At 37.3% G+C, this 288,358-nt stretch overlaps 5 protein-coding genes, 1 long non-coding RNA gene and 1 other non-coding gene across 12 annotated transcripts; 4 read left to right on the forward strand and 3 right to left on the reverse strand.

Moving 5' to 3' along the window:
* The first annotated feature begins 40,770 nt into the window (after positions 1-40,770).
* cntn4 (contactin 4) lies at positions 40,771-187,295 on the forward strand. Of its 4 annotated transcripts, none has more exons than XM_027147177.2 (23): positions 40,776-41,065; positions 64,643-64,776; positions 77,540-77,672; positions 82,395-82,570; positions 97,946-98,041; positions 119,056-119,259; positions 120,504-120,606; positions 120,882-121,066; positions 124,613-124,752; positions 130,338-130,467; positions 131,236-131,386; positions 155,802-155,929; positions 166,011-166,186; positions 169,959-170,076; positions 170,571-170,729; positions 172,293-172,442; positions 173,703-173,773; positions 175,019-175,244; positions 175,891-176,006; positions 181,072-181,258; positions 181,442-181,554; positions 181,827-181,995; positions 185,622-187,295. In XM_027147177.2, the coding sequence occupies exons 2-23, from the start codon at positions 64,722-64,724 to the stop codon at positions 185,711-185,713; spliced, it is 3,078 nt and encodes a 1,025-aa protein (XP_027002978.1). In that variant the 5' UTR covers positions 40,776-41,065; positions 64,643-64,721; the 3' UTR covers positions 185,714-187,295. The 4 variants fall into 4 exon arrangements, with proteins under 4 accessions (XP_047669794.1, XP_027002978.1, XP_027002977.1 ...); XM_027147176.2 differs by having other exon boundaries at positions 40,777-41,065; positions 175,019-175,253; XM_047813838.1 differs by lacking the exon at positions 64,643-64,776 and having other exon boundaries at positions 40,771-41,065; positions 175,019-175,253.
* On the reverse strand, positions 150,370-150,451 carry trnal-cag. Its single transcript has one exon. It is a non-coding gene; the product is annotated as a tRNA-Leu (tRNA).
* A 9,046-nt stretch (positions 187,296-196,341) lies between the features above and the next one.
* rhebl1 (Ras homolog, mTORC1 binding like 1) lies at positions 196,342-203,351 on the forward strand. Its single transcript, XM_027147235.2, has 8 exons — positions 196,342-196,787; positions 197,214-197,285; positions 199,236-199,303; positions 200,538-200,620; positions 200,741-200,797; positions 200,885-200,932; positions 201,040-201,121; positions 201,222-203,351. The coding sequence occupies exons 1-8, from the start codon at positions 196,736-196,738 to the stop codon at positions 201,312-201,314; spliced, it is 555 nt and encodes a 184-aa protein (XP_027003036.1). The 5' UTR covers positions 196,342-196,735; the 3' UTR covers positions 201,315-203,351.
* Positions 203,352-211,980: 8,629 nt separating this feature from the next.
* LOC113642948 (serine/threonine-protein kinase 4-like) lies at positions 211,981-232,159 on the forward strand. 3 transcript variants are annotated; one of them, XM_047813650.1, is made up of 12 exons: positions 211,982-212,345; positions 217,872-217,952; positions 218,731-218,859; positions 219,156-219,270; positions 219,470-219,634; positions 219,833-220,000; positions 220,386-220,523; positions 223,267-223,395; positions 223,669-223,861; positions 227,510-227,646; positions 227,766-227,815; positions 230,373-230,535. In XM_047813650.1, exons 1-12 carry the CDS (start codon positions 212,299-212,301, stop codon positions 230,383-230,385), a joined length of 1,365 nt encoding a protein of 454 aa, XP_047669606.1. In that variant the 5' UTR covers positions 211,982-212,298; the 3' UTR covers positions 230,386-230,535. The 3 variants fall into 3 exon arrangements, with proteins under 3 accessions (XP_027002588.1, XP_047669606.1, XP_027002587.1); XM_027146786.2 differs by lacking the exon at positions 227,766-227,815 and having other exon boundaries at positions 211,985-212,345; positions 230,373-232,159; XM_027146787.2 differs by lacking the exons at positions 227,510-227,646; positions 227,766-227,815; positions 230,373-230,535 and adding an exon at positions 225,497-225,848 and having other exon boundaries at positions 211,981-212,345.
* Positions 232,160-244,764: 12,605 nt separating this feature from the next.
* si:dkey-43k4.5 (potassium voltage-gated channel subfamily S member 2) lies at positions 244,765-249,411 on the reverse strand. The gene is made up of 3 exons (XM_027146411.2): positions 249,165-249,411; positions 245,985-246,961; positions 244,765-245,569 (listed from the first exon to the last, which is right to left on the reverse strand). Exons 1-3 carry the CDS (start codon positions 249,172-249,174, stop codon positions 245,042-245,044), a joined length of 1,515 nt encoding a protein of 504 aa, XP_027002212.2. The 5' UTR covers positions 249,175-249,411; the 3' UTR covers positions 244,765-245,041.
* Positions 249,412-253,369: 3,958 nt separating this feature from the next.
* LOC113642708 (odorant receptor 131-2-like) lies at positions 253,370-254,311 on the reverse strand. Its single transcript, XM_027146322.2, has one exon. The coding sequence runs from the start codon at positions 254,309-254,311 to the stop codon at positions 253,382-253,384; it is 930 nt and encodes a 309-aa protein (XP_027002123.2). The 3' UTR covers positions 253,370-253,381.
* Positions 254,312-255,698: 1,387 nt separating this feature from the next.
* On the forward strand, positions 255,699-263,834 carry LOC125141150. Its single transcript, XR_007140504.1, has 2 exons — positions 255,699-255,843; positions 263,025-263,834. It is a non-coding gene; the product is annotated as an uncharacterized LOC125141150 (long non-coding RNA).
* The last annotated feature ends 24,524 nt before the right edge of the window (positions 263,835-288,358 follow it).

Here is a 288,358-nt window from a genome sequence, read left to right on the forward strand (position 1 = left end):
TGAGGCATTCCAGAATTGTACCAGCTCCGGTTATCTTCTGTGCCATGAAGATTTTGGACCTACACTGAAATAAGGCAGACTCTGTGAGAATCCTGATGCATCTAGAGATCTACCAGATCCAGTTAGACTCTGCAATACTAAAGAGGAGATGCCAACTCCATGTGGTCTTTTGCATCAATACAACAATTGTCAGACTGTATATTTATAATCACACCCTCCAGTGTCACCCATATGAGGATGGGTTCCACTTTGGGTCTGGTTCCTCTCAAGGTTTCTTTCTTTGCTATTCAAGGGAGTTTTTCCCTTGCCACTGCTGCCTGAGTCACAGACTTGCTCATTGGGCATAAATACAAACACATTTAAATATATCTAATATAATTATTAAATTTTGTATTCTATAAATCTTTATATTATTCTTCATATTAACCTTTTGTTCTAGGTTTATGTTCTGTAAAGCTGCTTTGAGACAATATCAATTGTAAAATGCGCTATACATATAAATTGAAATTTGAATTGAAAGTGGAGGTATGACGGGTGTGAGATAGCAGCAGTGATGCTGATGGCTCTGCTAGTGAGGCGGGGTGGAAAATGTCCATGAAAGAGGGCAGAGAGACACAGATGATATTGCTGGCTGCAGAGTCTTTTGACAGGAAGCAGTATCTACTGTACCAGTTGGCATACTTTGGTCCTGCAGTTGGCCTCATTGTTGTTGGTATTAAGGCCCACTACACTCGTGTCATTTGCAAACTTGACAATGTGGTTGGTACTGTAACTGGGTACACAATCATGGGTCAATAGGGTGAAGAGAAGTGGGCTGAGCACAAACACTTGTGGCGCCCTTGTGCTTAGCGTGGCAAACTTAGAGGTATTTCCCGCCAACCGTACGTTCTGTGGTCTCTCTGATAAAAAGTCCAGTACCCAGTTACAGAGAAGGGAGTTAAGTCCCAGGTTTCTCAGTTTATTAATTAGCTGCTGGGGATAATTGTGTTAAATGCTGGACTAAATTCCAAGAACAGCATTCACAGATAGGAGTCTTTGGCATCCAAGTGTGTAAGAGCTGAATAGAGAGTGGATGAGATGGCATCCCCAGTGGACCTGTTGGTTCTGTATGCAAACTGGAACGGGTCATGTGTGGGAGGAAGATTGGATTTTATGTGCTGCATGACCTGTCACTCTAAGCACTTCATAATGATGGGGGTCAGTATGACGGACCAATAGTCCTTGTGGCTGGATGGGTGCAGCTTCTTTGTTCAGCTAATCAAAGATCAGGGGAAGCGTCAACCTGGGCTGAGCAGATGGCAGCATATTTGTGACAAGCTTGTTGTTGTAGTAAGTTGAGGCTAAGTGTGCAGCGTAAAGGGGGAAGCATAATACACCCCTGCAGCAGCAGTATAGCAACACGCATGTTGTATATCCACTAAACTATAGTGATAACATGTAGGGTAAGCATAAGATAGAATTGTTGAAGTTAAAGTGCAGTGTGTGGCATACCATTGTAGCGATTTTGGCTCGCGAAGCAAGGTAATTATTTATAAGCGACTATAACGTGTTTTAGTGACTTCCAAATATTTTAACCTAAGTTGAAATTAACGGTACTGGAATTAAGGTTACGCTTATTTGGTCTGTTCGTCCGGCGAACAGGCCGTGTAACCTTTATTAATTCTATGAAGGCGGTATCTTCCCGGCCAAGAAAGATTCGCTTTCCTTTTCCTGTATACCGTAATTTAAATTAAATTAACTTAATAGAGCATGTAGTTCAGATATTGCAGGTACCTTAATTTGTGAGCGATACTCAGAGACAAATCACCTGTGGCTCAAAATTATGACATTTAATGAATGAGACAAACACAACATAAAACTAACTACACAAACAAACAAAAGAAATAGGGAAAATGAAATTTGAAAATAAAATAAAACAAAAGTAACTAAAATTTGGGAGAGGAAGGAAGAGACTGAAAAGAAGAAACTAGAGAAAGGAAGGACAGGAATGGCAAGCTTAGACTCAAAAATTAATCACACCCTAACTGGGAAATCGTCACAGATTTGGATACTAAACATGAAGGGTAATGACGGTATGAAGGCAGCGGTACATTACATACATATATCATTAATCAAAGGGTAACTGAGGTTAATACGATATTGTGTTCTTATAAAGGCAAAGAAACAAAAATGAAACATAAAACAAGATGCACTTTCATTAGGGAAGTAAAAAGAAAACGATAGCTTCGTATACATTCTGACATCAGACCTTAAAGGGGCATACGGCATTAGAACAGGTATACATTAACATGCCATGATCAGTAAGATATGATGATAGGGTATAACGGATTTTAAAATACAATGTTGTTTTCTGACACATGAATAAAATACACCCTTGTCAGGAAATTAAGGAGCAAATAATTTTAAGTCAGGCAAGCCTTAAAAGAAGAAACACATTACAAAAAGGGTTATAAGAATGAGAACCTTAGAGTACCTTATCTTCGGGTTTTATTAGTAAAAGGAATGTCTCATTGTGTTTTGTGTGTGTGTGTGTGTGTGTGTGTGTGTGTGTGTGTGTGTGTGTGTGTGTGTGTGTGTGTGTGTGTGTGTGTTCTGTTTGCGGGCCCCTAATAAGCCGCATGGGGTTATCTGGTCTTTGTGGACGCTCCAGACATTCTGGAGCCAGGTGTGGGTGTGTGACGCTGTGGAGTGTAGCCCTCAATAAAATCGTAAAACGGAGTGGTCATCGGTTAATTGAGGAGTAGATGTTGAAATTTAGGGTGCCTGGGACATGAAATCTAAAATGACGTGTACCAGACGCTACACCATATTGTGGAAATATGCTGTAGGGTGTATTAGTTTTGACTGTTAATTAGTCTTATAGCCTGAGGGAACGCTATCCCTCAGTCAGCTAGTGCGGGATCGGATGCTGCGGAGAAATCTTCCAGAGGGAAGCAGAGAGCAGTCTGTGGGATAGATGGCAGTTCGCACAACCCTTTTCAGAGCGTTACTTTTGCCAGCAGTGCTGTTTCCAAACCAGGCAGTGGTGTTGATGTGCCTTCTTCAGCAATGCTTCAGTGTGTAGGTCCAGGTGAGGCACAGGTGTCTTGTCGATGGTGATGGGTTTGTGTTCTCTGCTCTGTCTCATGAAATCCACCACGTGCCACCATGTAAGCATGTTGTATATGCACTAAATTATAGTGAGAACAGGTAGGGGAACGGTGCGCCCTGTAGAAACTCTGGTTGCTCATAAAGCTTGATATTCGACATACCAGGGAAAGAAAACGAAGTTTCAGTATGAAAGCTTGTACATCCGGGCTATTCAACAATCAGGGGTAGCGTCACACTGGGCTGAGCAAATGGTGGCATGTTTGCAACAAGCATGTTGCTGTAGTCAGTTAAAGCTAAAACTGTGAATCATAAAGGGGGAAGCATAATGCACCCCCTGCAGCAGCAATACAACGAGCATGTAGTATATACGCTAAATCTATGACTTTTGCGCATCTAAAATGTCCTTGATTCCTGGATGAACTCAACATTCGTATGCCATCGTCCCAGACTTTTCAATGTGGGAGTCGTTGTAACCAAGGCTGCTGTTGTAGCTGCTCCGATACGAAGGAGTGAGACGTGTAGCTCTGATGAGAAGCCACAGGATTGGCTTGAGGTCATAGGAGGCATCAAAATTATTATTGTGCATATTGCCTGTGTGCAATATTTCTTTCTCTTTGCTGCTGTAATAGAGAAATTTCCCAATTGTGGGATGAATAAAGGTATACCTTATCTTATAACGTAGCATAACATAACATTACATAACCTAGCATAGCATAACAAAGCATAGTGAAGCATAGCATAACAGAATGTACAACACGCCAGCCCTAAGGTCACTTCCGACTGAAAAAAAAATCATTATACATGAACATGCACACCATATTGATTAACCATAAATTTAAAGCGTATTCAAACTTTACTTTCAGCTCGAGTATACTAATAATAATCACAAGCACTTAGTTCCGTAGTTCTGTATCAGGAACACGAAAGGAGATGGCTTGCGATTTAAACTCTAAATAGTCGCCAAGTTTAAATCTCAGCAGCAGCGATGCGCTAGAAAGCGGCTCAATGAATGGGAATTTAAAGGGTCGGATAATATGGATGTCGTAACTGGATTGGTGTGCGTCATGAACAGCTGATGCATGCTTGACGACATGGCCTGCCTGAAATAACGCGATGCTTGATTAGTGGCCTTGAAACACTTGGGGACGACTGTTTGACTCAGCGAGATATTAAAGATGTCAGTTATTATATACTTGAGTTCTTTAACTTGTATCATTAACATAATTTACCCTGCTTCTGTGGCATACTTAAGGAGGTAATTAGCATACTTTAAAAGTCATGCTGTTATATATACTGTACATTATATGGTCTAGGGTTTTTTAGCAAAAACAATATACAGTATGGACAAAACAGGTTTAAAAAAATATAGTGTAACTGCATGTTTTAGCTGACAATAACTAGCATACTCTATCATGTAAGTAGTCAAAAAATTATATAACAAGGCAAGATAGCTTGGTCAATTGCATTAGCTTATCTCTGACATTTGATTAGATTACAAATGAATATAAGATGTAGTCCAACATTTGTTGTGGGGACTAGGCTCTATTTTACAAATTGTTTTGGGTTTAAAGGTTATTGGGATGTGTCCTTTTATGTCTCTTCCTTAAGGCGGTTAAACTTGTTTGTTATGAAAGTTGATGCAAATAAGCACCAAAGGTGTATTTTATGTGTAATAAAGTTGTATGGCTTACATTTAACTGCATCTGTTTGACATAATAACTGTATTATTCTGTTACAGTGTGGACTAAAGCATGTGTCTGTGAAATAGTGAGCTTATTTTGGTTTTCAAAGGAAAAATGGGTGGGAAATAGTGAAGTACGGTAGCTTATCTTACAGCTAAAAGAGACTGTGGATCTTGTTTGGGCTCCAAGGGCAAGTTGCATATTTAAGAGCTTTGATAGATGAGTTTTTGTATACCAGTATGCAGATTATGGGGATCATCCATTAAGCCTAAGCATCACTAACTTCGTCATTATCCAAAACTCATTGTTCACTTTAGGCCATTCATCCGTTTGTGAACATTAAGATTTGAACGTAAGAATTTATGATAACATATATATATATATATACGTATATATATATATATATATATATACGTATATATATATATACGTATATATATATATGTATATATATATATATACGTATATATATATATACATATATATATATATACATTTTCTACTGCTTTTTCTAGAGCCTGTGAATATCTCAGTCGTCATTGGGCATCAAGGCAGGATACACCCTGGACTGAGTGCCAACCCATCGCAGGGCACACACACTCTCATTCACTCACACACTACGGACAATTTTCCAGAGATGCGAATCAACCTACCATGCATGTCTTTGGACCGGGGGAGGAAACCGCAGTAACCGGAGGAAACCCCTGAGGCACGGGGAGAACATGCAAACTCCACACAGGAATCGAACCCCCAACCCTGGAGGTGTGAGGCGAACGTGCTAACCACTAAGCCACCATGCCCCCGTGCAGCATATTGGGGAGCGTCATCCTATTAATGATGCCAACTCTAGAAGACAGAAGACCGGACAGAGCAGTGCATTAGCAGCTACCTGGACCATAAAGTCTTACCTCCCTTACGTACATAAGGCTACAGCAGGGGGCAGAGCGTTTACTTACAGAGCCCAAATTCATGTATTTTGAAGCAAAATCCAATAGTAAGGCACAAAATTTAGTGTGTACAGTAAATGATGATTGCCAATCGCCTTCTTAGTTTTGTAAGTCACTCACAGACACAGCAGAGTCAATATACATTGTTTTTATCCATGCAGCCATGGGATTACAATAAATGAGTAGGAATTTTGTATTAGAATATTATTTATAATCCTGAAACATCAAAGGTAAGAGCAAATTTAGTGTTATGGCTGTATGATTGTTTTGTTATTTTTTTTGCTTCTAGTTCTGATATGTGTGCTGAGTGCTGATCTTTATACTATTGGAATCTGTAAAATCTTATATAAGTTTCTTCCCATTTTTATGGTATGTGTAGATACATTCAGGATTTATTTTTGTTGTATCAGGATTTAATATGATTTAGATTTTTTAGCCCCGCCCTGCCCCCGGCACAAGGTGCCATCATAGTCAAGAATAGCTTCTATAGTCAAGAATTGTTAGTTACTTTGGATATCTGTGTCAGAGCCATTCTGTCCCAGAGTCCCGCTATCCACACAAGGCCAATGGTTGCTAGTTTTGTAAGCTAACATTATACAATTGGCCCACATTGTAGACCATGTGTTGTGCTCTGATTCTGAAGAACAATCACAGGGATGTCAGGGATAAGGTCAGAGACAGACATATATCCGATCAGAGGACCAGATTCATGTTAACACTAGATAAAAGTTATTTTTAAAGGTGGCAGGTTTGCTTTTACATATAGTAAACAAGAATATCAGGCATGTTGACTTACACATCCTGCAGGAGAAAAGACCCTGATACTGTAATGTATAATCTGGTAGGCCTTTGATTTTAAGCTATTTTTGGTTTATCCAGAAGCTCACATTTTTAGCCCCTACTAATATGTGAAGTGGTTCAAAATATTTCTCTTTGGGTAAGCCTTCAACAAATAGCAATTAGTTATTAACTTGATGAAAAATATTTTTCCTGTACATCCTCTATATGTAGAGCAGGACACAACACTTACATTATTTCACCTTTTTTCATCATGTTTACAATGTGAAGTGTAAAGTATAAAGTGACTAAACCCATTTTTGAGTTAAAAAACAACAGGTATCAAACTGCTGAAGAAAATGCCAAACAGATTCCAAAATAAATGAATCTTTAACTCCAGTATCTCTTTAGATTTTTACTGTCAACAAGAACAACACATTCACCAAACATTGTCACAAACAGGAAATTGGAGTTAATAATTTTCAAATTTTCTCACTTGGCACATACACTATTCATGGATCCGTCAAAGGAAATGGATAGCCAAACCAGCTTACTTAATTTGCATATTGACCCTAGGGCATTGTTCTGTGTTTTTTAATCACATGTTGTACTTTGTATTAATTAATTATCCTCTGGCCTTTCTTTCAACAGCAATTACAAGGTCATTCACTCATCCCCAGTAACCTTTTTTTCCTGATCAGGGTTGCACTGAATCTGGACACAATCCCAGTAACACTAAGCGCATGGTAGGAGAATTCACCCAGGATGCAAAGGCAGTTTATGGATCATGCACATACTCACACATTAACACACTGATTCTCATTCTCATCTAGAATTTATTAGATTTGAGATTTACCCATTGCAAAGTAGAATCAAAATCATTCCAGTCTTTAATATATACTTCAAAAGTGAAGAAAATTATCTGGATTATTTATTTTAAATGTACTGCAATTTTAATATGAATATCCCTGTCACATGACTGCTATAAGCTTACTCTATTTAAACAACCATCATATTGCTGAAAATTACGCTTGGTTATTCCAACTTACAAAATCTTTTAACAGCGATTCAGTGCGTACTGTAGCTGCCTCACAGGCAGTTGCATGGTCAAGATGGCGAGAATTTTTAATTTTGCTATCAATCAAGTAAAACTTTAAAAGGTTCCACAAGATTTTTCTAAAGCAGTCTTTATTCTGTCCTTTGTAGTTGTCCTTCAAGCTTATACAGAGTCAACGTCTTCTATGTAAGGAAATGATTTGCCCATTAAATAAACAGCATAAAGTGATTTTCTGCTTAAGAACCCTTAGGTCTTCATTGTTCTTTACACTGAAATCAACAGGGCACTGTGAGTCAAGCTGCTGTCCTGCCAGTTGGTAGAGTGGATACTTAACTTGATAAGGCATAGGGATATTCAAGTGAAATAAATCATTTGGGGCTTGGTAAGAATGGCAATATCCCTTTGAAATTCTTTCTAATATAGCTGGTCAAATGATTTAAAGACTTTGTTTTAATAATGTTAAAAACTTTACACATGTGGACAAAATTGTTGGTACCGTTCGGTCAATGAAAGAAAAACTCACAATGGTGACAGAAAAAACTTTAATCAGACAAAAGTAATAAATAAAAAATCTATGAATGATAACCAATGAAAGTCAGACATTGCTTTTCAACCATGCTTCAACGGAATTATTTAAAAAAATAAACTCATGGAACAGGCCTAGACAAAAAATGATGGTAGCCCTAGAAAATAATGACTGAAAATAATGTGACCAAAGTGACATGTTAATTCAAGGTGTGTCCACTAATTAGCATCACAGGTGTCTGCAATCTTGTATTCAGTCAGTGGGCCTATATACTGTATAGGGCTCCAGGTAGTCACTGTGTTGTCTGGTGACCTGGTGTGTACCACACTCAACATGGACCAGAGGAAGCGAAGGAAAGATTTGTCTCAGGAGATTAGAAAGATAAGCATGATAAAGGTAAAGACCATCTCCAAGCAGCTAGATGTTCCTGTGACTACAGTTTTGAACACATATTCAGAAATTTAGGATCCATGGGACTGTAGCCAACCTCCCTGGACGTGGCTTTGATGACAAATCAAAGAGACGGATAATAGGAATGGTAACAAAAGAGCCCAGAAACACTTCTAAAGAGATCCAAGGTGAACTTCATGCTCAAGGAACATCAGTATCAAATCACACCATCCGTCGTTGTTTGAGCCAAAATGGACTACATGGGAGACGACCAAGAAAGACACCATAGTTGAAAACAAATCATAAAAAATCTAGACTAGAATATGCCAAACTACATGTTGACAAGCCACAAAGCTTCTGGGAGAATGCTCTATGGACGGATGAGACAAAAATGGTACTTTCTGCCAAGGCACATCAGCTCCAAGCTCACAGACAGAAAAATGAAGCATATCAAGGAAAGAACACTGTCCCTACTGTGAAACATGGAGGAGGCTCTGTTATGTTCTTGAATCTGTGCAGGGTACAATGAAATCTGAAGACTATCAAGGGATTCTAGAGAGAAATGTGATGGCCAGTGTCAGAAAGCTTGGTCTGTCATGGGTCATGGGTCTTGCAACAGGACAATGACCCAAAACACACAGCTAAAAACACCCAAGAATGGATAAAAGGAAAACATTGGACTATTCTAAAGTGGCCTTCTATGAGCCCTGAACTCAATCCTATTAAGCATCTTTGGAAGGAGCTGAAACATGCCGTCTGGAAAAGACACCCTTCAAACCGGGAACAACTGGAACAGTTTGCTCATGAGGAGTGGGCCAAAATACCTGCTGAGAGGTCCAGAAGTCTCACTGACCGTTACAGGAATCATCTGATTGCAGTAATTGCCTCAAAAGGCTGAGCAAAAAAATATTAAGTTAGGGTTACCATCATTTTTGTCTAGGCCTGTTCCATGAGTTTATTATTTTAAATAATTCCATTGAAGCATGGTTGAAAAGCAATGTGTGACTTTCATTGGTTAACATTCATAGAATTTTTATTTATTATTACTTTTATCAGATTAAAGTTTTTTCTGTGACCATTGTGAGTTTTTCTTTCATTAACAATTTTGTCTACGTGTGTATATAACAGACAGCAAAATGGCTGCTTAATCCCAGTTAATCTATTGGTCATAAAGATCTATTAAATATTAATTTTACCTTTTTTCCTCTTTGTCTTTCGAAAGAAATCCACTGGATTGTGTAACCCCTTATCAGTTTGAAATGACTACTTAAAATGGATGTCTGGATGGATGAGCATTCCAGCCACTATTTACAATTTACCTTTGATTAGGGCCCTTACCACAGCATCCAATACAGTATGTTAGCGGTAAGACCAACCAGTACAGGTGTTCTGACAAACATTTTTATGGAAGAGGTAGAAATATCTCCATGAAATGCATTTGAACTATTGTATCCTAATTAAGAGCTAATGTGACAGATTGAAATAGGAATTTAAATTCATAAAATAAATCTGTGTAATTTGTTTGTAGTTTTAGTTAATTTGTTTAAAGTTTTAGTTTATTAGTTTGGTTCCGTAAGATTGATTACTTTTTCCTGCCTGTTCACTAGAGGGAGAACTCGTGGGTTTCTTCAATTCCCATAAAATTGACAGTGAGAAAACCCCGTGTTCCCAATCTCCAGCACCATGGCCAGCACCGCAGCAAGTGAGAATGGTGCGGAGCAGCCGAAACTCCCGCCGAAAATCACTGACCAATCAGGAGCGCCACTGGAGCATTCACCCTCCAGGAGGAAAGCACAGCAGGAAGCAAGTCTTAGCGGCTGGAGAGGAGAAAAGGGGGCGTGCCAAACGAGACTAATGCTTGTCATTTTTCTGCTATCTTGTTACAGAGACATCCAGCTGACTCAGGACTCCTGGCTGCCGACTGAGCCTGCACGATACTCCTGGAGAGAACTGCTCCGCCGCTATCCTGCTGTCCTCCTCCTGTTGTCTAGACAGAGAGCCTGGACCTTTGCCCAGAGGCCCCCTACAGGAAGGATCTATTTTTCTTTCACTGCCTTCCTAATTTTCGTTCTGCTTTCAGTGATAGAAAAATTAAACTCACTCTTCTGTTAAAACCCTGATCCAGTCTCTCTGCCTCTTCTTCCGTGTCCCGTCTCTCTAAGAGCCCTACAATATATACAATAGAGTTTAACATTGGCGTGTTGTATTTAATGTTTAATTTGGTAATTTAGTGTTGATTGGCTGATTTGTGGAAAAAAGGTGAATATATTGAGATGTGAAAAGTGGATTACAGAATTGGTGTATTTACAGATGCAAGTTATTTAAAGAGTATATAAATGTTATTTTGAATTGTCTGTATCAGGCAGTTCTAAAAATCTCATTCATTCATTCATTCATTCATTCATTCATTCATTAATGTCAATTATAAATAACCAAATATTATATATAAATAACTAAAATGACCTATAATTAAGAATTTTGTAAAAATGTGTGAAATGAAGAAACAAGACAATTGGTGCTGTTTTGCAAAGTTATTGTAAATTTTGATACATACATTTTCCCATAAAGTTTTCCCAAAAACCCCTTTTTCCGGTCATACCTTTTCATCTCCCTCTTTTCAGAGGTTTAACAATAAGTTATCTCAATATTAATATTAAGAGTCAATATATGATATGGGCATACTGTATAACTCATGTTTTGTGCAGTCAAAAAATGCATATAGATTTGGAACATGCCAGGCAGAGCTTGTGTTCTTTGAGTTTGTACACAGCTACTCATTCTGGTGTTCTGTTTGTGGTGATCCATGCTTCTGCAGAAGAGAACCAATAATGAATCTACAGAATGTCCTACAACTGCTTCCAATATATGTGGGAGGTATTTACATTTGCAGAATTTGGCAGAGGTCTATCACTAATATTTTTTCCACTTGTATATTCTAGCTACACTAAATGTCATAATAGAATGTTTATGTCTTTCACTTTGCTGTCGCTCTGGCTTATTCACTTGCCTGTCCATACTGTATACTTATATTAATCTCAATGAAAATGAAATAGACTTCACTAAATCTGTCTAGTTGTAAGTAAAAATGCACTTACCTGCCTACCATTACATGGCCTAAACTCCCTTCCCAAAAGACCTGGTAAAATACAGAGGAGATGGTAACAGAGTAAGCAGCAGATATTGGGTTTCTGGCATCACCAAGAGCTGGTTGAGGGAGCTTTGGTGGGGAATCTGGGTTTTTACCTGAGTGGCATGGAGACACAAGATTGAAAGGGTTCCCACTGCTCAAGAAGGGCAGACAGAGGCCATCTAGCAACTTCCATGGTGGTGGGCACACTGGGCATGGTGTAATCATGCCTTTTTGGCTCATGGCGGTGTGGGTGGGTCTGGCTCAGCTGGCATGGACTTATCTAGTATTGGTGCCTCATCAGTGTGGCTATCCTGTTGCCACCTCTTCCCATGATGTCTATGTCAGGGTGAGGGTGCTGAGATCAAATATAGTGAAGTTAGTGCACTTTATTACAGGTATCTTAAGTGAATATGAAAATTTATCTGTGAGGTTGGTGCGCTTGGCAAGGTGGAGGGCTTCTGGATGGAGGAGCAGTAACGAGACAGGACCCAGGAGGCTTGCTGGGTACAGCGAGTTAAGGGAGCTTCATCTTCTTCTGACTGCTCAGACTGCTCTACTACAGAGAGGGAGAAGTGCACATTAGTTCAATAATATTTATTCTGAAAATACTTTTATGGGCAGTAAAATTATTTCTGTCAAGACCACTTTGTCAAATGATAATTTATTAGATTATATAGATACAGTTAGTGTTGGCGGTATGGTTTTGTTCTGGGCAAGAATCCACGCACCCATCTGTGTGCATGCATTTACAGAGCGGGGAGAGCAGCAACTAGAAAATAGAATAGACCCCCCTGTATAACAGAACCATTAATCATGCATGGTATTAGATATGCTTGCTTACGTATTTTTGGAAAATAATAAATGGATAAATAAAATGGATAAATAAATAATTAAAGGGAGAGAGAGAAAAATATGTGGAGATTTATGACGTAAACTGGTACAACGAACACGGGTTCCGGCATGGTAGAGTTGGGGTTGGAGGAGGGAGTTGCTATAAAGTTGTGGCAGCAGCGAAGTGCTAGAAGCGGCTCAGTGAATTGGAAGTTAAATGGTCGGGTAATATGGATGTCGTAACTGGATTGGTGCGCGTTGTGGACAGCTGATTAACAGCTGATGCATGCTTGACAATGTGGCCTGCCAGATCTAACGTGATGCTTGATTTATATTAATGGTGATCCTGTTCTATTTTTGCTTTGTTAGTATTTAATGCTCAGCACAAAGTACATTAAATCTTGCCATTAACCTTCTTAATTAAATTTTTAAAAGTTTTATTTAATAATATAATTACTTGTAAATTGAATATATTACATTAAATCAATATTAAAAAAAATGTCTTTTCTCATTTCCAATTTATATGTGAAATATGGTATCATTTAAACACTTTGTTTTATTTTTCTGCTCTTGACTCGCATACATAGGTGTATGGAGATTTAAAATAAAGTCTTTTTTGTAAAACTACTTTTGCCTTATCTGGGCCTCTCACATTTCAACCTCTGTTGCACTGTCACCATTACTCGCCCCCATCATGTGAAGTGAATGCTCCAGAAATCAATACACTTGAGAGCTTGTTAGAGCTCCTTCATCTTTGGCAGTTGATTTGAATGGATGAATAATTCATCCTTTAGAAAGCAGCCTGGGAGGAGATGGTGAAAGAAGTACTTCACCTTATCGCACTTCATCTCAGAGACTGTGCTATAATACAATTCTGAACATTTAGCACTTAATGGTGTGGCTGTGAAGGAACATGATCTCAGCTCATTAGGGTCTTCTTTAACCATCACACACAATACAGTGTCTCCTCAGTCCAATGTAAGGACACGAGTAGGGGACATGAAGCATGTATATGGAGAAAGAAGACTATTATTTAAAGCATGATGTGGCTGTAGTAGCTGTACTACAGTAGGGGACATGAAGCATGTATATGGAGAAAGAAGACTATTATTTAAAGCATGATGTGGCTGTACTGTAGTAGCTGGAGCAGGACTCATTGGTTGTAAACAAGAATCTGATTGCTATTACCAAAATAAACACTTTATTAGTCATATGGGCTCTAACAAATTGTTTGAAGGAATGTAAATTGCATGTAGCCCATTTTTTTCTTTTTAAATACAAACAGTACATCCACTATTGATGTAAGATATTAAAATCTGCATAAAAAAACTTCCTAATTTGACACTTGTCTGCGTTATCTTCATTCTCCCTCTTCTGTGAAGAATGAAGATAAAAAAGAGTGAAATATGTGCTCTTACCCTTCAGATTGGTTCCCATTTGTGACATGAAATGGTTGACAGGATACATCAATTCTTGAGTAGATAATTAAACACAGAAGAAATATGCAAGATTGGCTTGATAATCAGCTCAACAGAAAATAGTTTCTCTGCCAGGCCCTCTGTACATAATGCAACAATGGACTTATGAAAGCAAACTTTGATATTCAAATCATGAAAATCACTCTCTGTCTACTACCTTGATTTTGACTTGATGGGAAACAGTAGGGCCAGTTCTTGGGCTGTGTAGGCCATAGGCTATGTAGGCAGCTTCCATGTGCTGCAACTGTCACGACGCGGGGCAGGAAGCGGACCCAAATGCAGGATAGTAAAACAAAACAGGGTTTAATAATGGGGAACACGGGACAGGACAAAGACAACTGTGGATTCCGCGCTGCCATCGGCAACGCGGCTCACATTTATACACAAGACAATCAGATACAATTAGGAGCAGGCGTGGAAACAGGGCAGGGCAGACAAGGACAGGGCAAACACGTGACGAGGAACAATAACAAACATGCATGTGGCCAAAGTCCGGGCTGAATCATAACAGTACCCCCCCTCTGAGGCGCGGCTCCCGAAGCGCCTAATCCTGACAAAGTCCGGGAGAGGGGGGAGCAAGGCACATGGCGAGGCAGGTGGGGGGAGCAAGACACACGGTGAGGCAGGTGGGGGGAGCAAGGTACACAGCGAGGCAGGTGGGGGGAGCAAGGCACACGGCGGCGCAGCCAGAGAGGGCCGAGCGACGTCCACAGCCGAGCTGGAGGGCCGAACGAGCTGGAGGGCCGAGCGACGTCCACAGCCGAGCTGGAGGGCCGAGCGACGTCCACAGCCGAGCTGGAGGGCTGAGCGACGTCCACAGCCGAACAGAAGGGCCGAGCGCTACCCCGACGCACTGCGGCCAGACCCCACTCTCGGGAACCAGGACAAGGGGAGGGAGGGCAGGGGAAAAAAAATATATATATATATCCTCCACAGAACAGAAAATCCAACCGGAAGCGGACCCAAACACAGGATAGTAAAACAAAACAGGGTTTAATAAAGGGGAACACGAGACAGGACAAAGACAACAGTGGATTCCGCACTGCCATCGGCAACGCGGCTCACATTTATACACAAGACAATCAGATACAATTAGGAGCAGGCGTGGAAACAGGGCAGGGCCGACAAGGACAGGGCAAACACGTGACGAGGAACAATAACAAACATGCACGTGGCCAAAATCCGGGCTGAATCATAACAGCAACCAAGGGACACCACTATTTTACCAAATTGTTTTATTGTATCACTGCTGAACTCTCACATACTGGAGCGTATACCCTATCACGCTGTTTCAGAAAGGCATTAAATTACTCAGCAGACTCAGGTATGGACATTTGTTGTCATATATATATATACTGTATATCGTACCTCCATAGAAACTGATATCTTGTTAACAACACTGATAACAACACTGATAACAACAACAACAACAACAACAACAACAACAATAAGAAGAAGAAGAAGAAGAAGAAGAATTAATTAATTGATTAATTGATTAATTAGATAATTAATTATTAAAGATGTCTAAAGGAGCCTTTTTTTTTTTTGTTTTGAACCCTTAAAGATTGGTGAGAGCCTAGTGCAATGTGGAGTGCGATACATGTGACTAAGATGGTCTAAAAATTCAGCAGTAAGTAGAATCTCTTTCTTATCCCAAGAGAATCTTTTGGATTTTTTATAGACAATTAAAACAGATGGCAGTTGGGTTATCGTAACAAAACTTCACACAATGTTTAATACTGAATGTTTGACAAAACAATTTTGTGTACCATGTTAAAGATCTAGAAGAGAAAAACATAATTTATTATAAAAGTTTAAAATTGCTTCTGAATCACAACAGAACAGTGGCAGGTGTAAAGACACATACTGATCATTATAGAAGCAGATTTGAAGCCTTGGATGGCAAAAAATGATAGGCCCTTAACTTTTGTCAACATAAACAAGTGAACAGTGATTATTATGCCCCATTTAAAATTTTTGATTAAAAATTTAATCTTTGATGATCCCTTGAAAAGTTTTCCTTGATGAACAATTAGAAAGGTTCACTGGTTTGTGCTACATATACATTGCGACTTTTTAATTAGCCTGGTACAAACAATATTTTTGTTTAAACACCATCACAATAGAGTATTTGATTCTAAATAAGTAAATGACTTGAAAATTATTACTGTCATCTGTAAGCAACATACTGTTATATTAATACAAGACTTTTTGTGTGGGTAGTAAAAAGAAATTTCTTATGGTATAAGAAAGAGATGGCACTTTCTGCTGAATTTATAGACCATACCAGTCACATTACCATGAAAGCTTCTGGCCTTGTTAACTTGTCCTTTGCTAGACCATACGTGCCGTGGGGATTTGGCTTTCGAGTCAGCGCATGGAACAGCCTGACATGATGAGATGTGCTACAGTGAGCAGGGAATTGAAGATCACTGTGGACGGGTAGATGTGAATGGGGGTATAGTGCTCATTTCTCAGTTAGCACTCATTCTTTTCTCCTTGCACCCCTTCCGCAAAATCTTTTTATAATCTTCTCCAGTTGGAAAAGTCACCACAGTATTCAATGGAGTGACATAGAATTTTTCAGTATAGATTCTGCTGTCTTTGTTCCTCCTTCCCAGAGTGTTCATGTGTTCATGTTTCTTCACAAAATAAAAAACTTGCATATCACTATTTGAAGACTAATGTGCCTTGGAGACCTGTGAGTAGGGTTGCAAAGGGGTGAAAAGGTTCTGGTAATTTCTGGTAAATTTCCGGAAACTTTCCCCAGGAACTTAATCTGGGGAATTTTGGAAATATTCCAAATTGGAAACTTTATGGGAATTTATGGAAATTTACGGGAACTTTCATTGAGTAACACAAAAGCATAATAAACATTATTATGCTTGTAATAAACATATTTACCTTTGATTGCTGTAATCTATTCTAATTAGTAAGGTAGTTATTAAGTTTAGGTATTAGGTACAATGTACAATGTAGAATAAGGTAATGCAGAATAAGGCATTAATATGTGCTTAATAAGTAATAATAAATAGCCAATATTCTACTAATATTCATGCTAATAAGCAACTAGTTAAATGACCCTAAAATAAAGTGTTACTGCGCATGTTATGGAAGAATGCAAGTACACGCAGGGGGTTTGGCCTCAATGGCCCTCCAGTAAGCAGTGTGCTGTGTGCAAGTGACCGATTAATGCAGGGTACAAAGTTAACTTAAATTGCATTAAATCTTGTTGTTTTAAACAAAATTATGCTGAAATTTAAGCACATTTAAGTTCCTTGTTATAGGCAACTCTGCATTTTCTTAAATTCCCAGTTTATTTCCATATACTCCCGTTAATTCCCATATATTCCGATTAATTCCCATGGAAAGTTTTCAGCCTTGAAAATTCCCGGAATTTTGCAACCCTACCTGTGAGTGATAAAAAGAAATAAGTTTTCATACATTGAGCATTGGTAAGAGATGTAAACAGTGTGATGATAAGGGTTGTCACATGTTTGTAAGAGATGAGATAGTCGGCCAACATTTTCCTATTGAGATTTGTCTATTCTGGAAGAAAATAGGAAATGATCATCCGAGATGACAGATAACTAAAGTGCTCATTAAGATTTAACACGTTCTCAAGTGAGGATGATGCGAACATCCAAGGACAAGTTTGCAGAGCATTATGAGGACTCTCAGGAAGAGGATGTTAAGGAAACGTTGATGGTGGAAGCTTATTTCTGTGCAATCCTACAGTAGATACTTGATACCATCCATAACTCTGATTATAATACAGAATTTGAGTACAGAAGACACAGCAGGCTTTTCTACAAATGCTAGACTTTGCAACAATTAAGCATAATAATCTGCCCAAAATTCTGGTAACGCTAGATGTTATAGTCATTTAATTTACAATGCTAGAAAATCATGGCCATGATTTTAATTAAGCATTACAAAACACTTAATTAATTCTTATATATTGCAATAATAATAGTAGTTAATACTAAAATTACATAGCACAAGAAGTTATAATGCTTTATGCAATTTTATGTTACATGCTCTAAAGAGGTCTGAAAATATATTCTTTCTGTTCTAAATATGCTTGGCTTTGATTATAATATTATAACCAAAATTATAAACAAATTCTGCATATTTCAAAACTATGGGTGCTGAATAGGTATACTAAAGACAAGTTGGAGTTAACATTAATAAAATATTCATAATAAATTGGGCTTCTGCCAACAGAATTCTTTTGAAAACGTTTAGAAGATATGAGGCACAGGGGACTGTGTCACCTTATAAAACAAGTAACTTGTTAATGACTTTTTCAGGAACTAATTTTCTGCATTGAGGCACAGCACATAAAAGGAGGTTATTTTGTCCATCCAGGGATAGATAGAGATTTAACTGCTTTCAAAGTTTATTGTTTTCCTGTGTGAATTTTACAAATTGTACACAGGATGCACATTTCTCTGATACAATCACTGCAGATTTATACTGCCCCTTGACCTAGTGCTACTCTAAAAATATTTTGATTCAGGAAACAGAAACTTATACCTTTGTTAAAATGACAATGTGAATAATCGTCTAACACAATTAGTCTTAACAACGGAACTTGACAGTGAGTTGTCATGTAATATTATTAATGCTGAGGATCAATACTAAGCTTATAATTGTAGCCTATGCTGGGGATCACTTTGTGATATGACTATTTTTGTCCAACTACATATACATATAGTAGAGTGCAGAGACAGGCACAGGAAAAGAGGCAAAAAGTGGTCTGGAAAATTTAGTGTTCTTTTATTAAAAGAAAGGAAAAGGTGCAGTGGTGAAGAGTTTAGGGCGTTCATCTCAGCCTGGTCATGTGGCAGTGCTAGATGTTGGCAGTGGGAGTGTGGAGCAGCTTTATCAGTCTACCCAGGAGCAGCAGGAAGCTGGTCCGTGGCATCACACCATCATTTCTATGGGACTCAGAGGGAATGTAAAAGACCGCCATTAGTATCCCAACATTAATTAAAACTCACCTCTCCAGTGCTGAGCCTTCTCTAGCTTGCTTACTCCTGTAGTGTGAATAGTCTATAGCCACTTCTGACTGGCTCCTCCGGTTTTGGTGTGCATGTCCCGCCTTGTTGCCGTTTTCAACGGGGCTGCCCATGGTGCTGAAATGCCACCATTTCTTCAGCACTACCGGAAAAAAGGGGGTGCAGAGCGCTTCCGCATTGCTCTTGTGTGGCAGTGTTCGCGCCGCGTTTACAGCCCCCCTCTTAGCTCAGATCCCCCGCCTAGCAGCCGGTGGGCCCAGAGGGTGTAGGCCGTATGCGTTCCTGTGCTGAGTCCCAACTTGGTGCTTGACTTCAAACGAGAAGGCATGAAGGAACCGCTGAGTTACCTATTGCAGTGGTGCCCTTCTCCTGGGCCATCCACTGGAGAAGCGTGTAGTCTTTGACTAGGGTGAACTGGCACCCCACAAGGTAGTACCTTAGTTCCTCGATGGCCCACTTAATTGCCAGTGCCTCTCGTTCTACTGTGGCATAGTTCTTGTCCTACAACAGAACACAGTTCCCTAATAAGCTTGTTGTGTTTGTTGCCATCAGCCATCTTCACCCAGATACACCAGCACACTACAGGGTAGAATATCACAGTGTGGTAGAACACCTGCAGCATGGTTCTGCAGAAATGAAAAGACCAAAATCTCTTGAGGAAGCACAAGTGACACTGACCTTTCTTATACACTGCATCATTGTTTTGGTCTATTCCAGCTTATTGTCTCTGTGGACAACCAGATATTTATAGTAGTTGACAATTTCCACGCCAATTGTAGCGTTGAGTTACAGGTGATTTTGTCATCACCACTCCAGAAAAGCTGTCTATTATACTTTTGTACTCGGCCTTATGATCTCTCCCAATACAGCCTATGATGGCAATGTCATCAGAAAACCTTTTTGTAGATGGCAGGAGTGTGAGCAGTGTCTGAAGTCTGATGTTTAGAGTATTAATAAAAGGAAAGTCAAGACTGTCCCCTGAGGGGCCCCCATCCTGCTTACTATGATATCTTAGAAGGTGTTTTGCAGCTTCACTTATTGTGGCCTACATGTGAGGTAGTTAATAATCCAGGTCACCCACATACATGTCCAGTAGCTTATCACTGAGCAGTACAGGTCATACCGTATGGTGTTGAAGGTACTAGAGAAATCCAAAAACATGTGGGTGGGTGTATGCAGGAATATGATAGCATCCACAACTGCAGGGGGTTCAGAAATAGTTCAGCTATTGTTTGTAGGTGCTTCAGGACCAACCTCTCCTTTCTGGCTTCTCTGATGTAAGATCAGAGGCACTGGCCTGTAGTCAATGTGCTTTCTTGGTGGTTTATTTTTGGGCACAGCAACCAGGCATGATGTTTTTCACAGGGTAGGTACAGTTATTATGCTGAGGCTCATGTTGTATATGTGCTGAAAAACTGCACACAGCTTAGTAACACATACTCTGAGTACCTTTTGGCTAAGGCCCTCAGGGCTGCAGCCTTTCCAGGGTGAAGGCAACTGACCTCTTTAAGCATATCCTCTGTGGTGATGTTTATTTATGATCCACTGGGTCTGGGAGATAGCCCTGTTGAAGTAGATTGGAAGGACTGCACTGGAAAGACAGAAGTCATTAAAGAGATGATGTACTGGGGAGGGAGGTTCAGAGGAGGGTTCTGAGGTATATGGTGGTTTAATACAGGGAGTTGAATGATAATGTTGTTGTAGTGAGATAGCATGGAATAACACAGGAAATGAGCGTTGAGCACAGTAACAAAAATCAGTAAATACAGACGAGGCAAGCCAGCAGCTGATTTCACTAAATAGGTTTACAGTGACTTTCAACCTTGTGGTCATTGCAGGTACCTGCCCAATGACAGCTCAACAGTAGACTACCACGAAAACAGCAATTTTGGCTTTCCTTCCACAAAACCTAGGGCTGGTAGCATCTGCTGTGGCACTAGGAGTATGGTTGTGTCTTTCAGACTTCTTAAACCAATAAACATTAAAAAAAAAAATAAGAAGAAGAAGAAGAAGAAGAAGAAGAAGAAGAAGAAGAAGAATATTCACAGGACCCATGGATGAGAAAAGCAAATTTAGAGCTTATTCGCAAAATAGCAATCAACCTTATATGAATTCATCAAGACGTCCCAGAATTAATGTATCTAGCTCTGAAAGTTCCCTGCATTTATACTATGTGCCTGCAGAAGTCCCTCCGGTGCTCCTCATATATTAAAGCTTTTTGCCTAAAGAATTTCCCATGTTATTTCGGTTTCATAGTTTTCAAATTTCCCAATTATTTTCTGTATTACATTTTTTTAGTTTCTTTTATTTTTAGTTTTTGGCTTGTTAAATTCCCTTATTTTCATCCACTGTCAAACAAATCGGGGTGTCTTCACGGATAAAACCAGACCCATACTCAGGGAGAGCTAAAAGGCACAAATTTATTGACAAAAAATAAACACAAAACAGAAAACACTGGGGAAAGAACTTGGGGAAGTAAAGGAAACCAACTTAAATCAAAGACTACAAAGCCAAACAAAGTACAAAGACATCACAATTACAAGGATTCCACCATATACAGTACGGACCCAGCAGGATAGCATCTAACCTGGAACCAGCAGGATAGCATCTAACCTGGATCCAGGACCCATCCAGACTGGATACTGTCAGGGTCACACTTGGATATTTTCCTGTTGGCATTCCAGGAGTTGAGTCTTGTGTCATGTGTTTTTGTTTTCAATTTGTGTTCACGTGTCTGCCCTAGTCTTAATTCCTTCCTCTACACACCTGTTCTTGTGTGTATTATTGTCTTTCCTATTTATCCTTGTTGTTGTGTTGTCTCTATGGTCACTGTTTTGTGTTTCAGTTTCTTTTTCTTCAGCAAGTTGTTTCCCCAGTGTTTTTTTCTGTTTGGTGTTTCTACATGTTATTCAATCATGTTTTTTAGCTATCCCTACCTTTGGGCCTAGTTTTTATCTGTGAAGATAAACAGGGATCTACTCAGCATTCTCTCACTAACTAACAAACAGTACAGGCAGTCTCTTGATTTGCATGACTTTTATCATGTGTATATGTTTTCTTCTTTTTTCCCCCCGATCACTTTTCTCTTTATTTCATAATGTAATTATCTTTTTTCATAATGTTTCTGTGTATTCATACTAATTGCATTCACTAAGGCTTACTCAATGTGCTATTGTTCACTATTTTAAAGTTATATTGTATAAATCTGATTATGATTATAATTATAATTATATTGCATGCTGCCAGCAATGACCATAGCCCATGCTTCTATTCAGACTGAAATGGACTACACCCCTTTCACTTCTTCTGGCTTGCCTAACAACCCTATTGTTCAGAGCTCAAGTGATGACTGCTCATCTAAATCTGTCTACAGTCCTATGCCAAGTCTCACTGATTACAGACCTCCCGATCATGTCACATCTACTCACTTTAACCATTAGCATCAGATTCAATCTAGTCAGCCCAAACTGGTGCCTAGCTACCTATTACTTTATTAAAATGTTTTTAATAACCAAATCCTGTGTTGAGTGTGTTTTGTTCAATTTTCATTCCCACGGCACCAAGTATCAATACAATGACAGGCCCTTCGGCAATGAGGAAAAGGAACATCCAGCCAGATCCATGGGAAAGACTATATTCCTCAGAAAACTATAATGGCAAACTCTTGTGGAACCCAGATGAACATCTGAAGGTGACTGATAAATGGAAGGACAATCTTGCCTACTCCACAACTGGCATCCCATTATAACAGGTGGTGCCAATATACCAGACCATCAGCCTTGAACACCAAGTGTAGATATCACCACTGGAGTTTTTACCTGTTCACCTGTTTTTACCAGAATAAATATTCTAAACTACACTTGATACATTTAATACAATAAACTTGATAGGCCTGGATCAGCAATGAGCTCTGTATCTGAAAGTGGTATACATCATAGAACATACATACAGTATTTACAAATTTACATTTTGGGGTATGGCTGGATGGTGGCGGAGATAAAGGAAATAACAAAAATACAATCAAATTGTCTTCAGTAATGCTGTTTTTTATTGGCATTCACCTACTACAAAAAATATCTAACTATGCTAGTCTTGCATATTAGTCATAAGTAGGGGATGGCACACACTTCTTAATTAAGGTGCTTAGACAGGTAATCTTCCTACACGACAGCAACGACAGCACAAAAAAAGGTTTCAGAAGTAGAACTGTCACAAAAAAACAAAGAGGTGATCAACTGTATAAAAAGCAAAAATGATCCAAACAACTCTCGAACAACAGCGCTAGTATGACAATCTCTAATGATCAACCTGCAGTGACATTTTTATCACACAATTGAACAATATTAATATATGCCATGGCACAAATCAACCTTAAGTTCAACTACCAATTTGTACTTGAACCCAACCTTGTACTTCCTTCAAAAAGCCCTGGGAATATAAGTGCACAACATGACAATGACTGGTACTGTATTTTTGCTTTGGGCAGACAACTCTTGAGCCAGTTAATCCCAAACTATTCCACTGATTCAAAACATTTGAACAGTGTTACAAAAAGACAGCACAATGGTGTTGACTAAGCCCAAGAGAATGCCATGAGCAAATTTAATGACACCTGTCCATGTTTGGCCTACCCAGACCCCAAAAGTTTATTCTACACAGAGGCTGGATTCTTGAATCATTGCATTAGTGCAGGTTGATACCAGTGCTGCAACCACAACAAAAGAGTTGTTTGCCTATGCCAGAAGATTAATGCTGCCACCAGAATGCATTATTTGGACTGTGAAAAGGAGCTACATTGCACCTTATGGGTCATTCATAGATTCAATATCAGGCCACCTAAAAAACACTGAGACAAGTGGTATGATTTACAGGCCTGGGACTTAGAGGAACTACACCACCACCCAAAAACTAAGAGATAGAAAGTCAGACTAACCGAATCATGCAATAATAAGTCATGGCATGATATCAGGATTGACACCCAACATAAAAACTTTTGAGCTACCCTGAATCTGATCAAGATTCAGAGTGATCCCACCACTTTCATTATGAGACATGCTGTGGACAAAATCCTGTCATCCTGTCCCCCTGCATAACTAGAGTGAAATCCCTTCCTAAGATCATGTTGCTGGCACCAAATTCTGCCATGGTACTGAAGGCACAGTCTGGAATGTTAATAACAAGCCACAAAGAGACAAAGGGTGTGTATCCCAGCAAAGCCTATTGGGCACACTACCCTGTTGAAGTACCTCTGTCTGCCCGAGAGGGTTGCCGATGGAACCAGGATGTCCAATCTTGTCCAGGAAGGGCCATTGTGAATGCAGAAGCCACACCTCATTGTATTTTGAACGCCAAGGTCAACCAATTAAACTTGTGGAATCAGGTGTAACTTCTGTTTGATTGGAATAAAACCTACACTGTTTTCTTAGTGTCAATAATACTCTTTATGTAATGTAGCTCCACTTTGAAGAAAAAAATGAAAAATAACTATATGTAATAACTATATATAATGACCACATATTTTAAATAAGTAGGATATTAGAATTAATTGCTAGCATTTCAAGTAGCCTCCTGAACTACATAAAATCACTGTGATGCTAGATGACCATATCTTTCCACCCCAATTAAAAATAACAACCATTTTCCAAAATTGTTATTTAATACCAAAGCAAAATTAATTAAGAAAAAAAAATTGGAAAATGCACCTCATCAATATGTAGTAGCAATGACTTCATATATAAATTATTTCAATGGCAATTTTCAGAATCTCAGGCAAAACAAAATTCAGAATATTCATTTTATATTCACATAATTCACTGTTATTATATAATATTGTTATATCTGATCAGCACTTAAGGAGACATTGGTTTGCTTCAAGTTCATTTTAAAACCATCAACTTGCATATTAGATCACTTACCTACATATTTCTTTTAAACTGATAATGCCATACCCACATATTTGTTTTAAACTGATAATGCCAGAAGAAACCAAACCCCTTCTAAAATAATAAATTTTCCCTTAGCACTGGCCCATAATAGAAACTGACACGCTGTCTTGGTCCTGTCACATCAACACACTGGTGAAGGCCCAGCAGCGTCTGTATGCTTAAGTGACTTCAAACTACCCCCTCAGGTGCTAAAGACTTTCTACACCTGCACCATTGAGAGCGTGCTGACGTGTAGCATCACTTCCTGGTTCGGGAACAGCACCATGCAGGACAGACGAGCCCTCCAGAGGGTGAAGAGGTCAGCTGAACGTACCATCCACACCAAGCTCCCTGACTTGCAGGACATCTACTGCAAGCGGTGCGGGACCAGGGCCAGGAATATTGTAAAGGACCTCAGCCATCCCAACAATGGACGTTTTTCTTTGTTGCGTTCAGGGAAACACTTCCGCGCCTTGAAAGCAAACACAAAGAGAATGAGGAGAAGCTTCTTCCCACTGCAGAGGTGGGAAGTAACGGAGTAAAAATACTTCATTACTGTACTTAAGTAAATTTTTCAGTACTTTACTGCCCTATTTATTTTTCAGACAACTTTTTACTTTTATTCATTAAATTTTTACACAAATATCTGTACTTTTACTTCTTAGATTTTCAAAACGGACTCGTTACTTTTAGTATTATTTCTACTCATTGAGCGCCATTTCCAGCCTATCATCCTATCACTGTGCGGCTTTTTCACCATGTGACTGGTGTACTGTTTTTTTTTTTACTGGCTATCAGACATAGACTAAGGATAGAGGAGCTAACAATGAGCAGCATGCCTACAAAAGGAATGTTAATTCAGAGGGAGTCACCGATGTTAAAATAACTAACAACGAGGACATTCCTGAACACCCATGGCCATATATGAGGGAGATGTTTGAAATAATCGGCATCAAAAAGGATTCCTGGCGAATACGTTGTGAATTGTGTCAACCAGGGGCGGTTCTAGACCTTTTTTAGGGTGGCTTCAGCCCCCTGTCTGTAATCTCAGCCACCCTAAAACTATAAGTATAATTTTTACTTTAAGAAATAAACAATAAATATCACGTTAAAATGCAGGACATGTCATCGATGGGCAAGAAAATTATTTATCAGTTTGATCCAAGAGCGATTTTTTTTAACTTTGCTTTTATTCCATACTTTTACACGCGTGTGTAGTCTTTCAAAAGTGCATCATCAGCTGTCTGCTTTATTTGAACAGAAAAGCACAGGTATGCGCAGTCAGAGCTGGAGGCGTTTATCTATAATGTTAATCGGCGGAAAGATGCAAAGACGGCAACCAAAAGCAGTGAAATTTCATTATTCCTATTACAAGAGTTGTCATATATAATATAGAACTCTTCTTGTTTTAAATTCTCACTGAGGGCTAAACCCCCCTAAAGATGAAATCCTAGAACCGCCCCTGGTGTCAACCCAAAAACACGAAGTGCTTAATTTAATTAACATTCATTTTGTCATTTGTAAAACATCACAATAATTTTGAGTTGTTTTCAAGGACAGAGCTGGAATCTCCCAGCTCTGTCTTTGAGTTGTTTTCAAGGACAGAGCTGGAATCTCCCTACAGTTTGGGATATGGCCTTGGTATACCAAGTGTATTACCAAGGCCATCTCCCTACAGTTTGCCTGCCTTTCGTAACAATCTTGTGGCTGATGAACACAAATATCCATCAGCACACTCCAACATTATATATTCATATACATATACATACACACAGCTTTACCAGTTACCAGCATGACACTAAACAGGTAGTAGTAACGGCGACTTTTTACTTAAGTACATGTCAGAGCCCATACTTCTTTACTTTAACTTGAGTAAAAGAGTGTAGTCACAACTTCTACTTTTACTGGAGTCTTTTTAAAAATGAGTATCTGTACTTCTACTTGAGTAAAGGATGTGTGTACTTTTGCCACCTCTGTCCCACTGTCCACTCAGAGTTTAAACCAGGAAACACCCAGGATATAGTACTGGACCTCTCCCTACATCTTTACTGTTTTTCTGCATATGCTACAGCCTTATGCTCATACCTAGAAATAACATTCATTAACTAAATCACAGCACAAATACAGCACTGGTTAAAATGGTAAATTACCTACTATTGGCCTCTGATCAGGGTTGTGTGTCCGTGGTGTTGCTTAACCTTAGTGCAGCTTTTGCTGCATATTGTAGACAGTGGATGACAAGTGAATTCTGACAAGATTGAAGTGTTTGTACTACGGCATGTGGTCATAGTACAAACACTTCAATCTCAGCCAGGACTTTGGCCATGTGCATCTGCTTATGTTTTGTGTCATGTGTCTACCCCGCCCTTGTTTCTTGTTGCCCACCTCTGCACACCTGTTCCTTATATGTTGATTGTCACTTGTATTTAACTGTGCCGCATTACCTATGGCAGCGCGGAATCCTCAGCTGTTGTCCTTTTATGTCATCTGTGGTCCAGTCTGCATCCTAGTCTGTGTCCATGTTTCGTTTTTTTTTTAGTTATTAAATCCTGTTCATTTTATGTTATCCTGCATTTGGGTCTGTTTTACCCCCACGTCCTTGACATATAGAGACCCTGGATAGACTTTCTATTTCATCATGAATAGCAACAAAATACTTTAGTAAGATCTTTGACTCCTATCTTTGATTTGTTGCATTTGTAGATATCACAAAGGTTTCCTAAAAAAAATTCTACAATGTCACTATTGTAACGAACAGAAGACAATGAACGAATAGATGAAATTAAACCAGTGTTTATTGATAGTTCAGGTCTGAGGTAAAGCTGCAAAGCTTGGAGACGTGGTGAAGGACGCTTCGCCCGTGCTCTGATAAACACATGCACTGAGATCTGAAGGAAGTGTCGTGAGAACCTGGCGTATCCGTGACAGTAACCCAGACCCTCTCGCTCTCCCGATACCATTGTTGGACTGACTCTACCTCTGATGGTTCTTTGGTCCACAGGAATACCGGGGGTTGGAAGCCTAGAACACATCGAAAAGGAGTAAGACCGGTGGTTTGTTGGCGTAACGAGTTCTGTGCATACTCAGCCCATGGGAGGAATTGACTCCAGGAGTTCTGATGCTGGTGACAGAATGTCCGCAGAAATCGGCTCACCTCCTGGATCTTACGCTCCGTTTGTCCGTTAGTTTGTGGGTGATAGTCTGAAGAAAGACTGACAGAGATTTTTAGAAGCCTGAAGAAAGCTTTCCAGACTCTGGAAATGAACTGGGGGCCCCAATCCGAGACAATGTCCTCTAGGAGCCCGAAATGGTGTAATACTTGCTGGAATAGCACCTCGGCGCTCTCCATAGCTGTAGGGAGACCTTTCATCGGGATGAGCTTTAACATTTTTGAAAATGACTGTATTACCTTGGGAGACGGGCAGATCGGTGGCAAAATCTACTCCTAAATGCGACCATGGATGACGAGGAACGGGGAGAGGGAGGAGCTTGCCACATGGAAGCTGTCTGGGTGTCTTCACCATTGCACAATCCCGGCAGCCCTGGACAAAACGGTTCACATCCTGCCTCATATTGGGCCACCAGTTGCGCTGCTGCAGCACGGTGACAGTCTGGTTCACACCGGGATGTCCCGTGCCTGGAGACGAGTGACTCTTTTCAATCAATGTGGTCCTGAGTGAATGAGGGACGAACTTACGTCCAGGCGGACACTTTGGAGGAGGTGATGGAGTGTCTGGGATCTCATCCTCCTCGCTCCATTCAATTGGGCATGCGAAGATTTTATCCGCTAGGATGGGCTCGGGAGACAGCTTTTCTTCTTCTGGTGAGAATCTCCGTGATAGTGCGTCTGCTTGTCCATTCTTTGAACCTGGTCGATAGGAAATGGAGAAGTTAAACCATGTAAAGAATAGAGCCCACCTGGGATGTCTAGAGTTCATTCGTTTGGCCTCCTTCAAGTACTGGAGATTCTTATGATCTGTGATCACGATGAACGGATGTCTGGCTCCCTCGAGCCAGTGTCTCTACTCTTCCAGTGCCATTTTTATGGCTAACAGTTCACGGTCACCGATATCATAGTTCTTCTCAGCTGAACTGAACTTGTATGAATAAAAGGTGCATGGATGATGAGCGGGGGATTCGCCTGTCCTTTGCGCCAGAACTGCGCCCACGCCGGTGGAGGATGCATCCACCTCTACCCGGAAAGGTTTCGTGGGGTCTGGCTGAACCAGTACTGGCGCTTCGCAAAATGCCCTTTTTAGTCTCTCGAATGCGATTTGCATGTCTGGAGTCCAGATAAGTTTCTTAGGGTTTCCACGAAGCGTGGTGGTGAGTGGAGTAACGATGAGACTGAAGTCCCGAATGAAGCGTCGGTAGAAAATCGCGAATCCCAGGAATCTTTGGAGCTCCTTTATAGAGCTGGGTGGTGGCCAGGTTGTGATCGCTACCACCTTTTTATCGTCCATGCTGATGCCACGTTCTGATAGATCATACCCCAGAAACTGGATTATTTTCTGGTGAAATTCACATTTCTCGGCCTTCAGATAGAGAGAGTGATTGAGAAGATGTCGCAATACTTCACACACATGGTTATAATGGTCTTTGGTGTTTCTCGAATAGATGAGGATGTTGTCAATGTAAACCATGACGTACTTGTTGAGAATGTCTCAGAAGATAGAATGCATGAAATCCTGGAAGAAGGCCATACGGCATGACCAAATATTCGTAGTTTCCGGTATGGGTCACGAAGGCAGTTTTCCATTCATCCCCTTGATGGATACGGATGAGGTTGTATGCACTACGAAGGTCAAGTTTAGAAAATATGGTTGCGCCACGGAGTTTTTCTAAGGCTGCGGGCACTAGAGGAAGTGGATAACGGAACTTCTTGGATATGTTGTTGAGTCTAATGTAATCAACACATGGGCGCAGGCCCCCATCCTTTTTGGAGACGAAGAAAAATGGAGATGCGACAGGAGAGGTGGAAGGCCGAATGTAGCCCTGAGCGAGAGCTTCCTGAATGTATTTTTCCATCGCCTCTTGTTCTGGGATAGTGAGCGAGTAGATCATTCCATTCGGCAGTGGTGCATCCGGGAGGAGTTCAATGGCGCAATCCCAGGGACGATGAGGTGGAAGCGTTGATGCTCTCTTTGGACAGAAAACGTCACGAAAGTGATCATAATCCTTAGGCACAGAAACGGAGACGTTATCTGTGGGGCTCTCAATGGAGGTGCTGAAGACAGGAAGACTTGGCGACTCTGGTTTCGATTTGGGGATTCCTGAGAAGCACTGTGGGAAACACCCATCGCCCCATCGTCTGATCTCACCATTTTCCCAGGAGAGTTCGAGACAGTGTTGTATTAGCCAGGGTCGACCCAGGATCACTTCTGCAGTAGAATGTTCTAGGATAAGGAACTTTATTCGTTCATGATGAACAACACCCACCGTTAGTGTCACCTCGCTAGTACTCTGTGTCACTGGAGCTCGGTTAAGTGGTTTGCCGGTCACTGCATGTACCTGTAATCTGTGCGGGAGACGCTCGCGTGTCAGCTTCAGTTGGTTAGCGAGTGACGCTGATATGAAGTTTCCTGCCGAACCTGAGTCGATCATAGCGGTGACAGAAATGGAGACATGAGGAAGAGAAATCTGCTCTGGGGTGGTGAGAGGTGAAGAAACTGATGGTTCGGTCTGAACCGTACTCACCAGGGCTCGAGTTGGACGGACTGGGCATTTACAGATGAGATGATCTTTGCTCGCACAGTAGAGGCATAATCCAGGATTGAGGCGACGCTGTCGCTCTGGAAACAAAATCCGCGATGAGCCCAGCTGCATCGGTTCGGGTCCGGGCTGAGGCGTTTCTGCCGACACTCCCGGAGGTGAAGACGAGATGGAGCATGAAGACATGCGTTGCTCGGTGCGGATGGCTCGCTGGATGAAGTTTTCGAGACCCATGGAGTTGTCGAATGCTGCGAGTTGTAAACGGAGATCTGGTTTCAAACCATTACGATATGTGGTGAGTAATGCCCTTTCATCCCAGCCACTAGCTGCCGCTAGAGTGCGGAAACGGAGAGAGTAGTCGGCCGCTGATGATTTTCCCTGCTGGATATGGTATAGTTTTGTTTGGATGCTGATGACACCCCATTCTCATGCATTCACTCAGGTGAAGTGGCTGGCTGTTTTATGTTACAGAAAGCCTTCATGTCTTTGTCACCTTCTGGTTCTCTCTCTTTTTAGTTAGGCTCTCATAGCTAGTCTGCAATTTGCATACAATAAATGTTGTTCTTAACCAATACATAATCACAAGCACACTGTGATGACAGAGCCTGCATGATTGCTTTATACCACCTTTTTTCCACTTCTTGCACTGCCTGATTGCACTAAACCCCTCCAGCCTCCTGGGTTCTGCCTCGTCACTCTGCTTCACCACTGAACACTGGAGCAGTTCTTCTTCTTCTTCTTCTTCTTCTTCTTCTTCTTCTTCTGTTTTTGGCTTTTCCCTTCAGGGTTCACCTCAGCGAATCATCTCTCTCCACCTATCCCTATTTTCTGCATCCTCAACACTTGCACCCACTAGCTTCATAATCCTCATTAATTACATCCATATACCCCCTCTTTGGCTGAGAACAAAAGAAGGATGACTGGTTGAAGCTCTGCTGTGGCCAGTGGACCCAGGACAAGCTCTCCCTGCCAACCAAGAGATGCCTCTTAATGCACCTGGCCTATGGTTACCTGCTTGAGGGTCATCTGGGGCAATTAACATCTTTGAAAAGATGATGCATCAGTTTTTGTGGCTTGGTATGGACGCAGAGGTGCAAGATTTATGTCAGCACACTATCACCAAAAAAGCTCCATTTCCACTCATTCAATCAGCATCCCCTTCAGGAGAATCAGCATGGATCATGTGAGGTGGTCCCACTTCAGAAAGCCACCTCAATGCTTCCAGCAACAGGCCTATAACCCTTCATCACAAGAGTGTAGGTCTGGTCAACTAAGGCCTGCAACAGCTGGGTAAACAAGCAGAAATACATTTATATCATATCAATCTGTTGAGTGGAGTGAGCTGGTGCCTGCTTTGTCTGTATTTGCTGCTACCTCCAAAGATTCTATGGAGTGTGCCTTGGATTGGAGAGGGGCTGATCTCACTCTATCATAGCACAGGACCTGGTGAAGTTGGTGAACCATTCTGACAACATCCCCTGCTCATCTCCTGGGCTGACTCACCTGGTCATCCCCTGCAGGAGTTGTGGTGTGGCAGAGGCCCTGCACTATCCCTTCAGCTCATTATCAGTCCATAGATAAGGAAGTAGTCTTAATGGTACAGGAAGACTTCAAGAGAGCAAGGGTTATTCCCACACTGAAGAAACCTGCTCTGGATCCATTAGACATCAGCAACTACAGACAGGTATGATTTCTCAGTTTCTTTCAGAAATTCATGAACACATATTTAACAAACAGCTGTCTGTTTATCACTCACAAAACAACCTCCAAGATCCCACCAAGTCTGGCTTCAAAGCAGCAAATTCCACAGAGACTGCTCTTTTGGCTGTCTCTGAAAAAATGCATGCTGCTGAATCAGTCAAGTTGTCATCTGTCCTTAACCTTCTCAACTTTTCGGCAGCATTTGATACAGTCAACCATAAGAATTTGTGGATCATCATTGGAATGGTTTGCTTCCTACCTGGAAGGTCACTTATATCAGGTAACATGGAGGGGAGCAACAACAGCTCCAACTGTTTCAACTGGTGTCCCACAGGGCTCAATACTTGGTCTTTTTCTTTTTTCCCTATACACTCACTCTCTTGGTGACATTATATCCTCACATGGGTTCTGTCTCTAAACAATGATTTGCTCTCCCCTTTGGCCATGGCTTGCAACCTTTGGGTAACCATTTACATGTACATTTTACATTTTCAGCATTTGGCAGACACTGTTATTCAGAGCGATGTACATAAGTGCTTAAATCTCCATCATTGGATGAATTGATACTGGTTCACTAGGTTAAATACTTAAAATACCAGGAGTTTAAAACATTGTTCAAAGTTACAATTAAAAAGTTTACATTTTTTTTTGTTTATGAATGCAAAAGCCAGGGAAAGAAGTGGTAGTTGAAGTGTTTCCTGACATCGGTGTTTGTCTGCCATTTGAAATTAGCCAGTTATTCAGCTGCCCTAGGGGAAGTTTATTCCACCACCTTGGTGCCAGAACATAAAAGAGTCTTGTAGTATTTTTGCCTCTTACCCTGAGAGATAGTGGAACCAGTCAAGCAGTGCTGGTAGATCGGGGGGTGCAGGGTGCAGTGCGAGGAGTAATGAGGGCTTTAAGGTAAGATGGAGCTGGGTCATTTTTGGCTGTGTAGGCCAGCATCAGTGTTTGGATCGCAGCAAAGGGGTGGTATGCGAGAACTTAGGCAGGTTGAAATGAGACATGAGAGGAAAAGGACAGTTGATTGTCCATGGTTACCCCAAGGTTGCGAGCTGTGGCTGAAGGGGAGATCAGATCATTGTGCAGGGATATAGCAATATCATGACCTGGGGATGAATCACCTGGGATGAACAGTAGTTCAGTTTTGCTAGGATTGAGCTTTAACTGATGAGCAGTCATCCATGATGATATTTCTGCCAGAAATGCTGAGATCCAATCAGAAGCTGTGCTATCTGGGGGTAGGAAAGAGAAGATAAGTTGTGTATCATCAGCATAGCAGTGGTAAGAGAACCTATGTGAGGAAATAACTTCACCAAGAGAGTGAGGATACAGGGAGAAAAGAAGAGGACTATGTACTGAGCCATGTGGGACAACAGTGGATTGTCTGCATGGAGCAGATGTCACTCCCCTCCATGTTACCTGATATGAGCATCCTTCAAGGTAGGGATGAACCATTTTCAAGCTGATCCACAAATCCCAAGACGCCGGAGTGTGGACAAGAGAGTCTTGTGGTTGACCATATCAAACGCTGCTGAATGGTCAAGGAGGATAAGGACGGATGGCAGTTTGGCTGATCTAGCATCATGTAGTTTCTCAGAGATATCCAAAAGGGCACTCTCTGTGGAATGAGCTGCTTTAAAGCCAGACTGGTTGGGATCTTAGCGGTTGTTCTGTGAAAGATAGACAGACAGTTGATTATAGACAATGTGTTCAAGAATTTTTGAAAGAAACAAGAGAAGTGAAACCGGTCTGTTGTTACTGATGTCTGATGGATCCAGAGCTGGTTACTTTAGGATGGTAATAACCCTTGCTCTCTTGAAAGTAGTTGGAACCTGACCAGATGCTATGGATCTATTGATGATAGTGGTAATGAAGGGCAGAAGGTCTTGCAAGATGGTCTGGAGCATAGTGGATGGGAGTGGATCCAATGGGCAGGTGGATGGATTGCAGGACTGGATGAGTTGTAAAATCTCTTCTGCTGCTACAGTTGCGAAATGTGACAACTGTGCGATATAAAGTGCAGTTGGGGCAGAAGTGAAGGTCCTGCAGATTTCCTCAATCTTCTCATGGTCTTTGCGATGCTGCTAATAAGTTTTGTTGAAGCACATGGTAGCTGGTCCTCTGTGTTCATTTTTTGTCTAGAAATGAGGGCTAAATCACAAGGGAAAGCTCATGATATCTGTTGGTGTCTCATGGCAAGAAGTGGGCTTTTGTGGATATCTTTATTGGATTTAGCAGTGCCAGAATATCTCCTACAATGGCAAAGCATGTAGGCGGTTTAAGATGAAACTAGCATGCACTTCTCAGAGGCTGACTCCATGGGATCAAAGGGGCTTCGAACAGCCTCTCCAGGACCACAGAGAAGGCCAAGGAAGGAAGGCGTGGTCTGCCAAATTTGCTCCACCACGTGGGAGTTGAGACATCACTCCCCTGGCCTCAGCACCTGCTTCGACAGGAAGTCTGCCTTCTGATTTACATGCTTTAAGATGAAAGTCGCTCTCAGCGAAGGAAACCTGGGGTCTCATTTATAAAGCGTGCGTACGCACAAAACGGGGCTGGAAACGTGTGTATGCCAGTTTTTGCGCAAAGGTTGTGATCTATAAAAAACAAACTTGACGGGAAAATGTGCGCACCTTTAAGCAAACTTTGAGATGTGCATACGCACATTCTGGAGACAAAGGGAATTGGCGACACAGATGGTGAGGTCGTGGACTGAAGTTAGATTGTAGAAAATTCATGTGAGAAGAACGATTATAAGAATTAATGACATTAAATTTTCACTCCATTTCATACGTTATATCCACATTATCATGAGGATTAAATCCAACAGTGTTATTTGTGCCAATTGTTCTAGTAAAATCCAAACGTAATTCAAAATGTATTAAAAATAAAATAATAATAAAAATAATCAGCGCTACTCCGTCCAGGGTGCATCCTGCCTTGATGCCCGAGTAGTTCGGATAAGCAGTAGAAGATGAATGAATGAATGAATAAATAACCAGCGCTGCCTTACAGTTACATTGTCCACAATGGGAGCGCAGGAGGAGATGGCGCGTCTACATGTCATACAGAATAGCATGAAATACCCTTTTATTAGAGAACTGCAGAACACAGTGTAAAAACTAAATATTTTCCTTAATGTACATATATCATAAAATGTCAAAGTCTGCAAATACAGTCATGAAGCACAATCGCTACTCATCATCGGTCCTAAGTATTACGGTGTTCATTACAAAACCGTCATGAAGAAGTGTGTTCACTATAACATTTTCGTCTTAAATTTTCGCCAATTTTCGCAGTACGTGATGGCTGGCTTCTTGGTGAGTTTAACAATATTAAAAAGTAGAAAATGTAACAATTTTGTTTTTAATATAATTATAAAAATGTTGCTTTTAATATGACAATAACCTGCAGGCGACAGTGGCTACCCCTGGGACGCTGGCTCCTCACCCCTTTTTTAAACACGCAGAGCGCTGAGGAAACTCATTATAACGAGGTCCACTCTCATGCCCGCGCAGTCATTTGCATTGTGTAACGTGTCTGTCTGTGTTTCCCCTTGTTTCTGTCTGCCGTCTCTCCCTGATGTTAATTGTTTGCTCCGCCCACTCATTCCTTACCATGGACACTAATTGCATTCCATCTCTCCCCCAGGTGTTTTGTCTTTGTCTCTGATTGTCTCTGCTTTGTGATTGGTCCCTGTTTACTATATATACACTGTTTGTTCATTTCCCTGTTGTGAGTCGTTGTTGGTGTTTGGTTTGTGTTGTTCTCTGTTCCTGTTCAGTGTCCTGATCTGTTTTGTCTGCCTATCTGTTTGTCTCTTGTTTTGGTTCAGTAAAAGTTCTATCTGCATTTGGATCCTCTCTTGCCTTTTGTCTCACCATGTCACATCGTGACACATTGACTATTTATGGTTAAAAATGGGTGTGTACAGGGCGGGATTTGAGGCTGGTTCACGTACGCACATCGGCGGGTGATCTGTGATTTATAAAGGGAACATTGCTTACAGGTGTGCGTACGCACGGTTTTATAAATCGGAATTTTTTTTGGCGTACGCCATTTTTGGATTTTGGGCGTACGTAAACTTTTAGTAGGGATCCTACGCACAGTTTTATAAATGAGACCCCTGGTCTCTGCCCAGAGCAGAATCTGCTGTGCCAAGCTGAACAGGGGCCCTGATGATTGATATAGGAGCTCACTCCAGTGCTGTCTGTCCACACTAAGACGTGGCAGCCCCTGAGGTGTAGGAGTGTTTAAATGCGATAAATGTATGTGCCACAAGAGATAAGGTCCCTCCCATAGACCCTCGATCCAAGGCGTCCAAGGAAAGAGTCCTTCAACTGTGACATGCCCCTAGAGTGGGACCCAAGGCCAGGAACTAGGGGCCTTTCCACATAAGAAGCCCTTATAAACCTGGGATGACTGTGAGTATGAAAGCCCACACTCCTGAGACAGAACTAGAATGGCCTCATGTGAAGCAGACCCAACAGGATAACGTGGAGGATGGGAGGCGGGGCAGGAATAGGGGAAGTCTTCCTCAAAAGGATGCTCCAAGGAACCCCAGTCCTCTGGCTTTAGGATTCCTTCTTAGCCCACATTGCTGAGATGATGAACCTAAGGACCCATCTAGCCTGACAGGTTTGGGCCTGCACATGCTGAACGGCCTCCCTAGTCTTAGACAGAAAAGCACAGTCTGCAACACTTGCTCCTTTAACTGCTCTGAGTGAGCTAGGAGGGGGTTGCCGCGGTAAGGGATAAACTCCCTGAATGCCGTCGACTGCTTCACCTGCTGGTGCCTGTTGACAACAGTACTCACTACGTCATCAAATAATCCCTGAGGTGAAATCGGGGAGAAAGGACTTATCCTTGTCTTTAATCTCTGTTAAATTGGGCCACAGGTGCCTCTACTTCTCCCTGCCTTGTGCTTGAAATGTGTATATATATATAAATTTTTCCCCTGCACTAGACAGACAGGACAGACAATCGACAGACATACACAGAGAGCTTCCTGAAGACAAAGAAGCTGGAGTAATGTGACATAGATGCCCTAATATGGATTTGCTGGGGTGTAATCACTTGATCCTTCCCTTGCCGTGTGTGCACACAAAGCTCCAGACACAGCTTCAGCCCTGACACAGCGTTGAGTTCCCTCAAAGAGGATCTAGAAGTTAAATAGTATTGCTAACAAGGCACAATGAGGCACAGGTGAGCATGATTAGTGCAGGTGAACTTGTTTTTTCAATCCTGGTATCTGAATTTTGTTATGCTTTTTAAAGAAAAATAGCTACAGTCATGTTAAAAAAAATTAGGACACCCCATTAAAGCCTGTTTTTTTTAATAGTTAAACATATTGGCATTTGATCTTCATTTTAACATTATTGAAAGATTCAAGATAGAAAAAGATTTCTTGTGAGGAAAATGTGAGGACTCCCCCTCATTCATTTGTAGATAAACTGGATAAAATTACCCACAGGTAGATCACATTTAGGTGCAAATTATTAGAACATTGTTACAGAACATTTTGAAGGAGGTTGCCTTATTTAAACCATAGATATGTTTTGTTTCCTCTTAATTGTTGAGGTGAGAGGTATCACCATGGTGAGATCCAAAGAGCTCTCTGAGGCCTTCAGAAAGAAAATTTTTGATGCTTATGAGTCTGGTAGAGAACATAAAATTACCTCAAAAGAATTTGTAATAAGTCATTCCACTGTCTGGAAAATCATTTATCATTGATTTGGACAGAGGAGTCTAAAATTTAATCATTTGGACACCATAACAGAGGGCATGTTTGGCATAAACCAAATACAGCATTTCAGCAAAAGAACCTCATACCAACTGTGAAACATAGAGGTGGAAGTGTTATGGTTTAGGAATGCTTTGTTGCAGCAGGACCTGGCCAGCTCATCATCATAGAATTCACAATGAATTCTACATCAGAATTCATTTCAATTCAGTTTATTTGTATAACACTTTTAACAATTCCCATTGTCCAAAAGCAGCTTTACAGAAGTATGGAAACAGAAGAGAGAGAAAAAAGAAATAAATATAATAATAATTTTCCACTTTCACTGGACATTGAACCATGAAAATAACCTAAAACATACCAGTAGATCCACAAAGGACTGGCTAAGAAGTAAACAACTATGAATTCTGGAATGGCCAAATCAAAGCCAAAATCTAAATCCCGCTGAGACCACGTGTGGTGATTTGAATCGGATTGTGCATGCAAGAAACTCCTCAAATATCACACAGCTGAAAAAAGTCTGCATTGATGAATGGGGAAAAATCTTTCCATTTGATGTCAGAAGCTGCTAGGTGACTAGAAACGTCTCATTTTGTGTGAAAACCAAAGTGTTTTTTTTTTTCTGGGGGGGGGGGGATTTCATTGCAATGATATCACTTTTATCTACAGGTAAAAATTAAAACAAGATCAGAATTTGGCGTTGACATTTTTTAATAAAGAACTGAATATTTAATGCGGTGTCCACATTTTTTAAAATATGTTGTGATTATTGTCACCTCAAGTTATTTGTTTGCTTATATAACTATGTGAGAAGCACACAATTGTTATTTAGGCCATGCTCAATAAAAATATAGAATTGAAGAAGCATGTACATTCTTTTCCCATAATAAGAAATTTTATATTTTTAATACTCCAAGTTGCATGTTCATATATTCCTGCATATATTGTAAAGAAGGAGAACTTATAGCATTAATGAATCAACACAGCACATTCGACCAGAATATCAATACTATACATGCAGGATTACACACCTGCCTAGCAAATAAAATTTATAGAGTTGATTTGTTTATGTCAAGCATGAGACAACTGCATACTTAATCAAGTTCAACTAGGCTCAAACATTTCATGGTTCAAAGGCATTGATATGCTTAGCTAAAAGACAGATGGCCTAAGGGTAAATGTCTTTGCCCAAGTCATTAGCAGCTGCAATGTGAGAATGAGCAGATGTAAGTCTATCTAGTTTTGCTTCCAATCTCCAGTATCAGTGCTAGTGTGCCAGTTTAGCTTGACTAAGCCATTTAGCTTATAATTAGACCTAATCACTAACCTTATAACTTCCTAAATCTTTGTGAATATGTGTTTCAAGGAAAAAGACTTAATTGAATTCATTCTGAAAGTATGGGCTTTCAGTGAAAGACATGCCCATAGTTGCTGCTTGCCCATATTTTTCCCTTTCTTGCTGCCTTCGTTTCTGGATAATCCCATCAGGAATTTAATTTACTCCCCTTTCAATTATCAGCTTTCCCATTGACTGTTTTAAAAGGAGAAGATTTCCTTAAATCCCACTCGCTATAATTAGGGCTTATGTGTGGATAACAGAGAACTGAACTGGATCAAAGGTTGAATTCATTTCAAGAAGGGAGTCAAAAGAGCTGTGCATTCCCTAGATTGGACCATGTCACAAAGAGCTGACATAATTATGTAAATAACACCAGCAAAAGCAAGCTCACTACCAGACTAGAAGTGATCTAGTTTCTGTTGCAACATTTGTGCAGCATTCCCCCCTTTTAAATTAGAATTGTTAGCTTCTGCCACCTAGTGGATTAACTCTGACTTAATGTTGTGAGGTTACATATTTACAAACTGTTTGCAAAATTTCTAAACCTGAAAATCATGCATGCAATTCATTATATGTAACGCACCTACACTAGACAAACCATTAGTGCTTTAGTGATATATATGTAACACATTTATTTAATTTTGTTTTGGGTATTCTTAACTAGATAATTTGCATATATCTCATTTTAAGGGAGCTGCAAGGTGGGATACTGGACTTCACTTATGCACTCAGGAATCTATTTTCCAGAATGTATTTATTTATTTATTTATTTATTTGTTTATTTATTCTTTGTTTCTATGCATGTTATTATACATGTATATATGTATGTTTGTATGATATGTATGTATGTATGTAGGTATGTATGTATTTCTTTATTCAGCTTTTTATTTAAACATTTGCAAAGCAGGCCTTATCATACTGAGGTGAACATAAGCCTAACTTACACCTAAAGCTGACCTATAATAAAAAAGCAAACCTTTTAAATAAAAAATTAATTAATTAATTAATTAATATGCCAGTTTTTGCGTTTAGTCATAACAAAATTATTATATATTATGATAATTAATATATTATTATATATTCATATTCCAATCCTGTAGGGGCATTTAGTCCGCACTACGATATAAAACATGTCCTCACACAAAATAGAAGCTATAGACTTCCCACAATATATGTTCTCATTAAGGTGAGACTGAATATTTTATGAAGTACATCTTAGGGTTTTCAGAAGGCTCGAGTTACTGTGGCACAAAAGTGAACATGGCTTGGTCTAGATCCTGCTTTGATGGAATGAAAATTGCCTAACTATGCTGCCCACCATGGGGTTAACTGCTATTTAAAAGCACCTATGCTAACTGTGCCGATGGATGCCAACATCGGCCACTTGGACTTGGCGTCGCCTGAAGCTCACTCCATCACTCCTCCCGAGCCCTTGAGCGCAGAGAGTGGGCGGGGCCAGGCGCGCGCCGCTCCGACGCGCCAAACTGCGCTGCGCTGAGCAGATGTGATACACGCGACACGTCCTGCTTAGCGGTAGCGATATTACGCGGTACTATGCAGACAAATTATACCCAGCAGCGCGAATACGAGCTGCGTTAAAAGCGACCTCTTTCGTGCCATATATTCCAACGAACAGGACGAGTCCCGTTCAGCTTGGATTGCGAGAAGCTTCGCTTGGAGGAGACGAGAACAGGAGAGCTCATGTACCACAGTAAGTGCACTTGGTAGTTGTGGATTTCTCAGTAGTTTAAGAGGAGAGCTTTAAAGACGCTCGGGGTTAGTCTCTAACGGAGGGGTGCATGAGGAATACAGCCCTGTTTCACACCGATGAGCTTCTCGTTTTTTAGTGTCTTACTTCCTTTTCACTGGGTTATTTATTCACTCAAATCAGACAGGATCCTATGCGTTTATAACGTTTATAATAATAATAATAATAATAATAATAATAATAATAATAATAATAATAATAATAACAATAATAATAACAATAATAATAATAACAACAACAACAACAATAACACCAATAACAACAACAACACCACCACCAACAATAATAATAATAATAATAGTAATAGTAATATAAAATTTAAAAACTAGGTCAGTTTTACACATCTTTGCAAATTATACTCTTTAGGAATAAACATAGTGTATAGTAAATTCTGTACCTATTCCTATTATCAGAGTTTCTTAAGTAGAAAATAATAGAAAATAATCTATTGTACTGAATAATAATAATAATAATAATAATAATAATAATAATAATTGCATAGTAAACTCTCTTCATTATATGAATATAGTAATGAATAATCATGTAGTAGTACAAATGGGTTCACATTTTTAACACTCTGTACGCATTTCAAAATGTAACCCAGTTCACAACCTAGCAAAAAAAGGCCGCAATATAACTTTGCCTTCAATATAAAATGCCCAAGGCCTGTGTCATTCCACTGTTGTTAAAACATCTCGACTGGACAGGAAAGCCACTAATTTAACACCATGACTCATATTCCACTCTCACTTTCTTTAAGAGTAAATTCAGGATTTTCTCAGAATAGAACTGTCTTCTTTCTATTCTCATAGTGCAGAGTAGTTTAGACATAACACACTCCAAAAAAATAAAATTTGAAAGTTAGTATTAGTAAGTTAGTATTAGTAGCCATTGTATTACAAGCTATAGTCAAGAAAATAGTGAATACTACAGTGAGTACTGTGTTCAAATGCCAAAGGAGAATATTAGGAGAATGTTGTCTGCTTAGGCAGAAGTCATTAGTGCATATAGACATGAAAACTGATCCTAGTGTATGTGAATGAAAATCCCACTATGCCTTCTGTCTTTAGGTGTATGTATTGTTTATTTATTTATTTATTTATTTATTTATTTATTTATTTATTTATTGCATGCTTATTTTTTCACCTTTGGCTGCCTGGGTTGGCTTTAAATGTACTTTTTTTAATGTCATTCACTATCAGTCCAGAACCATTATCAGCGTTGAATTTGTTTTTATTTTGGAGTGTGTTTGTGTTCACTCCTGTGCTAAAGTTTTCTTGAAGAGAAGAGAATTGTGTTTAATGACCTACTGGATAGTCAGTAATTACACAGTCACAGAGGGAATGAGAGGATAGAGTTTTGCTGGCGAGCATGCTGCAACCTAGCTGCCTGTCAGAATTGATGTAGTGCAAAAGTGACATTAAAAAGATTCAAGAATAGTTACATTTAGAGACATGTCACAAAAATTCCATTGCATGGTTGCTTGCTGGAGTGTCATTGGTGGCATTTCTATTTTACATGTATATATCTCTAGGCATTTTAAATGTATTTTTTTTTCTCTATTATGAGTTCTTAAAAATTGTTACACAACTAGACATAGATTTCTGTATGTTAAGTTATGCCAGAAGAAAACTATTTTAGGTAATCAGGATGGCCAGTTAAATGTCTTAATGTCTTATCTCCTTGAAACAGACACACACATATACCGGTCTCACATAAGGCAAAAGAATATTAGAAGTCTCAGTTGTGGTCAGCCAGATAACACACCAGTCTTCCCTGGATAAAGTTCCAACAATCTTTAGGAAATGTGCATTTCACAAATAATTCACAAAACATTTCACAAATAATTTTTCCAGACAAATAAAAATTTGAGCTATTTTCAACATTTTGCAAACTCCAATGTGCATTTCCAGACTTCAGTAGAGCTCATGTTTGATGACTATGTATTTCTGCACTCCTCCATTTCATTGTGGCTTGCACTGTGCAGCCTTCCTCCTTCAGGGAAATGCTGAGCTTCTCAGGATCTTATTGCTACTTGCACAACTCTTGTGTGTGCAAAGTGTAAATCTCCTGGACAGCTTAAGTGTCGAGAAACATGGTACTTAGTCTGTGTACAAGTACATTTACATATAGAATAGACCCGACTGGGTGCTTATCAGAAATGTTATTTCTCCCAGCTTTCTCTGAAGTCTATTAGGCTGTACAGTACTGCAGACCAATGCCACACAAAGACAAATGCTCAGAGTCACACCCCTTATCTTGCTGCACTCTCATATTGAAAAAGAAAAGTAAACATAAGTCTTATTTTCCTTAGCATTAATAAGTACAGGGCATATGTGACCTTATAGCACTCTAGTCAGTGTTCGCGCCTGTCCACTGTGATCTGTTTTTCCTATTCTGTTGTGTATTCTCTTGTGGGCTGCTTATCAAGAGACAGTTGTGTTGGTTATGCCATATCATATGGGCTTGACATTAATCTCGTACTTAACCATGGTTATAGTAGATGTTATGCTGAAGAGTTTCCAAGTCTGGTCAACTGGTCAAAAGGCTGCAGTTACCAAGCACTGTAATTTAACTGTAATTTAATTAGGTAACAAGCATAATAAAACAATAAACTGGTAAATTATTATCAGTGCAATGTTTATTGGCAACACTTGATAAATTGTGCATTTAATACAGAATACCATCACACAACTGATGTTAAAAAAAGCCTCGTATCAAATGAGATGTTAATATCTTGTCTAGTAGCTGAGGTGACAGATTTGATTGAGTTTATATAATGCAAGAATATATTTAAGTTATGAAATCTAACTTGTAAACTTGGTCATTTACAAAACAAATTAACAATTAACAAGTGAATGAACAATAGTGACCTAGGCTAGGAGAAATGGTTACACCACACAATCATATTTAGCTTTAATGATTCATAACTTTATAAACAAGTCAATTCAAACACTTTTTTTTCAGAAATTACACTTGTTACTTTTAAATTTCCCCACATAGACATCATTGTTATACTAGCTGTTATAACCATTTCTATTACATCCTGTTTAATCCCTTGATTAAAAAGAAGCTTAGCAGTTAAGCTTTTGAGCGCATGACTAGTAGGTAGTGAGTTCAAATGCCAGATGTGTCAGATACCCATTGCTTTTAAGCAGGACGTGTAATCCTTAATTTATTAGCTATATCTTTGCATTACATTTGGCCTCATTTGGAAGTCGTGTTCTCTAAAAAGGAATTGATAAATAAGTAAAAATAAGAAACATGGATGAGAGTAAAGAGGTGTGTGATACACAGTTGACATGCAGAACAAGACACTGGTATTTGGTAAAACAATTTGTGTGAAAACTCATTTGCAGTATTCAAGTATTTATTATGTAAGAAAAGGATAGGAGTGAATAGAAGCTAAGTAAGCAGATATGAGGGGTACTTTTTTTTCTTAATAGTGTTTAGGCCACTTATAAAATGTTATATTGAAAGGGCTTATTCTAAATATTCTATTCAATGTGGTTTGTCAAAGCAGTATATTTTGTCTGAATAAATTATAATGTCTAATTTTATAACCAAAAATATTATTTTATTTGCACCTTCACCCAAGGAAGCCATTATAAACAGAATGACAAATGTTAATAAATGGAATGGGTACTATTATGTAATAAGAATATACCTCAAAATACAAACTTTTGAGTAAGAATCCTTTCCCCAACCTTATCTTGAGCATTTATATCTTTTTCTAAAGGCTGAGTCATGCAGTTTTGAGTTTGTAATTGTGAAGCCATGAGGTTTTATTTGAGAATCGATAATAATGTCTATAATAACTAAACCTGATGTCATATCTGATACCAGGAAAAGACTTGTGGCCAGTGGGATATCAAATGTGTATTTATGGGCAGTAGCTGTGGTGACAGTTAAGGACAGGATTGCTTTTGAGGTACAAAGGTGCTCTCAACATTTGGAAAAAAATAGCAAATTTGTTGGTTTTTGTAGTGCACAGGGCTGTTTAGCTCTGCTAATTTATACCTTGTGCTAATCTTAACTTTGTGCTTTTGATGCTTGTTAATTTGTGCAAATCTTTGCATCATTATAACATTACAATAATGTAGGCTCCTCAGAACATTTTATGTATTTTATGAACATTGTTTAAAAGTATAAATAATATTATAGCATATATGATGCTACAATAAATATTCCACAAACAAAAGACATTAGTTCCTACACGACAACTTGTTTTTGAATTTGTGATTGAATAAGGATTAAACTTTATCATTTCAATGGACCAGACAAAAGGGGTAGTAAGAATAACAACTAAGTAAGGCATTTGATAAGTTTTATGTTGATGGGACTTAATATCCACTTCTGTAACTAAAAAGCAAACAAACAAAGAGTGAAGTGTGAAGAGTTCGGCCCGATACTGAATTACAGCAGTAGCTTACCATTTAACCTTCTGTGCTAGTGACCAGAAAGTTAATTTACTACTGGTTAACTACTTAGTTTCTGTAAAACCTATGAGTAATTTGTTTTGGATAAAGATATCTGACAGATGAATTAATGAAAATATTAAATATTAAATCATCAGTAAACCCGCATTAGTGTTAACATAGATAAAAAGGAAGTGTTGGAGTGACCACCAATCTGTGCAGGAATATAAAAAAAAATCTGTTTTAAAATTATTCCATGTAAATTTATTCCATCATTCAAGACGGTATATGTTAAACAAAAAAGGCAAAAATTTTTCTATCAAATTTCTGGGAAATCTCTATTTCTCTGTGCTTTGTCATTTTCAATTATGTACTTTCATTAAGTGAACTGAGCATAAACACATGAAAGATGAGTATTTAATACCTTCTTAAAGGTCATGAGGATTACTTAATGAATTTCATGCCCTACATCTGTAAAAGTCCATGAAAAGCAAGCTTTTTGTGAAATACTGTTAATTAGAGCAGTATTTGGCCTTTATTGTCTGTTACAGGACATAGGGACCAAAATCTCTGCATGCTGGAGTAAACAGATAAACTTTATTTGATGTTAAGGTTCCTTTTCCATGAATGTAATTCTTTTTTCTTTACAGGTCAGCATCATTTTATGAGAAGTGGCATTTTATTGTTTAACTCCCTTATTGACTAACTTCATTTAAGAGAACATGCTTGCCTCTTTTAACTGCTCCTTCTTAACTATTGTCTGTCATCCTCATGAATTGCTTATGCAATCCTGGTGCAACATGCTTCCACCTTTGGGGATGTATCTAATTGTGGGCTTAATAACAGCAGCACAGCTTGACAATCCACTTGTGGATCTTTCAGAGCCGAGGGACTGTTTTATTGTTAACCATAAAATGCGCTCCCTGATATTTTCCCCCAATTGAAAGGAACATTTAGGTAAAGATGTGTATAGATTAACCTACCTAGTCATTTCAGGTGCATTACTGATATCTGAAAAGATGTTGGCAGTTTACCTTAACAGTAGGGCTCATTTGTGTACATGTATACTTTTATAATAATGCAAGAAAATCGATTTTAATAAATTCAGATTTTTTTAGCTAATGCCATTTTGTAGACTACTTTATATAAAATGTTATGATAAACATAATAAATATGATGCCAACCTAGGTAACATTTTCTGTTTTCATTTTATATACTGAAATGAAACTGACTTTGTAAGCTTTTGTACTGCTTGATGATCTTGATGTTTAGTAGTTTGAATGTTTGGGTGGGTTTTATATGGAACATCTACTTATGGTAAATTTCAAAGTAAATCAGTTTATATTTCTTTTATTAAAATTGCACTCAGTCCTAAGCTGTACTTAAAGTACTCAATGACTAAAGTCTTTGTGCTGTGCTACTGATCAAAAGGTTAGGCATTCTAGCTCCAACACTGCCAAGCTGTCACTGTTGGGCCACAGGGCAAAACCCTTAACCCTGTCTGCTTCGACTTGTCTGACCTAACAGACAGGGGTATGTACAGAAAGTAATTAAGAACTGTAATGTAGGGAAAAATCAAAGCTGCTGCTTCTTTACATCTTTATTTAGAACATTAGAAACTGGGTGTGCAAGTGTTAAAATTAGATTGTCATCTTTCTCTGTTTTTCCTTGTCAAGTGCACTAAAGAGCCCTTCATTGCCTGTTGCCAAAAGCTGAAGAGCTCCAGTGAAAACCGAAGCCTCTTGAGTGAGCCAATATAAAATTTTCAAGAGGTTCAAAAGTCCCCTACACCCTTATCATTACACAGATGATGATTTGGTCCACATTACTCTCAAATAACTATCTTTGATTGCCCAAGGCATTGCTCAAAATAAGAATTTCCCAAAGACTCGGCTGTGGGCAGGGTTTGGTCATATTCACTCACTGAATTTTAAAATTTTAAAAATGGTAAAAATTGTCATTTTACTGTACAGAGAGCGGTTAAATTTCACTATGAAAAAGTGCTCTAGGAGTTTAACATCATGAGCATGTCCTAGCCGTGTGTTTCCTCCAGAAGGTCTTAAGACCAAGTGACAAAAAAGTGTTCTTATGTGTTCCCCATATCATAACACTATACAAATTTGAGCACCTATTAGATTAAATGATTTTGATATTTTTCATTTGCCTAGTTCAGTCAGAAAACAGAGTGCCAAAATGGAAGGACTGTTCCAGGACTGGTGAAAACAGTATTATTACTGTTGAAAATTAAATGCCTTAATTATTTTTGCTTGGAGTCAGTAATTGTTATGACATTTAACATAGCAATGGGCCTGAAGTACTTAATAATAGACAACTGTTTGAATGGACATAAGTCACAGTCTTGTTGAAAAATACCAAATTGCTGATTCTATGTATAGCGTATGACCTTTTGGAGGTGCTGTACAAGCCACGTTGTAGATGTAACAGTGTTAGACACAGCCTTAGCATTATCCAATGATATATATTTACTTTATTAAATTACAGTCAGAGAGCTGAACCTTGTTTGATAGACTGTAACAAAAATTATTTGCTTAATGGAGGTCTTCTATATTCCTTGGTTAAATCAAACAGAATGGGTTTCAAAGGTCTTACAGCAAAGCTAACAATGGAGTAGTAGAAATTTCTGTGCTGCATTAACATAGGCAAAAAGGCAGTCACTCTTGAACAAGTCAGGAACTCTTATTGAAGCTCTCTCATAAGAAGAAAGAGTGCTTTTAAGTGAGCCACAATGACATTTTGTGGAGAATTCTGCAGGGATTCTTAAAGGAATGACTCATCCAAAATGGAATATTGTTAAAGAAAGGAAGCAATTACTTGAACTGCAATAATGACTGGTACATTTCATTTAGTATAGCAACACTAGCTTTCTATGGATTCTCTATATTTTAATCTACATTTATGAAACACAGATTTAAATATTATGCAAAAAAATCACAAATTATTAATGACTATACCATATGTTACATATTTTACACTACCATATTATAATATTATATCATGTAATGTGAAATGTGAATGTGCTCTACTGGGTATCTTCGGAGACCTTCTCAGTCCCTTTATGACTACAAGTTTCCTGTGAGTGTGTTCTGCACTCTTGCAATGGTTAGCCTAAATGATGATACTTATCAGATGTGCAGTCCAGTCTGAATTAGGGAGTATGATATGACTAGACCCCATCTGTCATTTAAACACACACACACACACACACACACACACACACACACACACACACACACACACACACACACACACACACGAACACACACGTTCTCTGAATTTGGTACCTCTACTTGTAATCAAATTTGGTTCCTCTGAAGCCAATGGCTCTTAAAATGGGGTGTTGAGTTTGAATTATCAAATCTATTGTTAATTATTGACACAGTTATATAAAGAGCCGACATCAAAGGATCAAAAAGTGATGTTGCTATGAACACTTGGCTAAATTAAATTTAAATTTTATTATCCCTTCTGCTTAAAACTCAAAGAGCCAGAAACGTGTTTGTATGGTCAAATGAATTCTTCCTCTCCATGTGAAATCTTCATCTCTTCCTTGGCAACTTGTGGTCAATCAAACAGACTATGAATTAACACACATAAAAAATGAACAGCTGGTCAATAATTATGATGGAAACATGAATAAAAGACAACATCCCAAATGCTGCAAGCCTTCCACAATGCAGTGTGGATAAAACTCAAGTGGATGCTATTACAGTAGTTATTACCACAAAAACCCATAGAACATCAAGAACAAACTTAAGGAAAGTAATCATCAATGCAAAGTAAAAAAAAAAAGAGATTTTTAGCAGTAACCACAATGTCCCTTATGGTAATTCAGGCATACACTGCACAGGACCTGTCGGCCATCTTTGTATGACTGTTGGGGTTTTTGTTAATAAACTATCAGGTGTCTTCACATATACAGTCATCCTTTCTATACTATATGTCATTCATTTAAACCTGCTTAAATATACCACCACTGTGGCAGTATCCAAGCCAATTGCAATCTCTATAGCCATTCACACATACCTAATTTATCTGGTGCAGGAGAACACATATGTTACTTTTGCTTTTATTATTTGTTATTTCCTGTATCATTAATTATGTTTACCTTCTGCTCTATGTTTATGTTCTGTAAAGCTGCTTTGAGACAATGTCTATTGTAAAAAGCGCTATACAAATAAACTTGAATTGAATTGAATTGAATATGTCCGGACACTGTTTACCACAGTACCTGTCGAACTGGCCTGCAAACACTTCAGCCTTAACTCGAGCAATCAAATCTGCAACTTGGTAAGGAAACTTATTTGTTTCCTTACCAACAAACCCCAGTTTGACCTGACTGAACACACACACACACACACACACACACACACACACACACACACACACACACACACACACACACACAAACACATTTCTACAACTCTATTTCTGTTCCTGTATTAATTTTACAGATGACACCATCTCAGGCTAATCTCAGACTTTAAATGCAAAAAAACAACGATGTTATCAAAATTTCTGAAAAGCCCTCTGCCCTCCTCAAATAATGTGGAGATGGAAATAGTGGAGGATTAAAATGTATGTAGTCTTTGTCACAGAAACACAAACCAATGCAAGACTCATAAAGGTCTGGATATAATGTGTCCAGTAATGTGCCCAGTATATTGTCATAGTGAAACTACTCAGAGCAAATCTACCCCAGCCCTTGCTATTTGCTACCCTGAGAATCAACATTCACCCACACAACTTGACTGAGGAACAGCACGTGAGGAACTTACATGCTTAAAGGTCTGCTACCTAGACTGTGTGCAGAGCAGTGAAAGAGGCAAAGTGGCATTATGGGAAATTAGAGTCACACAGTTCCAGCACGGTGGTTCTAGGAGCCTGTAGCAGGGGCTAAGAACTATAATGATCTACAAAACACATCCTCCAGAATGGTGAATGCAGACTAAATACAGCTAAAATCTCTATGCTCACTCTGAATCTGCAGCTAACAGCACTAACGGTGTTAGCAGTGCAAATATCACAAAAGTCAGCATGACATGCAGATAGTTCCGAAGCGGAAAACACAATCATCATCTGCATGACGTGAGGAAGGCATTCAGGAGAGTGAATACCAGGAAAGCAGCAGAACCAGACAGCATCCCAGGACAGGTCCTGAGATTTTACATTTCTCTCTAACAGTCTACAGTCACCACATGCTTTAGACTGTCCTCCATACTGTAGTTCCTGTCCCAAAGGCACTGTCCCCATGTAGCCCTGACCTCTGTAGTGATGAAGCCATTTCACACCTTCATTACACAGCCCCTAGTCTCCTGGACAGCAGGAATGGAAATTATGAATGCTGTTTTTAGACTACAGTTTAGCATTCAAAACCATAATTATCTCCATACTTGCCTTTAAGTCGGAGGTCCTGGGATCTCCAAATTCCTGACGAACAGACTACAAAAAGCAAAGGTGGGCAAACATATCTCATTCTCCCATTGGCCCAAAGGTGTTCTGAGCCCCAATAGTACACACTGTACACATATGACTGCATGGATGCTTCCAAGTCCACCAACATCAGCAAGTTTGCTGACGACACAAAAGACACACAGTCTTTTCCTGAACATTGGCAAGACAAAGGAGTCGGTTGATAGTTTCAGCATAAAGCAGGAGAGAACCTACCAACCACAGTTTCCGGTATCTAGGTGTTTACATCACAGGGGATCATGCAAAACTTTCTACTCTTGCACTATTGAGAGCATCCTTAGGAGAAGAATCACAGCCTGGATTGGGAACAGCACCAGACAGGACAAACGAGCTCTCCAGAGGGTGGTGTCATCAGCTGAGCATACCATCTGCACTTTGCTCCCTGACCTGGAGTCTATCTAGAGCAAGCGGTGCTGGACCAAGACTAAAAAGATAGTGAAAGAGCTCAGCCACCCCAGCAATGAATACTTTTCTATGATGCTTTCAGGGAAGCACTTCCACACCTTCTAGGTGAACACTGAGAGAATGATGAAGAGCTGTTCAACTGGGAGAACACCTAGAGTCTGGACCCTCTCTGGACTCTTAAGGACTCATTCATTCATTCATTATATATATAGGGGGCATGGTGGCTTAGTGGTTAGCATGTTCGCCTCACACTTCGATTCCCGCCTCCGCCTTGTGTGTGTGGAGTTTGCATGTTCTCCCCGTGCCTCGGGGGTTTCCTCCGGGTACTCCGGTTTCCAAAGACATGCGTGGTAGGTTGATTGGCATCTCTGGAAAATTGTCTGGAGTGTGTGAGTGAATGAGAGTGTGTGTGTGTGCCCTGCGATGGGTTGGCACTCTGTCCAGGGTGTATCCTGCCTTGATGCCCGATGACGCCTGAGATAGGCACAGGCTCCCCGTGACCCGAGAAGTTCGGATAAGCGGTAGAAAATGAATGAATGAATGAATATATATGTGTGTGTGTGTGTGTGTGTGTGTGTGTGTGTGTGTGTATGTATATATGTGTGTGTGTGTGTCATTATGTTCATATTCACACACAGTACTGTACAATATTCTGTTACTACATATATTTTTGACATATTTATTTCTTTTTAATTTTTAGCTAACTTGTGCCTTATTTTTATCCCTTTATTTTATTTTATACTTATGCATAATTTCAACATTTCGCTACATGTTGCTACTGCTTGTGATTGTGTATGTGACAAAAAAAAAATATTTGAATTTAAAAGGACAAGAAATATTTCCCCACCCCAACACCCACAATTTATAACAGTGGCCCCTACCCTCAACAAACCCCTGAAAACAAGTATTTCTCATCCCATGGTGACAAAACATCCTAGTCCTATTCTCAGTGTTTACATGACATTTTATATTAACTTTCCAAGATGGGCATTTGCAGTGCCCCATCCTCTGTGTAACAAGTCCAAACATGATCAGGTATTCAATTGATAGAACCGAAGAATAATCCAGTAGTCAGAAGGATGGCCCATGTTTCTAGACACATACAAGGCTAACAAGAAAACTCAGAAATAGAGAACTGACAAAACTTTGCAATATGATATTTTGAGCAGGAAGTAAAGCAGCCATGATATAACTCCAGAGAGCACAAGTTTAGCTTCATCTCATCACAACAGATTTTGAACATACTGTAAATGAGTACTATGTTGGAATTTATGAGCTACTAAAAATGAACCTAGTGACATAGCCTTAAATTATAGCTTAAATCTTACACCTACACTCTAGTAGATCCCATGAATTTTGTGAATAAAAAGCTGCAGAGTAAGATTATTTGCATTTACACATATAAATGTAGTTTGTTTTCTTTGAGTTTTGCTAGAAGAATTTCTTCATGTGAAATGTCAGATTACATGATCACTGGTCATGCACAGCTTACAGAAACACAGTTTTATAAACAATAAACAATTGGCTATTTTTCTAACAACCAGCTTAGTGAGCTCATTCCTCAGGTTATTCAAAATGAGGTACAGTAGTATACATCACATATTTGAAACTTTCATCAACAGTGCAGTTGTTCAGAATATTCAAATGCAGTTTGAAGCCATTGGATTTTTTTTGGCTTGTTACTTAAATGCTGTTACATTTGTTGCCCAAGCAGTAAAACAGAGAAAAGAGCACATAAGTGTAAGATATACAAATGGCCAAATGTTTGTAGATAACAGGCCATTGCACCTAAATGTGGATCTTCCACCCACTTTGTATGCTTCCCAATAACATGGCAGTTATTATTAATAGTAACAAGGGGTCTACATTTTGAAGGAGGTGTTAATAAACAATTTATTGTTAAACAACAATTTATTGTAATGCAACAATGCATAATTTTTTTATTTTGCTTATTAAGGTTGGGTTAAAAAAATAAACTGACATAAATATATAAAACATTAAGGATTCTCTTTTGAGGAGGGGTAGTGTCCTGAGTTGTTTTTACACTCTGAAGCATTTCACAATATCACACATATATTAAATACTATAGTCCCTTACAAAAGGATCAGCTAATGGGCCAAAACATCCAAGCTCATTGGACAAGCATGGTCGATGAAATTAGCTTGCATGGCTGCTTCTGGAACAGGCTCACTAATCTTTACTGATGATATAACTCCTGATGGTAAGAAAGAATGAATTTACAAGTCTACAGAAATATTCTGTCTGCCAATTCATATTAAATTTGCCAATCTTATTAATTCAAAACACTCAAAAAAACTACCAAAACAACAGTCTTCACCGAGGAAATGTGTGAACTTTAGACTGGCCAGTTCTTAAATGATGCCAGGTCCTGTAGACGACAGCATTGTGAAACTCTCTAAAACAATAACTAAGTAATAACTAAAAAAACTCTAATGGTACCTAAGAAAACAAACAAACAAAACAAAAACAAACAAACAAAAATAAGCTATAGTACAAGCCTATAAAAACATCACTTAAACGAAGAGGTCAACCCTTTAGTGATTAGTTCACTGGCTTGATGCAGTCATTGCAAGCAAGAGATACAGTATACAACAGATTTTTTTTTTTTGTTATTTATTTTAATTCAGGGTTGGGGTTCGATTCCCGCCTCTGCCTTGTGTGTGTGGAGTTTGCATGTTCCCCCCATGCTTCCGGGGTTTCCTCCAGGTACTCCGGTTTCCTCCCCCGGTCCAAAGAAATGCATGGTAGGTTGATTGGCATCTCTGGAAAATTGTCCGTAGTGTGTGATTGAGTGAGTGAATGAGAGCGTGTGTGTGCCCTGTGATGGGTTGGCACTCCATCCAGGGTGTATCCTGCCTTGATGCCCGATGACGCCTGAGCTAGGCACAGGCTCCCTGTGACACTAGAAGTTTGGATAAGCGGTAGAAAATGAATGAATGAATGAATGAATGAATGAATGAATGAATGAAAGAAAACTTGGGTGGTATACCATTGAAAGTGCCATAACATATATCTTCAGTTTGACCAGACTGGACTTCAGGGACTGTACATCCTACCATAACTGTACACATTGGATATTCAGTATATCCAAATGTCTGAAACCGCATTGATAATTTGGAATATTTCTTTATAAAAATAGGAAATGACTTGACGTGAGAATAAAAGCGGACCCAAACGCAGGATAGCAAAACAAACAGGGTTTAATAACAAAGACACTAAACATGACACCGACTAAAGACAGGACAATACAACAGTAGATTCAGTAGGCACACTTAAATACAAAAGACAATCAGATACAATTAGGAACAGGTGTGGAAACAGGGAGGAAAATAAACAAACAAATGCACGTGGCCAAAGTCCGGGCTGAGTCATGAGGGAGTACCCCCCCTCTGAGGCGCGGCTCCCGAAGCGCCTAATCCTGACAAAGTCCGAGAGAGGGGGGCGAGGCACATGGCGAGGTAGATGGGGGGGAGCAAGGACCACGGCGAAGGCAGGTGAAGGGAGCAAGGACCACGGTGAAGACAGGTGGGGGGAGCAAGGCACACGGCGGCGCAGCCAGAGAGGGTCGAGCAACATCCACAGCCAAAAGGGGGGCCGAGCGACGTCCACAGCTGAGCTGGAGGGCCGAGCGACGTCCACAGCCAAGCTGGAGGGCCGAGCGTCATCCACAGCCGGACAGGGGGGCCGAGCGACGTCCACAGCCGAACAGGGGGGCCGAGCGACGTGCACAGCCGAACAGGGCAGCCGAGCGACGTCCACAGCCGAACAGGGGGGCAGAGCGCTACTCCCGACGCACCACGGCCAGTCCACCTCTCGGGAACCAGGAACGGGGAGGGGGGGTGGGGAAAAAAATCCCCCACAGGAAAATACATGGGGCAAAACACTGGCCTGCAACACCCCTCGCAGACAGGAAGTGGGGCGGCGTCCCCCACGGAAGCCGGATGTGAAGCGACACCCCCCACCGGACAGGTGTGGGGCTATGTCACAGGACACCGGAAAAACAAAACAAAACTCGGGCTGGTGACACGGCCCGCAAACAGGAAATGAGGCGGCGCCCCCCGTGGAGAAAACGGAAGCCGAGCGGTGTCCCTCACCGGAAAAATGCGGACCGATGTCACCAAAACCGTGAAGTCCAGGATAAAAAAAATCCGACAAGAAAAAAAAAAATGCTCCCAATCAGCCGGTCGAAGTTGCAGCTATCCTGCTGGGTCCTGGTGCGGCAGAATCTTCTGTCATGGCGCGAGAATAAAAGCAGACCCAAACGCAGGATAGCAAAACAAACGGGGTTTAATAACAAAAACACTAAACATGACACGGACTAAAGACAGGACAATACAACAGTAGATTCCGCGCTGCCATCGGCAATGCGGCACACTTAAATACAAAAGACAATCAGATACAATTAGGAACAGGTGTGGAAACAGGGGGGAACAGACAAGGGCAGGGCAGACATGTGACGAGGAACATAAACAAATGCACATGGCCAAAGTCCGGGCTGAGTCATGACAAAAAGATTATAAATTATGAATCATTGAAAAAAGAAGGAAATATTCAAACTCAGAGATATTTCTAATTCATTGTATATGGTCCCGTTCACTTCCATAAAAAAAGTTTGTATTAAAGGTCATAGATCATAAGGTTTGCATAAAGTTATATATATAGGAAAGAAGTCTTTTGTGTCTATCTTACATTTCTTGTATCTGGTTTTGGACTCTAATTAATTTGACAGTGCAGGCTTATGAAAAAGTTCCTATTTAGTATGTTTTTCTAATTTACCCAGCAGTTTTCATTGCAAATTATACTATAAACAAATAGTAGGATCTTTTAAATAATTACATGAAAGTTTCCTAGTATTTGGTATGTACCCTTGCTTTAATTGTGCAAGGCTTGCAATCAATCCATCAGAGTGTCATAGCTTCAACAGAAGAAAGAAGAAAATCTGAGTCTGTATACAAAGCAGTTAACATAGTCAATATTACAAATTAGATTAGATTTTAAATAAGGATCTAGAAAAAGTGCAGAATTTTGAATATTACATATTATAAGAATAATAATTAAAAAATATAATTAATAATAATAAATAAATAAAAAATAAATATTTAATATAATTATAATCATATATATAATTATAATTATAATATAATTAATAAATAAAAAATGTTTATTTCCTAGAAAATCCCAGATATTCTCAGACTTTTGGACCTTACTGTATGTACTGAGAATCACACATTTCTTTGCAGAGACACTTTACTCAATAGATTTGCTGATTCCACCAGAAAATAAAAAAAAAAAATGCTGGCTTGTTAAATTATTGCAATGTTATTTATGTATTTCCTGTAATTGGTTTGTTTTGCAGTGCTGGTAGCTTCTTATGCGGTGGTTTCATTGCAGTTGATTAATAAATGTTGCTCTAAGATGTCATGAGAAATGAGTAATTAAAAGTGCTGGTGTGCTGTTTTCTTTCCATGGAAGCTCTTGCTTGACCATACTTGCATCAATGTGTTTTTTTTTGTTTGTTTGTTTGTTTTTTTACAGTTTTTTTTATTACTTACATATGTTTTAATGAGTACAGAGTAAGTGCACCTAAAATCAGACTAAGCTACAGTAATGCTTAGTTTGGCATTTGGTATTTCTCCCACAAGTGGTCTAGTTGAAAAGGAGATCCAATCGATTCCCTGCAGCCTTGTTTAACCTCATATTGATGTTAGTGCCTCACAGAAGGTTCAAGGCCTTGTTACATGACCTTATTATGTAAAGCTGAGCAACTCGTCATCTTTGTGACCATGCTGTGCTGTGGAGCCCTGAGGGCATATTTTTTGTGAACTTGGCATGTGTTGCTAGTGGACATGTCTGTATCTTCAGAAATGCTGTGGATTTCAATCAGAAAAACTTTAAATGAATAGACAGATAAATATATTTTTTAAGATTCATTCATTCATTCATTCATTCATTTTAATACAATTTAAATATATATATATAGAATCATTGTATCACCTGTATGTGGATAGATAGGCGGTGTCTTTGTTTTTTCATCCAAGTTCTCCACTGTGAAATGGATTTGTTTTGAAATAGCAATAACAGAAAAACTAATAGTAATAACAGTCAACTGAGCTCATGTGTGAATAGCTGAGAAGTCAATATCTGACACCAAATCTATATTCACTCACTGTTTAAAAAAAGTACCGTATTTTCCGCACTATAAAGCGCACCGAATTATAAGGCACAGTCTCAATTACAGGGTCTATTTCTGTACTTAACCCATACATAAGGCGCACCATATTTTAAGGCGCATGCTAAAACATACGGTCTACAAAAAAGGTAACAGAAGCAAAACAGTGGGTTTAGTTGAACTTTATTCTACTATTGATGTTGAATTCTTTCGCAGCTGTCTAGTCCCATTTACAACCGCGTAACTGATAGCCTGTAGTTTGAATTGTGCCTCGTAAGCATGTCTCTTCACTGGTGCCATTTTTGGGGGATACCTACCGGAGGCGTGGCGGAGGTAAGCGTACGTAATGTACGTATTACGTCCCTGTGTTAGTGGGAAATGGTCCGACAGTCAATCAAGCGGAGCGATTACCAAAGTCGCACAACAACATTTTTACAGATTTTTGGAAGTCAGTGCACACATAAGGCGTACCGAATTATTAGGCGCACGGCCGATTTTTGAGAAAACTTAAGGCTCTTAGGTGCGCCTTACAGTGCGGAAAATACGGTAAAGAGCTTACCGATCTTTTACTCGCTGAACTTTTACTGATCCATTAAATTTAACTGTCTGATTTGATTTGTTAAATGAGTCTAATCTACTAGCAAACCCAAGACACTGAATTAAAAAAATCAGTAACCAATACACTTTAGATTTGTGCTACATTTGTTATTAATTTTTAAAGATATAATTTATAATATAAGTAGGGGTCAGAGCACAAAGTCAGCCATGACACAGCTGGAGAAGAAAGGGTTAAGGGACTTGCTCTAAATTGCTCTAAATTTCCCCTAGGTGTGAGTGAGTGTGTATATGCATGGACTGGCAACTCATCAGGGTGTATTCCAATGACACAACCAGTGTTCCCAAAATAAACTCCTGATTTGCCTTGAACCTCTCTAGAACAAAAGCAATTACTAAAAGGAACAAATGAAAATGAAAATTAAATTTAAATTAAATTTAAATTTATTTTGGACCACATTAACAAATTATCTATAAACCTGATTTTGCTTTTATGCTACTGTGTCTAAATTTGTGTTCAAAATAAGTCTATGGGATATTTTTTAAAATATATTATTACAAATGTCAGCAAACCTACCAAAAATGTATAGTAGATCAGAGCACATAAACAATGCTGTCTCTACCTAAAACATATATGGAGTACCTGCTAAGCCACTATACATGGACTAGAGTTGGCCTATTACTGCAAGTCTTCAATAAGATATCAAATATATTCATAATGAGTACTGTAAATGTGTTTGGATATTCTGTTTCATTGTCCCTATGTCTCAGATACGGTACATACTACCTACTACTAGACGTGCAAATAATGTGTCCCCTCGCCTATAGTGCACCATTAATGTGATATTCTACTTTGACTCAGTGTAGTATTTTGGAACCTGTCCTATTTTTCATTACAAAAAAAGGTAAAAGGTAAAGTTATGTTTTTCTGTTATTGCTATTATTACACATAGCACAGCAATCTCTTTTTGTTCTTTGACATTAACTGCTTCAACATACAAGATAATAAGGGTGAGTCAGTAGTTTCCAAACATATAGAGTAGGGTCTGATGGTTCATCAGGGCAGAGAAAGATGGTTCCATATACTGTAGATGCACCCATACAGTAATACAAGCATGTCAGATGGGATGAGATAAATAGCCGGAAGCCTCTATTGCTGAGGACCTGCCACATCATTCTGGAAAGTGATTAGTGCCAGAAATGGGGCTGCTAGGATTTGCCTCTGAGTCTGTTTCATCCTTCATCTGGTGACTTGAGAGTATGATATGTATAGAGTCTTTACAAGATGTTTTTTAAACTGTTTACATTTCTATATTATTATATAAAAATTGCAAATTGTTTTATCTGTGTATGGTTATAGAACAGTAAGGTAAAATGATGTTTTAAATGTAAATTCCAAGAGGTTGGGAAATAAATATATAAAGGAGCTGAATAGCCATTCATAAGTTGGAGAAAGTATGTTAGGAAAGAAAAAAAACAAGTGAATCTTTACAAATCACTGGACTAGAGTTTGTTATCCCTGTCATTCTTTCAAATATTTGTTTTAAAATAGATTAATTAATTAATTAATTAATTTTTAATACTACAGATATACCAATATAGATAGACATTGGTCGTTTATTGGTCATATTGTGATGTATTGGTCACAAAGTAATTTTAATAAGTAAATTATTTATTAATTTATTATCTAGAATATAGTATAGTTACTATTGAACTGTACTATTGAACTAGTAATAACTTCTTTTCTAATACTATTTATATTTTATTCTCTCTAAAAATAAACTCTATTGTCATAGCATCATATGTGCCATGACAAATACATAGCAAAAAATATTCTTAATAAATCTCTTTGCAGACAGATATTGATTGTATCAGTACACAATATGGCAGACTTTCAGACACCACAGGCCATGTAAAAGCAGCTTGGTTGTATCTCTGATGAAAGACAATATCTGACAAATAAAGGTAAAAGAACAAGAACCTTGGTCCTCTGGGAGAGGAGATTAAGTTGTGGGAAGGGGCAGTAATGATTGAAATAGAGATACGGTATTAAATGTGATCTGCTCTGACAAATCCTTGGCTTTTATGAGAAACTAGTTTTCACGGGTTATAATCCACTGTCCCATCTGGAGTAACCGCTCACCTTAAAAAGGGTTTCTTGAGGATTTATAGTTCTTTCAAAAAAAATCACAAAAATCACAGAAGTCATATGAGAAGGTATAAATATTTTATGCTATGCTAGGGTTAGAAGTTATAAATTTTATTATTTTTTTATGCTTTTTAAATAAAATTCATTAACATTTATTTCTTGAAATATCTGTTAGTGTTGTGTCAGATTAATCTTATAAAATAGTAAATAATTGCCCATTCTTGCTAATTGCTGTTTAGGAACTGCTAAAATACTGCAACAAAGCACATAATTTGGGGCATTGAATTTATCTTTTGTGACAGCAAGGATGGGAATGAATTTCATATACTGACCTGAAGAACCAGTACCTGTGCAGCATTGCTGGTGTCCTGTTTAAAGATCCATATTTAGGTCTAGATATAGAGATGGTGGCTGCCCGAATGAAGGACTTCTAGTTATTGGGACTCACTTTGTATTGGTGTACCTGTTGATCTGTTGGGTGTACTTTGACCCCGGCCTTAAATCTTACTTTTTTTTAGTTAACAACACCACAATTTAAAGACATTTATACAGAACATTCTGCACACGATTGCCTGCTTGCTCTTCAGTTATACTGCTGCAGCCACTGAAGTCAACATACCAATTTTAAAAACAACAAAATAAAATAAACTCCCTCTTAGATCACACATGGAAAGATAACACAGTGTCAGATTACAGGTTACATAACCTGTAGCTTGAGTTGCCATGACCAGTAGAGCACTATATCAACTTATGGGAAACATTTTATTCTGGATACCTATGTTGCTTCTGCTTTGTTGTTTGCAACTGCAGCATTGCCTCACATTAGAGGTCTTCTCGGGTCTAAAGAAATGTACCCGACCCAAACTGACCCGAATCACTTTTTACCCAAACCCGACGCGCATAATTATTTACTTTTTTTTTTTTAAGAAAGACCCGACCCGAGACAAACCCGAAAAAATTAGACCCGAGACCGACCCGACCCATTGGCAATTTTTTTTAACCCGACTGGACCCGAATGTTGCATAACTCTACACTAAAAATCCAGGGCTGAAAGTTTTGTTTTGGATATTCTAAATATGCTGAGTAAGTTATACACGAAAATGAGATAATAGTAATTCATAAAACTTTTTAAACATTTTAAAACCCATAGAGGACAGCAGAGGAAAGATGCATCTTAATTAGAAATACTGCTTATCTGTGAGAGAAAATATTTTATGAACAATATAACATTAATGTGATATCAGCAATTAGCTGTAATTATTAGTACTACTAACACAATATTGTTTAATTACTTAACTCCTATTTTATTATTTGGAAGCTTCCCAGTTTTATTTTTGTGTCTTGTGTTTATGTTGTATTCTTAAATATTAAATTTGACAGGATGGAAAAAAATGTGTTCTGCTTTTCCAGTATGCATTATATGTGCCCCAAGCTGTCAGGGACATGGGGATAAAACAGACCCAAATGCAGGATAGCTAAAATAAACAGGATTTATTAACTAAAACACAGGAACACAGACTCAAGACAAGACGACAACGACAGACAACAGAGGATTTTGCACTGCTTAAGGCAATGTGGCTCGACTAAATACTAATAACAATTAGACACGTGAGGAACAGGTGTGCAGAGGGAGGGAGGAAGGACGGGGCAGACATGACACAAAACATAAACAAAAGCATGTGGCCAAAGTCCGGGCTGAGTCCTGACACAAGCAAGTGCTTGTGTTTAAAGTCAGTGGTTTAGATGCTACTGAAAAAAAACCATCTCAGAAATCTCTACCAAAGGAAATTTACCAGCCTTGGAGATGTGAGCTACATGCAAGTAAATATTAATAATCTGAGCAAGCTGACTTAAGCACCTGCATAAACTGAGTCTGAATACAGGTAACCAACACTGCATAAAAATTGATATGAGATTTAAATTAAACTTAAGTTGTCTACTCTGAAGGACAGAACAATATGTATATATATATATGAATGAGATGCTGTGACCTTACAGCACCTGACATTGATTTCCTTACCCTTCCATTCAGTGCTGTACGTTTTCTATGTAAAAGGCCCATGGTTCTTGCAGAATTTCTTTCTCTGACACACAATGTCAGACACTGCATCCTGGCACTGAATTTGTGGTGATGCTCCTGGGACCTTCTTTGTGGTGAAAAACAGTTTGCTTCCTCTCCTTTTTACACACATACTACAAATATCTTCAGACTATCTTCCAGCCCTCCTGAGCACCCAAGAGATGTGGAAGTGCTAAAACGAAGGGCTTTGATTAATGAAACTGTGCTATGAATTTGTATTTCAGCTGTTTAACCCTTATGTGCTCTTCACTTGGCAATAGATTGTAGCGATTTTCGCTCGCGAAGCAAGGTAAATATTTATAAGTAATTGTAACATGTTATAGTGACTCCAAAATATTTTAACCTAAGTTGAAATAAACGGTAATGGAAGTAACGTTACACTTATTTGGTCTGTTCATCCGGCGACCAGGCCGTGTAACCTTTATTAATTCTATGAAGGCGGTATCTTCCCGGCCAAGAAAGATTCACTTCCCTTTTACTTTATACCGTAATTTAAATTAAATTAACTTAATAGAGCATGTAGTTCAGACCAGATGTTGCAGGTACCTTAAGTTTGTGAGTGATACTCAGAGACAATCACTTGTGGCACAAAAATATGGCATTTAATGAATGAGACAAACACAACATAAAACTAACTACACAAACAAACAAAAGAAATAGGGAAAACGAAGATGAAAATAAAATAACACAAAAGAAATTAAAATTGGGGAAAGGGAGGAAGAGACTGGAAAGAAGAAATTAGAGAAAGGAAGGAAAGGAATGGCAAGCTTAAACTTCAAAATTAATCACACCCTAACTTGGAAATCGTCACCGGAAACTCCATTTGTTTCAGGTATCTGTGGGCATGGTTTAGCTATAAAACTTTTAGATGACTTTGAAGTTTTATCCAAGGTGTATTAAGACGGTATGGTGCCTTTCGTGCTCAAATAAAATACACCATTGTTTGAAAAAGGAGTAACCGATAATTTTGTGGTCATTTGGATACTAAACATGAAGGGTAATGACGGTATAAAGGCAGCGGTACATTACATACACAGATCAGTAATCAAAGTATAACTGATGTTACTACAGTGTTGTGTTCTGACACATGAATAAAATACACCCTTGCCAGGAAAGTAAGGAGTAAATAATTTTAAGTCAGGCAAGCCTTAAAGAAGAAACACATTACAACCGGGTTACAAGAATAAGAATCTTAGAGTATCAGTATAATTGGGGAGGAGATACATACGAGTATGGCTTCATGCTGTGGTATGTGGGGCATCTTATTCACTCGTTTTATTAGTAAAAGGAATGTCCCATTGTGTTGTGTGTGTGTGTGTGTGTGTGTGTGTGTGTGTGTGTGTGTGTGTGTGTTTTCTGGTTGAGGGCCCCTATGAGTTCAATCAGAGAAACGGCATGGGGTTATCTGGTCCTTGTGTAGGCTCCAGGCATTCTGGAGCCAGTTGTGTGTGTGTGACACTGTAGAATGTAGCCCTCAATAAAATCATAAAACTGGGTTGCTCATCGGTTGATTGAAGAGTAGATGCCGAAGTTTAGGGTGCCTCGGACATGAAATCTAAATGACCTGTACCAGACGCAACAAGATGTACTATTAACCCAGACCTTTCATTTTAGTAATACAGCAACATTTTTGAAAACAAACATTCATACACCCTCTGTGCATAATTGGGGAACATACTGATGGCAGGTGTATTTGTACAGGTGAGAGTATATTTGCATAGCAACAGTCCTTTGTTTAAGAAAATAGGTTTGACTACTATGCTTCTGGAATTTAACCTGGATAAATGGTGCGTATTCCATGTTTCTTCTTACATTCAATGTACTTCTTTAATGAGACAGACTAATAATCCACATGTACACATTTGTAAATAAACCTACATTGCAAAAAGGTGACATCTTAACAAGTTAAAATGATTTTAATGTAATACTAATACTAATACTAAATATGAGATTTCAAAAAAAAAAAAAAAAACATTATTTTTGCAGTAATATGTGAAAAATCTTGGATAGTTAATGTCAGGGAGTAAGGTATATTCAGTGAAGCTTTGCATTCAGCTTTAATTATATAAAACCCAGTGAAATTGCATGACTGTATTTGAAAATATGGTGCTGTTTTATTCAATAAATGGGGCATGATGTGTGATTAACAATATGCAATTTTCTCTCTAAAGCTCCTCAAATATCCATTATTTAGAACATGTTAATATCTTCATTTCCTTTTTGTTTTGGCCAGTGTGAAGCACGAAGGATCAGCCGGAATTCCATAAGTACGTGATCGGGTGTAAGTCATCTTTGACCTACGAAACCTGAAGATGAAGTTGCTATGGAAACTACTGGTACTGCAGTCATTCATGGGGTATCTCGCAGGTAATAGTATCTTATTATAAGTATTTTTTTATGTATTCCAGATACTCTTTGTGAAGTCACTTTATTAATATGTATTTAGGACAGGTTTGCAGTACAAAGAGACAAAGCTGAGACCGAAACTAACACATCCAAACTTACTGTAGGACTAGGCGGATTAATATTTTTTTTCTAGACTAATATTATATATGAGTGATTTTGGAAACTACAAGTAAAGATATTCTGAATAAATAATAGGTAAGTAACAGGTATCTGAATTGTTAAGGCTGACTTTTCCCCTTAACTACATGTTTAAAAGAACTCAAATGCATCTGATGCACACTGAGAAAACACACACACACACAAGCACACATACACACACATTTAATGAGTGTTTTTTTTTTCTGTTTTTGTTAAGCTAAAGATGTTTTAAAATAGATAATGTGTTAGTCCATAGGTCCTTTATACTGAGTGATCACAGCATGTTGGCAGTCAGTAGTAGGTTCCCAGTTTCTTTAGTCATGTACTTCCTCTAAACATCATGGGACTGACAGGAAAGGTCACTACCTGGTGAAACAGCAGAGGTATAAGTCTGGCCGTTGAATTGAGTGGGCATGGGGAGATGCTGCTTAGAATGCATAAAGGTGACTGTAGTGATTTTTGTACCCTCAGATGTCTTCTTTAGTTACCTTGCAACACCATGACAGAGCTCACTATATACACACATGTGCACACAAGCACACATATATGTCTTTATGTCTAGCCTGCTTGCAAGCCATTACCTCGGTGCCAGACACACACATTCACCCAACTCACTCACTTCCACAGAATGCACTCTGCATGCTAATTCCTTTGCTGCTTCTTCTTTTGTTGTTACCCATGTTGCTAACAGGGTGATTGCATTTTGCCTTGATATTGAGCAGTTTTTTAAAGGTTATTTTTGGTTTGTTTGTTTGTTTGTTTGTTTAGGCTTTTTTTCAGGGTGAGCCATCTTTACCGATAAAATCTCAGCATTTCACAAAGAGAAGGTATTATATTTTAAAATAGAAGCAACAATGGTTATCAAATGTTTTATTTATTTTTTCCTGAATTTATATAAAATCTAACAAACTTTCTCTTGCACATAATCTTTTCTTTCCAAAAAAAATTCCAAGAGCACATCTCAAGGCTTTTTAAAGCTTCATCACACTCAAAGCACAAGTTGCTAACTACATACATAATCAATTCCACAATTCAGCCACATATCTTTCATCCTCAGGGTTGTTATCATTCTTAAATCTTCCAGATACAGAGACAGTACTTGATTATACATTTATGGGCTTTTCCATTTGTTGGCATTGAGAATGTCAAATGGCCCACCAGAGGACACCATTTCTGATTAATTTGCAGATTCAAATACATAATATCTTTCAGGCCACATATTTGAGCACAACGATCCTTTATTCTCCATTTCTCACTCCCTTTTTGGTCTTTGTTCAATGGTCCATGATGAAGAAAGGACAGACTCTTAAGACAGATCATTTACTGACCATGTTATTTTTGGTTTGTAACAGCCCAATGGGAATTTTGTGAATAGCCATTTCGATTTTGTGATAACCTCTGTCTTTCTTAAAGAAAAAAGAAGCCAAAGTGGGTTTTTATCTTATCACATTCCATAGCATATGTTTTACCCTGTTTGTTTCAAAGAACAATCAGTGGTAGACAAGTAAATTGAAATTGTCTTTTGTGTGTTCTATTTTGTATGTGTAGTATGTATACATCTGCTTGAATGTCTCTATAATAAATGTGTATTGGGGAAATAATTCTTATTTTGCCTGTATAAAGCTGAAGACAGCATGTATTTGGAATTAGTATGATTGAGCAAAATCAGCGTTCATGCTGGTGAGTTGATTTCTGGAACATCTGTGACCATCATTCAATTATTTGTAAGTTCAAAGAGACTGAAGCTCACTGATTCATACAGGGGGAAGAGATGGAGTAGTAGAAGATAAATCTTGTGTCTATCAGGTCTAAACTAATTTGAGGAGGTATGGCTTTGTCAGGCAGTGCCTGAAATAGGCTTGCCATGTGGTGAGAGTCTGGCGTTTTCACAAGCTAGTGATTGATTTAGTTATTAAAGGCATAAAAGGTTGTGTTGGTGGCTGTACCAGGATTAGAGACTGAGTGAGGTCTAGGGGAAGACAGACAGAATGAAACAAAAAAATAAAGAGTAGACTGCAAGCAAAAGCAAAGGGTGTCACCATGGCATTACAATTCTATGCAAATCAATTCCTGCATTTGGTCTCATGCAAATTCTTGTCACTCCTGAAACAAATTGAACTCATCAAATAAACACTAGTGCCAGATTTCTATGATAAGACAAAACACTTTCAGAAACCATTTTACTTGTTTTGTTCCAATTTCTATTAGGCACTGTCAAAAGTGCCCTAAGCCCTTCTTGTTTTTAGACATTTTCAAGGATTGCATTGCTACATAGCCATGGTGGGATGTTTAAAAATTCAGGTTTTAGCCCCTGTCTATCCGTTTTGTTGCCTGATTTATTTAAAAAGATTTGTTGGTGTTACTCAGGGCCTCTGGCTGTAAAACGTCTCTTTCATACTGATCACAGGACTGCTTTCTCTGGTCTCTCTATCTCTCTCGCGGGAAGGCCGATAGAATTTGCCTTGGGCACTTATTGCTTTCCAACTATGTGGGAGAACACTGAGTGGAAAATCCTGACAGGAGTGTTTTTTTTTTTTTGCACCATTCCCTACCCGACTAAAATCATAATCCCTTCCAATCCTTTTTTGAGGGACTGACATAAATAGATTGTCTCATTTCAAACACAGCTGTGCACTCAAACTATATTTAAACATTTATCAAACACTATAATATCAAATGCCACAGTTTTGGGGGGCTGATAGTGAAACTCTGAATAAAGCTGGAGGTTTTGCTGGAGAGGGAACATGCAAGTAATATGCAATGTCAATATTCTCTTACATGAATCACTAACAGATTTAGGCTGGGCCACCTGTTATTTGTGCAGAACCTGTTTTCTTGACCATTTTAAGGTATTCCTTTCTGAGTTTTTTTTTTCACCAAGTAAATATAGATCATTTTTTCTCCAAGTATACAGTATATATTTGCTCTATATAGTACCTTTAGCAGATGCTGCAGAGCATCCTCTTTTTCCTCATAACCTTGAGCCCTTTTTTAGTAGTTATTATTACTCCATTTACGATAAGGGTTACAGAGAGCATCAAACAATTCAATACTTCTAATGTTTTTTTATGTTTTTTGTTTCTTTGAATCAAATGGTGTATTATTTCAGAAAAGAAAAATATTTTAAATTTAACATTGGTCTTACCCTTATGGGTGATCAATTGGCATATTGATTTGTACCCACAATACTATACCAGGAGCCCAAATCTGCCAAACTTGATTTATTCCTGGCATGTTTAGAGCATAAATTCAGTTCCTATTTTAACTTTAGGATAGACCAGAAAACTTGGTCCTATCTTTTTGGTAGGCTATCTTTTTGGAAGACTTTGGAGTGCCATTGCTTTGATTTTACATTAGGGAATAGGAATCGTTCATGCTATTTCTCTGTAGACAATATTGCACAAAGCATATTTTTTTTAGGTCTTACATCTTATATCATACTTAGAGAGTATAGGAATCTAGAATTTCTATTTTCTCCAACCTAGGTACATTTCATCTGCTGAGTTAGTTCTGAAAGCTTTGTATGTGCAAATGTGCTTATATGTCGAGTGAAAGAAGGATAGCAGCAGGAACTAAGGAAGGCAGGGTGGGAGAGGTGCACTCACATAGTGTAAATAAAGGTTATTCAGTCCCTGTAAATACATCACATCATCATTGGCTGGTTCAGTTTGCTAAGTGTGATGGGATTCACAATGGTGAAAAGAGTTCCCAGGCACACAACATGCACTATATTCAAATAACTGATTTATTTTCTGTCATGTACAATATAACTGAAAGCAAAAAAATCAATTGTATAATTACATTAAAATGATTTGGTTAATACCCACCTGGTGATAAATGAACAACTAGAAAAACTAATTTGCTCAGTTCCAAAAGAAAACAAGCCATGCAATAATGTTGTAGTAATTGTGACTAATATCATTTAGGTAAATTTGATAAAGATAATAAAGATACCTTATAAACTTAATACACCTTGTAAACCAAGATAAATGTATATGTACACACACAGACACAGATATAAGAATTCAACAAGCGGCAAATTGTGATTTACAAAATTGCAGCTCTTGTGAGGTGTTCCCAATCGGCAGTGGTCAGTATCCTTCAAAAATAGTTCTAGGAAGGAACAATGGTGAACTGGTGACAGGGTCATGGGTGGCCAAGGCTCATTGATGCACATGGGGAGCCAAGGTAGTACTCTGGCTTGTGTACATGATCTTTAGCAAGCTTTATGGGCAGCAGTGTTCTTTTTAGAGAATAGTGACTTTCTCCTTGCAAGTCTGCCCTGCACACCAAGATTGTTCAGTGTTTACCTGATTTTGAATTAATGAACATTAACATTAGCCAAATTAAAATAGGTCTTTAGTTGCTTAGATGTTACCATGAGTTCCTTTTGGACCCAACTATTACTGTACATGTCTTGCTTTTGGAGTTTTTGTTGGGTGACCACTTCTGAAGAGGGTAGCAATAATCTTAATTTTCCTCCATTTGTACAGAATGTGTCTGACTATAGATTTATGGAGTCTAAAATCTTTAGAAATGTTTTTGTAACCTTTCATCCCAGTGAGCAACAATAACTCTTTTTCTGAAGTCCTCATTACATATTATTACATATTATAAATAATAACCCTGGAAGTTCATATACTTTTGTCACTCACAGATATATAATATTGGAACATTTTCCTGATTGATTATTCGAATCATATTATTATTATTATTATTATTATTATTATTATTATTATTATTATTATTATTATTATCCAGATATTATTATCCAGAAAAACATTTATTTACATCTTCTATTGAAAACTAAATAGCTTAGCATGAAGTGTAGTTACTGTTACATAAATAGAATTATTTCAAGCTGATTTTTGCAGTTAGCAGTTAGCAGTTGGTTTAATTTTCTTTTTCATGTACTAAATTTGGCATTTTTAGAAAATAAATGTTTAGTGCCAATATTAAAATGCCTCTGACCTGGTGGCTAGGAATTAAGATGATTTTATAACAAGAACATGCAGGTCTTCGTTACAGTATGTACAAGCAACATTACAGCATACTATGTTCATACTATGTACTATGTACATGTTTTTTATTGCAATAATCTGATATACCTCAGCCTTTTTTCCATTGTAAATGAGCAGAAACCTATAACCAATTCATATCTGATTCATTCCAAAAACAAGAATTATTTATTTATAATGTAATGATTTATATTATTTTGTTTATTTTCATATAAGCAGCCTAAAATAAGAGAACAACTTAGAAAAAAAACATGATTTTGTTATTTACCATACAAAATGTTAATTTCATTATTATGAGTAATGTGCAAAGTCTAATGTGCTAGGTTTCTCGGTTTATTTTTATAATTATATGTTAATGGTCATATGGTGAAAGATATAATGGCTTGCATGTTCTTGAGCTGACTTGCCAATTTGTCTTCCTGTTTAAAAAATATAATAAATAATTCAGTAAAGAGAACTTGACTAGATTATAAATAATGCTGTTCTGTGGTTGTCTATATTCTTCTAAATAACTATAGTAAATGCATATAATGTATTTTTAAAAAATATATACAACAATATTCTGCTCTAACACAGCCCATCAAGCAAACTTTTTAAGACTCCAAACTACCAATTTTTTTTTTTTTTTACTATCAGATTTACTAGTTTTTTCCATGACACGTTCCTGTTTAATAATATTAATACTACTACTACTACTACTACTAATAATAATAATAATAATAATAAGAAGAAGAAGAAGAAGAAGAAGAAGAAGAAGAAGAAGAAGAAGAAGAAGAAGAAATAAAAAATGGAATACATGGTAGAACATCATTCTTGACCTGGTCCTCTTTCCAGTACTGTGTTATTGACTCCATTAAGGCCTTCATTAGCACAGATATCTTGTTGATGGCAGTATTAGTGTAAGCCAGGCTTCTTGTTGATGAAAGGCAAGAGTGTATCTGAGTAACAGAAAGCATTATCTAAGTCTATGTGGACCCACCTGCAGTGTCTTGAGGGATGCAATTACTCTTCTTGTAGGTTGCATGAGCACAAACCTGTCCCTAGATGCTGGCTCTGGTGAGCCCCCTGCTAACCAATGATGTCAGCATTCTCTTCTTTCCACAACCTCTATACCTCCACCCTCTGTACCCTCCACCCCACAATGTTTTCCTTATTTTAACCAAGTGCAGCACAAGCTTCATTTTATTGCTTTGTTTGTGCTTGCTCAACACATAGTCCTTCGTCCTGGAACACGTGAATATCAGTAAATGTTTTATTCATGCAATCAGGACAAATCAGTCTTTGGTGCTTTAACCTGTTTTCTCTCTCCATGGTTGCTTTTGTAGGATGCCCTAGCTTAAATAAACAAGGCTTGGTTTACAGCAGGTACAATTCATAATCTATTGCAATGCACAACCTTTAAAAATATCCATGCATGTATTATTGCAGGCTATTATTATTATCATATTATTAATTTTGAGCCCAGGACATTAAGCTGATTAAGACATGAATGCTTGAGAGATGCAGAAAACAGGCAGTGTTCTGTTGCAGCAGCAAATATACACATAGTCCCAAAGGGTGTGCTGCACCTGCTCTAGAATAATTGTACTGGCTGTGTCATTTAACTTCCCTCCAAAGATCTCAGCTTTAATTAAAACTTCAGTGGGCTGTCTATCTCTCTGCAGCCCTAAATAACACGCCAAATTTGTGCTGTGGAAGTTTCCATAGAGCACCCTTGACTCTACAGAATAGCTGGTGTGTATGCAATTAGTGCTTAGAGGTTGCTAAGCAGCATGACATGATGCAAACCTTGTCAAATATTTCGAGATACTTGTGTGTATATATGTGTGTGTGTGTATGTATGAGCATGTATGTGTACCATAATATGGCTGTTTGTAAGGAGATAGAACTTTAGATCTTTATATATTTATACAATAAATCTATATTTATTTTTGACAATTTATTTGATCACTATATATATATATATATATATATATATATATATATATATATATATATATATATATATATATATATATAGTAGGAGAGTAAATTCTTCTTCTTCATCTTCTTCTTCTTCTTCTTCTTCTTCTTTTTCTTCTCCTCCTTAGTAGTAGTATTAGTAGTGTTGAAAAATCGCAGCATCAACATTCCAGTCTCAGGGGCATTTTGGTTGTTTTTACATATGGAGAATTATTAATATAATAATAATAATAATAATAATAATAATAATAATAATAATAATAATAATAATAATAATAATAATAGTAGTAGTAGTAGTAGTAGTAGTAGTGGTAGTAGTAATAGTAGTAGTAGTAGGGAACAACAGAGCTGTGTGGGCTGTTTTGGTACTTCATAAATAATATATTTATATTTTTGTAAAAGTTTTGCAAAGTTGCAAACACATATTAGAGAAAAAAAAGTCTTATGAGAATGCACAGTTTGTACTAATTATTTAGAAGTTTTTATCTTATATTGAGGGATGACAACAATAACTATGCTTAAGTCACATTTCACAAATATGTCCTCCGCATTATTTGGGTTTATCTGTGTTCCAAAATGCACGTATATAGCTTTAAATTATATTATATTATATTATATTATATATATATATATATATATATATATATATATATATATATATATATATATATATATAACACTGTACAGACTGCAGTGCCTCATTTCTGCATTGCTCATAATGTTATCAGTAAGAGAGCCTTTTTCGGTTTATTTCAGATATCTGTTGTTCTAGAAGGTATAGAGATTCTGTACATTGGACAGGCTGTCATATCACTAGGGGAATTAGTCCAAGTAGCACAGGCTGGGCTGACACGTGTCTGTAGAGAACCAAACAAGGCAAATTACACCATCCAGTGCTTTCTGAAGTTACCATGCAGTTCAGCTAGCCAGGCTTCCCAACACTTTCTTTTGTGCTCACCATTACAAACAACCTCACTGGCAAAAATATCTTACTTGCTCCTTTGCCAGCAGTAACTGCCAAAAGGATGGCTCTAAAAGAGCACAGATACCAAAAATGCACAGACTATTCAGTTCACACATCTCGCATGCTTAAGGGTTGCAATGTGACTCATGTAATTTATTTGCATATTGTTTACTAGAATTGTGACTACACATCAGAGGATGATAAATAATTTATCAGTCTTATCCATGTCATGAGAAAGTATGATCGTAGTATACTAGGGTTGCATTTCAGTTTTGCATGCGATACAACATGTAATAAATTTTACAGCTTTAAATGCAAGTATACAGTATACAGCTCTGATATTTTGGTTAAATTTTCTAGCAGTATCTAGATATTACATCTCCAAATCAATATCATAATTTGGCCTAAATAGCCGCTTCTTTGTGCCACTTGTTCTTAACAACAGAAAACTTGCATTCATTAATTTTTCTTAAGGAATTGGTTTATTTTCATCAGAGCTGTGGAAGCAAGGCAGAAATAAACTATATTTTTAAAGTTTTGTGAACACCTGAACATCACACCAATAGCTACAGTAGGTGTTCCCCAAACATCTGGCACAAATATGGAAGTAAACAGTTATCTAGCATGTGTTTGTTTTCTGTAGCATTACAACCTCTCTGGAACCAAGAAGCTTAGTCCAAACCTGTTCCAGCATGACAATGCTTCTGTGCACAAAGCAAGGTTCATAAAAATATGGTTTGCCAAGATTGGTTTTAATGAACTGGATGTGCCTACACAGAGCCTTAACCTCAACCCTACTAATCACCTCTGGGATGGATTGGAATGCAGACGGTGTACCAGGATTTCTTGCCTGACAACAGTACCTGACCCCACTAATGCTTTTGTGGCTGAATGAGCAAATCCCCACAGCCATACTTCCAAATTTAGTAAAATGCCTTCTCATAATAGTGGACGCTTATAAACGGGGACCAACTACACATTAATGCGCATGGCTTTACAATGGCATGCATATATGTGTGTGATGTTCTGGTTGGTACAGATAGTTTTGGCCATATGGTATACATCTTGATTGATACCAGCCACACACACATTTGTACACAAAGATCATTCACACACCTTCATGTAGACATGGGAAATTTAGTGTAGCAAGTACACCTACCAGCATGTTTTTGGGAGGTGTAAAGAAATCTGAGAGCCCAGAGTAAAGGTTTCTAATTGACATAATTGGCATACAACAGTAAAAGAGATGTTTTCTCTCATTAAAAAAGTGTATACCCTGCTTGGCTCCCTGTAAAAAGAAATCCAAGAAAAATATGCAGAAACGGTTTACATAAATCTACAAGAATTTTAATACAATATATGGCCAAAGGTTTGCAGGCACCTGCTGATCATTACACCTGTCAGGACTCAGCCCGGACTTTGGCCACATGCATGTGTTTACATTCCTCGTCATGTGTCTGCCCCACCTTTGTCTGCCCCTCCCTGTCTCCACACCTGTTTCCTATTGTGATCACCCTGTCTATTTAACTGTGCTATTCTATATGGACTATTCTAGTCTGTGTCGTGTTTTGTGTTTCCTTTGTTATTAAACCCGTTTGTTTTGCTATCCTGCGTTTGGGTCCGCTTTTATCCTGCGATCAACAAAACCCCTACATGGTCCTAATGCTGTTGCAATATTTGAATACAGTTGACATTGGCAGTGTGCATCATGCAAAATTCATGAAAGTATGAGGAAGACTGAAATTTATAATAACATAAAAGGGTGGCTAAATCTGGAATGGGACCTTTAAAAAAACATGGATGTGGTGGTTACATTTGGCCATATAGTATATGGTTAGGGTGAGTTTATGTGTTAGAGAAGGGTGTAAATAATCACACACTTTTCCCAATTTTTTTATTTCTGAAGTCTGCATTAAAGACTGTAAATCAGTGTAGCTGATAGTCTAGGGGCAAGTGTTTCTGAGAGAGAAAAAAAATCATCCAAAAAGAGTAGAGTACATAAATCATGAAGCAGGCGATTTATAAACTGTACATATATAATTTGGTAAAGGCTTGGTTAAATCAAATATCTTTTGGATTATTTATAATAGTTGCATCATGGGATATCAAAAAGGTGCCATGTTATGTTTTTTTTCTTCTGAAAATAATGGTAGGAAGTAAGTGTTAAAAATATGACTGCTGTTCATATAAGCTGTAAGTAGTTTTAGCCATTTAAGCATGATTTGTATAGGAGGTTTGATGAGTAATGCCATGGACTTCAGACCAAGATGAATAAATTTAACCATCCACACACTCATGATCCAGTTTTATGCTGCAATCACAGAGTCAGCCATTATTTCCTCCATGATTCAGTTCTAATACTTCATAAGCAGGACACCAGAGAGGGTTTGCCAACACTTTTAAAATAGGAAATCCCTGAGCTCACCTAATACAGACATGTCAGTGAATTATGCTAATAAGGCAATGTCAAGATTGCAAAATTTGAAAAACTAGTTATAATGACATTAGACTCAGATTAGATGAACAACTTATGTTATTTTACAAATATCCTTTTTTACATTTATTGCTGTTTTTATTCTATTTTCATTTTAATGAATAAATGTTATTAAACATAAATGAGATTCGATAAAATTAAGCAATGTAAAAGAAGTAAAACATAAAAGCACAAACCCACAGAAAAAAAAACACAGAAAAAGCATGGTGATTTTGAACTTTGTATGTGTTTGTGGTAAGATTAAGAAATCTGATTAGATGATATCAATGCTTGTCCTCTAATTTGGCTACACAATGTGTAATGTGTTGTACATAGTAAGTTTCTGTTCAGCACTAATAAGTTGTCAGATGAGTTAACTTGGGATTTCTGTCGCTGCAAACGAGTCTGGATATTCTCCTCCAGCCTCTATCATGTAAGAACTGTGATCACTGGATGTTTGAAAATCCCAGCAGTGTTTTTGGGGCCAACAACCATGCCAAACTCCACAGGGACTTACTCCCCATTCTGATGTTTAATTTGAACATACACTTTTTATTGTTGGAATATTTTTTAATGAAATCTTTATAATCTAAAATCTTAGTCTTTCTAATAAAAAAATCTAAAATCAACACTCCACAGAAGAAATGATTTAATTTACAGAACAAAGCACAAATTTAAAAGCATAAAAAATGTGACTCACACACAAAGGGTGAAACAGCAATAATGATTTTCCAGGCTTTTTATTTATTTATTTATTTATTTTTATTTTGAGAAGTTCCTACTATTTATTTATTGTGCGGTGTTGCACTGAGAGCCCCTGCTGCTAAAAAGCTTTAACGCTTTTCTGCATGGAACTCAAATGAGCAGTGCTAGTTCAGGGGGCTGGACTGGAAATGCAGGGACTCCTGCTGTTTGAGTGTAAGCCAGCTGACCTTTGAAGCATTTTACACTACTTAAGCCAGCCTTAAGGGTCTGTGTGCACATGGTTTGCATGCTGTATATGCACCAGTTGAATCCAGCTCTTTCTGACAATACTGTAAATGTTTTTATGTGGAAAAAGTCACCACTCATATAACCACTCATATTGCGTCCTATAACTAATGCTCTACAATTAATTTTACTTTTTATTTTTTTACTCAAAAAAGCTTTCCCCAGTTAAAAGTGTTGTAAAAGAATAGTAAATCATATGAACTAATTAACCATACATGTTGGTGAAATGTTCTTTTAGTTGTAATATTTTCTTGTAATCATGGGCTTATACATGTAGGTGTTTCCCCAGCAGAACAACACCTCAACTGCCATAGAAACCCATCTTGTCAGTCCTAGGAGATTGCATTAAACTGAGAAACATCTGTGCTTGAATACAAAATATGATATAACTGAGAAACACTTACATAACAAATGGAATTGACTTACAGTGAGACGTTTTAAAGGCTGGTGAATTAATAAGGTGCATGTAAAACTTATTCCAACAAAAGTGTGTGGACGGATACAAGTGCAGCCTTTTAATAAAAAAAAAATAGAGAGGGACACAACAAACAAAGACAAATACATACATAGAGCAAGAACAAGATCTATGCACAACAGACTAAATATGCTCATTATTTAAAACAACAACAACAAAAACAATAGTAGTAATAATAATAATAATAATAATAATAATAATAACAATAACAATAATAATTGTTATTGTTATTCTTCTTCTTCTTATTATTATTATTATTGTTGTTGTTGTTGTTGTTGTTGTTGTTGTTGTTGTTGTTGTTGTTGTGTTCCTAGAATATCAAAAGCTATGGATGGGTCACAACACATATCTTGTAAATAATTTAGTATTTTTAAGTAGAGGAATCTCATCACTGTGATATTTTAGACAAAAAAACACAACTCTTTTTGCTCACACATTTGCTGTAACACTATCACTAGTACAATGCTGGCTAGTGTTGTGCAAATTGACAATAAAATAAAGCTTTCCAAAAACTGTTGCCTAGGCAGTGGTGTCAAAAAACGTCAATTGATATGTTTTATCTCCTTGTGCATTTTCCTATTTAATGGTCTCCTAAGGTTGGTCAGGTCTAAGTCCATTACAGATCACTTGTTTTGCAAGCTTGCTGGCAGTATGCATATCAAATTTGCTTATTGTTTTTTGTCTCTTTTCTATTTCTCTGACAGTGGACAATGTACTGCAGGCTCCCATTATCACCAAGCAGCCTGGCAGCATCGTATTCCCAGTGGACTCTTTGGAGAAAAGCCAAGAAGTTGTGTTTAGTTGTGAAGCTCAAGGACAGCCACCACCGTTTTACAGGTGATTCTTTTAGTTGTTCTCCTTGTAATAATATACAGTATAACTATTAATTTCCAACCCAGTCAAAAAAGATTCAGGGAAGAAATGTTCACTAAAATAATACATGTAACTTATTTTGCCATGTTATTTTTTTTTTAAATGAATGCCTTCTGTGTCATTTCCAATTAATAGAGTCTAGCTTTTCAAAAAAAAAAAAAACTTTTTATTTAGAGAGAGAGAAAGAGAGAAATATAATGATCAGATTCTAAAATAACACACAATAAAATGGACAATTAATAAACAAAACTTTTGATTGAGCAGAATTTTTCAAGAATTTGCAACCACAAAGTATTTAATTTTACAAAAGCCAGGTATGTTCTTCGACTCCATGTGTCTTGTACGGATCAATCCAATTTTCTTCACTGCAGCAGCTGAGATTTCTGTGTACAGACAGGTCTGTTTTACTCCCTAAGGATTGAGGTAGCCTAATGGCCGATCTAATAAGCCACTTCCCGTTTCCTGTCATCTTGGCCAAATCGCCTGGCCTCAAGGTGAACGTCTTCCTCCTGGCAGCTTCCAAGTACATCACTTTCAAAAGTCATTAAATTGCAAGCCTTTGTGCTATGCCTGCTGCACTCATTATTATGCTGTTAGCCATTTTAGCCTTAGAAGCTAACCTACCATCCCTCCTGTAAAGTCATTTAATTCCTCAGTCAATTTAATTTCATAGAGCCCTGGAGATAAGTGAAACCTGTGTTTCTTAGCTTTCAACAAAGACAGCTGGCTCACGTGTGTATTGTCAGCTTTAGGTTTACATACAGATGGTAAACAAAGGAATTTTAAGATGAAACATTTACTGTCTCCAGATCCAGATGTTTTCATAATGCTACATAATGCCTGTGTAAATGTGATCACATGAGTAAATGAAGTAGATCAGCTGCAATGTGTTTTACCGATACAGTACCTTTATTTATACAGTTATGCATATTGCCTTCAAATACAGTATCTATAATACATGCATTATTTTCATTTTACAACATTGCCTCATGTGCATGTTCTCCCTTGTATCAGTCTAATAGAGCTGTTGACACTACAGATATACCAACCATTATGCATTGCATTGTGGAGTTTTCTGCTACGAGTTATCCCTAAAGAATGCACACACACTATAAAAACAGTTTTCCTGGGTAAGACTAGAGTGATTGACAAATGTATTGTGTTTAAACCCTTAAATATTAACTGTCACTCTCATCTTACAGTAGAACTCTCTCGTCTCTCATTTTTTTCAGTTAGAGAGATACACTGACACGTTTGCTTTCTGTCAAAATTCACTAATATAAAAATCTAAAAATGTACATTTCATATAAATTAAGTATATATTTAATCAATTATCTCTTTTAATTAAGGGTGACAATAGTAAAAAAAATCAGTCAAAAAAGATCAGATGAAATATTCTATATTATAGTTAGCTTAAATGAAGTGTAAAATCTAACACAGTACAAATCATTTTAATGGTAATTATAATTAGATTAGATAATTTGTTGCTGGATTTTTTTATTATTAACTTATGTTTGTCAAATGACATTAAAAGTTTCTTGTGACTATAGCCCTCAGTTATTATTATTGCTTGACTGCGATTTTTTACAACTTTAAAAGGATTTTTAACTTTGTAAAGTTGTAGAAGATACACGCAGTATTTCATGAAAGTGTTATACATGGCAACTAAATTACAACTTAATTAAAAAAATTTTAATTTATAATTAAAAAAATGTTTTTGAACTGACAGTATAGCAGCTAGTCTTACTAGTCGATCTCCTTATACTAAACTGATGAAACTGAAACTGATCTCAATGTTCTTGTTAATTATTATTATTATTATTATTATTATTATTATTATTATTATTATTATTATTATTATTATTATTATTACTACTACTACTAATGATAATAATAATAGTTTCGGGGAAACATGCTGAATGGAAAAGTTCTCAAATTGCAGTCAAGGATGTCTGTCTTTGTTTTCTTTCTCTCCATCTCTCTGTCTCTCTATTGCTCTCAGTGTTCAATAACATAGTAATGGCACCAGTAATGAAGTGTCTGACAACGCATCTATAATGCAGTATCGTTAAAGGCAAATTTCTTTCAGTGAAATTTCTGGTGTGAAAACATGATTTTGTATTATACAAGCTGAAGAAAGAAAATTGTGCTATACACTGGACATCCTGTCATCGAGCATCGTGTTCAGCACCAGGTGGTCAGATCTGTCTTAACACAGACTTGGGTTAAATTCACAAGTACACATTGTGTATTTGGACAAAAATATGTGCCACTTGCTCATCTGCAGCCCACAGATAGTCTGAGGCAGCAATGTTTTTTTTTTTTTTTTAAATATAATTATAGGACAACAGTCATTAAAGCAGCTTTAAAAACATCTTCAAGTTTTTATATCTCTGACCACACTGCATTTCGGCATTTATCCCTGCATTAACCCCCCAACTTGACTAGTAGAAACAAAGTTATAGGAGCTGAGAAAGTTTGCATTGTCTATTACCTCTAGCAGAATTTAGTTTCAACCATAATCTAACACATTTGCTTCACTGTTCAGAGTCCTCACAAGACCTCACAGCCTGATTAGTTGTCTTACATTAGAATTGGAATTAAACTCCCCAGGAGGCAACTCCGTCAGGAGCAGAGCTCCATTAGTAGTTAGAATTGATTGTAATAATAGAAGTAATTCTCCATTTTGATGTCGTTAGTCTTAATATTGAGCCTGCTTTACACCCTTTGGTGGATCGCTACATTTCAATAATTAACTTTGCATTCTAGCTAAGTATAATAAAGTAAATAATAATATAGTATGGATACATTCTTTTTTGTTTTTGCTATACTGATGACATGTAGTTACAAGATTAAAAGACGAATATAAGAAGATTCACATAATTTCAGCATCTATTTCCTCAGATGAGATAAAAAATAGCACCTTTGTTGGCAAACCACCCAATATTTAGGTGACCAAAAGTATAGTCAGACAGTCCAACCATCCTTCCGTTTACACAGGGTCAACGGGAAGCTGGAGCCTTTCCCAAGGGACATACCATTCTCAGCTCATCACAGTGCACATTCATGCACAAACCCATTCACTTACAGTACCCAGAAGAAACCCAAAAGCACAGAGAAAACCCCTACCTGTAGTACAAGGCAAACGTGCTATCCATTAAGGCACTGTACCCCATAACGTTACTTTCAATAAATGGATCTCCTTATGCCAAGACATAACATGTAGCTCTTTATAATTGACCCGTTGTCCTCCTGGATACTTGGCCCCTGATTAATGCTGATTAATGGCCTATTTGTTCACTTTTGGTGGAACCTGAAATAAGAATTTAATATGCAATTTATTCAGAATCCAGAAATTACCAGAAAATAGAGGAAACTGTCACTTACTTATGTTTGGCTCCTATACCATGACAAAATAATACCAATTATCCATTCCTTCCAGTCTATAGCATTTACATTTACATTTCCGGCATTTGGCAGAAGCTCTTATCCCGAGCAACGTACAAATGTGCTTTTAAGTCTCTATCACCGGAATACATTGACACTGGTTCACTAGGTAACAGACTTAGTAACCTTTTAACTTAGTAAAGTTAAAATAGCATTTGTTGTAGCAAAATCTGCTGCAGGATCTTTTCAGTCACAGATTAAACCTGTCACACTCTTTCAACAAGCTTTTACTGATCTCATTGTCATTTAAGAAAAGAGAAATATATTTTATGTTCTTTATCTGCAAAGGTACTTTTTTAAGAAAAACACATTTTCAACAGACAATTTTCTATATGTGCAAATAGCCTGACTCTTGCTTTATTTAGGACAATGTCATGTGTCTATGTACAATAAACAAAGAAAACCAAACAATGATGTTTTGAAAAATTACACGACCAAAATAATTATATAGAAATTAGCCATGACAAAACATAACAAGGAAAATCCATAAATTTGTGCCTTATATATTAATAATTACCATTGTAGAGCATTTTAAGAAAATCTAAATATGTTTGGTCATAACATAATTAAGACCATACATTTCCTTGCCTCTATTTCAGTTAACGTTTTTTGGATTCTGTCAAGTGAAAGAGAGTTTATATAATATTTTGAAATAGATGCTTTGCACATGAATGATGACTTAGATCCTGAGCAAGAACAGCATGGAATTTAGAGATATTGATTTTTGCGTTTCATTTGCTTTAATAAGGGAAGAGAAGGATCGGCTGCCATCATGACTAAATTACATCCTTCAGTGATCAGGCAAATTTGTGCAATGATCACCTAGCCCTCTATAGAGCTCAGGCCTGCCAAATGCTCACTGCACCTATTAGTTTTAATTGCTCCTCCACTGTGATTAAGTCCTTTTTTGATGTGGTTTGACTGGGTTTCGAGCAAGATGGATGAGTAAAAGTTTATTGTAGTCATGTCGAATTCTGCCTCAGTTGTTGGATGTAAGAAATCAGATATTATATTCACACATTAAATATTTTAGTCTATAGTCATTACTGTATAAATTATAGTGAAATCCTAGATATGATAATGTCGTGATAAATGAATGCATTAAAAAAATGCTAATGTGGATCCAAATAAATGTCACGTAAGCATGTGCTTAATTTTCCACTGTAAGCAGTATTAGCGCAAAACCTTCATCAGTGTGTACATATGACCCAATACTGTTATTTGGTCTTTGTCATTTAGGTGGAAGCTCAATGGAACCAGCATTGATCCAACATTTGATTCACGCTACACCCTCTTTGGTGGAAACCTCCGCATCACCCAGTTGAACAAAGACCAGGACTCTGGGACCTACCAATGCTTTGCCTCCAATTCATTTGGGACCATCGTAAGCCGCAAGGCCAGCCTTACCTTTGCATGTAGGTCGCATGCTTTATCCTTCCTTTATCTTTCAGATGTGGCACATCAAAGATTCTTGTGTTGAAGTGAATACAGTAATACATGTGTCCTCTGATTACAGCATTAAATGTTCAGTTGGAAATGCTCCCTGTCTATATCAAAGATGGGAATCTTCATTTTCCCACCAGTTAAATCTGTCAGACTATTAAACTTTAATGTATGTGTAGTGAATGAGGTAGGATGCAATTGTAAAAAGAAAAATCAAAATTTTTATTTATGTAAATTATAATCATAATTATTCCAGTAAGGGGTTAGAAAACAGGCAGGCAAAACTAAATAAGGAGAGCATACTCAATACATGAGAAAACAGGCATGGTCCATACCCATGGAGTAAAATTAGACAGAGAAAATGGGTGAGAAAACTTAGGCTCCTTAATGCATCATAACATAGATGAGACTTTGTAATAAAACAAAGTCTTTGGAAGTCAAAAATAAACTAACAAATCAAACTAGGTGGACAGATTTCTGACACAGTCAAGAAATCATCACGAAACAATGACAGCATAGTTTTTATGTTGTCACTGCCATCTATCGTTGTTATTGACATAAATTTGTCACTCACAAGTATTCAAGAGTTTCTGCTCTTGAATACATACATACATACATACATACATACATACATACATACATACATACATACATACATGCATGCATACATACATACATACATACATACATACATACATACATACATGCATACATACATACATCTAATAATACTTAATAGTGTGCTTTGGTCGTGGTAAATTTATTCTAAATAAAATTCTCCCAACCTTCCATTCTATAGTATGATTCCAATGGAGTGATGCACTTTCTGTTCCAAATTGGCCCTGCAGTCTTGCTTGACAGTGCTGACAGCACTGACAGTGAATGACTGGTAGCCCCCTCAGATTTCACTGTGCATTTCTGCATCCGCAGCCTACACATTCAGATTCAGTTCTAGAATTACTGGCAGCCTTCATGAAAATGGGAAGAAATGAATATATTTAATGAATTCCACAAGCAGTGATATTTTCACCTGAAACTAATGGGGATTCTTTAAAAATTTGGCACAATATTTTAACCAAAAATATTTCCTTAAGTTTTTTTATTTATCTGGTAAAAATTGGGTTTAAAAATTTAAAAAAAAAAGATAATATTTGTGAAGTATCCTTTAGAAAGATAACACCACTGTGAATTTTCTGGTAATGTCTAATAGTATATACAGATTTTGTGTTCAAACAACTAATTCTATTTTGACTGGATTGTATTGTGGGTGAATACTACGGAGGAAAAATCCATCTACTGCAAAGTCAAAATTCTGGCAATCTTCCTAAGAGCCTCTTAATCACTAAGAGCAAAACAACCCCAAAGCATCACTCATCCAAAGCCATATTTTACAGTGTGTATCAGATGTTTGTCCTTGTATGCAGCTAGGCTTGGTGATGGTGTGCATGGCTCTCTCAACATGCCAAGAATTTTTCTATTTACTCTGGTTGTGCTTAATGCTATTTTTAACTGCTTTTGTGCATTTTATATATATTCCCTTATTTATGTTGAAAGCCCATTGTTTGCTCCAGTGGTGATGGATATAAAAGGGATCTAATGTCACACAAAGAAAACTGGCAGACAAATCCATCAATTACCCAGACTCTTGACCTTACATGGGCACAGATTGTTGTCATGAGCATCTTGGCCTGCCTACCATCCATCTTCTTTATTACTCATACTTTAACTTAATTAACTCCAATATGTGATGGATCAAGAGAATAATTTAAAGGGCAGCTGATGTTATGAGACAGGATATTTTATAATTCGGTCACTTAATGCAGAAGAATTTAGGGGGAGTTGGGTGGTGGGTGTGGGAGTACAGAGAATCATGACGCATGGTGCAAATTAATTTCTTAACTAATGCGTTTGTTCACTGCCTGACTAAGAGCTCTTTATCCCTTTTGTAGGAAAAAATAAACATAGATGTATTATGCTGGCTGGTTTTTTGCAAATGTATTCACTGTTTATCTCAACAATTTTTTCCACTGCACAAGCATACAATTAGCCTTTTATTTATTAATTTTCTACACTAAATGGTTTAGTCTATATCATCAAGGACAATTTTTGAAATATGCCTTTAATATACATCTTTCATTGCATTTGTCCATGTGGGCTGCAGAGGTACCAGAAGAAAAGGTTATAATTAAAGAGACATTTCCTCTTCTTAACACTAACTGAATTTGTCAGATTTTTCTTTATTATTTTTCTTCTTTTTTTTACCTTTCTTTCAGTAGAGTAAGTTTGGTAGTAGAGATATTGGAAAACTTGCATTGAATTGTAATTGTCAATGTGTGCAGTGTTTCTGACATGGTAATTGAGTTCTGGGATTCAGTAAGGTGTTTTAATTAAACTGTTAATGATAGAGAACAGTGCACAGTACCTTTATCGTGTTACTTAAGTGTCATTACCTTCAGAAGACCTTGATTTGAATTATTATATTTCCCATGGCTCAGCTATCAGGTTCTGCTTTGCTGCATATTAACAAGTCCATGGTTATTAAACATTCTAATAGATACTAGATTTTATATATTAAAGATAATATGGGATATAATACATTTTTAATTTTAATAATGGTATTCAGCTCTGCTTGAGTTGTTTGTCTTCAACCTTTAAAGATTCTTTTATATACACATATCTATTCATGGAGGCAAATCTGTGGAAAATATGAAAGCCATAATTAACTCATTATTTGCTTCAATTATCATGACTGGATAATTAGTGCTTTATTATCTTAATCAGTTTAATCACCTTTAAGATTGCAGACACAGTGCAGTAAAATTCTGCACACAAGATGGATATTTAAGAGCTACATAATACACCTGATTGACAATATAACCTGTTTTAATCAAACTCAGTATGTTAATATGAATACAGCAATAACACATTTATGAGAGAGAGAGAGAGAGAGAGAGAGAGAGAGAGAGAGAGAGAGAGAGAGAGAGAACAAACAAATACCTTTTACTGTCATCTGTCTGTTTTTCAGAATACAAATTCATTTTTATTTGTAGAAAAATGAAATTAAAGCAATTACTGTAGGTTGAGACAAAGATAAAATGAATTTTAGAGACTGTAATCTTTCAGAGATTTCCTGCAGAGCAACAGAAAAAAATGTTATAGACACAAAATGTTTCTACATTCATATATTTATTTCTTGTGATTATTTTCAGGGTCATTATGTTTGCCTTTCTTTTCAATCAGAAATTTGCCAAATAATGAATGTGCCTGATTGGTAAGCTTCACCTGTTTATTTATTTTCAGTACCATACAGTCCTCTGCACTATTGTTAATCTGCAATGGTGTGTAATACGGTAATAGCATTTGTTTCAATGACTAAAGCAGCTAAGATAACACTACGAGTGTATACACCAGAATAACTAGCAGAAATATAGTTAAGCATTTTCTTGGTATGTAATCAATTGAATAATTTGATTGCAGTTTTTTCAGTTTGCTCATCCTATTTCATTGTGTCATATATGCAGTACACATTCCTAAAATGACATCTTGACACATTTTTCTCCTGGCTTTCTATTTCAAGATATGAATATGCTAAATATGATTAATGTACAGTGCATCCGGAAAGAATTCACAGTGCTTCACTTTTTCCACATTTTGTTATGTTACAGCCTTATACCAAAAACATACAAACAATACCCAATAATGACATGAAAGACGTTTGTTTGAAATCTTGTTTGTTTGAAAGAAGTTTGTTTGGAAGCAATTTTTTTTTACCTAAAAATAAAAAAATGTAAAAAATGACATGTACATAAGTATTCACAGCCTTTGCCATGACACTCAGAATTGAGCTCAGATGTATCCTGTTTCCACTGTGCATCCTTGAGGTGTTTCTACAACTTGACCAATCAAGTTGTAGAAACACCTCAAGGATGCTCATGCCCAATCAACTGAATTTACTAGAGGTGGACTCCAAAGTCCACCTCTAGTAAATTCAGTTTATTGGGCATGATTTGGAAAGGCATCTGTCTATATAAGTTCCCAGAGTCAACAGTGCATGTACAGTAAGACAAAGCCATTAAGTCCAAAGAATTGTTTGTAGACCTTCGAGACAGAATTCTGTCGAGGTACAGAAAAATGTCTGCAGCATTGAAGGTCCAAATTAGCATAGTGGCCTCAATCATCTGCAAATGCAAAGCATGACTAAACAATGTACATCTGTTATCACTTAGGATGTATGAACTTTTTTGTCAACTATTTTGACAATAATGGCTGTATGTTAACTAATTTTCAGAGGGCAGTAAATCTATATTACTATACAAGCAGCACATTGACTACTCTAAAATATATCCAAATATCATATCTATAGTATTGTCTCTTGAGCAGATATACTAAAATGGTTGCTGAAATGTGAGGATTGTAATCAGTAGGAAGTATAAACTGGTCAATATGAAATAGTATATACAGTAAAATGGTAGTATAGCTTTCACTTGTTTATAACATTTAAATAATGTCTTTAATGCCATTTTATTTTTTATATCTTGACATTTTCTTTTGTGAGGTATTGACATGCAATTCCACTTAAAGAGATGCTAGTCAAGTGACACAGTCAAAGGTTTCAGTCCTGGATGAATTAAGAGAGGAAGGAAAAGCGTCTCTACAATCTTTTTTCAAAAGCATGAATCATCAAGTGTTTGCATACATATATTTAGATTTAGTTTTTCTGAGGAAAAATCATTGCAAGGGACTGCAAGGTTATTCGTGCTAGGTTATTTTCTTTGTACAGAGCAGGTTGTGACTTTCTTTAAACAAAGACAGACAGTCATCTTAAGATGTATGAATAAAGATGCACTAATTTTCTTGTTGTTCCTGGTGAAATCTCCAGGTGAAAACCTGGTGAATTATATTGATCGCCATGGCTAGATATTAAAACTGCACTTCTAGATTAGAATTTCATTTCATTCAATAATAGTCTAAGCTTTTCCTGCATGAAAAAAAAAAATCAAAATTAGGCCTATTTTGGCTGTGTTTATATTAAAGAATATAAAACATTATAGACACTGTAGAAACGTTCGAGGTCTGCCTTGTGGCAGAAGGTTATTTAAGTTAATGATTACTATTGTATGTTTTGCTACATGTATAGCAGCAGTTGGTGTTTCTGGGACATTTTGAACACTGTTTCAGAGCAGCTTAGGAAACATCTTCTTTACATTGTGAATATAATTGAGATTTTAATAGAGTATGAAAGATGAAATAGCATGGTCTGGTTAAAGTTCTTTACAAGGATATAGAAAACATTATTAATTGTGCAAAAAGCTGTGGGAAAAAAGGTGGTACATGATTTATTTCTTTTGTATTATAACAACTAATATGTAGCACATACATGCCAAGTTGAAAAAGCCCAAGTACAGGTACAAATCACTGATGGAAATTTATTCCTTTCTTTTTAGTTGTTTATTGACACAGTATTTTTTCTCCTCCCCAACCCCTCAATGTAGACTCTTTTTGTCTTCCCTTTTACTTCCTCTCCCTCAGTCTCTTTTGAAAAGCCTCAGCTGCATCCTAGCCTTAGGTGCCCTATTGAGGGTGGCTCTCAGGGCAACTTATACAACAATGGTGCCTTTGCTCTTTTTTGGAATGACAAGAAGCAACTTTGATGTACTTAGCCAAAAAAATAAAGTAAAGGATCCTCTCATGTAGATTGTGATGGTGAGTGTCTCAAGATGGCTTCATGTGTCCATCTTTTCGAAACGTAAATCATAAACATACTTTTTATCTGTTTCCAAAATATCTCCCCAAAAAAGATATTTCCCCCTTTTGTGTAGTAAATTAATTCAGTACCTTAGATGTTGAATGCGTTTGTCCACTTTGTTCTCATGGGCTCTCCATTTTCTGACTTCTGTCAGGCTTTTATCTAACATCCTGTCCTCAACCACACATGAAAGTGCCACTCCAGGCCTTTGTTGCTGCTCTATCATCAGTCAGATTGGAACCAATAGACTTGCAATTGCGAGTATATGAGTTCTACACTCGCACAAACACATGAGTTATGTTTCTGGTTGATAGAGAAAAGAGCAAATACAAAGCTTTTTCATGTTTTTTAGTTTAGGGAGTAGCAGCTGTATTCAGAGTTGAGTTTAAAAAAAGGCAGGATTTAATATTGCACATTGGTATTTAGACCTTAGATGACTAGAGACATAAGCCCTATTTAGAAGCCAGAAACTAATTTTGAGAATGAAGTGAAGTTACATAGAATTACACAACCTTGGACTATACGATTGGAAATGTATGAATGAGACAGATATAGTTTTGGTACTTTTATTTAGTGAATGACCTATTTGTAAATATTGTCAAAATTAGAAAAAACTTCATATTAAGTGTGATTTTGTCTACTTTTACACTTGTGTGGTGTTCACGAAGACAAACCATTATTTTATTGAAGTTAGGTGAAATAAATGAATATTGTTGCAGTGATATTTTAAAATACCAATGCACCAGCATCTTCAAAATTCTAATAGTAAATAGTATCAGTAAGTATAATAAGATACACATCAGTAATATATTTAAATTGATTATATTGATACAGTGCCTTGCAAAAGTATTCATACCCACTGAAATTTTTTCACATTGTGACACGTTACAACCACAAAGAAAAATGTATTTTATTTGGATTTTATGAAATAGACTGAAAGAAAGTGGCACATAATTGTGAAGTTGAATGATTTTTTTTTTTTTTTTACAAATAAATATCTGAAAAGTGTGGTGTGCATTTGAATTCAGCCCCCTTTACTCTAATACCCCTAACTAAAATCCAGTGAAACCAACTGCCTTCAGAAGTCACCTAATAAGTAAACAGAGTGCACCTTTGTGTAATTTAATCCAGACAGGTCAGGGATAAAGTTGTGGAGAACTTTAAAGCAGGGTTAGGTTATAAATTAATATCCCAAGTCTTGAACATCTCACGGAGCACTGTACAATCCATCATCCAGAAATGGAAAGAGTATGGCACAACCGCAAGCCTACCAAGACATGGCCAACCACCTAAACTGACAGGCCGTGCAAGGAGAGCATTAATCAGAGAAGCAGCCAAGATGCCCATGGTAACTCTGGAGGAGCTGCAGAGATCCACAGCTCAGGTGGGAGAATCTGTACACAGGAAGACTATTAGTCGTGCACTCCACAAATCTGGTATTTATGGAAGAGTGTCAAGAAGAAGGCGATTGTTGAAAGTAAGCCATAAGAAATCTCGTTTGCAGTTTGCGCAAGCCATGTGGGGACACAGCAGCATGTGGAAGAAGGTGCTCTGGTCAGATGACACCAAAATTATAAATTTTTGGCCAAAATTCTAAACGTTATGTGTGGCGGAAACCCAACACTGCACATGACCCTGAACATGGTGTTGTAGTATATGGCAGTGTAATGTTGTGGGGATGCTTTTCTTCAGCAAGGACAGGGAAGCTGGTCAGAGTTGATGGGAAGATTAACACTGGGACAAATACAGGGCAATCTTAGATCAAAACCTGTTAGAGTCTGCAAAAGACTTGAGACTGGGGCGGAGGTTCACCTTCCAGCAAGACAATGACTCTAAACATACAGCCAGACCTACAATGGAGTTGTTTTAGATCAAAGCATATTCTTGCGTTAGAATGGCCCAATAAAAGTCCAGACCTAAATCCAATTGAGAATCTGTGGCGAGACTTGAAAATCGCTGTTCACAGACGCTCGCCATCCAATCTGACTGAGCTTGAGCTATTTTGCAAAGTAGAATGGGCAAAAAAATTCACTCTCTAGATGTGCAAAGCTGGTAGAGACATACCCCAAAAGACTTGCAGCTGTAATTGCAGCGAAAGGTGGTTCTACAAAGTATTGAATCAGTGGGGCTGAATACAAATGCATGCCACACTTTTCAGATATTTATTTGTAAAAATAATTTGCACACCATTTATCATGTTCCTTCAACTTCACAATTAAGTGCCACTTTGTGTTGGTCTATCACATAAAATCCTAATAAAATTCATTTTTGTTTGTGGTTGTATTGTGTCAAAATGTGGAAAAAGTTCAATGGGTATAAGTACTTTTGCAAGGCACTGTATATTAGTTTTTTTCTATTAAGTTTGATTTAAAGCAGTAGGACATTTTATGGATCTAGCATAGCAAAATATTTCCATAAGAAATTTTGCCTGAATGAAAGTCAGATTATTCAATTTATTACACCTAACCAAGCATCTAGATATTTGGGACTTGATTTTTGAGTGTACAACATTGCTGAAAAGAATCTGCTATTTAATTAAAAGTCCAATCCCACAGATTCTTATTATAATGACTATTGTAGACATGTTGTGTAGTAAATCATGTATATTAGCTTTATTTTATGAATATTCAAGGTATGAACACCAGTGGCCATTCTAGACATTTACATTTACATTTACAGCATTTGGAAGACGCCCTTATCCAGAGCGACATACATAAGTGCTTAAATCTCTAACATTGAATACATTAATGCTGGTTCACTAGGTTACATACTTAAGATACCATGAGTTTAAAACATTTGTTCAAAGTTACAATGAAAAAGTGTCAAAGTTTTTTTTTTTTTTTAATGCAAAAGATAAGGAAAGAAGTGCTAGTTGAAGTGTTTCCTTTTTTAGGGTGGCTCCAGCCCCCTGTCTGTGATCTCATGAACCCCAAAACTATAAGTAGAATTTTTACTTTCAAAAATAAAAAATAAAAATTATGTTAAAATGCAGGACATGTCATCGATTGGAAAGATTTATCAGTTTGATCCAAGAGTGAATTTTTTTACTTTGCTTTTACGCGCATGCGTTGTAGTCTTTCAAATGTGCGTCAACAGCTGTCTGCATTATTTGAACGGAGAAGCACAGAGTCAGTCAGAGCTGGAGGCTTTTATCTATAACGTTAAACGGCGGAAAGCGGCAAAGACGGTTATAGAAGGTATTTTATAAAAGTTACTGTAACTGCAAAGAATTTTCACAAATCCAGGGAATTTGGCACTCATAAGGTTGTACAATGTTATGCTATTTGTGTTCAAGTCGTTTGCAAGGTTCTGTTTTGTGTCTGTTACTCCCTCAAAAGTATGCTTTTCAAAATGAAAACATATTTCTATAAGCCCACCATAGTCTTTATTATTTAATTTGAGTCATTTCTTTTAAAAATGAATGTATTGTGAGGATGTATATTTACTATATTTTACAAGTAAAAGTTTGTTGGAGGTACAGTTATAAAAAGTTGTACTACTACTGCATGTTTCTGCTATAGTAGTGAACTTAATGTACAGAGATTTGTGTGTGGCTATAGTATATATGCAGTACTGTGTTGACATTAAAAAATACAGTTATACCAATACAGTACCAGTGAAATTTCACTATTCTTATTACCGCACAAACAAAATATTAATGCAAACAATCAATTCAATACTAAATAAAAATAACATTTATTAATTTGGTCTTTGTCTTGTGAATATTTTTTTATTAATGACTCCATTCATTGGACACAATGTTAGTAGAGAATGCACACATACATAAACTGATTTGATTCAAGACTGGCATCATTACATCATGCATACAATTTTGGTGTCCACTTTTGCCATTTTAAATTATACCATAACTTTTGGCTTACTATGTAGTCATATAATATATAATATAAAACTCTTCTTGTTTTAAATTCTCACTGAGGGCTAAGCCCCCCTAAAGATGAAATCATTGAACCACCCCTGATGAACAATTCCTCATACTTATTTTTAATAACTTTTGAAAGCATATTTTAGACATATGTAATAATAAAAATGTATAATATAAAAGAGCTGTTACTAGTTTTAACCATTAAAAAAGTCAATAGGTGCAAAGAACATGCTTGCCATTTCAGTATATCTTCACTTCTGTATTTTCCACCTCAAACTGCACTCAGCATAGTGTCACTTCATGGTCTGCTTATTATCCACTGATTGGACACAATTTTGCCCATTTACTGCACAGTTGATGTGTGAAAGAATTAAAATAGTGGCTAAGAACATTCGCATTCTAGAAAGTCTTTCATGGAATGTCAAGCATATGCAGGCATTGAGACTGAGAAGCTCACTACATGTCAAGGGGTTAAAGAAGTGTAACAGTATGTAATTAAGTTCAGTGGAGTTCAGTCAATCTAGATAATTTACAGGGTGTTTTAGAGAACAGTGGTTAAAGTTTTACATAGAGAGCACTTATTGCAGTGTTAGATGGCATTAATGCACACTCTGATTAATGATGAAAAAATGGCTTTTTTTAAGAAGCAAGCAGTGTCTGAAATTGTTGTTAAATTAGGGTTGCTCCAGGGTTAAATAGGGTTTTACATTTTATGAAATAATTAAGACAAAGCTACTTAGTAGACTTCCTGTGGCCAATATAACATACATTAGCTGACCTTTATAAATAACTCTTTATAAATCAGTGATTTTTGTAATTTTGCATTTAAATCTAGCCCTGAAGCAGAACCTTCCAACAGCAGAATAGAGGCTGTGGCAAATTAAAGAAAATGGTTGATCTGTTATAATGAGAGCTTTTTCTGGATTGGTTTAGATATGCTTTTCTCTTAGAGGTTAGAATCCCTGAAAGTAATGCAAAATAACTTTGAATAACTTTGACAGTAGGGGGGCACGGTGGCTTAGTGGTTAGCACGTTTGCCTCACAGCTCCAGGGTTGGGGTTCGATTCCCACCTCCGCCTTATGTGTGTGGAGTTTGCATGTTCTCCCCATGCCTCGGGGGTTTCCTCCAAGTACTACGGTTTCCTCCCCGGTCCAAAGACATGCATGGTAGGTTGATTGGCATCTCTGGAAAATTGTCTGTAGTGTGTGATTGCATGAGTGAATGAGGGTGTATGTGTGCCCTGCGATGGGTTGCCACTCCGTCCAGGGTATATCCTGTCTTGATGCACGATGACGCCTGACATAGGCACAGGTTCCCAGTGACCAGAGAAGTTCAGATAAGTGGTAGAAAATTAATGAATGAACGTTGACAGTGTACACCCATATCTGCTCAGTCATTTATATATATATATATATCAGTCTCATAAAGCAGCAGTGTAATGCATAAAATCATATTGGCAGTTAATGTTAAGCTCAGACAACAGAAAATGTGACCTCTGTTATTGTAATTTTTTTGTGATAGACAGGGCAGTTCCTGAAACACTTGATCTTGAAGGGATTTTAACACACAACAACCTCTAGAATTTATAAAGAACAGTAAGATAAAATACAAAAAAAAATACAAAGAACGTTGCTTTTTGCCCTATCCACGTCTGGTCCACCTATGTGTTCCAAATCAAGTTGTAGTGTTGCAATATTGTATATTTCTTGGGTGCGTTAAGTGTTATATATAAAATTGTTTGATAAGGTTGTTAATACAGTTAAGGCTATAATAGCAAGTCTGGCATCATAAATCATGATGCTAGAATTCTTCTTATAGGGGCAGAATTTATTTTCACTGTTTCTTTGAGATTTGTTAATAAATTCCAATAAATGCTCTTGCATCAAACACTATCTGCTGGTGTATTAAAATGGAATACCAAGACTTGCATTAAAATAATATATCCAGATTGCTTTAAACTAATGTATAGAGTATTAAAATATATAACAAGGTCAGGTTAAATTAACTATAGCAGGTATAAGTGTTAGATCTCTAGAGGTATGTTAAACTTAAATTACTATTGTAATGGAGGAGTGGATGGCTGTTGTTTTTAAGCTTTCAGAGCTTTCAAACTTATTTCTTGTGACATACAATATATTTTCTTTAGCATAATTCTACTAGACCCACAAAACACCAACAACTCCTTTTAAAGGTGTTCATTTATCAGCATTTATTTGAAACCTATATTCTCAGTGCACCAACACAAAAAGCTTTTTCTTGTAGATAAGTGCATGAGCATGAGGATAACTGAGCAATACACTCACTTTCATAGTGAGTACAACTGTTGTTGTAGAAGCAGTACAATGCATAAATGTAGAAGCAGTACAATGCATAAAAACTTGCAGATACAGGTCAATTTTAATAGTCACATCAAACAGAACGGAGAAAAATGCGAATTCATTGACATTGACCATGGCATGGTTGTTCATGCCAAAAAGGATGGTTTAAATATTCAGAAATTTGCTGATCTCCTGATTTTCAAGCACATTTTCTAGAGTTTATACACAGAATACTGCAACAAAAGAAAAACAAAGAACATTTCTAATGTCAGAAAAACGTTGTTCAAGCCGACAGTTACTGTAGCTTTAAACCTTTGTGAGCAAAAAAAATAAATTGTGTCAAAATGAGAAGCACATCAAAAGTTGAGACAGATGGACTAAAAGAGCAGAAGTTTACATCAGGTTCCAGTGCTATCAGCCAAAAACAGGAATTTGAGACCACATTGGGCATAATCTCACGCAAACTTAATCACCATCTACCCACATTTGTTGGCCAAGTAACCTTAGTCCTGGGTTTATGACCATGAGTGTATTGCTCTGTTTATAGCCAGCTTTTTTTCCACAAAATGTTGTAATTTTTTTTATGCTGTACAGGATGAGTGCAATTTACATTAAAGAAAAAGAAAAATGTATTTGGTGGGCTGAATTAAAACCTTTACATGGCTGGTTCTGGTCCTTTGGTTACATTTCACACCTCTGTACTAAGTTATTGTATTTTCTTCTTCTTAAATTAATATTTCTTCTAAAATAAAAAATCACATTCAAGTACTTTACATAACTTAAGTGAGCCCTGGGTTTGGTATATATATGAGCTGATTCCCTTTTTTCTTTGAAGATGAGAGAGTGAAATAAACAAGTCAATTTCTGTCTAAATCAAAATAAGTTCTCTGTTGCATTTGTTTCACCCAGAGCAGTATGATGTGACTAAGTGGTTTTACCTCAAACCTCATTTACATGTCTCATCATGCTCTCATCTACTTTATTTCATAATTGCAGTGTATCGCACATCTAATAACTGCTCACTGCTTCTGAAAGAACAGTGAGAGGTTCTGAAATTAAACACCCCAGCTGAGACATCAGAGGGCATCCATCCTTACAGTCTCTCTACCTCTCTGAGTTAGCGTCATCAAAGTTTTGAAGGACAAATATAACATGATAAAAATAACATCACCACCTAGTTTTCTTTTTCTATGAGTAGCTGAAAAAAGAAATGATTTCCAAAGGTATAGGTAATTTCAGTTTCTAAAGTCTTTTTGAAATGGCTTTGTAATGGTTGACAGCAAACCTGCGATGAATAAAGCACATAGGGGAGCTGATAAATAGGGGAGCCATTAAACCCATTGATGTGTGACTTATGCTTGGCAAAATACCGCTGTCATGGAGGTACAGTGGATTCCAAGCATGTGCCTGCTTGGGGCTGTTATTGATTTCACCTTCATTTAATCAGTCTGTTGAATGCCATAAAACTATATGGTAGATGACAAAGAGTTTCATTTTTATGTTTGAGAGTTAGGAATGTCATAGATCATGCAAAAGCTTGAGGCTCTTTTGCAACTTTCGCACTTAAAAAAATAAATAAATAAATAAAAATTATATATATATATATATATATATATATATATATATATATATATATATATATATATATATATATANATGTGTGTGTGTGTGTGTGTTTTTATCTGTGTGTTTGGGTATTGTTCTGTTGCAAGACCCATGACCTGTGACTGAGACCAAGCTTTCTGACACTGGCCAGCACATTTCCCTCTAGAATCCCTTGATAGTCTTCAGATTTCATTGTACCCTGCACAGATTCAAGACACCCTGTGCCGGATGCCGCAAAGCAGCCCCAGAACATAACAGAGCCTCCTCCATGTTTCACAGTAGGGATAGTGTTCTTTTCTTGATATGCTTCATTCTTCCATCTGTGAACATAGAGCTGATGTGCCTTGGCAAAAAGTTCCATTTTTGTTTCATCTGTCCATAGGACATTCTCCCAGAAGCTTTGTGGCTTGTCAACATGTAGTTTGGCATATTCCAGTCTAAGTTTTTTTTATGATTTGTTTTCAACAATGGTGTCCACTTTGGCTCAAACCAACAACGGGTGGTGCGATCTGACACTGATGTTTCTTGAACATGAAGTTCACCTTGGATCTCTTTAGAAGTCTTTCTGGGCTCTTTTGTTACCATTCGGATTGTCTGTCTCTTTGATTTGTCATCAATTTTCCTCCTTCGGCCACGTCCAGGGAGGTTGGCTACAGTCCCATGGATCTTAAATTTTTGACTTATATGTGCAACTGTAGTCACAGAAACATCTAGCTGCTTGGAGATGGTCTTTTAGCCTTTACCTTTATCATGCTTGTCTATAATTTTCTTTCTAATCTCCGGAGACAGCTCTTTCCTTCGCTTCCTCTGGTCCATGTTGAGTGTGGTACACACCATGTGACCAGACAACACAGTGACTACCTGGAGCCCTGTATACAGGCCCACTGACTGATTACGTTTGTAGACACCTGTGATGCTAATTAGTGGACACACCTTGAATTAACATGTCCCTTTGGTCACATTATCTAGGCCTGTTGCATGAGTTTATTTTTTTTTAAATAATTCCATTAAAGCATGGTTGAAAAGCAATGTCTGACTTTCATTGGTTAACATTCATAGAATTTTCATTTATTAAGTTTTTTGTCTGACCATTATGAGTTTTTCTTTCATCGACCGAAGGGTACCAACAATTTTGTCCACGTGTATATACCATTAGCATCACACTAACATACTGTATTGTAGAATTGACTTGTAATTAATTTTGTGAGTTGCTCATTTTCACATTTACATTTCACTGTATTCAATGTTAGCATTTTTCCTCAGTGCAGACATTATACTTTATTTTTTTTTAAATACTCACCTTACCTTTAAGCCATACTGATGCATTAAATAGTGTGATAAGACACAATAGACACTGATGGACCAAAGCTAATCTTTAACCATTCGTATCCATTTTAGCTTGGCTAGAGGCTATGCCAGCAGGATTTCTTAATAAATCCACACCATGGGTGGTGATATATCCCTCAGTCAGGGGAAAGGCTGTTTACTCTGTATTTGTGCACACTGCACCAAGGCCCATACTCTCAGAAACAACACAACTATTTATATACCAAACTGGTCTCCAGTGAGTTCTATTTTCTGTTATTATTCTCAGACCACCTTACACCTCCCAGTGAAAAGTAGGTTATTAATTTAATATCAAATATATTTTGAAGCAGCATTTTTGCATCAGTCACAGCTTATTGTCTATTCCAGCTTACTTACAAGGTTAATCTTTTCATATGCCATATGATCTTCTGTTTTGGCCTCTGTATCTGAAATGAATGAATTATTCATGAATTCTTTTTCTTTCAGATCTGGAAAACTTCAGAACTCATCGAAGAAGTGCAGTGTCTGTGAGGGAGGGACAAGGGGTGGTGCTTCTGTGTGGCCCACCTCCTCACTCAGGAGGTCGGTACATTCATTTATAACAAGTGTGTCCAATAATGTTTTCAATACACCCCTATCAGCTTACTGTGTAAGAGCTCTGTCACCTATTTGGCAACTTGCAGCACAAATAGATGATCAAATGATTTGAAGTTGATTGTAAGCTTTAATTTATTTTTCAATTTTCACACTGAATTTACTTTTAAACTATGCTAGTGTACAAAGCAACATTAGCCTGATATACTTTATATCATGATACAAACAGCTAGCTTGTGAAATAGCAAGCAGTTGTTAGCTTAGAATGAAGGTCAGATTTATTAGCTGAAGCTGATGTTAAGATGTTTTTAGTTGACAATTTGGGCAAAAAAACAACAACAGCTTATTGATTACATTTGAATAAGTGTAACTGAGCTTACATTATTTCACAAAAAAATATCTCAAATTACATCACTAATTTGGGGCAAGTCGTGGCCTAATGGTTAGAGAGTCTGACTCGTAATCCTAAGGTTGTGGGTTCGGGTATCGGGCCGGCCATGACTGAGGTGCCCTTGAGCAAGGCACCGAACCCCCCAACTGCTCCCCGGGAGCCGCAGCATAAATTTCTGTCCACTGCTCCGGGTGTGTGTGTTCACTGCTGTGTGTGTGCACTTTGGATGGGTCAAATGCAGAGAACGAATTCTGAGTATGGGTCACCATACTTAGCCGTATGTCACGTCACTTTAAACTCAGTAGTTTTATAAAGTTTTGAAACAAAAAATGAAAGCAAAAATAGGGATTAGGCATTTGACATGTTGATTTCTCTGATCACTCATATGTCGTTTCACATCTGTGTGGCCTTAAATATAGATACAACAACAATTTCATATAAACATTTAACTAAGATAAGATAAATTATTATAGATATTTTCATTCTGTTTTCTTCCAGTTTTCTCAATTGCATATGCAAAATTTAAAGAAACGGTCTTTGTTCTCAAATGTCTTAATACATTTCTCTATTGAGGGCAAAATAAGAAGAACACGAGTTGTGTACACTGTAAGGAAAATTATATAGGCATGAATAGACTGCTGCCCCCGCGACCCGGCCCCGGATAAGCGGTAGAAAATGGATGGATGGATGGATGGAAATAATATATCACATATGATGTATCAATCTGTTAGCCAAACAATAATGAAAAAAGCATTCTTACATGTATAAATCATAGCAAATGACATGGTGTTATCTTGAAGTCTCCGAATTGCGTTTAGCATTCGTACATTTACATTTATGGTATTTGGCAGATGCCCTTATCCAGAGCGACTCGCAAGAGTGCTTTGAAGGCACTATCAATAACCCATCCTCATTCGTGTGTCAGGGAGTAAGAGTACCATCACTCTAAAACCCTGTTGTGAAAGTTAGTACAGCATTCTTACTACTCTTCTTTATTACTTAATTTAACAATTTTTTATAATATATGAGTTGATAAAACATGAATTTAATTTTGACCAGTAGTCAAAATTAAGCTCTTTGATGTTAAGCTTATAATGTGAGTTTTTTGCAGTAAATATGAGAGCATTATGCATCATTATACACTTGGGTGAATTTCTTCGAGTTTGCTCTATATCCACAAAAAAAAAATAGACATTAATATATTTTTCTAAAGCATCTCAGACATTCTCATACCATTTGTTGTTATCCATTTGTATTCTATGTATTGGTTTTAATTTTTTCTTTTCATTTTTCTTTGGTGTTCTGCTACAAGTGTAGAGACAAGCTCTTTAGTGTTTGTTCCCCTGCGGTCAGTGTTCATTCATGCGCTTTATGTTTTACTATTCTTGAAATATGTCCTGAGAGTTTGTTATGAAATTTGCTCTCAGATGTGGAGCACTGTGTAGAGTGCAAAAAGTGCTTCATGATGTTATAATGAGAGGGAACTTCAGTAAAATGTGTATTTGAGTTTTGCAGCAATGGCTTTGTCAACAAAAGACAATTGAGCTTTGGTTATTGTAAAAAAGGCATTCCGGTGTGCAGTAAAGCAATACAATTTGTTCAAAACGTGCTGTTGTATTTTTTAATTTTTGTTTTCATATTTTGTATTTTCAGAAATGCTGTTTTGTGTTTATGTATGCTGTTAGTGCAATCAACTCCCTGGACTATTTATGTATGATCATATTCTTCCAGTCCTTCTCTAACAGACACCTGAATTTTTCATACTCAGTAGTGTATTCTGCCATTTTATCCTTAGCAAAAATATCCCTTCTATAACTCTGCCTTCATAGCTCCACTTTCCTTCACCTTCCAAGACTTCACATACACAGTCATATCAAATTAATAGCCTGCAGTTAATTAATCCAGCAATATGGCAGAATGCATATTAGGAGCTTATTGATGTTGGCAGTGATACACATGAAAAAGCACTTATGCTGCAGAAAAGACATTCTTTTTAGTTGTGGCTGTTTGGTTCTGCTTAGTTTATGCCTTTGTAATGTTTGCTGGTCTACCTTAAAAAAAGTTTAACTATATCTAATACATTAACAATAATTTATCTACAATAAAATATGAAAAGCATTTAAACTGTTTTTTTTTCTCTCATGCCAATGTTACCGTTGTGTTTGCATAAGTAATGATAAGGGGTTCCATTACAATTAATTGTTAACTATTCCTGTGATGGACAGGGTCATTGCTAAAAGTTCCATCACTGACAATTGTTAGTCTACCTGTCACATGTCTCCTTTCAATGATATTAAAGAAAACCAAGTTGCTAATACAAATATTGTTTTTGTTTTGTTTTGATTTACTTTTTAAGTTATTGGCTAACAAGTTGTTTTTTTTCACTCTAGGGGAACACACACTCTTCTCATGCTGCATGCACATTGTTTCTGGATAGAAAAACTACAAAACACAATATTAATACTATAACATGCAGTCTAGACCAAAAGCTAAGCATTAATTATCATCATCAAGCCTTACTGAAGCATTCATTTCCTGTAAATAAGTTCAAATGCAAAGGTTATATTGCTAAACAAATTGTGAAAATCATAAAAATTAGGATAAGCCATTTTTTAATTATAATATGATACCTATTAGCTTAAATTGCACTAGGTGTAAAATGTAATGTGAATGGCTGCATAATTTTTTTTTCTTACCAGTCTAAGCCATCATTTATTCATTAATAAAATTATTCACTTGTTTGTTTGTTTTTTGTTAGATTGTAGGATAAAAGCAATAGTTAGATTGACCGAATTGTTCAATTGAATGAACAGTTGAGTGATAGAACAGATCAATGAATAAATAACAAAAAAAAAAAAAAAAGCAGGGTAAACGAAAAAAAAAAAATAGAAGAAAAAGCTTTTGGTTAATTTTTACTAACCATAGATACATAGAAATAGATTAGCTCCATGGACACCACATCTGGGTGTTGTTACACAACCTTACACGATAGTCATTGAATCTACAGCCAGGGCTTGAAAGAAATGAGCCTGAGCCTTTCCTGCAAATTTGTTTTTTCCCCCATGACCACATATGCTATATATGAACAACCAATAGTGTGATGTGCATGGTTTTTAGTTTAAAGGATTTGGGAAAAATAGCAAGTGGTGGAGATATTCAAATTTTCTTCAGTGATTTGAAGTTCAAGCTATGTGTAGAATCATGAATAAGTGAAATCTTTTTAAAATGAATGACACAAAAGGCTTGCTATAACAGCTCACAAATGTGTTGTGATATAACAGCTCACAACTTGATAGAGCTCTCGACTGTATTTTTCTCCTTTGATTACATTGTCACACCTCCTTCAGAACACTGACATTTTTTTCTTTCTTTCTTTTTTTTTAATAAAAATTGCTATAAAAATATCCATATATGGTAACTTCATTGTCAATGAGTGTGTTTAATAATATTGATTTAATTGAGAGTGTAATATACAAGGAAGTTCCATTAATTAAAAAATGTGAATTAAACAGTCAATAATATAATGTCCAAAGCACATAATAAGGATTTGTTAAAGTATTAAATCAAAGTTGTATTTTGTTAATACATAGAATATTTTAGTAATACATAGTATATTATATAAAGATTTAGTATTATAACTAAGTTAAGCATTTTTATTTATTTGTTTATGTTCACTTTTATTTTACTTTAACCAGTCAAATTGTGGTCAATGAGCAACAATCAGATTTAGGATCTTGAGCTGGCTTTAAAAAAAGACTTAATTGGGTCACACTATTTTGAGAGTGGTTTTGCCATGGGTCTTCATCTCTGAGAACTAGAGAATGAGAAGGTTAAAATGATTTGTGTATTGTAAAAAAAAAAAAACCCATTAAATCCAAGGATAATAAATTGTTTATAGTTCTATTTTTTAGGAAAAGAATAAGTAAGAAGCAAATAAAGTGTCCGCTTCAATGATAATAGCTTGTTTTTTCTTGCAATTTTCACTTGTAAATTTGAGGTGCTTGTCAATATGTGCCTGGAACTTTCCATGTATTACATTTGCTGAGATACAGGTATCCCATTTGTCCTCTTATAGTTTGTTGTCATCTTTCCATGTTCACATTTCCATGAGGTTCTCTTATATGATGAAAATTAATTTGGAGGCAGAGAGGTTTTTTCTTCTGCAAGAATAAATATAATGTGTAGAGCATGTAAAAGTGCCTGCAAAGGCAGGGATCAAAGCCTTCTTGATTACCTGGATGTGCTTTTATTTGCACAATGAGAAGTTTTCAGATGCTTATTAACCACATGCAAAAAAAGGAAAAAACAGACATAACAAATGCATTTACAAAGAAAATTATCTATTGACCCATTATGTGTTTGCTTGTAATATGATCAGTCATAGTGCATTTGTGTAGTGAACAATGAACTACACTATGTGGCAAAAATTATGTGGTTACCTGACTCACACCCATATGTGGTTCTTCTTCTGCAACAAATTTGAGAGCAAACTTGTGTTGAATGGTTCTGTATGTTGCATTTGGATTTCCCGTTGCTGAGAGTAAGGAATCGAAACATGTACCAGCTTGACAATGTCCCTGTGCACAGAGAGATGTTCATGAAGGCATGGGTTGCAGTGGTTGAAGTGGAAGAATGTCCTGCAAGGAGCTCTGACCTCAACCCGACTGAACACCTTTGGGATAAATTGAACACCGACTGCACGCCAGACCTACTCACCTGAAATCAATTCCTGACCTCACTAATGGTCTTGTGGCTGAATGAGCAAATCCCTACAGTCACACTCCAAAATACAGTGGATAGCCTTCCTAGAAGATAAGAACGAAAAGGGGCATGATATGTGTAATGGGATGTTCAAAAAGCACATATGGGTGTGATATTCAGGTGTCCACAAATGTTTGGACATCTGTATGTAAATTCCATTGATAAAAACACAAAGTGAAAATTGATCTTTTTTTCAGGTTATTAAATATGTATGAAACATACACATGTATATGACTTTATACAGTTCTTTATATATTAATCAGGAAGCAACTTAGTTAATGCACAAACAGATATCAAAACACTCACTCACTCACTCACTCATTTTCTACCGCTTATCCGAGATATCAAAACAAAAGATGCTAATATAACATGTGAAAGAATACATTACAGTTTATAAAGCATAAAATGCTTAGTAAACATACTGTATTTGATTACACTAGTGTTTGTTAATTAAAGGCAATTTTGCTGTATCTAAACCATCTAAATCAGGTGGTGCTAGCAGAAGCTGTGACTTTTTGACATTTATGTGTTTCTAATATTTGAATGCAAATTTCCTAATTGTAAATTATATGCCTGTAAAACCAATTTGTTAAAAGAATAATGTAACTCATATCCAGCATCTGGATTTGAATTGAGTACATTATTTGGCATATAATTAAACAATATTAAGGATATAATCAAGTGTTCTCCATTTCTGGATTACTCTGGGAATTTTAATTTGCCCCAATCTATAACTCAGGAATACTCTGACACTCACAAAAGCAACCGATTATGAACTGAATACAATATTAGATACAGGATCTATGTGCTGTTTCAACTTATTGGCTCTTTCTAGTTTTTAGGATTTTTGGAAGAAAGTGAATTTTTTCTGCACTGACACTGAGAATTGGCTTAGTTAGACATTGTTTTAAAAAATAAATAAAGTAAAAACATTTTACTGTTTAAAAGTGTTGATCTTTAACTGCACTACAAAATTTAATTCAAATAGACACTCTAGTTCTCTTTGTATTTTGCCCAACTATGCTTTTTTTCGTCTTCAATTACCATCCCTGTTGTGGCCATCTAATGTGGCCACCTAATGTATTCAAACCCCATTTCCTTTCAAGTAAGGAGCTTTTAGGTATAGCAAAGGCTTTCTTTTTTTGAAAATAAAGATAACAGAAGAGTTAGTCTATTCATGGGCAGCAGACCTGAGGGCCAAGTGGCAGCATATGGCTATGTAGTCTTTTAGGAGAATACAAAAGGAAGGAATTTGGCCTTGAGCAAAGTTGTGTAAAATGTCTCATTTTATTCTCAGTCCTATTCTATTATTGAAATTGCACTTACTGTAGTAATCTGGAAATTAAACCTCAGACCTGTATGGGGTGCTATAAAATAATAAGAAAGAATGCTGGATTTTGAAAGAATATTTCATCTCAACACACTGACGTTGCTTATACTGAACGAATATCATTGCTCTTTTCTGATCGGAGACCAGATTCATTCCTATATGCTATTATAGCAATTTCAAGGTTTCTTTAAACCTTGACATTAGACAAATCATTGTCTTGTGCTGTCTGTTTGCACTGTCTCTTGCATTAGGTTGCACACTCTGCATTTTATGTGGCTAGGACTTAGCTCTGTGGTGTTTTATGTAACTTTATGTTGTTTTATGTAGCACTGTGGTCACTGTGTACTGTGTCAGCTATATAGTTATAACAATATAAATATATTTACATTAAGTTGCCAATGTCTGATCACAACTTCATGAAAACTTATTTACATCTTAATTACAACTTACATCTCATATCTTTATTTTCTTCTTAATGTTTCACACAACTATTGAAATGATTACACTTTTATTTGAATATTTTTAAATAATTTTTTGGAATGGACATTTCAGAACATATATATACAGTATCTCATAAAAGTGAGTACACCCTTCACATTTTTGTAAATATTTTATAAAACCTTTACATGTGACAACACTGAAGAAATGACACTTTACTACAATGTAAAGTAGTGTGTGTACAGCTTGTATAACAGTGTATATGTGCTGTCCTCTCAAAATAACTCAACACATAGCCATTAATGTCTAAACTGCTGGCCACAAAGTGAACATGTCAAAATTGGGCCCAATTAGCCATTTTCTCTCCCCTGTGTCATGTGACTCGTTAGTGTTACAAGGTCTCAGATGTTTATCAGAAGCAGGTGTGTTAAATTTGGTGTTATCGCTCTCACTCTCTCATACTGTCACTGGAAGTTCAACATGGCACCTAATTTTAACGAACTCTCTGAGGATCTGAAAAAGTGAAATGTTGCTCTACATTAAGATGGTGTAGGCTATAAGAAGATTGCCAAGACCCTGAAACTCAGCTGCCGAACAGTGGCCAAGACCATACAGCGGTTTAACAGGACAGGTTCCACTCAGAACAGGCCTAGCATTGGCCGACCAGCCGACCAGAAAAGTTGAGTGCACGTGGTCAGTGTCATATCCAGAGGTTGTGTTTGGGAAATAAACATATGAATGCAGCCACCATTGCTGCAAAGGTTGAAGGGGTGGGGGAACAGCCTGTCAGTGCTCAGACCATACACTGCACACTGCATCAAATTGGTCTGCATGGCTGTCGTCCCAGAGTGAAGCCTCTTTTAAAGAGAACCTGCAAACAGTTTGCTAAAGGCAAGCAGACTACGGACATGCATTAGTGGAATCATGTCCTGTGGTATGATGAGACAAAGATAAACGTTTTTGATTCAGATGGTGTCAAGCACGTGCGGCAGCAACCAGGTGAGAAGTACAAAGACAAGTGTGTCTTGCCTACAGTCAAGCATGGTGGTGGGAGTGTCATGGTCTGGGGCTTCATGAGTGCTACCGGCACTGGGGAGCTACAGTTCATTAAGGGAACCATGAATGCCAACATGTACTGTAACATACTGAAGCAGAGCTTGATCCCCTTCCATTTTTCGGAGACTGGGCAGTATTCCAACATAATAACAACCCCAAACACACCTCTAAGATGACCACTGCCTTGCTAAAGAAGCTGAGGGTAAAGGTGATGGACTGACAAAGCATGTCTCCAGACCTAAACCCTGTTGAGCATCTGTGGGTCATTCTCAAATGAAGGGTGGAGGAGCAGAAGGTCTCTAACATCCACCAGCTCTGTGATGTCATCATGGAGGAGTGGAAGAGGACTCCAGGGGCTAAGGTTGAGCTGGAAAATAATGGTGACCACACAAAATATTGACACTTTGGGCCCAATTTGCACATTTTCAATTATAGGTGTACTAACTTTTGTGGAGAGTGGTTTAGACATTAATGGCTGTGTGTTGAGTTGTTTTGAGGGGACAGCAAATTTACACTGTTATACAAGCTGTAATTAAGTGCATACTATCATTTTTAAGTTACAGAATGGACATTATAAACACTATGCATTACATAAACCATGAATGACAAAAAATTATTTGCTTTTAGAAGCCAGGAAACATAACAAGATGTAAATAATAATGAGACCGGCTTTTACGTCCACAAAGACTTTACAGTTAGGCTTAATATCAGAAACTGTTTCTTGCTCATTATATATGCTTACTACATGGGGTACAAAGGAATAATATAGCACATTGAACAAGTTAGTTGAACATTATTAAGATTCAGTCATAGGACAATTAAATCCAGTTATAATATTATGGAAATTGTTCATTTTTAAGACACATAGTTCACAACTGATAGCACATTAATGGAAATACTAAATGACACATTAATTCAAACCATTTTTAAAGTTATCAAAAGGCTTAGTAAACATGTGTTTTAATTGCAGATGAACTGTCATCCATCTTGTTGTTTTTATTCTTTTCATCATGCAGCAAGCTCATATGATCCCGAGTGGCATAATTAAAAATGCATATTGCTGTCACAACAAGCTTTACATGTATTATTAACATGAGACAATCAGGCAGCTGTGTCAATATTAAAGCTCAGTCAAAACCCTAAAATAGATAACATGAAATTAGAACAAGCTGCAAGTGGGTGTGGCTGATCGCTAAGATTTATTAGTGATATATGATATGGCACAGTGCAAAACAAATCCATCTTTACACTGTTTTAATCTTTTTGATTAATGGATGAATATACAGTGGATATAAAATTTTGACACCCCCTTTGGAAAAATAAAAAATTAACCAATATAAATCATGTCAGATTGTTTTCCACCTTTAATGTGATATATCACCCAACAGATTTTTTTAGTCTGTGAACATTTTAATACAATTTATCAAGTACAGTACCAACATTTAATAAACAGTTCAACAGTTAGGTGTGAATTTTTTTTACATTAAACATTTAATGCAATTTTATTTCCTAGTCTTTCCAAATTATTTGTTTATAAGTTTGCTATTTAATATCAATATTTAATAACAGAATTACCCAATTCAGTGGAAACTGACAGCTTGTATTCTATATGGTAATTGCATGCTTTGAGTTCACATAGTTTGGATGTGCCAAAATGTTTCCAAAAGGAATGTTCACAAAATGCTTGTATCCTCCTGTCATTTGTATTTAGCTTATTTTTGGAATTCACAAAAATGCAGCTAATATGATTCTTCTTACAATTACATTTGTCATAGAAATAACAATTAATTATTTAAGATCCAGGTTAATGGCTAGTTCAGATTACATACTGTGAGTAGTCAGCAGACCTTATCACCTACAGCCTTAGCTTTGTCAGGTATGAGACAGTTTTATTTTTCAAGTTTTTTCTCTTTGAATTTTCACAACTTTCCCATACTCACATCCACTCACACACTGCCTATGAATTTGCACAAATCATTTAAGATCCACTTTACTTTTCATTCCTTTTTGACTTTCCTGCAGCCATTTATGCAACCCCAGCAGTCTAGCCTATAATGTGAATCATATTTTGTCAGCGTCTGGCAGCCCCCTCTAGAGTGTCCTCAAAGCAAAGACTTCTACTTCTGGACAAATCATATTTCTGGACAAACCTTGAAGATCCTATATGGGTCCCAGTGTATGGAACTGTTTATGTCGCATTTTGGAATCAGGGATAAATAACATAAAAGAAATAAAGGAACTGCTGTATTTGTCGTAAGAATTGTAGTCAAATTAAAATGTCTGAACCTTTATGCTGAAAATTTAGTTTGTGGTTTATGGTTTCAGTTGGATATATCAATTGCAGTAAAACAAAACCAAGGTTTTCTATTTTTTAATAAGGAAAAAGCTCATTAGTTCTCATATATTCGGAACTCTTTGCTATAGATTGTGAAATTGTAAAAAAAAAAAAAAAAAAAAAGTAAAAACGCACACATGTTCTTACAGTAGTAAGAGTTTAAGCCACCATGAAGCTCCAGAATGACTTCAGTCAGGTTTCCAATTTAGATGTTTCAAAGGCATTTACCAACAGTCAGCAAAAGCAGTTGTGAATCAATCTACATTATTATCCATGTGGAAATACCTAAGCTGGTAAGGATAAGGAGTAGTTTATTTCTAAATAAATTCTTAAAGATATTTTAGTGCTATTTTATTTTTACTTTATTTTTCTTATTTTGTTATAATATAACAGTACATATAATATAACACCATAATATATATATGGTGGTGGTGGTGGTGGTGATGGTGGTGGTGGTGGTGGTGGTGGTGGTGGTGGTGATGGTGTGGATGGTGTGGATGGTATTGGTGATCGATTCAAATTTTGCTTGATAGTGCTAAATGGAAAGTTCCATACACATTCTACAAATATCTCCAGGGATAGAACTGGAGGGCATTCTTCCAAAATCTATTCCCTTAATTGGTGTTATGGTGATGGTTGTTTAGAGATGGTGGTTTTTAATGGTATGTCTCCACTTACACTTCAATAAGTCATATGCTTCTCATTTCAGTGAATTGCTCTGATGCTGCAGTGTGATGCACGATGATTGTGACACATAGAGTGATATAAGAGAAATACATTTGCCCTTTTTTCTAGAGATCATGATCAGGGAAAAAATATTGACCATACTCTCTGAGTGGAAGAAAAGGCATAGACTGTTGCCTGTCAATCAAACTGATGACAAATCTGGTGATATTTTTAGTTTCATTATTACAATTGTTGACAAACTAGTCATGTTTATGTGAAATTTAATACAAAAAAATGTAATTATTATTATTAACATAGGATGTACATAGAGAAAGAGTGGAATAGTGTCTCCACTGAGATTGGAGTTATACTGATACAGTTAAATTCAGTTTAACTGTTTTATCAGTTTACAATAAGCAACTTGACAAATGTGATTAGATGATCGACAGTGAAAAAGGGTAAAGTGATCAAAGTAGTTCTGTAATGTTTGTGAGCATGTGTCACATATGGAGTGATCACACTGGGCAAAATTTAACAACATTTTCTCTTAATGCTATTATAATCTTGTTTGTTCCCATAAAAAGACCATATACTTTAACGTGAAATATGTGTACAAATAACACCAAACATTGTAGCCCATGCAAGGTTCTTGCAGCCCAGTTAGAAACTAACACAGACTTGTATATTAGACCAGCCTACACCCCACACCAGACTACAGCTCATAAAATAAAGGAGTGTGGCTGATCAATTTGAGGCAATGCTACTGTCATACTTCATACTTAATTTACTACTAGAATTCACACTTGCTCCATGCTGAGTTTCTCTTATAACACATTTTTAGTCCTATATTTTACCTATAGTAAAATGTGTTAATGAGTATTTTTCTTGGCTAATTATTTATTTTCTAATATAGTCCTAATAATTTATATTATACTCACATGTGATTTGTGACATTTTCCAAGTTAAAATTTTAGAATAAGCCTGAGAATAAGAAAAAATCCATAGCCCTTACAAGTTCTTAGTATTGCTGAATATTTTGCAGTGCTCCAGCATTGTCTGAAACTGAGTAGGAAAAAAGTAGCAAAGAGTTTATACAAAATACAAAATTGCATACATACCCCATCTTCTGGAAAATTGTCCTGCAATTGATGTTATAATGTAGTTCTCATAAAGACATACCAGGTCGATCACAAAGTTATCCTTTTTAACACAGATTTAATTACTAATCAATTACAATTCCATTCTGGCTGATTGAGGCATAACCATTTCCGGCACTCCATATCTAACTGGCTCTGCTCATTTGCTCTCTAGAGTAAAACAACATGATGCAATGTGGATAGGGAATATAAAGTAACATTCCTAGTAACCATAGTATGATTGGCCAAAGCTGTTATAGTGACAAGAGCTCTGTATCCCAGTAATGACTCTGTTGAATTTATTTTGATTTGTAAACTATCTGCTATTTTCTTACACTATGTTTTAACACTGGTTTTACCTAAGGCTTTTGGTAATCTCTTCTTTTAACGTTTAGACTTAAGTACACTTTTCACGAACATCTTTCTGCAGCTTTATATACCGAGTGCCATTTTCACCAAGAGTAATGATGCTAAAAGTAGCTTCTAACTAGCCAATTCAGGAGAAATGTCACACTGACCAAATAAGCATAAGCTATCCAAAATTACTGTTGTTGATGATTTAATAACATAATTGTGAAATTTGAAACATTTATGAGCCTTTATGAAAGTATTATTTTGATTGTGTTGGTTATTAAGTTATAGAGTGATTTTATTTTACTTACTAGAAGTAATAATGCTGTACTATAGCTGATCTAGGTTATGACACACCACTACTGAGTCACACAAGTAAATGCAAATACACAGGACAGAACAACTCAGCTTCTAATTATGGTCCACAGTAAAGTCTTCATTAGTGATACAAAGATCAAGGTTTACACAGCTTTGGTATTCAGGGAAATGAGAATTGCAGTTATTTAGTGTGGATGAGCTTAAGATTATATCTGTGAATGGTAGACAGTAAATCCCTTTACACAGTATCATTCATCTATCTTCTGTACCATGTATCCTGAGTCACAGGGAACCTAGAGCCTGGATCTCAGGGCATTAGGGGCACAACAAGAGGGACACCCTGAACACACAGACACTCACACACAATGGACAATTCAAATACCAATTAGAATGCAAGGCACGCCTTTGGACTGGGAGGAGGAAACCAGTGTACCAAGAACAAATCCATGAGGCACAGGGGGACATACAAACTTCACACACAGGATGGAGGCAATGATCAAACCATGCAAGCATGTGAACCACTAAGCCACCACAGTATTTTATAGCAATATAAGCAATAAGCTTCATGAACAAATGACCATTCTCGCATAAATTAATTTCAAATTACACAGACTTACAATGGTTACATAGATTAGTTGTGTCATAGCCATATACAGTAGCTTATTTTGAAAAAATAAAAAGATCCAGATAACTATATGATGCTTTCAATTAGATCAGATCCTGTCCTTACTGAAATAGGATGGGCTATTGATAATAATTGTTAGCCTATTAGTTAATGACTGTTATTGGGTAGCCACTAAATTTAGCAGTGAATCAATTGTGCAGAGTCACATTTCAAAACATATGGCAGAATAAATGATGCACTACTGTGATCTACGATGATCTACTGTGCAATAGCATTTTAGGATCTATATATGGATCTTTTAGAATACTATAATATAGACTAAGGGATTAAGGAAATAAGTTTTGGAGACCATAAATATTTGCCAGTACATGATGATGACTAGCTATTTTTGCAGAATTGGTCCGAATTTTTAGAAAGGCCAACCTTGAGAAACAAGACATTCCTGTCCACATATAGGTCTTAATGATCCTCAGATTCCTGGCAACCAGTTCCTTCCAGAGAGAATTAACTGAAAGGTCAGTGACATCCCAGCTATCTGTAAGCTCAATCATACCAGCTGTCTTATATAATTAAACTGCTATCCTATTGCATCAGGTGTCATTACATGGTGGTGGAATAGGCCAGTATCAAAGTGCAATTTTTATTGAACCACTGCATCATTGCTATGGGTGTCTCAAGTGCTGACTCAGTAGATGCTGCAATTACTGTGTAGCACACTGTTGAGCTTCTGGCTGAATGGCAGACAGCATGGTTTGGCTGCATCATATAGAAAACTGGAAAGTTTTACAATACAGTTCAACAGCATTGTAAGGCCATGTGATAAACTGCACAGCAGAATGGTCTCCTTCTCCCTTAACCTTGGACCTACAAGTTAAAGTCTCTGACTCGTATCAAAAGGCACATATCTTTACCCACCAAACAGCTCTATTTAAATGCTGTAAGACTAAAGACGATGTGCTGACTGTATATAATCAAAGACCAATATAGAGGGTTTTTTTAATCAAGGTTTTTTATATAGTTTGTGTATTTTTTTTATTTATACGTCAAAAAATACACAAACTATATAAAAAACCTTGAATTGTCACAGACTGGAATTTTGTGTTCTTCAAATTTTACTCCAAACATTAAAATAATTAGAGAAAAATAAAATAACGTTCCCTTTTTTTTGTTTGTTTGTTTGTTTTGTCTTAAGAGCCATTGCCAAGGCCATTTTGATATCAGTGGGTGAGTATAAAATTGCAGGCTTTTCCATAGCTGCTACACTTTGTGAGTTGCCTCTTTGCCTCGAATTTCAAGACACATTTTTTAAAAGTATTATGCAATGCAGTTCATGGCACTAAAATTATTAACTCAGTACCTTTATTTGAGAGGTTACTTGGATTAAACTATCCAAAGCAGATGGTGAAGAATACATAGTGCAGTGTTTATTGATATAATCCATGTTGTGAGCAAAACCGTAGTCATAAAATAGGCACAGGATCGGAAAACCAGAATAGCAATCAGCATGGCAAAGAATCAAAAATAGAATAAAAAAATAAGCAAAAACCAAAGAAACATAATTGAGTGTAACATGCACTGGCAGGTATGTGCTGCCGAGGGTGGGGATCACCCGCAGATTAGAACAGTCCCAAATGTAAGATTCCAGTGCGTTCGTTCATTGTTTAATTAAACAACATTATCCTAACAAACATAACAAGCATGGCAAACATTACAGGCATAACAACGAACCGCACATAATGATAATAGCATTAACTCAATTATAACAACATTCATATCGATGTGACAAATATAAGAACAGAGACAATGACTCACCAAGAACAAAATAACTAACCAGACATATATAACACAACTAATCAAGACTAACAAAGATCAGGTGACATGGCAGGAACACAGGTAAGGGCGTAGCACACAATAAAAGAGGTGAATGAGAGAACACCTGCAAGCACCCCCTCTGGTGTTTTGGGTAGAAGTGTACAGAGCTCCTGATACAGAGTCATACACAGTCAGAAATCACATCAATATAACAAACAGCTTGGAAAGAGGATAACTGACAATACTTCACAACGATGCGAATTTGCATCCGCTATTTATAGATAGCTCATTCAAGTATAATAAATTTTTAAGATAAGTCTGAGTTTCAAAAAGAAAATGATATGCAGCTGTGTGTACACACAGACTATTTTTGTATGTACAGCATTTCCTGGCTTTTGTCTGTATCAAGCCATTTTTACTCGTGCAAGGTTTAAAAAAAAAAGCTCAAATAAACTGAATTTTCAAGTGACACCATCTGACCTGAATAAAAGGCCGTACATTCAACAAAAATATATTTCTTTACATGCATGTTCTGTGTGTTTTGTCCACAGTTTTTTCACTGCTCAGACTTGGTAATGGCAAATTCTTAGAAATTACACTTAAACGAAACTATAGATAATGTGTTCAAATCATACACAATTATATGTAATCAACTGTTAAAAGTAAAAATTAACTGTATTTAACTGATAAAATAAAGTTAGTATGATTTATTTTCCACATAAAAGCTAACTTTTATTATTTAGAAGATCATCTTGTTAGAAGATAATGTTTGCTATCAAATCAACACTATTTTGCCTAAAAACAATTATTGAGCCTCTGTATGTTTGCTAGTTATGCGTGGCTAATCTTTTGCAGTTTGCTAATTATTTCATTAGAAAAAAATAATATTAAGTAAATAATCAATATTTACCATTAGCTATAATTTGACTTGCTGCCTAGCCATGTTCGCTACCTAAATTGATGCTCGTCTTACCTGGCATTAGCAGCATTAACAAGAAAATCTGTTAAATTACATAAATAGTTAGTTAGGTAATGTGAGCAAATTAACAATTTTTTATTTTTATTTTTTTTTAATTGAGACACCTCTTTTTATACAAACTTTTGTTTATTCCAGAATATTTAAAACATTATATTTTAAAACATTTAGCAAAAGCCAGAAAAAATGCTAGATCCATCTTCAAACAAACATGGATAGCTTTAGTGCTAACTACATTGTGTAGCATGAGAAGGTCATTACTTAACTTGATGCTAAACAGCAACGATTGAATGATAAACTGAGACTAAGTTAATGTAAAGTATATAGTCATTGACTGAATGAGAAAAGAAAATACCTTTAGAGATTTGTAACAAGTATATGCCAAATATATGCCAAAATTATACTTATAGTAAAAATTGTAGCTAAATATTTTTTCAATGCCTTTTATGCTGATCACATACGATTGCTTTGAATGATGACAAGGGTTGCCAGTTCTGCCCAAAACAGACTATCTGAGGCAACATTTTGTGCAGCTTTACTAAGATAAATACTCTTCATGTGCATTCTCTTGAAGAGTATTCTCTTCATGAGAATTTTCTCACATCTCATTTTCATGTGCAACTGAAAAAAGACAAATGTCAAAGGGAAGCTGCAAACATAAACTTCACACAAAGTCACCCACTGGTGCTGAAAGAATCAGGCTCACATACTTCAACGAGCATCCATTTGTTTAACTGTCCTTGGTTTATTCATTTAATTCATTTTGTATGAATCTTTCCAATTATTGCACAGACACAGATCTGGTTCACGTAGTTCATTTTGTATTTCAAAAACATCCAGAAGACATGGGGCTGTAGTTTTGGAGCATATTTCTTTTAGTGAAATTCCTAATTAGTCATAAATAAATAAAGTAAATGAAAAAGAAGCCCATTGAAAAAATATATTTATAGAGAAATGAGCAGAGCTCACTGAAAATGCTGAGGCATTGTACAGAGACCTCACATATTTTATATACAAGTTGAAATATACTGTACAGTTGTATTTAATATGATGTGTCTAAAATTCCCAAGTCACAAAAAAAAAATTGTGGTTTGGCAGTACAAGCATTCTTTCTGTGAGAATTCTAAAAAACCTGGAAACATGGTAATTAGCCAGTCTTTTAATATTCATGATGCAATGGGAATTAGTGTTCATGCTACAAATGTAATGTGGCCACATCAGTCCCAAGCACCTTTGTAAATGGTCTGAGTGATTGTATCACAAGTCACATTTGATCCCATTTTGCTGTCTACTTCAGATCGAATCACCCAAGACAGATTTTATTGCCAAGTCAGAGCATGGCCTTACATTCTGTGAATCAGCAGATCATCATCTCCTTTCTTGCTGACAAGTTTTTTTTTGTTTTTTTTTATTGATAGTTTTTTATTGATTCCCAAGGGCCAGTTATACTACTACCCTAGATATACTAACTAACTGAGCTCAGTGATAATTTCTCAAGGTTTCTCCTAGCACTGCTGTAGTGATGACATACTTCACGCCTCTTTAATTCTGTCTGACTTCCCATGTATGTCAGAGGAAACTGGATCACTACATCCACAAATGTTGGTGGACTGACCATCATACCCTTATGTGCCTTTATATATTAACATCCTTTATATATTAAGCCCCTTTCTTCTTGGGTTTTTTTTGTTTGTTTGTTTGTTTTATTTTTGTTATTTGTTTTTATTTAATTGTGTTTTTACTTTAGAAAAAACATTTTCTACATATTCTACATTCGCATACAAGCTCTCACATTTTTTAGACATGAAAAGTTATAAAAAAAAAAAAACATGCTCTCCGGAGCATTGCAAATTCTGCTGCTCATCCGTTTCATAATCTCTGAAATTTCTTTCCTGTGACTTTCATACAGATTTAATTCTCTGGCTTCCTGTTGTGACAGAAATTAAAAGTTCCCATCCAGTCACGGCATACTTGCTTACTAACTCATTCAGGGAACCTGGCATTCCCCTCTCTGTGATATGAACATTAATTGTCCCGAAATCAGGGTCCACCTTTGGCATATTGTCCCTCAAATGCCACTAGTAATGTGAATGAACGCTCCCACCCTTTTAGGTACTCTCTTAAGGCAGAATGTACTGGTGCATCCATGCCGCCACAGTCTAAGTCTAAAGCAGCTACCCTAAAGGGGTCAGATTACTCAACACACCACTGCATCCGAACACTTACCTGGACTAGTCAATCCCTTCCCTACGCCCGCCATCACATATCCATCACTGTACACCTGCACTTGATAATGCTGTTGTGGGACACTTTCAGTGTTTTACGTGGTGCCATTTTTTAACTGGTCTTCCTGCTACACTTCTCTTCACAGTCAACATACAATTGTGTGCACTGGTTCCTTCCATCCAATCCTCTTTTGCAGTCTTGTCGAGTTATTGTGTATTGTCCTGTGTATTAAGTGCCATATGCTGTGCTGTACTGTGAATTTAAGTAAACAGCATTCTATTTCAATGTGTACTACTTTTATATGGAGAGATGACAATAATATCTGAATGAACAGACTTTCAGTGTTGAGATAAAGAGGCAAAATCTTGGGTAATTAGTATCTTTGGTCAATTTTCTCTACATTTTTAAAATTTAAAAGTGTCCATTATGTTACTGCCTTTGTAGAAAAATGTATGAGTATGTTTTCCTCCCAGCCCCCTAAAAACATTCCAGTAGGTGGATTGATTACACTGGGAGCCTGTTTGCATGCACACACCTTATTTTGATTTTGTACAACAGATTCATTGGACAGAAATTTTTCATACCTTATTTCACTCAAATCTGAGATCATTAATATGCAAATTATAATGTGTGCGTGCCATTGCCTGTCATTTTGTGAGCATGATTAGCTACTCTAAGTTAAATTACCTAGCAACTCTTTATTTCACAAGCCACATTATTTGTAAATATGCCTGTTGACATGATGAAAAGAGCACCTTAAGATCTTTTGATGTTGTTGCCAATTCTCATAGGCATTCCTTTGACTAAACTATTGACAGCTAGCTTTAAAATCAATGTTATTTTTTCCATCCATCACAAAGCCAAAGAAAGCCTAAACAAAGAGCCCTTATGCTGAGAGAAAGGTCACTGCACTCTTAATATAGAATACCAATGCATAAAGTCAAAGGCTTATTCTTCTTATGATGCTGTTGTGGAGCTAGTGTATTTTCTTTCAGTTTCACAATCAGATTCAAACACCTAAAGCTGAATATGTTTCAAAGATAACATTATTTATTTTCAGAGGTATTTCATTCGATTATACACATGTTGCAGGCATGGATGTGGTGAAATGTGTGCTGTGTACATGAATTTGAATTATATATACACACCTAATAAAACAAAAAACAAAATTGAGCTTATTATTATTATTATTATTATTATTATTATTATTATTATTAGTTGTAGTAGTAGTAGTAGTAGTAGTAGTAGTAGTAGTAGTAGAAGTAGTAATAAACCGGGAAATATATCTATATAATTATAGTGCTCTGTTCTAAAGACTTGGAAACATAACAGTTGTTACATAGCATGGGCAGATACAGCAGCTGGTATTTTTAAGCTATGGTGGTATTTTATATAAAATAATGTTACCTCAAATTCAGCTAGTTTTAATATTTAATGATAAGCATATGCTGCAAATGGATAAAGGGAAGCAAATAATTTATTTCGAAACAATGTAAAGTATATATACAACAAACATAGACGATAAAGGCATTAGTCTTAAAAATCTAATTCCACCAATTTCCAAGAAGAAAAAAGGGTCTCAGACTATTAGCATGCCCAGCCTTTGTAGTCTTCCCTGAAATACAAACAAATCAGTGTTCATGGGCAGGGCATGACACAGGACGGTAGGTAAGCAGTCTGCAATATTAAGAGAGGGGGAGAGTCCTGTTTGTCCTGTGATTTAAGTTTCTATAACATCTGGCATTCCTCAGATTTAAATTGCTGTTGAATTCAGATTTTTTTTATTGCTTTTTTTTAATGAGACTATTTTTTCTTCCACATTAAAAAAAGGCTGCAGTCTAAAGTAATCCAGATGAAACTGCATACTATAACATACTGCACACCACTGTGAGATAGAGTATGGAATATACTGTACAGCAAAGCAAACGTACTTTGCATGTAACTATTTAAATGATTAATAAATGAAACAATTTATAGCCACTTCTGAACACTTGTTTTCTTTTTTGGAGCTTTAGCCTAAACATTATGTATATACAGTATTTGTATTATAATTTTATTTGGTTGTATTATTGCTGTAAAATTATTAAGTTTCATGTAATGTTCCATGTCTAATATATGTATTATTTAAAAACACTGACTTCAATCAGATTGAATGTTCTATATTGTTAAGATGCCATTCTGCACTGGTTATCTTTCACATTTAGAAAAGAAAAAAAAAGGGAGGGTTAAAAAAACAGACTGCTTAGGTAGTCTTACTATCCCCTTGACTGGAGGCCAAAGAATCGCAGGACACTGGTTATCCTTTTGCATCATTAATTTTCACCCTCCAAGCCCCACAACCCTCCTCGGCCTGATTAATTTTCACCCTAGCATGTAGCCCAAATGCTAATTAAGCAACTCTGGGGAGGCACAAGATTCATGAGCAGCGCTGACTCCTGCCATTTCAATTCAGCAGAGACCAGAAATGTCACGACATCCTCTAGTTATGTTCATGCAAAGTTTCCAGGCTGTAAAACGACCTCTTTCTTTTTTATGATTCATGTCAAGTGACATTTTTGTACTTCTTTTTTTTCCTGAACAGCCCTGACGTTCAGCTGGATTTTTAATGAGTACCCATCATTCGTAAAGCAGGATTCACGACGGTTCGTGTCTCAGGAAACAGGAAACCTGTACATTGCCAAGGTGGAGCCGTCTGATGTGGGAAACTACACATGTGTCGTCACCAATACTGTCACAAAAACGCATGTTCATGGCCCACCCACTCCTCTTATACTGCGTACTGATGGTAAGTCCGAAATAAATTGTCATGTCAGATCAACTTCTTTCACTACCTTGATATAATATTTTACAGATCAATTGTAGTGTATATGAAACAGGACAGTTCAAATGTAATAGGTTGAGGTCAAATACAGTTTATAGTCTTGTTTACTGGTAAACTCCTAATCATCTCAAATAAATTAAACAAAAGAAAGTTTTCATGTATATTCAGTGAACACAGATGATTTCCAAATGTTAATTAGCAGCTCCCTTACAGATTTTAGAAGGCTTACCTGCCCATGTATAGTTGCCTGTTTTTTTGACATTATCAAATGGTTTTCAAATAGAAAGGTCATTTGAGCCACAGCCATTTATTTTCGGTCTATCTGAACCAAGATGTACAATTGACATTAGCTGTATTCACCAGGATAAAAAATTCAGAAATTATTCTGGTGTAATGTCATTAACTCACAGTAAACATAATCACATCAACTGTACTGAAGAGCTTTGAGTGAGGTCTTTGTCTTCCTTTAGTTCCTTGTTTATGTTGATGTTTACTACAGGATATGAAATAATCATATGTTTCACATTTGATAGAGTAAGTAAAAGTAAGGATTTTTATCTCAAAATGAATATTGCAAATGTATTTATTTATTAGTAATTGACATTTACTTTATATATATATATATATATATATATATATATATATATATATATATATATATAAAATAAATATATATATATATATATATATATATATATATATATATATATATATATATATATATATATATATATATATATATATATTTAAATACTTCAAAATCCAGAATTATCATATAGTGATAATGATATCTGTGCTCTACTTCTATTCAAATGCTGAAACTGTAATTTACAAATTAAACATCACATTTATTTCAGTTAACATGGTAAAAAAAATCATTAGATCGCCACTGTTGACCAGTGTGTCTGCACTGACAGCAGCAAGCTAAGTTGCACATTTGCAATAAGGAGCCCAGCAGCTATCAAAGATAACACAAGCCTTATACAATCACTACATATGAATTCTGTTCTCATAAAATAATTAAATAAAGTGACCTTTCCAAAATGCTAAAGTAATATGGATGACAAGAATCAAAAGTACAACCAGAAATCTTGTGGGGTTTTTTTAATCAACATGTCACACAGAATTTTCAAGCAATAAAAACATCACACCCACATTTCAATGTTCATATGAAATTATATTTTATTCAGGGAATGCTTTTTTTGCAGGTATTATGGGAGAATATGAACCAAAGATTGAAGTACAATTTCCAGAACTGGTCCAGGTGGCTCAAGGTGCAACTGTGAAACTTGAGTGCTTTGCTTTGGGAAAGTAAGTGCCCTGAATGTTTACGTTTAATTGAAAATAAAAGCATGATAAAATAAAAAAGTATGCATCCTATTGACACATATATCACAAATAGAATCCATTAACATTATATAGATAATGTAAAGCTTTTAATTCAATACATTATGCTCAAACAATAATAATATAAAAATACAATGCATTTAATTAATTTAATCAGATCACTATAATTACATTTGCTTGAGAACTTTATCCACCTGATGTCCCATTTTATATTAATTTTATCTCATTCTCAATCAAAGTCCTGTCCCTTCTATAATATGGAAGCGAGCAGACGGCATCCCATTCTCCCGTAAAGTGGACATGAGGAAGGCCAGTGGCATCCTGGAGATTCCATACTTTGAACAGGATGATGCCGGCACGTATGAGTGTGTTGCTGAGAACTCCAAAGGGAGGAACTCGGTGCAGGGCAAGCTTTCGTTCTATGGTGAGTTCTAACAAGTCGCATGAATATATTGACCATGACAAGCCATATTCATGACAAATTTATTCTGAGGTAAAAGTACAATGTAATGATGGTGTATGCTCCACTAGCTAGATTATAAGGGGATGGATTTTTAACAGTGCATGAAAATGATTAAAGCTCCCCAGCCATGAAGCCACTAATATTTTTATCCAGATTAAAAAGGATGAAGAGACGACCTTGTACTTCATCTTATCTGTGTGTGTGTGTATGTGTGTGTATGTGTGTGTTTGTGTACCAGATGGCAGAGTGACTGACAGGTTAAATGTGCTTTACTTAAAGCATACAGTCACATGTGCCATTCAGGAACTCATTCAGCGTGTCACCATCTGGATAAAGCACAGCACCTGTTATTATTCATTCTGATGATCTGCTTTAGTAATGGACATTGTGTAGTATCAAAGTTAAACTGTATGTATATCCTACACAAACTGTTAGGATTTTGTTAGTCATTTAAATTGAAAAAAAAAAAAACAATATCGAAACATGTTAAGTACTGTATCTATTTAGATATACTCTTTATAAATCATGGCTGTGATGATTTAGTATGGTTGTAAATGAATACAGCAGTGTGAGGATTATCAGTAATTCATGCACTCTTGTTAGTCATTATGTACATTTGTTTTCCAAGACCATTTTAAATAATAAGAGTTTGAAACATTAAAAACAAGATTTAGATCAGAGATGACTAGACCCACATACTTCTATCCAAGCATAAGTGGCCAGCAGGCATATGCAGAGAAGCATATTTAATATAGACTTTCAAATGAAGGGCTCATGACCTTTTCCCTCCTCAACCACACTGGCAAGGCCAAATTGCTCACATGAGACAGCTCCCTATTAAATAACTACCTGTAGGCAACAGAGCGCTGGGATTTATCCTTCCCTTATGGGAGTGCTCCCTATTGCTAGTATCTACATTAGCTTGTGTCTGCATTACTTCTGATGACCAATGGCCCATTTACAGGAATAGCCTTCACAGAGCTGAATGTTTTATTGTCTTTTTCATCTCATTGTTTATATACCCAATTACATGGTAAGCAAGGGGACTTTCTAAAAAGTAATATTAGGTCAAATTAAAGAGGACATAGTAGTGTGCATAGTTAGAAACATAGGAGATTTGAGTATATACTGTATATACAATAAAGTGTAAAAGCACCCTATTTAAGGGTTGTGTGCTTACTGTTCGTTATAGTGTATAGCTCTTTATATATAGTTTATAATTTATTTATGAGTAATCTCATTATTTTCGAAGGCATCAGCATTTCTTTCTTGCCATATATATATATATATATATATATATATATATATATATATATATATATATATATATATATATATATATATATATACGTATATATATATATATACGTATATATATATATATATATATACGTATATATACTTATATATATATATATATACGTATATATATATATACATATATATATATATATACGTATATATATATATATTTATATGTATATATATTTATATGTATATATGGCAAGAAAGAAATGCTGATGCCTTCGAAAATAATATATATATATACAGTACTGTGTGTGGTAATGAAACTCACCAGCACCAGCCTCAGTCTGGTTTGAGGTGGCTTAATAATTTACTGTAGTTCTCCTTGATTTTCCATCAATGCCTGCTGCTGTTTCATTTCCCTCTCTCTTCTTGCCTTGGTCTATAAGTCAGCCACAGTTATACAGTTGGGTATAACTCATTTCTGTGCCTTAAATAATTTGCTATTATTTACAAGCCACTCTGAAGATTGAAGCCTGTATATAAAGGACAATATAGCATGCCCTAAGCTGTGCGAATCCTATTTCGGTAGGATTAGCCTACAAATTGGTGCTTCTGTCTTTCTTCCTCTCTGTCCATTTCTGTCTCTTTTTTTCTCTTCTTTTCCCTTTCTTTTTTCTCAGTCAGGTGATAAAAATCTGTAATCTTATTTTGAAGTCCCATGGAATTAGGCCTGTAAGACATTCGTCAGCAGAGCCAGGGAATGTGCCGATCGATAAGCCTATCTCATGTTTATCGCTTCCACCGGCAGTTGAGGGAGACACTCTCACCCTCCCTTTGAGCTGCCCTCCTATCTGCTTGCGTTGGCTTGATTAGCAGCCCAGTGCAGATGGTTTTTGCACCATTTTCTACCTAGTTCAAAATAAGGGAGTGACAACATGATACTAATTTAAAGTACATCAGGAGAGCTATTAATTGTCAGTTTTAGTATATCTATGATACTCTTTGTAAGTTATGTTGAGTGATGGTACTAAAATATTTATAAAGACTGCATTGTTTACTGTTATGAGTGATATAAAAATAAATCCTTTTTTTAATCAAGGATTTCATTTTTTTTTTACAGTTTCTTTTACCTATACTCTCTTTGTATTTGTGCAGTGTTCTGTGTGGGTTACTCAGGATGTTGATTTACACCATAGAGGCTAAAAGTCAATACTCTTTCAGCAGGTAAAAGATAGACTGTAGGTACAAGAAGAGGAGAAAAAAACAGCCTCATAAAGGTTATATAAGTTGGAATGGATAAAAGAAAATTACAGAGAAGGCACACTTGCTAGGCATGTTTAAAAAAAAGAAAGCAATTATAGTTTAGGAGAAAACATGATGTTAGATATGCTAAAAAAATTGTACTATGGACGTTTATTTGTTATGTACAAAGTAATGTGATAAAGTGCAAAAGCTAATTTATAGAGTTGCAAAGATGATGGTGTTCTGGAGCATTCATCATTTATCTATCTATCTATCTATCTATCTATCTATCTATCTATCTATCTATCTATCTATCTATCTATCTATCTATCTATCTATCTATCTATCTATCTATCTATCTATCTATCTATCTATCTATCTATCTATCTATCTATCTATCTATCTATCTACCTACCTACCTATCTATCTATCTATCTATCTATCTATCTATCTATCTATCTATCTATCTATCTATCTATCTATCTATTTATTTATTTGCTTACTTACTTATTTAGTTATTTATTTATTTTCTGTCACAAGGAATGTCCATTAAGGTTGTTCTGAGTATGCTCCTGGGCGTTTACTCAATAATTAACCAGGTTTGAGTTACATGCATTTAAAAGATAGGAATCGATATAACTCATGTATAATTAAAGCATAATCTACTTTAATGGGATTTCTGAAGAAGTTTATGGTAAGGCCCATGAACAAATGAAAATTCGATACAGTCAAGCAGTGCACCAAACATGATTTCTTTGCAACTTATGTACTCAATATGAAAATATTTGCAAAAATCTATTTAACAGCTTTGCTATATGGTTTTAATCAGCGTGTTACTTTATATGTAATAGCTCATTATTTGAGCAGTCCAAAATGTTGAATATGCATCAGTTTGTCACTTTATTATGCGTCATATCCTACAGTACAACGTGGCTGGCTTGGTCTTGCTGTTTTGAACATTTTTTTGCCTGGAATCAATTTGTTTTTTGTTTCCCTTCTTTTTACTTTGCTATGCAGCTCCTCCACAGATGATTGAAAAACCACAGGACATGCAGAAGGCCATTGATGACTCTCTAGTGTGGGAGTGTATGGCCATAGGGAAACCCAAACCCTCCTATAGGTGGATGAAGAATGGAGAAAATTTGGAACCTACAGAGGTTTGTAATACATCTGAATTTTTTCTTATTAATAATCAAAAATATTCCTGTTAGTCTTACAGCATATATATATATATATATTCTGTGTGTGTGTGTGTGCGTGTGTGTGTGTGTGTGTGTGTGTGTGTGTGTGTGTGTGTGTGTGTGTGTGTGTGTGTGTGTGTGTATTCATGCTAAAGCCCTTGAGCAACATTTCTTGTTTTCTTATCTGTTTTGTTATGAACGTTAAAAGACAAACTGCAAAACACACAGAAATAGTAATAATTCTGGGACATACCAGTTCTCTGTTACACCTGGATACCACCTTGTGCACAGGCACACCAAGATCATCTAACAAGGTCACACAGTCCCAGATGACCAAGTGTTTTCTATAAATACCATGATCATACACCAGTTACTCTTTCTTCATTTTACTAGGGCCCATCAGATTACATGATTATAGTATGTATATATCCATTTAGCAGCCTGTAACCATTTAACCATCTCATTGAACTTTTCCATGATGGGTTTTCCCTTGTTGTATATTACAAGCATTATTTATAATGACTAAATGTATAATGTAATGCCTGCTAGTCAGTTTTCCCCTCATGAGCATTACTGCCCTAATATTAGTGAGCAGGCTTTAACATAACATGCATTGTTAATTGCTGAACTTGACTCGACTAGATATCAAGTCAGAAGCAGCTTTTAATTTTGAAATGGATATTATCACCACAGTTCATCCACAGATGCTCACTCCTGCACTCATGACTGTGTCTGAATTTATAGAAAATCTCATATGTTCACTGACACAAAATTGACGATATTGAGAAAGCAATCGTATATATTCAGTGACACCACTGTCAATGTAGGATCTTGGCTCAGAGATGAGTATGGTGAAAAAACAGCTTGCTAGTTACAAATAGTCAGGCCCAGGCAACAGCAACAGACATGGCTCAGATGAAATCAGTGATCCAGAACATGACACTCAGAGGTTTGTACTTTTCAACAGCACCCTCCTTGTAGCTTAGTTATCAATCATTTTTCATTTGCCTTATCAGATTCTCAACTGGGTCTGAAGATAGGTCTGGATTTGCCTTTGATGGCTATCACCACCATTGGCAGGCTGTAAGCTAACTATGCTATAAGACAGTTAACTAAAGTTAACTACAGTTTAGTGACTTAAGTACAGACTGCATGGTGCAACACATCCCGTAATATTTATTTAAACTCTTTGGCATGGCATGCATAATTGCAGGTTTTGCTGGAAATATTTTAATGGAAGTATTGGACCAGCTCCAGTTCACATGTTCTCAGGCCCTGTGAAACCTGCTCTGGATGAAATTATTAATCACAAACAGGTTGGTTTGGACCATATGCATACTGTTGATTCTTGTGTCTTTAGATGAAGCACTACGCCCAGGTGTGATCTGTTTCAGTGCAGAACATATAATATTGTATGATATTGCATCTACGAGTGGCTAACTGGATACCCTGGCCAATAGTTTCCCACCACTGGTTTTGCTTCAACTGATTATTCCCACACACATGATTGCATTGCATTGCAAGATTCAGCAAATAGGCCACAGTAAAAGTTTTATATATTAGAGTAATATTTCACAAAGATGTCCAGCAAAAATTTGGTTCCCACTGCTGCTTTTGCTGGTTGTTTGCAGATCTGCTCTCCCAGATAGATGGTAAGACAGGTTGAATGTGTCTGTGGATATAACCCCTTGTGGGTGTTGTCATCATCCACTAAAGTCTAGTAGGAGTCCTAATAATCCTAGGTCTAGTAGGGACCTAGCGTTTGTAGGGGAGTCCATTATAGACACCTCATAAAAGCTTGTGTGTTGACTTGAAGGCCGTATCTTTCTTGCTAACAATCACTTCAAATAAAATAGGAGTTACATGCTCTGGCCATAAGCTCAGCTTACATGTATTGGTTGCCAGTGGATTCAGGAATGACCTTGTGTCTCAATCCAGGATTGCCCCTCTAGCTGTTAGGAGGGCTGAAATAAAATGCTAGCTATGTCAGCACTGTGTGTGACATTGTTGGAAGAACTAATGGACACAAGGTAGTATGAAGGTCCATCCATCCATCCATCCATCCATCCATCCATCCATCCATCCATCCATCCATCCATCCATCCATCCATCTTCTGCCACTTATCCGGGACCGGGTCGCAGGGGCAGCAGTCTAAGCAGGGACGCCCAGACTTCCCTCTCCCCAGACACTTCCTCTAGCTCTTCCGGGGGAATACCAAGGCGTTCCCAGGCCAGCCCAGAGACATAGTCCCTCCAGCATGTCCTAGGTCTTCCCCAGTTGGACATGCCCGGAATACCACCCCAGGGAAGCGTCCAGGAGGCATCCGGAACAGATGGACGAGCCATCTCAGCTGACTCCTCTCGATGTGGAGGAGTGGCGGCTCTACTCTGAGCTCCTCCTGAGTGACCGAGCTCCTCACTCTATCTCTAAGGGAGCGCCCTTCCTACGGAGGAAACTCATTTCGGCCGCCTGTATCCGGGATCTTGTCCTTTCGGTAATGACCCAAAGCTCATGGCCATAGGTGAGGGTAGGAATGTAGATCGACTGGTAAATAGAGAGCATCGCTTTGCAGCTCAGCTCTTTCTTCACCACAACAGACCGGTATATTGACCGCTTCACTGCAGAGGATACACCGATCCGCCTGAAGATCCTATCTAGCCTAGTATGAAGGTGCTCAATTCAATTCCTGATTATTATCCAGGGTTCACGGACTTATTTACATATGTATCCCTAACAATACCTACCACCATATGCTGTTCCATGCTGGTGCAGCTAATAAAAAATTCCAAAAGAAGGTATAGTTAGGGGCACCAATATTTTATTTATCATTCAGTGAATGTTCCTGTAATTCAAGCAATTAAATTTTTTTCTTCTTTTTTATCTTTTTCTATTGAGGAAGGAGTTTCTTTAAATTTGTCAGACCGAAACAAATTACAAAATGGTTCACTGATTCTAGACCACAATGATGACACATACACTGCAATTTTCCATTACATCTCTGAACACAGACGAAGAAGAATTTAATCTCCTTTTACCCAGTGGCCAGGAGAAGAAAGATTATAAACCTTTACTGTTTAACAAATATTCTGTCTTTCCTTTGTACTCTCTTGTACAACAGTTCATTGGCACACAATGAATAAGATTCACTTTTTTATCTACTTCATGTAACACAAGCCTTTTATATATTTAATATTTAATATTCATCGTCTATTTGTTGACTCTTTTGGTGGATTATTGGGCATTAGGGTGATGCAATAACACATGACTAATTTTCCTAGAATTTTTACATAGATTATAATTTGTTGAGTTGATGAAGAATATCCTCTTTCTCTCAGGATGTAGACATAATAAACAGCAAGGCATAACTTACCTAAGCTTCCCCCTGGTTGAAGCTTTCCCACACAAGAAAAAAGAAACTTCACTAGTCTGTCCTCTTAAAACGTTTCTCTCAGGATATTGTTTGAAACAAAAGTCACATTTAAATTGCATTCCCCAGAAATTATACATATTTAAAAAGTTAATTAAATTAATTAAAAATACACTTAATTAACACTTAATTAAAATGCATATTCAGGTAATTATGAACTGCTGACAGCAGAAATCCACATCCTGCTAGTCTTTTGCAGCATCTGGCATTTCTGTACTGCTACTTTCTAGATGATATTTTTAAACATACTTGGTAACATTATAGACTATTTTGTGTAAATATCCCAGAATATTAACAATACTGAAACCAGCCCATCTGGACCCAATGACCCTGTGGTGGTCAATAACAAAAGATGACAAATTTTCCCCATACTAATTTTGATGTAAATATTCACAGAGGTTCTGTATCTGAATGAGTCTATGCTCTTGTTGCATGATTGGTTGATTGGATGATTGCATAAATAACAACACTCTGGTTTCATGTAGCTATGTAACGTGAGTAATCGATAGTAGGACACAACATAAAAGCCATGGGTTTTAAACATTCAACCTACAAGTTGTTATATCCATATATCCTCAAAGTTTCTAAACACTCTAGAATATTTAGTGTGTTTTCAAATACAATACAAGCCTAATACACATTTATGCAAATATTTTTCCATTGGCAAAATATTAGGGGAAAGATTTAGATAAATGAAAGAATCAATACAGGGTTTATCGCAATTTTCAAATGGCATTGTCTGCATCAGTAATCATTCTGACATGTAAAGGTCATAGATGCTGCAGAAGCAGCCACACTGAGTTATGCCATTCACTGACGTTCATTATGCTTAATCAACACTGACTCTTTACCACTTTTATTCTTTCTGCTGTGTGTATCTGAATGGAACATTGCTAAGGTGACCTGTAAAAACTTTTGCTTTTTGTCTCAGAGGGTTCTTGTGAAAGGAATGTTCTCATAAAGACATAATTATTAGACAGTGATATCAGGCATGTACATTGAGATGACCTGGTATTACAGATGGCCTGCCTCAGGTCCTCCCCGTACACAAAACACAAAAACTGCTGATTTAAGGAGACTATTAATTAATAGAACGTGCCAAGCTCTGCTAAAGTGATATATACCACCATATGCTTTTCCATGCTGGTGGACCCTTATTCTTATCAGATACACCCACAAATTGTATCCCCACAAAGATGTGACAACCAACACAACAGATTAGCTTATTACATTTTTGATGGTTTTTATACTATGCATTATTATTATTATTATTATTATTATTATTATTATTATTATTATTATTATTATTATTCATTAGTGATGGTGGGTATGTGTGTGTGTGTGTGTGTGTGTGTGTGTGTGTGTGTGTGTGTGTGTGTGTGTGTGTGTGTGGGCTCACCCATTCCACATGCCCTTCTTCTAATGCTCCAAACAGCAGGCTTAGCTATCACAAAAACATCCCTTCACAAATGGCCATTACAGGCATTAGAGGCTGCAAATAACAGATGGGGTCAAGGGCAGAGGGGAGAGAGAGAGAGAGAGAGAGAGAGAGAGAGAGAGAGAGAGAGAGAGAGAGAGAGAGAGAGAGAGAGATCACATCAGAGAGAGAGAGAGACATCAGTAATCTGGAACTAATGCTGACAGTTGTTTGCTTTCAGGATGGTTTTAGATTTTATAAGAATCAACTTCTAACAGTTGCAAATACATGCAGTCACTTGTAGTGAAAACTAAAAATATCTCCTAATCATTATGTGAACACAGTGTGGTCTTTTTTATTTGTTTGCTTCATATCATTGGGCTACAAACTCATTAGTTTTTATTGAATTATTTCTGTTCAACACAACATGTGTGGGTAGATCAGCTATAAGGTCACATCTTAAGATAAGACACAGATGTTAAATTGATTGCACAGATGTAAATTACCTACTTAACTACATCTGTCCTGTCATCCTTCCTTCTCTTTCTTTGTCAAATTTATTGTTCTTTTTTTTCTATTATCCTCCCCTCCCAACATTGACAGCAAACAGCATCAAATGAAAAATATAACACACTCCCTGAAAAACACTGCTTTTATGCAGATTACTAATCTAGCTAAAAGTCTCTTAACGGTAATATTTCTTTATTACTTGACAGGAAAGGGTACAGGTGGTTAATGGTGCCCTGTCTATAAATCGCTTGGTGTTGTCCGATGCCGGAATGTACCAGTGTGTGGCTGGGAACAAATATGGGGAGGTGTACTCCAACGCAGAGCTCAGAGTGATTGGTAAGTATTTATTTAAGACAAAATCCGATCGACAGATTACCAACTAATGTGTTGTATATGTTTATATGCGAAGATACTATGAGTGTGTATTATCTGTAGTGTGTGTGTGTGTGTGTGTGTGTGTGTGTGTGTGTGTGTGTGTGTGTGTGTGTGTTATGTCTATTTGAAAACCTAATTATGGTTATTGCTGATTTATCCACTTACACAGATGTGACAATACTCACTCATTTTCACCATTCTCTTCATCCTCCTCTGCTCCAAGCCCCTTCTGATTATTGTTTTGTGATAATTCTACTAGAAAACAAAAAGCCAATGTCACTCAAATGGTAATGTGGCAGTGGGATTAAAGAGAATGTAAAGGAGACAGCTAGTAATTGACATCAGTTTCTCACAAAGGTACAGTAAATCAGGGGGCTTTTAAAAGACGGGAGGAGTAGTGGAAATGATCATAATAAAAGCTCATCCAAGCATAAGAAAACGTGGAGGAAAAACCTCATGTACATGACATTTTCCCTTTGTTTTTCCTACCGAGGAAAATGAATGGGTGGTAATTAAAGTGTGTATATTTAGCTCAACCTCCACTCCGCCATCTCATTTCAGTGCGCACACACATATACAGAGCCACATACACATTTCATACAGCACACAGCAGAGAAAGGATTTATGAAATAAAATCATTTATTAATATCTCTTTAAAAAATCATATTTAAATCCTTCATCTTTGCCACTGACTGATCAAAAGTGGCCTGTGACTCTGTCATGTTTCAGCTGTGGCTCCAGATTTTGGAGCAAATCTGTTGAAGAGCCACATTCTTGTAAAGGAAGGGGGTGACGTGCTGATTGACTGCAAGCCGAAGATGTCTCCCAGAGGCTTGATCACCTGGAAAAAAGGCAATGAGGCCCTAAGAGAGAATAGCAGGTATTTCACAGTAGATCCTTTTCAGCATTTTTCCCACCAGTACAGGACCAGTGTTGATACCACTGATTGTTCCACCAATGTGAGCATTGCAACAAGTTTCCTTATTGCAATCAAGGCTAATTGGGTCCTTTGTTTCACTTATTCAGTTTTATTTCTGGCTTTGAAAACATCAAATCATTTACTTATATACAGAGGAGAGAGCTGATGTTGGTTGATTTTTTATTGATTATGCTAACTCTATATTGCTTAGAGAGCAGTGTTCTGATGGGAGGTATAGTAGAAAGCCAGTACCATACTCTATGCTTGGAACAACATTAAAGGAAAGTTTTATTTTCACAATTTTATTTTTCTCATATTGTTTTGCTTCATGGCACCAAAAATACAGATGCTGAATTGCACCATTTGTCTCCAGCTGCAGCCATGCAAGATACATTCTCAAGCAAGAAGTGCACACTTAGCAATATAAGCATCTATGTGATGATATACTAAAGAGTCAGGCCTTTTGGTGGGTTTTTACTATCAGACGGACTATTAGACTATGTAGTTCCAGCTTTTTGCTATGTCTATCCTTGATTTTCCATGGATTTTATCTCTCAAACACCAAAGATTTACAATGCAAGATAATCGTAGCAAGTGGCAAATTCTTGAATATAGTCCAATTTATCTAGTATTTTCTAATGTACTGAAAAATTACAATAATGTATAACATTATTACACTTCTTTTTGGATAATCTTACTCATTTAAATTTACTGATTATTTTGTCATATTATGTTGGCAGAATATGTAGCTAGTTTTCTATCTATTTCTAAAAAAAAGATTATCTGACAATTGAATAAGAAAATGTGAAGTTAAAAATTTATATAAATATCTAGGAAATACTAGATTAATTTAACTAAATACAAGATATTGTCTAGATTTGCTAGTACTTCTTTTTTCTTTTTTTGCAGTGTGTAATAGGTTGGTTTAGGTTCTCTCTCTCTCTCTCTCTCTCTCTCTCTCTCTCTCTCTCTCTCTCTCTCTCTCTCTCTCTCTCTCTCTTGCTCTTCAAGCATCACAGGCTTTGCTAATTTTCACAGCTGTGTGGGTGTTAATGCAGCCTCACGACCCCCAACACGCTGACCTTATCAACACACTCTCCTCCCTGCGTGAATTACAGTGGCAGGTAGAGCGTCTCAGATCAGAAGGGATATGTGTGTGTGTGTGTGTGTGTGTGTGTGTGTGTGTGTGTGTGTGTGTGTGTGTGTGTGTGTGTGTGTGTGTGTGCATGTGCATATGTATGCGTGTGCATGTATATGTGACTGTGTGTATGTTTTTTGTTTATGAAAGAGTAGGAGAGAAAAAGAGGCCACATCACAGCTGCCCATCGTTTACATATCCAAAGTCGGTGTTGATGCTTGTCAAACAAAGTGGCTGGATGTTTGCATGTCGGTTTTGCTGTTGGCGTCCTTCAGCTGTTCTGTGTGTGCACCCAAGAGGAACAGAGTGTTTCAAAGCACTCCGTATATGCACATAATTTTTGACTGGTGTGGGCACGTGTTGCAGCTTCATTGAGTAGTCCTTAAACAACTACCAAAGAGATTAGTAAAATACAGTACTTCTCCAAATGTGGGAATATTTATTTTTCTTTAACTTGAAATGAAATTTAAAAAGGAGACCTATCATTTAATTTTATTGGCAGTGTGTATTCTGGGTGTGGCGCAGTTCCGTGTATACATGGTAAAGCATAAGACATATCAAGTTATAGTATTTATTTATTTGTTTGTATTATTGCCTAGTTTAGTAAGAATATAAATAATGTTTAATCTAAAAAAAAGACAGCATAAAGGTATATAAAAATTATATATTAAACTCTTTTTCATAATATTTACATAGAAAAATAGACAGATTTGAATTTTTAAGGTACCTCTTTTAGACAAGTCTAAATAAAGCAATTTAAGCAAAATAATGCTTGTTGAAAATTGAAAGTTGCCTTTGAACGGCTTTTGTCTGTTATTCATTCTATGCTATTAAGTAAAGAAAACCTTAGAGGATTAAATATTGAGTTACAGATTTACAGATTGTAAATATGTACATCCTCTAATGTTTTTGACCACATACTGTACATGTCTACATAGTTCTTGGCTTGTAGATAATTAAAAAAAAAATGCTTGTATGTCAGATTGTATTGTGGTGGATTAAGCCTTGTCAGAATGCTGTATTGCATTGTCAATACCTGGAATCAAGCCAAGCTACCTTTTGCAGGTCCAAGTATATTGTTAAAAAATGCTGACTTTGTTTTTGCATGCACATACCCACACACACATATATACACCCACCCACCAACCACTGACACACAAACACACACTCACACACTCACACATCACCTAAACAAAACCCATATGTGTTAGTATAGATAAGTAATGCTATGTACAAAGTACATCCATTCTTTTTTTCTTTATTAGACATTATTTTTTACGTCTTATACATTATTAAATCAATTACACAACAGCATGTATAAAAGTGGTTTTATATAGTTTTTTTGTTTGCTTTTTGTTTCATTTTGATTTATGTTTTTGTTGTCATTGATCCTTTTTACTTCTTTTGAATTCCATTACACAGCCGAAATAATGCTGCCACCACTATTGATGCTCAAGGCTAATAAGTAGTTGGCTATGCTTTTTAATGCATTTCAGTGAAGGTAAAGTGTACACACCTGTCTGGAAGCCAAGAATAATCAAAGCAATGTGTGTGTAAAATCCTTATGTAAGATTAATTGCCTTAATTGCATTGAGCTCTACTCAGTGGAGCTGGATGAAGGGAAGTCAGTGTCAATGGCAGGGTAATCCATCTTCATAGCAGCAGCCCCTCCTTTTTTCTGCTGCTGGAATAGGAGGGAAAAGGAAGGAGCCAGAAAGGAATGAGAGCTAAGTGGTAGAGGTGTTTGTGCTAATTTATTTTTCTTCTTGACAATCCTTAGATGACATGAGCTTAAAGAGGAGGCTGAGATGGCAGATATTGTCTAAAGACCAATCAGTTTACCAATTGTAGTGTATTGTATTTCACAATAAGTACATAAGATTTATATTACATTAATTTACATGTATTTACATACATATATTAGTTTACATGTATGTATAGGTATGCTCTTTAAACATGGCAGAAGGCAAATTTATCATTCTAAATTGCCTCTAGGTGTGAATAAGTGTGTGAATGAGTGTGTATTCCAGCCAGGGTTTTCGTGGAAAAGGCTCTGAATATGCTGACAAGAATATTGCTTTCACTGAAGATGAATGGATAAAAATAATTATGTGAATTGAGCATATCTTGGGATTATATTTACTGTGTTTTGTTTAGAATAACTGATCTCATATCTGTGGGAAATTAATGGATATTGAACCTACTGTATGAAGCTGTCTGCAGTCACCCAATCTTTCATTTAGTTAAAATGTCAAGAATAGTTTTAAGGACATAGTGGTGATATTGAGGCTTTTCAGGTGATTGTGTGAGCTAATTTCAGATGAAGATCATTTTTTTCATGCTCTATTCATTGCACAAATGCACAGTGACCAGTTCAGAGTAATGAGTTCATCAGAAGTCATGACTTCATGCACTCTGGAACCTGAGAGACTTAAGTATTACACTAGTCATTCTGCAAATGGTTATAGCTTTTGCATCATATTTACAGTTCATTAGAACACTATGCATTACTAGTGGATTAACATGTATTAACAGGGTCTTCAAAATGTACAGCATAAAGAACTGTTGAGTGATTTTTGTTTTAGGAATCATCATTCAATGAAATTAAAAGAAGTCAATTGACAGTAAAGAGTATGCATTTGAAAAAGACAAGTATTAGAGAATCATGGATTTTTTTTTGTTGTTTTTTTTTGTTAAACTTAAAGTTACATGTATGAACAAAGATAATGACTATAGCACTATATATACGATAATATATACATAAATTCCATTCATTATACCAAAACTTGGATCATATGCAGTTATGCAATATGAGTGTCAAGTCATTTGCATATTCAACACAGCCATAACAATATGAATTTGTAATTATAAAAAGGATATTATTTTTTAAAAGGGGAGAAGGGGTACAGTACTGGCATTTTTACATTTAAATATTTGATGTACACTTGTATCAAGGGTGATTTATAAAAGTATTTAGAGAATCAGTATAGGATTTACAGCTTGTAAAATTAGAACCTAATACTCCTTTCTTTAGTTTAGTTAAGTCCAAAAGGACAATTTCAACTCTCAGCCAGGGCAGAAAATATTGAATAAACAATAAACAATGAACAACAAGTGTAATACTAGAAAGAATTCACACATATAGGTAAGTGCTTATAAAACAGCTAATTGAAATTGGCACATGCTGAGGATAATGCTCTTGGTTAGCACCAAACATTTACAGAAATAAAGAGTGGAACAGAAAGCGAGAGAGCCATAAAGACTGAACACTCTATCTCATAAAGTGAGTGCTATCTTGACAATTTCTATTTAAAAGCACATATGCCATGTGGGCTTTATTCCAGGTGAGTCAGGGCTCAAAAAGGCAGCAGACGGACATGCGGGTAACACCACCACACTCACTGTCGAATTTCCGACAGCCAATTATCATATCTAATTATAGGCTGTACCAGACTATATTCTTATATCAGAACTGGGCATTAATTCTTAATTTGATTGTATGTATTCATTTATTTATTCATGAAAATAAAAAAAAATGGTGTAATTTACACTTGCAGAAAAATATCGATTGTGTACAAAAGAACTTTAATATAAATTCTTGGGAGAGGGAGGCTGCTAATTCTAGCAGAAGCATCCTCACCCTCATCCTCAGCATCACATTTCACCCTGTAAATTCTTGTTATCACCTGTATCTTGTTTAATGGCTTATTAACTCTTATCCGGAGTGACTTGGAGATAACCTTATGTTGATATAATGAGGATATTGGATATTTTCCATCATTTAGAGTGTCCTAATTTGTGGTATCTTCTCTGCAAGTAAAGGCAGGTCAAAGACAAAATAATCATTCGACTTTAATACTATTAAACAATACATAATTAATTTATACTATTCTAGAAATTTCTAAAAAAAAAAAAAAAAAAGCTGATTTTATCAAAACACCTGTCCTGTGCTTCAAAATCAGGACTGCTATTTTACAATGTATTCATATTAAATATTACAAATCCCTTTAATAAATAAGTAGTACTGCATTTATTTTCTCTATATGACTTCAGAACTGATGCATAGTACAGTAGATGGCCTTTATTATCCCAAAGTTGATTATCTTACTGTAACGGCATGTCCAAAGTATTATTATTTTTATTCCACAGCATTTTGCCTACTCTAGAATTTTCATGCTGTTTTTTAGTTTACAATTAATTAATGTTGTATAATGTTCTTTTGTAATCGTGTTATCAATTACATTGAGCATGTAGCATGTACAAATACAGTAGTATGACAAATACATATTAACTGCACCAGTTGGAAGGAGCATCAGGATAAAGACAGCCAGACAGCATAATTGTGCAAAGCTGAGCAGAAAGACTGAGCCTATTTCAGAAGAGATTACATAAGAGAATCCAACATAGTTCATTGATGACTTACCTAGACTGTGCTCTGTGATCACGCAACAATTTCACCATGGTATTTGTGCTACCACATCAGTCTGTCCAACACTGGACCGGTGTTCTGTGTAAGATGTGAGAAATAAAATATGAAACATTGCGCTGTTCTAGTTAAATAATGACTTCAGGTTATATAAACAACTACCTGTTAGGGACTTTGTAAATTTTCTATATTTATTCTATTATTTATTACACTTATACCACAACAGTTTGGAAATATATCTATATCTTCCACTTAAAGGGAAATATACCTTATTGTTTTGTTAAATACATTTTCTCCTTACAGAAAGCTGCATTGCATATTTATACCAATTTGTCTGTTAAATAACCTCAAAAATCTGTTAATTGTTAGCTGTTAATTTATACGAGCATTTGCTATACATCATGTTCTAAATGTCATATTTCATTTTTCTCTCATCAAGTCATTTAAATTCCTTGCACAGTTTGTAATTGAACATCTGCTTGTAACTGATGTCCAAATCTCTTGTGTACTCATAAGAGAACATCATGTCAGATTAGAAAATGAGGGACAACCCCCACCCAAAAGCACACACATACACACTCCTTCATCACCATCTAAACGTTGTCTCACCTTGAGAAGATTCCTTTACGCACACAGATGCTTATATGGCCTGCTTGTTTTTTTTTTGTTTTTTGTTTTTTTTTTCTTGTCTTCTTCTTTCACCAGGGAAATATGGAATGCTTAGTCTTTGGAATGTCATTTGAAAGAGAGCACTTTCTGTTCAACAAAGGGCTGGTAGATGCCCTAAAGCTACCACTTTCCTTCCAGCATACCTTCTGTTTTTAAACAGACCACCAGATTGCACAAAAAACATCCTAAAAGGCTCTTTGACCAGCATGGTGTAATTTGATATGGCATGTTGCAAGGCTGCGCTACAGAAGATCCATACATATGGATTTTCTTCTAGAGTCAATTGGTCAATCACAACAGTGGACAGCACATCGACCACCACTAATGTCATGTTTACTGACTTACACAGTTGATATCCGGCATTAATTAAGGGCAAGGAAGAACACCGCATTTGATAGGTCAGTTTTTAGAATGATTAACAAGGAAAATTGGCTTCTAAAGATATGAATGAATGAATGAATGAATGAATGAATGAATGAATGAATAAATAAATAAATAAATAAATAAATAAATAAATAAATGGTGAAACGTTATTACAATCCAAACCAGTATTTCTCCTAATAGGAAAATGCACTTCTCTATAGCCATGCAAAAAGAGTGGGATTAGATTTATCTTAAGGGAGCTGGGGGTTGATATCATTTTTCAAAGTAAGAACCATCCAGCGCAGCACTGGTAATCCATCTTGGTCCCTGTGCACATTTCAAGCAGCACATATGTGTTGTTTCTAATTCCTAGAAGAATTCCTGTACAGAGGAAGTGAGAGAAAAGAAAGAGATCATTATCAGTTGGAGATATGAAAGTCTTAACCCCCCCGTCTCTCTCTTTCACTCTCTCTCTCGCTCTCTCATACACACACATACTCTATTACTTTTAATTACACACACTCCTTCCCTACTTTCTGCAACTGGGAAAAGACGTAACCTAAATGTGAAGGCTTAATTGAGATTGCCACCTGTAATGAACTGCATGCACTGTTCAATTCGGCCACAATTGTCTATTTTAATATAGCATAATTATCTTTTTTGCTGTTTTGATTTATTACCACAGTGGTTGTTTTGTTTAATATGAAAAGAAAAGATAACAAGAAATATACAAGAAAACACATAATGGATTGGCTTAGAATTTTAGAAGTCTATTAAACCCATATTTCATAACTACAAATGATTTTGGTGAATGTAGTAGTCTGAATTAGAAGTTCACATGCTAGATCTGTATCCTGAATTATTGAACAGCACAGAATGTGTTAAGAAAATTAGCTATGGGAAAGTGTCAGGTCAGTATGCACTTCCTTCCAAAGGCCAGGGGGAAAAAACGGGAAATAAAAATTTGTCACTACAGAATTTATGCGGCAAATTTATCTTTCTCATTGACACAGCTAACCCTTTCCACCCACAATGAATGTTTGGTAAAGTCACACTTACAAAAAAAAAGTAATACCAGATGTCTATTTCAAACCACTAGGTCTGCTTCAATGGCGTTAGCTTTGTAGTACTCCTCTGCTTAGTTTGATTTTTGTATAACCATGAAAAGTAATAATGCCAAAGAAAACATCATGCATGAAATATCATGTGCAATGCACACACAAACACACCCATACAGACACAATGTACTGTACATGAACAAATAAAACCCCGGGGTCACAAACTCGGGCCACAATCAACAGAGAGTTGCAACACATGAGTTCATAATTGGTCTCAAATTCTATGTACAGGACTGTTTTAATCCTACTTATCAGGTTTTGTCTTTTATATTATTTTTCCTTATTTTTTGCAATATTTTGTGTCATCCTGTTTAGGCAGTTACTAGGTCACTTACGAAAGACCTCTTACCTTGCATCCGCATAAAATATTTGATGCACAATTCTAGTTCTACATAGAGCCCCTGTAAACTTTTGTGGTGCACGAATAGTGCATCTCCTTTTCATCTCTAAATTTGTATCTGTTTAAGACAGGGTTTTCATTAGCTGGTCCAAAACCTTGGTATTTGACAGGTTAAAAACTCATTACTTGCTTGACCAGATAAGAGTTTTTTGCTAAAAGCAATTCTAATCAGCTTAATTGAGACTGAAGGCACATATTGAGATCACGGGGAAATAAGGTTAAATTGCATATAACAGAAATGTCATCCTTTTGAGTTGATATGCATTCCAGGATCACATTTGGATGTTTTTTTTTACATTTCTTGTAGTTACTGTAGAACAAATATAAATAAAATGTTTCTAGCAGCCATGTCGTATGTAAAGGGTTAAAATTAAACAATATTTGTAATATGTCATTCTTGTATAGACCATTTTTTTGTTGTTGTTTTGTTTTGTTTTTTTTAGTATCAGTAGTAATTATATATATCTGAAATCTTACTTATGCGCCCAGTAAACTGCATCATTACTATAACACCAAAAATTCCTAGTGGAAACTCCTAGTGGTTTAGATAACATTATCAGTTTATTCGTACTAATATATTTGCGTTTGCTTACAACCCTAATGTAAGGTGTAAGCAAGCACTGGCTGTGAAATTGCAGCCAAAAACTGGCAGAGAACTTGTAAAAGATACTTTAGAATTAAGGCAGAGACACTTAATCATTTTGTCAGGTAGTGTTGTCATTGAATTCCTTAACAATATTTGTTGATGCAATAAGGTTGTCGTATATATACTGGTGAATTGAATTTACACAGGATGTCTTTGAACAAGGTACCTAAAATATTACCACAGTCACCCAAATAAGCATGGATTCTTTTAACCAATTAAGTCTATTGAAAAACAGACTCTGACATATTGTTATATGCTTGTCAGGTATGTTATGTAATGAATGTTGGGGTGTTAGAGGCACTGAGACAGGCTGATAAAGCCAAAAAAATCAATATCAATTACCTGCCTATTGGAGAACTGTCAAGAGGAGAACAGTACCCCTCCCTTTTTTTCTTTTTAAGACCAAGTCATTTTTTTTTGTTTGAAAACGCTAAAAATCCCTTGTGACTATAATTGGGGGTTAACCTTGAGGTTAAAATACAAAAACTTAACCAACTGTGTGAAGACTTAAATATCTGTGATCTTCACTAACTGGATGGAGATGGAAGTTTTGTGAAAGATACTTACTACTCACTGTACAGTGTACTACAACAGCCATCTTTTTGTTCTGCTTTGGAAGAATAATTTTATTACTTTTTCGACTTTAATCATCTATTTTTGTTAAGTTAACCCTTATGTAACCTCACATTAGCGAAAGTTCTGTTGCAAGTATTTTATGTTTCAGTATATTGAAGTGTATGTTTTCTAAATATATTGTAAAATACACACACGTTAATTCACACACACACACGCACGCACGCACGCACGCACGCACGCACGCACGCACGCACGCACACACACACACACACACACACACACACACACACACACACACACACACATACATACATACATACATACATACATACATACATACATACATACATAAATACATAGACTCATTTAGATTTGCCAGAAAAATTAAGGATTTGCTACATCAGTGTATACATGTATTGTATGTATAGTTCTTTATGGAAGCATTGGAACAGTAATTGTTAAGACATTTGAGTTTGTGACCAGTGGATGAATAGATTATAGATCTGAAATTCAACTTTTTTTTATTTGATATTTAAATCTAGATCTGTAAAACAGCTTATGATAATTTTGATGATAGACCATTATATCTAATATTTTGAAAAAGAAGAAAAAGAAGAAGAAGAAGAAGAAGAAGAAGAAGAAGAAGAAGAAGAAGAAGAAGAAGAAGAAGAAAAGATGAATCTTAAAGCAGAATGTTTCAATCTTATCCAACAAGTCTTGATGTGGACTTTCATTCTAACCAAGCAGTAGCAACAACTGATTGCACTGGTTTACTCAGTTCATCTAAGACTCTCATTAGACATCAAGTGTGCCTCCTATTTGGCAGTAATTAAAGCCTGTAGTCACAGAAGCCCTTTGAGAATAAGATTGAAGATTTGTCTTGATTTAAATTAAAGTCAAATAACAGTTAATATTTATTATATATCCCTTTCTTGCAATAACTTCATCAAGTCAGAAACCACTGACTTCAAACTGTTGCATTCTTTTTTGAAACTTTTCCCAGCTTTTATTGCAGCATTGTTAAGTTGTTGGTTGTTTTGAGGATTCCCTGCCATCTCCTCGTTAGGAGCTGAAATGCATGCTTCATTGGGTTAAGGTCTAGCCAGGCTAAAACCTTTTCATTTTTATCCCTGTTGAAGTCCTTTGTGGTGTTAGCAGCCTGTTTTGAGTCTTTTAAAGAAACCCTGCAAATCCAAGGATTACACTACCTCTACCATACTTGACGGATGAACTTATATGTTCCATGCGCAGATCCTTTCCATCTCCTTTTCATCACTTGGTAGAGGTTCATCTTGGTTTCAGGACTTTTGTGGGTCATCTCTGCATTTCTTTGTGAATTCCAATATAGCCGTCCCATTTTTGTGTTATGGCCTTTATATGCTGTTGTCGATGTCAGTGTTTGTTGTCCAGTGGTGTTTTAGGCCATTCCAAACTCTTGTCCGGGCAATGCACCATGATTATGCAATGGCTCTGATAGATTTTCTCCCATAGACAGATAATTTTTAATAGCAAATTTAAAGACTGTGATTTTATAATGTATTTACTGTTCTCAGTCTCAGTTTATTTTCTGTTAATGTACTCTCCCAGACACATTTATAAGTATAACCCAGATGCATGTGAATGAGGCAGATATGATGTAGAATTTATTATGTGATTTGGCATCACAGACAAAATTGTACTACCAATGTACTTAGAGACTTCTTAGAAGAATGGGTGTGGACCCATGTGCAAATTGGGAGCTAAACCACTGGGAGCTAAACCAATAAAGAGACAGGGATGGAGTGTAAATCAAATAAACTTGAATACATATAGAGTATATCATGTGGTGAGAGAGAAGAGTCTGTAACAAATAAACCTGCAAAAAAAAGGTTAGAAACCATTAGCATATTTGCTACAGCCGATCTACAAAAATCGTTCACCCATTTACATTCACAAGTTATAGACTTTGTGGACAGTGAACCAAAATTTTCAAAATCTTAATTTTAATGTTTATCATAACATACTGTATTATTTCAACACCTAGAGAAGGAATGTGACCATTTGAAGGAAGACATTTGAGTTCATTGTCTTACTCAGAATGTCCTAGTTTTGATTTAGTATTAGCCTAGATCTTATCATTATTTCTGGCATTAAGTCCTGCCTATGTTGGAAGTGTGTACTCACAGCTAAAGTGGTTATAGACCATAGACCTAAGTAAACTATGAACTGTTACTTCCAGAACCTTGTTCGAGTGACAGAAACTCTATTGTGATTGAAGGGTTAAACATGACACCAACATTTAACACAAACAGTGTAACACTATCTGATAGAAGAAAAGCAAGTATTGTAAGACAACTATTAGGCCATAGTATAGTTTCTAATATCTGTCAGTATGGTATGAGGAAAGATGGTCCTTAAATATAAATTGTGCATGAATATGCATCTCATAATATCATATTTTTATTTAACACTGCAGCATCAATAGAGATTTCTTAAAGCCTCTTTGGTAATTTGCAAACATAATAATGGTTTTTCACTTGTAAGCTGATGATACGTAATTATATTTATCTGTTCTCCTCAATTTAGCAGGATTGTTACAAAACAAAATAAAAAAGCTAATTCCTTAAAGCTTGGTGAATAGAAACTCCCTTCTTCCCAATTCTAAAAATATGAAAACATAAATATTTAGTGCTAAATCCACCTGCCATAAGGTGGTTGATTTCTCCTGAGAGCTTGACAGCTACAAAGAGAAATTGTAAATGAAACTGGTGTATCCTTTGTGGGTATTTATTATTTGACTCACATGGCTGTAATTTCTTTAAAACTGCATGTTAACTGCATGTCATTGAAAAACATGACAGAGAGAATAAATGTGTTGATGGCTGGTACTGTAGCTCTGCAGTAACAAGCAAGCTAGTCCAAATTTTGATCATTCCAGTGTCTACCAAGAAAAGAATATTACTCTAGTCTCATTAAAACCTATTCACAAAAGTGCTGCATTATTTTGGGCTGTCCTCAACTGCTGTTGTTTTCCTTAACTGACTTGTTGGATGTCTGGTTTTTATTACACTAGTGGTTTCTTTCGTTTTCTGGACATTACAAATTGTTGTATGCCCAATGCTTTTGCAAAGGCTCTAATTGATTTTTCTTTTTTCCTCAGCTTTAAAAGGCCTTGCTTTTCTACCATGGACAACTCTCTGTTGTTCATGTTGGTTTATTCTTTTTAAAAGTAAATTCAGTCTTCACAGGTGAAACATATGACATTTACATTCAAATATTTTTGATCACTTGAAAACAAGAGTCCCAGGTTGCTTTAATTTTGTTAAAACATCTTGATGTACATATGAAGAATGCTGAAATTCTGATCTATTATCTCTTTTTACTATGTTATATTAGACATCTCAAACCCAGATGTCTTCAGTGTACAGCAAAAAAAAAAAGAATTGGTTTGCTGTTCCAATTATTTTGAGGGAACTGTCAGATTCGTTGTCTACAATAGTTTTAGAATTATAATACAATATTACAATAATAGAATTATTTTAGAGTAAGAGAAAGAGCAGAGATGACCTAGTTACTAAGCAAAATGGCATGTTTCAGTCATAAATGTAGACAGTGATCGGCTAATGTGATGGTGGTCTGTATGATACACTCCCAGATAAACCAGTGCAGGATACGATTATACCATAGTGCAGCCATGGATCATCAAGTTTATCATGAAGACCTTTACATAAGATAATCAATGCAGATACTTAGTTGAGAAAAATAGTATTTCCTGGGGATCGTTTGCAATTCATCTTCTGAAATATGATTTTTAATAAATGGCAGTTAAACTGGTATTCCAGGGAATGATTGGAAATCTAGCCTTTTATTGTGGCCTATTCATAGTTCCTTTAGCTACATTTAGGTCAATATTTGTGTGGGAATATATGAGAAAAATTAATATGGAATATAGAGAAATTTCTGATTAGTCCACAACCAAAAGTACCTGCATATAGTTGTGTAGCTGCATATGCTATGTGTGCTCAGGCCTGGGGTTTCAGCTGTGTCTAGAACACCACCCTCAAAAATAGTGTTTATTAAGCATGCTCATCGCATCCATGTGCAAGAAAATAAATGTGACAACTACAGGGACGATTTATCTTTTTAATTAATTAATAGTCATACTGTATGTAAAGGTTACAGGTACTTTAATAGGAACACCTGTACATATGCTGATCTCCCTTTGATTTTTATACATCTGCCTATCTGGCAATAGTGTTTAGACAAAACAGGTGTGAAATACAGATAAATAACTAAGTATAATAGTTTTGAATTGAGAAATACCTAGTGAGGTATTTATGATTATTAAAGGTGAGCACAAAATGGCCAACCTGGTTTGAGCTGACAGGAAATGTACATCTTTTTTTTCAACTAAGAACAGAACAATGAGGCTACGTTAGTCACAGAATTACAGAAACTAGAATGTTTAAGATTGAAAAAAATTATCATATGGCATTAATTTTGCCTTCTAATGCCATTGCACACATTTTTTTAGTCAAATTAAAAATACAAAAAAAAAAAGCCAAATATGTGATTACAATGTACAGTATCAGAAAGTGGCTCTGGAGTTAGCATTGTATGCAGTATGGTCTCAGATTGTATACAGTAAACTCTTACAGTAATGTTTGTAGTTATGTCTGAGTTCAGAATAAAGTTATGAACTACTCATTGCATTTATATTATTCAACCCCGTTTGTAGCACACAAAATATTTTAGACTCAAAAAGAGCTTTTTAGAGGTATTTCATTTTATTGCAATATTCATATTAACTAGAAACAACAGCTGCAGAAACATTGGAAATTGACATTTTTAACAAGAGAGTATGCACTCTTAAATATTACACACAGCATGCACTTTTGTTCCTTTCCCCATAATAATCTGTGTAGTGCATTCCCATACACGTTCTCAAAGAAATCAGACTCTTACAGCAAGAGTTATTCAGAGGCTATGTGCAGTTAGCTTCCATGTGGAGGAAACAAATTTAACACACCAAAGCACAATCTTAATTACTTTTGTAAAATTATGGTACCCTACATATTGCACTCTTGATCATGCCTGAGTTACCTTCATGATCAGATTTTAAACTTGATTTTCTCCATGGTGTGTTGTTTGCCCCTCTAATGAAGACTTTTAGCAGCGAAGACCCCAATCTCAAGATGACTTGCATGTGCATAATGAAAGTAGTGTGCAAGTTCTTCTAGTGATGAGATCCTCTGTCATGTTTACTAATGATCTGATTATAGATATTAGGCAGTATAAATTAGTATTTACATATAAACTATGAATTGCTGTTTTGGGCTGGAATATATTGATGTATCTCAGTTTTGAATTGGATATACATTTATAGCTTATATTAAGTGGAATAAATATTACAATTGAGTGGCAGACATGAGCTTTCTAAAGTTTCTAATTAATAAAAATACTCTGGGATGCACGCTTTTCAAAGATATGTGGCTGACGATAGTTGTATTATTTTACTCGCATCATCTAATTTTAGAAAGCTTGGCGTCAGATACAAGTGACAAATTTCCTCAATTCATATTGAAGCCATAAAAGCTCAGAAGTTAAGTTAAGAGCCATCTTACTTCACTTCAAAGTATCAGTGAAAGTATAAGGGAATTATTTAGCATGGGGTAAGATACAGACTTTAAAAATTTAGATAAAAACCCTGAAGGGCAAATTACAGGGACAGCTTCCTTTAGCTTCTGCAATTTTTACCTAACAGCAGGGAGCTTTATTCTGACACCACACTTATTTTGGGTCAACAAAAAAAGAACTTCAGTATTTGTGAAAGAAAAGAACAAATATATATATATATATATATATATATATATATATATATATATATATATATATATATATATATATATATATATATATATAGTTTATTTATTTGTTTGTTTGGATGGGTAGGGATCAAATAATATGTGCTATACATCTCCCCCTTAGCCAGCCTAATCTAGACGTGAGGAGTACTTGGGGTCATTGTGTTAGTGTGGAAGAAGATGCATTAATAATTCACCAATTCAATATAGACTTGGCCAAGGATATGCGTGTATGCCTCTGTGTTACAGTAGAGCTCTCCATGTCTCATACTGATGAATGGAAAAATGGACTCCTATGTTCGAGCAGAATCTTTACATATTCTGATTTTTAATAATTGATTATTCTGCATATTACACATATTATATATTGCATATTACACATATGTTCAGCCCAGTTTTTAACATTATGCTGGCATGATGTTATTAAAAAAAATAATAAGTTTATTATTTTGCATTATGCAGCAGTTAGTTCTTATAACAAATTTGAGTTGTTCAGTGGTCTAAATTTTACCTCCTATTTCCCAGATACTACTATTTGTGACATCATCGACATACATAGCAGATAATACTTTTGGCTTAAAATATGAAAGCTTATCAGTTAAGAATGTAAAGGAAGGGACCCCAAATGTACTGGAAGCACTTTTAACAGGAATGTACAAATCAAAATGAGCTTGCTAGACAGCTAGTCGACATGCTATAAGCTTCTTGGGGATTTGCTTATGCCAAAGGAAAAGTAATTGTGTCTGAAATGTCACTTATTCTATATTTATTTCTTGTTTATGGAACTGTTGTGTAAAAGTATAATTCCACTTGCAATTGTGCAGTTATACATTTACATTTGTCACATTTAAAATTGTTCACAATACAAACTCATTTTACAATTTATATTCTCTGTCCTGAAGACTTTTTGGAGGAAACTATACCATAAAAATGCTAACATATCAGAACTAACACATACTATATATATATATATATATCTCAGTTATTTTAAATAGACCCTGCACCATTGTACTGTTATTTTAAAAAGAAAAGGCATCATCTTAGGACGAATTTGAATTTTCAGTATAGGCACATATACCTACAGTCTAGAGTGTTCGTAAGCATGTAAAGCATCATCTTTTGTGTTTTCCTTGATATTGTTTATTATTTATGATCATGTAATTCTGCCTGGGTCACTAATACACCCATTGCAAATTAAGAAACAAAGCACAAATATTCAATTTAGCTACTCTTTGGACCATTTAGCCTCCTTTTACACTTCAAAGCTTTTATGTTTAACAAATCCAAACAAGTATTTAGCCTCAATATATTGAAGTAATTGGAGAAAATCTGGAAAAATAATCTTTTACAAATGAATTTGATATTTAATGAGGGTGAGAAGACTTGTATGACAGACATGCTTTAGGATAGGGAAGAAAAGAGGTTGTATGAAGAAAAGAGAGAGCAACACATTTCATAACTTTACTGTATTTCTAGCAACGGTTATAGAAGGAAACCGGAATGAAAACTGATTCATTGCATGGTCTTGATAAGGTGCTGCTGTTATTTGTTTGTCTCCAGAGGTACAATTATAAAAGATGGAAAATAGCTTCAAGCATCCTTAGTAATTACGTTTATGTTTAAATTAAAGCATTTTGTAGACTCCGTTATTGTGACAAACAGGACAAGATCTAGTATCCTAGATAATTAAATATAATAATAATTAAAAATAGAACCATTTTTAAGAGCTCACTGAAAAGGATTAAATTAGATTCTTTTTCCCAAATTAGATGTTGTTTCATATTTTGTAATTATTTATGGGTTCATTTTATATATATATATATATATATATATATATATATATATATATATATATATATATATATATATATATATATATTATAGCAAATTCTGGAAAACACTGTATACATTTATTTTAACATCAACCAACACTGATTATTAAAAATTTTATTGATAGCAGCAAAATTCCTTCCTCTTATTTAAGGGTCTCTGACATTTTACTTTGGAAATCATAAACAAGCATTCTTTGAATTAAAAAGCCATTTTAAATTAAAAGGTTCTCTTTTGATTGAACTCAGTGCTGCGTCATGGCTGACACTATGGGAACGATTCTTCTTCGAAGCTCTGAAGTACTGTGTGCCAACTTAAGTCATGGTCTCGATAGTTGAGTTAGCGGAGGTGGAACGAGAATCTATCCCCTTTCTGTTGTCCTCTCTCTAAACTTGGATTTCCCCACTTTGGCTCTGTGAGCTCGCTTTGTGATTTCACAGGACCCAAAAAAGGAATTATTATTGTTTTCATTGGACTCTGAGGAGCTACATGTGGGCGATGATTATCAGTATGCCATCTGAGAGGAAAAATCAGTGGCATTCCTGCTGTTGTTAAGCTCATTTCTTGTTTGTTTGGCTGTATTTTCTGCGCTGCATGGAGCTCGAAGTGGGCAAGTTGGAGCAAGAAGCAGTTGAATTGCCACCACATTTTTTGTTATGCTAAGAGCTCCGGGAGGTGATGGCATGAGCTTTTGCTTAACAGATTGGCCTGATGAAAATGTTATGGTTGTCTGCTCTAAACCTGATGAGCACTACCTAACTTCACCTTGCCTTCCATTTACACGCATCACATTATTCCCAGACCTCCAGTCTGAGGTGCCAAGCTCACAGAATAATCCTTATTCTGCCCATTTGTTCTCTTTAGCAACTGCTAATTATTTAGCCATTGTTGGCCTATATGAACATGTGTATGTCATAGAAAGAAATCGTAATGCCTAAGGCCAGGGTTTTTTAGGGATGTCACTTTTGAGTCCTTAGTCACTGATGTCTACCCCACCACCTCCGGTGCTACAGGGGTTAGCTATGCCAACTCCCTATGCTCTTGCTCGTTATCTGTCACCACCTCATGGGTTAGCCCCTGCCAGCTGACTGTTTCAGGGCATTAAGAAGTGGGTCTTTTTCAGAACACCAAGATCCAAAGCTACTGCAAAGTTCACTAAATAATTATTCTAAATATTAATTCAGAAAATGACAATCGCATACTAATTTTTTATTTTTGTTTTCACAAACATACAACGTTTGCAAATTTTCAAATTAAAATTCAGTTAAAATAAAATAATATAAAGGTGCAATTTAACTTACACTTATACACTGTCTCGTACAGAACCTCCTGAAATTTAAATGAAATCTCAAATCCCTCTGCATTAGCATTTTTGTACAGCCACAAACCTTTGTCACATAAGCAATCGTACTCTGTTGTTGTTGGGGTTTTTTTTTCAATTACAACCGATTGTTCTCGTCAAGTGACTAAGGCTATGTTTCGGCCAATGACTGTTTTGTCCCGCCCCAACCCCCTGCTTCGACCAATGACTGTTTTGTCCCGCCCCATCCCCTTGCTTGTTAGGACATGTCAGGACCTATGTTAGGAATTGTTTTAAATCTCGGCCCCCTCATCGTGCAGAAAATGCATGCTAAGAAAATCATAGGGTTTTTAAATGTAGCTCTGCAGCATACTTACTTTACCAAATGGGATTTAGAAAAGTCTTGTTCAGAACACCAAGATCAAAAGCCACAGTGCATTGCAAAGTTCATTGGTGCTCCATAGCCTTATGTTGACTGAGCTCATGTGAACTAACAAGCATCTGTGTACAACCAGCAGGGAAATACTGCCTAACGTTGCAAAAGCTGCAGACCCAGGGCTAGCTTATCACACCACACTCTAGCATGGATTGAGGGAACAGGTAGGAAGCTTAATCGGTGCCTTGAAAAGATTTGCAGGCAGCAGTGGGATTTGAACCCACACCCCCAAAGAGACTGGAGCCTGAATCCAGCGCTGTAGACCACTTGGCCACGCTACCACAAGCACCACAACCCAAGGCTAGATATTCACACCACATTCTAGCACGGACCAAGCGGAACGAATACAGCCTGCAACAAATGAAGTTGTTGAGGTAAAGAGGAGGTCAGCAACAAGGATGGGATTCGAACCCACATGCGCAGAGCACGACGGATTTGCAAACCATCACCTTAACCTCTCGGCCACCTCGTCGTGCCAAAAACACACCCCAACCACGCTAAGAAAATCTTTTTTTTTATGTATCTCTGCAGTATACAGTATTTACTTTACCAGATGGGCTTAAGAAGTGGGTCTTGTTCAGAACACCAAGATCCAAAGCCACTGCAAAGTTCACTGTTGCTCCATAACAAGGATCTGTGCCCAACCAGCATGGAAATATGGCCAGACGTCCAAAGGAACCAATTGCCGAAAACCGAGATCGAACCACGCTAAGAAAATCATAGGTTTTTTAATGTATCTCTGCAGCATACTTACTTTACCAGATGGGTTTAAGTGATGTGGGAACAGCAGGTGGCTAACACTTCTCTCAGAATACCTGGCAGCGTGGAAGTTTCTGCTAGGTGTGTCACAGTGGGTTCTGGATATTATGGGAAAAGGAGTCAGTTTGCTTCCTGTCCTCCTTCTTTCAGTCTGTGCTGCCCACTGTTGGTGGCACAGACCAAATTTCTCTTGCATATGAGAAAGTGGCCATAGAGCATATTCCTCCCCCAAATCGAGACTCTAGCTTTAAAGTTGTCTTTTTCTCCCTTTTGACCTAGACCTATCTCTTACTATGTATTCAATTATCCTGATTGACTCAGTCTAAGGGTCTGGCAGCTGGGCATTGAGATTAATCATGCTTAGTCCAGGGACATTTGTGCTTTCTAACTCTCAGAGAACCATCTTCTTGGGGATAGTTTAAGATTTAGCCAGGATTCAGGCATTCCTGACTCCTGCTCAGAGGGATTCCATCCTTTCTGCCATAAAGGATGTCTGGGTAGGCCAATGCCTCTCTGCTGACCCCAGGCACAGATTGTGCTCAGCTCCAGGTGGTAGCAGAATTAGCTATTGCTTTGGGTCTGCTACACATGAGACCAAGTTTTGTACCTTTCCACCTTTTGTACCGGTGGATAGACCCCGGTTTCTCACCATGGGTCCTCTTGGGGCATGTAACCATTTCAAGACTATTTTATCTGACACCTCCCTCTCGGTTTGGGGAGCAGTCCTAGATAGCCATGTCACCCATGACATTTGGGAAGGCACCTGTCTTTCATGTCACACAGATTTCTAGTGCTGAAACTCAGGTGCTACCTTTGTCATCCCCTACATCAATCATTAGAGTGGTCTATGTTTGTGCCCTCTGTTCATGTTGAAGCTCCAGATTTTGCCCAACATCTAGATACCACATATCTCTTGCTGAGAACTCCTGAGGCAGGTGTTGTGGCCAGGGTAAAAGCATCTCCACCTGCACATGATGGAATATATATATAGCACTTTTTAGCTGTACAGAAGTGGATTTGCTCTTGACCCACTGAGTCAACCCACTGTCACCCGTGCCTTTCTTTTTTCACCAGCCCTTGTGGGAGCTGACTGTCATGGTGCTAACGTAACTAAGGCTCTGTCTGAATGTTTACATCAATAGCTGTGCCCACAAGGGTCCTAGCTTGTAACTGGTGACTCCTCATTTCCACATACAGTATGAGTCTGGCTTGTAGACCTGTTTTCCCTTCTGGACTCCCATCAGGAAGAGCCTCCTTTCTTAAGCACTAGGGGTGATTCTCCACCTCCACCCTGAGATTTGGAATTTCTTGGTCTGACCACTGAGAGGGGTCTAGCTCCTAGACTTTGGCCTTCCAACTGAGGTTATTGAGACTGTGTTGAACTTTTCCTCTGTTATCAGCATCATCAGTCCTACAGTGCTAGAGTCCCTCCAGACAGGGTCTATCACAATCTGCATTGATATTTAAGAGGCAGCCATTGCACCATCATTTGAGCCAATGGAGTCAGCCTCATAGGAGTTTCTGCCCCTGGAAACAGCTTTGCTATTAGTCTTGTCTCTCACAAAGAATTGTAGGAGTTCTGCAGGCCTTGTCAGTTGTCCTTCTAAGAACCGGTTTGCCTTTCCATCCTGATTTAAAATGATTTAAAAATGGCACTAACAATGTACTCTTTTGTCTTGTTGGTCACAGTAACCCTGCCCCCAGCCCCTGATGCAAGCGATTCTTAAGTCTAGACCAGCAAAGTTTTGGTGCTACTTAAGAACCACTTTTCCTGGTTTAGAGCCAGTGCTTTGGGTGTCCAAAAAGAAAGAACTGATTTTAAATTAGGCTCTGGCTCTGAACCAGCACTCAAACTGCCTTGGTGGAAAAGGGGCACGTGTGCCTTTGCCTCTAGTGATTAAGGTTCACTTCTTTATTGCCTTGTCCAGCACTCTGACTAAGGGCATTACCCTTAAGGATGTTTGTGGTGTGGTGTGTTGGTCCTCTTCACACACTCATATCAGGTTCCACCCCTGGGTCCTGGGTCTTCTAGGGCTTGGGGTGCTGTGTTGTGTGGCAGTGTTTGTATTGGCATTCCCATAACATCAGCCATTACATACATCAGTTTATGTATGTAAGCCAGTTACCTGAAAAGGGAATGAGATCCAAATGTCCACTTGCTCTTCCTTCAGACAAGGAAAAGATGGAGTAATGTGATGTAGATGCCCTTTTATGGTCTTATTGGATGTGCCACTTTGTCACATGACCTTCCCTAGCTGATAAATTGCCGTCATTCTAAACAGAGCTTCATACAAAACTTCCAAATAGCGTTCCCATAGCATCAGCCATGACACAGAGTCTCATTCCATTTTCAGGAAACCAGGTTACATACATAACCTGGTGTAGCTCTATATGGCAAGTATAGAACTCCATGGTTTTATACGAACTGCATGGAAACCTTTTAAAGGGTGTAGGTGTTGAGTGTGTGAATGTCTATGTTCATGGTGCACTGAGATAAACTTGCATCCTTTTCAGGGTGAATTCTCCAGCCCAGTGCTCCCAAGATAGCCTATGCCCAATACCAGGATAAAGTGACTACTGAAGATGAATAAATTGTTTAATGTTTTTTTAATTATCTTTACAAATTTAAAGTACAGATCTTTTTGACATGTTTAGAATTATAATGATTTATATCGAAATATCTATATATAGAATTATAATGATTTTAAATCAAGTTTATTGATTGATTAATTGATTATTGACAAATTTTGCTATCATCTCCCATTCTGGACCCACATCTACATGCAAAATATTGAGATGTTATCTACTTTTTAAATATAGATAAATATGCACTTTTTGTGCAGCAGACTGATTAGTAGAGTATTTTCAATTACGCCATGGACATAATTTAGGAATATGCATTTTAATGTAACCAGGAATGTTAAAAAAAAATTGCAGAAATTTGTATGAAGATATTTTTCCAAACTAAAATGTTACATATTAAAATGATTATCATTACATGAATAAACGGTTTGGTAAATGGTTTTGATTAACAGTTTTACTTCTGTATTTATAAAAAACAAGATATTGTTAAAGATAATAAATGCTCTATCATACTGCATAATTTCTCACATTATATGGGATTATTAAAATTACTTATTATAGTGTTTATAATATTAAATACTTTTCACTATTCACCAAAAGACAGGACTGTAACCACTTATTTCTGTCTGTTTGTGACAAATGGTAAGCATTCTCACAAAGTCTCATTGGATTGCAGGAACACTCTATACATCGAGACAGCTATATCTTTTATCTTTTTTCACTGTGCCACAATGTTATTGGATTTTGTTGTAAGGATCCAGTTTCCGAGTTTATTAGACACAAGATAGTTCCAAAACCTAGCAGAGTTTATCTGTAATATTTTACAGCAGTGTGTCCTAGTTAGAGTTGATACAGATAAACACTAAAAGCATAATGCCTGTGCAGTTGGGGAGAATACAATGGAAAACTACTGAATATTAATGTCTGTTTTCATATTTCTATTTAAAACAGAAGTAGGCATACTCTGTACCAGACAGGGCTTTTTATGTTAAACCTTCCCTTAGAAACACTATAAAACACTGAAAAACAAAACTGTTGGGAAAATGCCTAATTTCGATTCACATATCGTAAGAAGAAGTAGCAATTTGTTCAACATAACTTTATTCAACTCCTTAATAAGACCCCCTATGGAACTTCTGTCTTATGTGACTGATTAAGCAAGCTGACTATTTCTAAACAACAACATACCTTCCTCATAAAGAAATTGTTATTTAGTTTACAGTTCACATAAATAGACAACTAATAATATATAAATACTTTTTGGACACCCTTATCTACTCAGAATCTACTGTTAAACTCTCATGCAATTACAGAGAGGCTAAAAAAAAACATACATCAATATGTTTTAAATGTTGTTTTATTTTGGGACTCGGTAAGCCAGTTGGGCTAAAGCAGAGTAGCTCATCAGGTTTATCAATATCATGTTAAGACTATGCAATAGTATTAAGTTCTTATAGCATTGTTGCACTTTGAATATCATAAATGTGCATCACTGTTCTTAATGAAGACAGAAAAAGAAGAAATGGAATGTGAGGTTGGTCCGACATGGCAAACCACCCCATGAACTTCTGCCAGCTGGTATAAATCGCACCATTATGGTAAAAACAAATCTGTAAAAAAAAATGTATTTGTATTAGTACAAACAAAATGCTCACAAGCAGTGGGCCTCACTCTCATTGAGAGTTACAGAAATCACTTAATTGCAGTGACTGCCTCAAAAGGTTGTGCAACAGCATATTAAGTTAATATTAAGGTCCACTATTTTTGTCCAGGCTATTTCATTAGTTTGTTTTTTAAAAGCTTCTGGTTAACCACAATTCAAAAGCGATGTCTGATTTTTGTTAATATTTTATTTATTATTACCTTTGTCATTTATGTTTTATTTCAGTGACCATTGTAGGTTTACCTTTCATTCATGGAGGGGTAAAAGCAATTTTATCCATGTGGGTATATGAAAGAATGGAGAAACTTATGCATATTTAGAAACATGCCAGATGAAGGAATAGAAAAATGGAATAAAATGGAAGATAATTAAATAAAAAAAAATTGTTATAAACTGATTACTGATTAACATCTGATAATTAGTCAAATACTGCATTATACAGTACTGCCCTCTACTGTGAAATTATCATTATTATAATTTTTTTTTTTTACAAGCTTCAGAGAAGCCAGATGACAATGAGAACTAAACAGCACTCCTTGTTTTATAGTTATATATTAACATTTATGATGGATTATATATATATATATGTATATATATATATATATTTCTTTTTTTTTTTTTTTCAGAATGACTGTTCTGGAGAGCGGAAGTCTGCGAATATCCAATGCCATGAAATCAGATGCCGGCCTCTACACATGTGTAGCACGCAACCAGTTTGGCGTAGCAAGCAGCTCAGGGACAATGATGGTGAAAGGTTGGATGCATACCAATTATTACAAATACCGCTTATAAGATATCTATCCTCTTTCTTATTATTTCTAAGCCATTTTGCTTGCTGCCAGCCCTCCTTTCTGCTTTTCTTCTGGTACATATAAATGTCTAATAGAATAGTTCCATAATATGATCTCGTTATGTGAAACCACAAATATTCTGCCTGATTAGAAGGAGATTGTTTGGAGGAAACACAGCATGGCTAGCAAGTTTTAGCAAATAAGGCAAGTGTTTTAATTTCTAACGAGATAAGAACGGAGTATACTGTCACAACCACAGCATGTGGGAGCCTCGGGGACCCCGGATCTGATTCCTGTCTTGTCTCTGTTTCAGAGATTTATTATGCAGCATTAAATATGAATGAAAGTGCTTGGTACTGTGTGTGTTGTGAACCATAGCAAAGGAAAAGGATTTTCAGGAAGTAACTATTGCACTGGTTGAAAGAACCTTAATGCAAAATAATTATATCCCATAACCTTCAGTCACATATCCCTTATTTTATTTTTAATTCTTCTTGACCTTACTGTATTTTGAAATTCAGATATATAAGAACACCAGATTTAAACTCTATAACATAAGTCAATTTTATTTTACAATTATTTATTCAGGTTAAAGAAAGTTCTATTTAAGCTTTGAAAAAATCAATTCTTCTTGCCTTGTACTAACACTAAACATGTAGGCATGGATTAATTTCGGGTATGACAAGAGAGAAAATGGAGATTGTGAGCAATATTGACTAAAACACAAAGTGAAATGATTACCTTGGCATACATGTCAGTGTAAGAGATGCAATTTTGGCAGCAATATGTCATCTCTCTTAGACTCAGTGAAAGGTAATTGGTGACCACTGATTCAGGAGAATGGGTTCACTCAATAAAGATACTAAGAATAAAGCAGTTCACTTAATTAAATACAGTAAAATCTATACTCACTAAATGTGGCCAAATATATTTCAAAATACCTTCAGCCACACCAGAATGCAAAAAGTGTGTATTTGTTTACTCAATTTTTAAATTAATTTCAGAGTTTCTTTCACTTTTCACATTTCTAGTTTGCTTTTTTGGACTTTTCCCTTATATATCTAAGAAATGATTTAGAGGGAAAAATCTTGTATGTTAGTCTAGGGCATTTTATATTTGGTTAAAAAGTTTAAATACAGCTTAGGTATTAAAACAAGGCCTAAAGCTTACAATTTTGTGTCAGCTCTGTAACAGATATTGTTATTGCTCTATTCAGTTCACTTTTCCTTTTTTTTATTAGTCCATCAGCTTATACCTAAATCTCATCCCTAGATGACTCTCATGCATTGAACGTATAATGCATTTGGAAAAGATAACATTTAGCTGGTAATCAATCTTTATACAACGATGGGTGTGTTTCTTTTCCTAAATTAATGCAATAATCTTTAGATCTAGACTTGTAAACAATAACATGGGACAGTCTAGTCCTAGCCATTTGCTTTTTTTCGTCATCCTTTTTGCATCTTTGGCTGATGTACAAATACTTTTTCATATTATTTAGTTCCTCTCTGTCAGGATCAATAATGCAGCTGCAACATGATAGGCTAATTTACATATGCAATTTCATTTAGGATCTGCAACCATGGCATGTGTGTATATCAAAGCAATTGGTGGCCCTTATGGGACATGACAGCATATATTTAAATTGACTGTTGCTATACAAGGGCTGAAAATACCTGTCACATCCGATTCTCCCTTGCTAAGTGTGTGTAACCTCAACACACAGATGTACACACATTACAACAGTGACAGAAAATGATGCAACTTATCAGCTCAAGTGATGTCCCAATTATCCTAACGCTAAGAGGATATTAACCAGATTCATTAGTCTTAATTAGAAATAGATTTTTCTTTCTAGACAGGGATTAACAGAGGAGCAAATTACATGACTGGAATTTTACCCTTTTATGTAAAAGCCTGTAGAAATATTTCTGACTCCTTAACCTTGAATCTCTTAAATCTCTTTCTCAAATGACCCCACTCAGTGCCAAACAACTTAATGGTAAATTACTCCATCTAGTAAAACACCACAATCAAATGACATTTACTCAGGTTAATGTTTAGGTTTTTTAGGTTTTTCTTCTCAACAGCAATTCTTTGGTAATTGAATTGGATTAGGTTTGTGATTGTTGCATTTTCACTGGAGAAAGTTGAGACTTGTGAGAAACATCATGTTTTATGTCTTGCTCTGTTTTAATTCAGTTCAGTTATCCCCATAGATCCTATAAAACCCATTAGCTGAGGTAGGTCCTTTTGTCACTTTTACTCCGCTGTAACTTTGGTGTTGAATGGGAAACTAAAGTCATTATTTGTAAAGGTCTATATTTATAAGTGAAATTAGAGTAATTTATAAGGGTGAGTTAAATTCTAGTGATTATAACAGGCTCCCAGCATGCAATCTAGATAGCGCCACCTTCAGCAGTATTCACCAAATGTTCTGTTCTTGCAATGTTATTAAACAAATACAATTTCATGCTCATTGTGAGGTCTCTGATTTTGACCATAATGTTGGAGAGAGTTTGGTTACTGAACTGATCAGAACCGGAACATTAACAGACAGAAATGATAAAGGCTGTTATTAATGGAATCACATTAAACGGGTAAGTATGACTAATTATGAATGGCATTTTGGGGTCTTAAATGAAAGAGAAAAATTGCAAAGTTGCAAATGAGAAAATAGATAGCATTTCAGTGTCACTGATTTTCAGTGGAGAGAAGCTAAAATATGGAATATCAACTAAGTTACCAATTTTGAGCATGCATACCACCAACAAAAAAGTAGGTGCTTTTAGATGCCAAGGTGTGGTTAGATAGTAGTAGTATATACATTTTTTATTCATATTTACATACACTTCAGAATAAAACAAAAACTTTTATATTTCTACTGTCATACATTAAATCAGAGTAAACTTTTTCTGTTTTAAATCAATAAATATTAACATATTTTTTGATTTGTTAAATGTCAGAACCGAGCTGGGGAGAATTTTTATGTATTTTTATTATCACTTTCATCAAAGTCAGAAGTATACATACACTAAGTTTATCGTGCCTTTAAACAAAAAAACTCCAGATGAGCTTAAGAAGCTTCTGATAGGTTAATTGATTCCATTTGAGTTTATTGGTGGCACACCTGTGTATGCATATAAAGGCACACTTCAAACACAGAGCCTCTTTCCTTGACATCATGGGAAAATCAAGAGAAATCCACCAAGACATCAGAAAAAGAATTGTTGACCTCCACAGGTGTGGCTCATCCTTAGGTGCAATTTCCAGATGCCTGAAGGTCCCATGTTCATCCGTTCAGACAATAAAATGCAAGTATAAAAAACATGGGAATGTACAACCATCATACCGCTCAGGAAGGAGACGGATTCTGAGCCAGAGAGGAACATGTTTTGGTGCGAAATGTGCGAATCAACCCCAGGACAACAGCAAAAGGTGAACATGCTGGCTGAAACTGGTAAGACAGTGTCATTATCCACAGTAAAATGAATACTGTACCACCATGAGCTGAAAGGTTACTCTGGGAGGAGAAAACCATTACTTCAAAACCACCATAAAAAAGCCATGGGAGAAGAAAATCTTAATTTCTGGAGACATGTCCTGTGGTCTGACGAAACAAAAATTTAACTGTTCGGCCATAATGATAAACGGTATATTTGGAGGAAAAAGGGCGAAGCTTTGAAGCCTCAGAACACCATCCCAACTGTGAAGTATGGGGGTGGTAGTATAATGTTGTGGGGCTGCTTTGCTGCAGAAGGGTCTGGTGCACTTTACAAAATAAAGAGAAAAGAAAATTATGTGTATATATTAAAGCAACATCTGAAGACATCAGCCAGGAAATTAAAGCTTGGGCGCAAATGGGTCTTCCAAATGGACAATGACCCCAAGCATACCTCCAAATTAGTTACAAAGTGGCTTAAGGACAACAAAGTCAAGGTATTGGAGTGGCCATCACAAAGCCTTGATCTCAATCCAAAATTTGTGGGCAGCACTGAAAACTCAAGTGCGAGCAAGAAGGCCCACAAACCTGACCCAGTTACACCAGTTCTGTCAAGAGGAGTGGGCCAAAATTCCAGCAAACTATTGTAGAAAGCTTGTGGAAGGATACCCAAAACGTTTGGCCCAAGTGAAACAGTTTGGGGCAATTCCACCAAATACTAAGGAAGTGTATGTATACTTCTGACTTTGATGAAAGTGGTAATAAAAATACATAAAAATTCTCCCTCACTTCATTCTGACATTTAACAAATGCAAAAAATATGTTAATATTTATTGATTAAAAACAAAAGTTTACTCTGATTTAATGTAAAGAAATAAAAGTTTTTTTCTGAAGTGTACAGTATGTAAATATCTGGGGGTTTTTATATCTGAAAATATACAATTATAATAATTTATAATCCATCTGAGTGACAATGTAGAGGATGGCTTAAAACTACACAGGGTGGTAAATACATATTATAATGGTCCTGTTGTAGTAGACTCATTCCATTGGCATGGGTTAGTGTGTTTATGTGATAGAAATTATTTTGTTGCTTTTTGCTGACAAAAAATTTGAGTTTAGAAAATTGGCTGGGATTTTTGTATAAGAAGTGATGAAGCAACAGTGGGTAGTGATAATTTCCTTATAAAAAGTAGCACAGTTATAGATTTTCTTTTTGTTCTTCTTGAAGGAATAAAAACAGAAAATTGCAAGCTCTCCAAAGTATTGAATATTTTCTTCTGGCATAGAAAAAGTAATAATAATTTGCAGAAAATACTCAACACTAATACTTCAGTACAAAGGCTATAGAAGTAGTAGGTAGTCAAAATAAAAAGAAAGAAAGGAATACATTGGTGGATTTTTTAACTGCAAATGAGCTCAAGCAGCGGCAAGAAGCGTCATACATGCAGCAACAACAAATTGGAGACAATTGTGCAAAAGATTAGCAGTTACTGTGTGGAGTAAAATTAGAAAGGAATTATACTGTCTATACATAATTATGGGAAATTTATAGATATTAATTGGGGAAAAAAATTAAAAGTTAGTTGAGGTATTTGCTAGAGCACAAAGCCATATCAATTTGACAGACAAGAATAATATATTTATATTGTAGAGATAGGAAAAAGTAGAAAATCATAACCATAAGAATTATATCTAATTATATACTTATGTAAAACAATATAAGTTCTTCAATTTAAAACATTTCATTGTTTGTCAGGTTTACATTAAATTATTATAATTAAATATTTTATTTCAATTAAAATGTGCTTTAACAAAGGTAAAAACCAACTTTCCCATTTATGGATTTTGTTTGCTGATTAAACGTTATATACTTCCAGCATGTACTTAATGTACATGCTTATTCAATAATATATGCCTTCAACATGGACTCAAGAGGTAATTGCCCAAATTTAGATGCCTCTTAAAATACCCTAATTTTTATTGCTAGTATCTATCAGACCTATTACTATAAATTTAAACATGGATATTGTTGGAAAAAATGTCCTTACATATGTTGAACTCGATAGCAGTCCTTTCCTGACTTTTGTTATAATAACACATAGTACCATAAATGCTTACTAGACATTAGAAGCTTGAGACATTGCTATGCTTGAGCAAAGAAAGATATTGCTAAAAAAAAAAAAAAAAAAAAAAAAAGCATTTTCTTTGAAAATCAAATTGCTTTTAATTAAGCTAGATTTGATGGGGATTGGTAAGAAAATGATTCATTTGATTTTAAAATGGTGTTAGAATGTGGACATCATGCTCAAAAGGCATTTAAAGAAACTATGTGGTGTCTGATCAGTTACATTTTACATATCAATGATCTCTTCTCTGTGATTATGGAAGAGGGGGAATAAAATGCAATATCTCGTAAAACAGGAAAAAAGGGAAAATACAAACAAAGAAGAGTTATATCATTCATTTAAAGTTATATAAAGAGGCATTAAAGCAAGCTTCACTCAGGATTCTAGTGTATCATTTAATAAAATGATATATAAATGATAAAAAAGCAATAAAATCTTTGAGGTGTTTAGCAGAGTTGGACTAGGGTGTCAATGCTATATTGTGCAGCAATCAGGTTATAACAATAGATCGGAGTTCTCTTGTGGATCAGAAATAATATTCAAATAGGGAGAATTAAACAACAAGCATTGGAAATATGTTGCAAAGCCTTCCGATTCCTCAGCTATTCCTGCAAAGCAGGTGGGAACAAGAGATATGACACTGGAGATAAGAAAGAGCATGACAATATCTTATTGGGTTGTATTTAAACGAGTGTGGGATTATGGTAATGTAAAAGCTTTGGACAGGATGCACATAATGTAGGCTTAACATATACTAATGTGTGTCCATCAGTTGTGGTATCTGCAACATTTCCTAATACCCTAAGACTTGATTTTGAACTGCAAATTTAAATTAAAGTCAGTTACTGCAAAGTTAAATTAAAGATAAAAGTCAAATATAGCACATTTTTATATTTATACATTAATCATATAATCCAAGTACTGGGTACACAGAACTGACTGTTTTAAATTTGACAGTTCAAAGCTGGAGATCAAAAAGACTTCACATCTTTAGCAGTATGTTCCTTTTAGATGATATCCATAATGCTAAAACTACAGTTGTACAGTACTGAAGTACTTCCTATGAGAAGTATTATGCGTAGACTCTGTTAAAGAGTGTTAAAAAGCCTGAGAAGTAAACTGTCAGCTTGCATCAAGAGTACATGTTCATGTTGTGTACCTTTAATTAGTTTTTTTTTTCTTTTGGACTAATGGTATAGGGTTCAATTTCCAATTTCATGGGTTTTAATGTAAATTATACTTGTATCCTTGATGTTATCACCCAAATGAAAAGGAAAGTTTTCTCAGGGTACCAATAGAGGTGTAAAGATACACTATGGTCATAATTCTATTCACTTTCAATTTGATTTTCATAATATTCTGAAGAAAAATGTATTTCCTCTTTTGGCATATACAGAAGCCTTGAACTACAAGCTGTATGTATTAAATGTGGACTAATATCGATAATTAATATTACACCCAAATAGTTAATTGTTTAAAAATATTTTCCATTCTAAGTAAATATCTGACATATGATAATATGTCATTATTCTAACTTAATATCTTTTCTTAATAATTTGTTATTTCAAGATTTATCAATATTTTGAGTTATCATCTCATTATTAACAGTTACTGTTTTGAGACGTTGTTTAAAGTGATCTTGTAATATCAAGATATTACATTGTTATTTACTTAATTTTTTTATATGTCTTAATTTTAGTATCTAAAAACCCACAATATATTAATAAAATTAATTTATTGAACATCATCATATCTCTTAATAGAATTAAATTGGCAAGTTTAGTTTTAATTATTGGTAATTACATGAATGTATTAATTTATATTCAGCAGAATCAAAATCACACAGGATTCAGCAGGATTACTATAATACAATAGAGCTTATTTTTTCAGCATAAAAACAGAATACTATCATGACATGAGATATCAAGTCAAAATAGTTACAAGAATATTTTGAGGTAACAAGCATATATATCTTGAGATATTAATTGTAAATGTGTCTTTAACTCATATGAAAATGTGGTGTCAGTTTATAGCTTAGAAACACACTACTTTGCTTTGAATATGATTGTGTGTTTTTCCCTGTCTTTTTTGTTCATTTGATATCTGAGCTGCCCACAATTAGCAACAAACTGGTTGTATGCTCTCTCTGATTCTTTCCTGTGTAATTACACTCTAAAAGAGTTTTACACTGATAGCTATCAGTCAAATTATGGTGCTAAGAACTGGAGTAAGGGTCAGCTTTCAAAGTAGAGGTTAACCATACAGTCTGTCACAAATGTGGAATATAAGATATAAAAGATTGGAATTGGGTCAGCTTGGCAGCTCAGACTGGCATGAAGATATCTTGCCAAAAGGCATCCATCCACATAGATTATGTTGTCCCTGGACCAGAAGTCCTCTGAGAGATAAAGAGTAGTAACAAACATCTTCAGCAGAGTATATATTATAAATTACAGATGAAATGCCTGGAGGACAAGACAAGGGGGACCACATTCTAGTTAGAAATTACAATTTAACATTTTTTTGTCTTATTTAAATTGCTTTTCCTTGCCACTGTCTTTTATTTTTCAGATGGAAAGTGTATAATCCATTCAAATAAACTGTGTAAAATTTATTTGGAGTACAAATAGAGAAGAACCAAAAAAAAGAGAGAGATTATGTACAAAAGTAAAGGAAATGGTGGCTTAGAAGCAATTAAGATGGGAGTTAAGTTAAAAATAGCCTTTTGTAAAAAGTTTGCACAGGCAATGGTAAGAAATGCAATTTGGACAAAGAGACAGAAAATAAAGGGAAGTGCAAGACATTATGTTACCTACTACAAGCTGAGATATAGTGACTTCGTTTCCAAATATAGTGAACTATGTATTGACTGGGTAAACAAAGCAATTTACAATGAAATAATCAATTGTCATTATGGTGGAACCCTGCAGTGCAAACAACTAACAAGTAAAGAGAGTAGAAATATCAGTAGGAAGAAATGTTGTTAAATTAAGCTGCAGTGTGACCAATAAACAATGTCTCATACATAACTGTAATTATGTTAACCAATAGAAAACCCAATCATAGAATGACAAGGATCTGTAAAGATATGTAAAAAAAAAAATAAAAAAAAAAATAAAAATAGCGTTAAACATAGATTTTACATTAAGTACATTTATGTATAAGATAATAATGTCTGAATGGTAAGTTATTCTGGTTAGTTGCTTGCAAGATATAAAAAATCATTAACCAGTGTAACATGCCTGCTATTCTATTAACAAATTGTAAAATATTTTTAAAGAGACAGAACTAAAGAGAAAAAAAAAAGAAAACATAAAATGGACATACAGTGATCTCTAAATGTGTGACTTTAACATTTCTGAAGACCTATAAATGTTATCTAAAGAATTTATATTTGTATTTATAAATGGTTTACATCTGTATTTTTGTGATCATGTTTATCAATAATGCATTTAACTGTAATAGTATATTTTGACATATTCTCAATAAATTATATTAAAAAAGAATAAAGAGATCACATGCTGGTAATCCTCAGCAAGATTCTTCCCTGCCCTGTTTGAGGTGTTCTCTTTTTCCTGGACAATGGCTACACATCCATCTTTAAGAAGTGACATTAGAACAATAGGCTGCACTGCAATGTCACCTATTATGCTGTTGTGACAGACAGTTGGAGTGAGCTCTCGATCTCAAATAAAAGAAGCGAAGCCTCCTCATTGTGTTGGGCACAAAACCCTGATACCCTGTTCCTGATAATGTCTCATATCAAAAAAAGAGATGAGTGAGATTGTTTCATTATGTCAGGGACCTATAATAGAAGACGAAGCATCAACCCTAGATTGAAAGCCTGATTCTGGCTGTTCAAATTTAGGCTTGTCTGGAGGGCATTGTCTCCCATGCATAATTTTTGCTACGTGAAATTCTGCTCAGACATGCGTACAGCACCCTCATGAGGCAGAAACAGTTTTTGCTACAGAATAAAAGCTTTAATTAATAAAAATATTTATTAAATCTTCATTTATATTCACACTCTCTTTCTTCATCACTTCCTTCAGAAAAGCAGCTCTGCTTGGGTTGGTGGCTTTTATCCTTTCTGAAGTGGTACTTTTTCTGGGAACCTTTGACTTTTACACATGCTTCTTCTGTCCATTGTCTCTCACTGATTACTTTTCAATAGGCTCATTAGCACTGTCTTTGTTATGCTTGATGCTGAGTAATTGGCCCTTTTATATATTGCAGTTGTAGAAAGTAACTCAAAAGTACATTTTTCATTTAGATTGATTTCATACATTTTAATCTGAACTCACATAAAATTAATAGAAATACAATTTTTTTTATTTCAGCAGAAAAAACAATGAAAGAAAACCATTAAAGCTTTACAGCATACCTCTTGCTAACCTTTGCATTCTTAATCATTTGCAACTGTAATATTATAATGAACACTAAAGAATTCTGCACTCGTTTTGATCGTTACAGAGGCTACAGTAATCACAACACCCCCCTCAACATTGGATGTTACAGTGGGTGAGAGCATTGTTTTGCCCTGTCAAGTGACCCATGACCCCTCACTGGAGCTCAAGTTTACGTGGTTCTTCAATGAGCAGCTCATCCATTTTGGCAGTCATGGAGGATACTTTGAGAAAGTTGGAAGTGTAAGTAGTAAACACCATCTATTATATAATTAGAATTTATGTCTTTCGTTAATGCTACAAGAGGAAGTATAATTCAAATTGAACGTTGAAGAATTGGATTCAACTTGGAAGAATAGCTATTATGCAGCTATTGCTAGCTACATTTTAAGGTTTGCATCTCACTTCTAGACTGAGATTTTATTCTATGAGCATACTGCTGCACATGGGCTTCTAAATTCCATCTGAAAAATCCTACTGCTTGAAGCTTGTGTAGTTATTTGTAACCTGATATACTTGACAAGTTGGTGTAGGTTGTGCAGACATTTGCATAATAAACTACATTCTTTATTCTTTCCAAATAGAGCTACAAAAGGCTCTACACATAAAGTATACTCATGCTATTATATTTGTAATGACTCTTTAGGGAGAACCGTAATCCAAATCCCTACAGCCACACTACAAGATCTCGTGGACAGCCTAATGGAGATTATTATAACAGGAAAGAGGACTAGATCTAGAATGTGAAAAAACATGTGTGATAGAAAAAGGTCCATAAACCTCTGGCCATATAGTGTATGCTTTAGGCACAGTTTTGATAATAAATAGTTGCACACTCGTCGCAGAGAGGTTATTAAATGAATTATCATATGCTTATGCTACCAGGTTGGAGATACTAGGTAAACAGCAGAAGATTCACCCACTCTATGATTGGAAAATAATGAAGTTGCAAATGTATTATGCACCTGAAGTGTGCAGTTAATTGTTTTTATTTATGCACAGCAGTCATATCAGCACACCCTGGTACCTCATTTGTCAGCCAATCCTCAGAGTACTAGGGTTTATTTAGGGTATCATTGTTACTAATTACTGTAGATTCACATGAAGGTCATTACATTTGAGCCTATTTATGCACCAATTGCTAAGATAAAGCTTTATGATTGTTGTACAAATCTCAGCATTTGCTAGATTTTGCTAGCATTATCTAGAGTAGACATTTATACACAACAGCTACACATATGCAATTTTTGCTTCTATTGAGAAGCTGAGTAAATGCTTCCAGAGTGCAATGTTTTGAGTTTACATTTTGAGTTTTAAAATGCCCAAATAATATTGATTTCTAGAGAAAGTTGATACAATGGACAAATGATATTCCTTACTCAGACTTTTACCATGCATTTTTGAAACTGGTATGGTTGCTGAGGTTTTAACCTAAGTTGTTGAGGATAATGCAATGATCACTTCCAAGCTCACTTAACTTATGGTAGTTAGTGAGCACAACTTACACAGGTGTCTGTCACATCTTCCTTTTGGACCAGGTTTTTTGCTGTATTTTAATTTGTATTCAGTGCTTAATAAAGTCACACTTCTTCTACCGACTTCTTCGCCAGTATTCACCCTTCGGGGGCAGTACTTGTAAGAGTACCTTTGGCTGCAATTACAGCCACAATTTTTAATACATTACTAAAGTATTAAGTACAAAGTATGCGAAGTACCTCTTTCCTATTGCCTCCCTTAACCTACACCCTTGGGAACACTAATGGCATCACAATGCACAATAAAGTTTTATAGAAGGTCTTAAATAAGCTTTTGAAATAAAGTAACTACAGTTGTCCACAGGCAATTTTGCAATACAGATAGCTTGTTCTTTGTTAAAATTGCAAATATAGGTTTCTGAACCAACAGTGGATATAGATGTTTACATTTTGTTTTGGTAAAATATCATTACCATTGGAGGCTATGAGAAGAATAGGATATCATATAATGAAAGAAAAAAAATTAAAGTTCTAAAATAGGATGATTTCACATTAAGACCTTTTCATGCACTAAAGAATTGCTTACCACTGCTGGAAGCTATGCTTCATCTCCAGACTCTTTTACTCACAAAAGTACCATAGAAATGAATTATGAGGTTGGAAATTGAGGAGTGGTGATAGTGAAATGAGCAGAATATTCTTTACCTTTCAATCATTGTTATACTGTCTGTCTGAAGTTCTTACAGGTTGACCTCCCAACTAACATAACATGTCAGTATGTGAACTAAATCCTGTAAATTACCGCAAGATATGAATGAGTATGTAGGCATGGTGTCCGGTGATGAACTGTCATGTGTTCTTGCCTAGTTCCCAGTATACCTGGTATTTAAGACCCTCATAAGCAGACATGCATGAATTACTCCACAGATGACCTTGTTATGACAGACCCTTCCAGTAAAGCAAACAGCCATTCAGCCCTCAGCATTGCACCCTGGCAGAGACTTTCAGCTAAACTTGTATTAATTCCCTAGAGCTGAGGCACTTTCTTCAAATCATTGAATATGAAGATAAGTTTGTCTAGATTTATATATGGGGAACGTTTATGCACTACCTGCTTAACTGGGAGGGTGTATCCTGTTGATCTTCCTGTACTTAATTAACCACTAGCAAATCTGCCATGATACATTCACCTTAAAATGAGTGCTACATTTCCAAGTTATAATGTAGTTTCACTACATTTAGTCAAGTCAAGAAGACTTTATTGAACATTTAAACAAAATGAATTGAAAAAGCACATTATTAAATTTGTAAAACATCAAGTGCAGTTTTGAGTATTGCTCTGAAAACCAACTGAGATTAAGGCAATTCTAAAAGAAGCTATTATCAGAGATTTTCATCATTATGCCCCGACACTGACAAGTTCAAATGTGTTAATTAATGATTAAGCCACATGCTTTTATTCATATTTCATTAATTTTTCATACATCCATTTTCTTTGTGTGACCAGTTTTGCCATTTGTGATTCATCATTGAGGTTTTCATCATTGTGAAATCCAAAGCAGATTAAATCATGGATGTCAATGACTTTGGAACTACAGTAGCCATATAGAGAATCATTGGAGAACTGATGCTACACACCTTTTATTAGGAACATCTGATAAAAACAATTATCTTGTCACACCAGCACAATCTACAATCTCTAAAGTTTACATAGAACGCTGCAAAAAAAAATCCTGTGAGCTGGAGGTCTGCAAAATAAAATACTGTTGACATGAGAGATCAGAGACAACTGTCAATATTGTTTTGAGCTGGCAGGAAGTATATAGTAATTTAAATCATTACTCTTCACAACTGTGGTGAGCAGGAAAGTAACTCAGTATGCACAAAACCTTGAATGTGAATGATAAACAACAGCAGAAGACCATATTAGTTTCCACTATTGTCAGCCAAGAACAGGAATCTGAGGTTACAGTGAGCACAGACTCACCCAAACTGACATTTCTTTCATTTTCATTTTTCAGACTTCAGCTGTACATTGTAAGTTTGTGCCTATTAAACCCTTGGATGCTTGTTCTTGTCTGACACTGTCACAGTGATCAGTTGTAAAAATAGATTAAAAAAAAAAGGAAAACACTTTTTAAAACACATGGTTTCTTAAAACAGGTTGTTTTTAATCCCTATTAGTAGTAAACCAATGCAAGTTTTTTTTTTTTTTTTACTAATTCAAGCAATATAATTTCTAATAAGGTATCCAGATATGAGCTCAAACATCTCAACAAGACCAGACCAGGTGCCTTTACTTACTACTCACTCACTCACTCATTCATTTTCTATCGCTTATCCGACCTTTACTTACTACATACATTTAATTCTGTTTCTTCATTTCTTTGGTACCAAGTGCTGTGTACAAGAAGCTTACGTTTGTGCCAAAGCAGGGATACTTGTTATTAACAAAATTGTTTTTGTGTTTCTCTGGGACTGAATAAATATGGAGAAAAAAGTGACCATAATCCCTAATTGATCTTACTATCTGTCTTCAGCATTCTTCTGGAGACATTATGATTCGGAATATTCAGATGAAACATGCAGGGAAGTACACATGTGCCGTGCAGACCAAGGTGGACAGCAGCTCTGTTGCCACGGACCTGATCGTCAGAGGTGCCATTTAAACATATGACATATTATTATATCACAGAGGACTAATTCTACTCCTGCAGAGAGTTTAGCTTTACTCCTAATTTAGGACTTATGTGCTAATAAATCAATACGTACTTAGAAAAGCCGATTAGACACTAAAGATGTTAGATTACTTTTAACCATTTCCAAATTTTTGCTGCCTGAAGATAAATATAGTAAATTTAGTTATTTATTGCATACCAAAGTTTAGTTACAATTTTTGTTAATATTTAGCTGTAACTTTAACTCCTACCACATGCACTTTGATTTAGGTACTGCTTGCACAACAGTTGTAACAATAATGCCACATATACACAGGCTAATCAGAAAAGGAAACTGTCACCAAGCTGTGTAATTAAAGTCAAAAAACCTCTAAACAGTTTTACTAGTTAATCTCCTGTGATTTACCCTGTTGTTAATAAAGCCACGAGACAGTATTGTGGGCATGAGTGTATATGTGTGTAATATTTCTTCAGGTCCCCCTGGCCCCCCTACCAGCATCCATGTGGAAGAGCTCACTGATACTACAGCCACTCTCTCTTGGAAGCCTGGTCCTGATAATCACAGTCCAATTAACGCCTACACAATACAGGCTAGAACCCCCTTCTCACTGGGATGGCAAGCTGTCGCCACAGGTAAGGCTCTGAATCAGAATGCATCTGATCAAATTAGCACACGTTTTTCCCCTCTTCTCTCCTGCAGTGAAGTAAGCATACTAATAGTACATGATTAAGAAATAAAGGATCTCAATGTATATTGACCTCAGGCTTGCTCATTGAGCATAAATATAAACACATTTAAATAAGTCTAATATCAATCTTGATTTTTTATATTAACCCTTTTTTGTATTAATCTTAATATTAACCTATGTATAGTATTAAACTTTTTGTATCATATTTCTTATGTTCTGTAAAGCTGCATTAAGACAATGGCCATTGTTAAAAGCGCTATACAAATAAATATAAAATTTGAATTGAATTGAATTGGTGTAGAACAGTGAGACTACAGGGCTGAGGTCAAGATGGTTCTGGAGTTATGTGGTCAACCGTCCAGTACGACGGGGAGTGTGGGAAAGTGGCGAAGAGGAGAGTGCAGGTGGGTTGGAGTGGTGGGGAAAATTATCAGGAGTGTTGTGTGACAAGATTGTCAGCAAGAATCAAAGGAAAGGTGTACAAGACAGTGAGACCAGATTTGATGTATAGCTTAGAGACTGTAACAGTGAGGAACAGAAATGAGGCAGAGATGGAGGTAGCAGAGAGGAAGTTGAGGTTCATTTTAAGAGTGATGAAGATGGACAGGATTAAGAATGAGCACATCAGAGGGACAGCTCAGTTTGGCTGTTGTGGGGCCAAGGTCAGAGAGGCTAGATTGAGATTGTTTGGACATGTACAGAGGAGGGAGTGTGGTTATATTAGTAGAAAGCTGTTGGAGCTTCAAGGTAAGAGGTCAATACAAAGTCCAAAGATAAGATATATGGATGTGTTAAAAGAGGACATGAAGTTAAGTAATGCGAGAGTAGAGTATGCAGAGGATGGAGTTAGGTGGAAACAGATGATTCGCTGTGGCGACCCCTAATTGGAAAAGCCGAAAGTATAAGAAGAAAAATGTTTATTGTGTTTTTCAGAACCAGAATCAAAATCAGCTTTATTGCCAGACATGTTTTCACATGCGATAAATTTGTTTTAGTGACAGAAGCTCCACAGTGTAATAGAATGACATACAGTATAGACGAAATTGTATGTACACATTTACAGGTGTGAAATGTGCAGTTGAAATATACATATACAATGATTTCTGATTTATTTTAAGCTTAATGTTAGTGTACAATGCTAGACTTTGTTATTCTTATGCTAAGGCTTCAGCCAAAAAGGAATAAAGGAAAGAATAAAACAACAATGTTGTAAACAAGTTTCAGTTTGGATACTGGCCTATTTAAAATAAACCCTAATCATTAATCAAACATTATTATTTATCTTACTTTTGACCTGAAGCTTTGTTACTAGCAGCTTTTTTACTATTCACTGATCTAAAGATAAATGTAGCATGCCGTGTCTATTCCCAGTTTACCAATGTTAAGCAAACAATGGATTGTTTTGTTTGTAGATTTTTTATTTTTTGTGTGTATAATGAAAACTGAAATCCATTGAGTACCACTCAAGATTTTTTCTTCCCTGAATGCATGTGTGTTTTATTTCCAGTGCCAGAAGAAGTAGGAGGTCGCCGGCTAACAGCTACAGTAATCGAGCTCAGCCCTTGGGTGGAGTATGAGTTTCGAGTGGTGGGAATCAATGCACTGGGTACAGGTGAGCCCAGCAAACCCTCCAAGCAAGTAAGGACCAAAGATACACGTAAGTGATTTAAACATCCATACTAGCTTTGTGTAAACATCCCACTTACAGTGGCTATATGCACCTATATTGTGTTGGTTAGTTGATTAACCTTGCTTTTTCAGTCACTTTTTGCTTATTGTAACATAAAGAGAGAATTGAGAGAAGACATGGCAAAATATTGTATGTTCATTATGTGACTTTTAATATTATTTTTAAAAAGTAAACCCAGTGTTGTCGGAATTCTGTTCATGCAACCAGAGTCAAGTGGGCGAGAATATACAAATCATGCTTTATGAAAGGGCCCTCTGTATACAGTACCACCAATGACCAGTCATCCTTATACTCGATGTTTTTGCTAATGCATCAGGATACTACCATATCTGGATGATTATTTGCCCACATCAATGATCTGGGATACCATTACTCTCTTTGTACACATTGCATTCCTCAGTCTTTCTATGAACTTACTATAAAAAAGATCCCCAATACAGAAGTAGAAAACACAATTTATTGACATATAGCCAGATTTACCGAGCATGCTAGCAACCTGCCATTCAAAAGTTTGGTAGTCATGTACAGTTCTGGCTTTGTTTAAGGATGCTAGAACTGTTTATGGAATCCACAGCAGTGATCCCTTTAGGCAATCTGTAACTACAGTCTGTTTGAAATGGAATATCAGCATATGGCTGAACCGCAAGTGCCACAAATGGAAACATGTCCTTGTCTCAGCAAAATAAGTCAAAGTACTTGCTTGCTAAAAAAATTGTGCTACAAGAATAGTCCCCCCAATCCCCCCCTCTGTCAGATTAGAACACATCAATCAATAAATCATCTGAAACTGAGGGCAGTCAATTTCCTGGCACAGAAGTTCTTCTTACCAGTTCTGAGACATTGTCTTTTTGCTGGTCCACTAAGACAATTGTATGATGGTCAGCTATATCAACCATCAAAGCAGCACAAACACTCAACTGCAGCACAGAATCCCTCCAAATGGACCCATCAAAGACTAAACTCAATGAGAGCATTTCATTTGTCAGAGCTGTATAGTGACACAATTCAAACTGGTTAAACATTCTGCTACCTTACTGGAAACAATACCCAATATTTTATACACATTGCTGTTTTGTGTATCATTTATAATTGTTTTCCATCATCTGTAGAAGTTATACGATGACAACAAACCACAGTTACATATGTTACCAGCAGTATTTACAAATAGTTAAACTGACAGACCCTTGATTCTATTAAGTGTACATTTGTATTTTCTGTTTCCTTCAGTCCCCAAGGTTGCTCCAGCTAATGTGAGTGGAGGTGGTGGAAGCAGATCAGAATTAGTTATCACTTGGGAGGTAAAATGACCACTGTACCATGTATATGTATGTATGTATGTATGTATGTATGTATGTATGTATGTATGTATGTATAAAAATGTGTTTGGGTATGTCATGACAATGATTTTGTTGAGACTTAGAAGCAATGTCTGTGACAAGTAAAAAAGCTTTTAATCTTTTAAAAGGATAATATTATTTTTCTTGCTGCATCTGGCTGTCAAATTAATATTATATTGTACTAGTTTGTAAGAGCTAAGCACAAAAATGAGAGCCACATCTGTCAAGGATGGTTTAAAAAGATTGTTTAATTTTCCACCAGCACTGTATGTATAAAAAAGACTTTTTAAAACATGTTTTAATGAAGCAGTAGCTTTTGTTTTCTCTCCATTGAGTTATTCTCCATCAACACATTACACTTGCATGTGGTTCTGGATGTCTGGATTTTTTTAATTGTTGTTTATCATTTTCTCAGTAGGAGATCCAAAAAATATCTGATTACATTTACATTTCATCATTTAATTCATGAGAAGCCCCTTAGAGAAGTCTCTTGAAGTCTCTTGAACACAAAGTTTGAATTAACAAAGAACCAGAAATCATATGCAGGTCTTCCTTTTTATGACTTTATCAGCTTTGCACATCTTTATCCAGATATTTTTGCCCATTCTTTTTGCAATAATTGCCCATTGGATTGAGATTGATGGTGAACAGCAATGTTTAGGTTTTGCCATGGTATGTTCTGCTTTGTATATATTTATTTTCAATAACTAAACCCTGATAATAATACAGAACTTTGTCCTGAATATATTCTGATAGCAGTCTGGTCATAAATATGGTGTTTGTTTAGATATGTTCTTTTTCAACTCTGGAGCCATCCTGAAACAGATGTATATATATTGAGATCATGTGACACATCAGCAAATGATGCTACCTCTAATGTGACTTCTGACGTGACATCTGGTTGCACCATAGTTAATGTAGGGTCATGTAAATATGTAATCATAACTTTTATATTTTTTATTGTATTTACATGTAAATAATTTTCCATATATTTTCCTCTTACATTAATATTGCCGGCTATGTTCCCAATTACGTCCACTTCAGTTCCAGTATGTAAGACTATAAAAAATATGAATAGGGATATGAATGTTTATGTAAGGCACTTTAAGGGAGTGACCTGTAAATGCTGAAGCTTCTCAACTTATAGATAATTCTGTATTGAACCTCTCCAAGATTTGTTTAACATATAAATCATGTGTGCTGCAGCCTGTTCCTGAGGAACTTCAGAATGGCCCAGGTTTTGGCTATGTGGTGGCTTTTCGACCTTATGGTGCCACAGGTTGGATGCAGGCTGCTGTACCTTCTGCAGAGGCCTCCAAATACATCTTCAAAAATGAAAGCATTCAACCATTCTCCAAGTTCCAGGTCAAAGTGGGCGTTTACAACAACAAGGGTGAAGGGCCGTTTGGGCCAGTTGTCACTATCTACTCAGGTGAAGAAGGTACACAGTTTGTTGTTACTTCCTGATGACAGTATAAAAATGTAAAAATAAATCATTTAATTCATTTTAAAGATTTTCATTTAGATTTCATTTATTAAAGTAACTGAGACAATTTCAATAGCAAAATTATTATTATTATTATTATTTTAAATTTTAGTTAGAAAAATAGTCCTTTTATATAGAGATGGAATCCAACTACTTGATCTCTTTTTCTAAACCCAAACTTAAAGGTGTTAAATTTATAAAATTGGTAAACCATTCTGTCAGGAGCTTGTGATTCTGAATTCCAATGCTGCCACATCCATTCATGGCTGAGATCCAAGAGAGCAAAATTGGATATGCTGTTTGGGTGGAAGGGATGGTATACTTTCTAACCTCTGCAATCACAGTGACACTCAAAACTTTGAATGAACAGCAGTTTGAAAAGATGCAGAGGTTGGCTTCTTGGGTCTTAAAGGAAGAATGTGTTGCCCCCTCTCCAGTTAGTAGATGTCATGTGACAGAGGACCATTAGCTTTTGGGTGGGAAAAACAGGACAAAAAAGTTGACTTCAGCCTTGCCTCTTATTAAAAAAAAATATTTATTTATTTGTTTGTTTATACTCAAACTGTAATAATGATTTCTCCTGTTGTCTCAGAACCTGCCAGAGCACCTACAAGGGTAAGGGTTCAGAGTCTTTCAGCATCAGAGTTGGAGGTGACATGGAAAACCCTTCCATGGAGTACAAACAGAAGGCGTGTTCTTGGCTATGAGGTAACATTTAAAGCAATGATTAATTTGAGGACCTAATGTTGGCACTATAGCATATCAGTAGCAGTGCAGAATTACCAGCCTCTGTGCTTTTGGCAGAATTCACAAACATGTCTCTGTAAGACCCAACATGCATTATGATCATTCAGTTCTTAGGAAACCTTGTCATGAATAACTGAGTATGAGTTGAAAAAAGTATAGGAGCTAAATTAAACTGAATGAAGCTTTTGATTTATAACATTTCATAGTTTCATTGTCTATTTCATAGTTTGCTTTTCAGAATGCCACAGATTTTCCACATACAGTATACTCAGGCATGAACAGCTTATGTCTGTTGCTGGAGTAATGGCGTAATTAATGCATTTTTCATTAAAATTAAAAAAAAAAGCAAACTGTCTATCAACTAATATCAACTTTAAGAGGGTGTGTTTATTTCATAACTTAGTAGAATAATTACTAAATGTAATATTTTAAGTCAAAAACTTAAGCCTGAGAAACTGCAGAAAATCTGCAGTGATTGTACAATTTACATAAATGGTCTAGAAATATATATACTTATTTTTAGATTAGAATTTTTTATACCTGCCGACAGTATTTTCTAACAAATTCAGTTGGCCCTGTTCCCAATATGTAAACAAACTTGTAACCAAACATCTAACTTACACCTGGCCAAGCAATTACTTAGGATGCTCAAATTGAATCACAATTGGCACACATTAATGTTGAATGTGTGGCACTGTATGTCCTTTCAGCATCATATTTGATTGTTTGTTCATTGGTGCATTTTAAATCTGCCACTCTGTGACTTTTCTATTGTTTCCCACGGTATCCAAATCTCTGTACACACCTATATTTTCAACCAAACACCCTATAAACCTTTCTGGAAAGTTTGCCGATAGTGTGCAATCTGAATAATGTATTCATATTTAGTTATATCTCAAGAAGGTATAAAATATATTTTATCAGGCACATAAGATTTGTTGGGATTTTAAGCACCTCAGTGTCACTGCTGTGTTGAAAAATACCAAAAGGAGCCTCAAATTGTGGGTCTGTGAAAGATTCTAGTCTATAAGTGTACACATACAAGGTAGAGGTACAGTAGATGTGTCTAATAACCTGGATAGTAAGAAAGCTCAGCAAATCTTCTTCTACATTAAAAAACTATCAATTTGCTAATGTAATAGGATGCTAGTTTGGATTGCCGTACAATGTCCTAAGTAAATAATTAATTAATTGCCATTTACAATTTCTGCATTCAATGCATGAGCTATGTTTACATATGTTTACGTTGTTTACATATTTACATTTCGTAAAACCCAAATCGCATATTATGCTGCTTATGGTACTGGCATACAAAATAGAGATGTGGCTTTGCTCAATTTTCCAAACAAGACAAACTACAGTAAATGATCAACTGTTTTCATTTTCTCATTTCATACTTACACATCAGAAAAGTCTATGTTTAAATTTCTGAATAGTCTGCTTTATTTTGTGCTACACTGAGTGACTAATAAGGCTTTAAATCCTCACTGAGTTCAAGTATTGATGGCTGTCAAGTTCTATATACATGTTAATTCAGCAGATACTCTATCTACTAACATCCTGCATGTGGACACATCTAGTCTTTTGTTTGCTTGTAGCAGAGCTGTCATTTTCAAAATTTTCGTCCATTAGCTCTGAATATGGCTGTTGCTGAATCTAAGAGTTTTAGTGATGCTATTTAATGTAATAAAAAATGTAATGAATTATTGATTTTTTAAACTATACATCTGACCAGGGAATACTTGGCTTGCTGACTGCATTTTTAATTTGCCAAAAGGCTGCAAAGGTAATGCATATTAAAGAAAGTACATTAAACCTTACAAAATTAACTGAAGTATGGAGAATATTTGTCAAGCTACCTAAAAAATAGCATGTGTCCTGAGCACTAGAATTCAGACTAGAATATGCAGTCCCCCTCAAAATTAATAAAACAGCAAAACAAATTATATTGTTTTGACTATACACTGAAGACATTTGGGTTTGAGATCAAAAGATCAATATGAGATGATTGATAATCATTTTAGATTTCATTTACACATCTAGATGTCTTAAACAATTTAAAAGATCTTTGGTGGTCCAGTGGCAGGATCCTGTGCTCTCATTGCAATGGCATGGGTTTAATACCTATGTAGGGAGTTCACCCAGGCACTGAAGAGTCCCAAGCCTGGATGAAAAGGGTGTCAGGAAGGGCATAAAACTAATCTAATATGCAAACCTCGTCCTGCCAAATCTAATATGCGGACCAGGTTTTCATCTACGATTGCCCTGTATTTGGCTCCATCCATCTTCCCATCAACTCTGACCAGCTTCCCTGTCTCTGCTGAAGAAAAGCATCCCCACAACATGATTCTGCCACCACCATGTTTCATGGTGGGGATAATGTGTTCAGGGTGATGTGCAGTGTTAGGTTTCCGCTACACATAACGTTCTGAATTTTGGTCAAAAAGTTAAATTTTGGTCTCATCTGACCAGAGCACCTTCTTCCACTTGATGTTTGCAAACTGCAAATGGAATTTCTTATGGCTTTCTTTCAACAATGGCTTTCCTCTTGCCACAATTTAGAGATGTGGAGACAGAGATGTGTTCTGAGTAGGCAATATTGGGCGGGGCTCCACGCAGTACGTGCCGGGGATGTTTGTGTAAACAAGTTCCTGCGCGTTTGCCCCCTTGTTGCAAAGTTCAAATACTGAAGGAATTTAGGGAGCACTGATTTGCATGAATGAAATCTCAGATGATAATATACAGTGTGTCAGGGAGGGCATTCTGCAGATTGTTTATAGCTCAACAGAGCTCATATAGTGCCTCCTTAGCATCAGTGGGGGAATGTACACTCGAACAAAGAAAACAAAATAAAATGGTCTGCATCTAACAGTCTCAAACTCCACTAGCGATGAGCAGTAACTAGAAACAAACACAGAGGTCTTGCATCATCCAATGTTGATGTAAAAGCACATGTTTGCACAACTATTGCATCTTCTTTTGTGATTTTTGTGAAGTTTTAGTCTTTTCTGTTATTTCGGGCATTTCTCTTCATTCTCCACTTCATGAGGTGAAATGCATGCTCAATTGAATTAAGGTTCCATGATTGACTTTGCCCGTGTAAGTGTATTTCCCCTGATGAAGTCCTTTGTTGTGTTGTCATTGCCTAGCTGACGTTTCCCCCTAAGTTGATCGGATGCATTTCTCTTTAAATTGGCATACAGGACCTTACTGTAGTTTTGAATACAATCTACTATGAATTACATATTCATTAAAGATTAGTGAGCCCAAGATATTACATTACATTGCCTCCTCTGTGCTTCAGTGTGTATGTTTTGAATCATAAGCACTTAATTTCTTTCTCTGCACATATGCTTTTTTTCATCATTTTGGTAAAGGGCTTTCCAAATTGTTGTATTGGTTATGCTCAATACTAGTACAATGACTCTGCAAGCAATCCATCAATGTCTTTCTTTTCTCCCATAAACTGCTCTCTGGTCTTCATGTTGGTTTATCCTTATTAACATCAAATGCAGTCTTCACAGGCAAAACCCAGGAATGAACCATGAGTAGAACATGGCACACATGGGCAATAAGAAATACTTGTATTCCACATATTCCAATATTTTTGATTACTTAAATGGATGTGTTCAAACAATGGTACCATGTTTGAAATTTTTTAATCCATCAATATATTAAAAATCAAGAATTAATCTTTTAGTCAGCATTATATTTATCTTGTTAAGTAACTGAGACATCTTCAGTATATAGCAAAAACAAAAGAATTGTCCATTTTGGAGACAACTGTGCACATTATATTCAATTCCAGCAAGCCTTTTTCCATGTAATCAACCAATGGACTAGGTGTATCACCCATAAAGCAAGGTTGATTTGCAAATTCGACATTCATCTGAATGAAGTGTGATGATCTGTACCATACAGCTCTGGAAAAAATTAAGAGACTATTTTAATTTTTTTTAAACCAGCATCTCTACATGTGTGGCAGCCATGTCATCCCGGTATCTGTTGAATTCCAAGACAGCCACAGCTCATTCTGCTTAATGAAGTACTAATTGGGTGATTATCTGAATCAAACCTTATTTAACAAGGATAAGTATAAAAAACACAGCTGTTGTTACCAATTGGACCAGCTGGATGGCAAAAACAGTGTAGTAGTACCTCAAAAGTAACTGGAGTCTAATCAAATGCAGAATATTTTTGAGTGAGGAAAAGAAGGTTTCAATTTTGGCTTCCTGGAAGAAGGATACTGTCAGCATCAAGTTGCCTATATCCTTTAAATTTCAAAGACAGCAGTTCATATGAACAAGGTCAAGCACTAGACATTGGAAACTACAAAGCTACAAACCGGCACAGGGCAAAAACAACCCTACATTGACTGGAATGACCGCCAACTCATACAAATGTCACTTAACAACGATAGGATGACATAAAGGGACCTACAAAAAGACTACCAAATGGCACCCGGGGTAAAGTACAGGATGAAGATGTTTTGAAATGGCTCATAGAGGCAAGGCTGAAGTCATGCAAAGAGAGAACATAAGGATTGGCCCCAGAGGACTGTAATAAGGTCAACCTCTCTAATGAGACCAATTTTCACCTTTGCACAACACTTGATCATCTAATGGTTAGACAGAGACCTGTAAAGGCCTCACACCCACTGTGAAGTTGGTGGAGGATTTGAAATGATCTGGGGTACTTCAGCAAGGCTGAAATCGAGCACATTCATCTTTGTGAAGGCACATGAATCAAGCCACGTAGAAGGTTGTCCGGGAAGAAAACTTGCTTCTTTCTGCTCTGACAGTGTTGGATGTCAGGTTGGATCAAGGTATAGATGGAGGACCACCACATCAAGAGTTTGTCATGGCCATCTCAATCTCCAGACCTGAATCCCATTGGAAACCTCTGGAATGTGTTAAAACTAAATGTTTTGTTTTTGATTTTAAACTAAAAGGAGACCAGTTATGAGTTGGCTTAATATAGTCATTCTGTATTTATCTCTCTTTTTCTCTCAATCTCCCTCTTTTAGTTGAGGTACTGGGAGAAGAAGGAGAAAGAAGATATGGCTAGTGTGTTAAGGACAGTGGGAAATCGGACATCTGCTATTATTCAGGGTTTAAAAGGAAGCAGGACATATTATATCACAGTGAGAGCCTACAATTCAGCTGGAGCTGGACCTCCAAGTGCAGCAGTCAATGTGACCACCAAGAAACCTCGTAAGCACAAATGTTTCAGGAATAAATCTGCATTATATGAATGAATTAATCTGAGCTGACGTGCATTCTTGGATACAATATTGCACAATTACCAGTCATGTATAATGTGCTGCAGTTTGCAGTTTTAAGTTGTTGGTTTTTTTTTTTCATAAAGCTGTAAAAGCATTTTTTGTTTGTTTTTAGCTCCCAGTCAGCCTCCTGTAAAGGTAATGTGGAACACATCAAACTCCAAGATCATACTGAATTGGGAGCAAGTGAAAGCTTTGGAGAATGAATCTGAGGTCATGGGATATAAGGTATCTCATTTAGTAGCAGTATTAACAATATATATTAAAATAAAATTCATTCATATGCTTGTGGGGATACATATTGTAATCGAGGTCTTGTGAGCTCTAATAATTAGAACAATATATCTTTAAGTTATATATATATATATATATATATATATATATATATATATATATATATATATATATATATATATATATATAGTATGTAAAGGCCATTTTTTTTTATTGTTTGTTTACTGAATATTCAGGTTCCAAGTAACTTTTGCAATTCGTCCTAGGTTTTGTATAAGCAAAACCGTCACAGTCGTCCTAGAGTGATGGAGACCAACACCACATCAGTGGAGCTGTCTTTGCCTCCAGATGAAGAATACATCATTCAGATCAAGCCTTTTGGAGAAGGAGGAGAGGGCAGCAGCAGCAAACAAATCACAATCCCCAGAATATCTGGTATGTGTTTCCCTGTGGTTTTAGAAAAATATCTTTAGGGAAAGAATTATTTAAAAACTTCCATTCAGATCCAGCTTCGTGGAAAATATGCTTATATCACAATTTGTCTTATGAAGAGTAAAACTGGATTATTAAATAAGTAATTAATAATAAATAAGGAATAAACACAACAGGGGATGTTGTTTTAAAAAAAATAAATTAACAATGGGTTGGTGTAAAGCAGATAGCTATTACCACGGAGTTGAATTTCCAATAGGGGGCACGGTGGCTTAGTGGGTAGCCTCACACCTCCAGGGTCGGGGTTCAATTCCCGCCTCCGCCTTGTGTGTGCGGAGTTCGCATGTTCTCCCCGTGCCTCGGGGGTTTCATCCGGGTACTCCGGTTTCCTCCCCCAGTCCAAAGACATCTCTGGAAAATTGTTCGTAGTGTGTGATTGCGTGAGTGAATGAGAGCATGTGTGTGTGCCCTGTGATGGGTTGGCACTCCGTCCAGGGTGTATCCTGCCTTGATGCCCGATGACGCCTGAGATAGGCACAGGCTCCCCGTGACCCGAGGTAGTTCGGATAAAGCGGTAGAAAATGAGAGAGAGAGAGAGAGAGAGAGAGAGAGAGTGAATTTCCAATAGCAGTACAAAAAGTAGAGTTTAATTCATCTTAACTACAACAGTCTACAATGATTGCAGTTATTTTTATTGTATAATTATTAAAGAAGTAGTAATATATTAGAAACAGCGGAATTATATACCTTATGTCCAAGACATCATTCCTTTTATGAAATTAATCAATATTAGATATTAAAGAATTCAACAGTGCTAGGGTTTAAAAGAGTTTTTTAATACAAAAGAATACAAAAGAAAAAATACAGGTATTTATTAATCTTACAGCTTAATTTCAAATAGCATACCCTATTGTGATATTTTGTTTATATCACATTTATTTAATTAATTATGCCTAGTGTTTTTACATACTTTCTATATTTGCCTGTCTAGTTTATTTAAAAAAGGATTGATGCTGTGTTAAGGCTGATGCTATAGGAGTCTTCTTTGAGCAAGTTTTGTTGTCTGAAGCTCTGTGTGAATACGCGCCAATTTATTGGCTCAGACAGGACATGTGACGAAGGGAATACATGCCAGCAAAAACAATATAAGGGCATCAATGTCACATTACTCAGCTGTCTTCAGGAAGCACTCTGTAGTGTCAACTGTTCGTCCTGACTGTATAGACTAGGAAAAAAAATAATATTTGAATGCGCTAGGGGGGAAAAGAGACATGTTGGCAAGAAAGCATTTAAAGAGGTGCGTGCATATGTGCCCCTGCTATATTATGGAGGACAACTATGTACTCTCTTTGAGCTTTTTTGATTTTTCAGAGGAGCATGCCCGGTCGATACTTGAGGGAGCTGGCCATTTGCATTTTACAAACTTTCCTCTGCGTAAACTCCGAACAAACTTGTCTATAATTTCTAGCTAAGTGTCTGCACCTTGTGGTTCAGGTCCCATGTCTGCATGAGGCAGCGTGACATATTCAACCAATGTGCTCACAGGTTGAGTTAATGGTAGCAAAACAAGAGACAGGTCCTTCATTTTCTTTTGTTCTCTCCGCTGACTCTGATCTCTTTTATTTTGGATTCGGGAGCTCGTGTGACGATTTCTACCCGCCCCAGTAGAAAATATATTTCTTTTCGCATCAGGTGCTGAGGAGCTCAATATAAGCAAGGAGGGGCTTGCATCTTCTGATCTGCCACTGCAATCAGTAGCCTTTGAGGAGCTCCTTGAGGCGGTAGTGCTCTCTTTTGCTAAATGAATTAGATTTGTCTAAAGAGGAAGTTAGTGACACCTGTTCTAAGCTAGACAATCGCTTTCTGACTTCAGGCCACATGTCATCTCCCAGATCTCCATATTAAGGTATTGAGGTCCTGGGGGAATCCCTATTCAGCCCATCCCTTCTATTTTTTACAGCTAGAAAATAATGAGTATGCGTAGGGTTGAAGAGATGCTTGTGAGCTATCTCTCCCCTAGATTGCCCGCATGGAGGAAGTCTGTCATTCCTTCTAAGCCATGTAGAGCCACCTCAGCTCTTGTGAGTAAGGTTTACATGGCAGCAGGCCAAGCTAATGTGGCCCTGCACATCATAGGTCTTGCAGGACTACCAAGCTGACTTGCTAAAAGAACTCAATTGTGGCGATCCATGCAACAAAGCAGACAGCCCATAACATAAGCCATTCCATGGCTGAGATAGTACAGGGATAAAGGACAAAGACAAGTGTCCTTTGCACACAGACAGCACTGCGGTGGTTTCCTATATCAATCATCAGGGCAGTTGGTGTGCGTGCCCTCTGTTCAGGTTGGTGCAGCCAATTCTACTCTGGGCAAAGACCAGATTTCTTTTGCTGAGTGCGATTTTCATTTCAGGGCATGTAAATTGGGAAGAAGACTTCCTGTCATGGCAAGTCCTGAGGCCTGGGGAGTGTTGTCTCCACCCATAGCTGGTTTGCATTTGGCAGATTTTCAGCCAAACAGAAGTGGATCTGTTTGCCTCCAAGGAGTCGACCCACTCTCCTCTATGGTATTCCCTCTCTCATCTGGCCCCTCTGGGCCTGAATGCCCTGATACAGACGTGGCTGAGGCTATGCCTGTAAGATTTTCCCCAGGTAGCTCTGCTTCCAGAAGTCCTAGCCAGAGTGCACCACGATCGAGTCAGCTGTCTTTTAGTGGTTCCTCGTTGACCCAATCGAGTTTGGCTTGTGGACCTAGTCTCCCTCCTAGACGGCACTCCATGGGAGATCCTTTTAGGAACGATCTCCTCTCTCAGGCATATGGGGCAAGCCTACACCCCGCCCCGAGATGTGGAAGCTTTGGGTATGGCACCTCAGGGGGACCAGATCCTAGAGTCAGGTCTTTCATCTGAGGTGGTGGAGACTCTAGGGGCCCTGTCAGTCACCACAGCCTGCCTAGAATTTGCACCTGGCATGTCCTATCCTGCACACCAGTGTCCAGTCGTCCTACACGCCTAGTGTTCTCCACCCCACAAGTTGGTGAAACAGGGGAGGCTGCACTTGCTCTACCTGGTAACTTATTGACAACTTGAGAACTTATGTCCGGCGCTCAAGCTTGTGGCAGTTGTTTGACTGCCTTGAGAACCAGAATGGGGCAGTCTGATCACTCAACTAGGGTTATTGCCTTTTCCAGTTCTCTGGTCAGGGGTGTTCCCCTTGAAGAAATTTGTGCTGCAGCAGGCTGGTCCTCTCCACACACCTTTATCAGGTTTTATAATCTGTTCCCAGTCTGGTAGTGCTCTCTCAAGGCTTCTGGCACAGACATCGATCAGTGTGTGCCATGGGTATTGATGTTCCCTTAGCATCAACCTTGATGCAGCGTCTCGTTCTCTTTTCAGGGAACCGGGCTACATATGTAACTTGGTGTAGTTTTTGATTAAAGTGATTAAATTTGATTAAATTAGTATTTTTCAGTGTAAAGCATTGAAAAATTCTGTCATTCAAACACAAAACACCAAAATAGTGTGTATTAATAAAATTGTAACTAGACTAATGACTTTTTTTCTTTCTTGTGCAGTCAGTCAAGTTCATCACAGATGTTTAATGGTCTTGTTATCTTTGTCCATCTCTAGGTCCCAATGCAATTGGATCTGCATCCAGCGTATCCACTCTCTCAGCCCTCAGCACAATAGCCCTGTCCCTCACAGCCCGGACATCCTTATGACGCAGCGCACAGGCCAAATGCTTGAAACAATATGTTTAAAAAAGGAGACTCTTAAGAAAGCCCTAATTATGGGTTTGCAGTTTGCAATGCTGTTTGGAACAGGATGGCTCGTCTTGAATTTGTTGTTACCAAAGCTGATAGTACTCAAAAACTGAATATATATATATATATATATATATATATATATATATATATATATATATATATATATATATATATATATATGGTATGCATATTTTGTATGCCATAACTAGCTTTTATTTTGTTTGCTTTGCTTTTCTTGGAACAAACAAAACAAATAGACTTTATTGACTGAATTACAGCAAGAGGTGTTAGCCTTTGGTGAGGGCTATCATTAATGTATATGACACAGTCCACTGAGGTCATGTTTAAGTGGCCAAGATGGCCAGGATGTCTAAACATTCACTCCATGTGAGTCCTTGCACTGAATTCTCTTCTGAAGGAGGTAAGGAGAGGAAAAGTCAATAACTAGGAGTTTGAAAGAATTCTGACTGTGCTGCATATAAAGGCGGCAATCTTTGAAGGCCATTGTCTATCCACTGGCTTCAGTTACTTCCCATTTGATCTGCAGACGTTCGCCTGTTGTTAACATTGGACATTCAGACGTTTGTGTGTCTTTCCTATTATCTTATTCATATATTTCTATGTTCTGTCTGTTGTTTGCCTTTTGTGTGCCTCGTCACATGTTTTTTAAACTCCTCAGGTCCTCAAAAAGCCTTAACTTATATTTGCTGTTTCCCAGCAGGCTATGCTAATGCAGTGAGAGATTGCACAGTATTGCATTGGGTAGAAAGCTGGGGCTTAGTCAACTTGGATTTTGGATTTCTGTTTTGGGTGTTGGGTCCATTATTCCTAGTCCATCACTTCTATTTTTCTATCTTGTACCAGTTACCCATGGCTTAAGGGCAATACAGTGTATAATGTAGAAGGGCCATGGACCACATTTAGATAAATTATACTTAATCTGCTGCTGACATTTCAGTTCTCTTTTTTCAATGCCATTTGGGATCAGTTCCTTATAATATCTAGCTTGTAATATTTGTGAGGTGGAGGTTAGTAAAATGTAGGCTACTTAAATGGTTCTGAGACAAAGATCAACAAAAATGTATAACATGCTTTTTGTATATTTCAGAATGTTTATATTTAAGGAAACAACAGCAAAAACTAATGTTTCCTAAGAGTTGTTCTTGTTTTTTACATAATGGAAAAGATAAGAACTGTTTATTATTGTGGATAAGTGTTGCTTTGCATGTTGGTGTATTCTTCTCCATCTCCGTTCATTTGGTATTGATTGAATGGCTTACGATCATGCAATCACGAGTGCAGAAATAAGAATTATTGTTACCAGGGATTTGTGTATATATATGTATGTGTGCCGTAGCCATCTTTCTGCCTGTTTCTGGCTTGCTCGCCGTCTGTCTGTCTCACTGTCGTTCTTTCTCTCTACGGTGCTTTCAAACAAAGTACTTACCATTAGAAATGTAAAAAACATAGATTATTTTATTTGCTGCTGTTTGTTTATACTGGGTCAGAGAATAAAGGGGTTGTTTTTAAAAGCTGATTTGTTTCCACAATAATTTGCCACATCATTTATTCTATTTTCATGTGGTTTTAAAAAGTGAAGCAGATTCACAAGCAAGAAGAGATTGTGGCTTACTTTCCAAATGAAACCAAAGTTACATATCTTATAGTGTTATTTAAAAAACCATTAAACCAACAGAAAACAAACTTTTACTTCTTTGTAACACCATAAATAAAATAAATAAGAAACCACTTTTTTACAGTATATTCAAAAGCATAGAGCACTCCAGTGGCTGTCACTATCAGGTGGAGTTGGAAGGCATTAAGAAGAAGCATGGCTTGTCTAAAAAGGAAATGGAGAATATGCAATAATGACAGTTAAGGTACTGTGTTCCACAGTTTTTAACAGCACACTGGTTTTAATCTAGTAAGTAGACAAATAATTTAGTTAAATTTAATTCAATTCAATTCTTTTTTTTTTTGTATAGCACTTTTAACAATTCACATTGTCTTAAAGCAGCTTTACAGAAATATTGAAACATTCATTCATTCATTTTCTACCGCTTATCCGAACTTCTCGGGTCACGGGGAGCCTGTGCCTATCTCAGGCGTCATCAGGCATCAAAGCAGTATTCACCCTGGACAAAGTTATTGAAACATTAATTGATTAATTAAAATAAGAATGAAAATAATAAAATAAATACATACATTTAAAGTTATTATTTATATGAATTTAAAATTGAGAATACTATATATATATATATATATATATATATATATATATATATATATATATATATATATATATATATATATATATATAATGAACAAGCCGGAGGTGACGGTGGCAAGGAAAAACTCACTGAGATGATATGAGGAAGAAACCTTGAGAGGAACAATATCCTAAGGAAGGGAACTGAACAGTTGACACTGAACAGTAAATAATGTAAATAATGTAAATGTAAATAATGTCATTTAAACAAATGTTTATAATAGTGCAACCGAAAGCTCCTGAGGAATCACAAATCTCTGCCCCGTTGTAGCCTTTTGTACTTGAAGTACTACCAAATAGCCTCCACCTTAAATAATTGAGGGGCACCTACAGCCTGCAGGCCCATTCTTGCTTCTGATGAGAGCTTACCCTATCCATTCTTCTTCTAATCATTAGTAAGGTGTTGCCAAAGCAACAGTCACCCATGAAAGCTGTGCAGCCGGGCGTTACATATACTGAAAACATTCAGCCTAGATGCAGTTGTCCTCTGGATTCTTGCATGAAGATGAACAAGCAAGTTCTCAACACAGCCACAGCTCTACCTGCCACATAAGAGTCAGTCAAACAGAAAAAATTGTGTATAGATATGTACAGCTAGACTGTAGCACTGCAAAGCCATATCTTAAATAAAAATAAACATTTTAGAAAAGGCTCACATCTGGGCCTTATGTGGAATGTCGCTGGTGTCAAACCCCAACCTATTGCTCACACACCAAAATCCTGTAGAATCAAAAATCTTAACCCTCTTAAGTTTTTATTTGTACATAGCCACATAACACATATTAATCTGGATTGTTATACGCAAAATAATCCCTGTTCAAAAGGTTTGCATACCTTTAGTCCATAATATCAAGTATTGCCCCCAATAACATCAATGATGGCATGCAGTCTTTTGTCATAATTGTGCATGAGGCCCTTAATTGTCTAAGGTGTTATAGATGCCTATTCTTCTTGGCAAAATGCCTCCAGTTCCTGAAAATATTTTGGTTGTCTTGCACAAACTGCACATTTGAGATCTCCTCAAAAATGGCTCAATGATTTTGAGTTCAGAAGACTGTGATGGCCACCCCAGAACCTTGCCTCAACTTGGAACATCTGATATTTTCTGATAACATGCTTCATTCTTCATGCCATTCATTTTTACTAACTTCCCTGTGCAACTGGAGCTCACACACTCCTAAAACATAAGAAATTCACCACCATGAATTACAGTGGGGTGGTATACTTTTCACCGTGTTGACTCCTTTCCAAACATAACATTTATGGTTGTGAATATAAAGTTCAATTTTGGTCTCAGCAAATGACTCCCGAAGCTGTGAGGCTTGTCTAGGTGTCGTCTGGCATACTGAAGCTAGTTATTAAAGTTACTGAAGCTAGTACTAGCTATTGCTAGTTTTTTTTTTTTTCCTTACCGATGGTGCAGTATCCAGCCAAGTCAGTACATCTCATGAGCTGAAAAACTCACTGACATTAAGTCACAGGTGTGGAAACCTCACTTTCATAGTCATTTAAACTACTGTGTGTCAACCTGCATGTTTATAATGTGGCCAAACATTCAAGGATATGTACTCAAACAACTATGTGATAATTAATGACCACACATGACTACTGTCCTTATATAAGTAAAAAAAATTGCTTTGCATTATCAGCCATATTTTCCAAATAAATGGCAATGTTTACTTTTTTTAGGGTATGCAAACAAATGTGTTTGTATATATATATGTATATATATATATATATATATATATATATATATACATGTATATATATATATATAAACATCATTTTAAAAAGCCATAGAAATCATTGGTTTATGTGAAAATTCATTTATAATTTGTTTGTGTATGAGTACATTGTACACATACTGGTATCCTTTCTGAGGTATATTCCTGCCTCACTCACAGCTTCTGGGTTAGGCTATAGATTCTCCTTGACCTCCTTGTTCGTGTATATTCATTTAGAGTTCATACAACTTTTGCACAATAACACTACTAAAGACATCATACTGTAGTAAAAAGGTTTAAATTAATGATTTTGGCCAGGACACATTGGAGCATAATTGGTCAAATCTACGTGCCATTAAAAGTTCCAAACAGGGAGCACCTATCATTAAAATGAAGCCTACATGTATCACACTGTAGCTGAACCCAGCATTCCTGCCAAAGGTATTGGCACCAAAGCATATTAAAACACTTAAATCGATTAATCTGCACTTGAATTTGCCTACAGCTTCTGAGAATTTGGTACAGCCTGTTTTTCAGATGTTGTGCACGTGTGATGCATCAGACCAACTGCATATGAGTGACAAAGCCTTCAGGCCCTATGGATGGGGACATTGGCATTCTGACAACTTGAGGACATTATCATTCTTGCATGAGAAATGTTTTATCATAGGATAAACCTGAACAGTGAAAATGACTGTATTTATTTTCAATCACTCTCCTCACTTAGGAGCATGTGGATCGAAACATATGATTATAATGCCCCAAAGCATCTGTTCTCATTATGCTTTTCCATTAATTTGTCTGCAATAAGGGCTTTTGGGAGCACCATATAGGGTCTCTCCTGCCTAATGACCGGTTAGTGTACTGTATTGAGAAAGTAATTGCAGACAAGCTCAATCAGATCCTTTTTCCAATAATGTATTTTAACAATATCTGCCATTCAGCCTTTCCCTGGCTTCTATATCACCTCAAACATTAACATGATGTGTCAAAGCTGCTTTTCCCCTATTCTGGAGTCATGGTATCCACAGAGACAAATTGGTGTTAGCTTATATTTCTCAGGGGCAGGCAAATATGTGGAAGGCATCCTTGTTGCAACACATTTAGACAGGGCTTCTCTAAATTTGCAAATCTCAAGAAGCTCTGTGTCAGAAATCATGATGTCTGGAGCTGGAAATATGCTCTCTTACCACTTTATATTAATCCGGACATTTCAGCAGTGGATGTTTTCCCCATTGGGAAAAGTTAGAATGCAGGAAGGAGGTACCCAGTACAAAGCAAGCTCAACATAAATTATCTGGAGCTGCTGACAATTTGGTCAGCACTCGGGTACTTTTTTTTAATATGGGGGATTATTTCCCTTTTCACCTACAGTTGTAGCAAATAAAAATATATGTCCCATATTATCACTGTGCAGTGCAATCTAGTTTTTAACATCACATAATTTCATTCTCTATGTATACATACATAACCTGCATCTTATAAATATAAGTAAATTTGAAGCCAAACTTGCTTACTACTTACTACAGTGCAGATCATTATCTCCCAACATTATACAATTTTGTCTAAATCTTCCTCCCGGTGATCAGCTGCAAACTTCAAGTTTGGCTTTAAATTGTGGGTCTTGATATAAGGTTTCCTTCCTTACATGACAGCCTTTCAGGCAATGGTTATGTAGGACTCCCTCTTAGTGGGGAGATGCTGCCTCTTCTCAGCTTATCTGGTGATCTCCTCCAGCAGTTTCTTTCAGGTTGTCTTGGTGTGCAGTTGAACCTTTCAAACCAAAGTTTGTTCCTCACTGTTTTTGTTTCACTGTCTTTGCATTTCTTTTACAGTGGTGCATAGATTTCTCTGTGGTATAAATAGCAAAAACATTTTTTTATGTATTTTTCAGTATTTTTTTCATGTTAAATTTAAAAGTTTTAAATGAAAAATTTTGGCCATTTTTCATGTGTATGTGGGTGGATATGTGTTTTAAAATCATAGTAAGTAAGAATTATTTCATTATTTATTCGACTACATGTTGTAGTTCAATTAAACTTAATTTCAATTTATTTTTAAATATTTTTTTAATTTATACAGGTGATCAGTCAAATAGGCTAATAACTAATAAAGCTGGTAAATGTAGGTTATGATTTGTAGGTTTTGAAATGTAGGTAAACAATTTTCATTCCTTTTCAGTACAAACTTTTATCCTGGTTAGGGTCTCTGTGAATCCAAAAGTAAGTTGTGATCAATAGCAAGCAAGGCACAGAGAAAAAGAAAGGCAGTATAGCATGCAAAATATCCTGAAGTTTAATAATCATGGAAAAACCTCTGAAAACATTTGTGAAATTCTAAATATGAATAATAACCACAGGAAACATTTGCTTCAATGATGCTTTAGATGTACATTCCAGAGAACTTAGAAAACCTAGTTGCTGAACACTTTGAAATTCCTTTAACTGCAACTGCAAAAATACCAATACATAGATAATCAGTAGTTTTTTTTTATAATTTTAGTTTTTGAGTTTGTATGTTAGAGAGAGTATTCTTCTTGTGATTTACCAACAATTATAACACAGTGTGCTTTTTAACTGTTTACTATTGTATTGAATATTACTGTGTCAGTGTAAATACTTACAAGTTTCTCTATAGTTTTTTGCATGCCTAACGCAGATCAGCAAACAATATACACACTTGTACAGTACAGAATACAGCCTAACAGAGAGTGATTCATGCACACACACATGCAGATTATTGTTGTATAAGTTTTTTTTTATTTTAAATCAATGTACCATTTATTATTTATGTATTTATGTACAGTATATTTAAATAATATATTTATTATGTATTTTTAATTTTATGTCCCACCCCTAAAAAAAGGACCTCCACACCCCTAAAAAAAGGACCTCCACACTTTTTTCTTTTTTCTTCATTGTTGTCTTTGTAAAAACAAAATTTGGGATGCCGCTAGCTTTACTATATAGTAAAATATCAAAAATGTTGAATGTTGTTCACACAAATTGGTCTAATTTCGAATAACACCAGAGTATCATCGACCATATTGAAATTTGTATCTCATCAAGTATCAGTGTCTGGCAGCCCTGCCTCTCTTCCACTAAGTAAGCAAAGCTGCCAACATTGAGTGCATGAAGTCCCTAACATTCCACACTTCATTTCTTTCATCTGAATAAGTACATCATCCGGGTACCTGAAGTGCACTTCTTGTTGGACTTTTTAGTATAAACACAGTACTCACTACTCTATTTATAGAAAATAGTGCATGCAATTATGAAATATGTGTTCTAATATAATATTATGACAAATGTGTTCTAATTTTTTTTTTTTTTTAAAAAGCCATCAGTAATGCGAATCTTCCCAAAATACACAAGCAAATTACATTCATAAAATAAATGTTCATATTGTTCATATTCTACATATTTTTATATATATTTAATATCTAAAATATCTTAAAAAAAATTTTGGAAAGCTCACTTACATTACGTCATTATCGTTAGAGAAATATTGAATATTTTGTGGGATTGTGGGATTGCTTTGATAACACTGTTCTCAGTCCATTAACTTAAATTTTGAACAAAAAAAAAAAGCAAAAAAAAACAAGACATTAATAAGGCAATGTATTAATACTGGTTCCAGTCAGTGTTGTATAAAGTACTAGAAAGCAATACTTGAGTAAAAGTACAAGTATCGTACTAGAAAAAGACATTGGTAGAAGTGAGAGCAGAGGTGGGAAGTAACGGAGTAAAAATACTTCGTTACTGTACTTAAGTACATTTTTCTGGTATCAGTACTTTACTCCACTATTTATTTTTCGGACAACTTTTTACTTTTACTCATTACATTTTTACACAAATATCTGTACTTTTACTTCTTACATTTTCAAAACGGACTCGTTACTTTTAGTATTATTTCTTCTCATTGAGCGCTGTTTCCAGCCTATCATCCTATCATTGTGCGGCTTTTTCCCCATGTGACTGGTGTACTGTATTATTTACTGGCTATCAGACATAGACTAAGGATAGCGGAGCTAACAATGAGCAGCACGCCTACAAAAGGAATGGCTAATGTTAATTCAGAGGGAGTCACCGATGTTAAAATAACTAACTACGAGGACATTCCTGAACACACATGGCCATATATGAGGGAGATGTTTGAAATCATCGGCGTCAAAAAGGATTCCTGGCGAATGCGTTGCGAATTGTGTCAACCAGGGGCGGTTCTAGTCCTTTTTTAGGGTGGCTTCCGCCCCCTGTCTGTAATCTCAGCCACCCTAAAACTATAAGGATAATTTTTACTTTCATAAATAAACAATAAAAATTACGTTAAAATGCAGGACATGTCGTCGATGGGAAAGAAAAGTATTTAATCAGTTTGATCCAAGAGCAATATTTTTTTACTTTGCTTTTATTCCATACTTTTACACGTGTGTTGTAGTCTTTCATAAGTGCGTCATCAGCTGTCGGCTTTATTTGAACAGAAAAACACAGGTACGCGCGGCGTGCACGCGCAGTCAGAGCTGGAGGCGTTTATCTATAACGTTAATCGGCGGAAAGACGCAAAGACGGCAACCAAAAGCAGTGAAATGTCATTATTCTTATTACCAGAGTTGTCATATATAATATAATATAGAACTCTTCTATATTATAGAACTCACTGAGGGCTAAACCCCCTAAAGATGAAATCCTAGAACCGCCCCTGGTGTAAACCCAAAAAACACGAAGTGCTTAATTTAATTAACATTAATTTTGTCATTTGTAAAACATCACAATAATTTTGAGTTGGTTTCAAGGACAGAGCTGGAATCTCCCTACAGTTTGGGATAAGGCCTTGGTGATACACTTGGTATACATTACATTTCCAAAAGTATTGGGTCATCTGACCTTTCCTGCTATATGTGGTTGTTTTCTGATCTCATCCCTACTGAACACCTTTAGAATGAATGTGAACGCTGACTCCATCCTACCTCACCTACATCAGCTCCTTTATAATCCCTGACCATAATTCATTTTCTAATGTAATGTGTTTGTCTTTTCCAAACAAAAATGAAGTTGGCCTGATTTTAATAACAAATTTTTAACAGATTTTAATAACCTGTTATAATAAGAGGGTCATTTTTATTTTTTTTAGCCCTTAGCTCTGTGTTGTCTTGTGTCTTTATGTAGCACCAGAGTCCTGGAGGAACATTGTTTCATTTCACTGTGTACTGCATCAGCTATGGTCAAAATGACAATAAAAGCTTCTTGACTTGACTTATAGCTTTTATTGCATTTTTGGGAACTGACAGTGAGTAAGCAGAGTAGATAAACCTGGAGAAACAGCCAAATATTTGCCAGAAACAGAGATGTCTCTTTGTGACCACAAATGCAAAATAGAGATATAAACTTTATCTAAATGATTCCATTCATTCATTCATTCATTCATTTTCTACCACTTATCCGAACTTCTCGGGTCACGGGGAGCCTGTGCCTATCTCGGGCGTCATCGGGCATCGAAGCAGGATACACCCTGGACGGAGTGCCAACCCATCGCTGGGCACACACACACTCTCATTCACTCACACACTACGGACAATTTCCCAGAGATGCCAATCAACCTACCATGCATGTCTTTGGACCGGGGGAGGAAACCGGAGTACCCGGAGGAAACCCCCGAGGCACGGGGAGAACATGCAAACTCCACACACACAAGGAGGAGGTGGGAATCGAACCCCAACCCTGGAGGTGTGAGGCGAAATAAATGATTCCAAATGTTTAGAATATTTAATCATTTACTTCATTTGTTATCCTTTGTAGTTTTTATACCTGGGTATTTAATAGTTTAATATTTAATATATATTTGAAAGAGTGGTTAATCTAATAGTACTTGAATGAGATTCTGTGGCCTTACAGCACCTGACATTGATTTCCTTACCCTTCCATTCAGAGCTGTAAGTTTTCTATGTAAAAGGCCCATGGTTCTTGCAGAATTTCTTTCTCTGACACACAATGTCAGACATTGCATCCTGGCACTGAATTTGTGGTGATGCTCCTGGGACCTACCTTGAGGTATATATATATATATATAGGGTTGAAATGGGACAATCTTGTTTCATTCCTTTGTTAATAATACTGAAATCTTATTAGGTAAAATCTGTAAATGCATTTGTGTTCAATAGTATTGAAGACTTTAAAGAAATCGAATAATAATAATAATAATAATAATAATAATAATAATAATAATAATAATAATAATAATAATATAGACCCTTTGTCTTGGGTTCTTGAAGTCTCAGCCAAATTGACCTACAAATGTAAATAGCTTGTTATAGTTGTAGTTCTCAAATGATTACTTACGTTATACATTTTTAACTTTATTTGACAATCAACATATGATTTGTTTTAGCCTAACAACTATATAAAGTGTTTAACGGTTTAAAGAAACCCACTAGCTAGCCTATGTACCATTTCACACATTTCTATATCATATTAAAATTCATTTTTTGACAATGACTGGTGATAAATACTAATCCACGACCGAGGGAGCTTAGAGCTCTGAATGAGACGCAGCCAAACGAGAATTCGAACACAACCCTACGAGTAACTGTCGTGCGCGGCGAAGTCAGCTTTACGACAGTTTTTAGTTCTCGAAAACTAGTTTTCCGACAGTGACATAAAAGTACCAAGGCGGTGAATAAGCTTTTTATCGCTTGTTGAGATTCGTTTCGAAATCTAGATTTAAATGTTTACAGCAGGTGACTGTTGACTAAAAAGTATTCTGGACAATTGTAATCAAGGTTTAGGCCGTACGTAGAGTTTATAATCCATGCGATTTTGTCGTTAGAAAAGTTAAAACTTGAGGCCCAGCCAACGGAGCAGCACGGAAGAAAAAAGTTTTGTTATTGTCATGTGACGCGATACGCATGTGGCGATAAAGTGTGGCTAATCTTTCGGCGTATTTACAACCAGTTATTTGATTTCAGCGTACAAGTCCTATTTTCAAGGCATGCCTCAACCGAAATATAGAAAGATTGCTGTTTTGGGGTACCGGTCTGTAGGTAAGTGTTGACTTAGGATAGGTATTGGTCTGTGTTTGCTAACTAGAAAATTAGCAAGCTAGCCAGTCACGGTGACTTAGCCCTGTTGTCCTTTGACTTTCTTTTCAAATGAAAGTGATTAAATCCTCAGCTGCTGCTTGACAGGTTAGCTGTTTGAGTCACGGAAAAAGCACAACATTTTTTTTTTTAAAGTTACCAACTTTTTTTTTTAATTACTTTTTGTTGAATGTCATTTTTAGCTAGTTGGCTAGCTGAACCTGCTCAAAACCTCGCGCACACGCCGTGTTGGTCTGATTCCGCACTGCTGTGTACGACGGGTTTGGACCGAGTATTAACGCGGTTTTGAATTATGTTGAGCCTCATTGAGGTAGATAGATGGAGGTTTCACAATGTTGCTAAGTAACTTTTGATCTTCTTTTACAACAGGAAAGTCCTCTCTCACTATTCAGTTCGTGGAAGGGCAGTTCGTAGATGCATACGACCCTACAATCGAAAATAGTGAGTATATCACTTGCTTATACAACTGTGTACTTTTTTCTTTTTTCCCCATCTTTGTGTTTATATCTTTCATTTGTAAATTGATTGCAGAATCAGACACTGTTGTAGGTCATGATTTTATTCAAGGTCAAATAATTTGTCACCTACACAGTGATGTTCAGTAAAGTTAAGGTTAAAGTGAAATGAAAACTCAGCTTATACCTCCATAGGCCGTGCATATAAATAAACTACATATGAGACTATATACATTGTTACATATAGAGGCAGCACAAAATGTGCAAATGTTACTGGATGGAAAGTGATGTACCAAAAGTGCAGGTGTGTTACATACAGTACAATAACAGTGTGTCATTTAGGGTGCTTTCACATCTATAGTTCGGTTCATTTGGTCCGGACCAAAAGCAAAAAATGATACATTGTAGCTTTTTAGCAGGTTTGGTTCCTTTTCACACCACACTGATCGTTCTGTTCCGCACCATTTGAAACGAACCAAAATACAGTCATTTGATAACATCCAAATCACTCATTGGCCACATGTCTTTGAGCGTATTTCCTAAACTGCTTCTCGATTGGTCAGAATAAACGTGCGGGAAATTGCAACGAAACGTAAACAAAAAGAGGAAAATACAGTACACCATGGAGAGACGTCTGCACACTGAAATTATGTTCGTAGTTGTAATCTACTACATCGATTGTATACAGCACTCTATGCAAAGTCTTAATTTTCGGAATGAATCGCGGATGCGGCTGGAAAATATTTTAATGCACTGCAAACGGCGAAAACGCATCGCAAGACACTTCAGGAGGCGGCGAGCATTACTTTTGCGTAACTGTGACATGCTTATCTTCCGAAAATATTGCCAACGACCCACTACGGCAGCTGGTTTAGTCCAAAATGCGCAATACTTTTTGCAGTTAGGTCTATTCGATCTCAGACCGTGTTCTCACCACAAATGAACCGTACCAGAGTTTGTTTGAAAGCGTACCGAGACTACCTCTTCAAGGAGGTCTCGGTACGCTTGTTTGGTCCGCTTTTGGTGCGCACCAGAGTTCGATTGCTGCATTCTCACCTGCTAAAAAGAACCGCACAAAATGAGCAATCAAACTCTGGTACGATTCAACCGAACTAAACAAGGCAGGTGTGAAAGCACCCTTAACTGACTTCATAATAAACACTGAATGTTTTTTTCACTTCCATTAAAGTTAAAAGGAATATGGAACATAATGTTTAGACATCAAAAAGTGTGTTGACATAATTTCACACAGTAAAAAAACGATTAGTATATTATCAAATTCCTCAGCTCTGATAACAGCGGTCAATTTTTTTCCTTCCATTCTTATTTATACTAACTACAGAATGAGTAGATTTGTATTTTAAATACTTTCTTAATTTATAACCACCACCCACTTTTGCATAAAATTATAGATGCAACATATAGATTACATAACTACAAAAGATAATTTTTGTTTGTTAGACATTCAAACTAGCAAGCTTTGCCTGCTCTAATCTGCTGCAGGGTTTCCCAGTAAAGTGTAATTCTTTAAATACTATACGGTGGCATGTATTTGGCTCTTTATAAAATAATATAAATGCAATAAACTCATCATATACATATTGCATACTACAGAGGAAAATATGGATCACTGGGTTGTAACTGCAGTCCTAGATTGATAGATTAGCTGATGGTGAATTTTATTTATAGTTAAATTATTATTAATTGTAAAGTCTTCTGAGTAAAGGCGCTTTACTGATTCATTTACGATGAAATTCATGTTGATTCAGAATTCATGCTGAAGTCTCCATGCAAGCCATCTCGCTAACTTTGGCTGTACAAGACTACTCTAACTTTTCATGTACACATAGAAATGAATGTTTTCTAATAAATACAGTCATCTTATTATTTTATATCATTTGCCAACCATTTTCTCTTTTCTTTGGCTTTGTTGTAGCTTTTAATAAAATGGTGTCTGTAAATCGACAAGACTTTAATCTTCAGCTGGTCGACACTGCTGGACAGGTAAAAAATAAATAAATAGGTCTTTAGTTGTATTCAGTGCTAGTAGTGCATGATTTATTCTGTTATTTACTATGATAATTTGGTTTAAAGATGAAAATCAGAAAGTGAAATAAATGCTATAGTGAAATTTTTAAACATTTTATTTACTCGTTTCGATGGTTTGTATAAAAGATACTTTGCATGATCAATACATTTCAAATAATTCTTATTAAGGGATATTAGAAAGTCATTATTTTACCTGCCAGTGGGCATTTCACAAAGGAAACAGTGTATGTTTGACCTGTGTATTGAAAGCTATATGTTTATCATTCATTTTGCCCTTTATTTGCATTAGTTATTCTTTACTTTTTTAAAAAAGCACATAAAAAATAATAATAATTATGTTGACCCAAAGTGTTCTACAGGTCAATCAAACAAATAAATCTACAGTAGAGTTATGTTGTATATAGAGTAACAATAGTAAGTTTATAATAGTAATATTAGAGCAACAATAATAGTAGAAATTAATAATTAGTACATTTAAATACAGGATTAATTATTTACCTATTTCAAACAATGAAGATGCAGACCCCACATTGAAAGGGACATTCTAGGAGTATAGGACCAACCACAGCAAAGGCACGGTGGGGAAGTACAAAAGATGCTGATTGATTTTTGGGCACAATACAATAATAATAGCTGCTGAATTGTGGATGGATTCACTTACATAGGCTAAAGATTGTGCTTACTGAGTACAGTTAATGCTCAAGTATTTATCATTATTTAGTGGGTAAACTCGCTTTCACATTAGACATAAATCTGAAAAAAATAATAAACTGAAATTTCTTCCATTTCAATAGTCTCAAATCTAATATACAGCTGTAAATAAGTAATTAGTCATAATCCCATTAACCATGTGACCCAGAAGCAGATGGTTCCCTTTTTAGTCCAGTTCCCCCCAGGAAGGAAGGTTTCTTCCTCAGATTCTCATGGCTGGGGATTTTTTTCTTGCTAAGTCACCTCTGGCTTGCTCATTATGGATATTATAATCTGAATTTCTCTTCAAATCTGCTTTGTTAAAAATACTCTTTAAAATGTGTATATGTGTGTATGTAATCATATTGCTGGGAGTTTGGCAATGGGATTAAGTCAGATTTTGAAATCTATATCTGACAAAGGCGTGATATTATAGCAGTAAGTAAACTGCATATTTTTTATCTGTTGTGTTTGTGCACACTCTTTTTTCATCTTTCAGGATGAGTACTCAATTTTCCCACAGTCTCACTCAATGGACATTCACGGTTATGTTCTGGTGTACTCTGTTACCTCAATGAAAAGGTTGGTTATTTGTGTGTAGTTATTCATGTAGTTAATTGGTCTATTTGTCAGGCATTACTCTAAGTCCTGTTTCTTTTGTTCTTTCTCTATCTACCCTGAAACATTTACTCTTGGCACTAGCTTTGAAGTGGTTCAGGTTCTACATGACAAACTGCTTGACATGGTTGGAAAAATACAGTAAGTATGTTTGTGCATGTGCATAATTAAATCTGTGTGAAACAGATTGTGATTGTGGGGAAGAAAAAAAACTGTTTGTTTTTCCAGGGTGCCTACAGTGTTGGTTGGAAATAAAAAAGACCTTCACATGGAAAGGTAAGTACAGCAGGGCAGAAGAAAGTGAAGTAAAGAATTTGAGGACTGGTTCAAGTCTATCACACTCTCTCACACACTCTCTCTTTCTCGCTCTCTCTCCCTCTTAGAGTTATTAAACCAGAAGAAGGCAAGAAGTTAGCTGACTCTTGGGGAGCTGCCTTTATGGAATCATCTGCCAAGGAAAACCAGGTAATGTTTTTATTATTTCAGTTTTATTTCAGTTTCATTGTTCAAACCATTTGATGCACTAAATGTTATGTGCACATGTTACTCTTTTTTGTGCTTACAGACAGCTGTAGAAGTTTTTAAGCTGATTATTTTGGAAATGGAGAAAGCAGATGGAAATGCCCCATCTGAGGACAAGAAATGTTGTGTAATGTAGGTGACGGTGTCTTACATAAACACACAGCAAGCTGCCTGGTCAAAGTTAAATGTGACATCACCATCAGTCAGCACGGTTCAGTATAGTGGTGGGACTGCTGTTCTAAACCTCTATCCCACTCCTCACAGCAGCTGGAAAGATTTATATATGAGTGTATACAAAATTCAGAAAAGCACTATGAATAGTATGTGATCCCGGAAAAAGAAAATCCCCTGAAAGGAAAATATCTATAGCTTATAGTGACACTTACACTACTGTTCATTATCCATCAAAATACTTAGAGGTGCGTTTGAAGTAAATTGTTAAAGCCTCTAGTGTTTAATTGTACATCTTAAATTCTGACATTGTTGCAAAGTTGGGCCCCATAGCACACATCTTATAACCTCTGTGCCATAGGGATTTGTTGAATGAACTATGACCTGGTCAACTCCTGCTTGATAATATGCCTTCAACATAACATGAATGAATGAATCATGACTTATAAATCTATTTTTCCTTCCATGATTAAATGTGCCTGATGCACTCTTGATGTGACTGGGCAGGTATTATGTTTTTTCCTCAACAAATATTATGGCCTAAAGCAAGTGCACATTTTTATTTTCGGGTTAATTTCTCATTTTATCTCCTGGTTTTTTGTTGTTGTTTTTTTGTCTCTGTATGTTATTAGAGATGTGCTTTTTTTTTTCTTTAATTGATTGTCTAGTATAGCTTTGCTTTGGTTCATGCTGTTGCAACTGTGTATGTAGGATTTGTAAGAAATGTAGTTACATGTGGTGCAAAAAGTTCATTGGACTTTTCCTTGACAATATACCAAAGTCAGTGGTCAGCAGGAAAACGGCTTTTAAATAAATACTTTTATGCCCTAGGAATAATGTAGTTGTTTTGTTTTTGCTTTTGAGGTAAAGCAGTTAATCATGTTTTATGGGATAGTATAGGGTACATTAGGGTTTGATTAGATGTATAGTTTAGCTTCAAATCGGGCACAAACATCATTGTACAGCAAAGTCTGAAAAATAGCATATCACATTGAACCTAATTCTTTATAAGTAAAGCTATAATATAAAATACTGTATTAATAATCTCATTAAAATAGCACAGTGTTATAAACTGAAGCAATTTCCAAGTTGGTATCATATTGTCCATAGACATTTCTTATTATATTTATTTAATGGTGCCACACAAGTATTCTAGCTGTACATTTTTCAGGTGTGTGGTTTGAGAACATCTTTAGCACACTTGTGGTTCTACAATGCAAATTGTTTACTGGAATAATGGAATTGGGTTGGGGTTCAACATTGAAAGTTTTAGCTTTGTTGGACTGATTTAACTATTTCATATTGTGGAAATCCTACATATTAAAAACTAAAATGTTTTATGCTTGATCAGCCCTATAATTCAGACTTAACTCTACTGTCCTTTTGGGGTCTTTATTTTAATTAGTGTAGATAACTAATATATTAAGAAAGAGAGGTGATGCTGTTTAAAGTGCCTTTACTCCCAAAACATGTTTGGTCTGTAATTATGTCGAAGCAGTGAATCTTTTGTCATATATTCTTTACACAATGTAACGTGAAAGCTCCTACTCATTTGGCATCATACTGCAGTTTGTATACATCTTATCCAAGCTAGTAGCTTGGCCCCACATTGTCTTGGATGAACACGTCAAGAAAGGGAAAATTTCCTGACAGATTAATTTAAAACAATCATCATGTAACCAAATAAGGTTATTTCTGGAATTCAGTGTGATAAATCATGGTGTCATAAAAATCAGCAGGTAGTTACCTTTAGTTTAGATTACTGTTAGAGGGAGGAAAGTTACCAGCATCCATTTGTTTATAAAATATTCAGACACATTAAATTTTCTTAATATATGGTGCTCTTTCAGGGTTCTTCTTTTTAATGTCACCTAAAGTTTGTATTTATGGGGAATCCTCTTACTACATGCCCATAACCTGAATCTCTGCTGTGGGGGTCATGGTTAATTCAGAAAAACTTGCTGTACACAATTTTGTATATACAAATAAAATCTGTACTCTATATGCTGTCTATCTTGTGTTCTTTCACTGTCAACAATTTAAAATGGTGTTATTTACAAAGTAGCTCTAATACATGTGAACTACATACAGTATATAAAGAACTATTATTAGGTATTAACACTGGGTAGGGACTCCCATTGCTCCCAAAACAGCATCAGTTCTTTGTGTCAGATTTAACAAGATGTTGGAAATATTCCTTGGTACTTAAGTTAAACTTTCCTCATTCTACCTCATCCTATATGTGTTATTTTGTATTCAAAATGAGTAGCCATCAAACAATGGGTCCATGAATGGATGCACATGGTCAGAAAGCATGTTCAGATAGGCTGTCATTCAAGCGATTATTGGGCCTAATGGACCCTAAAAGTGTGCCATTTCCCCACACCACCTCCACCAGCCTGGACTGTTGGCTTGATGGGTTGGGCCCATGGATTCATACTGTTGGTGATAATATTCAGACCCTGCCATTTGTGTGACACAAATATCGCTTTGACATTGAGATGCTTTTCTGCTCACCAAAACTATCCACCGCGATTATATGAGTTGCTGTAGCCTTTTTATCAGCTCAGTTGAGCATTCTCCATCGATCTTCTCATTAACAAGCAAACTCAAAAGGGAACCCATCCCTATTTGGGTGACACTAGAGGGTATGATTATAAATATACGGTCCGACAATTGTGTATTGATGAGGAGGTTGTTGTACTCCAAGACCACATGTAGCTGGCCTCTCCTCTTAGAATACTTCATGAAGCAGAGCCCAACTGACACTGGTACATCTCTAGATGCCTCATGATCCTCACAGGGTGAGCCTTATCTCAATGAAGGTGTGAAATCTTATCAATCAATACCAATCAACAGAAGCAACAGACTTGTCACTTGTGCCTGAAAATCCCAGGAGATTTTGAGAAACACCAAACCATCTGGCACTAATAAACATGTCACAGTCAACATGAATGGCAACATTTTATCCCATTCTTCTGGTTGATGTGATTACCTGAAACTGCTGGACCAGAACTGCATGATATGCAATGCACTACAGGCACATGATTGGCTAAATATTTATTATTATATAATTGTATTAATATAATTGTATAAATGTGAAGGTAAACAGGAGTTCCTTATAAAGTGCTCAGTGAGACTAACTAAAATAGGAATCAGTTCCTTCCTCAAAAAAAAGGCCTCCCCCCCCACACACACACACACACAAGCACCAGACACATATAGGAGGTGTAGCCAGAGTTTAATGGCAGAAGTTAGATTGTATGTTAGAAATGAATATGTAATGGCACATTTCTGGCACATTTCTACTCTTTTATGAATCTTAAAACAAACAAACAAACAAACAAACAAACAAATAAATAAAACTGGCTTAAGAAAGATCTATCTATCTATCTATCTATCTATCTATCTATCTATCTATCTATCTATCTATCTATCTATCTATCTATCTATATTAAAAAATTAAATATCATCAGTTCTGCTTCTATTTTTACTTAGCTTTACATCAAGACATTAGCTGTGAAATAAACTGTCACTTTTACTAAAAAGTGTATTTAAAAAAAATTGGTCTGTATGTTCTGTGACAATCTTATAGACATGTTGGATTAAGTTTAACCAGTAATAAATTTATGGAAAGGAAAAAAGCTATTTATCATAGCCAAGCTACGAAACCATGGGGACAACATGCTCTAGAACACTTCCTGTTTCTCCATTGTGCCACTTGACTGAAAACGCCCTAATACAACTTTGAAAAAAGTTTCAGTTTCAGGAAAAAACTCTGACTGAGTAAACCATGGGCCAATAGGTGTCCTCCCTTGGTTCATTAGGATTATAGATCCTGGCCTGGGACAAAGAAAATGTCTCTCCAACATACTGTACATTGGTGCTATTGCTAACAGCTTGAAGCACTGTGTCTTCACTGGACATCTCCACTAGATAGCAGTGTTGCTCCATCTAAGAGCAATGAGACATACACCACTCCTACAAGGGAGCCTTTTTATTCAGGCTGACTCTTTCACTGTGAGTGTGTAGGCACAGAGTACATCCTGAGAAATTCCTGGGCACATTAAGCCCACTGGGAATACAATACTGTATTTGCATTTAATCAGGATATTTAATCAACTGCACAAGCAAAGTTGTAGGAGGTGAATTTAGTTGATATTCAAAATGGTTCACATTGTAACATATAAATAATGAAAGAGAGAACAAACGTTCATGGTTTTATAAGGCTCAATACAAAAACACCAAAAGGTTTAATAACAGCAAAGAGCATTTTACTTTCAGTTTTAATTACAAATATTTGAAACTTGTCATTTCTTATTATAATTATATAAGAATTAAATCATTTTTTACAAATATGCATAAAGGACTTTGTACTAGGTCAGCAGAAGTTGTACTGTATAGCAGAGATGGCAACTTAAAAGTGGCAGTGTAGTCATGGGTTATCCTGTTTTAATGTGAAATTGACATTATCATTCAACATTTAAGATGTAATCGAGTAGACTACATGATAGATTATTCCAAATATTCATATAGAGACATAAGCATTATAAAAAAAACACACACATTTGTAATAACATACAGAGACAAAAAAAAAGGAGATAAAATGAGAAATTAACCAGAAAATAAAAATGTTCACTTTCTTTAGGCCATTATAAAGTGTCTATATGACTAGTGACTGGCTAATGTTCAAGCTATTCATTTTTTATGTCTTACCTTATTTCTGAGAGTGTAATTCATCTCTGTCTTGCAATGTTTAATAAAGCACTTTGCAAGCAACAATGTTTCATCTAATATCCCACAAACTTTTGTCAGCCTGACCCAGAGTCACTTGTTCTACATTTTCTTTTTTTAGACTAATGTTTTTGTCCTCTATTGACTTCCACTTGTTCTCTCCAAAGTTTTCCCTCCAAGAATTCAGTGTGTTTTGAATTGTAATGCAACTTTGCTAGCTGTGCTTGTCTGTTCTGTACTGTCGAGTGTTGTTTGGGTCTTGGTGTAGTCAGTGTTTCAGGGTATGCAAACTTTTCTGGGTACCCTACCAAACACATGTCCCTGCCAAGTATTTGCCAAACAATAAACTACATACAAGCATAATAGTGCAATCATGCTTTTTCACATAAATCTCCTGGAACAAAAGTAATAGTACCAATTTCAGGGTCTAATTTAGACAACACAAACTTTCTAATAGGTGTAAAAGTGCAAAAGTAAAGGTACTTATACTAAAAAAAATGCTTATGCTCATATATATTCAAGACAGGGGGTACTCTGGGACCAGGGTTGGGAATCTGTGATCTGAGGCATAATTTCTTTTGCAAAATTATTAGTACCACTTCTGCCTTCCTGGTCCATTGACTGCATTCACAATAGTGATATTCTACAGTTTATATCTGCAAGATTTCCAAAAGATGATCAGACATGCAAAAATACTTGCAAAGCTTCTTCTAGCAAGGTGGAGAAAGACTGAAATCAAAATGTTTTATCATACATACACAACTTTTCTATACAGTATATGACTGTACCTGGAACCTAATGCAATAGTTCTCTCATATTGTACTAACAAATAATGTAGTAAACAGTGCAGCCAGAAACACAAGACTCAAAGTATTTCAAAACTGAAATGCTTTAAAGCATTAAATATAAGTAGTACATAGTTTTAGTAATGCTGTAGAACTGCTATGGTCAGTTGTTATTCATAGTCCTGGTACTGGTGTACTCCCTGTCCTACACATTTTAGGGTTTTTTTTTATATATTTTCTTTATATATTAACAGCAAACCATCTGTTTCCACATAACTCTCTCCTCGGCAACCGATTACTTTACTTTATTATATTCTCTTTTAACAGATATATCTCCTCTCTGGCCTTCCTCTTTGACCTCTTGAACATCCTTCTACCAATATAACCACTCTCCCTCCTCTGCACATGTCCAAACCATCTTAATCTACCCTGTCTGAACTTGTCCCCAAAAAAGCCAACCAGAGCTGTCCCACTGATGTGCTCATTCCTAATCCTGTCCATCCTCGTCACTCCTAAAGAGAACATCAACATCAACTCTGCTACCTCCATCACTGCGTCATGTCTTTTCCTCACTGTTACAGTCTCTAACTCCTACAAAATAACTGGACTCACTTCTGTCTTGTACACCTTTCCTTTGATTCCTTTGAGATGTGAAAATCCTTTAGGAGCATGTTTTATTTAATTTCCTCTGAAAAGATTTGCAAACAAAAAAGCAGCTTGGTTTTTATAAACATGGAAGTCCAAAATAATCAGATGTGTTTAGTAATTCATAATGAATTAAGCAAAGAAACACAACACTCCAAGCATGCTGTTATATGAAAATAATGCATGCCTTGTGTATGCATTATTTGCATATAATAACACGGTTTGGACTATATTATTCCACTTATATCACAGCGATTTGCTAAAGATTATAACGTTTGATTTATTAATGTGCGAACCTGTGCACATTTTAATAGTTTATAGTTTATATAGATTTAATGTTGCAGGACATCTGACATAGTAAAATAATAGTTGCGATGAACTCATTCTAGCATAACCGACCTTTCTCTCTCTCTTACGAAAAAAAATGCAAGTTTTTTATTTTACTTTATTTCTTCTTCTTCTTCTACCGCTTATCCGGGGCCGGGTCGCGGGGGCAGCAGTCTAAGCAGGGATGCCCAGACTTCCCTCTCCCCAGACACTTCCTCCAGCTCTTCCGGGGGAATACCGAGGCGTTCCCAGGCCAGCCGAGAGACATAGTCCCTCCAGCGTGTCCTAGGTCTTCCCCGGGGCCTCCTCCCGGTTGGACATACCCGGAACACCTCCCCAGGGAGGCGTCCAGGAGGCATCCAAAACAGATGCCCGAGCCACCTCAGCTGACTCCTCTCGATGTGGAGGAGCAGCGGCTCTACTCTGAGCTCCTCCCGAGTGATCGAGCTCCTCACCCTATCTCTAAGGGAGCGCCCAGCCACCCTGCGGAGGAAACTCATTTCGGCCGCCTGTATCCGGGATCTCGTCCTTTCGGTCATGACCCAAAGCTCATGACCATAGGTGAGGGTAGGAATGTAGATCGACCGGTAAATAGAGAGCTCAGCTCTTTCTTCACCACAACAGATCGGTATATCGACCGCATCACTGCAGAAGATAAACCAATCCGCCTGTCAATCTCCCGCTCCATCCTTCCCTCACTCGTAAACGAGACCCCAAGATACTTAAACTCCTCCACTTGAGGCAGGAACTCTCCACCAACTTGAAGGGGGCAAGTCACCCTTTTCCGACAGAACCATGGCCTCGGACTTAGAGGTGCTGATTCTCATCCCCGCCGCTTCACACTCGGCTGCAAACCGTCCCAGTGCACGCTGAAGGTCCTGGTTTGAGGAAGCCAGCAGGACAACATCATCTGCAAAAAGCAGAGACGAAATCCTGTGGTCTCCAAATCGGACTCCCTCCGGCCCCATACTGCGCCTAGAAATCCTGTCCATATAAATAATGAACAGGACCGGTGACAAAGGGCAGCCCTGCCGGAGTCCAACATGCACCGGGAACAAGTCTGACTTACTGCCGGCAATGCGAACCAAACTCCTGCTCCGGTCATATAGGGACCGGACAGCCCTTAACAGAGCCCCATACTCCCAGAGCACCCCCCACAGGTCACCACGAGGGACACAGTCAAAAGCCTTCTCCAGATCCACAAAACACATGTGAACTGGTTGGGCAAACTCCCATGAACCCTCCAGCAACCTGCCGAGGGTATAGAGATGGTCCAGTGTTCCATGACCGTGACGAAACCCGCATTGTTCCTCCTGAATCCGAGGTTCGACTATCGGCCGAATTCTCCTCTCCAGTACCCTGGCATAGACTTTTCCGGGAGGCTGAGGAATGTGATCCCGCCGTAGTTGGAACACACCCTCCGGTCCCCCTTCTTAAACAGAGGGGCCACCACCCCAGTCTGCCAGTCCAGAGGCACTGTCCCCAACCTCCACGCGATGTTGCAGAGGCGTGTCGACCAAGACAGCCCCACAACATCCAGAGACTTGAGGTACTCAGGGCGGATCTCATCCACCCCGATGCCTTGCCACTGAGGAGCTTCTCAACTACCTCAGTGACCTCAGCTTGGGGAATCGACGAGTCCACAACTGAGCCCCCGCCCTCTGCTTCCTCAGTGGAAGACATGTCGGTGGGGTTGAGGAGAACCTCGAAGTATTCCTTCCACCATCCGAGGATGTCCCCAGTCGAAGTCAGCAGATTCCCACTCCCACTGTAAAGAGTGTGAGCAGGGCACTGCTTCCCCCTCCTGATGCGCCGGACGGTTTGCCAGAATTTCTTCAAGCCCAACTTATAGTCCTTCTCCATGGCCTCACCGAACTCCTCCCAGACCCGAGTTTTTGCCTCCATAACCACCCAGGCTGAAGCTCGCTTGGCCCTTCGGTACCTATCAGCTGCCTCCGGAGTCCCTCGAGCCAACCAGGCTCGATAGGTCTCCTTCTTCAGCCTGACAGCATCCCTTACTTCCGGTGTCCACCACCGGGTTCGGGGATTGCCACCACGACAGGCACCGGAGACCTTACAGCCACAGCTCCGAGCGGCTGCGTCGACAATGGAGGTGGAGAACATGGTCCACTCAGACTCAATGTCTCCAACCTCCCTCGGGATCTTTTTGAAGCTCTGCCAGAGGTGGGAGTTGAAGATCTCTCTGACCGGAGACTCTGTCAAACGTTCCCAGCAGACCCTCACAGTACGTTTGGGTCTGCCAAGTCTGTCCAACTTCCTCCCCCGCCATCGGATCCAACTCACCACCAGGTGGTGATAGTTGACAGCTCCGCCCCTCTCTTTACCCGAGTGTCCAAGACATAAGGCCGGAGGTCAGATGAAACAACCACAAAGTCGATCATCGACTTCCGACCTAGGGTGTCCTGGTGCCATGTGTACTGATGGACACCCTTATGCTTGAACATGGTGTTCGTTATGGACAAACTGTGACTAGCACAGAAGTCCAATAACAGAACACCACTCGGGTTCAGGTCAGGGGGGGCGTTCCTCCCAATCACGCCCCTCCAGGTGTCACTGTCACTGCCCATGTGAGCGTTGAAGTCCCCCAGTAGAACGACGGAGTCCCCGGTCGGAGCACTTTCCAGCACCCCTTCCAGACACGCCAAGAAGGTCGGGTACTCTACACTGCCATTTGGCCCATAAGCACAAATAACCATGAGAGACCTATCCCCGACCCGAAGGTGCAGGGAAACAACCCTCTCGTTCACCGGGGTGAACTTCAACACATGGTTGCTGAGCTGGGGGGCTATGAGCAAGCCCACACCAGCCCGCCGGCTCTCACCATGGGCAACTCCAGAGTAGTAGAGAGTCCAGCCTCGCTCAAGGAGTTGGATTCCAGAGCCCAAGCTGTGTGTGGAGGTGAGCCCAACTATATCTAGTCGGTATCTCTCAACCTCCCGCACCAGCTCAGGCTCCTTCCTCCCCAGCGAGGTGACATTCCATGTCCCTAGAGCCAGATTCCGTGTCTGGGGATTGAGTCGCCGAGGCCCCCGCCTTCGACTGCCACCCAATCCACATTGCACCAGCCCCTTTACTTTATTTTACTGTCCTAAACATTTTCCTGTGCTGATGAATGCAAAGTATGAGAATAGTTTCAAAATGCTTATAACTGAGCCCCATTCCATAAAGGTTAAATTAATTGTTACTGTAGAAACAATAATGTCTTAGAACATCTGCATTAATGTTAACTTAATGGTTATGCTAGAGCCAGAACTACCTGTGCTGTATGAAAATAAAAAACACCATTTGTGTGAATCATAATAATCTACTACTCACTAATATAAAAATTGTTAGTAAGGAATAATGCTATGTACACCTTAGTTGAATGACAGTATCAAGCTGACATTATTTCCAATAAGAGTTTTCAACTTCCAGCAACATAAGCAACAGCAATCATTGGCAAAGGGACGTATTTGTTTCCTGTGACATGAGTTCAACAAACTAAGTATTAAAGTATTATTGCACTCTTAGTGATATTGTCTCAAGATCTCATGACTTTTCAGACCACTTTAGTCAACAAAAAAGCACCTTGCCACTTTTTTTTGACAAAGCTTAGGTACATTCCTTACATTCCTTTTCCTGAAAACAGAACATCGTTCTTTAGGTTTGTTACGTAGACTAAGAATAGACATTATGTTGCTTCTAACTTTCTCTGTGAGTTTTATCATTACATGTAAATATAGGCAGACTAACAGCACAGTCATTGTCTTTAATTTATATTTATGGTGACTTTATCTGACAACACTGTAGTTACACAATGAATATTTTAAATAGGAAATAGCTCAGAAGTGACCCCTGGTTGACTCGAAGTCTTAATTGGCCAATCACTCTTCAGTCACTATTTCATAATCCGTTATCTGGCAACATAAACAGAAATATATGTAAACGATAAAACTTTATTGTTAATGCATTTGTATGAAAATACAGTACGTGAGCACAGAGAATAGAAAAGATGCAAACGTGTAAAGGGTTTACACTAAACAGAACGCAAATATGACGCCATGACGCCCTGAGAATGCTAATTAGCGCGTGGCGTCATCCGGTGTCATTTAGCGACTTCGAGCGACTTTCCATTGTAAAGTGCTTGCCAAGTGTGAACACGAAATATCTGGCATCCGGGTTTCTCTCACACTGCGGAACTCCCAACACGGGTGGATTAGAAATCAGTAGAAAATAAGACGTTAAATAAATTAAACGTAACGTAAATTCAAACACTTCTCGGCTTACTAAGCAATTTTTCACACACATTAATCTAAAAAAAGTGTGAAAAAGGGCGGAGAATTTAGTCGTTTAGGTGCAGGTTTAAAATGGTTTGACCACCTTCAGTTAGCTAGCTAGCATAAAGTTAAATTCAAATGTCAGCCATTAGATAGGTAACGTTAGCTATTATATCAAGTCATGACGGAAACAAAAGAGCAGGTACAACTAAGGAACAACCCTCGCAGGTAATACTTATTCGTGTTTAATGGTGTAATCACGGTATAATTTAACTTGTCATCTAAGTCAGTCTAATGTAAAAGTGTTGACTTGCTAGCCAGCTAAGTACTATTAGCTTACCATAGGCTTAATGTATAGCCATAGCGACATATACACGTATGCTATCCTACTGTTTTAGCCATGGCGATATATTTACAGTATACTTTCTTTAATGGGTTAGATGAATGTTTTTATAATTAATTTAATTGTGAATTGGTGTAATTCACATGAGATGTCTGTTTTGCAATTTGAGGGGGGAAAATAAAGAAGGAACCTTTAGCCTTAAAATGCTAAATCCGCGGCTAGTTAACTAGACAAGATTTTCACCTATTAGCATTTTACTCACTAATAATTAGAACCTTACACACAAACATGTATTAATAACGGTGCTATCACTTGTTACACAACACAATGAGTTCTTGGTTTTGATTGGTGCTTACTGAATTTCTCTGACAGCAGTTCTAATCACAGGTTTATATTGACGCGCTTCTTCTATTCTTATCGTTATAACACATTAAACCTAATAATAAAAGTCTTGAAATCACGTGTTTATATAACAGGGACAATAATGATAATTCAAATGATGAAGCTTTTTGTAAGAGGAAGTTTATTCAACATGTATGGGAGAAGTCTTCAGTGTGAGCACTTTGTAACAGTCAGAGCTAATGCTGTTGTTTTAAAGGCGGATTTGTACTTACTGTTAATTAGACATACAACTATGTTTTTAATTATAGACATCACACACATTCTGTTGTCATTTGGAGTGTCAGTTGTGTACATCATGCCTGTGTGATGCAGTACCAATGTAAAACGTGAAGCCAGTATAGAATCATGTCGCACTGTGTCAAGTGACTAAAAAAGTCGGCCACTCCAGTTTTATAGTATCTCTCAGAAGTGAGTACACCCCTCATATTTTTGTAAATATTTTATTATATCTTTACATGTGACAACACTGAAGAAATGACACTTTGCTACAGTGTAAAGTAGTGAGTGTACAGCTTGTATGTCCCCTAAATGTGCTGTCCCCTCAAAATAACTCAAAACACAGCCATTAGTGTCTGGAGACATGCTTTGCCAGTCCATCACCTTTAACCTCAGCTTCTTTAGCAAGGCAGTGGTCTTCTTAGAGGTGTGTTTGGCCCAGTCTCTGAAAGGATGTGATCATGCTGTGATTATGCTGTGCTTTCTTGTGCATCATCTTTGGAAGAGGCTTGCTTCTGGGATGACAGCCATGCAGACCAATTTGATCAGTGTGCGGTGTATGGTCTGAGCACTGATAGGCTGTCCCCCCACCTCTGCAGCAATGCTGGCAGCATTCATATGTCTATTTCCCAAACACAACCTCTGGATATGATGCTGACCACGTGCACTCAACTTCTTTGGTTGACAATGGTGAGGCCTGTTCTGAGTGGAACCTGTTCTGTTAAACCACTGCATGGTCCTGGCCACTGTGTTGCAGCTCAGTTTTAGGGTCTTGGCAATATTCTTATAGCCTACGCCATCTTTATGTAGAGCAACAATTCTTATTTCAGATCCTTAGAGAGTTCTTTGCCATGAGGTGCCATGTTCAACGTCCATGCCTCTTTTCCACCAATCAGAACCGAGTGCTGGTTCAGAGCTAGTGCTGGTGCTGGTTCAAAGTTGGTTCCACTGGCGAACCTTCTAAGAACCGGTTTGCCTTTCCACCGGCTAGAGAGCCATCAAAGAGCCGAGTGTGATGTCACTGTATACGGGTCACGTTACCCAGCGCAGCAATGTTAGTGCAGCAGCGGCAAACACAACAATGGTGGATGTTGCTTTACTGTTAATGTGCATGGCTTTGTGAACCTGCATTGGCATCCAAACGTGGCGAATCCAACTTGTACATGCTTTGGCTGTCGAAATAGAAATAACTGGTTCTAAATTAGGCTCAGGCTCCGAACCAGCACTCAAACTGCCTCGGTGGAAAAGGGGCACCAGTGTCCAGTTTGAGAGAGTGAGAGCGATAACACTAAATTTAACACCTGCTCCCCATTCACACCTGAGACTTTGTAACACTAACAAGTCACATGACACCGGGGAGAGAAAATAGTAAATTGGGCCCAATTTGGACATTTTCACTTTTGTGGCCAGCGGTTTAGACATTAATGGCTGTGTGTTGAGTTATTTTGAGGGGACAGCAAATTTAAACTGTTGTACAATCTGTATACACACTACTTTACATTGTAGTAAAGTGTCATTTCTTCAGTGTTGTCACATGAAAATATATAGTAAAATATTTACAAAAATGTGAGGAGTGAATTCACTTCTGTGAGATACTATATACTATTCTAGATGGTCATTAAGATTTCCTATTATAGATACCTACTGTTTTGCAAGCCAATTTTCTTGATTTTCTATCTATCTAAATATTGTGTGTTGAGGATTTTTGATTAAAATCCTCAACCAATCACGCCTCGTCAGTCTTTTTAATACTGTTGTACATTTCAATTGCTAAACATTAAAGCCCAACTTGAAAACGAGATGGAGAGAGATTTTTGAGCTAAGATATGCCATCAGGAGAACCCTTGTTTCAATCCTTCTGATTTATATAAAGCATGAGTATGTGAACAATGCCACTCACATACTATCTGCATGTGCACTGTATACTTGGAGAAAGTTTACTTGCACCTAAACGTTTCCACTGCTGGAAACTCTAATGACTTACTAATGTTCTTCTAGATATTATTGCTAGCAGTTTCTCAGAAACTGAGGATACAACTAGGGCTGGGCGATAAATCGATTTTATCGATTAACTCGAATGTGTAGTTTACATCGATTTGTTTGAATGAAAATAGTTTTTTTCTTTAACGTCTGCAAAGTGCAAAACCCGAAAAGTGAATACTATAAAAACAGTCAATAACTTCTCGGTACTGTTTTTTTTATATGAAAAATAATAAGAAATTATACAAAAAGACATTTCCCCCAAATATGTGTTGTAGTATAAATATCAGGACATCAGTGGTGTGTGAACTGAATTTGGTGACAGTGCAGTGTATTACAGTGAAGCTACTCTGTTTTTATAGTATTCGCTTTTCGGGTTTTGCACTTTGCATATGGTCCCTTGGAATCTGTCTCACTGTCTCAGGTAGGGGTGTGTGTGTGTGTGTGTGTGTGTGTGTGTGTGTGTGTGTGTGTGTGTGTGTGTATATATATATATATATATATATATATATATATTTATATATATCGATATATATATATATATATATACACACACATACACAGGAAAAATTTAAATTGTAAATCGATTATTTTTGTGAAAAAATCTGTGATTTTCATTTTAGCCCATATCGCCCAGCCCTAGATACAACTGTTTATATAGCTACTGCAGGGTTGGACAAATCACTAGCCAAATTTTCATGAAACAGAATTTCACATTTAGTCCAAACTAAACATTAATACATATTTATTACTTCTAAAATATCTTTAAAAATAGAGTTTAAGGGGGTTTTTACACCTGGTCACTTCATCCGTTTTCTGTGATCCGATAGCTATCCGATTGTAAAAAGACCAGGTGTAAATGCCTTTTGAGACGGATATAAATCCGATCGCTCAAACCACTTCAGGAGGTGGTCTGGGACGCATTTCAGATGAAACTGGACAGGTGTAAATGCATGTGGTTGTTCAAGCTACATACGTCTGCACTATACTCCTCCCAAACGGAAGTACGTCACTCTCAGGTGACTCGCGAGTCGTGCTTCATGCCAGAAACAAACATGTTTTCCCACCAGCACTGGCTCCGATCTTTCACCCAGGTGTCTTGTTTGGTATTAAAATGCACTGCTGCTGCCAGCGAAATTGCAGAACACAGTAAATGCTGTTTTTTTGTAGCAACCGCATACACCAAAGCGTGTTCCATTTCAATTACCCCGGAAATGAGGTAAAATATATTAGCATTTTGGGCGGGAGTAGAAAGATCGGATTGATATCCGATTTCCCAAGACGCATTTATGTGGCCTAATGTAAATGGAACAGTTTTAACAAATCAGATAGCTATCGGATCAGAGAAAACACGTGAAGTGACCAGGTGTAAAAAGGCCCGTAGGTAGAAGTGTTAAGGCAGTACAAAGAGTAACTCAAGCGAACCTTCAGTCATCTTGTATAGCCGCAGCTGTGATGTGAGCTGAAGAGCTGAACTAAGGTCAAGACAGTCGTGAACGTCAAGCTTTTGGTACAAGCTGCATACACTCCAGTGATCTCAGCTACTACTTTCCAGACTTTATTTTTCTTTATAATGTCTTATACAATTTTATACAAAGCAAAATATACAGAATGTTCTGTTTAACCCACCTTGCTCGCGCTGCTGACGTCGCACTAAAAGCACAAAAATAAACAGACTTATCTCTGTGATAAAATGAGAGCCTGTCAGAAAATACTTAAGTGTACAGTCTGAAGCCTGTCTCTAGCTTTCTACAAGGAGCTTTGCAACTATTGATACATGTTTGATGAATTTTGCTACTATAAGTTAATGAAACTGAAGTAGAGGAATCATTGTGGTTAAAATGCAGAAGTGTTTGTGCAAGTAGCCTATTGCAGGTAGGAACTAAATCTTTTAGGGGGGAATGAAAAAATTATTGTAGCATACAATTGGTCAGAGGATGTATGAGTCACTTATCTCACTTGACTGCATCCTATGTGACATCACACGACATTTTTCACAATTTCATGTATTCGGAGTGTAAGGATATGCATTATAATATCATAATTGCAGTATTGTATGCAATGACAACCTCACCTTGTTTGGTGATTCTGTAGTAACAAAAAAATAGCATTTTCAGTATTTTGTTTACATCCAAGTTGCCTAACAGCAAAATATTTCACTGTTTTCTGCTGTTCTTGACACCATGTTCGGCACTGAATTTCTTTGTGAAGTTATAGAAAAACTGCAAATACTTACAGCCCTATGTCTTTTTATATTTTAGTTTTAATTGTTACTATTCATTTGTGGCAGATGTGGTTTTTTTTTTTGCCCAACAGGGGTCTCACACTCCTCTTCTTTCCCATTGCCCTGTCCCAGTAGCTAATGCGCTGGCTCATGATACTCTACAAACAGAAATCCAGCAGTGTCCTGACTAATCTTATCAAGGACTTGCAGCAATAAAATAATTATTTTGTTTATACCGATTGGAAATGTGTATAGTGGATTTCAATTTTGCTGTACTGTGAGAGAGGGTTAAATATTCGTACTAGAAATAGACTAGAGTTAGCAGAACATGATTTGAATTTGTGTAGTGTGTTACATATTGAGGACGCTAATGATGTTACAGGAACGTTTTGATTGAAGCTTTGCATACCCTAGGGAGAAAAAAACAGAAGACCCTCATTTCATATTTATTGCCATTGAATATGGGCTATTTTCACATAGTTAAACAGGATAAAAAAGCTAGCTTTTTCCATTTAGAGAATGAGTTGTATTCATACTATTCATGCATGATATGGCTTTTAGTTTGTTGACTTTCTCATTATGTCTTTAGGCAACTGAAGAAACTTAGTGAGGACAGCTTGACCAAGCAGCCTGAGGAAGTGTTTGATATATTGGAGAAACTTGGAGAGGGGTAGGTAAAAATTTGCTCTTTTACAGTTTTAGAAAATGTCCTGTATTAAATGGTGCATCATAGTATTCAGCATGGATGCCAAAGTGACACTTTAAAACTGCTGCCCATTCAGAAGTGTCTTTTATAAAGAATTAAGAGTTTCCAAGAAAACTGAAGAAATAACAGTTAAAATCTTTACCATTGTGTGCTGTATGGCCAAACGTATGTGGGCACCTGACCATGATATAATACTATTTGACATAAGTTTAGTGTATATCACAAGTGCTTAAGAGCAGCCGGCACAACGACATGCACGAAGAGGAATATGCAGATCACAACACCTAGCATTTACCAAAATGGTTGACATGTTCAAGTTAGCCCATTCTCATGTTTTGTACTAAAGGTAAATTATAAATGCCGTAGCATCTAAACATAAGTTTCAAGATTTAATGATTTGAAAGCTTAATATTTAGTATATTTTTCAGTGAGTATCAAAAAAAAAAAAATAAATTCATGCCCATACAGCTTGTGGAAAATGATGTCAGTCTCTCCCTAACATGTCCATTTGTTTGTGTATTATAGAAAGAATGATCTAATTTTATGACTAAACCAGCTATGATGAGGAAAATTCTAAACTATTTGTTTTGCAAAGTGTGCAGTGAAATAAGGAAATCTGAAATGCTTGAATGTTTAGAATGAAATGAGAAACAAGACTTGCTCTGGTTTATTCTCTTCTCTTGTACAGTCAGTGACAGAAGTTGGTCATTAATGTGATTTAAACCTTTTTTTTTTTTTTTAGGTCTTATGGCAGCGTATTCAAGGCACATTATAAAGAGACTGGGGAGATTGTGGCAATTAAACAGGTTCCTGTGGAGTCAGATCTACAAGAAATCATTAAAGAGATTTCTATTATGCAGCAGTGCAACAGGTTTGCACACACTGACTCATACATCCCTTTTTTTACTGATATATTTGTCCTTCAGATCTCTGATTTACCCACTTATGCTTTGTGATATTATGTTAATGTCAACAACTTCCATACTTTTTTTTTCCTATGCCTGGAACAATAGTACTCCGATTCAAACTGCAGCAAAAGTGCCCCGTCTGAAAACTATCTGTTATATTTATTATTTTCTACATGAGGATTTACATTCATTGCATTTATTAGATTTTTTTTTTTTCAAGATTGGATGTTGATGGTTTTATTTTTGTCTTTTGCACCAGTCCACATGTGGTGAGATATTATGGCAGTTACTTTAAGAACAGTGATCTGTGGATTGTAATGGAGTACTGTGGAGCTGGCTCTGTGTCTGACATTATCAGACTACGCAACAAAACAGTAAGTGAAAGCTCTCCTTTAGTCTTGCTGTGCTTGATGTTCTGAGAAATGTATGGGCGAGACAGAAAAGACAAAGATTGAGTTTTCATTAAATAACTCATTAAGTATCCCTTATTAGTTATGACTGGTGAAAAAATCAGTGTAGAAAAGCAGTGTCCAAGAAATCTGTCATAATTTTCTGTGTTTTCGTGTGTGACAGTTAACAGAAGATGAAATAGCTGCCATTATGCAGTCCACTCTTAAGGGACTGGAATACTTGCACTTCATGAGGAAAATCCACAGAGACATCAAAGCTGGAAACATCCTTCTGAACTCTGAGGGACAGGCCAAACTTGCCGACTTTGGTGTTGCGGGACAGCTAACTGTGAGGGCAAACAGTATTTAGTTCACATACAGAGTACAAACATTATAGAAATCAGTTAAAAATTTTGCACCAGTGTTATAATGCAAGACTTAGCTAGAAATAGATACTGTATATGGAGTAATAGAACATTTGTTTGATTGCTAGAAAATTCTTTATTTTTGTTTACCTTTTGCATTTTGCCTCTGTTTTCTCTCTCAGGACACGATGGCGAAACGCAACACAGTAATTGGAACGCCGTTTTGGATGGCTCCAGAGGTCATTCAGGAAATTGGCTATAATTGTGTAGCAGATATCTGGTCTCTTGGCATCACAGCCATAGAGATGGGTGAAGGGAAGCCACCATATGCAGACATACACCCTATGAGGGTAAAACTTGTAAAACTATATGATTTAATAAGTTTAAAGTATGTATTAAGTCAGAACATTTGGTTGCAATATTGTGCATATTTTTTTAGATGTTATGATACAATTTCATCACATAGAAATCTTAAGGATTTCCACAATTTTTAAGATTTTACTGAAAAAACAGTTTTATACGAATCATGTGTTTTCTATTCAGTTATGATGATTCTTTAATTATTTTTGTAAATGTGATGTGTACAAATATGGCTGTTACTTTACTATATTTGTGTATATATAATTGTTCACTATATAACTGACATTGTAAGACTTCCAAAGATTCTGTCTAATGATCATTTGAAATGCTGAATTTATTCTAAATGCTGGCGTATCTGGGTTATTGTTTAAACAGGCAATATTCATGATTCCAACAAATCCACCACCAACATTTCGGATCCCTGACCAGTGGTCAGAACCTTTCAGGGATTTTGTGGCACAATGCCTGATAAAGAATCCTGAGAACAGAGCAACAGCCACACAGCTATTACAAGTATGTTTGCTTTCTTATCACTGTCATTATCTGTCTCCTTTAAAAAGTGTTTATGTTAATTGTCAGTTAACAACTGAAATTAACATTTATATTTACAGAATAATTTCTGCCTGTGATTATTTATCAAAGCAGCATTTAGCATCTATGTTTTAATTATTTTACAACATATAACTCATGTTTCAGTTTTGAAATAAACGATTGAACAGAGTACATCACTGTGGTTGATTATGCCTCATTGTAGTCAGAATGTGCATGGAAAAGGTGTGTGAGAACACTAGGAGCTTGTCTAATGCACTGTGCTCTGAAGCTAAGTTATAGAACCCCCCACCCCATCCCTCCAAAGAACCTTTTGTGTCTCTCAGCATATGCCTCTTTGTCCCATGCATCCACATGACTCCGAACTGCCTACATGTCACAACCAATTTGGAAACACGCCGCCTTGATTTCTCGGAACAAATTAATAATTAAAAATGCAATTTTAATGAGATGAAAAAATACTTGCAGTTGTCAATAATCCTAGGCACAGTTCCGCCTACACTGCCTTGCAAAAAATCTTCAGCCCCCTTAAAAGTCATCAAGTTAATGCTGCTTACATAAATATTCACTTTCCAGACCGCTTGCTAGAATACGTTTTGCTTCAGTAAAAGCTTTAGGACTGTTGGTGTAAGTTCTTACCAGCTTTGCCCACAGTTTGGGAGTGATTTTCTTCAAAAATTGCATCCAAGCACTGTAAAGAATCTGGAACAATTCTGCTTCAGACAGTACCTCACACTCACACTTGGTGGACTTGGACCCTGGCGTTTAACATTTGCCTTATTTTATTAAATACTGTTTTGCTTTTGTCTTGTGTTTGACACCATCATTAAAGTTTCTCACAATTTTATTTGTTTATTTATTTACTTAATTTTAAAGCTGACAGACATTTGCCTGCAATCTTGTTCTTTCATATTTTTTCAGAAGTGTTTTTCCTATCCACTCTCATATACAATCCTAAGTTATGCAGAGATCTTCAGAAGTTTCTGGTTTTTGTCCTGATTTTTGAGGGAGGGGTTTGTGTAACTATTGTCCCAGCAGTGTTGCTTGTCCAGTGCTTCTTTTATTATATCTTTAACCTTTTTTTAATGCTCTAGGAAGTCTTTATTTTCCTTCCGTTTTCCTTTAAATGACAGTTCAACTGAGGTGATTTTTCATCAGAAAATGGGAGTTGTTTTAATATTTCACAGGTGAAGGCCAATCATCATCCAAGTATGTTCATTAGCATGGGCCTGCTGAATGCTATTGCAAGCAGTTTTTTTTTTAATGCTCGCTGACCAATAATTACTTTTCACTTTCCCTGTATTCACTATATATTTACATTTGCAAAATTTAGTAACCTTATTCAATGTGACTTGTATTGTATTTCAATTTATATAAGTGAGCAATTGATGGACACTGCGAAAGATCGGTCACCCTATTGTTTACACTTCAACCGAGGGACCTCTAAGTTTTAATCAGCAGAATGTAAAGCTCTACATTGTTGGTAAAAATGTACACACTCACATAGGTAAGAAGGTACCAAGCCATTAATTGCGTTCAAAGAAACATCAAAAGTCTGAATTCCGGAAATCGGAAATTGTACCGGTAGCCAGTGGAAGGGATGCAGGATCGGTGTGATTTGATTGTTTGCGAGTATTGGTCAGCATATGAGCTGCAACATAAAGATCGTTGCAATAATCTAGCCGTGAGCTAATAAAAGCATGAATGGCTCTCCAGGTTACTCGGAATCAAAAAGGCCTTGACCTTTGTGAGGAGGAGAAGATGGAAAAAGCCTCTCTTGACAACAGAATCAATACGTGTCTGAAAATTTAATCTGTTGTCTAAAGTCACCCCTAAATTTTTGACTGCTTGGCTAAAATTAGGGGCAGAGAAATCAAGACTAGCAACAACAAAACTGGGAACGTTGGAGGTGCCAAACAGAATACATTCCTGTTTTACTGTCTTTTATGCAGAGACAGTTCTGTGATTGTCTGTTCATGACTCCACCATAAGAAAGAGCCTGGGCAAAAATGACCTGCATGGCAGAGTTTCAAGATGAAAACCGCTACTGAGCAAAAAGAACATAAAGGTTCCTCTCAGATTTGCCAGAAAACATCTTGAAGATCCCTTTTGGGGAAATACTGTGTTTGTCCCATTACATCTGGCATAAAGGTAACACTGCATTTTTCAGAAAAAGGACATCATACCAACAGTAAAATATGGTGGTGGTAGTGTGATGGTCTGGGGCTGTTTTGCTGCTTAAGGACCTGGAAGAATTGCTGTGATACATGAAACCGTGATACATGAAACCCATGAATTCTGCTGTCTACTGAAAAATCCTGAAGGACAATGTGTGGCAACCTGTTAGTAACTTCAAGCTGAAGCGAACTTGGGTTCAGCAGCAAGACAATGATCCAAAACACACCAGAAAGTCCAACTCTGAATGGCTGAAGGTAAAACAAAATGAAGACTTTGGAGTGGCCTAGTCAAAGTTCTGACCTGAATCCTATTGAGATGCTGTGGCATGATCTTAAAAAGGTGGTTCATGCTCGAAAACCCTCCAATGTGGCTTTTCATTTAAAAACTGCATGTTGTATTTACTTGTATACTTTGACTAATATTTAAATTTGTTTGATGATCTGAAACATTAAAGTGTGACAAACGTGCAAAAAAGGGGCAAACAATTTTACACCGCTGTATGTATTTTATATATTTTTTTTTTCTTTAGCACCCATTCATAAAGAATGCTAAGTCCAATAGTGTCCTTAGGGCACTGATTACAGAATCTATGGAGCTCAAACTGAAGAAACAGGAGACTGAACAGAGAGAACAGGACACAGAGGATGAAGAAAACTCGGTATTTAAAACATCTGCTAAAAGTTCCTTGAACTTTTTCCAGAATAAATTATGCCTGTAGCCTAATATTCCCAGGCTTTCCACAGCCAATAATGCCTATGAATAATTTATTAATAAAATGTAACTTAATAAATTGTTAATTGAAAATATTATATGTTAAATATATATAAAAAGTGGTGTATTGCTTTTATCAAGTTTCACTTGTGCTTTGAAATGAGTAATTGCAGTTGTATATTTTTAAGTTATACTTTGTTGATTGCCTATGGCTGATCAGGATGAAGATGAAGTTGATCAGGGTACAATGGTGCGAGCCAGCACATCAGGTCTGGGAACAGTCCGTGCAGTCGGCTCACTTGGAAGTTCATTGGGAACCATGATTGAGCACAATGACAGCACGTTGGAGTCTCAGCTTGGCACCATGGTCATAAACTCAGAGGACGAAGAGGAGGATGCAGGCACCATGAAACGTGAGTTAGCCCGTACTGCTCTCCCTTATATTCTTCTGCTGTAGTCATGGACATGTGGAATGGTTATGCCGTTAATTTTATAATACAAAAATTGCTTTTATTTATTTATTTATTTATTTATTTATTTATTAAAGAGTGATTCTTTTCACAATTATACTGCTCAATTAAGGGAACACTTAAATTACATGTTGGATCTCAATGATCAAAATATTAAAGTATTTATACTTCAAAATTCGGTTCTTTGCTTATATGCATTGTGTAATTTGCAAAATGGTGTGTCAATGGAGACCAAAGTCATCAACCCTTTGAGGGCTGGCTCAGGATCAAGGCATCAGTGAGCTCCTGGACAGTTGGTGGTGATATTTGGTGGTTTTGGATTCTCCGATGCATAACCTACCAGAGGTTATCAATTGGATACATGTCTGTGGAACGTAAGGGCCAGTCAGTGACAACAATGACTTTATCATCTGGAAACTGCCTACTATTTTATGTTCATTGTGTTCTTATTGATTTTATTGATTTTATTTTTTATTGTTGTTTTACTGGAAAGCACCTTGTGCTCCTTTTGGCTGTTGTAAGGTGCTATGTAAATAAAATTTGATTGATTGATACTCACTGGCCACATGAGACCGGCATCATCAAGCACTAGGGAAGCCCCTAGGGTCTACTGCACCAGCTTAAAGTCTGACAGTGACGCTGAGGATTTCATCCTAGCACCAGTAACAGCATTACGGGTACCTTTGTCTACCAGACTCTTTTTTTTCCTTCTTCACATTTGATCAATGTGAACCTGTTCTGATCTTTGATTAGAATGTTTTTCTAATGGCGGATCTTCAATTTCATGGAGACTCTTTCTGAAAGTTTGGTCAGAAACATGCACAATAATAGCCTGTTGGAGGTCATTTTGTAGTGCATTGGTAGAGTTCCTCATGTTCCGCCTCAAACAAAGAAGCAGATACTGGTCCTGCTGCTGGGTGGTTGCCTTTCTATGGCTCTGTCCAGCTCTCCTCACGTAACAACCTATCTCACGATATATCTTCTCCATGCCCTTGAAACTTTGCTGGTAGACACACCAAACTTTCTTGTAACAACAAGTATGGATGTGCCAACCTAAAGAAGCTGGACTACCTGTGGGTTGCATGTACATGCTACAAGTAGTGACAAGGACCTTAACAAAACACAATGCATTTTGGTGGTTGTCTTGCTGTCACCTCTCCAGTTTTCCTGTGATTTAAAATCCCTCAAGTTTAATTGACTTGATGTTATACTGTGATGATTAAGTGTTCTTTTTTTTGAGCAGTGTATATTGGTGAGATTTAACATCCACTAGAGGTCAAATTTGAGCCAAAACATTCATGGCCAGCAGGATTTCTATATCGACCAGTTAAATGTTTATCAGATTCATGTTGACTATTTTGGGACACATTTGTGCAGCAGCATGGAGATGAATCTATACACAGGAAATGTTCTGAGTGTAGTTTGTAATAACATTTTACTATTTCAGATTTGCCAAATCAGATCATTTAATAGTTATCACTGTTATGTCATTTAGTTGCATCTTCTATATTGGCTGCACTTTAATCCCTGTGGGCCATCTTATGCTCTTACGACTTGCTTTCTCCTGTTTCAATACAGACACCTCACCATCTGCAAAATGAGCCCAATCAATCAGCCCAGGAAAGTTAACTCCAATACCACTTTCCTTCTAATGGAAAAATATTGGATTAGTATAGATCTGTACCAAGAGCCTTACCTCTTACATCAAAGAATGCATAATCTAGAACAACCTTTATATGAGAAATAATATATTTTATACTAATAATACTTTATGAGAATTTCATTTCAATTCTGAGATTCTATATAATATATATATAATTAGATAATGTATGCACTTTATCTTACTGAGTATAAACAAATAAACCAAAAAAAATCAACTAATTTAGTCTAATATAATGTATTATTTAAAAAAAAATGGTATCAATTTAATGTTTTTCAATATTATATTTGCTATGGCAAATGATTGTACAATATAATTCAGAAAGATGAGACCTTTAAATATTACAATATAGAATAAATCTGCTGCTAAATAAGTTCAACATATGCTACTGTTAGTAATTTGTTTTCAAGTGTCTACAGTGTTGAGGAAAGCAGAAGTCTAAAGGTAAAGTGTTTTGAGCAGCTAATTTCTGGACTAACCAGTATTAACTCTTTAATTGAGGAGCATTGTTCTTAGCATTGTGCTCTGTTTGTGTTTGCACTTGTGGTTTGATACAGATGCAATTGCTCTTGAATAGCTCAGTTATAGTTTGAATCAATAAAATGGGCTAAAATTAATTCTACAGTGGAAACATCATCTGTGGTCCCCAACATAAAAATGGCATGTTTTGTGCTACTTGCTTCACTTAACTTGATTTTGCCATTATATTTAACTCTTAACTGGAAAAAGCTATTCCTGCAGCTACTTTCTTTCTTTTTTTTTTTTGTAACTTTTATTGCATCCTCTTTGAGCAGTTTTTATCCTTTTGTCGTGTTTGGTGAGATTTGTTTTTGACAAGGAGGCACCCAATTTTAGAATGAAAAAAATAGTTTTATCAGGCATGACTTTTTATATTCACTGTATCCCTGTATAATTTAGTTTTCTGTGCACCAGAGATATTTGAAATAACATTCAAATATAGATAGATAAGAGTACTGTTAAAGAAATAATAATGCATTAAAAGTATTCTTTATTCTTGCATGTGTTCCCAATGCCTAGGGGGTTTCCTCTGAGTATACTGGTTTCCTCCCCAGACAAAAAACATATCTTTTAAGCTGATTGGCATTACTAAATTGTACATATTGTGTGAATGGGTGTGTGCATTCGTGCTCTGAGATAGACTGGCACATTCTCCCGGTGTACCCTGACTGGAGATACTGTGGTAATGTTTATTGTTGTATATTTCCTTGACAGTATATCATTCTGCTCCCTTTTGCCAGTTATCTTTGCTGGATGGTTGTAGTCATGAATTGTTCCAATTCAATGCAATCAGGAGATCGCAGTGTTTTGTTTTTTTTACAGCCTTTTGTTTTTGCCAGATACTTATAGCTGATAATGTATTTCCTCTCAATAGTATCTAGGAATATAGTGATGGAACTTAATAGAGGTTACCTGCTATGTCTGGGCACTCCTGTCAGTTTCCATTCCTGAATATCAGAGAATAATGATCCACTAGTTATTTGTTAGAAAATTGTGGTGTTTGTTTGATTTTTAGCATACAAAATAATTTTGCTACCATTCAGAAGAATTTTAATCACTGCATCACAGAAATAAAGGAATGAATTGTTATATCGCCACTATATCTAAATGCATATTCTGTATGCCTTTGTAGAAGAGCAGAGGTAAGACAATAAGGTAATAACTGAATAATTGAACACCATAAATAAATGATAAGGTGATGATCTTCACTCTGTGGGCTGCTTGGAGTTCTGTTGCATCATCAGAAGAAAATGCAATTATATAATACAATTAATTGAATTGCATGCACTTTAATTTGCCTCGAACTCTTTGTCGAACAATTCTGTACAAATGTCTTTTTTTCCCCTATTATATGTTTAGCACACATTAACACACTATCCCTGTCCCTGTTTTTATTATTTATTTATTTAAAGATCATCAAGAAACAATGCAGCCAGCTAATGCAGTTAAGCCATCATTCCTACAGTATTTTGAACAGAAAGAGAAGGAGGACAACAAAAACAGTGACAACGACAGTCACAAACTGCCTACAGAATGGGACATGGAGATGGTAAGTACAATTCATTGAGTTGCTGACTTAGACTACAAGTCAAAAATGGTGATATTGGTCATTTAGTTGAAATTACATAGCATAAGAATTGGTGACCTTGATGTTTGGTTCCTCTTTAGATTCTACCTGTTACTTTTTACACCTTTGCTGCAACTCTCCTGTTGCACAGGTCAGTTTTAAATCAGCATCAGTATTTCTATGCAAATAATAAGACTTGGATTTTATGATATATGCTTGTTGGCTGTCTCAGTCCTGGCAAAAATTATGTTCTGTGTTGTGGAATATAGATTGATTTCCATCAGCTGTCAGTGTAAGTGTAGAGTAGAGTCTAAGAGTCACATTTCCAAATCAATTGGCTCTAGTAGGTAATGTCACAGCAAATCAGGCTGTCTGAATCAGGGATTTGAAAAGAGCAGAACCTTTTTTACATGCAGAGCTCTGAGAGCACATGTGTTTCATTTGCTTATGTCAAACCATAAGGCATGGGAAAAAGGAAATCAAAAACATGACAAAGGACACTGCATTTACTGAATAGTAAATATATTATAGGAAGTTTGCTACTGTTGTTTGACCAAACTATGCAAACATATATATATAAATATGGATATGCCTTTATCCAGGGCGTTGTATGCCAGCTGAGCTTCCCCCATGAGCAGTGGGTCCAGGATTTTAGCCCACTCAGCCCTCTGACAGCCTTACCGGTCCGCGGTGTGCTCAAAAGTCAGCAGAAACGCATCCACATTGTTGTCTGGGTGGGGTAGAGGAACGGCAGCCGCCGTAGAGACTGTCTTCAGGTCCAGCAGCTCCTTGGTGACTGCCCGGATACCCTTGGCCAGCTCCTAGGTGACAGACTGTTAGTGCAGGCTAGTCTCCTGGAGATGTTGCAGCAAATGCTCCACCGTGACCTAGGGTGCCCTTGGTCCACTGCCCGCATTCTCCACCAGAGTAGCAACTCGCAATGCGAGGTGGAACACAAGAACAAGCCAGGGAGCAGGTGAAAAATGTAGTGCTCGTTTATTTAGTGGTCACAGTTGGAAAAGCAGTTGCAGTGACTGGAGAGAAGCAGGAGGTATGGCAGTGCAGTTGTTCATGTTCGTGGTAGAGTGAGGGTGCGTCTTTAGCTCACCTGCTCCCGGGGAGGCCAGACGCAGCAGCGGCTATAAGTAGTGCTGAAAAGCCACCTCTTCTGTTGGCAATTCAGCACAGCTCCGTGTCGATATTTCTGCTGATCCACAGAGTTTTTGGGGCGAAGAGCGTTTTTTTGTGTTTTGAGTGCGGTGGAGTCAGCACCACAGTCACACACACTTTTTTTAATCTCTTGAGAAAAAAAAAAGTGAAATACTTATTCTGAACACTATTTCGACATGCATTGTGCCATGTGTTCAAAACGAAACCACACAGTGCAGAATTTTGAAAGGTCTTTGACTTTGATTTCTTTAACTGAACTCCTTGCATTATCAGAACAAAAAGCACCACAGCATTATTTGTCCCCTTAGTCAGTACAGTATGTCCCCTTATCCATCAGTGTTAGTCATTGAGCTTGCTCTTGTCTTAGAATGGAGATGGTCTTGTTATTTTTATCTTATTGATTGAGCAATATATAGTTACAGGATGCCTGTAAAGGGCACTGAAGTCATCTGGGAGTCAGCAGGAATGTTGTGCTGGAAATGCATTTGACCATTCTTTTTTATTTGCTACTAAAACACAACAACATGGTTTTATGTTGTAAATTATGTTGTAGTCAAAACATAATTGGCTTGCACACCACAGCTCAACAATGCTGTTATAAAACTTTAAACAGACCTATACTGTGTGTATAAGATACTGTGTACATTTCTAATATGACCTTTACTACTATAGAAGTTGGTTAAAACAATTTTTCATATTCTACTATTAATGTGGTTTCTTCAAGGTTAAAGTAAAAAATTTGTAATGTCCGCAACACTTTTTAAACTCCCATCTTATTTGATTAAATAAAAAGCAACGTTTCGACCCTGTTGGGTCTTCTTCAGGCAACTGAAGCACATTTGTCAAAAAGGGGGGGGTATATAGGCCTTGCAATCAACTGACCCACCCATACATGCATACACACACACACACGCACATATATATATATATATATATATATATATATATATATACACACACACGTACATACATGTACACATACATATACATGCACACACACACACACATGCATACATACATACATACATACATTCACATATATATACACATACATACATACATACATACATACGTATATACACAAACATATACATACATACACCAATACATACACACGTACATACAAATACAGTATATACATCCATATCCCCACTCCTTATAAGAATGGCTTCTTTAAGGTTAACACTAATGGTTGAGCAACTAGAGAGAAAACACTCAATTTTAAAGCGACCAGTGTGACATTATTCTACTTTCCCAGTAAATGTTAAATATGTGTTCATCAATTCAGTACATCTCTGTGCAATATGGGCTGCAAGCACTATGAATATGCAATCACCAATGCAAGGAAAATGTTGGCACAAAGTTTGAAAAATACAAAATGGCTCAAAAGATCATTATGTATATGGTATAGAAAATCACCACTAGCACAGTGCTGTTATAAATGAGTGGAGCTTTATTTTCTCTGTCTGACACTGTTAATGATATCTAAACATGGAATTTTTATTTAAATTCTAAATCTCTCTATACCTATTTTTCAGATACGTTCCTTAAATGTAGAGGAGCTAAGAAGACGACTTGCCTCTCTAGACCCACAGATGGAGCAGGAGATTGAGGAGATCCACCAGCGCTACCAGGCCAAACGCCAACCCATTCTCGATGCCATTGAGGCCAAAAAGCGACGTCAGCAGAACTTCTGAACCTTCTGAAGAAACTCTTGATGATCCCTCAACAATGTTCATCATTGTCAGTTACCTATAAAGGTACCTGTGCCAGATCCAGCTATACTTCCTTTTTTTTTTTTTGTTTAACTTACAATCCTTTCTTTGCATTTGTTGTTTAATTATTTTTAAAATCTGTTGCTGTAGCTACACCACTATTGGTACTAGATTTGGTGTTACTGTGGGCTCAAAATGCAGGGAACAACATTTTGTCATACACTGTTTGACTTACTGCACTTTTTTATTACTTGTGTAACTTTAGCATGTATATGTTTTGTTTGTTTTTGTCTAAAATAGCTGTAAGTAACACAGTTCACAAAATTTGGTAGTCATTAAACAAGCTAATAATTAGGCTGGATGTTCTTATTTATAGTGTCTTATAAAGAAGGCAACTATACAAAGGTCTATAGAGCGATATATTTTTTTTTGGTTGATTGGTTGGTTCTCTTTCCCCTAGCCAACATAAAGTACACAAACCATGTTGTGTAAAACATTTTAAGCACAAACTCTAGCATTTCTGCTGTAATGTCAAGTGAAGTGTAATTTTAGCATGTTAGGCACACCCAAAAATTAATGTCAGGTTAAAAATATAAACTGGCATTGTAAAACTGTAACGATAAAAATTTGGAAATAGAACTGCCCAGTGGTAGTGATAGATGTAAAATCAAACATGCCTTCATTTAAAGAAAGAAAAAAAAAGAGTCGAGTATTGAACTGCTTTACTGTCTTCATGTTTACATTCCAGTAGGACACATTATCCAAGCACCAGCAGCAGCAGAACATGTTAGCAGTGTCTAGTACACAGAGGATTGCTTTCAGTAAGCAATGCTTCATGCAACTGTACTGAGATTTTATAGTTTCCCCATTAACTAGTTTTAATACTCAATGCACTTGCAAGGATCTGCTGAGAGGCAGATTGTTGAGAGCAGCCGTCTCGTATTTGGGGGGGGCTGTAGTTTAAGCATCAATATTGTTTCCACAACTTCATGTGTTAGAATGTATTTGATGTATATTAATGGTGTACTAATTTATAAAACAATACGTGCTGCATTCTGAGCTTTTTCTCAAATGTCAGATCAGGTAAATTGATTAAGGTTGGGAAGTTGGCTAAAATTATTTTTTAAAATAGTTTATTTTTGAAAGTTTTTTTGGAAGCTAGGAGAGCCTGGTATTTTTTTTTCAGCTGGAGTGTCTGTTCCTGCAAATTAGACTCAGGTATAATTGACTCAAGCAATCCATAGCTACTGTGAAAGACTTTTTATAGTGCTTATATACCCCATAAATCAACCCCAATATGGTTTTGGAGGATCAACTTAAAAGCCTTTCTTCCTTTTGGAGTTTGTTACATTCTGGAATTATATGATGCTGTTGAAGTTTTATCATCAAACCTTTACAGTAGTAATGCATGCTGTTCCTGCTTTGTTTTTTTGTTTTGTTTTTTTAATGCGCAATGTGAATACAGAACCAATGTCAGTACTCCTCATCTGTCCTAACACTGGTCCTGAACAAACATTTTGTCTGTGCCTTAAATTATGCAAAGTCTATTTGGAAGTGTTTAAAAGTTGGATTTGTTTTATGTGTGAAAAATAAACTGGTATTCATTATAATTGTAATGTTACCTTATTTGACCTTTGAATATAGGTTCCTTTAGTATAAGTGCCTGTATGTGTCAAAGTAACATCCACATGACTGCCAGTAAAAATGTCCAGGGAATCACACACCTTCTGCCTGTTTGCCTTCTTTCTGCATCCTATAAATGAAGCATATTCACCTGGCCCTCTACCTGTAAAAGAAAATGTGATTCGTCAGACCAGGCCACTTTATTTCATTGTGCCTTTGTCCAGGTCTGATGTTTAGGCAATCATTGTAGGCACTTTTAACTGAGGTCAGCATGGGCACTTTGCTCTGTGACTATGGAGCAAGCCTAAATGAGCTGTGTCCTGACACCTTTCTCTCATAGAGAGCTTTGCATTTTTCAGCAACCTCTGCTACAAAATCTTTTTTGGGGGCTCAGACCAGATGGGCTACTCTTCACTCTAGCTTAGTTCAGGGAGCCTTGGGCACCTATGACCCCTTTTGCTAGTTCACCTTCCTTGGACCACTTCCGATGGGCACCGCAAGATGGAAACGCCCTACAAGGCCTGCCGTTTGAAGATGCTCTGATCCAGTCATCTAGCAATCACAAAATAAAGCACTTAAAGGGAAGTCTTTTGGAAGACTCAAATAAATAATTTAGTTGAAAGGAATTTGCTGGCATCTACATACAGTACTCCCTTTAGTACATCTAAGAATGTGTGTGCAGGAATGTAGCTCTTAATCTGCGTGTGTGTGTGTGTGTGTGTGTGTTCTCTCTCTCTCTCTCTCTCTCTCTCTCTATATATATATATATATATATATACACACACACACACACACACACACACACACACACACGCACTGTATATCAGTTCTTTAGTAAGACATTTCTATTTCAAATAAATTAAATCAACAAAAACTAGTACTTCAACTGAGGGAAAAGTTAGGACACATTATGCCCTAATAGCTAGTATTTACCCCTTTGGCTAAAATAACCTTAAGATGTTTCTTGTATCCTGACATCGACTGGAAAAAAGTTTCCCCATTTCTCAATGCAAAATTCTTTTATCTGTGTGATGTTTGAGAGGTTTTCTCTTGGCCATTCTAGAGTTCTCTATTTTTTTACTTTTCAACCAGTCCTTTGTGGATTCAGTACTGGTATGTTTAGGTCATTGTAATCTTTCAAGGTCCATTTCTGCCTTAAGCTTACATTTTTTGACAAATGGTCTGACATGTTCCTCACGCAGTTCCTCATACAATGTAGAATTCATAGTGGATTCTATGATGGTGACTTGGCCAGACCCTGCTGCAGCAAAACATCATCAACCATAACACTTCAGCCTCCATTTTTCACAGTTGGTATGAGGATATTTTAGTGAAATAGTTTAAGCCAAACATGCCCTCAGCTATAGTGTCTAAATATTTCAATTTTAGACTTATCTGCCCAAAGCTCATTATTCAAGAAGTCTTTTTGGATCTCTCCATGGCGATACCTCTCACTTCAACAATTATAATACCACAATAAATATCTGAGGTTTTAATAAAGTAAGCCTGAGGTTTATAACAGGCATGAGAGTGTCATAAAAGTTTTGAGAATGACAAAAACATTAATTTTCACAAAATTTGCTGCTTCAGTGTTTTTAGAGCTTTTTGTCAGATGTTTCTATAGTACACACTTAGTATAATTACAAGCATTTCAAAAGTGTCAAAGATTTAATTTACAATTGAATTAAGTTTATGCAAAGAGTCAGTATTTGAAGTGTTGACCCTTCTTTTTCAAGATCTCTGCAATTCGCAATCAATTTTTGGGTCTCATCCTCGCAGCCCATTCTTGCATAATCAGTGTTGTTCACCTGCCTCTTGAGGATTGATTACAAGTTCTTAAAGTGATTATGTTCTGGGGAGGTCTTTGGCCATGGACCCAAAATTTTTATGTTTTGTTCCCTGAGCCACTTAGTTATCACTTTTGCCTTATGGTAATTTGCTCCATCATGCTGGAAAAGCCATTGTTCATCATCACACTGTTCTTGCATGGTTGGTAGAAGTTGCTCTAGGAGGATGTTTTTGTACTATTGGTTTATTCATGTCTGTGTTCTTAGCAAAATTGTGAGTGAACACCAAACACAACGGAATAGGATTCATCAGAAAAATTCAGTCCTCAGCAGTCCAATCCTTGTACCTTTTGCAGAATATTAGTCTGTCCCCGATATTTTCCTAGAGAGAAGTGGCTTCTTTGCTGCCATTTTTGACACCAGGCCATCTTCCAAAATTATTTGCCTCAGTGTGCATGCAGATGCATTTACAACTGTCTGCTTCCATTCCTGACCAATCTCTGCACTGGTGTTCCGATCCCACAGCTGAATCAACTTTAGGATACGGTCATGTTGCTTGCAGGACTTTCTTGTGCGATCTGAAGCCATCTTCCCAACAATTGCATCTTTTTCTTGATCTGATAAATGGGTGATTTAGGTGCAATCTTTCTAGCAGCTATGTCCTTGCCAGTATTATATATTATATTCATGTATTTATATACACCATGCTAATTCAATTCATTTCAATTCAAGTTTATTTGTATAGCGCTTTTTACAATGGGCTTCGTCTCAAAGCAGCTTTACAGAACATAAACATAGAACAGAAGTTAAACATAAGGAGAAAAAAGAATTAATATAGTAAAAAATTTATATAATTAATTACTCACCGACAGCTGTGTATTTTCTTTAAAATAACCTTGATAAATTTGTTAATAGAAAATGTATTTTTATGGACAGTAATCAAAAAAGTGCTTTTGTAATCAAAAAGTGCTTTTAATAAAAATTGTAGAAAAAATCCCCACCCCCTAACAATCCTAGCCTTTCAAGAAAGACCATCTGCAGGCTAAGTAAGCAACCTAGAACTTAGGAGACCATGAAAATGCACTAGTGTAAAAATGTTCCACGATCAAAGCTTGTATTACCATTAATGTGCTTCAGAATAAACTTAGCGTAACTTGAGCTGTGAGATGTGTTGGAGGGGTGTATTAGGTGGGATATCTGCAATACAATACCCAAGCCATTAAGCGTCTGCCTGTGCTGACAATGAAGGCAGCTGCGATGTGTAAGACTGGATTTGATGTCCAAAAGAAATGCAAGTATAAACAAGCTATTAAGATTTATTTGTCATGCTAATTAGATAGGTTTAAAAAAATAAAACTGATGAAAATATATCTGTTTAAATAAAAAAAAAATAAAGAATAAAACTTACCAAAATAGACACAAAGTCAATTACGTAGTTCTTAAAAAGAAATGTAAAATTCCTGCTTTTATTCTGTTCACATTTTGATTGGAGATATTGTAATATCAAGCTGTAATTTTATGCAAGCAACACTGAAACCTGGCACAAAAAAAAATTAACAATTCACAGAATACATGATGATATGCCAGTATGTACATAAACTGTATAATAATTAAATATTGTCTAATTATTTTTGACCTACACAGAGAACAATGAATTTTACAAAAATGAACACCGAGATTAAAAATTAACTCTTTACTTTTCCTCTTCATTGTAAGACTTTGTAAATGTTGATATTAACTTAACTTCAATTGCTGACTCTAAAACTGTTGTTGTTGTTTTTTTGTTTTTGTTTTTGTTTTTTTTACTGAAGTGATGCTGTATACAGACTATGAGGATCTTTTTTACTCTATTGCATTTGGTACCAAAAAGCCTGTGTTTTTGGGGTGTGGAAGGTTCCATGATGGATAAATTATGTGTTTATATTCTTCCTGTTTATTCTGTATAACATTATGTACAACTCTTCTTTGAGGACATTGTCATTGTGGGATGTATCGGAAGCAGACACTTAAGAGAAATAGTCCTTGTGAAGGCCTTTTGATGACTAATTAAAGCTGAATTACCTGCAGCTCAATATTATTAAGGCTTCTGTTGGACCTGTTCAATGTAAATGCTTGGATGTGCCCTTGAATTATTGTCTGCAATAGATTGCAAGTGATGGGGCTGAGTACATTTAGCCATTGAGATTAAGTACCTTGAGTGTGTGTGGCTCCCAGTCTGCTCTACTAATTCTATCAGCCTGCTAGTGCATTATTTTAAAATGTTCTATGTTCCAGTAGTGGCATTTGTGTTTGTTCTTTAAACAATACCAATCAAATTGATTAAGAAGACTTCAGACCTTTTGACCTATACTGTCTTGTATTTGGTCATTTCTGATCCTCTGTTTCTGCACTCCTAGATAATTAACCTTCTTCTTGGCAGTATCACTCAAATTCTGTGCAAAAAAATTGTAAGTTGATATTTTTGGCTTCTCTACAATGCATACTGGATCACAGAGAATCAGAACAGCCAACCAAATAGCACTATATGAACGAATATGTATATAATTGTATATATATAAATAATATTTATTTATTTATTTATTTATTTATTGTGACCATTCAAACATTTATATTCTGCATGTACTTCAAAATGTGTACATATTAGAATACAAGCAGCAATAGATTTAAATAGTTGCAAGTTAAAAATAACATTTTATTTAGTATTATCGCATTTTGATTTTGCATGATTAACAAGATATTCAACAGTGTAGAGGCTGATTGGCTATATTGAACCATTAGTCGTTAATTACATTTATTAAATAATTGTTTCAGTTATTACCCTGGTGTCTTTAAGTCCTTTAAAATCTGATGATTATAAATATGCTCCATAAAATTAAATCTTTAATTGAGTGTTCATCAGTGTTTTGAGAAAGACTCAAAGAAGTACCTTCAATACTTAAGTATGTTATGTTAACATAATATTTTTATAAAATATTCTGTTAGACTGTGGAGCTTCTGGCACTAAAACAAATTCCTCGCATGTGAAAACATGCCTGGCAATAAAGCTGATTCTGATTCTGAAAATATATTAAAAATATTAAAAAATATAGGCCCAGGGGTTGCAAGCCAGTTACGTCTGTGCCGGTCCCAAGCCCGGGTAAATAGAAAGGGTTGCATCATGAAGGGCATCCGGCATAAAACATGCCAAACTTAAACATGCGAATTGTCAGTGGGAATTCCATGCCCGTGTTAACAACCACCAGCACTGTTGACATACAGGGTACCGGCAGAAATTGGACTACTGATGGTCGAGAAAGGAGAGGATGGAGAAGCGTGTGTAGACAGAGAGAGAAGAAGAAGGGCAGGTGTATAGGTCTGAGAATAGGGACACTTAACCTTAAGATAAGATAGAGAAAAAGATATGGAGCTTGCGGACATGATGGAAAGAAGGAAGGTAGCTGTACTGTGGGAGAACAGGTAGAAGAGGTAAAGTACATAGTATTGGAGTGGGGTACAAACTGTTTGATTATGAGGTAGATAGGAAGAGAAATGGGGTAGGTGTGATCCTGAAGGATGAGTTTGTGAGAAATGTATTAGAGGTGAAAAGAGTGTCAGACAGGGTAATCAGGGAAGACTCGAGGGAAGGAATAAAGGACTTGTACAGATTAGCGAGACAGAGAGATAGAGACAGGAAGGATGTGCAACAGATAAGGGTGATTAAAGATAGAGATGGAAAGGTGCTAACAGGCGATGAGGGTGTGCAGAGAAGATGGAATTAATATTTTGTGGAGCTGATGAATGAGGAAAATGAGAGGGAAGGACAGGAGGAAGAGGTGGATATTGTAGAGCATATAATAGCAAAGATTAGAAAGAATGAGGTGAGGAAGTCTCTGATGTGAATCGAGAGTGGACAGGCTGTTGTTCCAGATAACATACCTGTGGAGGTGTGGAAGTGTCTAGGAGAGACAGCAGTGGAATTTCTATCTAGATTGCTTAACAGGATTTTAGTGAGTAAGAAGATGCCTGTGGAACGGAGAAGTGTTCTAGTGCCGATCTTTAAGAACAAGGGTGACATACAGAGTTGCAACTACAGAGGCATAAAGTTGATGAGCCACACAATGAAGCTATGGGAAAGAGTAGTGGAAGCTAGGCTAAGAAAGGAAGTGGATATTTGTGAGCAGGTGTATGACTTTCTGCCCAGCAAGAGCACTACTGATGTGATTATGCTCTTGTTAATGGAGAGATACAGAGATGGTCAGAAGGAGCTGCACTGTTTCTTTGTGGATTTAGAGAAAGCTTTTGACAGGGTGCAGAGAGAGTAGCTATGGTATTGTATGAGGATGTCAGGAGTGACAAAAAGTATGTCAGAGTTCAGGATATGTATTAGAGGAATATGTCAGCAGTAAGATGTGCTGTAGGTCAAGGTTGAGGTGGGGCTACATCAAGGATCGGCTTTGAATTCCTTTTTGTTTCCTATGGTGATGTACAGGATGACAGCTGAAGTCAGACAGGAATCTCTGTGGACAATGATGTTTGCAGATGACATTGTAATCTGTAGTGAGAGTAAGAGAGCAGGTGTAGAAACACCTTGACAGGTGGAGGTCTGCTCTGGAAAGAAAAGGAACGAAAGTCAGTGGTAGTAAGACAGAATACATGTGTATGAATGAGAGGGAGGGAAGTAGAACAGTGAGGTTACTGGGGGCTGAGGTCAAGAAGGTGCAGGAGTTGAAGTATTTGGGATTAACTTTCCAGTGCAACAGGGAGTGTGGGAAAGAGGTGAAGAGGCGAGTAAATGCGGGTTGGAGTGGGTGGAGAAAAGGAAAAGTGTACAAGACAGTAGTGAGGCCAGATATGCTGTGTGGGTGTATGGGTTAGTAGCAGTGAGGAATAGACATGAGGCAGAGATGGAGGTAGCAGAGATGAGGATGTTGGGGTTAGGAGTGGACAGGATTAGCACATTAGCGTTTAGCACGTTAGGATTAGCACATTATCGGGACAGCTCAGGTTTTGGGGACAAGTTCAGAGAGGCTGGATTGAGATGGGTTGGACTACATGTAGCAGAGGAGGGAGAATGGTTATATTTGTAGAAGGGTACTGGAGATGGATCTGCAAGGTAAAAGTTCAAGAGTGAGTCCAAGGAGGAGACATATGGATGTATTGAAAGAGGACATGAAGTGATGCCTTGTAGGATTCCTGACCTCTAGTTTGAGAACTCCTGATTTATTTGATCTGCTATCTTTACATTTATTTGATGAAATCATCCATCTACACTCGCATTCTTTGCAAATTAATTATTTAAAATACAAAAATTTTAAATCTAGTGCGTTTTTGTGTTATTTTTCCAGACTTAAAATTCATGACTTATGGGTACATTAAATATAAAGAATATAGTTAATATAGTAATAGATTTTAAAAAAATTACATTTTACCTTTAAAAAAATTAACATGGTGTTCTGGCAAACATTTCTGTCTTCTCTGTGCGATATTGCTGTGTGAGTTGCCATTTGAAAGCAAACAATGCCTGTATACTAGCATTCGACATCATTTCCAGGACTGTGACAACACATCAAGCTACCTCCATATACAGTAACCCATGAGGTCAATCATGTGCCTAACAAGGTGCAGATAGCATGGTGGGGTGTCAGAGTAGGCTACTTCAGAACTTTTATATTTATAAAATATACATCAAAATAAATAAAACCTTTTATATCATTTTGTGACCATTTTGTGACCATTATACAAATGCAGAATTGTAATGAAAACATATAAGTTTTAATTTTGCTAGCTAGTGCAATACGTAGGGTTATACAAATAAGCAAGAATGTATGTAGATATAAAATGACTTTATTTGATGAATTTTGAAACTTTATTAATGTTATAGATTTTACAGTCCAGTACAGTGCGCATTTTCTAAAATGTCTCTTAAATTGGGTATGCATAGATTAAATTATGTGCAATAAAGTGATGTAAACAGGTTTTTTTTTTTTGGCTTGAAGCATAAATGTTGCATAGAACATAATCCATAAAGCATATATTGAACAGAAATGTTGCATAGAGCATACTTAAAAAATTTGGGTAAAAAAAAATGTAAAATGCATTGTGTATCAGTAACACTATAACTAGGATTTTACATGTAAGTGATTGTTATTGAACAGATAAAAGATAATGCATCTATATCAAAAACATACATACATATATATATATATATATATAAACATAATTTGCTTTGCTTGTTTGTTCTTGAGTGTGCATATAAATGACAAGTGGAAACCTGTTAAACCACACCATTTATGTTGGACATAATGATGCACACCCCTCCCAATATACATCCTGCTGAATTTGCAGTGCCAGAAATCTTATATTTAGTTGAATTCAACTGCTCTAAATGCTTTAGCGAACATGCTGACATTTACCAGCTTGTGGCTAGTGTTACTCTCTTTAGTGTGCATATTGTTTCTACCCATTAGTGTCTTTTCATTTGCTGCTCTGTTACATTGGGTGATAGATGAACAGATAAATGTATGAGGCTTTTGTTATTACAACACAACTTTAAAACGCAAAGGAACAAAGAATCATATGAAGTCGTGTACATTTTGAGAATATTCAATACAATATTCAAATTGACATCTAGACAGATTGTTACAACTGGCAGTCATGCAAAGTATATTGCTAAATTTTTAGAGAAATATTTCTAAATAAATTGTTTTTTCAACAAGTCCAGTTACAATGTCAGTAAAGTGACACAAAAAAACTTACAACCCATGGCAAAAATGGACTGAATAATAATAATAATAATAATAATAATAATAATAATAATAATAATAATAATAATAATAATAATACATACATACCAATAATAATGTGGTTTAAGAAATAAAAAAATTGGTGGAACTTCCAAATTTAGCATGGTCAGGGGTAGTATTCCTCCTGTACCACAGCAATTTGCCAACAGCAATTAAATGCCAAATTGTGATTTTTAATGCTGCCACTTAATTAAAACTATTATCAAACAGGACTTAAGTCAAGTTGTCTCTGTAGCATGACAAAACGTACTTTTGTCTAAAGCAAAAAAAAAGGCTGATGAGTGAACAAATGTATATGGCTGCAATAACTTAAATGTAAATGCTTTTAATTTATTCTGGTGCTTCTAACTTATAACTAATTTCTGTGTTGGAAAACAAACTGCCTGTTAAAAATACCCATCCAAAAAATGTTAAATATATGTATCCTTAGAGAAAACATATTAGCAATTATCATTATAAATAGTACCAAATATCTTTTTAACCTGTTTTTAAAACCTAAAATTAATCATTAATAAATTAAATTACAATAAATAAATAAATAAATAAATAAATAAATAAATAAATAAATAAATAAATAAATAGAACTTCTGATTAAATAATTTGAACTTGCTGAGGTATAAATAATGTACTCAACTGTTATTGGGGTGTGATGTCATAGCATTACATGCTTGATTCTTAAATTGCCTTCCCAAGTCACTCCCTGTGAAACTTACATAACTGTAACTCGATCAACACAACCCATTATTGTAGTACGAACCAAAAGAAGTCCATGCTATACAGGTGCATCTCAATAAATTACAATGTTGTGGAAAAGTTCATTTATTTTAGAAATTCAACTCAAATAATGAAACTCGTGTATTATATAAATTCAGTACATACAGACTGAAGTAGTTTTTGGTACTTTTAATTGTGATGATTTTGTCTCACATTAAAAAAAAAAACTAAAAAAAATTGAATATTGTAATATGCCAATCGGCTAATCAACTCAAAACACCTGCAAATGTTTGCTGAGCCATCAAAATAGTCTCTCATTTTGGTTCACTAGGCTACACAATCATGGGAAAGGCTGCTGATCTGACAGCTGTCCAGAAGACAATCATTGACATCCTTCACAAGGAGGGTAAGCCACAAACATTCACTGCCAAAAAAGCTTTCTGTTCACAGAGTGTGGTATCCCAGCATGTTAACAGAAAGTTGAGTGGAAGGAAAAAGTGTGGAAGAAAAAAGATGCACAATCAACCGATGCACAGCCTTGAGAGGCTTGTCAAGCAAAACCAATTCAAGAATTTGGGTGAACTTCACAAAGAATGGACTGAGGCTGGGGTCAAGGCATCAAGAGCCACCACACACATACGTATCAAAGAATTTGGCTGCAGTTGTCGTATTCCTCTTAAGCCACTCCTGAACCACAGACAATGTCAGAGGCATCTTAGCTGGGCTAAGGAGAAGAAGAACTGGACTGTTGCCCAGTTGTCCAAAGTCCTCTTTTCAGATGAGAGCAAGTTTTGAATTTCATTTGGAAACCAAGGTCCTAGAGTCTGGAAGAAGGGTGGAAAAGTCCAGTGTTAAGTTTCGACAGTCTGTGAAAACCAAAGTCACTGCACCCATTTACTGTACCAAGACATTTTAGAGCACTTCATGCTTTCTTCTGCTCACCAGCTTTTTATAGATGCTGATTTCATTTCCCAGCAGGATTTGTCACCTGACCACACTGCCAAAAGCACCAAAAGTTGGTTAAATGACCATGGTGTTGTTGTGCTTCACTTGCCAGCAAACTCACCAGACCTGAACCCAATAGAGAATCTATGGGGTATTGTCAAAAGGGAAATGAGAAACAAGGGACCAAAAAATGCAGATGAGCTGAGGGACACTGTCAAAGAAACCTAGGCTTCCATACCACCTCAGCAGTGCCACAGGCTGATCACCTAAATGCCATACCGAATTGAGGCAGTAATTAAAGCAAAAGGAGCCCCTACCAAGTATTGAGTACATATACAGAAAGTCAACAATTCACAAAAATGTTATTTTATTGGTCTTATGAAATATTCTAATTTGTTGAGATAGTGAATTGGTGGGTTTTTGTTAAATGTGAGCCAAAATAATCACAATTATAAGAACCTAAACTACTTCAGTCTGTGTGTACTGAATTTATATAATGCATGAGTTTCACTATTTAAGTTGAATTACGGAAATAAATTAACATTTCCATGACATTTTAATTTAATGAGCTTATTTATTATGCATGCTTTCTAAGCACAAACATATCAATGCTTAAACACAACAACAACAACAACAACAACAATAATAATAGTAATAATAATAATTTTTCTTCTTCTTCTTATCATTATTATTATTGTTGTTGTTGTTGTTATATTACTGTATTAGTAGTACTAGTAGTAGTAGTAGTAAAAAGGAATTCATTTTCTAATCATTATTGTTTGGTTGTAGGTTATTGTGTAATATTTTTTATATTAGAGAAAGTTAATATAATCCGTTGTTTCTGTTTAGAAACATTTATTGTTAGTTAAATGTGTTAAACTTAACACTTCATTGTAGACCTGTTTATACTTTTTTGGTCAACATCTCAAAGTTTTTGGTTACAATTTGATATGATTGTGATGAATATGATTATTTGGTGGCACAACAAATTAAATTATGATAATTATGCATGTGTCTATATATGTAATAATATCAAAATTAAACATGCATTAATAGATTTGTCTAATATTAATGAAAACAACATTCTCCATTTACTGTTTCCAGATAGCAAGAACACCACAGGTGCATATGCGATGCAGAGGTATCAGATACTACAAAAGGCTTTATTTATCATTATTTATTATGTTTATTGGCTCTTCCCTTACTACCATGCAGACGTAAAAGAAAAATAATGTTTGTTAGTTCTGGTAATATAATATAATCTGTGTTCGTCTAAATGGATATAATGGCAAGGTACTGTAGTATTATGTAGAGATGACAAAATTGCATTATCACACAACACTAAAGATGTCCTTTGCCAATATTAAGTGACATCTAAAGAAAATCAGGGTCATAGTGGATCCAGAGCCAAGCCCTGTACCACTGAGTGCAAAGCAGGATAATTCACTCTTACCTAGAGGTAATATTGCATAGCCTGCATAGAGATAATATTGCATCTGCTAATTTAAATGTTTTGGGGAAATTCGCTGACCTTATGGATTAAAAGGAGCATGGAATGCACAAATAGGATTTTTACCTGACATCAGTGCCTGGCCTCAATAATGCGCTTTTAGCTGACTGAGCAAAAATCTCCACATCCATGCTCAAAAATCTAGTGGATATCCTTCCAGAAAAGTGGAGGCTAATATATAATAGTATAAGGGATTGGGGAATCCAACTTTGGATTGGCATGGTCTGGATTCTACATACTTTTGGCCATAAAGTTTAAATACTAATGTATATAGGGTAGGTTTAAAGCTTTTTGGGCCCTTTGTCTGGAAACAGAACCCTCTTCACAAGCATTAAGCTTTTTTTTCTCTCAGCATTTAATATTATATTACCATCACCTATATACTATATTGAAAATGTATGTATTTTTCTACATATATATATATATACTATATTGAAAACTATACTAATACATCTGGAGAGATTCTAAACCTAAAAATGTGTACTTTTTTTAACAAGTATGTATGTATGGACATGCTTGTGTCAAAGTTGGGAAGGTTTGACACTGGTCTGACTTGCTTTTAAGTCTTTCCCACACATTCATGTAAAAATTCTTTGCTTAAGATTTTATTTATTTATTTGTTTGTTCATTTGTTTATTTATTATTATTATTATTATTATTATTATTATTATTATTATTATTATTATTATTATTAAAAATGTCAGGTCAATATTGTATGCTTGTCATATAGTGTATTTGTGAAACTCAATAAATATTCAGAGAGAAATTCTAATTAAATAATAATAATAATAATAATAATAATAATAATAATAATAATAATAATAAATAAGTAATTAAAAAATAAAAAGTAGCATTCCAATTGTACATACAATTCTTGATTAGCCCACATATAGGGATAAATCTATGCATTATTAATTTATATCTGGAATTTATATATTTCTGTAAAACTGCTTTGTGTTAATGTCCATTGGTAAGAACTCTATACAAAATAAAATTAAACTCAACTGAATATACATACAAAAACATATTTACATAAGGGGAATTATATATGCTCAAGTATAATTAAGGGTATGAACCGAGGGTTATATATCTACATATTTTTTGTACTACTGTAGATAATGGATAAATGTCTCAGAGATGATAAAGTTCTTTACCCCTTGAAAATGTATCATTCATCACACATTGTGTAGAAGATGCTGAAAGATTATGTACAAAACTGTAATTTACTATCCCTCCTTCATTCTCCCCATCTTGTTCTGCTTCCTTTTCCTCATCCTCCAAACACTGGCTATCACCTTCAGATCCTTCTTCCTTCACTTGTGTACGTCCCTTCTTGTTGTTATTTCTCACAGAAGCCTCCAAAGCCTTCTGTTTGCGGTAGAAATGCGAGAACTTGTTGAAGATGATGGTAATGGGTAAGGCCACTACTAAAGTGCCACCCAAGATACACCCAGAAGCTGCTAACTTTCCTGCCACAGTGACAGGAACAACATCCCCATAGCCAACAGTGGTCATGCTTACTGTACCCCACCACCAGCAAGCAGGAATGGTGTCCAAACCGACATCCTCTTCATACTCTGCAGTGTAAGCCACGCCAGAGAAGACAGATACGCCTACAGCCAGGTACAGTAGAAGGATGCCCACCTCTCTGTAACTGTGCTAAAAGGATAACCATGAAGCAGGGATGAAGGTGAACTGTATGACATTGTGAAATATTTTATTAAATAATTAACATCACATTAAATATAACTTTTGCATGACATTACTGTTACTGTATAAGTACAACAACAACAAAAATCAAAATGGTAGGTTTTTCTGAACCCCCCCCAAAACAAACAAACAAACAAACAAACAAAAAAAAAAACTCATGGGAAACAATACAGTATACAAGTCTATTCAGTTAGATTTACCTTATCAAATGGCCTGTCACCAGATACAAAATACATGTACCTAATAAACTGGGTGTATATACTGACATACTAAATATAAAATAGTTAGATATCTATGCCAAATCCTTTCCAGCTGATTGTCATTTTATTCTGCATTTAGTAATTTACTACCAGTGTTATCTTACCCGTAATGTAGCACCTAATGATCTCAGGCCTGTTGAGTGTCTGGCCAATTTCAGAACCCTGAAGATCCTCATGAGCCTAAAAACCTGAACTATTTTTCCAATGTTTTCCAGCTCTGATTCACTACCAGCAAGCAGGTCAAAAAAAAGTGTGATATAGATAGGTACCACAGAAACAATATCAATCATGTTTAAAGGATGAATGAAAAACTTCCGACGGTTTGGTGCAAGGATCATGCGTGTTACTACTTCAAAAGTGAACCAGCAGATGCAAAAAATCTCCAAAGCTTGCATGGTTGGATCCTCAATTAGCTGACCACTATCGTCAAAAATCTGGTACTCTGGGATGCTGTTGATGCACATGGTAGCAATTGACATTAGCACAACAATGATCGAAACCAAGCTGAAGAGCTTGCTTGGAATGGAATATCCTGGGTTTTCCAAGGTTAACCACAGGCACTTGCGTATATTACCAAAACGCATGTCCTGAAAATGTTGAATATCCTTGTTAAGGTCAGATATCTCATCCACAGTAGTGTCTACACTGCTTACATCACTTTCCTCATCCCAGGACTTGTGACGGTTCTCTAACCTGCGATCATGATAAAGATAATTGCAGCAACTATCCAAGAAAAACTCGTTTATGCCCCAGTACTCAATCTCCTGGCAGAAAGAAAATATGCATAGTTCCTCCATGATGTGCAATTTTCCAGTGTGATAGAAATGGAAGACATAAGGAAAGAGATTAGGGTTTCTGTCAAAGTAAAATTCCTTCTCCTGAAGGTCATAGTCATCGCAAACCTGCAAAATGGCTTCCACAGAGTCACAGGACAGAAGACGACATAGCCGTGTGTTTGGAAACCTCAGTAGAGTGCTAGAAGAGAAACTGTGCTTTAGACCACCCACGTTGACGTTAACCAGGTGGTCATCTGGATCCTGATCACAATCAGGAAGGTTCTTGTTCTCCATATTGTGTTTGTCTGTGAATACATAAACAACAACTTGTTATTAGTACATTTAGTAAAATGACCATTTAAAGTTATGGTTTCTTGACTTACTCTGTGTAAGTCATGTAAGTTTGTTAATGTTCATTGGTCAGTGATACTGTAGACTACACAAGCACAAAAACTAAACTTTAACTAAAAATTAATATCACAACCTCTAACATCCCTAACAAGTAAAAGAGATAGAAATGAAGCTTTCTAGGACTCTGGAACAGTGGGAAAGTTTTTAGAGATTAATTATGATAAATTTTTATGATAAAAGTCTCCTTTTGACTTATGCCTAAAAAAACTATATCAAGAACTAAACTCTAGAATAATGACAAGGAATTATGGTGCATTAAGCTATACAGATGTATATAGATATATAGAGTAATGTAAAATTATATATGATGCAATTGTCCAATCAGTTTGAAAAGAAAGTGTCAGTTCACAAACATTTCAATAAGTGACACAGGAAGGCACTTTGCAAATAATGTTGCTGCTTTTGTTTGATTGTGTGTGTGAGTGCCCAGAGGTCTGGCTCCAGATCCTGACCTTGAGCAAGATAAGTGCTTACTGAATATGAAAGAAAGGATGAAAAATGTTGGTTAGAAGAAGGAATGATATTGCTCACTTGAGTGAAAGGTATTCATTCATATTGTCTATTCAAATGATGGTAAATTTTCACTAATGATCAATTAAAATCAATTAAGAACATCTGCCTGCCATTGCCAAAAAACTGACTGCTGATTTATTGGTGAGCAGGAACATATAAAGGTAGCACGAAAAGTAGCACAGTGAGTTTTTCTTTTTTAAAGTGATTATAAATTACTGAATCCTTCTTTACCATTATATTTTCAACATGCATTTTACTGCCTATTTTACTAAGTACAGTACACTCTGAAAGTATTGGAACAGCAAAGACAATTCTTTAGTTTTTGCTATACAACAAAGACTTGGCTTGGGGATAAAAAGATTAATAAATGATGAACAATGACTGAATGACATCATCAATCAGTTACATTTTTGTTCCCTAACGCAGTGCCAACACAACAATGCCGTGTCTGAAAAAGCATCATAAATGCATAATACAGTTTCTCCAAAATTGATTGGCTGACTTTCTCTGTAAACTGTTTCTGTTGACTTTTGAATTTATTCTCTTGCTAACATCATTAGTTAAATAACAAATAAGGATTTGTGAGTCAGCTCCAGATACAGTCATGGATCATGAGCATATTCTTTCTTTGTTCACACTTTTGCTTTTCATCATTTTGTTAGACGTTCTTGCTTCCTCACCTCTGAATAAAATTATTTTTCCGCTATAGCTATTTAACCACTAAATTAATTTAAATAGGAGTGTCAAAGAAACAATCAAAGCTAATCAATAGAAAACCAATATTTAAGAACTTGAAATTCAAAAATGTTACTCTAAACAATTTAATGTTGGTGCTATTGGATTAATACATTAACTAAACACTGGCTACAGTTACAGTATATGGGTTCCTGCCTGTACAAAGACTGAGGTACCTAGTTTAATTGGTACACTTCTGTAATAGGAGGAATAGATAGACAGATACATAGATAGATAGATAGATAGATAGATAGAGAGAGAGAGAGAGAGAGAGAGAGAGAGAGAGAGAGAGAGAGAGAGAGAGAGAGAGAGAGATTGATTAAAATCTGGCATTTTGTATCTAATCTCAGTTTTGCTTAAGTATGCCTTCTAACTATATTACAGATGCTTGAAGTCTACTGCGTGAATGGCTAATACACTAATTGCTTGACTAATTGATTTGATAGCACTAGACTACAGGCTGCTGTTATGTATAATATACCTGCACACTCCAAAACTATACAAGCGGTGCATTATCCTCTTAAATGTTAGCAGACAGCTGCAGAGTTTTAGCCTAATTTACAGAGCTTAAATATTACAGTGCACTCTTCTCTGGAGAACTGCTCCTAGGCACTTTAGGCACTTAAGGATGAACTTACAGTAATCTATATTTAAAGAGAGTAGCTTCTGGCTGCCATTTTCACAGATAAAACATTATATACCAATTGTATATAAAATAGTGTTTTGTTTTTTGTTTGTTTGTTTTTTTTTAACCACATTCTAATAAAACAACAACGGTTTAACAATCCGAATCACCTACATATATATATATATATTAGATTTTTTTTATCGAAAAGTGCCATAACTCACCTGAAAACATGCAGAAACACGTGAACTCACGTTCTGCTTGTATGTTTCATTTCTTTTTCCCACGACATGTTCCGTATTCGATAAACAAGTTTCTCAATATAGGCTTTTTATGTGCTCCGCTTCCACCTCTGACGGAAAAAGAGACGAGGATTTTCGCCGCAAACGACGCCCTCTTGAAAACTGAGCGTCTCGCACAAAGCACGTGTCTCAGAGCAGCAGACCGGCACGTTTTTGTTTTTTTTTCCTCTTTCTATTTGCTGTAGTACCTCAGTGTCAGGTCACTGCACAGAACTGTATAATTCTATGTATAAGTATAAAAATCTATAGTTATTACAAACAGAGGATAATACAATCACTCATAAAACAGAACAAAACATTTTAAGAAGTCATTTTATTTAACTGTTTTTAAGACTAGATAGCACTAGTAATGTGAAATATAAACTGATATTTTCAATCAATACATAGAAAATAAGTGTCATTCAATAACCCATTAATAACGATTAAATCCAGGTATTGTATAATGAGATGCCGTTTGTCTTTGCATATTCATTTCCATTTTAAACAGGTGTGTAAATGATGAATGAAATCTGGCTTCCCTACTACAAATAGATATCGTATAACTGCAGTGATTTTGTTACCTTACTCTTTGTGCATCGGGAAAACTGATCTAACAATATTTATGGATGTTTGTGTCAATGTAGTTTACAGTAAGCATTATGCCTAGCCTCAGTAGTCACACAGTATTCACATATCCAGTGAAACACAGAGTGTAAACCACTGGTGTAGTCTACGTGATACGCAGGTATAAGCAGTATACACACTATGAAAGGCCAAGGATTTCCGTATACCCACTTAAAAAGCGTGAGGATACCTAACAATATTGTTTTGTGACAGAACTTTCATTCATAAATTCACCCCGCTCTGTGTTGCGAACACAGACTGTGGTCGCGATTGCGAATCACTAACGTTTTACTTAACTAAAGTTGGCCTTATATTCACAGATTCAAGTTTCCCGAGTCAATAGCTCCTGAACTAAAGGGTGTTTGGTGACAGTACACTGTAGTACAGTAAAGCTATTGATTTTTTAAATGTATTAAAAATCATAAAAAATCAACAAAAAGACATTTCCACAAAATAAGTGTTTTAGTACATCAATTAGGACATCAGTGATGTGTGATCTGAGTTTGATGACAGTACAGTGTATTACAGTAAAGCTATTGATTTTTTTTTAATTATGGAAAATCATAAAAAAATCAACAAAAAGACATTTCCCCAAAATAAGTGTTGTAGTATAACTATCAGGACATAAGTGTTGTGTGTTATGAGTTTGGTGACCTTACAGTGTAGTACAGTAAAGTTATTGACTGTTTTTATAGTCGCATATATCTTTTGCACTTTGCAGACGGTCTCTTGGAATCTGTTTCTCGGTCGTCTGCACATAGAGACTTGTGTATTGTGTCCACCGCGGAGGAAATCCGATTTTGAGAAAAATTTGGTTGTAGCTGTCTCTCTACATTACTACGATAAAAATGAGGTGTTATTTGTGTAGTAACAACCTTTAGTTCAGGTGCCATTGACTCTGGAAAATCGAATTTGTGAATATGAGGCCAACTTTACTTAAGTTAATGTTTTCGGATTATTGGGGCTTCCGTGGCCTGTGACCTGATCTGATGTCACTTACCAAGGAGGAAAATCAGTTGCTTGACTGTCTTTTTTGGCGCAAATTTGAAATTAACTAACTAATGTAAAAGAAGATATGAAACAAAAGCAGACTCAAACTACACTCTGAGTGTTTTCGGAAGCCTGCGCCTAATGCTACAGCAGCTTCGGGTGACATTTCACCCACAGCCCGAGTACAAATGTATTTGGAAAGCTTTGTAAACTACCAGTTCATTCAGTTCATAATATTCTGCAATGAAAGAGTGTTGGTGATAGAAATGAACAAATGTTTATTGTTCACTCTTAAATGTACATTGAAAATTGACAGCCGATAAAACCTGTGCTCCAGGTCCCATATTCATATATCATTTAAGGCTAAATGTAGCTCTTAAAGGTATAGTTCACCCAAAAATGAAAATTGTGTTATTTCCTCACCCTCAATTTGTTCCAAAACTGTATGAGTTTCTTTCTTCTGTTTAACACAAAATATGATATTTTGAAAAATGTTGGTAATCAGACAGTTGGCAGCACCCATTGACTTTCATAGTCTATATTTTTTCCTACTGTGAAAGTCAATGGGTGCTGCCAACTGTCTGATTATATTAAGCCCATGGGCGTAAATCCCGGGGGGGTGTTCCCCTCCCCCATTCCGAGGGTTGTCCCCCCCATCCGAGGATTGTCCTCTCAAAATAAAAATTTCAAAAAATATCGCACACTCTAATGTGAAAAATATATGCATGTATACCTAAATAATTGTGTAAGTAGAAAGAAACCCGCAAAAATGCATTTTTTCAGTTCATCTCACCTACTCTGCACACACCAGTCAGGTGTGCGGCTGTGGCTCAATTAATGTTGAACTCCATTAAGTAGGAGATTTTATTCACTTTAAATAAAGCGATTCTCTTTGATGTAGTTGATGCAGACTCATTCATAAATTAGTTGCGAAAAAAATGCTGATTACCGATCTGCTATATTAGCGATTAAAATATTACTTCTCTAGTTAACGTTAGCTTGTTTACAATAGCTTGTTGCATAGTGCACTGCAACTAACAGGCGAAAGCCGTTTCCCATGCATTGTTTTATTTGGGACGACTTGGCATAATGTTAATTTAACATTAACGGCCACAATTAGCATATTGTTTAGCTGTGTATTTACTAAATGAGCACTGTGCTACGTCCGAATTGACCTTTTTTTGTATAATCAATTTATATTCTGTTCTTAAGTGTCTTAATTAATTTTAAATAAAATTTTAGACCTTTTTTAATTCCTTGTTTTTATTGTTGTGATTGTTTTTTATGATAGTTTTACTTTCTTTATGTAAAGCACTTTGCATTACCATTGTGGCCATGAAAAGAGAAAAAAGAAACAAAATGAGAGTGAAATGCGAGGACAGCAATCAGGTCAACTTGTGTTCTCTTCAAGTTTGATATCAGCAAGAGCAAATAATAGTAAAGAACTTTATTATAAGCAACAAAAGACAGATGGATAGCTCCACTTCATATTGTCATGTGATGTGATTCTGTCTCTAGTCTCTATCTGAATAGCTAAATTAGCTGTGCGTGAACATTCGTGTGAAAAAACGGCGAAGGGCAACGGTGTTTATAAACGGCAGCTCGATAACCACGCCGCGCGTGAACATGCGTTCATATGCTCGTGCAATCGGGCACGAAAGGACATGCCCGCTTTCCAGCAGCAACATCTGTTTGGGGACCAGTACAAAAAGGAGCGTGAAATCACTCCTAAATGACAACGTTTATAGTCTCTCAATCAAGGTTACAACAACGTTAATGCAATATGGAAACCAATGGATTTACATTGGAATGGGCATAATGCCAGGTCAATAAGAATGCACATCCCTCAGTAAATAATAACCATCAGGGATCAAGTATTGCTCTCATGCATAATATAAAACACAGTGATACGGTATGGCAAGCCATTTTAGCTTTTATACATTCACATGATATGGATTTTTGATATCAACAATTCAGTTTTCAATACTTAAAATTTAAATATTAAGAGGAATATCAGGAATTACATTTAAATTCACTTGCTAATATTCAACTCAAAATGCTATTTAAAATATTCCATTCAATAAAGATTTGTTTATACCTCATTTAATTCTGTATTGTTTCACTCTTTGACCGAGACATGGAGCAAACCTTTTTTAAAAGGAGGGAGGTTTGTTTGAGGTTTTTTGTTCCCTGTTACAACATGGACAAAGTTAGAAATCGTATTTGGATAAAATCTCTCATAATTAATTTAATTATAAAAAAAATAAAAATACCCTATACAGTTTGAGGTTTTTCCATAAGCACTTCTTGGCCCAGTATGTTTCCATATATAATGCTCTTTTCAGTACTATCCCTACACGACAATAAAAACATAACCTCACATCCAAAAAACATATTTATTAGGAAGAATAATAGTTACTAGTTATACTTTTAAGGTGCTATAATTTATGCCAACAGCAAACATTAACAAGACAAACTGTATTTCTTACCTCAGCAGTAAGATAAACGTATAGAAACGTATATTTTTTGGTTGCTTTAAACATGTGCTAAGAGTTTGGTTTCTTGCCCACTGATCCAACCTGTGTGCTAAACCTACCAAATGTTAAATATGTTTTAATACATTTAAACATTTTTTGATCTCGGACTCCGTAAATAAGAGGACTTAGTAGTCTCGGAAATACATTAGCCAATAGATAGGTGATAAACATAAATGTACTTTTATAATTAGGGAACATGGCAAAAAACATATAGTTTATAAGTGGTGTGACATAAGCAAGCATGCAGAGGAGGAGTTGAATGCCATGAAGCAGAATAGTGTTCCGAGTTTTTCTGGCCATAACCTGATCAACAGTTGCAGCATTAGCTGCCTGAAGAACCTTGATGTATGTAAAAACCAGTGTCATCCACACACTTAACAAATACAATGTCTGCGTAAAGATTGTTTTGATAAGGTGCTCATTCGATTCAAAAATGCTCTTGTTGTAGCACATGGTTGATTTCCAAAAATAACTGATGGGTTGATTTAGTAAAGTAATGACAATGTCTGTTAGTGCAGGCACAAGGGCAAAAAGCCATATCAAACCGATGCAGATGTAGGTCCTTTTCACTGTACAAATGTGAGGATGATGCAGAGGTTTGCAGATAGCAACGTATCGTTCCATAGCCATTCCAGCCAGATTCAGTGCAGTGTTGTTTGAAGTTGTTGAGACTAACAGAAGCAGAAAGCAGCAGACTGTGACATTGACAAGTGGTACAGTGTAAGTCATAACATGCAGAGTAACTGACATGAAAAGCATCATTATGTCATTGATAACGAGGTGAATATATAAAATATATCTTGGGTCACTGTAGAACTTTGGATTTCTAAAAAAAGCATAAATGAACATGCCATTGATATAGGTTATAATGACACCTAATCCAACTGATATAAAATTCTTTATAAATGCACCTTCAAAAGTATCTCGGCTAATGTTCATTCTCACTGTAATTTGTATAAAACTGTAAGCAAATGAAATGAACAAATGTTGAGTGAGCTATATTGATGTTACAAGCAAGCAATTTATATACTGCAATTAAAAAAAAGTGCTAAGAATAAGTTCAAACTTTTATCAACATTATACTTTTACTATAATTCAAAGTTGTTTAGTAAGAGATAAAGCCTATATATACATTTTCAAATGTAGTCTGATGTAAAGATAATCAGATGCAGAACTGACACATGCTTTTGGGGGTTTTATACTCTTGTGTCCTGTAGCAGTGTGGTGTAAGTACTGATGCATGCAGTGACGTATAGCATTGATACATGCATAGTTGTTACAGCTGGAATAGTTTATTTTGACCTCTAGTGGTTTAAGTCTGCAAATACACAATGATATGGAGGAAAAACCTTTGTTTTATTTTATATACCTTTTGGCGATAAAAACAAAACAATTTTTTTACTTGATCTTTATAAAAATATGAATAATCTGAAACAATATGAAATTTAAATGTACCTGATTGAAAGTAAAATTGTTTGCCTTAAAACAGGGTTGTCTAGTTATATTTGACCAGTGTGGCTGCAAATTTTTGCCAAACAGTAACCACACTTTATCTGTTTATATTTTCAGAGCTGTCCAGAGACTAGGGTTAGGTTCCTGATTGACTGGAATGAAAAACCTGTAGCCTCACTGACTGGTAAGATTGGGCACTCTTGACCTATCATGTATTTAAAGTGTAAAAGAATGCTTTAAAAAATTGGTAATAAATTTCCTTATTTTGTTGACAAGTAGATATAACAAACACAAAAACAATCACCAAAACATGTTTGCACTCACATTAAACACAACTGAGGACTGCGAAGCTGACCTGATTTATTTGGATGAGAATTTACTCAGTTTGGTATTTCTGAAAAGCCTGTAATTTTGCGGAATGTTTGCGTGTGTGCAGATTTATGCATTTATGTCCCCAATCTTCCCACTCATTTTATATATATATATATATATATATATATATATATATATATATATATATATATATATATATATATATATACACACACACACACGTATATATGTATATATGTATATATATATACATATATACGTGTGTGTATATATATATATATATATATATATATATATATATATATTTATATATATATATATATATATATATATATATATATATATATATATATATATATATACACACGTATATATGTATATATATACATATATACGTGTGTGTATATATATATATATATATATATATAAAATGAGTGGGAAGATTGGGGACATGGGTGTGTGTGTGTGTGTGTGTGTGTGTGTGTGTGTGTGTGTGTGTGTGTGTGTGTGTGTGTGTGTGGCAGGAGGAGTGACTCTGATTACGTCACGGTGCAGGTTATTGGCAGCTCTACGGAGCTATAAAAACAGGAGCAGGCACGGTTACCTGGGATGCGTCACTTGGTTACTTGCCGCGTCACTAACGCGCTTCCGTCACTTCCCGGAACTAGATGTGAGTGCTTGAGACGGTAAGGAGCATAGATATATACACTAGATATCTCCTTGTATAGGGCAATACATTGGAACGAATGCGTCAATTGAGAAGCCGTCTTGGTACGGGGGACCCTCTCCTCTTAATACATTAGCGTCAATGTAGGTAAAAAAATAAATAAAATCACCATAAATCGTCATGAATGCGATTTCTAGTTTTTTTTGGTTCGTTCCAAAGGTCAGACATGTATACCATTAAGTCCAGAGAAAATTTAAGGTTTTGATATTAAGATAATCTACTTTTTCACAATATAATGCAGAGTTCTTGTAGGTGTAAGTTTATTAAATAAACCTATTTAGTAAACTTCAAATGAACAATCACTACTTACCTTATATCCTACTGCATGCAACACTGCTACAATGGTGTGACTATACATGTTCATTTAAACATTTAAATTGTAAATTAAATTGTATTGCTTTATTAAATATAATACACAAAGCAATTTGCAGGTGGAAGCAATCACAAATTCATGATGAACATAATGTGAAAGTTAGATACCAGTTGAGGTGCTGTTCAATCTTGTATTTATTCCTTTCCCGCAATACTTTTGCCACATTAAATAAGTATGTAATAAAGTCACATAAACAAAAAAAAAACAAAAACAAAGTTTGACTTTGATGCTGAACTGCCAACCTAACCGGTGACATTCTTCCAGGACTGTCAGCTGAATTAACCATTAAAAAAAAAAAAGTGTTTAGTGTCCCTGTAACTTGTCCATGACTGAGGTCTCTGTTTATCACTTGGGAATCTACAAACAGATTCAGAATCAGATTATTTTATTAAATACCATGTTAGCAATCAAAAGCTGTTTTCATGGCAAAATTCAATTACAAAAACACAAATATCATATAAATGCAATAAAAACGAAACAAATATAAACAGCAAGTCATACTATACATTTTTTTATTTTAAATTAACATACGATAAAAAAAAATCTAAAACCTTTTCAGGCATAATGTCATTAAATATGTCCTTAAGTAACTTGATAAAAGAGCATTCTGCTTGTGTTAAGTCCAGGACAATCTAATAAAATATGTTTGTCAGATAAGGGAATCTTAGAAAACATTTGTAAGTTGGGTCCTTTCACCTTTAAGCAAAAAAGCATGGGTCAATTTTTAACGTCCAAATTTTTAATTAAGAGCTTCGGAATCTACAAACATTGTCGGTTCATTTTCTAACTTCGCTCGGTGTTTCACTATGGGAATCGCTTTGGGCGTGACCAACTACAGAAGCTCTTATGACACCACGTCTGTCTTTGACAGACAGGTCGACCTGCGACCAGACTCCGCCTTACCTACATCAGCCAGGTCGACCCCTGTCTATGTCATTCGCGCTTTCTTCCCGTGGGAGACTGCAGCAAGCTCTCTCAGTGCATCCCGACTTGCTGATCTCGCTTAACTATTCAATAGACAGACCATTATTGGACTCCGTCGCCGAACGCAACATCAGTAGAGGGATTGTGGTGAGTGACAACCCTACATTTGGAATAGCGTCTGCGTCGTGGCGAGCTATTCTTACCTCTTGCTGCGTGTTTATTTACAGCGGTAGGAAGCATCTAATTTGCTTCGGTCTACGCGTCAAGGCGGACCTATCGGAGGTTTAATCCAAAGTCTAAGAGGCTAACGTGTTGTGACGAGTCTTTAGACTGCGCTATGTCGACGGCAATTACCCCCGCCAAAGGGCATGAGTCGAAGACTAAGGAGGTTGTATCCCGTCCTTGTCCATCATCATGTGGAGCTACCATCTCGGGCAGGGACCCTCATCCTATGTGCATAGTGTGTATGGGCCCGAAGCACGTTCAGACGTCGCTAGCAGACCCGCAGACATGCGCTCACTGTGCGTCATTGCCGGTGAAAATCGGAAAGGAGGCTGAAAGTGTCGGTGGCTAACCAGCAGGACCCTTGCCTGTCTGAAGCTGCCTCGACAGATATGGCCCATCTGCCGTGAGCTAGCAAGAGCTGGGTGGACATGATGGAAGCCGAGTCCCCGGACATGCCTCCGCGGTTCGATGGCCTGCTCATGCAGGTGGATGATGAACTGGGGGACGAGCACGCAGATGGCGATGCTAACTCTGACCTCCTCGATCTGGGCATGGACGACGAAGAGGAGGAAGACAATTCCCCCTTCCCAGTCCAACAGTCTAGACCACCTAGCACGGCCGATTTGGCCCCCCCTGCTGACAGCAGCCTGCACGAAGTGTGCAAACGGGCCGCGGCGAAGCTGGGCCTAGCCTGGCCAGCCGCCAAAGCTGCCGAAGGTGCCGTGAGAGACCTTTACGGTGGGAAAAGGCTGCCGCCGACCCATTCGGCAGCGAGACAGCTCTTGCCTGCGGTGCATGAAGGAGATGTCTCGATATTGGTCTAGCTCCTTTAAGAGTAAGCTCCCCACCAAGGGACACTCGATGTTGGAGATTCAGGGCATGGAGGAGCTGGGGTTGGCCGGACCGCCAGCAGTGGAGCCTTCGGTGGCGTATCACCTCCATCCGAATCGCCAATCTGTTTCCTCCTCATCGCAGTTTTCACTGCCGAGTAAGACGGACCGTTTGACCGCCGCGGCCTTTCAGAGGATGTACAAATACGCGGGGCAGATGTATGTTCGCTGAATGCTGTGAATTTACTGTCAGCATATCAAGCGGAGATTTTGGAGGAGATGGGGCGGCAGTTGGACTCAGGTGTACCGAACCCGGCACTCTGGGACGAAATCTGTGTTGTGAACGACCTGATTTTGCGCTCCTCACGCGGTGCGGTTCAGGGCTGCGGCCACGTAATGGGCCTGGCCGTGTCAGGTGAGAGAGCGCTGTGGTTAAATCTGTCAGGCCTGGGCGACGCTCAGAAAGCGGAGGTGATGGATGCCCCTTATGACCCGACTAAGGGCTTATTCGGGCCCGCTCTCGAGAAAATGAGAGAAACCAGCACCTCAGAAAACAGGAGGATGAGGCTTTTCACCTCTGTTTGCCATGCAAGCAGGCGGCGCGACCACCCTCTCAGCCGACGCAGCAGGGCTTCGCAGCAGCCGCAGCATCGAGAGGGAGGCCGATGACCGCGAGAGCTGTGAGACCTGCTCACAGCGGACAGGTCCGTCAGCGACCGCATCCGGATGGCTCCGGACCTCTGGGAAAGCATTCTTTTGCGGCCGCGGCTGCTAGGAATCGTCCGCCCCACCACGAGGAAAGGAAGAAAAAGCGTGCGACCTGACGCACAGGTTTTCCCCGGTCCTTCTCTCTCCGCCAGCAAAGAGAAGAAGGCGGGAGTTCAGCCCTTCTGTTCTGAGTTTGATAAGGGCTCATTATGTTCACTCTCCTCCAGTTCAGCGAACAGAGGGAGGTCAGAGCCATGTGCGGTGTCACCAAGCACTCACACACACAGGGGAATCGTTAATAAAACATGCATTATGGCAGCCAAGCCATGGGCTGAGGGTGATATGCTCCCCGGGTTCGAGACACACGACAATAAATGTTGCACTATCGCAGCCAGGCAAACAGCCGAGGGTGATATGTTTAAAAAACCCTGGAGAATGCAAAGACATGTAATGCGCTCCCCCAGTCCCACCGCTGGGGGCAGTGCTCGCTTCCCTGTCAGTGGGAGCCCGCACGGCGCATGTGATGACGTCATCACTGCGCGACGATGGCGGGGCGGAAGTGTACGGGGGCCTTCTCTCGACCCGCATAGCCAGCTGGCGCACATGCGTGGTTCATCCGTGGGTTTTAGCAACAGTTTCACGGGAATACAGACTCCAATTTACCATGAAACTGCCTCGTTTCAACGGGCTGAACATGTCGGTGGCCGAGGGAGAATCGGCTCGTGTGTTGACGACCGAAATCGAAACCCTCCTGCACAAGCAGGCAATCAGAGTGGTACACTGGGAGGAAAGCCGCCAGGGCTTCTATTCCCGTTATTTCGTAGTTCCAAAGAAAGGCGGCTCAGCCCTCCGTCCCATTTTGGATCTGCGTGTATTAAACAAGCACCTCAGAAAGTATTCATTCAAAATGCTGACACACAAGGTGCTGTGTCGATCGATTCGTCCAAGCAATTGGTTTGTGATGATAGATTTGGCGGACGCGTACTTCCACATAGATATTTATCCCTCTCACAGGAAATTCCTCAGGTTTGCATACCGGGGCACAGCATATGAATTCCAAACTATACCGTTCGGGCTGTTGTTAGCTCCGAGGGTTTTTACCAAATGTGTGGAGGTAGCCCTGTTCCCGTTGAGGGACAAGGGCATAAGGATATTGTCTTACATACACGATTATCTGATATGCTCGTCGTCAAGGGAGCAAGCCATAAAAGACGCAGAGATTGTCCTGAATCACCTCAGAGACCTGGGTTTCAGGATAAACATGATAAAGAGCCGGCTGGTGCCCTCTCAACATACGGAGTATTTAGGGCTCAACTTGGACTCCCTTTCGTATGAAGTCACGTTGACGGAAGAGAGAATAGCGTCTTTTACACCATGTCTCACTCGTTTTCAGAGGGGACGAGTGGTCCCGTACAGGCTGTGCTTATGAATGCCGGGGCTTATGGCTTCGGTGATCACGGTAGTGTATTTGGGGCTACTCAAAATGAGGGATTTTCAGCGCTGGATCGCACGCTTGCGTCTGTGCTCTCGCCGGCATCTCAGCCGACCAGTGAGAGTCAATCATGCGTGCGTCAAAGGGCTCAGACACTGGAAAGGCCCTGTGACGCTCAGATCGGGGATTCCCTTAGGGGCGGTGTCATCGAGAGTAACTATGACAACGGACGTGTCCTTAAAGGGTTGGGGAGCAACCCTAATGGGCAGAACTGTGAACGGCACGTGGCCACCACAGCTGATGCACGAACATATAAACTATTTGGAGCTATTGGCGGTGTGGCTGGCACTGAAACATTTTCTGAGTTTCCTCGAGGTCGGCATGTTTTAGTGAAAACGGACAACACCACAGTGGTTGCTTACATCAACCGTCAGGGGGGCACACGCTCCCTTCAGCTGCATCGGTTGGTGACGAAGCTGATCGTGTGGAGCAACACACAGCTTCTGTCTCTCCGGGCGACTCACATTTCGGGGATCTTGAACATTGGGTCAGATTTACTGTCCAGGGGAAATCCCCTTTACGGGGAGTGGAAACTCCATCCTCAGGTGGTGAACCAAGTATGGCAGAGGTACGGTCAGGCTGCCGTCGATCTCTTCGCCTCGCAAGAAAACACTCCTTGCCCTCTGTATTTCTCTCTGGTGGAGGCAAATGCACCGTTGGGTGTGGATGCTTTGGCCCATCGGTGGCCAGACATGCTTCTGTATGCATTTCGCCCTCTGAGCTTAATCTCCCCCACTTTAGCCAGATTGAGGGAGCAGTGTCTGTCATTGGCCATCCCGACATTGGGTGGCGGAGATAGTCCAACTATTGTCGGGGCAGCCGTGGCCCCTCCCCCCACGGAGGGACCTCCTGTCTCAGGCGGGGGGGGGGGGGTTTACCATCCTCATCCGGGCATGTTAGCCCTCTGGGCATGGCCCGTGAAAGGTGGAATCTGAATGCGGCTGGCTTGCCCTCGTCAGTTATACATACTATACAGAGTGCGAGAGCGTCCTCTACCCGCGCTCTTTATAGCAATAAATGGCGTGTTTTTGAAGAATGATGTGGGCGGAGAGTGACTATCCCTTTTCAGTCCTCTGTTAGGGATATATTATGCTTCCTCCAAGATCTGCTTGGTAAAAGGAAGGCTATCTCCACCATTAAGGTGTACCTGGCAGCTATTTCAGCCTGCCATGTAGGTTTTAGTGACAAGTCAGCAGGTCAGCACCCTTTAATAAGTCGTTTTATGAAGGGGGCGCGCCTCATACGGCCGGTGACTAGGCGGATGGTTCCTTTATGGGATCTGCCCATCGTCTTAGAAGCCTTGTCTCTACATCCTTTTGAGCCGATAGAGGCGGTGAGTCTTAAGTATCTCTCTCTTAAGACAGCACTGCTCCTGGCTTTGGTGACAGCCAAACGTGTGATTGATCTACATGCTTTGTCGGTTAGCCCGTCTTGCTTACAATTCGCTCCGGGGCTCACTAAAGTTTCTTTTCGTCCTAACCCTGCTTTTGTGCCCAAGGTTTTGGAGTCAGCATATAGGTGCCCGTCTACTGAACTGGCGGCTTTTCATCCTCCACCGTTTTCTTCTCCGGGGGAGCAGAAACTTCATGCATTATGCCCGGTGTGGGCTCTTCAGGCGTGTGTGGACAGGACAGCTGGTCTCAGAACTTGTGACCAGCTGTTTGTGTCTTGGGCTACTCCTCACACAGGGAAGCCGTTATCTCGACAGCGGCTATCCCACTGGATTGTGGAGGCGATATCTGTGGCTTATGGTTGCAGGGGTCTTCAGCCCCCTACGGGTTTGAGAGCCCATTCCACTAGGGTTATGGCCACATCGTGGGCCTTACTCAGAGGAGTTTCCGTTCTGGACATTTGCTCGGCGGCGTGTTGGGCAACGCCGCATACGTTTGTGCGATTCTATAGGCTAGACGTTTCGGAACCGTCATTAGCACACACAGTGCTGGGAGCCGGTACTACTGTACCCGTTTGGAAACAGTAATATGGGTGCAATCCGGGAGCTGTCTATATCTCCCATAGTGAAACACCGAGCGAAGTTAGAAAAAGAACGTTGGGTTACTTAACGTAATCCCCGGTTCTTTGATAACAGAGTAAGGTGTTTCACCAGCACTTCCCTTCTTGCACTTGGACGGGAAGATATCTCGTCATCTCTAATGACATAGACAGGGGTCGACCTGGCTGATATAGGTAAGGCGGAGTCTGCTCGCAGGTCGACCTGGCTGTCAAAGACAGACGTGGTGTCATAAGAGCTTCCGTAGTTGGTCACACCCAAAGCGATTCCCATAGTGAAACACCTCACTCTGTTATCAAAGAACCGGGGATTACGTTAAGTAACCCAACATTTTCTTAACTGTCAAAAACTAATGGTTAACTAGCATGGATTAGCTGCGGTCGTTAACCAAGGACTAAAACAAATCAACGGAACCAGAAATATAATTTCCTAACATTCAATATCATAAAACAATATCATTAATGAAAGATTCCATTGACTTTCTATAAAACCTTGACATCTGCGATTGGTAGGTATTTAGTCACATATGCATTAGAATGGGAGAACATGTCTAACAGTAACAGTCTCACTTTGTTTATAGGTGTCGTGACGGCCTGTAATTATTCCAGTCGGCGTGCTCCGCGTTTGTATGACTGCAGTGCTGTCCTGTTTCCAAAAGGGTTTTCAATCCGGTTTCCAGATCTGTTTCCAAACCTGTTTCTAAGTTTATCTTTTGGTTATTTTCCTTTTGTGGTTGTTCCATATTGTTTTGTCTGTTTTTTTAGTTTTACAATATATTATTGTTGAAGTATTTCATTTGAAATTTTGATTTGATTCTTTGGTTTGCTGCCGTTCTTCAGTTGCACTTGATTTCGTATTGCTTCTGGGGTTTGAACAGTTAATTTGGATTTTGATTTCTTAAGTTACTTTTTATCCAACTGTGTTGGATTTAGTTTTGATTTATATAATTTGGCTACAAATTTATTTTCCCTCTCACATTTTAATTTGTATTTTGTGGAAATTTGATTTATTGGAGCAACTATTTATTGGTTGTGAAATTTTAATTATATACTTTTGTTTTTTGAGTTGACTCAGTCTTTAATGTGACTGTGGTTGATGCCATATCTATCTTGGCAGGGCCTGAGCACTAGGGGTGAAGGACTGGTTTTTGGTGGTGGTATTTCCTCACAAGCGTGCAGTGACCATCTCACTGGGTGCATGTGTGTACACAATGAAGTACGGTGATTTACCTATGAGTGTTGTCTGTTTATCTGCTTTCTATACTGGTAAGCTCTAGTCCCTGTCTCTCAATTCATTCAAGAACGAGATCTGTAGATTGTTTGGCTGAAGAATGTTTCTTTATTTATTTTAATGTTTTAATGATGTCAATAAAGAGAACTTTGTATCGTTACCTATGTCTCTGACTCTAATTGGTGATACGAACTTGTGTATGCCAGTTGTAGGTGTCCCTTTCAAATTCTTTGGGTGAAATTCCCAAGGTGGCATAGTTGAAACTGATATATCTTTATTTGTATTTTAGTAATAAATGTTCTAGCACCTTCATACCCCCTCCCCTCTTACCACCACATATATACTATACATTCAGAAATGAAGTAAAAATATGGCCAGAAGAAATGTGCAAAATGCAAGGGACAAAAATAAAACAAACATACTTCTAGGGCTGTAGCTCATAAATTTGGTGAAATGTTATTGAAACGGTGCTCAGGAGGAATATCCGTTGTCAGCGTAGTCTCAGCGCTCCCAGCTGCGGTGCCTCCCTTTTATACACCGTAAAACAAGGGACCATTTTGAGTGTCGTATCCAGAAACGAACCCTTAATTGCAGAGGTACTGTACTGTGCATGCGGTGAACGCAAGTGCTGATATTGATGTACGTTTGGACTGGCTCCTTTTTTTAGAAACTGACTTTGGCAGATGTATCGAAACAAAGTGTCTGTTATGAAATTTGATGTTAGATAGTTACTAACATCGGTTCATGTAAGTTGCACATACTACACAATGCGTTCAGGGTGCAAATCCACACTTGCTCTCTACTTTGTATTGGCTGTTCCATAGTTGCCCTGTCTGTCACGAAGACTTAATGACAGCAACTTTTTGTAAAGTGCCCATGCCTATGTTTTGTATGCACCTGTGTATTGAGAATGTCAATGTGTCAGAAAGGGGATTGGCTCTGGCCACATGTCAAACAATACATCGAGATGGTAGAGAGAGGTGAACTACCCAATTCCAAAAGTAAAGTCATTTGAAGAGCACTGCACTGTGCTGATCCTCTCCTCCCAGTGAAAGTGGGAATATTCAACAGCATTGCGAGAGAAATCAACCCTTTCCTCACTGTGTATCAGTCTGAACAACCCATTCTGCCTTTTCTCTCTGGTGACATTTACAGACTGATTAAACATAAAATAATCATACAGTAGATTGTGTGATTCCTAATGATGTGTTATTCAATACATTGCATTAATTAGACATGCACAGAAATATAAAATGACATTTTTTCCTCATTTTCCATTTTATAATCTAGAGCCATATGTTAAATATGTTGAAATAGTTTCAAAATAGCTAATCTTTGTGTTTATTTTTGTCAGATGCAGGGCAGTGGATTGATTAAAACACTTGCTGTATCCCATTTCTCCTACTTATACTACTGTACGTACTAAGAGTATGTACTTTTTTTTACGGAAACTTTTATTTATTTTCCATGGACTCACGTTAATCCATTTCTAAGGGGTTCTCAGGGTTTGATGTATTATTTTATGTAACTGTTAAATAAATGGTTAGTTTGTATTCTAAACTACAAAGAATTGTTATTTATTTTAGTAAAAATATAAAACATGAATTTTTCTTCTTTTTAACATTTATACATAGACATTTCAAAGTCTTCTTGGGTCTAAAGAAATGTACCCGACCCGAAGTGACCTGAATCACTTTTTACCCGAAACCAACGTGCACATATATATATTTTTTAAGAAAGACCCGACCCGAGACAAACCCAAAAAATTTTTTTAACCCAACTGGACCCGAATGCACACACCGATGATGACCGTGGATGTTTTACCTCAGCATATTCATTGTCTGACGAGGACTCTAAAGTAACAGCTACAGCGTGGATTCAAAAGTGATTGACAGGTCTGTTTCGCCAAAAATTAGCTTACCGCCAGCAACACGATGTCGCAAGCAGTCTTGGCAAACAGAGGAGAGGTTGGAAATGGACTCGAGTCAATGCACACACGCGAGATACAGTAGTTCGGATCTTCTCGGGTCCGTTGGGTAAAAACACATTAATTTTAAATTAACTGAGACCCGATGGCGCTATTATTATACCCGACCTGTGTCCGAGGCATACGTGAAACTTTTAGACCCAAACCCGCTCGGGTCTCGGGTTGGACCTAGGGTTTTCGGATCTAAGTGAACCCGTGAAGACCTCTAACTAAGAGTCATTGAAAAAGTATGGAATACTATTGGTAAAAATGTGTACAAACCCTATTTATATATTATGATGCAATGTGCAATATAATCCATAGTGTACTACAGTATGACATAAGGAGCACATAATATGTATGACATTCTTTAAAAATATCATTCTGTATTTTCCAACTTGGCATCAGGGAGGGGGCAATAGTGGGTGAGGAATTTTGGCTATGAATAGCAGAGCTTTTAATAAACAAGAGCAGTTTCTCTGTGTTATGTGATTAGTGTCCATGTGCATATACTGTATGTTTTTCTCCAGTCACATCTAATTCACATATTTTAAGTCATTAAACACCAAATTTTTTTAAATGAATTATACTTTATTTATGTGAATCCAATTTCCTTGAGTTAATTACCAAAACATGGAATCCACAACACCCCAGGGTCCCCTTTATCTCCAAGATCCTAGAAAAAGTTATGCTTATACCTCCATAGGAATAATATTCATGAAATGTATCAGTCAGGATTCAAGCCTCATCATAGCACAAAGACAGCACTAGCTAAAGTTGTAAATGACCTGTTACTGGCCTCTGGTCAGGGTTGTGTCTCTTTTTTAGTGTTGCTTGATCTTATTGCAGCTTTTGATACCATTGATCATGCTAATTTATTTGATAGGTGACAGGACTCAACCCGGACATTTTGCCATGTGCTTCTGTTTTTTTACATTTACATTTACAGCATTTGGCAGATGCCCTTATCAAGAGCGACGTACATAAGTGCTTAAATCTCTATAATTGAATACATTAATACACGTTCACTAGGTTACATACTTAGTTTATGTTCCGTGTCACGTGTCTGCCCCGCCCTTGTTTACTCCTCCCTGTCTCTACAATTTAGTTGTCAAGACGTGGGTCTGGCCGCGGTGCGTCAGGGGTTGCGTTCGGCATTTCACCTCGGCTGTGGATGTCGCTCAGCCCTTCAGCTTGGCTGTGGAAGTCGCTCGGCCCTTCAGCTCAGCTGTGGACATCGCTCGACCCTTCAGCTCGACTGTGGACGTCGCTTGACCCTTCAGCTTGGCTGTGGACGTCAATTGACCCTTCAGCTCGGCTGTGGACGTTGCTCGGCCCTTCTGCTCGGCTGTGGACATCACTCACCCCTTCAGTTCAGCTGTGGACATTGCTCGGCCCTCTCTGGCTGTGCCGCCGTGTGCCTTGCGCCCCCCCACCTGCCTCACCATGTGCGTTGCTCCCCCATCTGCCTCGCCATGTGCCTTACCATGTGCCTTCCTCCCCCCAACTGCCCACCCACCCAAACCCCTCATGGGGTTTAAATGGGATTAATTTCCACTGTTATGCTGATGATACACAGTTATATATCTCATCAAAACCAGATGAAATAGCTGAATTGTCCAAATTAACTCAGTGCCTTAGAGAGATAAAAGACTGGATGAGCTGTAATTTTCTGTTATTAAACTCCGATGAGACAGAAATACTACTTATAGGTCCAAAAACCAGTACACAGAAACTCTCACAACTTAACTTCCATTTAGAGGGACGTACTGTTACTAGTAGCTCAACAGTGAAAGACCTGGGTGTTATATTAGACAGCAACTTGTCTTTTGAAAATCATATCGCCCATACCACAAAAACAGCCTTCTTCCACCTTAGAAACATTGCAAAGCTAAGAAACATCCTGTCTATATCTGATGCTGAGAAGCTAGTTCATGCTTTCATGACCTCTAGACTAGACTATTGTAATGCATTATTAGGTGGTTGTCCTGCATCTTTAATAAATAGGCTACAGTTAGTCCAAAATGCAGCAGCCAGAGTTCTCACTAGGACAAGAAAGTATGACCATATAACCCCAATTTTATCATCTCTACACTGGCTACCTGTTAAGTTTAGAATTGATTACAAACTGCTGCTACTTACTGTACGTACAAGGCTCTTAATGGTTTAGATCCCATGTATCTAACTAGTCTTCTAAAACGTTACAATCCTTTATTCTCTCTGAGATCACAAAACCCAGGACTTCTGGTAGTTCCCAGAATATCAAAGTCCACTAAAGGTGGTAGAGCGTTTTCTTATTTAGCTCTCAAACTTTGGAATAGTCTTCCTGATAGTGTTCGGGGCTCAGACACACTTTCCCAGTTTAAATGTAGATTAAAAACTCATCTCTTTAGTCAGGAGTACACATAATACATCTCATAATACTGTGCACTATTATATCTTTAATTAATTCATTCATTCATTCATTTTCTACCGCTTATCCGAACTTCTCGGGTCACAGGGAGCCTGTGCCTATCTCAGGCGTCATCGGGTTTCGAGTCAGGTTACACCCTGGACGGAGTGCCAACCCATCACAGGGCACACACACACTCTCATTCACTCACACACTAGGACAATTTTCCAGAGATGCCAATCAACCTACCATGCATGTCTTTGGACCGGGGGAGGAAACCGGAGTACCCGGAGGCACGGGGAGAACATGCAAACTCCACACACAAGGCGGAGGCGGGAATCGAACCCCCAACCCTGGAGGTGTGAGGCGAACATGCTAACCACTAAGCCACTGCGCCCTCCACTATTATATCAGAATTGCAAATTTTATGAACAGCAGATATGTTAATTCCTCTCCATTGCTTCTCTCTTCTACCCATCCCGAGGCATCCAGAAATTATACCAGCCCTGATCGTCTTCCGTTCGATGAAGATTTTGGACCACTGAGATGAGGCTGACCCAGCAAACCCTGAGCCTTCCAGAGATCTACCAGCTACACTTATATTCTGCTATACTAAAAAGATGTGAACTCCATGTGATCTTTTGCATCTATACAACATTTGTTATACTGTATATTTATAATCACACCCTCCAGTGTCACCCATATGAGGATGGGTTCCCCTTGAGCCAGGTTCCTCTCAAATGCGTGACTGTCACTCTCAATGTGTGACACTTGACACCCCTGCATGACATCAAAATTTTAACTTGCCGGCTACAGCAAACCAAAAATGTCTGCTTCTGTGTGTCGGATTTCGCAAGTCGGCAGTTATGCACATATTTTGAGCAACAAAAAAATGAAACAGTTTATTTTAATGTTACAAGAGCATCATGATCTTAGAATTTAGAATTACATTTTTTAAAAGAAAAACTAACTAACTAAAATAAAATAAATTTAAATGAAATATTTATTTTCCAAGTCTACAAGGAGCCACAGCAGAGGGATGAAAGAGCCACAGTTAAGTGGATGGAAATTAATCAAAAATAAATACCAGGCTGATTGTTTATAATCTGTACCTGGAAGCCTTGGGAAGGCTAGAAGAAAGCACCTTGTTGGCCTTGCTGGGCTAAGCTAGCTCACTTGGTCTGGGAACATGTAAGATTGTGTGTGCACCCACATTGCAGCATGGTGATTGTTGAATGTTTAGATAGTGAGCTAGTTTTCTTTTGTTGCTGTTTGTTAGTTAGGCTAGCAAATTAAAATACAAAGTAGAGTGGACTATGTCTTTGTGGTCTGTGTCAGGCTAGGCCATTGGACAGACTCAAATGCAGGACGCAAATGCAGTAACAAACTAATAGCAGGCTGATGGAAGTTTGGTCAAGGCAATGAAATGAGCCATTTTGGAGAATCGGTCCACCCCAGAGAGGATGGTGGAATGCCCAGCCGATGATGGAAAGCCAGTAACAAAGTCCATGGATATGTGAGTCCAAGGACATATGGTAACTGGGAGAGGATGGAGCAGGTCAGCCAGAGGAACTCTGGGCATCTTCTGCTCTTAGGATCCAAGATGGCGCCGGTGAGGTCGGCTGCTGCCGTGACTGCTCCAGTTACACTTGTCTTTTTTTGTTTATTTTATATATTTATTTACATAGATACCGTTCTATTTGTACAAGATGGTCATCATTAGATATGACAGAGCTACTCTTATATCTATTGTTGTACAATCCACTCACTTTTTGCCACTTTTAAACACGGACCCATGCTGGCAGAGCGAGGTCCTAAGGAAGAATAAAGGACGCGACCCGCACAAGTGTGCACGATGGAAACGAGCCGGCATCAGGAATGGGCTGAGAGCACGCGCACACTGCACTCCCTTACCTAGTATCCTGTGAGCCAATGTCCAGTTTCTGAATTTCCCTCCATCTTCACTTATTTTCTGCACAACCTTTTTTGCATTATGACAATTTAACTCTGCACTGTCACTTTAACTCTGGACTTGCACTTTATACACACCATACTTTACATGGACACTTTAAGGACAATCATTAAAACCATACTCATTTATGTGTATATATATATATATATATATACATAGCTTTTATATAGTTTATACTTTTTATTTATCTACTGTACCTCCGTTTTATTTTTATCCTTAATTCCATTCCTTTTATGCTTGAATACCGGACAGACATAAAAAAAGCATTTCACTGCATGTCGTACTCTGTATGTATGTGTATGTGACAAATAAATTTTGATTTGATTTGATTGCTGAGCACAAACAAGACAAACAGTCACAAATTCCGGGACATCTTTCTTGACCAATGGCCACCAGAAGCACTGCTGGAGTATAGACAAGGTGCGCACAGTGCTGTGTAAGAACAGGCAAGAGCTATAGCAACAGGACTTGAGAGTGGAAATGACTGGAGGAATGGAATAACCAAAAAGACTGGAGACAGCTTTCTGTACCCTCCTCTCGATGCGAGGCAAAGGGCCCTGACCATGACGGAGGAAGTAAGGATGTGTACCACAACAGGTTCTTCTTTTTCCATTGGGAACCATCGGGATTGGGCATCAGGCGTAGCATTCTTAGAACCCGAGAGGTAGAACAGGGTGAAGTTAAACCGTCTAAAAAAAAGACCCTGGCAAACTTGCATGGGATTCAAATGCTTGGCTGAGTGAAGGCAAGGCAAGGCAAGGCAAGTTTATTTGTATAGCACATTTCATACACAGAGGTCATTCAAAGTGCTTTACATAGAAATTAGAAAACAGTTTATAAAAGAGAAAAAAAAAATATATGAAAAATAAGAAACACACGATAAAATCATAACAAAAACAAATAACAATTAAAGAAGTAAATAAAATAAATGTGATTTTAATAAAAACAGTTTAGATTAAAATATGTTAAAAAGAATAAAACAGGAGTAAAAGTGATTTGGATAAAAAGTGCAGTCAGTGTGAAGCAGCACAGCACTCATTCAGTAAATGCAGAGTTAAACAGATGTGTTTTTAATCTTGATTTAAAAGTGTCTACTGTTGAAGCACATCTGATCTCTTCTGGAAGCTGATTTCAGCTATAGGTGGCGTAATAACTAAATGCTGACACACCTTGTTTTGAGTGAACCCTTGGTATCTCTAACTGACCTGATCCTAATGATCTGAGTAGTCTGCTTGGTTTATATTCAATTAGCATATCTGTAATGTATTTCGGTCCTAGGCCATGAATTGATTTATAAACCAGTAACAATACTTTAAAATCTATTCTAAATGTAACTGGAAGCCAGTGTAAGGACCTGAGGACTGGAGTGATGTGCTCAGATTTTTTGGTTCTGGTCAGAATTCTGGCAGCAGCGTTCTTTATGAGCTGCAGCTGTCTAATGGTCTTTTTGGGGATCCCAGTAAGGAGTCCATTGCAATAATCCACCCTGCTGGTGATGAAAGCATGAACAAGTTTTTCTAAGTCCTGTCTTGAGAGAAAACATCTAATTCTGGCTATATTTCTGAGATGGTAGTAAGCTGATTTGCTTATCGCTTTCACATGACTACTGAAATTAAGGTCAGACTCTAAAATTACACCAAGATTTCTGACTTTATTTTGTGTCTTTAGACCCCTAGAGTCAAGGTGTGTGTTAACCTTGAGAGTTTCATCTTTATTTCCGAATACAATGACTTCGGTTTTGTCTTTGTTTAACTGGAGGAAGTTTTGACGCATCCAACTGTTAATTTCATCAATGCACTTACATAGAGAGTCAATGGGTCATTAGGGGACAGGGCTAAGTATATCTGGGTGTCATCTGCATAACTGTGGTAAGCAATTTGGTTCTTTTTCATTATTTTACCAATTGGGAGCATATACAAATTAAAGAGAAGCGGTGCAAAAATTGAGCCCTGTGGGACTCCACATGTCATGGATGTCCACTCAGATTTATGGTTACCTATGTTCACATAGTAACCTCTCCCTTTTAGGTATGATTTAAACCAATTGAGGACCATTCCAGAAAGCCCTACCCAGTTTTCCAGTCTATGTAAGAGTATGGTGTGATCTACCGTGTCAAAGGCAGCACTATGATCTAGTAGCACCAGCACTGATATTTTACCTGAATCAGAGTTTAAGCGAATATCATTTATTATCTTTATGAGCACTGTCTCTGTGCTATGATGCTGGCGGAAACCAGATTGAAAATTGTCCAGATAGCCATTTGAGTTTAAGAATTTGTTCAGCTGATTGAAAACAACCTTTTCAATGATCTTGCCTATAAAAGGAAGATTAGAGATTGGTCTGTAGTTGCTAAGTATGGTTTTGTGTAGGTTACTCTTTTTTAGGAAAGGCTTAACAACTGCCGTTTTTAGCGACTCTGGAAAAGTGCCTGTGAGCAGAGAGGTATTTACTATTTTTAAGAGGTCAGTTTCTAAGCAGTTAAGTACATTTTTGAGAAAGGATGTGGGGAGGGTGTCAAGGCTGCAAGTTGATGCTTTAAGATGTTGTACTGTTTCTTCCAGGGTTTTTATATCAATTATGTCAAATTCTGAGAAAATGACAAATTTTTGAGGCTGCTGTAGTGAGGTCTGACTGACCACATTACAATATGAGGCCGTATTGATTGCCATTCTGATATTACTGATTTTCGCAGAGAAAAAGGTTGCAAACTCATTGCATTTGTTGTCAGAGAGCATTTCACTAGGAACTTGATTTGGGGGGTTTGTTAGTGTCTCTACAGTAGCAAAAAGAGTGTGAGTGTTGTTTATGTTGTTGTTTATAATGTTTGAGAAGAAGATCTGTCTAGCTGTGCCTAGTTCTACATTGAAAGCACGAAGACTGTCCTTATAGATGCTATAATGTACTTCAAGTTTTGTTTTCCGCCACATACATTGAGCTTATCTGCATGTTCTTTTCATGCTCTGTACCGCTGTTGTGTTTCTCCAAGGTGCATTACGTCTGCCAGTGATCATCCTGACCTTTACTGGAGCTATACCATCAATAGCATCTTTAACTTTTAAGTTAAAATTTTCAAGGAGAACATCAACAGAGTCTGCTGATATGTTTGGCAACATTGATATAGCATTCATAAATACCTCACTAGTGTCTTCATTTATGAACCTTTTTTTGACATAGACAGATCTAGCATCAGTGGCAGGACAGATCAATAAATCAAAGTAAACACAGAAATGGTCAGATAGCGCTTCATCCTTGATAACATGGATGGAATGTTTAGACCCTTGCTAATGAGCAGATCAAGAGTGTGTCCCCTATTGTGTGTAGGACCTTGCACGTGCTGGGTCAGATCAAAAGTGTTTAAAACATTTAACAGTTCAATTGCAGTATTGTTTTCTGCATTGTCTATATGAATGTTGAAATATCCAGCAATAACAAACTAATCAAATTCAGAGGAGATTGTTCATAAAAGTTCTGTGAATTCATCAACAAAAGTTGGGGTGTATTTGGGAGGCCTATAAATAGGCCTATAAATATGCAGCTGTCATCTAACCAGGTTTCATTTAGAAACTCGAAGTCCAGGTTGTTAGTGGTGATAAGATCATTAACTAAAAATGATTAGTTCTTTAATGAACGGATGTTCAGAAGTGCTCTGAATTAACTTTAGCCATTCCTTTTGTAGGTGTGCTGCTCCGCTATCCTTAGTCTATGTCTGATAGCCAGTAAATAATACACCAGTGAATGAGAGTGTGTGTGTGTGCCCTGCGATGGGTTGGCTCTCCGTCCGGGGTGTATCCTGCCTTGATGCCCGATGACGCCTGAGGCCGGACGCACAGGCTCCCCGTGACCCGAAGTAGTTCGGATAAGCGGTACAAAATGAGAGAGAGTGAGAGAGTAATACACCAGTCACATGGTGAAAAAGCCACACAATGATAGGATGATAGGCTGGAAACAGTGCTCAATGAAAAGAAATAATACTAAAAGTAACAAGTCAGTTTTGAAAATGTAAGAAGTAAAAAGTACAGATGTTTGTGTAAAAATGTAATGAGTAAAAGTAAAAAGTTGTCCGAAAAATAAATAGTGGAGTAAAGTACTGATACCAGCAAAATTTACTTAAGTACAGTAACAAAGTATTTTTACTCCGTTACTTCCGACCTCTGGCAATCACCCATACTAGTAGTAAAATATTTAATCCGTTGTATATGTTTGTTGTTAAATTAAGACACTAGTATTTAGACACACATACATTATTTATAAAGTTTAATCAGATTTATCGTGATTACCTGTGTTAAGTTATTGCTGAGGTAATAGCACCTTATAGTGGCTATTGGTGAATAATTCACCCTGTACTGCATATGTTACATTTCAGTTTATTTTAGTCTAAATGTATACTTTAATTTATTACTTGTAAATTCATATGTTAAGTGAATTTATTATTTGTTGTATTTCAGAAACCACACACACACACACACACACACACAAATGGGAATGACTGAACATGATTCAAGTGGACTTTGCTAGAATAAATCTGAGCCTTTGAGTTATAGATGTCGTGGACATTCCATTGTTGCATCATACCATAACCTTCTGATCGAGGTTGAGAACAAGTGTTGACACAAAGTGGTCCTTTGAGCTGGTTGTTGATATCTTGTCCTTATTGCAACATCACAGGATTACAGGGAGTCGCCGTCCTAGCAGGATCCAATGGATTCCTGGACATCTGGAGGACTTTCTACTTACTTCCCAGTCATGGCAGCATATAGTTTCAAACCCCTTTCATGACGATATAACATATATGCATACCGATGAAACTGTCTCTGCGGTGATGTGGAATATCACTCGCCAACACCTGAGAGACTTCAGACTGAGCAATTAACTGAAACTGAGAGGCTTTGTAGAGTGGAAGAGAGAGTATGGAATGTACAGGGGCAAATTAGGGAACTGCAAAGCACATTGGAAATGTCTCTTGAGCAACACAAAGGTTCACCACGCATGCATCAGGGTTTATTTCATCCCCGTGACACAGGTGTCGGACATCAGCAATCAGTCCCTCACTCAGGCATCCAGAAGCCGCCCATCCTGCAAAGTAGTGCCGTCTTGCTTCTTATTGGTTCAATAAGACATTGAACTTGGTTCACCAATGCCTGATAATGTTGAAATAACAAAGTACTCCACACCATTAATTCTTGCATGAATACCTGTTGTTTACTCGCAGCTATCTAGCCAGCATTCAGGTCAGTAATACGGAATATGAGCCACGACTGAATTTGCAATATGTACTGCTACAGCCTAGTGGTAGTCAGCAGACATCATCTCAGCCACAAATGCAATCTGCTAGACAACAATGTGCATCACCAATTGTATTGTCTACCTCCACAGTGTACCAACCTATAGTTGGCCAGTCCAGGATATGCTATAGCACAACCTCAAGTACTCCAGTCCTCAGATCCTCCCCCGACAGACTGTAAGGTTTTCAGATACATATTTACTGGGATATCAGCTTGTCAGACCACCAGATCCAGTATCTTAGCCCCAGTTATATTCTGCACCATACTCATATACTGCACTGCCAGCAGCTAAAGTTCCTAAAATTGTGGAGATGGCTATTGCTTCCTCATACAGAATACCTAAGCCTAAGCTAATCAACTTCACGTCTGGCAGAGAGAGTGAATTTGCTTTACTAAAAAAGGGGCTTGATAGCGTATTAGGTCCTCATATGCATCTGACAGAAGACTACAAATACCAGGTGTTACTTGATCATCTGAAATTGCCAGATGCCTTCCAATTAGCAAAGAGGTACATGTACAGTATGATCCCATGCCATATACACGAGCCATGCAAGCATTGAAAAAGCGATATTGACAGCCTTATGGTTCTCATGTTGACAGACTACTCACCAAGCTAGCCTCCCAATATGACTCTCTTTGTTATATTTTGCCTAATACCACATGGGCTAAAATCTTAGTATAAACTCTGAGGCCCAAATTATGCATGCCAAGGTGCCACTTCCCTCTCTGTCCAAACGCAGATTGTGGGTCTGTCGAGTTGCATGTGTTTTGTGATGCATCTGAGCACGCTTATTGTTCAGTTGCATACTGTACCTGTGTCTGCAAATCGAGGAAGAAGTTCAAACCTCCTTTGTAATGGCTAGGTCATTACTGGTGCCCAGCTAGCTAAACTCTCACTTGGTTCTCACTTGAATCAAATCGGAATCCTGTAATTACAGTGTTTTTGGCACACAGATTGCTGAGATACAAGAATTTGCATCATGTAGACTCAAAACTAAACCCTGCAGATGACATAAGAGGCAAATCTCTTTATGCTCTTTTTTATTTTTATTTTTTTATTTTTTATTTTTTGCTCTTTTTATTTTTACAGCAACCTGGCAAAACTGGGCAATACAGACCAACTTATCTCCGACAGATTAGTGATGGGAAGTTTTGTTCTTTTCCGCGAACCGGTTCTTTCGGACAGTTCGATTTAATGAACCAGTTCAAAAATCCAGTTCACCAATTCTTTTACGTCCTGACGTAATGACGTCATTCACAATGACGTAATGACGCAAATTCCATTATCCCACTGCCGGCAGATATTAATACAATCAATTTAACACATTCGAAAAGTTCTTTGTAATCATAACTTTAGTTGAATACATTTCTTACATTTAAGTTTTGCAACTAAAACACGCAGTACAGGCATTTATGTGCAAATGTGGATGTTTTACGTGTCTTAAAGACTAATCTTCATCAACTTACAAAAAGCAGCATATAGAAATACAGACTAACCTGCACAATAGTCAATAGTAAAATTAACTGACATATATTGAGTGACATATATTGATTTTTAAAAAAAAAAAATGTTTAATAGCCTATGACTAGTTACTATGCATATCCCAATATGTATAATTTGCTCTGAAGGTGTATAATATGTATAATTTGCTCACGCATGCGCAGCATAAACAGTATGTCGGACACGTCCGAAACAGTTCTCAGTTCAGTGTACTGATGATTCGCTGTACTAGTTCATCGGTTCTCGGACGTGTCCGAGACAAGCAGTTCTCCAGTTCAATGTACTGATGATTCGCTGTATCGGTTCAGTAATTCACGCATGCACAGAATCAACAGCTCGCGCTCACAGTTCTCTCAGCACAACATGTCAGTTCAGCGTACAGGAGTTACATATACTCCGGGATATTAGTTTATTTAGAGTCGGACAGACTGTCAGGCATGACTGAAAGTGAGTAACTTTAGTAACTTGTGGATCAGCGCTGACTCAAGTCGCGAACTGTTTAGAACGAATCAGTCCGATTTGGTGAACCGGTTCATCCAGTTCACTAAAAAGAACTGGTTCAAAAGAACGATTCGTTCACGAACAGGCCATCACTACGACAGATGAGAAGTTAAGAAAATCATTCTTCCGTGCTCATGTTGCTGTTACTTCATCCTCTCTACCAGCCACAGACCAGTTCACTAGATGTGCAGGCTTAGTACAGTCTGTGCATGGGGCGGCCACACCCTCAATGTCTGCCACACAGTGTATCGACATTGAAATTCTTCTCCTGAAACAGGCAAAGCAGGACTTTTTTCCCGATGAAGTCCATGCACTACAAAACGGGAATGTCTGCCACCCTGGAAGTGAAACGGGAATTGCTGGCAACACACTGACACTGTCAGTCATTTTGGTATTTTGAACCATTATTAAAACCAGTAACCATATGTCCTTATATGGGCATGTATGGGATCTGTTTGGATAGGGATGGAATAAACTTTGATAATTGCTTAAAATTTGTTGTGTTCCTCTTGACTGTGCATTAACCAAGTGATTGCAGTCTTTTATGGGGAGCACGGTTATTATTATTATTTTTGGTTGGTTTTATATATATATATATATATATATACATACATATAACCAACCAAAAACAATAGGGAAGGTGAAATGCTTGTGAGAATGCGTGGGGAGAGGAGTATGCGCGGTCAGCTCTCGAGGGAGCCGTGGGGGGAGCATTGTGAGGGATTCCCTCTGCTTACTCTCCAATCCCGCCTGGCTATATTTTCAGCTTCGGCTTTTCCTCGTAGTTCCGGTCCCATGTCCACCTAGGCGGCATAGCGGCTTCGATCATGGGGTTCGCAGGTTGAGTTAGCGGAAGCGGAGAAAAAGGGCTTGAAAGCCATGATATGGGGCGATGCCTGGGATTGAAGACACGCTTATGGGCTATCTCGCACCTACATCGCCCGCATGAAGGAAACCTGCATTCCATCCAAGCCATGTAGAACTACTTCAGCACTTGTGGGTAAGGCCTACATGGCAGCAGGCCTACCAGGCTGACCTGCTGACAGAGCTCAATGGTGGCCAGGGGTTGGGACCTCAGGTGGTATCTGAGCTCCACCGAGTCACTGACTTTTTTGTGTTCCGTGCCACAAAGCAGATGGCCCGCTCCATAGGCTGTGCAATGGCTGCGCTGGTTGCCATGGATAGGTCCTCTCTCCTGGATGCCCCGGTGTCACCTCAGGGCTTGTTCGGCGATGCAGTGAGTACTGTCATCAACAGGCACCGGGAGGTAAAATGCCAGTCGGCAACATTCAGGGAGTTTCTCCAGCCGCACCCAACCCCCTCCTAGCTCACTACAGGGCAGTAAGGAGGGTTAGTGTGGCTGCCTGTCAGGGTAGCCTGACATACCCTCAGGGTTATAAGGGTTACATGCTGTGGGCTTCGTACCCTTCTTATGTGGGGAAGAACCCAGTTCCTGGCCTTAGGTCCCCCTTCTGGGGGCGTGTCACCGTCGCAGGACTCTTCCGACGGACGCCTCACTTTTGGGCTGGGGAGCAGCCTAGCATGGCCGTCCTGCCTAGGGTCGATGGGAGGGCCCTTATCTCTCATGGCACATAAACTGCCTGGAGGGGAGGGGCTGCCATGTCTTAGTACGGACAGACAGCACTGTGGTGGCTCCCTATATCAATCATCAGAGCGGTCTGCGTTTGCGCCCCCATTTCAGGTTGGCACTGCAGATTCTGCTCTGGGTAGAGACCAGGTTCTTTTCGCTGAGAGCAATTTTCATTCCAGGGCATGTAAATCGGGAGGCAGACTTCCTGTCGAGGCAGGTGCTGAGGCCTGGGGAGAGACGTCTCCACCCCCACGTGGTGTAGAAGATTTAGCAGATTTTTGGCCAGGCAGAAGTGGATCTGTTCGCCTCCAAGGAGTCGACCCACTGTCCGCCGTGGCTTTCCCTCTCTCATCCGGCCGCTTTGGGCCTGGATGTCTTGGTATGGACATTGCCGAGGCTCTGTCCATACGCCTTCCCCCCCAGGTAGCTCTGCTCCCGCAGGTCCTAGCCAGAGTGTGCCATGACCAGGTCAACCTACTCCTAGTTGCCTCTCATTGGCCCTCTCCAGTTTGATTCTTGGTCCAAGCCTCCTTCCTGAATGGCACTCCATGGAGGTTCTTGTCAGGGAGGATCTCCTCTCTCAGACACAGGGGGCAATCCTACACCCCTGCCCCGAGATGTGGAATCTATGGGCCATCTCTGCGAAGCCTCCTTGCATAGGCACCCTCTGGTCTCTCACTTTCTGCATGGTGTCAGGCAGCTGAGGCCTTCCTGCAGACCGCACCTTTTTCCTGGGACATCTCTGTGGTCCTGGAGGGGCTGCTGAAAGCCCCCTTGTGCCCATGGAGTCAGCCTCTGAGAAGTTTCTGACCCTGAAGTTGGTTTTGCTCCTAGCCTTGGCCTCTCTTGAGATGCTGTTGATCGCCTCCGCCTGCCTAGAATTTTCCCCTGGCATGGCCAAGGCTATTCTGCACTCTGGGGCAGGATATGTCCCTAAGGCTATCCAGTCATACTGCGGGCCTACTGTCCCCTGCAACATGAGTCGGCAGAACAGGAGAGGCTGCATTGCATTTGCTTTGCCCACTGAGGGCCTTGAGGACTTATGTCCACCGCTCTAGCTCGTGGAGTAACTCCTCTGCCCCTTTTTTGTCTGTCTTGAGAGCCGGAATAAGGGTAATCCGGTTTCCAAGCAGCGACTGGTGCACTGGGTAGTGGAGGCCATTAGCCTATGAGGTGCGCGGTCTTGCCTCGGTAGGTTGGCCCTTCTGCACACCTTTATCTGGTTCTATAACCTGTATTTGGACCCCTCTACAGGGTCCCAGGTCCTGCAGGGCCTTTGATGGTTTGTTCCCTGTCGGCTCATGCTCTCTCATGGCCTCTGGCACAGCCATTGACCGGTGCGTGGCAGCGTGGTTATTGGCATACCCATAGGGTCAGCATTGACGCAGAGTTGAGTTCCCTCAAAAGGGAACTACACCAGGTTACGTATGTAACCTGGTTCCCTGAGAAGGGAAAGAGACACTGTGTCGCTGGCCATGCCGTGGGCATCCTCTCGCACTTCCTTCAGACAAATAGAAGCTGGAGCAGTGTGACTTAGATCCCCTTATATGGACTTACTGGCGCGTAATCACACCGTCACGTGTCCTTCCTGAGCCCTTAAGTGGCGTGTATGAATGCTTACAGAAGCATTCCCATAGCATCAGCACTGATGCAGTGTCTCATTCCGTTCTCAGGAAACCGGGTTACATATGTAACCTGGTGTAGTTAGTAGTGTTTTGGATCCATTTCAATTTGCATATAGAAGTATTAGAAGTACTGATGATGCTGCTATAACCATCACACATTTAATAAATAGACATCTAGAGGATACTAGCTCATATGCACGTCTTGTGTTCTTACATTGTAATTCAGCTTTCAACATGCTGAAGCCGCATCTTTTAACTAAGAGGTTAATGGATCTTAAATAACACCACTCTTTTTTAACCAACCCTAGGCAGCACGTTAGTGTTAATGGAACACTCTCTGAAGTTAGAACTCTAAGTACTGGAGCCCCTCAGGGTTGTGTTAATTCACTGGTGTTGTTCACTCTGTATACGGATGAGTGCAGAAGGTGCTACCCCAATAATTATATTATCAAATTCTCAGATAAAACTGCAATCTTAGGGTTATTAAAAAGGATGGAGACCTGTCCGAATATTTTTCAGAGATTAGAAGATTTGAGATCTGGTGTGATAACCACCTAGCTCTAAATGTAGGTAAGACAAAGGAAATGGTGTTTGATCCTATAGGAGTGGGTGATCACAGGCCATTGAGCATCCACAATCAAAATGTAGCACAGGTCTCATCATACTGTATAAATATATTGGTACCTTTTTTGATGATTCACTAACATGGCATATACATGTGGATAATCTATGTAGTAAGATACAACAAAGATTGCATTTTTTACGTCATCTGAGAGTTCATGGGGTTGATCAAAAGTTTATGGTAATCTTTCACCAGACTCGTAATTGAGAGTTTAATCAGATACTGTATGAAAGTATGGTTTGAGAATCTGTATGTGCAGTCGAGATCAAAACTGATATGAATGATACATGTTTTGAATACAGAGTATGAGTTGTTGCCCTCTGGCAGGAGGTTCAGAGTTCCTCACTGCAGATTAAATAGATTAAAAAAAAACTCTTTTATCCCAGTGTCTATAAGTTGTTAAATAGAGGAAGTATAGAGTTGTAATTTTATGTATTCAATATTCTATGTATTTTGTGAATTATATTTGTCTAATGTATGACTGCAGCATGGGTGATGGCCCAAGACAAATTCCCTACTTGGGACAATAAATTTTACCTTACCTTACCTTACCTTATCATCACATGCTCCAACCAGAAGCCGTGGATGACTGCTAACATTTGTGCGCTGCTGAAGACTAGAGACCTAGCCTTCAGAACAGGGGACAGGGCGGCCTTAAGAAGAGCAAGGGCCAAACTGTCCCGAGCCTTCAGAGAGGCAAAGCACGCACACGCCCAGGACAGCGGAGACACCCGGCGCATGTGACAGGGAATACAGGCAATTATGAACTACAAGACAGTTTCACCTGCTTGTGATAACAATGCCTCCCTCCCAAATGCACTCAGTTTGAGGTGCAGAACAACGTAATGGCAAGGAAGACCATCCCTCCCCCCGATGACACGGCCGACATGAGGAGAACTCTATGCAGAGTTAGACCAGACAACATTCCTGGCAGGGTGCCCAGAGAATGTGCAGAACAACTAGCAGATGTCTTTACTAACATCTTCAACATTTCCCTGAGCAGCGCCGTTGTTCCTATGTGCCTCAAGACTACCACCATTGTCCCCATCCCAAAGAAGTCTACAGTGTCCTGCCTCAATGACTATCATCCTGTCGCACGCACACCCATCGTTATGAAGTGCTATGAGAAGCTCGTCATGAGGCACATCAAGACCATGCTATCACCCTCTCTTGATCTGTGCAGCATTGCACAGATCAAACTATATCATCAAGTTCGCCGATGACACGACTGTGGTGGGTCTCATCAGCAAGAACGACGAGTCAGCATACAGGGACGAGGTGCAACATCTAACTACCTGGTGTTGAGCCAATAACCTGTCTTTGAATATTGATAAAAGCAAAGAGATTGTTGTTGACTTCAGAAGAGCACAGAGCGACCACTCTAAGCTGAACATCGACGGATCGTCAGTAGAGATCATCAAGAGCACCAAATTTCTTGGTGTTCATCTAGAGAACCTCACCTGGTCACTCAACATCAGCTCCATCACCAAGAAAGCCCAGCAGCGTCTCTACTTCCTACAAAGGCTGAGAAAGGCACATCTCCCTCCCCCCATCCTGACCTTGTTCTACAGAGGGACCACTGAGAGCTTCTTGAGCAGCTGTATCACTGTCTGGTTTGGGAACTGACCCTGCAGCGGATAGTGAGGACAGCTGTGATGATCATTGGAGTCTCTCTTCCCTCTATCATGGACAATTACACCACATGCTGCATCCGCAAAGCCAACAGCATTGTGGATGACCCCACACACCCCTCAGACACACTCTTCACCCTCCTGCCGTCTGGAAAAAGGTACCGAAGAATTCAAGCCCTCACGACCAGACTGTGTAACAGTTTCTTCCCACAAGCCATCAGACTTCTCAATAACTGAACTAAACTGTGGTAAGCACAACATACACACGAACATCATCAGTATGGACTGCACAGACCTACACCAAATACACACACTTCCAATATACATCCATCAACTTGTTTACATGCTGTTTACATGCTGATTACATCTATCAAACTGTTTACATGCTTTTTTGCACACTTTTTGACTTTTTTGCTCTTTGCACACACTGTCTAATCATTTCCCTCGTTTTGCACATACTGTACAATATTTCAGTCGTTTGTTGTTTTTGCACAAATCCTATACATTATCTCAGGGACCTGCTGCTAAGAAACTGTGTTCATTCTAGTATTACTGCACACAATATTGTCTGAACATACAGTATTTACACCGGTCGGTGCTGTTTCTGTTTACTGTCTTTTGTATATTGTCTTTTTTAGTATTTTTTGTATTGTCTTGTAACTTTTTGTCTGCACTGCCTTTTGTTCTGCAATCTCTTGTTTGTCTTGTCCTGCACTGTTTGCACCAGGTTGCACAGTTGCACATTATGTGGCTAGGACTACTTACTAAGTCCTTAGCCCTGTCTTTGTTTTATGTAGCACCACAATCCTGGAAAAACATTGTCTCATTTCACTATGTACTGCAACAGCTATATATGGTTGAAATGACAATAAAAGCTTCTTCACTCTTGACTTGACTTTTTAGATCCTTCTCTTATATATTACCTCTCAGAATGCTATGCACTCTGATAAGTATTACCACTCTACTCTGGCACTGTGGACTGTATCTGCACACCGAGGGCTGAACCTCGGGGTCTTAAATAGTGGCAGGCACAGTTGTCGCGAGTTGCGCTAATTATAGGCATGTAAGCGAGAGCCTATAAAGAGGTGTGCTGGTGGTTGCGGCTTTGATTGAATGCCACCTGAGATGTTACACTATCTGAATAGGTGTTGTGGTCTATCAGTTTCAGAAGCTGATAAGTTTGTGATGACACAAGAATGTGTTTAAACAGACCAAGATACAAGTTGTTACAATTCCCTTCCTAGCTCGGCTGGCCATATCATTGCAGTGTGCAATTATGAAATAAAACAGAAAAAGGCAAAAGCAAATACTCAGTAATTCTCAGAGTATTGCTCTTGTTTCTGCTCCCAGTTTTGTTGGCCATGATATTGAAGAAACTATTGATTCTGGTTATCAGCCATTTTTAACATGAGGTATATTTGGTAAAGAGCAGAGCTCAGTACCTGTTGAAATATCTGTGATAGTGCTCCTTTTCCTGAGCAGTCATTCTGTTTTTTTAATGGACTGCAATGCAGTACAATGTTCCTCTGTACCATGTGTGTTTGTGCTCAGATATGGCAGTATGTCTTTACCTGTGGAGGGCATGACATTCATTCTAGGGAATGAAATACCTGGAGGTAAAGTCCTTTAAGTTTCAGAAGTGCTATAGAGCCCTTCTTATTGGCCCTTACTGGATGATCTGTTGCATGATCACCCCACAGTTTTCCTTGCACGTGTTGTGACTTGTGCTAAGTCTTGTAAGTGATTCAAAACATATGTATTTCCAAACAAATGTGTAATGTGTAGTGTGTAGTTTATTTTTTGCCTCCTTTTTAAAGACTTTTTCACAGTGTTAGTGACACTTTGATCTTAAACTGCATATGCTTCAGGCCCTTTAAGATGATTAGTCATAAAACTAGTGTGGGTATTTCCATGCTTTAATTTCTTTCCATGTTGAATATTTTAGAGAACACACAAGATATTAATTTATGGCTATTTTTTGTCAGGTTCTACCTTTAAAACTAATACTCTGCATGAAAAATTTTTCATCAATGCACTTGCTGATACAGCTTGTCACTGATGTCCTGTACTATTCCAGGTTGACAGAATCGCCGTTGGTTGCAGCCTCCTTCCGGCATCCGGAACTCTGTTGCTGAGCCACATCTCTGTGAAAACAAAGATGCAGCAGTTTCTAAACTTGCCATGTAGTGCACTCAAGTCCGATATAGTCCATTGGGTCTGGAGAGACCACTGCGTGCTACTGCCATGCTGCCATGTTCACATCAAACATTGTAATGAGTCTGTCTGTGTTTTACTTGTTTCTGTCTGCTGACATTCCCTGCTGTTAATTGTTGGCCCCGCCCACTTATTTGTTACCATGGACACTAATTGTACTCAATCTTTCCTCCAGGTGTGTTGTCTTTGTCTCTGATTGTCTCTGTTTTGTCATTGGTTCCTGTCACCTATATATTCTCTGTTTGTTCACTTCCCTGGTGCTAGTCGTTTCAATGTTCCTGTTTCCTGTCAGCTCTGTGTTCGGTCTTGTTTTGTCTGTGTACCTGTTTTCTTGTTTTTGTCATTAAATCTCTTTAACTGCATTTGGATCCTCACTCGCTTTTGTATAGTGCTTTTTACAATGGGCTTTGTCTCAAAGCAGCTTTACAGAACATAAACAGAACAGAAGGTAAACATAAGGAGAAATATAGAGAATTAATATAGTAAAAAATTCAAGATATATATATATATATATATATATATATATATATATATATATATATATATATATAGTTCTCAGTGTGTATGTATGTATGTACTGTATGTATAAGTATTTATCCCCAATGAGCAAGTCTGAGCTGACTCAGGCAGCAGTGGCAAGGAAAAACTCCCTTAAATTGGTGAGGAACCAGACTCAAAGGGGAACCCATCCTCATATGGGTGACATTAGAGGGTGTGATGTACAGTCAAATAAATGTTGAATTGGTGTAAAGATCACATGGAGTTCAGATCTCCTCTTGGTATCATAGAGTCCAACTGGAGCTGGTAGATCTGTAGATGTCTCAGGATTCTCATGGAGATGGCCTCATCTCAGTGGAGGTCCAAAATCTTCATCGCACGGAAGACGATTGGAGCTGGTACAATGACTGGATGCCTCGGGATGGGTAAAAAGAGAATAGCAGTGTAGAGGGATTAACATATCTGCTGTTCATAAAAAAAGTGCAAGTCTAAAGTAATGGTGCATAATTTTATGGGATGTGTGTGTGTGTGTGTGTGTGTGTGTGTGTGTGTGTGTGTGTGTATACGCCTGACTAAAGAGGTGAGTTTTTAATCTGCTTTTGAACTGGGAAAGTGTGTCTGAGCCCCAAACACTATCAAGAAGGATATTCCAAAGTTTGGGAGCTAAATAAGAAAATGCTTTACCACCTTTAGTAGACAGATATTCTGGGAACTACCAGAGGTCCTGAGTTTTGTGATCTCAGAGAGCGTGAAGGATTGTAACGTGTTAGAAGACTAGTTAGATACATGGGAGCTAAACCATTAAGACCCTTATACGTAAGTAGCAGCAGTTTGTAATCAATTCTAAACTTAACAGGTAGCCAGTGTAGAGATGATAAAATTGGGGTTATATGGTCATACTTTCTTGTCCTGGTGAGAACTCTGGCAGCTGCATTTTGGACTAACTGTAGCCTATTTATTAAAGATGCAGGACAACCATCTAGTAATGCATTACAATAGTCCAGTCTAGAGGTCATGAATGCAAGAACTAGCTTCTCAGCATCAGATACAGAGAGGATGTTTCTCAGCTTGGCAATATTTCTAAGGTGTAAGAAGGCTGTTTTTGTGGTATGGGCGATATGATTTTCAAAAGACAGGTTGCTGTCTAATATAACACCCAGGTCTTTCACTGTTGAGCTACTAGTAACAGTACGTCCCTCTAAATGGAAGTTAAGTTGTGAGAGTTTCTGTGTACTGGTTTTTGGACCTATAAGTAGTATTTCTGTCTCATCAGAGTTTAACAACAGAAAGTTGCAGCTCATCCAGTCTTTTATCTCTCTAAGGCATTGAGTTAGTTTGGGCACTTTGGCTATTTCATCTGGTTTTGATGAGATATATAACTGTGTATCGTCAGCATAGCAGTGGAAACTAATCCCATGTCTTCTAATGATGTTCCCTAATGGAAGCATGTATATCGAGAAAAGCAGAGGTCCTAGAAATGATCCTTGAGGGACCCCATGATTAACTGGTATTAAACTGGAGGTTTCACCATTTAATTCAACAAAATGGTATCGGTCAGACAGGTAGGATCTAAACTTAAAGCCTGTCCATGAATACCTGAGTAATTTTGTAAGCGATCTAGAAGAATGTTGTGATCTACAGTATAGTGTTGAATGCAGCACTAAGGTCAAGTAGAACTAATAGGGACATACAGTCTTGTCCGAAGCTAAGAACAAGTTGTTTATAACTTTAACAAGTGCAGATTCTGTGCTATGATGGGGCCTGAAACCTGACTGAAACTCTTCGAGGATATTGTTCTCCTGTAAGAAGGAAGTCAGTTGAACAGCCACAACCTTTTCAAGTATTTTAGACATAAACAGAAGGTTTGAAATAGGTCTGTAATTTGATAGTTCATTTGTATCTGTTAGGTTTTTTGATGAGTGGCCTAATGACTGCCAACTTGAAAGACTTAGGGATGTAACCTAAAGATAACAAGGAGTTAAAAATATTAAGAAGAGGCTCACCAGCTTTATGCAACACTTCTTTCAGTAATTTAGTTGGAATGGGGTCTATTGAACAAGTTGTTGATTTAGCTGTGGTAATAAGTTTATCTAACTCTTCTTGTCCTGTACTTGCAAAGCACTGTAGTTGTGTGTCTAGAGCCTTAAGTGAGACTGGGTCACTAGTTGCTCTCATATGTTGAGCGTCACCTATTTTATTCCTGATACTTTTGATTTTATCAGTGAAGAATCTCATAAAATCCTCACTACTGAACTGTGATGGAATAGTGTGTTTAGATTTCTGTTTTTTGTTAATCTAGCCACTGTGCAAAATAAAAACCTGGGGATGTTCTGGATATTTTCTATGAGTTTTCTTAGGTGCTCAGCCCTGGCAGCTTTTAGAGCCTGTCTATAGCTGGACATACTATCCTTATACGCAATTCTAAAAACCTCTAATTTAGTTTTTCTCCACTTTTGCTCAAGATTATGGGTTGCTCTCTTTAGGGTGGGAGTACGACTATTATACCACGGTGCAAGCGTTTTATCTCTAACCTTTTGTAATCGGATTGGAGCAACAGTGTCTAATGTGCTAGTGAATGTACCTATGCTGTTAGTCATTACATCTAGGTCGTTTGTGCTTAAGGGTACAGTAAGCAGTTGAGACAGGTACGGCAGGTTATTTGTGAATCTGTCTTTAGTGATCGAAATAATAGTTCTACCGAGTCGATAACATGGTGAGATACAGTTTGTCTGCTCTATAGATAGTGTGTACATTATAAGGTAATGGTCTGTGATGTCATCACTTTGAGGTATGATATCTATATCAGTGATATCTAATCCGTGTGATATTATTAAATCTAGTGTATGATTACGACGATGAGTTGCTTAGGTGATGTTTTGTTTAAGCCCA

This window comes from Tachysurus fulvidraco, chromosome 5 (assembly GCF_022655615.1).
Source record: "Tachysurus fulvidraco isolate hzauxx_2018 chromosome 5, HZAU_PFXX_2.0, whole genome shotgun sequence".
Taxonomy (NCBI): domain Eukaryota; kingdom Metazoa; phylum Chordata; class Actinopteri; order Siluriformes; family Bagridae; genus Tachysurus; species Tachysurus fulvidraco.

Coding starts and splice junctions, on each gene's coding strand:
- cntn4 (XM_027147176.2), top strand. CDS start 64,722: ATGAAGTTGCTATGGAAACTACTGGTACTGCAGTCATTCATGGGGTAT. Junction 121,067..124,612: donor GGGCAAGCTTTCGTTCTATG/GTGAGTTCTAAC, acceptor TTTGCTATGCAG/CTCCTCCACAGATGATTGAA. Junction 170,730..172,292: donor ATGGCAAGCTGTCGCCACAG/GTAAGGCTCTGA, acceptor TTTTATTTCCAG/TGCCAGAAGAAGTAGGAGGT.
- rhebl1 (XM_027147235.2), top strand. CDS start 196,736: ATGCCTCAACCGAAATATAGAAAGATTGCTGTTTTGGGGTACCGGTCT. Junction 200,798..200,884: donor GACATGGTTGGAAAAATACA/GTAAGTATGTTT, acceptor TTGTTTTTCCAG/GGTGCCTACAGTGTTGGTTG. Junction 201,122..201,221: donor CATCTGCCAAGGAAAACCAG/GTAATGTTTTTA, acceptor TTGTGCTTACAG/ACAGCTGTAGAAGTTTTTAA.
- LOC113642948 (XM_027146786.2), top strand. CDS start 212,299: ATGACGGAAACAAAAGAGCAGGTACAACTAAGGAACAACCCTCGCAG. Junction 219,271..219,469: donor TCAGACTACGCAACAAAACA/GTAAGTGAAAGC, acceptor CGTGTGTGACAG/TTAACAGAAGATGAAATAGC. Junction 223,396..223,668: donor CAGAGGATGAAGAAAACTCG/GTATTTAAAACA, acceptor ATGGCTGATCAG/GATGAAGATGAAGTTGATCA.
- si:dkey-43k4.5 (XM_027146411.2), bottom strand. Junction 245,570..245,984: donor CATTAGGTGCTACATTACGG/GTAAGATAACAC, acceptor TTATCCTTTTAG/CACAGTTACAGAGAGGTGGG.
- LOC113642708 (XM_027146322.2), bottom strand. CDS start 254,311: ATGAACATTAGCCGAGATACTTTTGAAGGTGCATTTATAAAGAATTTT.